At 45.4% G+C, this 256,637-nt stretch overlaps 14 protein-coding genes and 3 long non-coding RNA genes across 29 annotated transcripts; 4 read left to right on the forward strand and 13 right to left on the reverse strand.

Moving 5' to 3' along the window:
- Window positions 1-1,061: 1,061 nt before the first annotated feature.
- LOC148650107 (uncharacterized) lies at window positions 1,062-5,639 on the reverse strand. Its single transcript, XR_015926236.1, has 5 exons — window positions 5,461-5,639; window positions 4,483-4,530; window positions 3,569-3,656; window positions 2,547-2,763; window positions 1,062-1,185 (listed from the first exon to the last, which is right to left on the reverse strand). It is a non-coding gene; the product is annotated as an uncharacterized LOC148650107 (long non-coding RNA).
- Window positions 5,640-7,368: 1,729 nt separating this feature from the next.
- On the reverse strand, window positions 7,369-9,691 carry dand5 (DAN domain family, member 5). Its single transcript, XM_088603592.1, has 2 exons — window positions 8,989-9,691; window positions 7,369-8,328 (listed from the first exon to the last, which is right to left on the reverse strand). The coding sequence occupies exons 1-2, from the start codon at window positions 9,457-9,459 to the stop codon at window positions 8,035-8,037; spliced, it is 765 nt and encodes a 254-aa protein (XP_088459718.1). The 5' UTR covers window positions 9,460-9,691; the 3' UTR covers window positions 7,369-8,034.
- A 4,501-nt stretch (window positions 9,692-14,192) lies between these two features.
- On the forward strand, window positions 14,193-18,505 carry gadd45gip1 (growth arrest and DNA-damage-inducible, gamma interacting protein 1). The gene is made up of 2 exons (XM_088603593.1): window positions 14,193-14,620; window positions 17,968-18,505. The coding sequence occupies exons 1-2, from the start codon at window positions 14,220-14,222 to the stop codon at window positions 18,260-18,262; spliced, it is 696 nt and encodes a 231-aa protein (XP_088459719.1). The 5' UTR covers window positions 14,193-14,219; the 3' UTR covers window positions 18,263-18,505.
- Window positions 18,506-18,999: 494 nt separating this feature from the next.
- Window positions 19,000-41,842, reverse strand: LOC148650110 (tetratricopeptide repeat protein 39A). Its single transcript, XM_088603591.1, has 18 exons — window positions 41,509-41,842; window positions 37,697-37,801; window positions 31,304-31,435; window positions 29,903-29,979; window positions 29,641-29,708; window positions 28,948-29,012; window positions 27,695-27,794; window positions 26,960-27,025; window positions 26,189-26,297; window positions 25,522-25,589; window positions 25,234-25,293; window positions 24,835-24,996; window positions 24,276-24,367; window positions 23,523-23,643; window positions 22,799-22,910; window positions 22,046-22,160; window positions 21,048-21,164; window positions 19,000-20,812 (listed from the first exon to the last, which is right to left on the reverse strand). The coding sequence occupies exons 1-18, from the start codon at window positions 41,541-41,543 to the stop codon at window positions 20,707-20,709; spliced, it is 1,710 nt and encodes a 569-aa protein (XP_088459717.1). The 5' UTR covers window positions 41,544-41,842; the 3' UTR covers window positions 19,000-20,706.
- A 4,316-nt stretch (window positions 41,843-46,158) lies between these two features.
- On the reverse strand, window positions 46,159-54,204 carry LOC148650111 (tetraspanin-16-like). 3 transcript variants are annotated; one of them, XM_088603599.1, is made up of 8 exons: window positions 53,680-54,204; window positions 52,823-52,896; window positions 51,792-51,989; window positions 51,144-51,218; window positions 50,381-50,488; window positions 49,934-50,086; window positions 47,473-47,556; window positions 46,159-46,404 (listed from the first exon to the last, which is right to left on the reverse strand). In XM_088603599.1, exons 2-8 carry the CDS (start codon window positions 52,889-52,891, stop codon window positions 46,342-46,344), a joined length of 750 nt encoding a protein of 249 aa, XP_088459725.1. In that variant the 5' UTR covers window positions 52,892-52,896; window positions 53,680-54,204; the 3' UTR covers window positions 46,159-46,341. The 3 variants fall into 3 exon arrangements, with proteins under 3 accessions (XP_088459725.1, XP_088459723.1, XP_088459724.1); XM_088603597.1 differs by having other exon boundaries at window positions 53,635-54,204; XM_088603598.1 differs by having other exon boundaries at window positions 52,823-52,901; window positions 53,635-54,204.
- A 334-nt stretch (window positions 54,205-54,538) lies between these two features.
- LOC148650112 (tetraspanin-1-like) lies at window positions 54,539-70,892 on the reverse strand. Its single transcript, XM_088603601.1, has 8 exons — window positions 70,833-70,892; window positions 64,580-64,660; window positions 60,497-60,712; window positions 59,976-60,050; window positions 58,228-58,335; window positions 57,376-57,501; window positions 56,674-56,766; window positions 54,539-55,759 (listed from the first exon to the last, which is right to left on the reverse strand). The coding sequence occupies exons 2-8, from the start codon at window positions 64,634-64,636 to the stop codon at window positions 55,706-55,708; spliced, it is 729 nt and encodes a 242-aa protein (XP_088459727.1). The 5' UTR covers window positions 64,637-64,660; window positions 70,833-70,892; the 3' UTR covers window positions 54,539-55,705.
- On the reverse strand, window positions 64,580-86,856 carry znf653 (zinc finger protein 653). Of its 3 annotated transcripts, XR_015926029.1 has the most exons (13): window positions 86,719-86,856; window positions 85,373-85,696; window positions 84,404-84,444; window positions 83,348-83,629; window positions 82,675-83,231; window positions 81,938-82,118; window positions 81,043-81,136; window positions 80,357-80,468; window positions 78,530-78,644; window positions 76,923-77,022; window positions 75,377-75,636; window positions 71,979-72,126; window positions 71,103-71,240 (listed from the first exon to the last, which is right to left on the reverse strand). XR_015926029.1 is itself a non-coding variant. In XM_088603594.1 (11 exons), exons 1-11 carry the CDS (start codon window positions 86,739-86,741, stop codon window positions 75,459-75,461), a joined length of 2,007 nt encoding a protein of 668 aa, XP_088459720.1. In that variant the 5' UTR covers window positions 86,742-86,856; the 3' UTR covers window positions 72,981-75,458. The 3 variants fall into 3 exon arrangements, 1 of the variants encoding a protein (XP_088459720.1); XR_015926030.1 differs by lacking the exons at window positions 71,103-71,240; window positions 71,979-72,126 and adding an exon at window positions 64,580-64,660; XM_088603594.1 differs by lacking the exons at window positions 71,103-71,240; window positions 71,979-72,126 and having other exon boundaries at window positions 72,981-75,636.
- Window positions 86,754-90,104, forward strand: swsap1 (SWIM-type zinc finger 7 associated protein 1). Its single transcript, XM_088603596.1, has 2 exons — window positions 86,754-87,029; window positions 88,080-90,104. Exons 1-2 carry the CDS (start codon window positions 86,754-86,756, stop codon window positions 88,596-88,598), a joined length of 795 nt encoding a protein of 264 aa, XP_088459722.1. The 3' UTR covers window positions 88,599-90,104.
- Window positions 87,916-98,579, reverse strand: epor (erythropoietin receptor). 2 transcript variants are annotated; one of them, XR_015926031.1, is made up of 10 exons: window positions 98,321-98,579; window positions 97,250-97,382; window positions 96,550-96,713; window positions 95,488-95,639; window positions 94,890-95,046; window positions 94,518-94,605; window positions 93,304-93,391; window positions 91,570-92,692; window positions 89,107-89,196; window positions 87,916-88,447 (listed from the first exon to the last, which is right to left on the reverse strand). XR_015926031.1 is itself a non-coding variant. In XM_088603595.1 (8 exons), the coding sequence occupies exons 1-8, from the start codon at window positions 98,418-98,420 to the stop codon at window positions 91,916-91,918; spliced, it is 1,659 nt and encodes a 552-aa protein (XP_088459721.1). In that variant the 5' UTR covers window positions 98,421-98,579; the 3' UTR covers window positions 90,672-91,915. The 2 variants fall into 2 exon arrangements, 1 of the variants encoding a protein (XP_088459721.1); XM_088603595.1 differs by lacking the exons at window positions 87,916-88,447; window positions 89,107-89,196 and having other exon boundaries at window positions 90,672-92,692.
- A 4,874-nt stretch (window positions 98,580-103,453) lies between these two features.
- LOC148650116 (uncharacterized) lies at window positions 103,454-108,357 on the reverse strand. The gene is made up of 2 exons (XR_015926032.1): window positions 103,988-108,357; window positions 103,454-103,955 (listed from the first exon to the last, which is right to left on the reverse strand). It is a non-coding gene; the product is annotated as an uncharacterized LOC148650116 (long non-coding RNA).
- Window positions 108,358-108,668: 311 nt separating this feature from the next.
- Window positions 108,669-125,885, reverse strand: rab3db (RAB3D, member RAS oncogene family, b). 2 transcript variants are annotated; one of them, XM_088603610.1, is made up of 5 exons: window positions 125,799-125,885; window positions 116,492-116,719; window positions 112,353-112,471; window positions 110,961-111,085; window positions 108,669-109,827 (listed from the first exon to the last, which is right to left on the reverse strand). In XM_088603610.1, exons 2-5 carry the CDS (start codon window positions 116,717-116,719, stop codon window positions 109,640-109,642), a joined length of 660 nt encoding a protein of 219 aa, XP_088459736.1. In that variant the 5' UTR covers window positions 125,799-125,885; the 3' UTR covers window positions 108,669-109,639. The 2 variants fall into 2 exon arrangements, with proteins under 2 accessions (XP_088459736.1, XP_088459735.1); XM_088603609.1 differs by lacking the exon at window positions 125,799-125,885 and adding an exon at window positions 125,371-125,762.
- A 4,009-nt stretch (window positions 125,886-129,894) lies between these two features.
- Window positions 129,895-136,922, reverse strand: pld6 (phospholipase D family, member 6). Of its 4 annotated transcripts, XM_088603612.1 has the most exons (4): window positions 135,134-135,337; window positions 134,937-135,040; window positions 133,181-133,647; window positions 129,895-130,194 (listed from the first exon to the last, which is right to left on the reverse strand). In XM_088603612.1, the coding sequence occupies exons 3-4, from the start codon at window positions 133,599-133,601 to the stop codon at window positions 129,956-129,958; spliced, it is 660 nt and encodes a 219-aa protein (XP_088459738.1). In that variant the 5' UTR covers window positions 133,602-133,647; window positions 134,937-135,040; window positions 135,134-135,337; the 3' UTR covers window positions 129,895-129,955. The 4 variants fall into 4 exon arrangements, with proteins under 4 accessions (XP_088459738.1, XP_088459737.1, XP_088459740.1 ...); XM_088603611.1 differs by lacking the exons at window positions 134,937-135,040; window positions 135,134-135,337 and adding an exon at window positions 135,345-136,922; XM_088603614.1 differs by lacking the exon at window positions 134,937-135,040 and having other exon boundaries at window positions 133,181-133,453; window positions 135,134-135,338.
- A 121-nt stretch (window positions 136,923-137,043) lies between these two features.
- Window positions 137,044-148,202, reverse strand: tmem205 (transmembrane protein 205). 2 transcript variants are annotated; one of them, XM_088603603.1, is made up of 4 exons: window positions 148,051-148,202; window positions 144,405-144,515; window positions 142,036-142,199; window positions 137,044-139,124 (listed from the first exon to the last, which is right to left on the reverse strand). In XM_088603603.1, the coding sequence occupies exons 1-4, from the start codon at window positions 148,196-148,198 to the stop codon at window positions 138,822-138,824; spliced, it is 726 nt and encodes a 241-aa protein (XP_088459729.1). In that variant the 5' UTR covers window positions 148,199-148,202; the 3' UTR covers window positions 137,044-138,821. The 2 variants fall into 2 exon arrangements, with proteins under 2 accessions (XP_088459729.1, XP_088459730.1); XM_088603604.1 differs by having other exon boundaries at window positions 144,405-144,636; window positions 148,051-148,196.
- Window positions 148,203-149,387: 1,185 nt separating this feature from the next.
- On the forward strand, window positions 149,388-152,741 carry elof1 (elongation factor 1). The gene is made up of 4 exons (XM_088603615.1): window positions 149,388-149,516; window positions 150,637-150,759; window positions 151,230-151,300; window positions 152,077-152,741. The coding sequence occupies exons 2-4, from the start codon at window positions 150,644-150,646 to the stop codon at window positions 152,139-152,141; spliced, it is 252 nt and encodes an 83-aa protein (XP_088459741.1). The 5' UTR covers window positions 149,388-149,516; window positions 150,637-150,643; the 3' UTR covers window positions 152,142-152,741.
- Window positions 152,742-157,055: 4,314 nt separating this feature from the next.
- cnn1b (calponin 1, basic, smooth muscle, b) lies at window positions 157,056-171,508 on the reverse strand. The gene is made up of 7 exons (XM_088603602.1): window positions 171,244-171,508; window positions 163,170-163,291; window positions 161,224-161,290; window positions 160,352-160,489; window positions 159,262-159,378; window positions 158,652-158,798; window positions 157,056-158,140 (listed from the first exon to the last, which is right to left on the reverse strand). The coding sequence occupies exons 1-7, from the start codon at window positions 171,301-171,303 to the stop codon at window positions 157,895-157,897; spliced, it is 897 nt and encodes a 298-aa protein (XP_088459728.1). The 5' UTR covers window positions 171,304-171,508; the 3' UTR covers window positions 157,056-157,894.
- Window positions 171,509-188,393: 16,885 nt separating this feature from the next.
- On the reverse strand, window positions 188,394-208,084 carry tlcd4b (TLC domain containing 4b). Of its 3 annotated transcripts, XM_088603606.1 has the most exons (8): window positions 207,934-208,084; window positions 206,019-206,188; window positions 200,273-200,424; window positions 196,911-197,000; window positions 191,850-191,908; window positions 190,734-190,828; window positions 190,430-190,503; window positions 188,394-190,146 (listed from the first exon to the last, which is right to left on the reverse strand). In XM_088603606.1, exons 3-8 carry the CDS (start codon window positions 200,416-200,418, stop codon window positions 189,825-189,827), a joined length of 786 nt encoding a protein of 261 aa, XP_088459732.1. In that variant the 5' UTR covers window positions 200,419-200,424; window positions 206,019-206,188; window positions 207,934-208,084; the 3' UTR covers window positions 188,394-189,824. The 3 variants fall into 3 exon arrangements, with proteins under 3 accessions (XP_088459732.1, XP_088459731.1, XP_088459733.1); XM_088603605.1 differs by lacking the exons at window positions 206,019-206,188; window positions 207,934-208,084 and adding an exon at window positions 204,293-204,594; XM_088603607.1 differs by lacking the exons at window positions 190,430-190,503; window positions 206,019-206,188; window positions 207,934-208,084 and adding an exon at window positions 204,293-204,595.
- LOC148650123 (uncharacterized) lies at window positions 205,746-210,652 on the forward strand. The gene is made up of 2 exons (XR_015926033.1): window positions 205,746-205,846; window positions 210,078-210,652. It is a non-coding gene; the product is annotated as an uncharacterized LOC148650123 (long non-coding RNA).
- Window positions 210,653-256,637: the final 45,985 nt, after the last annotated feature.

A 256,637-nucleotide genomic window follows, 5' to 3' on the forward strand; every position in this document is an offset into this window, starting at 1 on the left:
TTACAGTACCTTACGGAGTGATGGCGACTCGCATGTCATTTATCGAAGAACGGGGGATCAGGGGAGGTGGGACTTTTGGGAGAATCGATTTACCTCACCTCTTTAGAGGGCTAGGGCTGCATTCCACATGCTTAATATATATGTAAGCCCCAGCAACACAACATAAAGCCCAAGATCAGGTCATCAAATAGCAACATGACAACCGCCATAAGCCACTTCTGTACCAATATGGGAGCAGATGTTAACAAGTACTAAAGGAGAATAGGAACTCCCTTCCTGAACAGAGGCCTTTTCAGAAACTCTCCAGCATCTTCTGCCTGAAAAAGATCTCATATTTAGACCTTTACCAAAAACCAGTAACAACTTATCGCACTGAAAAACAGGAACTCGCTCGGCACCTTCGATAACAGTCACACGCTGAGCACAGACAGAGCCACCTCGGGCAGTGTAGCAGGTGTCCTGTCCAGCCCATCATGTGCTCTACAGAGCCCTTAGCTTGACTCATGTCAGATCCCAACATAGTGACATGTGATTGACTATTAGTTCAGAGAGTGTAGAGCACATGAAAAGACCGCCGCCTGCAGTTTAACTCTTGCATAGGCATGCATCTTTTCACTCTAATTAGAAGTACAAAATAAGGGATTTCATTATACTTTTTTACTTAACTCAGCCTTTGCAAATATGGAAGTCTGCAGAAGGATACCACATTCCAACAAAGAAACTTCACTGCTAGGAAACCAACGAAAGCTTACAGCAGTCCTGCAGCGTCTCTTCCTTCACGACAAGGAGATTGTCAACAGCCCTTCTCAAGCACCACTTGTGATTCACCTCGACTCTTTAGAAGGTCAGGGCTGCATTCCACAGGCTTCAATATACCTGGATGCCCAAGCAGCAGAACATAAAAGCCAAGATCAAGTATTGCAAAAGCACCATTACAGCTGTTGTAAGCCAGTGCTATATACGGGAGCAGATGTTGACGAGTACTAAAGAAGAATAGGATCTCACTTCATTCACGGAAACTCACTTTGCCACAGTTCTGATTCCACTGCGTGAAAACTCACCCGATTTTAAACGCCTCTCTTTCTCCCCAGGTTTTGCAAAGCTCAGAATGGGATCCTATCCACCGGAAACAGGCACCATTTGTCCGCCAGAAACAGGCATTCCGCTTAAAGCCTTCAGGAAGACCTGGAACCAAAAAGCCCAAAACACCTCAGAACACACAGGTAAGAATAAATCATTCAGAACAACACAACTCCCCATGCACCCAAAATGAAACTTTTCTTAAACCAGCAAAATCCTCTGGAGGAACGTACATACTATTCACCTGTTACTGCAAAGACAAAAACCACCTCCGAAGTACAGAGTATTAGAATAAAACATTCCCAAGTAGGGTGCACTTGCACCCCTTATCACAGACAAAGTGCTCCTGTAGTAACAGGTTTCCCTTTCAAAAAGTCCCTGCAAAGACACTTCAGAACTTCCAAACGGGGGCATTAAGAGCGGTTTTGGCAACATGGTGAAGAAGAAGCGTCATGGGGCTGCCACTTCCCCACTCCGCACTCACTCACTCACTTAATAAAGTGCAAGGCAACAGCGCAACTGAAATGCAAAAGAACGCGTCTCGGTGTTAAATGTAAGCGGTTTAAATGTTTAATTGGTGGCCATATGGACACACTCAGGAGCTGCACTTCCATTGCTAAAACATTCTCAGTTTTCTTTCTAAATGCTCTCCAGAGCCTCTGTTCAACCCAGGAGAAGGGACAGCAGTTTTCTAGGCCAGGAGTAACTCCATTAGCTGTGACCTTGGGGACTGGCCATTACAGAACAGTTAAAACCCTCAGAGCTTGTGGGACACATCTACAGTGAGCTAACTGGTGCAAACCAAATCCCAGCCACTGAGCAATTGGATACACCAAGACAGATGTCACAGTGTTTCTGGCCTGAGCCACAACCACTTGTAAAATATAGGAAATTCTTAAGAAGTTCAGCTCTCTAACTGACCCTGAAAAGTCTTGTGAACGGAGCCCGAGAACTCATCTCTGAGTCCTGAGCTACTCTTGTTTTTGTTCTCCAATTGTCTGAATTGGTCCGCAGACTACAGTAACGCTGCAAACAAAGGAGAAAGTGCATCCTACTTTTTTTTTTATATGATAACGTTTACAACTGCCAGAAAAAGAGATGGAAAGAAATGGATTTCCTTTTCAAGAAAAATCTTGGTTCTTTGAAGCTACAGATCTTCAATACACTGTTTTTTAAAAAAGGACTGCGATATCAAGAAACAGATCATCGCAAGCAAGGAATGCTGGAGGGAAAGTGTCAGCCAAGCAGACAAGCGCCCAGGCATGCACAAAGGCTCAGCACTGGGCCTGCAGTGGGCAGGGAGGCATGCCAGGATGCTGCACAGACCTCTCCACTAGGAAGGCCAGAGCGGACTAGCCTGAGGACAGACAGAGAGGTTCTTCCCCAGGGGCTCCCCCTCGCCCACGGACGCCAGGCGGTTGTGCGTTTCTAGCGCAGGTGGTTATCCAGAGATTAGCGGCGTTGACCTCAGCGTGGCATTTCGGAGGCGTGGGGCTGTACTCCTGGGCTCCTCCGCAGAAGGTCAGAGTCGAGCTGCCCGTGACGTCAGTGCCGGGATAGGGGCACAGCGAGGCTCAGGTGCACCAGGTCCCTCTGGTCACGAAGTGGGGGCCCCCCATTCCGAACCTGCCAGCAGGACAACGAGGTCTGCTAGCATTCAGGCTGTGTCCGGAATGGTTTTATCTAGAGAAATTAAGGTTTACTTCAAATTAATTAGGAAAACAACTCGAACACATATCCATAGATTTCACAAACACTGCCTTTTCTCCTATGGATTCAAGTGCTTTGGGATGAATATAAAAAAGAAAGAGGCCAAAAGATGCCTTTTTTGTCTCCACAAATCCTATCACAATTCAAATTATTACTTATTAACTATAACTTATTTGAATTATTCTCTAATTGAAATACGTTACTTAGAACTTGAGCAATTCCGCAGATTCTGCTCTGTATGGTCCACTACATCCAGCTAATTATTTTTTTAAATTCTTTTTTTAGGACGTGAGACTGTATATTGCTCCGTTGTAAGTCTTTTGCACAGATATAGTCACAAACGCTCTCTAGCTTGTGTTAAATCTGTACTTAGCCACACGGAGCCTCTGCGCACTACCATCCCCACTGGGACGAGTGCACCTTTAATGATCCCGGAGTACTTCACCCAGGAGAGAGCACAAAGCCACAGCGTCTGTCCCAGTAAGGACTGCACTCAGGTCTTCCCATTTGTTGGGCATCTCGAACAGAAACAAAAGATTGAAAAACTAAGCAGAAGCACAAAAGCCCTTGAGCTGCCCCCCCTCCTCCTCAAAGTGGCCTTCCGAGCCCAACTGTGCTTATTCCCCAGCGCAGTGCAGCCTGCCCTGCCCTTTCGCTCCAGAGCCACCTGCTCACCCTCATGCTCCGCTAGGCCCTGCTGAACGGCCGCTCAGTACTGTGGTGAGCCCCAAGCCCGAGCTGGCTTTCCAGCTGACGAGCACAGCGAGGCGATTCCCACCTTCAGTGCCAGGGTCCTCCCTGTCAAGCGACGGCAACGGCTGTCTCCAGTGTCCACGGCCGTCAGAGGGGATGATCGCAGTCAATACCTGAGAGAATTATCAAACTGCATGCAATCAGCACATGAACAATTGAAATAACTACTGTCCACCATGATTAACCCATTATAAAGAAGACTGTTAAAAAATAGGTTTTCTTAACATTCTTTTACCAAACTTACAACTAAAATTATTTTAAACATTTAATATGCTTCAATCGTTTGAGAACAGAAGCCCCCTTTATCGATTAACATTACTTATTTAATCAATATGTTGCAAGGATTCCCAGCAGAAACAGGAGATGCTTAGTGGAAAGGCTCTCTAATGGAGAGCTGCCTAAAAGCGTGTTTTTTGCATGGAAAGATAAACAACGAAAATGTAGAGGCAGAAACAAAGCACCTGAACAACTAGATTTGCATAGGTTTTATTAGCAGTCAGCTTCAGAAACTAATCGTGAAACCTGTATTTTGAGGTATCTATACATTCACAGAGGCCTGTTAAAAAAACAACCTTGTAATGGAGCTTTTATGGGTAAGACAACACCTTACAAACCCAAATGTGCACAGAATTATCTGCTACCTTACCTTTCAACATCATACAGAGTCTAAGATACAGTAAACACCTGTTCTAGTGTCTGTGTACACAACAGGCTTTATGTGATGAAAAGAATACACTTCACAAACAGAAAGAGATCTAGGGGTCTAGATAGAGAAATCTCTGTCACACACACATTTGCCGTAACTTCCCTCCCCTCAGTCCTTCTGATGAATCGTTTCTGTTCAAGGATTTTCCAGACCTGGTCCTTGGAGGGCCAGTGTGTCTACAGCTCATCTCTTATCAAGCTACGCCAGCTGCTTCTAGGTTTAACTGAACTCACGTCTAACAGCGTCTCCCAGTTCCTCAGGTGCCGTTGGTTCATGAAGACCTAGAAAATTGAAATAATTAATAAATGATAATTCTCCATTGGGCTGCTGGGCTTCATCTCTGTGACAGGGTGTGTAGCTCGGCCCTCCAGGAGGATCTTGGAGTAGAGTCTCTGCTCCTCTAGATCGAGAGCACCCAGTGGAGGTGGTTCGGGCATCTGTTGACCCCCAAGCGTCTCCTGCTGGAGGTGTATGGGGTATGTCCCACTGGAAAGAGACCCCAGAGCAGACCCAGAACATGCTGCTGGGGATTATATCTACACTCACTCTGCAGGCCTGGACCAACCTGGTCTATACAGGTGAACCCCACACCTGAAATCGCTGTCCATCAGTTTTTAATTCACATTGTGCTCACCGTGCAGGTATTAATCCTTCTCCATCAAAATAGTTTACCTATCTGAAGGTTAATACATTTCTGAAGGCTCAATGAAAAAAACAAAGAAGCTCTAATTTTCACTCCCGTTTTCGAACTTAATAAATGTATTACATCAAAACGAAGGCTCGTTTTTAGAGGAAATACACTTCATAAAGGACCTAAAATCACTGCATTGATACTGGTATTTATTTTTAAGACAGGAAGATTTTGCCTTGTTTTATTAGAACGCAATATAATACCTTTGCATTTTAGAGGAAACACTACCCATAGTGAGACAAAAATGTCTAATGAATATTGTCCTAATAGTACGTCAGTTCGATAGAATGTAAAAATGAACGCAGAACATGAAATGTTAGATTATTTACAAGTGAAACGGTGAAATAATGCTGTCAATTTTAATTTACCCTGGGTATAACATGATAATGCAATGTTTGTCTTAACGTAAGCTTAGAAAAGGCTTGAACTTACCGAAATGACGTTACTGAGATGACAAGGTTGTTGTTAAAATCATTTGCCCATTATACAGTACGTAAGCTTAGAAAAGGCGGGAACTTACCGAAGTGACGTTACTGAGATGACAAGGTTGGTGCTTAAATCATTTGCCCATTGAAATTTTGATTCGTGGCGAGACAAATAATTTTCATAAATTCTGAAATTATAAAGGACTGGTATGATACTTTGCGGTCAGGAAACGGTCTGTTTTTGAAATATTCCAGTTGAACCCCTGATAATATGACGTCCTCACAAGGCATTGTGGACAATTTTCCTACTCGCAACACCACCAAAAGGAGAAGCTTTTGTTCTGTCGACTCAATGTTTAACTAAAATATCTATTTTTTAAAAAACTCCAGATACTGAGAGAATTACTATATTAGGTTTTGAGGGTACTTTTCGATTCCCGTCTGATTAAAACAGCGGATTTGATTTTTTGGTCACATAATGTAGTTCTAACGAAAGTTCGGGAGGGATGAAGGCAGCGGAACTAATTAAGCTCTACAACCACAACTCACCACTAATCCCGACATAATTACCTCAGTGCACCCTCTCCTCTTCCTCACTCGTTTTGTATCCTCTCTCCAGCTGAGGAGTTAGCCCTCAGCCAAGCGGGTTAAGACAAAGATTTCACTAAATCCAATAAACGCTTCTACTCTCCCACAATCTTAAACAATTGACCACAATTGTACAGGTCACCATTAGGATTTGGAAGATGATCTATTGAATAGATTATCCGTGGAATTAAATAATGATTAGGTATTTTACACCCACATCCGAGTACCCTTCGGCTTACATAAATGCCATTCACTCACAGGTGATTGCGGTCTTAAAACAAGTGAGCGATGAAGCCCTGTTACTGGTGATGGCCTTTTCCTGAAATTTGGCAATAATAATCAGTAATTGTAATAATAATAATAATAATAATTGCTTACACTTATATAGCACTTTTCTGGACACTCCACTCAAAGCGCTTCACAGGTAATGGGGACTCCCCTCCACCACCACCAATGTGCAGCATCCACCTGGATGATGCGACGGCAGCCATAGTGCGCCAGAACGCTCACCACACATCAGCTAGTGGGGAGGAGAGCAGAGTAATGTAGCCAATTCATAGAGGGGGATTATTAGGAGGCCATGATTAGTAAGGGCCAATTGGAAATTTGGCCAGGACACCGGGGTTACACCCCTACACTTTTCGAGAAGCGCCCTGGGATTTTTAATGACCACAGAGAGTCAGGACCTCGGTTTTACGTCTCATCCGAAGGACGGCGCCTGTTTACAGTATAGTGTCCCCGTCACTATACTGGGGCATTAGGACCCACATGGACTGCAGGGTGAGCGCCCCCTGCTGGCCCCACTAACACCTCTTCCAGCAGCAACCTTAGTTTTTCCCAGGAGGTCTCCCATCCAGGTACTGACCAGGCTCACACCTGCTTAGCTTCAGTGGGCTGCCAGTTGTGAGTTGCAGGGTGATATGGCTGCTGTAACAAGAATATCACAACAAGGTCAACAACGTTAATAACTTCATTTATTAAAATACCAATGGTACGCCAACAGTGCAGTGTTGAGCGCTGTTGGCGTCTTTTCTCTCACCGAACTGGATCAGTCTTCACGGGCGCCGAGCGCGGGGTCTGGTGCGGTGGAAGCAATGCGCACAGCGTGCTAATGACTTGTTCCGAAAATTAATAACGCCGTTATCACTCACGGAGAATTCCTCGTGATACCTCATGTGACCCGAAAGTCAAGCATCCTTCGTTGTTTTGAATAAATGGTGAGAACGTGATGCAATTGATTATTATGATGAACCCAGTTCAGCTCTGAGGCTGGTTGATCGCATTATGAATTACTTTACTCGTACAGCTTTGCTTTAAACCATTCTACAAATTTTTTGTAACTCTGGATAAAGAAACCATATAGGCAATTGCTTTTATATTTTACTCTGATTCTCTCTATTGGAACACCACACCAATTCGTTTTTAAATGAATGTGCTTTATTTAACAAGACCTTATATTCATATAAGACCTATATTTCGTAGTCCTTTGACACACGTCTTAAGAATAAAGTCATCTTGAAGAACATTAAAATGTGCTTTGCGTTGGCATCGACCCAACATGACAAACAATGCATTGCATTTTCTTAACATTTCAAGTACATTACCAAAATATACAGACGGAACTCAAATTCTGTACAATTTAAATGCGACGCTAAGAGCCTACACAAGGGGGCTCTACAGTTACGCTTTCATAGAGCCACACACATAGGAAAAACGCACAGTATTACACCTTAAGCTATTAAGGCACTCCATTAAAGTTCACAGCTTATCTCTATCAAGCTGCAAGTCATGAGCTCATTAAAACATACTGGATAAAATATCCATTGTCAGTACAACTTTAGACAGCACCTAACAAAACACATTAAAGACAACAATTCCGAGAACCTACTCGAGCAGGATCAAACGCACGGACGGTTAAAGCGTTAAGGTACAGAATACAACACACTCAAAAACGGACACTTGTTAGCCGTGTCGCTGGACTTCAGTTTGAAATGAATTTGCTTGGAGCAGTTCGGGGCTGTTGACTGTTGATAACAGGAGCCTTTCCTCCCTGCGGCACAAGCGCGCGTCGCCGAAGCCGTCTAGTGCAGGAGATGAGGGGTCCCGCGTGACGTCACGCCGTCGTCCGCGCTGCGGGTCTCGCACCTGCACTCCTCCACCTGGAGCACGCGCCGCTCCCGCTGGGCGACCGCCCCCAGGCACCGCAGCGGCACGAGCACTAGCCGGCTCTTCGCGGGGCCGCAGCGTGAGCAGGCCGCCGAGAGGGGGCCCGTCCCCGCCCCCTCTCCCCCCGGCGGGACGTACAGCGAGGTGCACTGGCCGAAGCACAGCTGGTTGCGCACGGTGACGGTCTCGCATCCGGCAGCTGTCACCCGCTGGCAAAAGTAACGGTTCAGACATACAGTACCATCACTAACAATCCTAAACACAGATCGTTTTTACCCGTTTGCTTTCATCTTTAAGGTATGGATTGTGAAATTTCAAGCCCCACTGCTTCATATCCATCCTTAACTGTATTTCTGTGGTATGACCATTGCTGTAACCCATTAGCCAAAATAAATTGTCTAAGGTTTTGCAGCACAAAACGTTTTTAATCTAATTTTGTGGGGGGCTTTTTGAATTTAATTTTAAAATGAACACCGAACCGAATTTAGCGCACTCGTCCATTTCTATAGGAACTATATTTCACTTTTTACAGCACAGCGTGACATGGCTTGACCTATAACATGCGTCTCAAGAATAAATATTGAGAAATAAAAATTACATTTCAGCCTTTCACCTCTTCAGCCATTTAGTATTCTAACGACTAGGACCCCCCTCAGTTCATGAATTACTGTTTGCAGAAGCACGATGACAAAATAATTTAGTCACTGTTTTCCTTTTAATCAGTCGATCTATTCTTAATAGGGGACTATCAACAAGCAGTGTGCCTTATGAAATTCAATTCGAAAACAAAGACGTTCCCATGACAGGTCCGTGTAAACACCGCTATTTCCACATTGGGAGCAGGCTTGGTGTTCTAGACCAGCGGTTACCTGAGTGAAGGGCACGGCGGCGCAGCTCTGCTTGGAGGGCTCCTTCAGGTTCACAGGCAGCGCCAAAGTCTCCTTCGCGCTGTCGCCCTTCTCGATGGCCGCTCTCCACATGAGGAGACCCTGCTTCTTCCTGTCGTCCGCTTCCGCGCTGACGTCGGCGCGGGGCCGGGGACCCGGCAGAGCGCCCGGTCCGGGGGGGACAGCGGGCCCCGGCCGGCCCAGCGCCAGGAACGGAGGCAGGGCGCCCCTGGCGTGGGACCCCCTGCGGAAGAACTCCGACTGCCGGAGGAACTGGGGACTAACCTTCACCACTCTAACTGTCCCGCGAACGGCCCCGTCTAAGCCCGGGCCGTTTCCCGACGACTCCGGTTCCCTCTCCCGGGCCAGGAGGCTTTCCAGCGCGTTCAGGGGGAACCCGCCGGCCGCAGCGATCAGGGAGGCGCAGAGCAGAAAGTCAGCGAAACCAACCATGTCTGTCTTATTATATTTCCCGCGTATTCTCGGGTTCACCCTGTCTTTACACAAATAGATTCTCTTTTTAAAGCGTAGGAAACGCTAAACCGTTTTTTTTTTAAATATTAAATAAAAAGCTTTTGGTAATATATGCTCTAAGATGTACGGGTTCAAGGTTACGTCAGGAGGTAACCCTGCTGTCAGCTCTGGCAGAGACGCGGCCCAAGGCGTTTATATACAGTCCCGGTCAGGAACTTCACCTGACTTGTCATCCGGGGTGTCGATTTTCCCATCCTTACAGCTCAGGCGGTAGCAGGGACTTCACAGGCGACACCTGCTTAACAGGTAGACATGAAGCCGATCAAAAGATTTTATATTTTAAAGCCCCTTCTTTATGATTGTTGTTTTTTTATGGGAGACAGGTTTGTTAAGCGCCTGGTCTCTGACAGCTAGATCACAGTGGATATTGTACCGAAAACGTTGACCAAACGATACGGGTATTTTGCGTGGCAGCTGTACATTTTTGACATTTCTTGCCCTGTATTAGGCTTGGCAGTTGTCTCCGATTTCACTGTGCTTACTAACGGTTGAAACCCGGTTTCAGCGCGTCAGAACACGACTTTAATATCGATGCGATAGATCACAACTGAAATAATCTGTGCTGAGTCGTAAATTAGACTTCCCCCTGTGCCATTTCAGGCCTTCGCTATGATGAGTGATTCTTGCTGAACAAGAATTGTAAATGAACGTCGAAATCCCAAGGAAGCGACATCTTATTTTGAGTAATATAAGAAACACACTGAAATACCTGAAAAAATTGTAATCATGATCAGTTTAGTTTACAGAGAAGCGAAACGGACGATAACGGAACGCGTTGTTGTCATTAGTCACAAAAAGAATGATTTTTTATGCTAAAAGTTAAAACAAATAAGCCAGGAAATTGTAAAAAAAAAAAGAGACCAGGCGCGAAATTTAAAATAACCTGGAGAGAGTGTAAATGAAGTCAGTCCTAACAACATGGTGACGCTTGTTCCAGTACGACATGACAGATCAACGGCAATTATTTGATCGCTAAACTGCCTGAGAAATACGAATGTCACAGTTTTCTTTCATGAGGCGATTTTCAATCTGCTTTTCCTGTTTTCTGAGGCCGCAGGACAAGTTTAAAGACCCCAATTGAAGGCGAGGGAGATGGGAGAGAGAGAGAAAAATGACATTTTTTCCTCCGACTGAAATAGACCGAGTTCATTCGGAGACAGAATAACGTACAGCGCAAAGGAGGAAAGGAGAGGCCTGAGAGAGTGAAGAGGACAATGACAATTTTAAATCTTAATTTGAACATTTCCTGTTTTCTTAAATGACTCAAACAAGACTTAGGTCTCCTTGTTTCGAAACTGAAAGCTACAGAAAAGAGAGAGAATGTGTGAAACATGAGAGAATTCAGGATCCCCACATACACAAGTAGCTACAGCAGGTATCTCAAACTCCCTTCCTGGAGATCCCAGTTATCTTCTAGGTTTTCAGCTTGAAGGCTCAATAAAACAGTCCTCCAAATTCCTTAGTCAGGACTTTCCTTAAGTTTTAGAGTTGATGACTTAAAACGACATTCACCTGTCTTCATTACGATTAAAACACCTCGGAGCCAGGTTAGAAGAATTGGAGTTCTGTAGTTAGTTAATTAGATTGGCTGGGTAACAGCTCTCAGTCGGAATAAACCTCAGAAGACGGTGGGCATGAGAGAAAATGAGTTTGATATCTCTGCCCTAGAGTTGTTTTTGTTTATTTTCTAATCGCAGAGCTTGGATTTCCTTTGTTTAAAAACATGATAGTAATGTTAGGGTGATGTTTTTTTTATCCGAAATGTGCATTAGATACAAGAACTGACAGTGGGTGGGAAGCTCATCACTTCTCAAACTTGCTCTCAACTAGCTGTGTGCAGTGCAGTGATTTAACACAGAAATAACATTTTTCACTTCAGCCCAATTTGGCGGGGGGGGGGGGGGTTAAAATGGCTTATTTTGAGTAAGAAACACAGGACAACTTTTGTCCCAGAGCAACACGGCTTTGAAACGGGTTCTGCTAGCCCTGCACTTTCTGTTTGATTCTGTGCCTCGTCAGGGGTACACAGCCCTTCAGCATCAGAAACAACCCAGTGGCGAGAAAGTGGAAGCACTGCCCTCCCTGCTGGAGTTTCCCAAGCTCAGGTCTGGACACCTGTCAGTCCCACGAGGGTGTTCGATTTAGAGATTCTCTCTACTGTAGGTCTGTTCCCAGGCTCTTCCGAACTCCGGGTCCGCGTGGTGCCGACGGGACTCCCGGACCCCTGTATTCCCCACTCCGAGGCGACTCCCTGTAGGAGTGCCAATCTCCCGAGGGCACCCCCGCCCCAGAACCAGAGCACCCTGGGACAGTTTCACCAGCCGGGCAGTGACTGGCACAGCTCGGACCTCGGACAGGTGTGGGCATTGAGCAAAGAGCAGCGCGAACCAGGAATAAACTGGTGGCAGTTTAAATAAAGTGAGCACAAGCCCCCCTGCTTGTAGCGTGTTTCTCTTTAACCCCCCATCCTCACAAACTGAGGGAAGGGGGTCATCTGCAACCCTCTGACTGTACCAAATGCAGCGCTTAATTTTGGGGTGCCGTTTCAGATGTGAACCTTCGTGATTTTGCGCTCGCAGGACCCAGCTGCCAGAGCAAGAGTGCCAAGGTGACCCAGGCTGTGCCCAGAAAAGGCCCACAATGCAACAGCGATGATGCATCTCGTGGCCGTATTGGTGAGACAGAAGGGAGGAGCGACCCCTCACCCAGCAAACCAACTCTCACAATCAGAGTTGTGCAGAGGCCTGGTCTTGGAAATGAAAGCTGTGATCCAGCCGGAATGGATAGTACTGGGGAACACAATGGTCAATTTGTCTGATACAGCTAATTATGAAAAGGAACAAGAAGGGGCCTAACATAGTGGGGCAGAGCGGTGGCTCTGTGGCTAAGGATCTGCGCCTGTGGCTGGAAGGTTGCCTTTTCAAATCCCACAGCCGGCAGAGGAATCCTGTTTTGTTGGGCCATTGAGCAAGGCCCTTAACCCCAACAGCTCCAGGGGCGCCATAAAAATGGCTGACCCTGCACTCTCACAACAAGCTTCTCTCTCCCCACCTGTGTGTCACATGGAGAGCGAGTTGGGGTATGAGAAAAGACAAATTCCTAATGCAATAAATTGTATATGGCCAATAAAGTGATCTTATCTATTGCCCTCTCCCTGGTGTGCACAGATCCCTGAGGGGCTCACTCACTCACAGCTGAGGTCAGGCTCATGTCATGTCTGATCAGAACTGCGAGCTGATATTGGAATAAACATTAAAGCTCGACCTGGAATGTGTGGTATTTGAACTGGTCACAGATGCTCATTTTATTATTCCTTTGTCTTACCAGAAAAAGGCATGGGAATTTGAAATTATAATGAGGACCTGTAGACCCATTTGTACAACAATGTGTTCACAAGAGTGAACTGAGAAAAGCACCTGCCTCAAGGATACCACGGCAGTGACCCATCTTGGATTCGAACCCGAGACCGTCCTAACCAGACCCTAACTGCTGCTCCACACTGCTGCTACCCTGATCAGTTACCCATGTATGGTGTAGGAATAATACATTTCACATGTCTGTCTGAGCAGTTTGTTTTATCTTATTCCTGTGAGAAAAAAGGTACAATTTGCACTTCACAAACTGTCACTGCACATTGTAAAACTTATGCTTATATAAGTAAAAATATTGTTTCCTACTACTTATGACACACTTTTTGTACCCTTTTTGTGTCATCTCACAGAGGTTAGACAAAAATCATATAGGAAATCATAATATACTATCAAATACCCTGAAGTAACAATATTATTTCAGGTGAAACAGTTGACTATTAGTCTGCAACAAATATTGCACTTTATCACTCTCAGCAAAGCATGGGACTTTTTTATAACTATCCCTGACAGGATTAGGTTTTGTATGGCTTTCAGGACAAGCGGGGGTGTGTGACAAAGACACTTCAGAGGAAAACAGTTTTATGGTGCAAACCATTACGACCCCTGATGAGTCTTTAGAACTCACACACCCAGAGAGTGAGAGCGTCCTTAGAAAAGAGCGAGACACCTGGTGCACAGGAGCGTAGGTGTTTTACAATCTGATTGAAATGGTAATGATTCAGAATTGTCTTAAACTACACATTGTTTCCACAGGATTTACCACACTTCCTATTTTACACTCCAGCCCATGAAATCAAGGCATTCCACTTGCTTAAGGTGGATTACCATGTACATGGGAATACTACTGCAGTTCAGGGGCAGCATAGCGTATCTAGTGGGTTGCGGGTTTGAGTGCTCACTGCAGGCACTGCTGAGGTATCTCTGTACTTCCACCCCAGTTGCTCCAGTTCTACCAGCTGTATCAGTGGCAATCTGTATGGCCAGGGGGTTTCTTCCTTGTGACAGACAGGCGTCCTGTGCAGAGGGTGAGAGGGGGGGATAGTCACCTGCTCTCTTGAGAATCAGGATGAGCTCTGGCCCAGTGAGCCAGTGAGGCTCAGATATGGATCACATCACCTCCACCTTGCCCCCCATTCCCCATGGGCCTTGACTTTGTATTTCAAGACTTCAAACAATGTAATAATAATAAATGCGAAATAAAAATTCCTTTCAATTCTGTATTTCAATTATGAAACTCAGGCATCTGACTAGTAACCTATCGTTGATATCGTAGGACCTAGGCCTGTCGTGTCACATGACCTTGTAAAGATGGCGGCCTCCGTGCTGTGCAGGAGGACAGCTTCGTTATGGGGTGTGTTTCGAAGCATTTCGTCCCAAAATACCCTAACACCCGAGTTCTCTAGATGTGGGTCCTTCTTGCAAGTCGCCGCCTATAACCCCAAGCCCTTAAAACTCAACTTGAAGGACCCATACATTCCGGATCGAGACAGCGAGAAGACTCCGGAGTGGCAGAAATCCGAGAAGTATGACCGCAAGCTGTTCGCCCGCTACGGGTCGGCTTCGGGGGTCGACGCGGCGAAACTGTGGCCGAGCCCCGAAAAGCTGAAGGAGATAATAGCCGAGGAGCAGGAGTGGAACCCGTCGCTGCAGGAGATGCTGAACAACATCGCCAGCAGAGAGAAGGAGAGAGCTAGGATACTCCAGGCGAGGTGAGCGGGGAATCGAGTCGCTAGTAACTGGGAGGTCTGCTGCTCTGCCTGTCGTCGCGTACGAAAAAGACCAATACACTACAACAAAGTTGCACACAAGAGCATACATAAAGTAGCTTCTTTAATCGATCACTTCATGTTAAAACGAGAATAAATTGTCTTCTTTTTGTTTAGAGTAACTCTTGCGTAGATCGTTTTTACAACAGGTTTCCGGACAGAACTGTAGGTATGAGAGATCATATTCTTTTTTTTTTATTAAACGTATAAATAATTTACAAATACAGCTACAACCAGAGGATTAGAAACAGGTACAAGAGGGAAAAAAAACAAACAGACAAAAAACATTTAACCGCCAGATGTAATGAAGTAAATTATGTGATCAAATTGTATTTTGTACATTCATCATATATCATATTATTTCTCAATTTTTTATTGGATTTAAATAGTGTTTCAGCTCCGCCTCAAAAGTGCTAAAAAGGGGAGTATTATTAGACCATTTTGATTTATGAATGTTAAATTTACCCAGAATGACTAATACATGTACTATAAATAAATGCTCTTTTTCCAAATTTTCTATTAAACAGTACAATAAAATATCAAAATCCTTCAATCTAAAAAACACCTTTAACTGCCTGCAAACAAAACTCTGCAAGTCCTTCCAAAACAACTTCACAAACCAACACCTAACAGATAAATGCACCAAAGATTCCCTTTCAGCCCAACAAAAAACACACAGATCATCCTGCTCCTGCTTAAATTTAGAGAGCACTAATTTAACTGGATAAAACTTATGAACAATTTTAAACAATATCTCTTTAACTTTATTTGTAATACAATATCTATCAGGAGTTGTCCAAACTAACTTCCAGTTTATATTTTCAAACAGTGCATTCCAAAAAGATAAACAAGAAGGGATAAGATGGTATTTACAAAGTTTCCTTATATGAGTATTGTTACATTTCTTATCCTTTATTTCCATGCCATCCAAGAATAAATCCGTTGTAAGACCAGAAAGGACGTCAGTCCTAATAGCGCTTTGATTTGCTTTTAACAAGTTCACTACACCTTCCGGAATGGCATAAAAAACTATTGCATATTCCTTAGAGGTGAAAGGGAGCTGAAATCTCTAGGAATTCAGGATAAGTAAACAATCTACCGTCTTGATTCAACAGTTGAGCCACTCACTAAATACATTTTGTTGTTATACCAAGTCTGTAAAAAAAAACTTAAATGTTTTATTATTCCAAATATAATATGTATGTGGTGAAAAATTGTGTTTGTATAATAAAGTCCAGTATCATAATACTTGCTTATGAAAATTAGATAACTTAATTGGGATTTTTTTATATCAAAGTTACATTTTAACAAAAAGTCAAGATCCCCAACATTCAGAAAAATTGTTTGGAATAAAATTCAAAATACTCTATTTATTATGAATATATTTCCTAATCCAGTTAATTTTAAATGTTATATTTGACATATAAAAGTCTATAACATTCATGTCACCTTGATTTTTTTGGTTTACTCAGAAGGTGTTTTCTAATATAATGAGGTTTATTCTTCCAAATAAAGTTATATAATAGTTTGTCAAACTCATCAATGAGATACGAAGGAACATTCAGTGAAAGTGAAGCGTACACAAAGCGAGAGATACCCTCTGCTTTCGACAGTAGAACCCCACCTGCCTACGATAGGTCCCTCATTAACCAAGACTGGAATCTTTTTTTTTGCATCTAAATTAGAATCCTTAAGAGAAAACAGTTCACACTTGTCAGTATTCAAAGACAATCCTGAGACTGATGAGAACACATTTAAAACCTCAATTGCTTTAGAGACTTCTTTATTATTCTCAAGAAAAACAGTAGTATTGTCTGCTAGTTGACAAATCTTAATTTCTCTTCCCAAGATACTAATGCCTTCCATAATCCTATTATTAATATGAAGAGCCAAACACTGAGTTACTAATCAAAAAGAAAAGGAGATATTGGACATCCCTGCCTAGTACCTCTGCCAATTTCAAATCTCGGAGATGTCCCGTTATGCAATCTGACTGAGCTATTACACCCATTATAAAGAGTCTTAACAACATTCTGAAAATATTCGCCAAAACCAAAAAATTCTAAACACTTAAAACTAACTCTACTGTATCAAAAGCTTTATTAAAGTCCACAAATAAAATATAACTATCATCTTCTTTAAGATCACTATAATCTATCACTTTACCTCCCACCTCATATTCGATGGCTCATTCCAAGTGACGCCTGGAGGTGCTGTGCAAGAGGTCAATTCGACTGCGCTTCTTGTTTATTGGGTACGAGGAACCGCAATGCAAAACGGAACGGTATTTCAGACCTTAATAGTAAAAACACCTTCATTTAAGGTTCATTTTTAACCGTCATGAAGTATTTCGTTTTTACTAGCCATTAAGTAGTTGGTGAACTTGTTGCTAAATACGGTTTTGAAAACGTGATTTCCCCCCTTAATTTCATGGCCACTTATTTTACATTCAAAAGCATTACTTTTCTTGGAATACTTGAGCCAAATTAAAATAAGGATCCTTTAACTGTTTCGTTGTGTTTTGTGATTGGAAAACGTAAGAGGTTTGACAATCGTAAAATTAGCACATTCGGCAGCCTTTAGTAAGATAATTAAATACAAACTCCGTAAAAAAAGAAGTTGTTACTGGGTTGGTATAGAAAATTGAAGGTTGGTTTAGCACTACTTTGACCGTCTTTTAATTTAACATCATTTAATAATTATAATAATAATTGCTAACACTTATATAGCGCTTTTCTGGACACTCCACTCAAAGCGCTTTACAGGTAATGGGGACTCCCCTCCACCACCACCAATGTGCAGCCCCACCTGGATGATGTGACAGCAGCCACAGTGCGCCAGTACTCTCACCACACACCAGCTATCAGTGGGGAGGAGAGCAGAGAGATGGGAATTATTAGGAGGCCATGATTGGTAAAGGCAAGGGGCAATTTTGGCCAGAACGCCGGGTGTTACACCCCTACTCTTTTCGAGAAACACCCTGGGATTTTGAATGACCACAGAGTCAGGACCTCGGTTTTACGTCTCATCTGAAGGCGCTTGTTTACAGTATAGTGTCCCCGTCACTATACTGGGGCATTAGAACCCACATGGACCGCAGGGTGAGCGCCCCCTGCTGGCCCCACGAACACCTCTTCCTGCAGCAACCTTAGTTCTTCCCAGGAGGTCTCCCATCCAGGTACTGACCAGGCTCACACCTGCTGAGCTCCAGTGGGCTGCCAGCTGTGAGTTGCAGTGATATGGCTGCTGGCTTATTTACAGAGTTGTACCTTTTTACTTTGCTTTGTTAGAGAGAAGCTCATCGCCGCCAACATGGCCAAGATGCCGCAGATGGTGGCGGACTGGCGGCGGGACGTGCGGACGCTGAAACAGAAGCAGCGGGAAGACAAGGCCCGGCGGGACCGGCTGCTGGCGGAGGCAAGGGAGCGGTTCGGCTACGCGCTCGACCCCCGCAGCCCCAAGTTTCAGGAGATGGTGAAAGAGATTGAGAAGGAGGAGAAGAAGAAGAAGAAACTGCTGAAAAGGAGGAGAAAAGAGGAAGATGCCCGAGCAACGGAGGTTTCAGGAACGTCCGAGCCCGCCTGAATTTTGGCCTGACGCTCAAAGCGGACTTGAGGGTTTTTTTTTAATGAGCTAGAGCTTTGAGAACACAACTGAATCAAGTGAGGCGCAAACAAGGACATTTTCTGAGAAGTTCAGTTTCACTTACAGGTTTTCACCCCATCACTTGTATAAAACATTTTGCTGCGACACATTAAGGCTGCTGTATACAAACAGCACTAACGTAAGGTAGAAAAAAAAACAAATAAAATAATATTGATTACTTTCTTTAGACTCTGGATTTTATTTTATTTATCCAGTTGCGTCTTTGCTAGCTTATGCGTTTTTATAAAACCCATATGTACCCCCCACCAGTGAAAAACCTGACCTCTTGAAAATTTGGATAATGTCCAAAGACTAAACAAGGATTTATGTACAAACAAGTAGTTAAAAACTGTCTCTTGTGTGGCTGAGTCTTTAACAAATGATGGTGAGATTCTGTGGTATAAATAACTCCTCTGTATGTGTTGGAAAAAACTTTAGGAAAGTAATGTATGAGAAGGAAGTATACTTTCAGAGAAATGTTAGCAATATTAATAATGTCAATGCAGTAGGATCTCTGTCACATAAACCAGCTGAAGATAAGGCTTTACCCTTTATTTAAGTGCCATAAAAAAAGCCAAATGCCACAAATTTAAATTTAATTGACTTTAAGAGTAATAGCAATGTTTTTTGGTGTAAAAAAAGAAAGATCTTTTAAAACACAAAATATATACAGGATATTTTACGGTTTAAATATTAGCATTTTAATTAAAGCAATTTATCTTCACTTTGTTGTAAATCACTTCTATTGATACAGAGTTCTTTAAAAAAAACAGTGTAAACGCTGGAGTCTGATCACAGCCCCGGGTCTGGCTACACGAAGCACTGATTTGGAGGGGTCTTGCTGCCGCTCCAAGTCCCAGGCTCTCACTGCTGCACAGCACTGGGAGCCAAGCGGTACGTGCAGGATCTTGTTCCGGTGGGAACGTCCGACTTGCACAGTGAAAGATCTCAGCCGAGCGCTCGGGCTCGTCAGTTGTGTCAGCTGCGACACCACAGTTAATGGCATTGAACACGTTTACCTTTCCTGCCCCAGGATCCCACACCCACTCTTTCACTCACGGTAATTTAGCACTGAGGTGGTGTTTTTGCTTAACACTTCAAACTCTCTCTCGTATTTCCTTGGCTTCTTGGCTTTGATAACACCCCCATCCGCCAACACAAGGATGGGCACAAGGGCTTTGGTTTTTATTCCATCTGTCCTTGGACATGCATTCCAAACTGTAATCCAGAGCTGGCACAACAAAACGTTTAATCTAAACTGAATACAAGCCAGAATGATCATGATGCTCTTTGAGTTACTAAACAGCACCTGACATGCAGACTACCTGACATGCAGAAAAACTGTTTATGCGAGCCAGACTTGTAATACGTTGGGTTTACAAGCAAACGCTGTTCACTTCATCACTAAAACAGAAATCCTATCACATGCCCCAGATACAGGTGCTACCCACAGAATATAATATAGTGTGACATGAGCTGCAGAAGACCCAGAGCTCTGAGCCACCCCAAAAACATGAAACATGAAACATGTAAACACTGCAAAAACTTTAAAAAAGTCAGGCTCTTGGCACGTTCTGCAGGGAGAGCAAACATTTTTTCCTCCACTAGCCTGTAGGAAAAGGAGGCTCTGCAGTTGGGAATTCAGGTGAATCAATCTCCTGTTACAGCTGCTGGGAACAGAATCCATATCGGCATATCTCAAGTCTGGAGCTGAGACTGGAAGGACTACTCCCAACTCGGCCAAGCAAACAAGAGCTCAGTGCACATGAGTCCAAGCTCTGTTCTTAAAACCAGAACCTGTGCAACCTGAAGAAATGGTGCCATCATCAAGCGATGTAGAAATGAGACAGGAGACCTGCAAGAAGGTGCTCAATGAATGAAGACTATCCACACTAAAGGAACAAGTAATAGGTTTATTCCATGCCGAATCATTGTGTTTTCTTTGATGCTCTTTTCAGCATGGAATAAATCTATTGTTCCTTTCAGGCCTACGCATCCTGACGCAGCTACCCACCTGAACTACCTATCCACCCTAAATTCTACCATCCTTGCCACCTCTGTGCTCCATTCTAAGGATATCATACAGGTTTTCCACACTGTACAATGCCAGTGATACAAACTGTAAACATGAGAAGCATAAATGTGCAACAGACAATAAGGAAGATCTGTCAGAGTAAATCACTAAGGAAGAGGAAAGAGAGCCTGTGAAACACAGGGCTGAGGTGTGAGGTGAGGTGTGGAGAGCTGTCACTCGCAGGCAGGCCTTTCATTTGCTGACCAATCAAAAGACCAGAAGGCAGCTCCCACCCCCTAAAAGAGGTTAACCAGGCTCTCCTTGGGTATCTGGTCTGCTGTATCTCTGGTCAGGGAGCCACTTCTGTCCATCAGAGCTCAGTGACCTCATCCACATCGTTGGCTTTTAATTTGGAGAGAGCAGCGTGAATCCTGAACTGCGTCCGGGATTCCATGGAATACTCCTTGTAGTTGTTTCTGCACAAGAGCCACAGAACAAAATGATCAAAAAATAAGGATGGGCATTGGAGATTTGCAAAGTGGCCTCACAAAATTAGAAAAACAAATAGCTCATCTGGGATGGTACTATTAGTTTCAAAAGAAAAACAGGATAAAAAAATCCACTTAAATGTTATTATTAATGAATAACTGAACAGGAGCATTGCAGGTGGCAAGTTGTAAATCCAAATGTGTCCAGCAGGGGGAGACTCACTTGGCACGGTGCAGCAGTTTGATAGCTCCCTCCTTGCGGCCTACGTCAATATACAGCAAGCTGAGCTCCAGCATGGCATTGGGAACCAAGTAGTGGTCATATCTGATCTTCTTCTCACTGCAGGAACATGGAAGACAGATGTTATATGAGACAAAATTATCTTTGTCTCTGTATTCCTTCTCGTTTTGGAGATGCAGTTCTTTAATGTTGTATAAACACACATACTAGCATGCATATTATAAAAGATTAAAAATGGTACTGCAAAATCAAATTTAAATGTAAAGAAATGGAGACCAAAGTTATGATACTGTTTTTAGAAAAATACTAGCAGGTAATAAACAATTTTTCAGATTAGGTATTAGATCTAGTAAAAGATCTTAGTCAAGGGGGTAGATCAACAGTTTAGATTAAGAACAAATCTGCAACTTGATTTCACCTGGACAGTTTTACTTATCTAATTCCCCCTGTTGCTTCATAGTAATAAGATTGCTACAGCGATTGAGCAGCGTGGAGACATGGCATTTAGTGCTGATGCATCACAGCTCTTGGAGACATTCGATTCTGGACTGGAGAGCCTAACTCAGTACTTGTGTGGGCTCCACTGTCTTTCCATGTTCCAGAGACATGCCAGCGAGGTTGATTAATGGGCTGTGTGCGATACATGTGTGTGCGCTACGAGTGGTATGTACTGCGTGCTGTGTGCTGTGAGTGGTGTGCACATGTGTGTGCTGTGATGGACAACCAGGTCTTCTAGGATGCAGACCCAGTTGCACATCATGCTTACACGAGAGGTGTTGGTTTGTCGTGACCCATGCCAGTCATTGTCCTTCCCAGGATGGATAGATGGCTGGAGGCAGCAGTTAAGGTACCAGTTGTGTTAAAAGTACCGCAGGGCAGCAGATTACAAGGCTGGTCAGGTTGCACAGCCCTGGTCTGCAGTGATACGGTGGGTGCCGGAAGGGTGGCAGTCACCCAGAGCCCAGGAGGAGCAGGATTACCTCTTGCAGACCTGAGAGAAGCATTCCTCCGCTGCCTCCGTATGGCCCTGGTTCTTCAGGCACAGTCCCTTCAACAACAGGATCACAGACCTGTCGTCCACCGTGTACTCGTTCACTGGACACAGAGAGAGGCAGAGGGCCTTGGTCATGAACTATTTCCTGCTTGGCACAGTATGTTAATGAAGGCTTGTGTTGACATTTTTTGCTTCCCCCCAAAAAAAATATTTGGACCTGTCAGAGCCTTTTATATCAGCATTCAGTCAAATCTCAGTCATGCTTTTGAACTACACTGGAAGTGTACAGAGTTGCTGTCCTCCCAGAATAATTATAAAATGTAGCCAAGCATGGTCATAAAATAGTTTAATGAATAACACCTGGACGGAGAAAGAGAGACAGGGTAATATCACAAGGATTCTTTTAGATTCAAGTACAAAATGCAACATGTAACATATGAACATTATGCTGATGACCCCACAGCAAGGAAAGTCAAATGTTCTCTAATAAAACAATGTGCCATTTTATTTCAATTTTATTTTCTAATACTGGCCTGCTGGCATTCAGTACACTCACTGAGATTTGTGGATACTGAGGCCTAAGCAAGCTGACATTTTTGCATGCCGAGTCCTGAGCATGCTGGCATTGGTGTATCCTGGGGCCTGGTGTATGCTAAGGCCTGAACATGCTGGGATTGGTGTATGCTGAAGATGAGCATGCTGGGATTGGTGTATGATGAGGCCTGGGAAGTGCCTGTACCTGGTGCCTCCTGAAGAGTGCGCTCTGCTTCCAGGAGAGTCTCCATCATCCCTGCTGTCAGCTCCGGACGTTTCCTGATCATGGTGAAGCCGTTCCACATGTACATCATCTCCTGTAGGACAAAAAGCACAGTATAGTACCTGTACTGACACCGTACACCCTACATACTTTCAGTTATATAATGATCACTAAACTTTGTCTTACAGCCAAAATCCAGCAGGTTTTGAAGGGAAGGTGTCTTTAACTTTTTACAATACTTCACAGAGATTGCAATTTCTGCCATCTCTGTGAAGTATTAAGCCCTATTTGACATCCTCTCTCAAGCCTTAAGATATTGATAAATTAAAAGAGATCTAGAAATCCCGCTGGATTTTGGCCTTAAATTTGAATGTTCCCAATTCAAAGAGCTGCTGGTGACATCTACAAATACTTCCCCTGAAATGTTTGCATATATTTAAATGTTTTCTGAACATGGGCATTGATGCATCTGTTGGCTATACTGTATTCATATCTCAGCTACCGTTGAACAATGGGCTTAATGATGCAGCAATATTACACAAACATGAACACTAGAAGACACCACCCAAAGCTGTCAAAAGTAATGGACTTGACTCTGTTTCAGTGACGATCATTTCTAAGGATCACATAACTAATTATCTGCAATATGAGGGCTGTTGTGTTCATTGTTTTGGCTCTTTTCACCCTAAGGGTATCTCAGTCTTACCAACACAGGCACGGGCAGCCGTACGGGGTTGCTGGCCTTGTAGCGTCTTGCCTTGCGGATGGCGAACTTCTCTGTGGGGGGGGACTTGCCTGCAATCTTCTGCTTGAATGAGGGCACCTGTCTGAGATATAGTCAGGGACAGACAGAGACCAAGACGTGTCAAGTTCTGGTTCCTTGGAACCACTGGACAGACACACATATTTCTAGGTTACTTAAAGCGTGTTGAAAATACTGAAGGAGAAGCATCATGGATTCCCCAGAAAACTAGACACAAAAAACACCAAAACAAAACCAATTTAATTTGCTATACTAAAATAGTCCAATATATCTCAATGTGACAGTGTGTTGGTGTAGAGTTCAGTATATCTCAAGAGTGGCACAGTGTGCAGGAGTCGTGTTCAGTATATCTCAATGTGGCAGCGTGTAGGTGTAGTGTTCAGTATATCTTAATGTGGCACAGTGTGAAGTGGTAGTGTTCAGTATATCTCAATGTGGCACAGTGTGCAGCGGTAGTGTTCAGTATATCTTAATGTGGCACAGTGTGAAGTGGTAGTGTTCAGTATATCTCAATGTGGCACAGTGTGCAGCGGTAGTGTTCACTATATCTCAATGTGGCACAGTGTGAAGTGGTAGTGTTCAGTATATCTCAATGTGGCACAGTGTGCAGCGGTAGTGTTCACTATATCTCAATGTGGCAGTCTATACAGTTAATTCAGTGCTGTAAGTGGATGGGAAAGTCTGCAGTCTTCCTACCTGAAGAGCTCCACTTCATTGTCCCCAAAGGGCCTAGCTTCATCCCGGGGCAGCATGCTGAGGTAGGCAGCTTTCATGTACACATACATGGCCTGCAAAGACACAGTGGAGTCAGTTCCAACCTGCCAACACACACTGGGGGGCTGAGCCCTCCTCAGAGAGATGCTGGGTCCCTTTTAGTAAAGCAGATTGCATTTTCTTTGAAGTGTGCTGAACCTGCACATGAATGAATGAATTCGAAGCATCAGGAAACATCAGAAAGGCTACAACCCAGAGGTGGCAATTTGGCCCATCTAGTCTTTTTTTAGTAGATAATGTATCCAAAAATCTCATCCAGCTGTTTCTTGAAAGAAACGTCCTTCAAACGCATCATCCGGTCAGATTCTGAACAGCATCCTCTTTTTTCACTTTATGGGCGGAATAAGTAATCGGGAACAAATTGCAAAGTAAGTTCAGCACACCCTTGTATTTCAGTCCTATGCCTTTACTCCTCAGGTTACCCAGGTGCATTGTGGTTCTTGTGCTGACTAACTCTACAAGCCACAGTAAGTAATCTCACCTTTGACCAGCGGCTCTCCTTGCTCAGCAGGTCGGCAAAGAAGTAGGCCATCTTCCACACCCTCTTGTAGGTGTGGCACCACATCAGCTCCCAGTAGCACATGTGGTGGAACTGCTTCCAAGCCTGCTGGGCCTTGCAGCCCTCCTCAAACAGCTCAACTGCCTGGCGACACAGACACAGACCCCTCGGGTCAGGATGAATGAGAAAACACTTCACTGCCAGACACAGTTCTGAATCAGAAATCAGTAATCGGCATTCAAAATTAAAGCAAGTGTTACTTTTTTTTAATTTTGACTTAGATATCCCCATCTCCCATACATAAAAAAGACCCGCCCACACCTGAACGGCAGAATAGAGTGTGCGTTCAGAAAACCCGTCCCTCAGGGCCCCAAGACTCACCTCATCTATGTTCCCCTTGATCTCCTCAGTCCGGCCTGCGAAGAACAGGAAGATGGCTCCCTGAGACACGTAGAAAGAGACACAAGATGGGAGTTAGTGCTTTATAAAGAACCTTAATGATCACAGCTCCCTAAGAAAAAATCAGTAGTGGTGTGAACAGAACATCATGAGAAAAAGGGCTAATGTAGTCCTTATCGGAGCCATAAGAATACTAGAAAAATTAGCCTTTTCTGTACTTTTCTGAACTCATGTGAACTTGTGTATAACAGACTTGTTCTTCTGACTTACCCGTGGGTACCGAAGCAAGAAAGGTTTCAGCAGCTTCTCAGCATCAGCTACCTCACCCTCCCCTGTACCTACATTAAGGACAGAAAGAAAACACAGATTTCACACATAATGTCGAAACAGCCCTATCACGTTCACACCATCCTCCCGCGTTCACCTAAAGTTGCACAAAGACTAATGTGCTGTTGCAGCGTCTTCCCTCCAGGAAAAGAAGCACAAACCAAACTACACTCTCACCCGCTCCCTAAGCAAACAAAATACCCCCACCCCACCCCAAAAGGGTTTATTTAAGTAGGAATCACCGGTAGCCTGTTTTGTTTGCTAATTTTCACGCCCAGCCACTTCAATCAGGAATCAGCAACTGTTTAGGACTTGACTTTAGGAATGACGCCTGCAGACACGCCCACTCGTCAAACCCATTTGCCGTGTGCATGCCTCTCAAGCCTGCAGTCTCCTAGGGTTCGCCACTGCACTGCCAGAGGCCCGTGGCAGACTAACGCCACGCTGACCCGCGGCACCCAACCAGCTGTGCCCGTTCACCTGGGGTATCCAGGTCACGCTCAGGTACGACACGGCCTGGGCTGTAACCAGGCATGCCTGGACTGCGGGTCCCAACCGGCCTTCGATGGCTGAGCAGCAGAGGAAGCACTTCCGAGAGGCGACAGGTTACCGAGTATGAAGGTAAGGAAGGTGTAGTAGCAGAGCAGCAGCAAGGCGCACAGCATGGAGCGCAGGTTCAGAGAGGTGGCTCCCTCCTGCAGCTGGGTGAGGCCGTATTCCTGCAGAGAGACACCGCGAGTCAGACCCACACTCCGTTTCTGTCCCCGGGCCGTCTTGCTCAAGGACTGCGTTCCTGCCCCAGCCCGTCCCCTGCAGGACCTCTCTCCCTTTCCCAGTCAGTGGCTTTGAGGCTTGGATAGGGCAACATTTGATCTTCTTTTACAGATTGAAGTATTTTCTTTTTAAATCTGCAACATTTCTCTACAACAGACTCTGGGGAGCACTGTGCATGACTCTTCTGTGGTTAGCTCACATTCTGACAGCTTGGGGCCCTGCTTCACCAGACAAACATCCTGTTCACTGGCGGTAACTTCACTTACTAGCAGAGTTAAAACAATCCACAGGGTCCCTGCCAATAAAAAGTCCATATCCAACACCAAACATTTATTTAAGTAAATATACTTATTTCTATCAGCCATCAGGGCAAGACATTCCTTAAGGCCCATAAGCACACTTGAGCTGATTGTAAGGAACATCTTGCTGCTGCGATGATTAAAATTATATTTTACTTGGTTTTGAGATGTGACTCAGGTTTCGAAGCTGACAATCCTCTGTTTGAATACACCTCCAAATTTTAAAAACGTCAAGTGACATGTGGCATCTGGATTGTGCTTCAGCAGTAAAGACAATCCAGTTGTGCCAGCCAGCCCAAAGTCACTACCTTGTCCCCAGAGAACCCAGCGAATTCCAGGAGTTTCAGAATCCGAGCAGGAAAGAGAGAGAGCGTCTGTGGGAGGCAGAAATAACATGGTAAAGGACAAGGATAACAAAACAGTCATTTATGAACAAACACAGTATTTTCCACAGCATGTGATGCAGTGTTCAAACCATCATCCCTGGAGCCTGGATCATTTTTTGCCAGCCTGCAAACTGCCTGCAAACAGCCAGAAGAACTCTAGAGGCAGCCCTGTGGCTATGGGTTCAACTGTTGTACAGTTGTTGTTATTAAGTGGTGCTCCATTCAAAATTACTTCAGCAGTTACCTCCTGTCTAAATAGGTAAATCAAGGTTGTTGTTGTAAATGAGTATTTGTCATCCACTGATGTATCTGGTTAATCACAAGCTGATTATTTTTACCGAACAGGCTAGATAGGTAACAGATGGGAGAAGGCCACTTGGCCTTTCTTAGGTTATTTCCTTTTCTGTCACTGCACTAGAATGTCACCCTAACTCTTCTGGATTCCGGACCACAAAGACTGCAGCATTTTCAGGTACTTCCAGACTTCAGCAGCCCTGACCAATACAGGACCTCCCCTGAACAGAGGTGAATTCCACACCGCAGAACAATTTGACTCTGTCCAACTTCCGAAGGGATTACTTAATCTTGTAATAGGAACACATCTGCATCTTGAAAACCAAGTCACATGATTAGAATCAGGTGACCTGACAGACATACCAAGTTGAAGGCACCGATCCCCAGTGACACTCCTCCTTCCAAATGGATGTGGTTGGTTCCTTTGGGGAAATTGTTTGCCTGGATGAAGCTATGGAGCTCCCTGGGGGAGAAGGAATACGATTATTATACAATAAGAAGACCGTATGATCACTTTTGTCCAGTTTAAACTGGATATGAACAATTTTGCGTGATTTCATCACCTTTGTTTCTTGCAAATGTAATAGCTGGTCCTGCTGCTGGGTCAGAGCAGCCTTTTTGTCAGTTTAGTAAAAATCATTATCTTAAGAAAATACATTTTCTTTAAAAATTAATCTTTGCTTATCAAAGGAAGAAAGTCGGAATAAATTTAGTATCTGATTGATTCTGACTGCCGCTTCCTTCAAAAGTAGTGAGCAATGTCATTATGCAAATATTTTGTATATCAAAGGCTGCTATGATGTATTAATTTGCTGTAGTGGTTCAAAGCCACTGGGCACTCATTGGACAACTTAAAACAATTTAACTCTCGAGTTAAAGGAGCTGGGAGGTAACAGACAACTCCGTCAACTCATTTTCCTAGTTTCCTAGTTTTAAAACCTGCTTCGAACAGAAATATGGTAAGAACAATAAGGGTTTCAGGGCCACTACTGAAAACTATATGTATTGGTCACAGTCTGTCTAATATCACACTGGATCAAATAACTACTCTTATGAGCCACCCTGCAGCTCAAGATCACAACAGCAGTTCAAACACAGTAGACAATCAAGCAAGAAACATTTGGAGAGATGTAATCTTCAGACTTACTGCACTTACAGTAAAGTGAAGATGCACAGTCACTTGTATGGATTTACAGGTTGTTCTATCAATAAGGCGGCACAGTGATGCAGTGGTTAGTACTGCTGCCTCGCAGGACTGAGGGCCTGGGTTCAATTCCAGACCTGGGGTGTCATCTGCATGGAGTTTGTATGTTCTCTCCATGTTCATGTGAGTTTGCTCTGGGTGCTCCAGTTTCCTCTCATAATCTGAAGATATACTGGTAGGTAAACTGGCTTCTAGATAGACTGGCCCAGGGGTGAGTGTGTGTGTACTGTGTGTGTCTGTCTGCCCTCTAGTGGACAAGTGGCTCATCCAGGGTCTATCCTGCCTTGCACTTTTTGCTTGCTGGGACAGGCTCTGGCTTCCCTCAACCCTGTACTGGAAAAAGCCATTAGAAAATAGATGAAGGTTAATGACTAATGGGTACAACAAGAAGCCAATGTCACTGCACACTTACCTGTATATCATGTAGCTGTTGCGCACCTTCATTCCTCCTTTGATAAAACCCACCATGTTCTCATCCTTTGAAGAAACAAAATACAAACTGATTTCTTCTTTCCTGTGTTGGCCTGCTTCAGTACAGCACCCATTTTAATGATGCTTCACTTCAAAGGTTTATGTTGTAGTCAGCACAAAGCAAGTGCAAACCCCTCTCTGAAGTGAGGTAAAGATACATTGCCATTACAGATACCAACAGATCCTCTCTGTTAATTAACCTTTTTAAACAATACTAATGTTACTAGTGCTAATTGTTATTCCTTTTATTCCCACATCTAATCAGGAGTCACCAATTTATAATAAACCTAATTTCTCCACTGTGACCCTTGCTTGCAGCAACATGGGAATAAGGTTGGAGAGCAGCTGAGGACTATGCACACAATCCCCCAGAACGTATACTTGTCTGAGCCATCCGCAGTTCTGCTCACTGGGAGCCCCATACTTTGTATAGCTTTCATATTTTCCAGGTTTTCCCAAACAGTAGTGTCTAATAACAACTTATGAAGAAGCACAGCAAGTTAGAATTGTGTTTCATGTGTATATGCAAAGCTACTCAAAACCTCCGTTATAGGCATTAAAACCAGTCTGATGTTCATAAAACCTGAAGTGGAGTCAAATCCCAGTATTGCATAATTGAAGTGATTGGCCTTACCTGTAAGAAGGTTAGCGCAGCTCTCTGAAGCAAACACTCTGCGTAACAAGCCTCAGCATGGATCTCCTCTGGAAACACATACACAGAAGGCACAGCTTTTAAAAGCTTCATGTCCATGCTGTTCTTTTACAGACTCAAATACATTACAACTGGGACAGAACACCAGGCACAAAAGGGACCAGGCACATACACACTTGTGGTGGTGGCTTAGACGTCTGCATCTCACTGATGCTTCCTGTTCTGCTACCCCAAACACACTCACCTTCCGTAAAGGCATCACCAGACGACTTGTTGACCAGACCTGTAATGGAGCCAACTACAGTGGACTTCTTCCGAAACCTGGGGAGGGGATGCAAAAGATTACTCTGCATTTCTGTTGTCTTTTGCATTGTTGAGTCTGCAATGCCTGTAGCATTGATTTCCACATGCAAAGGCCTTTTCCCATTTCTGAAACTTACGGCTCCAGCACTTCCTATCGCCCACTCGCTAAGCCTACGATTAGCATGAAGTGTTGCAAACTGTATCTGCATTAGGAGCTTTGTCAACGCTGCACTCCTCAAAGGGCCCACTGTAACAGGTGCGCTGCTGGAATCAGACGCTGCTGAGCTGGGATGCAAATACATTCAAATCCCTCCATTTGAACTGAGAGAACGAGTTTGCATGTAAATGTACTTATCTACCTGAGAAAATAGGGGTCAGAGAATTTAGAAGGGCTCAGCTGGAAATTCAATAAAACCCCAAGAAAAAAACCTTTTAACCATTCATTAAAATCCTGAAGGTTGTACCACTGTTATTTTAAAATTCACGGCATCTTAATTTGCTTTCTGAGGCTTTTCCATCATAATTTTATAATCAAACTAACTCTCTGCCACTCATTACTACTGTAGTCTGATGACATTGCAAAAGATAAGAAAGTGATTCTCAGCAATGTATTGGCTAACTGCCTGATTGGCCGTGTGGGCCTCAGACACAGGCCCCAGTTGGCCGTGTGGCCCCCAGACACAGGCCCCAGTTGGCCGTGTGGGTCCCAGACACAGGCCCTGATTGGCTGGTGGGCCCCAGACACAGGTCCCGATTGGCTGGTGGGCCCCAGACACAGGTCCCGATTGGCTGGTGGGCCCCAGACACAGGTCCCGATTGGCTGGTGGGCCCCAGACACAGGTCCCGATTGGCTGGTGGGCCCCAGACACAGGTCCCGATTGGCTGACTGACTGCACTGCTTGCTGCCATGCACTCTGGGGCAATGTTTGTTGTTTTATTTTCGACCAAACTAAACAACTTTATCCTGAAAAAAAAGAAAACACCAAATCTTACACAGAAAAAATAGGATATTAAAATGAGACTTTTTTAATTATTTTGCAGGTGTGAGGCTACCAAGTAAATAAATAAGACTCCCCCTGTATGAAATAGTTGAGAGTCACTTCGGGGTTCACAAGTAGTAGGTTCTATCCAGCACTCAGGCCCTTCATGCTTGTTGCCTTATTTTGGGTACATTTGCATGTGTGCATGCAAAGGTGTTGCTGCACTAGTTCATCACTGCATTTTGAATGAGAGCCGGCAGCTCTCAAAAACCTGAAATGTATCAGACTGTGCAATGGGAAGCCGTATCCGTTCCCTCATGGTTAGCGTAGTAAGACTGCGGCCATTTGTTGATTACCCATACCTCTGGCACACCTCCTGCGCGCTCTTCATGGTGCTGCCAGCGTTGACGATGTCCTCGTGCTCGAAGGTCATCATGGCCTGCATTTCCAGAATGGTGGCGTAGATGAGGGCGTGGTACATGCTCTCTTTAAACCTGCAGACGACAGGCCACATGGGTCACACTGCAGGGGTGGAAACAGTGTGGGCAAGTTCTATATATAGACATGCAGTAATTTTTTGGTTCTCTGGACTCATAACGGGACCGTTGTGGCTTCCCCAGTTGGGAAGCCACTGTGATAGCCTTGTGCAAGGTTCTTCATTCAGATTGCTCCAGGAAAATTCCCAAATGCCATGTGCCCTGAAATTGGTAGGTTGTGTCAGATAAAAACATCAGTCAAGCAAATAAGAAAGGTTACAAATGAGAAGTCACTCAGGCCATCAAGCCTGTTAGGTTGCTGGTAGTCAATTAACGAAAAGATCCCATCTAGCTGTTTCTTGAAAGGAACCACAGTATGGGTTTCATCACCAAGCCTGGGTAGCTTGTTCCACACTCCCACATTCCTTTGGGTAAAGAAATGCCTCCTGTTTGTGCCTTTAAATGCACTGGCACATGGTTTTCATTTGTGTCCTTTGGTTTGTGTGGTTTGTGTTAATGTATAATAGCTATTATTAATAACAGCCAATGGGTGTGGAAAAAATGGCCCAAATGGCTTCTTCTCATTATTTACTTTTCTTAGGTTGTGGCATGCTGCTCTGTGAGTTGTGTTTGTTGGAAAGAGCTGCAACGACTAAACTGCTGGCTTCCTTGCACTGCCCAACTGTCTGGCACGCAGGCAACCTGTCCGTTATGCCATGGGCAACTTCCAGGCCCAACACAACCAAAAAGGTTGTTGGGTCAGCCTGTCAGTTCAGTTCAACAACAGGAAATGGTTTCGTGCGTGTGTGTTGGAACTGTATTGCAAAAGGTTTCGAATTTCTGGAACTTTTCCCCATTTGGTCGTGTCTTTTCATTTTTATTTAACCAACGCGTCACAGGTCAAGATGTCCAGCCATCTGTCACCTTCTTACACAGATAGCCAGGTCCAGGTCTGTCACATAGCTTCAGAGACGACTGTGCTTGCTTGCTAATGTAATGTTAGAAGTAGCACACACCCATCTTAGAAAACAAAAAGGCGAAACTGCCCTATTCTACCCCCTCCCCAGCTCCACATTCACAACCCACAGTATAAATACCACCTGTTTGCGTGCACATCTGTGTCAGGCCCTGCGTGATTAACAAAGACAAACAACCGGATCTGCCGCGTCCATACAGCCTATATTCTGCGCTTAGCCTGTTTTTGCGAAGGCTATCCTACATTTCTGTACCAAGACATAAATACCAGTTTCCTCCAGGAGCATCTGCATCTGGCCCTGCTGATGAACAAGGACACGTTAGCAGGTATGGACAGGAAAACAGGAAACACTATATATCCTTCTCTTTTTATCACGGAATAATACCATGTTTCAAAGGTATGATTAGCACACATACGAAATGAGCCACAGTACTTCTTGACATGCTGCCAACAAAAACCTGCTGGGCTGTGATGTCACTAAGAGCACACCTAAACCTGAACTGACTTACTCCTGTGAAAACAGGGTGGTGTTCGGTGTCTCTAATGTGGATACAACGCTTGTCATAGTGTCCATGTGTCCAAAAGCGCCTACACGTTTTCTAATCACTTTCTGGGGTGTTGGACCGCCTCAGGTGACGTCCATGTTCTTGCCATCCAGTGTGATATGAATAAAACTATTTACAAATTATATCCATACATCGCATAGCAAAAAATATATGGATTTTTTAGCCTGCTTAATCAAATGGAACACCCTAAAAAAGTTTGAATTATTTGAATTCTTTCTGAAATGCAGAAGTTGCAGAGGCAGGTGTAAGCAGCGTTATTGGAAAATATATGGACACATAATCGTTTATCAGTCAGTGATACCTTAAAGTCTACTGGGCTCTTATTCATCCTGGTACACGTGTGGACCAGTACAGGAGCTAGTACAGGTGTGGACGATCCTGGTTGTGGAGGGCTGGTGTGTCTGCAGGTTTTCTAGGTCTCTTCCCGACACCAGTGCCTTAAGAACTAGGTCTCATTAAGCCAGTGATAAGCTTTTCCCAGCATGGCCAAGGTTGAACTTGTTAAGTGCTGAGTTGGAAAACCTGCAGACATACCAGCCTTCCACAACCTGGATTGCTCACCTCTGCCCTAACTATATAGTTTAGATCGGGGGGGGGGGAACACCTCCAGTTCTAACTGAACTAATGATTTGCTTAAACTGACAAATTCAAGCCTTGTTCTTTAGAACCCACTCGTTCCTGGCAAGAGTTACAGCAGCCTGAAGCCTATCCCGAATGCATAGGACAGAAGGTAGGACCATATCCGAATCGGGACATAAGGCACAGCAGATCCAGGACTAATTGAGAGCCACTAATTAATTTAGGAAGCATGTTTTTGGACGTTGGAGAAGGCAAAAGCATCTGCAGAAAACCCACTGAGACAGGGGAGAACATGCAAACTCCATATAGAAAGAGGACCAGTGCAGAATCAAACCCAGGACCCATCAGCTGTGAAGGAGTGACACAAACGGCCTCTCCCATTGTTTGCCTCCAACTATGCACTTCAGACTGAATCTATTAGGTTTACATCACAAACTTTCAGACACATAATCTACTATACAGTCATATTGAATTCTGTGGACACAAACTGGTTAATGATCTGTCCTTTAACTAGTGAGAACTGTGACAAAAGCTTTCCCTACTCAAAACTGAAAAAACAATAACTGGAAGGATCGTGTAACTAGACAAAAATAAAAAGGAAGAAAACTAGAACAGGCTAATCTTGTGACATTATTAATAGTGATCTGTTTATTTGTGAAAAAACTTCAGAGTTTCATTAAATATCAAATCAGATATATTCACACTGTAGTGTCCCATGCTTTGCTATTTTATCATTAACCTAATTCACAGAGAACTTGAAATATTGGATGAAATTTACTATAAAATATCCATTACACACGGATTTGGGGAGTGAGAGGTACAGTAGTTTTTAGTAGGTTTTTAATTGCTAACAAACCAGATCTGCTCCTCAGATCTGCTCGCATTCGAACCTTTGGCTTACGGTTTAACCAGGTACAGTAGTCACTTGTCAGGCAGAACAGCAGCTCAGTCGTTAGCACTGCTGACCTGTAGAGCTTTGGGTCGCTATCTGCATGGAGTGCGCATGTTATCTCACTGGTTACATGGGTTCCCCCCCACAGTCCAAACACATACTGGTTTATTGGCTTCTGGGAAAACTGTGCACGCCCCTGTCCGCGTGGGCCCTGTGATGGACTGGCAGCCCATACAGGGGGGTACCCGCCTTACACCCGTTGCTTGCTGGGATAGGCTCCGGCTCCCCCAGGACCCTGAATTGGATTACATGGCTAGGAAATCATTGAATAGAATAATTTTCCCGGGCCGGGAATGAGCGCCACCCGTGCGAGGTAGGGGAGCTGCCTGGTTCAGAGAGGCGATGATGTAAACAGGACACGCATGGGGCTTCCAGCCTGCCTGGGCAAAGGGCTGCTGAGCTCACGAAGAAGGGCACTGTCGCTAATCCACCCATGTTTGCCTCCTGCTCCGCGCAGAGTAAGCAGAGAGCTAATCTGTGCCGCTGGCCGGCACCCTGAGCAAACACTCTGCATCCTGGTGCTGGAGACACCGTCCCTCGAGACCTGCCACCCCACCTCACTCCCTGACACCAACAATTAACCAGGCAAACACCTGGGTGACTGTGCAGCAGGACAGCGGAAAGGCAGGCTGCGCCTGGGATGTGGATTCAACCTTTCATCAGCTCTGCTCCAAACAAATGCTTCCAGCGTTGCAATCGGGCAAAAGATCCTGTGAGATCAAATTAACCACACAGGTGCCTTGCAAAGAGATATTCCTTTTCCAAGGAAAAAGAAATTGTAATGCTAATGCATTTTGTAAGTTTTTCCCATTTTCCATGCACTATACTAGACTGTAAAGATATTTTGCACAAAATGGTTTGTCTCATAAGTGATTGGGAGTCTGCCTATGTTTTGACTTTCTGCTGTTGTTCAGTAGCCATACAAAACAAGTGAATGTGAATGTTTAAAATATTAAGAGGTTTGAAAACTACTTAGACCAAGAAATGAAACCTGAAAAATCAGAAAACCAGCGTGAGCCTCCATCCACTCTAAAACCAGGTCAAACACCTCCTCTCTCCTTCTCCTTATGAAGTCCCGATTTATTGGTGCAGATCCCTGCTGCGTCACTCCGGCTCCTCTCCAGCTAATTGATCCTGAATAATTATATAATCATTTCATGTGGCTCTGCTTATCTGGTAAGCTATTGGAACACCCTAAGGGCTCAGATCCAACTTGTCAAAGCAGCAAAACCAGTCCTAATCCTACAACCTAATCTGCGCAAGCCGGCCTGTAAATCTACACTGGACGACACAGTCATGGCTGTAGTTTGTTTCATTTAGGACATCAATACAATATTTAAACACGCATAACAAACCAGTTCATACTTAGTTTGTGACATGTAATTGTTTCACAAGTAAAAATAAAAGTGCTACTGAAGTTTTCTAGAGCAGCCCAACATCACGTGCATAATGACCCCTGAAGGTGTGTATTACAAATGTGGGACAAAGGTCATCTCTAGTAAATACTTTATTACAACAAAAATAACCAATATCCTCATTCTAGCATTTATCCACCGTTATAATAATATGCAAAAGTAAAAAAAAATCCCACTTATTTTTATTCATTTGTTTATCTGATGCTTTCATGCAAAGTGACACTTACAGTTGCACCCATTTAAATAGATGAGCTTCACAATGGAGAGCTCTGAATGAAACACTGCTCCAGGATACAACAGTGAAGCTCCACCTGGGATCTGAACTCACAACCTAGCAGGAATAATTAGTTCAGAATTACTCTTCAAAAGTACTCCAAGACAGAAGAAGCAAGGCAATATTCATCCCTCGTGGCCATCAGTATTGTTGGCGAGCTTGACGATGAGTCATAAAGAGAGTTTCAGCCGTCAACACAGGCAACTACGCAGAGTAATATTTCAACTTTGCGACCTTATTTTCAACATGGCCAGACACAAGAACCTTAAGACAGTTACATGTAACACCTTTCTATTTTGCACAGAAGAGCCCAAACCTTTTAAAACCTGAAGTGTATCACAGTACCAAGCAGCTGGATTTGTTTGTGTCCCTGAAAGCTGAAGATGATTGGGAAAGGAAATCATTTATCATCACCAGCTTATAGGGTGATTATAATCACTGAGCAGAATACTAAACTGACAGCTAGTCAATTCCAGCAACAGCAAATATAATGACCCCATGCTTTCTCAGATACAGAGAAACATAAGGGTACAGTACACAATGTAGATAGCTACATGTAACATGTAGTTACCAAGTTACCAAGGATGCACTTGCTAGCAGAGCATCAACTATGTCAGCACTAGGCCTAAGTTGTCACTATGGTTGTGGTCCAACCTGGAAAACAGAGACTAAACTGCAACTCTCAGATGGACGTGCATGGACAGGCCTGGGAAAGACTGAACTGAACTGGCCGGGATACCTTTGACCTGCCAAGAGCACCTCCCGTGACCTTTGAGTTCATGACCTCAGATCAAGCACCATTTCAGATCATAAATCAGTGGTCAGCAACCAACTTGCACTGTCCTGGGTCAAGTGAGGCAGTGAAAGATTCAGGATCACACATAATAAAGTTCATATTTCATGTGTGATAGATCTACAAATGTTTTATGTTTTCTTTCTTACACAGCACGGTAGTTTTTACAAAGTTATTTGTGGTGAGGGGGGGGCAGTTTTGGGTGTAAGTAATAATGCATCTATACTTGAAAAGGTCTTCAGTTAAATATTCAAAACTGTTAAGCTTAAACTGTAAGTGTGTACTATGACAGTGACACAGAAAAAGCATTTTGTATACTCATAGTATGATGTTACAGTATTTCTATGTCCACAGTGCAGCTAGGAAAGGCTAATTATTAGAATAATTTATTATTAATCATTAGAATCATTTATATGAAAATTCCCAGAACAAAGCAAACCATCAGACTCAAAATTGTTCTCTTTCTCTGGTTAAACTGCAACTGCAGTGCAAACACCTGAGCTCTGCCTACCCGTGTCGTGACCTCCAGGAATCGAACCCGCTCCCATGAGTGGGGAGAGAAGTGGACCCCACGTGTAGACTCAAGGAAGAGCAGGGCCAGATTGCCAGTCGGGGGGACAGGAGGGCAGGGGAGGAGAGAGGGGGTGTGGCTAGAGTAGGAAAGGTTGACTCCGCCTCTTGGTGGGAGGCGGGGCTATTCGTCAGGCTTTGCTCTGGTGCTCACCGTGGCCGCAACTTGTCCAGGCTCTCCGTGAACTTGTTGTTCAGGAACAGATCCAGGGCCTCCATGCACTCCTCCAGAGCGGTCTGCAGGCTGATCGGAGGAGAGCTGTGGGGAGAGAAGAGCACAAGCCGGGCGTCAGCAGGATACACACACTGCGAACAGCTGCAACAGGGCCACAGCAGCCGAGGAGCCATTTTAAGCAAGCTGTTTTTGGAGGGAGAAACTGTGGAGCACAAGGAGCTCAGATCTTCAACAGCTGATCCCTGAGCGTTTGATGGCAGGGAACCTGTGTATCACCTGAAAACATCAGGATTTTGAAACCCCTAAAGGAAAGCACGGAAGGCAAGAGGAGAGGCCAGAGCAAGGCTGTTAGTGGCCTGCTGAGACACCAGAGCTTACAAGTCAGCTCCTGCAAGGCCCCGCAGAGTACCAGGAAAAAGAAAGTTCTGTGCACTTTGCTCACTTTCACTAACGCTGAGCAGGAAAAGCTCACTGAAAAAGTCCTCTGGGGCAAACTCAGTTCTGCACACTCTTTTACAGTATAGCTGAGCCACAGCGAAACTTCCCCATCTCTCCTCCATCCCAAGCGCCCCTAACCACCCTCCGATTCACACGGTACAGCTGTTCAAACTGTCGAGATTTCTCTTCATTCCGACAATCTCCAACACAGTCAACAGCCTTCTCTCCTTTCGTGTTTCTGTTTCATGGTTTATTGAGTTACCTGTCGCCCCCTCCAAAGGCATGAACAGCTCCTTCCTGGGGAGGTCTGCATTGAGCTGGAGGCTCTAGAATGTGGACAGCCTACCAGCAGGTCTACCCTTTTGCCTTCATCATGATCAGGTCAAACATTTGTCTGTGCATATGCAACCACCTACGGTATATTCCCTACTCAAGAACCGGGCTTGTTCATTCTGAATTCCTAACTGATTCCTGCGAGTGTCTCACGAGGGGGAGTTTACACATGAGAATTATAATGATACTGTGGCTTGCACCCTTAGAAAGAGCTCTCTGTTCAGCCAGCTGTTATCTGCAGTGCTGCTCCGGTAAGAGAACTACCAGTGCTGAGCCTGTTGCAGAGAAGAGCAGAAGCCCATTTGACTATGAACACAAAGAGAACGGCACTTCAGGAGGAGCTCGGCAGGAAGGGGTCAGCAGATCGCAACCGAGCTCTTTACTGCCCACACCAAGAAAAAGTAGAGAGATCAGGCACAACACCAACGGCTCCAGGAGACGAAATCCCTCAAGGTGTAGCAGGCAGCTAGTGGGGCTGTTCCCTGCTGAGAAACTGCAGACAGAAGCTGGAATTCCCCAGCGCCGAGACACACGCTGCATAGTGAGTGATCAGCTGTTAAAGTCACAGTGTCCAGACCCAGCACAAGCGGCCGCACAACGGGAGACCTGATCCTAAAACAGTACAGGGACATCAATGCATGTGGCCACTCACTTCCTCTCCCTCTCGCTCTTCCCATGATAAAATCAGCATTTCAAACAAGACACGTTTATTTTCTTTGGAGAGAGAAAAAGCTGCAAGCACAGAGCCACAGTTCGGTTATAGCTAGCAGCAGGGCTGCTTCCTCAACCCATCAAGCCTGCCACCAAGCCCAAAGGTATTTTACATTTAAAGGAATGACACAAAGTTATTCTTGTTTTTCATGGTGAGGGGGGTGAGAGATGGAGCGTAGGAACTTTTCTTTCGCCTGTGAATTCAACCTCCTTTTGTTCACATGTCTGAAAATGGAGGAAGGGCCTGTTACACTGGCTCCTGATCTGGGTCCTGGTGACCAGCCCACCTGTGGGCTTTTATTCCAGCTGATCTCTCCCTAACACAATCAAACCCTTCATTGACTTCATAATACGATTAATGCGAACTCCCTGTTCCCGGCTCTTAAATGCGTTGGAGCTTTAACTGCTCTATTTTGTAAGTGAAATAAAATCCTAAACTTGTGACAAGTAACCAAATGCAAATTTTCCAATGAAGCAACTTCTTACACCAAGCGGGGCTTCAGTTATCTAAGATGGGATGGAATGAAAACCTAGAGGCGTATGGGTCACCAGGCCCAGGACTGGTCAATTCTTAATTCTTTAAGTATTTTCATGCCTTTAACATGCTGGAAGGGTGCCTTCTTTTAACTAACGGATTTCACCAAGCCCCTAAAAATCTCCAACTTTTAAAGAGGCAAAAACAAAACACTCAGTTAAGTAGAGAGGTCAGCAGATGAGCGGGGCTCTGGGACCACAGCTGGCTGAAACTCTTCAGGAAACATCAGGAAGCTGCTGAAATGGTTCTGGCTTATGATATCATTAATCCCTCCTAGTAACTTTTCTTCATCGTAGTATGCGGCTACAGGAGAACACGCAGGCTAGTCTTCATCTTGTTTTGATTCCAGTTCCAATTAGGTTAAATTCCAGAGAATCCTCTCACAGCACCTGTGAAGGGTTGCATGAGAAACAGCGCATTGAGAAAAGGTCTTACCAACCGACTCGTCAGAGCTGGAGATCAGAACAGTGTCGTACTGTTGCTGAAAGAGAAGAGTTGCCCGGTTTCTAGAACGCCACCTGGACTACCAGGTTTCTGCAGAAAAGATGCTCACACACATACATCCTGGGGTGTGAGTCCCTGCACTGATCTGCTCTCTCCACTCTTTGGTTTGCCTTTTTAATGCAGAAACAGTTTCTGGGGCGAGCTATCACTGACAATCACACATCGAGGACCAAAGTGAAGTATTAAATCACGATTTCAGTCAAGTGTTTACCAAGGAAGGGAACAGACACAATGCCTCTTGCAGATTGAAAGATAAAGCTCCCTATTAAATATAAATATTTTAATATTAATATAAATATGAGCATAGAACAGACAGAAGTGTTACACAGTCTAGAACTAGGATACACAAATCTCTGGGGCTTTAAGGTATTTTACCAATTATCAGCTGGACAAGCAGGTAGCAAAAAGACAAACATATAAAAATATAAATATATAAAATGTGAAACCATTAAAGTGAGAGGCAACTTGTGAAAACGACTTGGGTGTCTATGTCAACACATCATGTGCATCTTGTAGACACTGTGGGTTAGCATTTTTAAAAGGCAAACAAAATGTAAGAATACAGGCTGCTCTGGAATCAGTCTGCAGGAGAGCAATCAGGTGCATTCTGGGGCTCGAAGGAATGTCCTACGCTGAAGGGATAAAACTATTCAAGCTTGTCTTGAACAGACAAAGACAACAATGGGTTCCGTTTCAAATATTCAAAATCCAGAAAGGCATTGACAAAGGTAACCCAGAGGACTTCTTCAGAGTGCAACTTGGACTAGAGGACATGAGTGGAAAGGACATGGAAGTGCATTTAAAACAAGAGGCACCTCTGTACACAAAGGGTTGTGGGGGTGTGCAACAAGCTGCTCAAGCCTGGCTTCTTTCACAAAATGACATGAGATCCTGGGATCCAACAATTAACTGAAAAAAACGAGAGTGGACTAAATGGGCGAATAGCCTTCTCTCGATTAGAACACATCTTATGTTGTTGACAAGACAGAATATTTCACACCGATACCAAGACCAATGTCTTACTATTCGTCGGCCTATTCAAAACTATTTCCAGCTTCTACATGACAGACTCGCAATCACAAATGTCTGTTTCGACATTTAGGGATTTACCAACAATTATATTTGGAAAAGGCGCTTTTGACATTAGACGCAGACAAACATACATTTATTTCAGCCCAAAACTGAACTGTTAACTGTTGTCTCAGCCGCTCTGACTATAGAAAACACAGGGCTGTTTATAACTCCCGACCGTGACAGATGTTGTACTTACTCGTTGACAGGTGGTTCTTTCCCGTCGAGGGACATTTTCACTGAGCTGGTCACAGTCGTCCCGGGATGACGAATTTTGTTTCTGGAAACGAAAACGCGTCAACAAAAGTCGGACGACAGGAATGGGGCAGCTGGCAACACCGAGGAAACTGTTAAAACCTCCGTCAGGCTATTAACCCTTCACGACCGTCCATCAAACATCTCAGAAGAGAAAACAGAAAACTAAACTTGTGGAATCCGAACAAACCGCAGCACAGCCAGCAAATCCAACTTCCTGCAGCGCGTAGGGACACAGAGCAGCGGAGCGTAATGGCTCCACCTTAGCAACCGCTAACGAGCGGGTACACACACACCCCCGTGAGCTTCCTCACCTGTATGGAAAAAGTCCATCGCGCTTCCCATGTCGTTATAGCCAGTTGTACAACCCGTTAAGGACGAGAACTCGTCAAACCCAGCTAATTTCGAACTCAAAAATAAAAATAAATTCCGTTTGTCATCACAACTCCAGACGACAGAATTGATGTAATGCATAACTTTCCGGTGTCCTTCTACGGCCTAAACCAGACCAAGATGTAAACTCTGCTCCCCTCCCGCTAACTAATTGATAAAGCATTCCCCCATACTTTTGGTCATTAGTTATAGCCTTTCTGGGCAGTGTGAACGTCATGCCGAAATCACACATGTATTGGGGAGACTGAATGTTATTCTCACTCATCCTTTAAGATTGGAGGCTTTCTAAAGTATTTATCTTTTCAACAAAACACATATAGCCCACAGACCTTTACAAAAACAGGATAATAAAATTCAATATTTTCTACCCTTTAATAAGAAGGAGGTAAAGACTTAAATAGATTAATGAAGTTGGATCTTAATCTGAAGGTACACTGCAGATCAATAAAGCATGAATATTGGGACAGTGAAGTGAAATTTGTAATTTTGTTGTGTACTAATGAAATTTGTATTTCATATCAAAAGATGAACATGAGACGAAAGTATAGAATTTCAGCTTTTGTTCTGGGTATTATTCTGCATACATTTTTAGTCATTGGCGATTAGGAATAAACATAAAAATTGATTTTTTTTCTGTGCATTTTACTTAAAGACGTTGAGTGTGCTCAAATCCCTGTTGCAAATACCAGTGTGATTGGGCTCACCTTGCACCTACTGTACATCATCGGCTGATCAGTTGTGCTTGGGTTAGCCTGCTAATCGCACAGGGCACTTACACACTCTTAACCAGAACATGAACATAGCTTTCTGGAGATACAGCCCAGGAATTCCACTCTGGTTACAATGCACCGGACACACTGTTTACTTCACTTGTGTTTACATCTCTCATAAAAGAAGAAGATCACCCCATAAAAGAAGACATGCCAGAGGACTCCAGCATAAAGGTAGTTTTGCACACATGAATAGACACCTCATTTACAGGAGGAAAAGCCCACAAGTCAAACAGCAGTAAATTGTTGTTAGCTAGTGTCACAATTGCTTTGCTCCCTGCCCTGCACCCTTATGAAAAGCCTCTCCTTTCGCATGGGCAATCACATGCATCGTTTTTCTTAGGAGCACGTTCCATTGCTGGGTGGCTGCCCGCAGTCCATCTAGCAGAACAATCAGAAAGACTCGACTGTTTTTCCTTTTATTTTGGTTGTATGCACAGAGCAGCTCTGCAAAGGTTTGGTTGGGACTCTGGACTCCAGGTAGTATTTGGTTCAATTCTCAGATGGGACACTGTACCCTTGAGCAAAGTGTTCATGCCTTTGGGAGAAATTGCTCTTTGTAAATAAAAGAGATTACTGTTGGAATGATTATATGATTCATTGTGTGTTCACACTCCTACTCTGAATGAACTACCTCCTCTCGTTGGTCTTTGAGTTTGTGGTGATGTCCCCCTCCTCTTCTCCAGTAAGGACCTCACTTATGCACCAGCACTACAGCTTGTGTTTGACTGCCACAGCCCTGACCTTCACATCCACAAACCGGCCAAAAGAAAGCAAGCCTGCTCCTGGCATTGTTTTCTTTCAGGGCTGGGATAGTGAAAGCATCACAGTTAATATATAACCCAGAGACAGGATACACCCAGAACAGCTGGAGAAAACCCACATGAATAAGGGGAGAACATACAGATTCCACGCAGATAGCACCCCAGAAACTGAACCCAGGACCACAGTGGTGTGAGGCAGCAACGCTAACTGTGCTGCCCACCTACTGTATAAAACCATCACTGAGTTACTGAGGTGGGCATTATAACTAAAGCAATATCGAAAACAAAACGCTTTAGAAGAGAATATTTGCTATTCGAAGTGGCTCAACAAAGAAAAACATTTATTGTACAAGCAAAGTCTGTAGTCCAGACGGTCCAGTGCGTTCTAGGCTATGCCATTAACCAGCTGAGACTGGGATTCCCAAGGCTGACATCCTCACCCTGCTGGACAACTGTAATACAGATGTACAAAGCAAAAAACTGGCAATTTAAACATTTTTTTAAAATTAACCATTTTTGTCAATACAATAATGTGCACTCTTTTTCCATCATTAATCCAACTAAGCAGTGTGACTTATCAGTACTTTATATTTACATTCTCACTGCTTGCTCCTTCATATACCAGAGCACCAGAAGGCTATTTTATGTTTTTAGCAATCTCTGATCAATACTTAGTTATAAACCCCCCCTTAAATATTTTTAATCCATTCTTATAACAGGCAGGAAGTTTACTGAGTGAAACGTTACTGTGCTTTCAGGTGCCAGGTGTGTGATTACTGCTCTAACAATTAAATGTGAGAAGTGAGCAATTCTTGAGACTGGATCGACTGTGTGAAATACCACAGCACAAAGACCTGGTCTCAAGGACCTGTGACACACCCACTCCCTTTGCATTTGCTGTTACAGTTTAAAAATGTAAATGATTAAACCTAACTACAGAATCTTAGTGCCATTTTATTGTTAAACATACTTGTGACTTCACAAATGTGTAATCATTTGTGCTGTTTCAGTGAGTCTCCTTTAGTGTTAGGGGCAGCTAGCAAAAGCTAATTGTGATACCGGGCATTTCAAAACCAGTCACTGTTCCTTGCTTCAATAATGCACTAATTATGCTCCTTTTAACCAAGAAACTGTTTTACTTTAATTTATCGGTCCAGACATTCATTGTGTGTTGCTTTGAACAGTTTGAATAGTTCACATTCTCAGTTTGATTGAATTGCTATCCCAAAAGGAGTTGATCAAGTATTACACTATAATGTCTACAACCAGTTTGCAGTCTCTGTGAAATAATTCCCCGTGTTGTAAATAAAAATGAAGTAACTACAAATATTATTTTGGAAATGCATTTTTTTCCATCATCTAAATACTTGTAATTTTAATTTAATGTTAATAAGGTCATCAATGTTTCTCCTAGCTAGGGAACACTGAAACCACATAAGAACACAGTCTGAAATCTAGCTCATTTTTACAGTTACACCTGAAAAATCATTAAAAGCTAACTTTACTGTTTAGAGTCCAGCTCTTTTAAAGTTGTAAAAATTGTGGATGCCAGATTTAACATAATATAGAAACAGGTATATTTTGTAATATACATATAGTATCTATCCACCTACATTTTAACAGTAATACTAAAATCGTCACAAGTGAGGTGGTTCAATAGTGTATACCTAATAAGAGACCGCAAAAATATTGAAGTGCTCAAGCGAATTTTTAGTTACGAAAACTAAAAACTGCACATTCGAGAAGAAATGGGTGACGAACGCAATTACAGAAAAGTAACACTAGAGGGCAGTAGTGTCATATGTTTTGAGTAAGTTGTCATCCATTATTTTTGTAATGATTTCACACTGTAACACTTAAAAAGCAAATGAAAATTATGGAGGGCGTTGTAGAAATACAAGACCTCTAAAGTTAACTGCTATTATTTTGAATTATTATTGCAATGAATTTGAAAAAAATAATTGCAGAAGACTGACATTATTTAGGACATGACTCATATTACCTGAGCTCAAGACTATTATTCTTCTGATTGTATCAGAATTTCTAGAATTTTGAATGGATTACTGAAAACCAAATACTGCTTTTTAAGATAATTGGTTATTAACAAAATAAATATAAGATTATCTAAACCAGACTAATAAAGATATGAAAAGATATTATCCACTAAACCTAAAAGGATGAGGATGTGCTGTATATAATTTAGACAGATTATTTTTAATATTGTTTCAGAATTTCATTTAAATATAACAGTAGAAGTTAAAGAAAACCAGCAAATATATACTTTATACATATGATTTTCATATTAAAAAGAAAACCTAGATCTCAACCTTTAATAGTCGTGAGGTAAATTGTATTCAACATTTCTGAATAATGAAAGAATTGTATTCACAAATACTAATTATTGTGAACAGATTTCAGGGCTCAGAAATCTGTAGACCCGAAAAATATGTTATTAATGATGTAAGTAACCTCCATCTCCAGATTACAATATATTAAGGCTGTTTCTAAATGCACTGAATGTACATCCAACTTGGCAGAGACATTTATAGATATATAAATCTAGGTGTTAATCAAATATAAAATGATAAAGTGAAATATTAGAGACATAAATCATTGTAGAACATCACCCATCAATTTTTCAAAGTTGTTTGGCAAAAGAATGTACTATTTATTGGAGGGGATACTTTTTATTTACATTTCAAATGTATTTAGAGATGCCTTCAGTGTTACAAGCATAACAGTGTTTTTTATGAATCACAAAAATGTAAAAAAGAAATGTTTTGTAGTGATACACTGAATATTGATACCTTCAATTTTGCTTTGCATTCAAGAAATCGCAGTGTTGGTCTTCTAACCATTATTTTGAATTCCAAGCTTAACAAACAACACAACAGAGACAATCATGGCCACAAGCTGAAAGGAAAATGAAGAAAAGAATAACAATAACATTTCATTGAACAGACATGACACAAAAGCTATTGTTATACTAGCAGCATGAGGATGTAAGTTATCGTGCTGGAATGGTCTCTTGGATCAGGGCATATCATTGACAGACAGACTGTAACGTCTTGCCAGATTAGAAATTCTTGGATTACCCCAGCACTGTGCTGACTTAGTCCAGCCTTGAATATTCCTGTGACATGAAGGTATTATTCTTGATAAGTGGGATATGTTGGTTTTCTTCTGTGTTATTCTTGATTTCTTGATTTTCACCAGTCTTGACATTTCATTTAAAGTCACTGTAAAGTGATGATATAGCGCTTATGCAACAACTGAGGTATATCATGATCAGCCATTGACTCAATATCCAAAATCTCTATACATTTTCTAATAATATACATGCAAAGAGCAGTAAGTTTCTTTTGATACTCAGTATTTAGAATTTTATACCTAAAAGAAAATAAGCATTTCAAAAATGTTATTATAACTTGTTTTGTAGTCCCGATTGACAACTTGCTGTGTTTAATTTTGTTGTGCAATAATAAACTAAAGAATATATGAAAACAATCTTGACAAAAAGTAGAATGTGGGTATGTAAATGTTAATAGAGATCTTTATGCACTTCAGAACAATGTACAGTATTTAGTGCCAGTTTGTACCAGTTTATTCATGAAGTGTTAAGCTGAGAAATCATTTGTCTTTGCATGTCACAGGTCCTGGTTTGTTCCCAAGCAAAACAGACCAAAACCCAGAATTAACCATGTTAATACAGAACAACACAATAAGGTCCCTGCCTGAATCATCATTCTGCTAGATCTTTCACAACCTCTTATCTGTGAGTAAACCTCTATGTTTGTGTCCATATATGTTTTAGAGAGGTTCTCTTTTGTAAATGTCTTCAGTACTATGGAAACCTCTCACACAGTTGTGGAAACAAGCTATTGCAAATCATCTAGGATGTGAACACCGTCTGGTGAATGAGAGTGCAACCCATTGCAGGCCGGTTCTGTTTGAGTTAAACACTCCTATTCTAGGACCCACCTCTAATACACAAATGCCAGCAGCTGTTGATCCAATAATGACACTCTTTTCCTGAACCAGTGAGATCAACACTCGGAAACACCCCTAAAAAAGAGGACAGTGTAAACAGGGAAACCTGGCAAGAACAAGAACAGCCTGCTGAAGGAGATCCCTAGTTGATCCGAGTTCTGCCAGAGGTGGGCGAGTCGGACTCTGTTAGGGATTAATAGCCCTTAGCCCTTGCCTGGCCCTTGTGATGTAGTGCTGTCAGTGAGAGATGCATCCCATATCTAATCCAGTGTTTTTCAACCTGTGTGCCTTGGAATTTTGGAAAAGCCATGTATAACAAATTTAAAACTAAATATGTTAAGCAGCTCATATATACTGATGGAAAAAAGAAACGCAACATCTCCTCCTCCACACTCTGGCCCTCCCGTCTGAGTGGAACAGGCTGAAGAGCGACTCATCCGTGAAAAGGACCTGATGGCACTGCTGACGAGTCCATCGCAGCCTCTGTCTGGCCCAAGCCAGTCGGGTATGAGCAGAGGGCCTCTGACAGGTCACCTTGCTCTAAGACCAGCAGTATAGACTCTCACTGTCCTGTCACTGATGAGGGTATTATGTCTGCCAGCAGTTTCAGCAGCAGTATGGGTGGCAGATCTGAAATAATCTCTCAGATCAACCAACCTAATGCCTCAGTACTGCTCTGGTGTGGTCACTCGAGGACGACTGGATCTTGGGCGGTCATCTGTCCTGCCAATCTGCAGAAACCTTCTCTGCAGTCGGGACACAGTGGAGCAGCAGCAACTGCAACGCTGGCACATGACATGCCTGCCTGCAGCATGCCAATGGCCCTCTCCCTTGCTTCTGGTGCCATTTGAGGAATTATGGAATGTACACAAAACTAAGTGAGGCCTTTTTCTTGCAGTGCCCTAAGCTTTGAATTAAGGCCTTTTTAAAGGTGACCTGATCAGGTATTGTCCCACCTGGACCTTGTTGGGTAAAAGTGCACCTAACAAGCTTTTGTGTGATTGGCAAGTTGCGATGCCTCACTGTACAAGCTGTATTGCTGGTCAGAGGGCTTAAAACAAACACTTATTTGTGAAAGTACATAAGCTATAAATATAGTATTCTCTTTCCAGGAAATGTTGCGTTTCTTTTTTCTATCTGTATATAAATATTTGTTTTGCTGAGAAAGAAAAATGTTGTGTTGTGCATTCAGTGTATACATGTGAAAAATGACTTAATATTTTTCTCGATTAACACTATAGATTATGAAAGGAAATAATTATTCAACTGACCTAGAAATTCAGCCAGTCAACAATATTCACTAAGTTGTTTTTTGAAATAGTAACACTGTAAATTAGACACATTTCTTCTATAAAACAATATCTAAAAAAATTACAAGTTTGCTAAATGTCCAAATGCCTAGCCAGGGAGAGAGAAAGAATATTCCAGCAGGAGAGATAAATCACATCATGAATTGGACCGTGTCAGGGATACTCTAATCAACAGAAGGAAAGCTCTACAGTAAAGCAGGCTTTGGCAAGATCTTTTAACGGCATGATCAGTCTACGTTTATGAATCTACATTCAACTTCTTAATTTGAAACGGACACTTCTACAAATTCAATTGCTGAAATAAGGCTGTATGGCCTTTGACAAAGACATTGGTATGAGGTGTCAGAACTCATCAACTTCTATTCCAGACAGTGTCTATTTACTTAATTTATTCTTTGTAAATAAGTGATTATGGAGCATTACGTTCAATTGTATCATTAGCTTTCAAGGCCCATCCTTCCTATCACCTCCACCCCTCCAGGTAACAATCTGACCCCTGCAAGGCTAACTTAGCGTTAGTGTGGACTGGTGTTTAGGACTTTGGATTCTAGGGGGTTATGACTTCAAATCCTAAATAGAGACAATGCTGCCATAGCCTTGAGAAACGTGCCCAGATTGTACTAACTGTATATTTTTCATCTGCTTTTATCATATTTCATGAGCAGGTTTTAATTGTGATGGTTCTCCAATTGTCCATTTGTATGTCAGAAAGTGTAACCTCTGTATTAGATAAATATGTCCAGACAAGAGGGCTTTTTTGGATAGGGCCAACAAATGTTGAGTTTTATTGATAGTTTGAAGTAGCTATAAATATCTCTTCCTAGCCAAGTCATTGGTTGTTAGTTAACAGACTAGAGTGCTAGTTACACATCTGGTGGAATGATGACATACACAGTATGTTAAGGGGTGTGAAGTTTCATGGGCTGTGTTTTGTAATTTGAGTCTCAAGTAAATAAAAAAATAAGGTCCCTGCCTGAACTATCATTCTGCTAGATCTTTCACAACCCCTTATCTGTGAGTAAACCTCTATGTGTCCATGCATGTTTTAGAGAAGTTCTCTTTTGTTAATGTCTTCAGTACTATGAAAACTTTTCACACATCTGTAAAAACAAACTCTTGCAAATCATCTAGTAGGTGAGCACCTTCTGGTGAATGAGAGTCTTGTTCATGTCCAACCCATTGCAGGCCGGTTCTGTCAGGACAGCACAGCAGCTCTTTGGATAAGACAGCCCTGTGTTCACACTGAACACGGAGCCAGAGAAGTCTGTGTAGTTGTCGAACCCACAACACTTAAACTGCAAAGCACAAGGAAAAAAAATAAACAAAAAAGTACACATCAGCTGACGTTTCAGCAATAACTTTAATTAACATTTTACAAACTACTAATGCTTTGAGACCAGATACTTTTCTCAGATAAATCTTTGTCATCCTAGGTTATTTTCATTATCAAACTTCTCCTAATACCCTTTATTTGGTATTGTATGTAATTTTTTCAATCATGTACAAGCTATGTGGCTGGATGTTTATTTCCTAGAGTGAGAGGTTGAACATGTCCTCTTCAATGGCATGACTTTTGGCTGATAACTTACCCCAATCATAATGGTGTTCCAAGCCTGGGACACTGTATCTGAGGCTGCAGGACCCATATAGCCCTGCATCAGAGATTTCTTGCTAGTGTCACGTACAAGAGCCTCTACCTAAAACAACAAAATTATTTTTAATTGCTGTACTATGCATAACCAACCCAAACCTCCTTGTGAGTAAATTGCCCATCTGATTCTCTTGCAGAACTCTAAAAGGGCTGTTTTGCACAGGAATTAAGGATTCATTTATTATTTCTGTATTATTTTCTTTATTATGTATTGTAACAAAAGAACTACCCATTTTTTGCACAGTATTTCTCTTAAAATAAAAAAAAGTCCTTTTTCAGGAAAAAATGGAATGGTGGTTAAAATGCTTAGTACTAGACCAGTTTTAAACAAAACATGTTACAAAGAAAATAAAGCTGATATAGAATAAACAAGATACTAAAGAAACAGTAAATCGGTTTAGACTTCCTTAATGGTCTAACTGATGCCAAATGAAGATTATTTTTAAATTTTATTATAATTTATTTTTAGTTTTATTTTATTAAAATGTTAGTATATACTCGGATTAATCTATAATCTAAACCCTATCATCAGAAGAGGAGATCTATTCCAGAATAATAGGAAAATGAACAGCCACAAAAATACGCATAATGATGTGTATACACACATGGTAAAAAGATCAGGCTTTAAAGAACCTAATAGAATTTTTTTTTTAAACTGGGTGGGGAGAAGTTTAGAGGCATGAAGAGAGCAGTCTCCTTACCACTGCCCTGTAAACAAGAACAAGAATGGCTCCAACAACCTCGGCCACGAAGATCAGTGTCACTATTGCAAAGAACTGTCAAGGAAAAACAATTCAGAGATTTAAATAAGAGATCTGTACACCAATCCACACACATCTTAAGCATGAAAATAATGTGATCCACAGTATTCACTCGACATCAACAAATTTTGAAGAGTAATGGAGGTTATAAGGATTTATAAATTTACTTAAAATATGTCACAGATCTAACAGCATATTCCTAATTTTCAGAAGCACATCTAAGCCATTGCAATGACATGTCCAGGGAAGACTCAGGTACAGCAACCGATTTCTCACATTAGCAAAGTTATTGAATTAAAAGCAATTGTTGGACATAATGCCTTGCAAAAACAGGCTCAAATCTCTATATTCAGATATGGTTTGATGTAAAATACATTCTCAGAGCATCAAACTAACTGATAAATTATTAAAAGATGGGAACATAAGAATGCAAAACCCTTCTGTAAGTATGATGAGTTTGTTCTGTCAATGCCGTAATCTAAAAGCACTCAAAGTGTTCAATTAGACAGCTGTATTTGCTTCATGCATTTCTGGGTGTGAAACAGAGCTGGACAAAACTAGCACCAAACAGCTCCACAATCCTCTTACCAACAAGAGAAGACATCTGTTCTCTTTCCAAGCTCCACAACATCCAAGGAAGCCAATCAGGGCCAGCACGGCTCCAACGCCAATACAGATATAGCCAATATTGATGAGCTGGGCTGAGAACGGGCCCATAACCTGAACAAAGGACGCTGCCCCAAACTTGATCCACAGTCCCAATCCTAGAAGCACAAAGCCCCCAGTCTGAAAAAAAGATGGCCATGTGAAGTCATCCAGATCTTTTTGCACTAATTTCGTGCTACATCAAGTAATTCAGTAACCTCCACCAAAAGGCTATTCATTCAGTATGTAGCATGGAGAAAGAAAATCAGGCTTGCATATTTCATTGTGTTTGGAACAAGTCACCCAACCATATTGTTGAAGCTGGAACCTTGGCTTGCTTCAAGAAACAGCAGGATGTGGTTCTCAGGTCACTTCATTACTACAAACCATTGAGCTACATATTGATTAGAAGTTCATTCACTGTAACTTTTGTAAAAAAATTGTAAAAATAAACAGTTTAGATTAGAAATTAATTTAGAACACAACAATTTTAGAAATACCTCAAGAAACACAGCTAGAGATCATTGAAATGTGGGGAATCTAGCCCCTCTGAACACAAAAATAGAAATACAGATAAGAATTTGAAGTACTGGAATTCCTGATTTAAAATTTGCTATTATAACAACCTAATGCTGGAAGACTGTTCAGTGAATTTAAAAGAGGCAGCAAAAAGGTAGGCATTTTTTAATTCAATCTAAAATGAATGAATACCCAACATTCATATATTTTTGAAGGCTGAAGCTGAATATATGATGTAGCCTTACAATAAAATAACTGTTCCTTATGTTGTGCGATTTTTGTAGTTTAATTATAGCGTTTTATATTTTTTCACTGCATAAATTTCCAGGCAGAGATGCATCCTGATCTATGGCGGTAATGTAGCTTAATCACCACCCTGCATTCACTGGATTTTACAGCACCACCTATTTCAGCATGAGGTTTTAAGGTTTATTGTCCTGTGAAACTATACTTACGCAGATGATCCCATTAACGAAGAGCATCAGATACCGCAAGCAAGCATAAATCTTTTGAAGTCTGGCCATTCTGACTGTCCTCGATAAATCAAAAAACATTAACCTGTAACTAGGACTGGACTGGTAGATATACAAGTTCGCTTATAAAAGTAATGTTAACATTCAGATCTACCAAACAACCGATACAAAAGAGCACTAGAAAAATGTAATCTGTTTATGCACAATAGGCTATAGGCCTCCAGTTGTAGGACTTGTTTTCCATCAAAGCGGCATTACGTTTTAGTAGCAATCGGCTACTTTCCAAATTCAAGGTTGTAAACGGCATATCTGTTAAGGTTTCTTTGTGTTTTTTCTCGGTTCTGTAAGGGCGGAAACATTTCAACAACATCTTTATATAGCGCCTTTAAAATAATCTTCTCAAAGCGATTTATGGGAAAAGTAAAGAAACGAAAACAGCACCATAGGAGATAAATTCAGCACAAAGAAACAGAAGGGATTAGAAATATCGTGGAAGATGCAAGACACTGACATCAATTACATAAAACTAGCCTTTCTGAAGAAGAAGGTTCACAGCTACGTTGACAAAGACCATTTTATCTCCCGGTATATTTTTTAAGTAAAAGGCACCCATTATAACAAAAGTATAATTTTAATAAAACTGTTCCTCTGTAATAAAAAAAATCACAATGCTAATTACAGTTTCCTGATTTAATCAATTATCGTACGAGTAACTAGACCCATAGCTCCAACTTATTCATATTTAAACAATAAACCAAGCAGATTTAACTGACGTTATCAGTAAAGGGCTCAACCTTTATCCCCAACTAAAGCAACAGTTTTTCTTCTGTACCGCTCACCTTCATGTACCGAACAGTAACTTAAGTTAAATGTTTATTTTAAGACCCATGTCCGTATTTTCAAACGGGTCCGGCTCGAGCTCAAACGGCCGCTAACCGACTAGCACCCCGCACACCCGCGGCCTCGAGCCTGGCCCGTTTCCCGGGGCAACACAGCCTGTAGTCAAGGCCGACGAGTGGTAGTAATTAAAGATATCATAATTAACAGAACAGTCTCGTTAAATATCAGAATATTACTACTATTATAATAATATTCAGAGGTTTGAACCCACCCCCCAGAAATTTTAACACATTTCCATTATAAACTGGATGGCTTAAAAACCATTAGCAAACGTGGACTATAATAGGCTTTGATACAATTTCTCAATTTGGTTAATTTCCAACCTATATGGTATCCTGAGGCACTTCTAAAGGTAAAAGAGAGAGAATGGCAAATCACATTGACGGCATCTTGTTACAATGATACAACTTTCAGTAGAACGGCTTTAAATACAAATAGTAGAAGCGGGTGGTGAGCTACACTTAGAGAAAGTGTAACGCACCATTCTTTTTTGCATATCCGAGGGTTGGAAAAACCTGCAATGTCGCCTCGCACCCAAACATACAGTAATTACCCTCACAGGCACAGTCAAGTCACACAATGGTTCCCACCAAGAAAGGTCAACAACCCTTTAACCACGTTTCTTTATTTTGGTAAAATTAATAGTCATTCAAAAATTTTATAACAACTTTATAATCCCCCGAAAACGAGAAGAATGATGAAAATGGTATTGAACCCGATTTAAAAAAAATCTTAAAGGATCTTAAAACGCATTCGTTTTATAGAAGCTTGATGTCAAGTACATTCTGGAAGCGTTACTAAATGTTTTCAAGTGTCTTTAATTGTACAGCAAAGCCTTGGTGTATGACTTCAACACCACAATTTCCTTCATTTTCTACATAAACGCCGTAATAACAAATTATAAACAACAATTCTAATAACTAGTAGGAAAATTGAAACATCGCGTTGTAATTAGAACATCACTCATAAGGTCGATCATTTAAAAGCAATAAACGTGGAAAACACAATTATATAAAATTCTCCATTGCTTACTCTGTAATGTTATCTTTTTTCGTTGAGTCACAACAAATACTTTTTTTAAGAAAAATACACATCCCTGTGAGCCCGTTATGTATTCCTTGTGAATTCACTCAAATGGAATTGAACAGAATCTTCACAAAACCAAAAAAGTTTAAAACAAATTATAAAACTTCAGAATCGTAGTGCAATTTTTTAAAAAGTGAGAACAGTGCGATAACAAGGATTCTCACTGTTCCGAATTTACCTTCAGAATCCAGACGGACGTTTGGTTAAAAAAAAAGTTAAAACATGTAGAGGCGTTGTCTAAAGAAACGTTGACCTTTTTACAAAAGAAAAACAACTGGCATCGGACTTCCGGCTCGGAGTTAGCAGGGTCAGATGAAATAAAAGCAAATGTAACACATCTGAAAATTATCTAAAGCAGGAAAAATCATCTTTTAAAGTGCCAAAGTACGATCAAACCTAAAGAGATGGGCCTGTCTTTCCAAGAGAGTACAGAGCTGCCAGCCAAAATAAAGCAACAAGAACAAATTTCTCGGGAGATGCATTTAATTGTAGGTACTTCTCATAAACGGTTAAATTGGTGTGCCGGTCAAACTTAATTCGCTTTTCCGATTCCTGTGATGACTATTACCCACCCCCTCTCCATTTTTTGTGCTGTCGGGGATTTAGTTATTAGAGAGTAGTCTTTGACTCGTTTTTTCCCCTGGTAATTGGTAAAAGAATTGAAATGAAGTACGAAGCGGTCATTCAGCAGTGCACAGTGGGACAGGAGAGGCGTAGCTTCATCCGAGCCTTTTTTCCTGAAAAGGGTCCGTTCAGCCTAGCCCGCGCTGAGGAGGTGAAGAGTCAATTCTGTGCTTCATTCTTCGGTGTGACAAGGGAATTTGGAGGCCGAATCATGCCCGTGGACCCTCACTCCTTCTCGACGTCCCTACCGCCTTGTTACTTCGAGGATATTTTGCAGTACATGGTCATTGACGCCACCATAGCCGCAATCTGCAACAACAAAAGCCACGGGTTTGACTGGCTGTCTGTTTCTCGGTGTATCGCTGTTAAATCAAACCATCTCCTTAGAAGTGCAATATAACAGGAAACACCAAACACCAGTGCTGCTGCAAGTACTGGTAATCCCAAACAGAGTGATAAAATCATCACAGATGATCAAACAGCCAGGAAACATCATTCACCCTTCCCACCTCGCTTTGAGTTTGTGAATAGTATAACATCAATAATGATCACTGAGCATTTCCTAAAACGAAACACCTAACACGTATTGGCCCAGAGGACCAGCTTTTAAAACTGAGAGTTAGAGGGAGCAATTGAAGGCTGTTTTGTTTACACAAAGGGTTGTAGGGTTCGGGAACAAAACGCCCAGACATATTCTTGAAACCAGTTCTTTAAGATCCTTCCAGAAATGTCTGGACAAGATCTCTGGATTAATAACATACTAGCAAGATGAGCAAGATGGGTCTGAATGAACTAACCCACTTCTTACGTTTTTATAACAGAGGCTAAAAGATAAAATGTGGTTGATGCTGGATAATATTTTAAATATATGCACAAATATCATGCGTTTTCTAGCCAAAAAAAGAAATTAGGTTTTATTTGCCCCCCCACTGCATTTTACCTGCAGAATAAAATGCCAAGATGGCGCAACAGTTTCTACAAGATTTCAATTTGGTGTTCGCTTATACTCAGCGGGGACAACGCTGCTATGTTTTCTGCCATTTCTTTGCTTTGCCAGATTCTGAAACTTTCCTCTCTTCCTCTCTTGAATAAGCCCTGGCTTATCAGCGGGCAGAAAACAAGCCAGCTCCCCGATTTCACCCGATTTCCTACAAAGCGAGAGTCTGAGCCAAAATGGAAGTGGGGAAGCCCGGCGCGTGTCGCCGTGGCAACGAGGCTCCTACCTCCAGAGCAGCGATGCCCAGGGCGACAGCCCCCAGGACGACAGCGTTCTTCTTCACAAACTCCACCAAAGCAGGGAAACACCCCTTCACGTCCTGGGGGCGCAGGGAGAGGTGGTCAGAGAGGTGGCCAAGTGGAGTGTGGGAGCGAGAGAGAGACGGAAAGAGACCAAGAGAGAGTGAGAGAGGGAGTGGTCTAAGTGTTGACAATGTCCCATGTGCGTGACATTCCCCTGCAGTGTAAATATCCGTAGGTGTTGTGTCGATTGTATGCTCTTTGGCAACACTGTAATTCATCAGTCATGTCAATAAAGCTGGTTGAAATGAACAGAATTGAGTAACAGACCGAGTGAGGAGTGGGAAATCTGTACTCTGAACTCCGCTAGTCTCATTTATCTCCTCAACTTAAAATTAAATACAGTTAAAACCAACCAAGAGGCTTCGAAGCTTTGCAAAAAAAAAAGAGCTTGCACTGCTCTTCAGCTCAATTTCTGCTTTTTTTTTCAGGTTTGCTCAACTAGATAACAGATTCCTTTAGGTAGACAAATACTTAGGTTCATTAAAAATGCGTCTGTCGTGAAACTGCTTTCCGTTTCAGACTAGACTTTACTTGAGTGAATCTAGTCAAAGACAAAGAGTGCGGTGGCAGAGAGGGCCGTGGGGGGGGGGCGTGTGTGAAGGAAGGAAAACTTGAGAATGAATTACCGAGCTGGACACGTTACTGCTGTTGCACGGCTGACTTTTGCAGCACTGCTCCGGATACGTGTTGTAGGTATTCACAAAGGAAGAGTTCGTGAAATCGGTGTAGTTATTGAATCCGCAGCACTTGAACTGAAGGAAGACAAAAAGACCACAGAGGACTTTTTACTGCCTCTTCTCTAAAAAAAAAAAAACTTTGAAAAAAAATAGTTTTGTCTAAGACTGCAGCCAAGCATCTAATCAATAGATCTATTCCAGAAAAAAAAAATGTAGTCGGTAGTACTAATGTGTCTATATAAATACATGTTTAGTTTCTGGACAAATTAGAGCCATACATTAAAAAAAGGTGTTTTTACAATCTTTAACATGTCACTAAATTTTATTCATCTATCCATCTTCTAACCGACTTATCCAATACAGGCTCAAAAGGGAACCAGAACCCGTCCCAGCAAGCAATGGGGTGCACCCTTGATGGGATGCCAGTACATTGCAGGGCACACACAGGCACACACACACCAGAGCCATTTTCAAGGAAGCCAATTAACATACCAGCATGTCTTTGGACTGTGGGAGGAAACTGGAACAACTGGAGCAAACCCATGTAAACATGGGGAGAACATGCAAACTCCACACGGATCCCAGATCTGGAATTGACCCCAAGGTCCCAGCATTGAGGCAGCATCGCTAACCACTGTGCCACCCTGCCCCCTTTTATAGGCCCTGCATTTATAGGCACTAAATTCCTTTTTATACTTGACTTAGCCGGAGAAGGTACTTAAATAAGCAACACTAATGAAGTTGCCATGGTCATTTATGAAGATGTTAAAAACTTAAATAGTTCCCTGGCCCTATCAGTACCTCTTTCATGGTGTTGTTCCAGATGGTGGTGATGTCCGACTGTGATCCATAGGACGTCTTGAGATCCTTCACCACCTTTTCACCTCCCATCCTTATCAGCTCCTCTGCCTGCCATCACAAAACACCACAAAAAAGCCATTTCACTGTCATGGTAATGATCTCAATTTAAATTAAGAATGAATAACGAACCATTTCAATTAGTTCGAACTAGCGCTTTTCTTGAAAGGCTACAGTCACCCTTTGTGAAATCACTATGTTGTTTAAGTTTTAAGTTACTAAAGAATAAAGAGATTGACCGAACAATGGGACGGTCCAAAATGACTTCTTATTGAGACAATAAGGCTCCTACCTTCTTCCAGATATTTATTCTTCACCATTTTTCTCAGATATTCCTCTCCCCCACAGCGGACAGTTCACTATAAACCCCAAACTGAAGTCAGTTACTTCTCGTAAGTTGACTCACAGGCCAGCAGATTGGCCCACAGGGCTGCCAGAGCTCTTTATTGGTGGGATGCAATTACAAATCATGGGGGCACACACGTATTTGGGGCCCCCTCTGAGATCAGCAGTTCTCAGCTATGTCCCAGGGCAGGAGTCCAGTGTCCTGTGATTGAAATTCCAAATGACCTCTTACATAACTGGGCAGATTAAGATTTTCTTAACTAAACCTCTATTTTGAACTGAAGTGTTGTTTTTTTTTCCTGTTACATTACATTGTGATCCTGATTACATTTTAAGTTCTGGTTGTATTTGTCTTGTTAGTAATAAGGCACATCTCTCCTTTAGTCTGCATTTATGTGATAATTGAACCTTTTAACATCCCTTGGAAAACAATTGTTTTTGATAGCCATGAGATACACACTACCTGCAATATTAGGCTGCCAAAAATGGAAAAATCTCAGTATGTTAGCATTAAAACCCTTATTAATTCTTTGTAGATAGTGAAATAAATCTTAGAGGAGTTGTAATACAAGTGGAAGGCTAATCCTGTCCCTAAACCTGGGCATATTAAATGTTTCCAGGCTATGAGTCTAAGTTTAAATATACCTATATAAGTGAGTTCTAGCTGTGATCATTTTTTGATTAAAATCCTTTCTCCTCTAGTTTCAGTTTATATTAAAATTGAGACTTTTTTAGTATGTTGAAATATTTCTATTAATGGGCATGACATATGCAGTGTCTGCAATATTAGGCTGCAAAAAGATTAGACCAAAACAGAATTGAAACCCATCATTTAATGCCTTGCAAACAATACATCTTGTTTGGGTTTAATCTAACCTTTTTACATCACTTGGTGAAAGCGCTAATGATGGGCATGATATACACTGTATCTGCAATACTGAGCACGAAACAAAATGGAAAATACAGAGCCTGTTGGAGTTGTGCTTTTTGCAGGAATCTGAAAAATCTGTTTCAGATTTAGGGCTGTTTCCTAGTGTGTCTGGACTTAGTTATTGTTACCCTGCCAATTTACAGCCCTTTTGAGGTGACAAAATAAAGTTAACCAGCTGATGAGTGAGTGATCTGGGGTTTCTTTTCTTAAATTTCCGATTTAATAAAAAAACAACTTAAAGCCGATTGCCAGAGGCCACGTGAAGAATGTATGACATCCTTTCGATCTTTCACCGGCTACGTTCATCTGTCCACAGTCTAAGACTCCCTGTAGGCCTCCGATCTGGTATACAAGCCTGTGACAGGACCCATGAAGGACAGAGCAGGACCAGACGAACAATCAGAAGACCACTCACCAGGGGGGAGAAGACGAGGACCACCACAGCGCCAGCCACCTCAGCAATGAAGATGATGAGGACAATGATGAAGAACTGGGGAGAGACGGGAGGGAACAGAGTGAGAACCGTTCCTGATGTGCACTTAGTTTTGTTACATTAAGTGTGCATAAATAAATGAGTGCAATTTAGGATGTTACACAGTTTCTTACAGTATAAAGCACAACTTTAAAACCTGTGGAAAAACTGCATAGCCACATCTCAAGGCATATTTTTAAATGCTTATATATGGCCTGGTCACCACTTGAGCAATGCTCAGTACCCCTTAGTAAGGGGCGGTGCCAGAAGATGAGGGGCGGAGCCATGTGTTAAGGGGTGGTGTCAGGGGGTAGGGGGCTGTGCCAGGAGACAGTAATAGGAGGGATGATGAAAGGGGCGGGGCTTTGAGTGAACCAGCAGCATTAGGGAGTTAAGGGGTGAATTCAGTGGCGGGGTCAGGTTTAAGGGGTGGGACCAGTAGGTAAGGGCTTCCCCATACTCACCAGGAGTAGCATACACTTGCTCTCGCGCACAGCTCCGCAGCACCCCAGGAAGCCCATGATTAGCAAGATGGCCCCCACCACGATCAGCAGGTAGCCCACATTGAGCAACTGGCTCAGGGGGGAGGAGTCGTTCTCAATGTGCTTCAGGATGCCACCCAGGGAGCTGCTGTCCACCTTCACCCATATCCCCAGGCCCAGGATCACCGCGCCCGCCAGCTGAGGGACGACACCAGACAGAACACCACCATTTAACCCATCTCATGGCAGCAGAGACACCTGCACCGGACCTGGCCCAGAGAGCCACTGTGGGTCTACAGATCATTCGGTGACTGGTTCAGCGGGCTCCGGGGGGGGGGGTCTCTGCTATTAATTAGGAATTCACTAATTAGGGATCAGGATCTGCCATTAAAACAAAGGAAAGGTAGGAAGAGTTTGGGTGAGTCAAAGCCACGGAGTGGAAAGACTGAAAGCAGAAAGAGGAGACTCTGAACATCTACAGCTGAAAAATGTCACCGAGGTCGGCATCGGGTCAGGAGGTAATCATAGTGGTTTTTTAAACCCAGGACAAGGAAGAAGGAAGGAGGAAATGTGGAAAAAAGAACAGTGACCTTGAAAGCACAGCAGCTGTGGGTTTTTCTGTTTTCTCCCCTTCTCACGATTGACTGACCGGTTCACTGACTCAGCTAGTCAGCGCGTCGCTGTGGACAACACAGGCACACATGCACTCGCCCAGAACCGAGCCACGTTTCTGTTTGTGCTTTTCAGTTCTCAGAGAAGACCCCCCCCCGCCCCCCGGTCCAATGTTCCCTCTAATTTCTAATGGCCTGTGTGCGCAAAAATTTTCAGGTTGTGCAAATTTTTTCCCCAGTGACAAAAACTTAACTAAATTGAGTGGATGTAAAATTGTAAACCTGAAATTCTTTTTTGTTAATATAGTCATCCTCATCTAAGCAAAGGGATCCAAAAGACCGGGACAGCGATTCAACGAGCCCGGTCATTGAGACTGAGTGTCGAGCGAGCATGAGGAGTACGAGAAGAGGAGAGCATAGATACCAATGATCGAGTAGCAGTAATAATGCACACAGCCAAGTTGGGCCTCTCGCAGCCAGTCTCATGTGGTCAACTGAGCATTTAATTGACAACCGTGTTTGTTTTATTATCATATTTTTTGTAATTTCATTTTTTGTGCGCAGTACAATTTCCTATGTGTGCTGATTTCATAACCTATGTGCGCGCATTGGCTCTGTCCCCCACCTCAAGGGGAGAATGGGGATGTCCAGACAAGCTGGGGCTTGCCAGCACAGGAGAGCTGGTGCCAATGTGAGTGCAATAGAGGGGCTACAAATGAAAGGAAGCGATCTGCCTCATCCAGCCTGTCTGGAAGTTCAATAGCTAATTGACCTGAGGATCTCGTTCATCCTTTCTTGAAAAGAAAAGGAAACCGGGTATCATCTTTAACAATATGAATGGGTGTTCTGTTCCATACTCCTGCAACTCTTTGTGTAAAGAAAAGCCTCCTGTTCTCAGTTTTAAATGCGCTTCCACTTAGTTTCCACTTGCGTCCTCTGGTGTTCAGGTGTGTGGATTCTGAAAAGTCTATTTGGTTGACTCCGTCAATGCCTTTAGGATCAGGTGCCCTCGTAGTCTCCTCTCTTCAAGACTAAAGAGACACAGCTCTCCTTAGTGCTGGACATTCCCATAGGTTCCAGAATGCAACTGGCTGCTCTTTATCTGGACTCCCTCCAGAGTAGCTGTGTCTTTTCTAGAATAGCCCAAAACAGTAGAAGTATTCGAAACGAAGGAGCAGCCTGGCTCTCACTGACATCACTGTTGATCGAAAATGATAAAATGATCCTAGCGACTTCCTGTTATTTTCCCCACACCAGCTAAGCCCCAAATCCGCTATCAGGATTGCTCATTTGGCTGATTTGCACACATTTACAAAAGAGAACACCTGACCGGCCTTATCTCTCCCTCTTTCCAGGAACAGGAGAGAAAAGCCAAGTTGCTTCCTGGAGACAGCCCTTCGTGGAGCAGTTAAACAGCTCAGGAGCACATTGACCTTGGCTGGTGGTGATAGCGGCAGGCACAAACACATGTTCCACAGCTTCTCCAGCCCAGCCCTTTCCTTCAAGTCCATGTTGATGTCATCTGCACGATTCCTGCTGTTAGAAAGTTTATTTTCTTGTCCCTTATCTTTTATGAGAGTGGTTAAAAATAGACAGGTAAATCCGGAGAAGGAGGTCACAAGCACTGTCTGCATTCATAGCCCATTTTAAGCGACCTCAAACAATAGCCAGACTTCAAAATATTACTGCACTCCATATAATCTAGTTCAAGTCACATTTATCTATATTTACAGAATATCACAAAATGTCTTTGGTAGTTTGTAGAATTGTAATTTGTTAGTAATCTCAGCAATTTGGCAACGTACCATCACTGAGTCTTGGGTTTTTAAGGAGCCCTGGATCAGATCAATATATTTTAAGAACACATTTTGATCTCTAGCTTCTAAGCAATAGATAATAGATATTATCTGGGCAAGGAGAGAGGTTTTGCTCTGAAAGATGCAATTAGCGCTAGAACCTTGTACTACAGAAATGGGCTCAAAAGTACGACAGCTCCTCGAAAAAACATTTCAAGAACACTGACCTGACCAACTTCAATCTTTAAGTCCTTTTGGACATGGAAAACAAATGGCTCTTAAGTCCATTTTGTTTTCTTGCTTTAAAAAAACTAAGCATCTTTACTTAAAGGGGGAGCTGTGATTCATCTGACTCCTTGGAAGAATTGTTACTCTACAGAATCAATACTACAGTATGTCTCTTCTAGGAGCTTCTGTATTGAGAAGCTTTGCAGTTTCAGAGAGAGGGTCTTATAAAGACCCGGGTCCAAGCTGTTCCACCAGAAAAAAAACACAGTGGGGCAGCTGACCACATCACTACAAAAACAAGAACCACAAAAAAAAGTGTGAGTGCATTTGCATTGTATTTGCATGAGAGAAATAAACAAGAGTACCTTTGTTATACTCGTCAAACACGTTTACCCATCTACTTCTGCTCTGGAAAGAAGTCAGAGACAATGAAGAAGAGTAATTCTCCTCCACCTAATAGAAACGTCTGTTTGCCAATCGTATCTGGTTGGCCCCAAGCTCAGCAATGGACAGTGCCAGCAGGATCACAGGCAGTATTAAAGAGAAGGGGAATTTAGGACTGAAAAGTGGAGGCACTTCATTACACAACAAGTGGCAGATGTCTGGATCGAGCCGTCTAGATAAACCGTAGATGCCACTGAGTCTGTTATTCAAGAAGGTAAATGGATGAGACTGGAGGATTGATTGGGATCATCAAACTACTAGCAACCAAACTAGTGAAAGCTAAGAATTCCTTTCTCTGGGTCACTACTCTTCAAGTGTTGCGAGTTCTGAATGAATTAACTTAAAAGTAATCGGTTGATGTTTTTCCCATCTGAGGCTTAACAGAAATCCTCCATCTGTTTGCAGTGGCCTGTTTTACTATCAGAAGTGTTACAAATAATTGGAACTTAAAGTCGAAAACATGGAGGTAGGCTTAAACAAGTGCATGCACCCAGAATTAGAGAAGGAAGATCTGATCAGTGTAATAAAGGGACTGCCATATTGCTTACACTATAATGCAAAACAGAGAACACTGCCCAGAAAAACCTTAACATTTTCACCACTTTCCTGTTCATTTAACCAACCTGGAACCTTACCTGAAATGTGGCCTCAGAACTCACACTCCAGACGTGGAAGATTCATGAGAGATTTAACTCCAGCACCTTATAGAAGTGGCAATTTAACACAGCCAATCAATCTATAACCGTGGCTTTTGTGAGACAACCCAAATACCCAAAGGACACCCACATAAATATGTGAGAAACATGTAAACTCTACACAGAAGCAGCCTAAAATTACACCCAGGGCACAAATAATAACACACATGAACTCAGAGAATATTTCACATTAGCCCCCCTCACAAAAAAAACCAGACGTTTTGGGTTTCAAGGACTGGAAGATCTGATTGTCTGGCAAGGCTTAAAAATGTTAAACAATTCCAGGCTTACAAAAATGATGCCATTGAAGATGAACATCATGAACTTCAGGAACCCAAAGCAGCCCATCTTTCAGTCTCTTTCTCGTCCTTCCTAAAAAGGGAATACAAAAAAAAACAGGAGCTTAGTTTACGTCTTCCTAAAGACAGCTGACCAATTCTCCAGGAAATAAAACAGAGGCTCTATACATCCTTCAACCTTAGGAGTGGAACAGGGGGGAAGCATTTGAGCACTGGACAGGCCTCTGTGCACAACATGATGCAGACAAGTGTGCAACAGCAATTTGAGCCCCCCTCCACCTCACCTGCTGACCAACAGCTTCTCAAAAATGACTTTGAACGATCAGCATTTCGTTGCACTGTGAAACAGAACTGACGCCCATTTAAGAACTTTATACTGCGAGGTGGGGTTAATAAAGACGCTAGTATATACGAGAAGCACGTGACCGAGCTTTCAGGCATGTGCTCAGGTGGTATCTTCATTGCACAGCTTCTGCTGTTGCTCCAAATGTCAGACCTGAATTTACATTGCGTTCAACTCCATCAGCTTGTAAAAGAAGCAGACAGCAGCTGCCCTGTGGACACCCCTCTGACATACAAACTTAAAGCTTTTGGTCAAGGTCCATGAAGGTGGCATAGTGAGAGAAAGAATATGTGAATCATTAGCTCTGCCTTCCTAAGAGATGCACTGATGCTCTTCCTACTTGGCACACAACATCATCTCCCTGTGATCTATATACTGAAGCCTTGAAGTCACCCAGACACGACGCAGACCAGGGGTTCGCTATTAACCCAACACTGAGCAGCACAGCTGCTGTCAGCATTAATGTCTAACTGCCTTTCCAGCCGATAGAGTTCTGAAGCTTATTTTCAGAGCGTGCAGGAGGAAACTGTCACTTTCACATTCTCTCATGAGTGTGTACACTTATTTTTTGCCTCGCTCGTTTTTTTTAACTGTAGAGTATAAATGAAGGTCAAGCATTGATCTAATTGGCTGATCAGCGGGCAGCTCTTCCAAACTGCTCCACGGCAGACTTTGATACACCCAAACTTTGATCGCTGTACTGCTCCTGTTAAATATAAGTAATCAAAGATCTGGCTGCAGCAAACGTCTGCAGCAGACTGGATTGCTGAATCATAAGTCTCTCTGCTTTATTAGAGATGTTTTGGGACTTGATGGTTGCCTTGCAATTCTAAACACAACCATAAAGAAAATATTAGAAGCTGGGGCTACACAAAGCATAGGCAGTCAGTGAGTCGCAAAGACCCCCCACAGATTTTATCACAATCACACACAGTGATTGGCAGGACCTTAAAAGACAATGTTTCATCTCAAGCACGCAAGGTACTTTCTCATTAATTAGTGATCGGTTAATGAGTGTTCTCCAACACTGCTTCCTGGCTGCATGCTACAGACTGTTGCCTGGCAACACCAAGCACAATGTTGCCAGGGGCGAATATGTCTGAAAACAACTGATGTTTAAGGCTTAGAGAAACGCACAGTACAACAACAGGGACTGAAGACCAGGGGAATGTAGGGCTGTCATTAATAGTATCAAGGTTGATGAACTGGGCTTTGTGTCCAATAAACTGAGTGTTAATAAAGCTTATACCTTCAGGTATTACATACAAGTAGTAAAGGAACAAACTGTAATTTGCTTCACTATTAAAACTAAAGATGAGAATGAAATATACATGTTTTCAGCAGCTTGATGAGTAGTTCATACTTGATTATGTATGAGAGAGAGGGAGGAAATGTTACAATAGTGAGCTGACAACACCAGGCACAAAAGGGAGGAGGCAGAAACACACAAGCACCTTGGCTTTAGGCCTTGAAGGATCGTGCAGGGTCCACAAAAAGAGAGAGGTGGAGGGCTATTGTTCGTGCAACTGGTGTAAAAGCGCTGCCTGTAAACCACCGAAACCAAGAACACTATGTACCGATAGCATCCAAAAAACAAAAGTGTAGCAACACAAAAACGAGCACTGAGCAGGATGACCACTTGTAAAGAACTGGGGATCATAAAACGCAAAGCATGCAAATAAAAATGTGAAGCAATTCCAAAGTATAATAAGAAAATCACATTGACCCCTGTATCACACAAACACCAACTACACATGCAACCTATACGGGCCCTGTAAAATTTCAGAGTGATAGCCCAGTCAAGGACACTCAGTCCTGACAACTTCATAGAGGGTTGGGGCGCATTTATAGTCTTGCTACCTGCCACTGCGCATTTTGTGTGTCAGTGCGCAGCTTGCAGTCTTGACTAGAGAACCAGACACTAGAAACTGGATCAGATGTCCAATTCCCCATCTCTCAGGACAGTGCGCTGTATCTGACCTGTCAGAACGTGAAATGGTGAATCTACAGGCTGTAGTTCCAGGGTTCAGGGCTCCAGCCCTGATCCAAGAGAGCCCCAGTCCAGTAAGCCTTAGGTCACCTGTTTAAGCAAGTTTGAGCAATAACGGTAGAAGTCTGTCTATGAAAGTGAGTGCTAATAAACACGTTTAAGTATTGTACTTTGGCATGCAAGTAGTAAACTGACTTGAAAACTAAAGATAAGCAGGAAAGACTAAGCTGCTAAGCCTTGCCCCAGTGTATATCGTCATTCTCCGAGCCGAACTAACGTCTCCTTGTTCCCATGGTTCAGTCACATTTTTATTCCAAATGGATTCTACACCTAGGTAGCAGAAACCCATCTTACAAATGCAAGGTGGGGGGTGATGAACTTGAAGGAGTGGAAGTACCCAGAACAAGATACTAACCATGCTGTCCCCACCTCCCTGAGCAAAAAAACTGTGTAAGACGGGCCACATGGACTCCTGACCTTTTTCATGTGCCAGGAAACTGCCTGGAGACACTTGACTTGAAATGAGAGCTGGGATCTCGTTTTAAAATCTTGTTCAATTTTTAGTGAAGTGGGGGGGTTACTCCTGTAATGCTCTAATGTTCTGTCCTGTCCAAGAGGCCTGTGTGTGGTTGGGGGGGGGTTGACATACTCTGTCCACTTCACTTCAGCCGCAACCCAATTAGCTGCTGGTTCATCCGATGGGCTTACCCTCCTCTCCCTTATAAAGTCATTCTTTTTGGAGGCAGTGTGAGAGCACAGGGTGTGTTGTGCTGAAAGTTAAACAAACCAACCGAATTAGCTAACTGTTCAGACAAACCTGTGATTAATTGCCTTCTCCCCCAGGCTCTTACATTCAGAGAGAGGGAGGTGGGGGTGGGGGGAGTGCAGCAGCTAAATAAGATAAGGAAAGGGCTTGTTTACATAAAGTCCCAGATAAAAAGCATTAGATCTTTTCATGATTGAACTGTGCCTTGACACCTTCTAGCATGGCTTGCCTCTAACACTGCCCAGTACAGATAAACCTCAATAGCCCGTATTCAGACTTACAGTATTTACTGGCAACTGAGCTATTGTCTAATTTTGATCTTGATCTTAATCCTGTCAGCTGGGTTACTGATCTCCTTACAAGCTGTATTCTTCCACTGGTTCTCCCCAGGGATATTCACTGTCTCCCTTAAACTTTGTTCTGCACACGAATGATTGTAGGAGTTATCACCACTCTAGACAATTAAACTTGCAGACAACTCCGTTATTGTTAGTTTTGTGCAAGCAGATGAGTGGAGCCACAGGCCAGTTGTAGAGGAGTTTGTCACCTGGCCTGAACAGAGTTATTTGAAGATGAAACCAGAGACTCTCAAACCAACATTCAACCCTGCATCAGTGGTGAATAAGTGGAAATGGTAGATAAATGTAAGTATTTGGATTCTATTTTCAAAAAAGTGGTACAGTGTCCATTTTTCCTCAAGAAAGATTAAACATTTTAAGGTTAATAATTTGATGCCGATCATCATCAGTCTTTTATTGTACGAGCTTGAACTTTTACCCTGATTTTCTGGTTTGGGAGTCTGAATCTGAGCAGTAAGAACAAACTGGGGACAGCTGTCAAACTGTCAGAGTCACTGGTGCCGATCTTTCGGCCTTGTCGTACATCTATCAGTTATGAATCTTGTATAAAACACTTTTCACTCAAGAGGACCCTTCTCACCCCTTGTTTACTGAACTCCAGTTACTCTTCTCAGAACAGGGACACAGATTCCCTCAGTTAACAGACAGGTTTAAGTGACCATCTACACCTGCGGCTATGACCTTGCTTTACAAATGTCTCCTGTGTATGCAAAGATCAGTGTATGGTGTGTTTTACAGCAGCAGACAATGTGTCTTCTGGGGATAATAAAGACTCTCTCTCTCAAGTGAAGTCAGTGAAAAAGTGGAATTTTTTGAAACGTTGGCCAATGTGCCCCAGAACCTGAGAGGGATCCATATTCCTCCCGTGTGTTAAACATGGGTGGTGCAACACTGATCAGCTGCCCTCCTCCTCACAAGTCATGTCTCCAGGGCATCCTTTTCACAAAGTGTCCCGAGCAATGGGGATTCATTTCATCTTCGTAACTGTTTTAAGTGGAATGAGTGGAATGGGCAGAAAAGCGCTATGTAACATTAAGGAATAATAATATCTTTCTCCCAACCAGCTGTCCTGTTGAATCCTGCACAGCGGCCGGTCACAAAACCTCTCCAGCAACAGCTTTCTTAATCATTAACCAGCTTTCACACGGCCCTGCTCTCCAATCCCAGAGGTCCAGCACACAAGGAACACAGTACTAAGTCCCTCCTGTAATTAAAAAAATACAGCTCCTTTCCCCTGACCATGACATTCATCTCCGTTTTAAATGTAGTTGCCTTTTGATGTAACAAAGGTAGAGCTTAAAAACTGTCCTGTACTTTTCCCTGGACTTCAGTAAGAAACGCTGATACCTTATCTTTATAAAAGCGGATGACATAAATTTTAAATACAATTGGCGTTTTAATTCCTTAACTGGTAGGGACTCCCTTTCCCTTAACTTCACGCCAGTGTGTTAAGCTGCCGTCACACCGGCTCACAATGGAAGATCGACCCACGATGCAATGCAAGCGATACACAGATCTGAGCTTTGTGAAGGCTCAGTTGTGTTATAGTGGGATTGGAGGGGGGGGTGAGGGGGAGCACGCAAAAAATGCCTAGGTGTCTGGAGCCCAAAACAGTTTATTCTGCCCCTTTTCAGGTTTACCGTACTTTCCAAGAAACGGACAAGCTTTTAGTGCTCACTGCTAAATGGTCTTTACGATTTACGTGCGAATTAAGCAGTTGAACATTTGAATAAGAATAAAAAAAGCAATGACTTTCACCTGCTGATGTAAACAGAAGCAACCTGTCTGAAATGCTCCTGTCTGAGCTCTTTCCAGCCCGTGGGCTAACTCAGGCAACCCCCAAGAATGTGGGCACAGCTGGTGAAGGGCTGTCCCAGAGCAGATGTTGCCAGAAAAGCTCACCCTCCAACGGTGCCAAAGCGACAGTACAGCCCCACTACAAATAGCTCCCCCCAGACCCGACAAAATAAAGGGAGATCAATAATCACTTCATAATCGGTTATTCAGCAAATTATCAACAGGGGTATAAACACCTGCTGGTGCTGCAGGAGCACTGACAACAGGACCACAGGTCAAATCTCGGCCCAAAGGGAAGGAATCAGTCGAGTTACACAGGCCAATTGGGAACCCCCTTATAACAGGGCCCGGAGGATGCTCAGATGCTAAAAACACAGGGTCGAACCCATCAAATCAGAGACCTGGACTAAGCGCACATGGATACAGCTAGCCGATGTGCTGAATGTCATTTGATGTAACGGCACAAATTAAAAAACTGAACAAATTGTTCAAAGAGTTCCCAAACACTGTGCTGCCAGAAACAATTTGGCTGATCACGGCTGCCAAACAAACACTTAAAAAAAACGGGCAAGATTTGACAGATGACAAACTGGTTCACAAGTTAATCAATACGTCACTAAAGGGCTAATTCTGAAAGTGCACAGAGGAGGTACAAGCAATGGGCATCTGTCCCTCAACACTGAAGTAGAAGAAATCATCACCTCTTAAAGCCAGTTAGAAACCTTTTAACACACACACACACTCTGGATGCTGGGGGGAAAAAGTAGCAAAGCAACATAACATTAGGAGCCATAAATCCATGAGATTAAGTAACCCAGCAACTCCATCTCAAATAAAAAAAAAGTAAAATTAGTTTCCTAATCACTAGATTTCTACAAGATAAATGATTTCTCCCCTCCACCAAAACCCAGACCCCACTCAACCTATTCCACCAAATCTGGTTCTCAAATACCAAAATCTCAAAGCTACCCTAAACTTCAACTTTCTTACCTCAGTTCAGACCAGGTGCTGGTGTAGCGCAGCTCTGTTTGTGCGCTTTCGGACAGGATCTCCTGATCTTGTATGCTCAGCCACCCACCCCCCTTCTCCCTCTCCCAGGAAAGGAGTGTCTGACTCTGTGTTTCCCTCCCTGGCAGAGGCGGAGGCAAGAGAGCAGGTAGCAGTGAGGTCATCTCGAGACTCCATCACTGTGGAAATCACTCCCCCCCTCTCCCAGCACCCCCCCCCCCAGAGAACTGTGCAAACACACTCATTACCTGCGCTAGAGGAGCACTTAACCCATTCAGGCCCTTAAAAACTCAAGATGAAGTGAATTTGTTGAACCTCAATTAATCCTAGCTTGCTTTTCCAATCAGCCTTAGCTAATGGGGACACAACCAGAGTGTGTTGTACAGGATGCTGCAAATAAAAAAAAACAGTTTATTTAACATGAATAGCAAACTCTAACCAATACACAATACCTCCAAAAATAAGAAGTGTTAATGACTATAATTCTTCACACTTCTATAGCGCTTTTCTGGACACTCCACTGAAAGTGCTTTACAGGTAGTGGGGACTCCCCTCCACCACCAATGTGCAGCCCCACCTGGATGATGTGACAGCAGCCATAGTGCACCAGAACGCTCACCACACACCAGATCGATGAAGTCAATTCATAGATGGGGATTATTAGGAGGCAATGACTGGTAAAGGACAGGGGGACATTTGACCAGGACGCCAGGATGACACCCCTACTCTTTGTGAGAGACACCCTGGGATTTTTAATGACCACAGAGAGTCAGGACCTCAGTTTTACATCTCATCCGAAGGACGGCGCCTTTTTACAGTACAGTGCCCCCGGCATTAGGACCCACACAGAACACAAAGTGAGCGCCCCCTACTGGCCCCACTAACACCACTTCCAGCAACAACCTTAGTTTTTCCCCAGGAGTCTCCCATCTAGGTACTGATCAGCCTCACACCTGCTGAGCTCCAGTGGCTTGTCAGTTGTGAGTTGCAGGGTGATATGGCTGCTGGCTGACTACATAAATTTCATTGCAATTGTACACAGAAGCTTTTTTCATCTAGGAGGATCCCAAAACACATTCCATCAAGGAGGGGACCCACTGTGTCTCCCACTAAAGTGTAGCCACCCACCTGGGTGACACACAGCAGCACCAGTGCACAGCAGACCAGGGGGAGGAGTGGAAAACCGCTGCAGTGATTGCACTGAAGAACTTAGAAAGGTCAGACTGTAGAATACCAGGGTGGAATTAAGCCAGGACTCCAGGGAAACACCCCTCATCTTAGGAAAAACAACGGCATCCCCAAAACGAAAGGAAAAACGCAAGCGTCAGCATGACAATGAACAGATTCCATTGCTTCATCTCCATGTGCACAGACCCCTGGAGAGAGATCTTCAGAGATTTGAAAGTCGGTGTGTCACTCTAATTATGTGCAGTGTGGCCTGCGAGCTCTCCGGGAGTCAGGGAAGGCCAAGAGCCTGGGACCACATGGGCAAAGTCCTAACTAGAACAAGGGACTTTTCTGGCCAGACGAGCACAGCAAGAAACAAGGGGATGAGCCCCCCAGCTCATAATTTAAAACTTTACACAAAACCAGAAACCTACATACCAAGCAGTTACAGCACACAAAACTGTGCACAAAGACTTCTCTCCCACTACATTGAAAATGTAAAAAAGTGCCTGAGAACCTCAATCCAAATAATCAGTTAGACCAGTGGAAACAGGAGTGAAACTTTAAGACTCACCTTAAACTCCAAGAGAACAAATTAAAGGTTTGAAAGAGAAGGAAACAACATTTTGGCTGTGGAGCCTTCTGCGAGTGTTTAACGCCAAGATACATCTTCCAATCCCTGGTGACCCCAGTTCCTGCCAAACTGATTCAACCAAGCTCTAAACAGAATTATTTATTTGATTGATTAGGACTACTTTATACCCTTAAACAACGAGCACAGATTAACTCGGAACTGCAACTCTTCAGCTAAAATTAAAAGTACAATTACACAAAAAGAGTTTCGTTCTCCTGCAGATACTGGAGCTAGACTGTCCCACTCCGAGGACGAAACCGCAAGTTTCAACACATCTGTGGCTGGAAACACTGCCACCTGGTGGCCATTGACAACAACAAGAAACAGCACAGCAAAAACTGGCTTTATTCCACCGTGGGTGTATTCTGTACAGTTTATTTTTTCTTTTCAAATGTAATATTAATATATTTTACATATTTAGTATTAATATGATACAGTAAACAAAAACTGTAACTTTACAGTGCTTAGTTAGTGCATATGCCCCTTACGGACAAGCTTCCAAAGAGAAGATTGAACGGAATAAAACAAAGATGGTTTGGTCAAGCAGCAGCTCAAATCCACGTTTCCTGAGACAAGCACCCCAGTTCAATTCGCTCTCGTCTGAAGTTTAAACCACTATTTAACTCCTCTCTCGTCACCCGCAGCGCCGCCTCAAACACTCGCTGTGCGAGAAGCGGCCGTTCAGAAACGGATCGCTCGCGTCCGTGGTGCTCCGAAAAGACCATTTTTTTTTTCACCTTTCTAAAAAGGACGGGAAAAAGTTCAGTCAGTTCAGCTCTGGTTTGCTCAGAAAAGTCCAGACATGGCAAAAAAGGCCAAGTCTTCAAAACGTCCCTCATAAAGTGCACATTTTCTACCAGCATAAAAAAAAAGTATCCGACTGAGCCAGAATGTTAGGCCCTTTAGATCCCTTTCTCACTTCTTATCATGCGTTTGTGACCTTGAACCCCCGAACCCCAGTTAACTCGGGATGTCCGCGCTGGCCCTGCAGTAAAGCAGAAGACTCTGCAACTGGGGAGGATGTTCAAGATGTTGGAAGAAACAAACTTGTCATTTCGGTGCTTTACGGCGATGCGATCACGCTGAGCGATGTTCCTGCTGAGCCCGAGCGAGCCGCTCATGGGTGCTGATCTGCGGGATGTCTGCACGTGGGGGTGACCACTTACTTCATCGCAACCAGAAACCAGGCAGTACAGGTGCACCTTCAGACTGGAGGTTGGGCTCCACGGCACCAAAATGTCACGGGTTCGAGCCAGGGTCCTGTCACCTGCCTGCTACAACCAGGACTCTCCTGGTGGTGGCGGCAGCACAGCACAGCAGAACTGGGAACCCGAGTCAGCCAGGGTCCCCAAAGCTGGACAGAGACATCCCCCAGTACCTGCAGGCTTTCCCGGAGACATGTAACCCTCCCCTGTGGACCGCATGGAGAAATAACAGAGGCTCTGACAGGCCGCCTCTACAGATCCTCACCCCCCCTCCACTCTGTGCAGGAACCACTGCCAGAAAGTTGAGCCCTTAAACAAATAGTCAGTATGCGTGTGGGGAACGGGGGTATAAAGAGGGTAGGCAAAACTTAAAAACTCCAGTTAAGCTCAGATCTTAAAATATTAGATACATTTTTGCAGCTCCTTGAAAGAGGCCTTCTACTGATAAACTAACTTGGCCAAACTGTAACGTTCGCCTCCCAGACCAGTTCATATTTCCATGATTAAAATCCAGATCACTCTCGAGTGTCCAAGGCGGGGATCCCAAAGTACAGGCTTAAGGAGCAGCACAGCAGTCAGTTTGGAAGGTGTTCTTTACATCAGGGGTCTCCCATCCTGTTCAACCCAGCTCTTAATCACCTAAAATCAGCTCATTATTGGCTTCACTGGTCCTATAGAATAACTTCAGCCAGTTCTTCAGGTACCGGTGCTTTATAAGAAGCAGGACACCTTGGAGGTACACAAGGCCTGGACTGAAGCTGTTGATTTAGTGAGGATTTGTACGAAACCTGCCAGATCCACTATGCCTTTGAGAAGCAGACATGGGACGTCCTGGTCCAAGACATGTTGAGGAGATCAATGCAGGTAAATGGGAAGTCTTCTCATCTCTGGCCCAATCCAATAAGGATTTGGGACTCTGGCAGGAAACCAGTTAGCAGAGTCCTGCTGTGTTAAAATGAGTCTTCTCGAATCAGTGAAATTGGTTGTCCTGGAGCACTTCTGCAAACATGATGTGCCTTCTGCAGCATCAATCTGCCTCGCTCCCTGATTGTCTGCTTTTACAAAAAGCAGAGTTACCACATGCCCCTCGGAAACCAACTAGAATTCCACGCAGGCCTGCAGCCAATTTAAGATGGGCCAGTAATATTACAGCCTAGTTAGGCATCTGTGCATTAGTGCATTGGAAATTTCCATACGTTCTGTCTCGGGGATGAGACCCCTACAAACAATCACTTCACCTCAAACCAAAAAAGGTCTCAAAACACATAAGAAGGTCTGGAGTGTCACTTCAAACCCAGAACGTGCTACCCTCTCCTTGGCGTAAAACCCAACATGTCACTGTGCCCTACACCACCATCCCCGGCCTCCTTTACTAGATGTTGTGTAAAAAAAGTGTCCACAGATTTAAGCACTATGGGCTCTGGAGAGGACTTTCCAAAAGCACAGCAAGGAGAGGAAACGCACTGCGCAGGAAGATCGCCAGTGCCAGAGAGCAATCAGGCCCAGTCACCACAGAGCACCTCATTTTCAGGGCGCTGGCCGAGAGCCTACAGGACACAGCTTCCTTGCTGGGGCGGGACAGGAAGTTCACCCCCTCCACGTTCACGCCACCTGCTTCTCCGGGTGGCTCTTGAGCTTGTGGAACTTGACGCTCTCCAGCTTCTCGAACCTCTTGCCGCAGTGCTCACAGGTGAAGTTGTACTGGACCTCGGGGGTGTGCTTCTTCATGTGCCAGTTGAGGGAGGCCCGCTGCCGGCACTGGTACCCACAGATTTCACACCTGGGAGAGGGGAGGGGGGGGGACAGAGCGAGCCGTCAGGGGTCATGGTCGCTACAAGGCGGAATGTGCTTTGTAATACAACTACAAGACCTTTGTAATAACAGCTATATACGCTCAGATTTGAAACCAAAAACAAAAGTAAATAGATCATAATTATGTATAACTAATATACGTACATCGATATGAAAAACTTTAAAAGTCACAACTGCGTAAGTATTCAAAACCTTTCCAGCTGACAGATCGGAAGGTTTTGAGACCTTTGGGGGTACAGAGTTACCTTAATGAGCTACACTATAGGTGAAGTGACAACAGTCTGTGTGCAATATGAGCAGCTCACATGGTTACAGACTAAATACAGCTCTCCCTGTAAGACAGATAGATAATACTTTATTAAAGGTCAGGTAATGAGTTTCTAGTTAAGATTCCACCATGAAAATCAAACCTCCTGGGACTCTCAGAACGGCTTCATCACTGTCAACAGAAGACTTGACTGGCATTCACAGTCTTTAATATTTTTAGTGTGCCACCTGAAGAACCATATCCAAAATTCAATCACCTTATCATTTTTAACTGGAAGCAAGTTGCCTCACTCACATTTGTTCAATGGATCAGAAATATGATGCATAATTTTAAAAAATCAGATTTTTAAAAGCTTGGCAAACATTACTGAAATATTTTGAGACTTTGAGCTTACATTCTACACCCTAGATCTTAATCGGTCACTAACTGGCCACAGAGATGATATCCGTTAGGACTGGCCTTCCACTTTTTTTTTTAATTCCTAGAGAGTTAGTGTAATTAACTTTATTATGATCTTTTTTGCTTTTTTTATTGTCTTCTATCCTTCAACTCCTTTTCGCAAGTGAAGATTTGGGAGAAATGTGGGAAAGGGATGGGAATTCTGTATTTTTCTTTCTCATTAATTCTTCCTGCATAATACACTGTACCAACAATCTACATGACCTCTGACATTAGTTTAATATGCAATATGCAGCATGTATTTTTGCTGGTGTGAAAAACAATAAAAATACATGGACAAATTACTGGGATGACGATTTTTCCTGCTTTAAGATTTTTTTCCATTGCAATTATTTTGCAGGCATAACATAGAACACTGCCTTTTACAGAGAAGGCTTATGTCTGTTTCAGCTCAACTGGATAAAGTGGCTAACTGCAACAACTTTTAAATTTAAAGACTGACAGGATATCAGCTGAAGCAGTCTTTCCGGGTTTTGATCTATGGAGTGTACATGCTGCTGGGTTTTCAGGAATTGAGGGATACTCACTGCAGCGGTGTCTCTCCAGTGTGTGTGCGGCGGTGAACCTCCAGGTGGTTTTTTCGCTTGAAGGACTTGCCACAGGTCTCACAGATGAAATCCCGCACACCTGGGGGGGGAGGAGGAGGAGGGGCATGCTGTCACTGTTACCAGATGCCACATGACCATAATCTGATTGTACTCTGGTCCTGGAGAGCCACAGTGTCTTCTGGTTCTTGTGCCAGCTCAGCTCTGACGTCAGCGACGTCATTGGATCGATCAGTTGCATTAATAAGGAGGAATTAACATGCTATACAGATCCCACACTTGAAGGGGAATTGCAGTTCCAATTCCTCAGACCAGTTATTAAATCTCAGTAACAAAATAAATTAATTGACGGTATAGAAAAAACTTACACATTTTTAATTAAGCACGAAAACCATGAACTTTGTGAAAGTACTGCAAGACTGCCATTGCTGTCACAAACCCCTGGTCTCACCACGGGCAAAAGTGAGGGTGTGCGACAACTGTGACTTAAACCAGCCCTTCCTGCTCAGTAGTAACTATAATGACTAATGTAATGGGATGTACAAGCGAATTAAGTACAGGTTGCGTACCAGTCATTTCACTGCAGAAAGTTTCCAGCGTGATCTGTATGCAGAGTTAACAAGTAGTATTTTGCTGGCAAAACCATCCCAAAATCAAGATTAATATCTGTATTGGATTCAAAGAGATGGATTAACAAGCCTGCTTGTTTACAATGTAATAGAGCTACATCATCTCACCGAATGTTTCGTTGTCTCATTTCTGAATTTGCAGACAATTACAGCAATATGATGCTGTGCATACCTGGAAATTTGGTCTATTTTGGTCATTTTGTGATGGTTTTACATGTGATGAGTACATTTCAAACTTCAATAAAAGTAAAATGTACACAGTAACTTCCGATTCTTTCTAACCCACAACAATTAAAATAGTGTTGCAGTTGCCCTTTCAGTTTACCCATAAAACCTGCAGGACTGCGTTTTTACAGGAACTCATATACCTGCACTACACAAGGAACTACAAGACCTGATTTTAACATGGAATAGACCTTTGCACTTTTATTCTTCTTTTCTTGTTTGTCCCCACTGATTGGCAACACCAGGAAGCTTGCCTAAGATCCGAACCACAAAAACAAAGTTCAGAATAGGCTTGCGAGATCTGACATCACTGAAAGATAGCAATTTAGCCATCCAAGAATCTCATTAAGACTTCTTCAAAGTTCCACAGAAGTTAAACATCAGATCAATGAAGAGAAAGGATGGCTGTTCCTGGTCTTAAGGAAATGGCTGGAACACACAGATTAAAGGAATTGAATCTCTCTAGTCTGCACTGCTTGACTGGGTACGTGACAGAAATATTTAAAACACTGAAAGGTTATTAACATTCAATACAGATTACTACTATAGGACCAGCAGCGAGACAAAAACATGAGTGCAAACACAAGGGTCAGGGTTTAGGTGACAAAAAACACAAAAGGAATCGATTTCCCACTAAGGGTTGGAGGGATCGGGAACAAACCCCAGAAACGTCAGGACACACCCACGTCGAGGGCACTGTAATGAATGCCTCTGTGCGGGTGCTCTTGGGGTTACCTGAGTGAATGATCATGTGGCGGTGCAGGTGATTGGAGAGGTAGAACTTCTTCCCACAGCCAGGGTGCGGGCAGACCTTCGTCCGGCCCTTCCTGTGGACCAGATTGACGTGGTTCTGAAAGGGAGGAGGGTACAGGAAGTGGGTCAGACGTCCAGTATGGACACAAGAAGCTGCTTCTGGAGGGTCTGTCACTTATAAATGGGTGCCTGGGTGAAAGTTCTAGTTTTATATACAGTTCCTGTTGTTGACAACGCAGTTCAGTGGAGTTTTTAAAACAGGTTTATTTCTCAAACGTCTCTATAGAAAAGAGCACGGAGGCACTAACATACCCTCAGCTCAATAGTGGATGTATTTGCCTTAATATGTTTGACACAGACTTTCAACATTCTTTTTTCTAAGGAAACTAAGCCATTTCAAGGTATATAGAACCACCTCAACACTTTTAAATAAAGTCTTTTATTGCAAGTGTTATTAACATACTGTCTCACATGCTGGTTTGGTAATATCAGTACCACTGATTGCAACAGGTTTGAAAAACTAGTCAAATTAAGTAACAAATTAATTGGGGGCAAATCGAATCGCCTTATAAACAGAGGGTGGCAAAGAAAGCAATGTGTATTATGGAACAAGTAATAGGTTTATTCTTTACTGAAAAGAGAAGAAAGAAAACAACATTTCGGCTGTGGATCCTTCTTCAGGTGCCTCACACAGCAGCCTACGCAAGCTGACGCAGCTCCCCACCTGAACTACTTCAATGTGTATTATGGATTGTTCCTCACCCCCTTCACTGTGGGTTCACACTACTCCCATTCGGGAGACACCTCTGTGTCCCCAGGTGAAATACTAATAGACACAGGAAATCTTTCATCCCCAGTGCAATATCTCTTTCAAACAATGGATCGTAACCATCTTCTGCCTGATCCCAGTCCTATCCCAGAAGTGCTCAAACTCTCAAGCTGCTGCTTGTGGCATCCCGGTCAGGAATCTACTTGTGACATGAAGCTGGAACTAACGACACTGAGATTACAGGGCTCACCCTGCTCTCCCCCCCCAATCAAGAGCCACCACAGACTTGTTTTTAGAGAAGATTCAGCCATAAAAAAACAGCAATTAAAACCACATAGTGATATAACCCAGCAGCCAGCAGCTATATCACCCTGCAACTCATAACTGGCAGCCCTTTGTAGCTCAGCAAGGTGTGAGCCTGGTCAGTACCTGGATGGGAGACCTCCTGGGACCAATTAAGGCTGCTGCTGGAAGAGGTATTAGTGGGGCCAGCAGGGGGTGTTCACCCTGCGGTCCGTGTGGGACCTAATGGCCCAGTATAGTGACGGGGACACAACAGTGTAAAAAATAAAAAGCACCATCCTTTGGATGAGACATCAAATTGAGGTCCTGACTCTCAGTGGTCATTAAAACTCCTACAGAAAAGATCAGGGGTGTTACCCTGGTGTCCTGGCCAAATTACCCCCTTGCCTTTACCAATCATGGACTCCTAATAATCCCCATCTATGAACTTTCTCCATCACTCTGCTCTCCTTCCCAGTAATAGCGGGTGTGTGGCGAAAAGACTGAAGTACTATGGCTGCCCTCGCATCATCCTGGTAGTGGTGGTGGAGTGGAGTACCTGTAAAGCACTTTTTTGTGGAGTGTCCAGAAAAGCACTATTAAGTGTAAGGAATTATTATTAATTATAACACCCATGAAACAACTAATTATAAACTATAATTTTGCATCACAGACTTGTGCGTAAAATAAGGTTCCCCCTTACCCAGGGGGAGTGACAGGCAGCCCGATGGAAGTGCATGCGCCTTCACTTTCCTCACCTGGAAGCTACTGATGGCCACGTACACCTGGCTGCAGCCCTCATACGGACAGTGGAACATCTTCAGCATCCCGTCCGCCTCGATCACGGGCCCCCGCCGGCTCCTCTTGGACCTGCAACAAACCGCACAGGGAACAAGGTCGGACCACTTCCACAGGCCAAGACACAAGCCACTCCCCGAGGCACACACGCCACCCGAATCCCCTGTCTCCTGCCGGGCAACCCCAGCACCCTTGAACGTTTCCATCAAGATGGCGGATCAAAAAAATACCCTGCCTTTGAAAAAGCTAAATAGGTCATATATTTATGTCGGACAAAAATCAAAGAGTAAGCAGAAGCCAGACTCCTTCTCTCTGGACCCAGATGGAGAAGAATAACAGCCTATTTAAAAAGCATGTCTGCTTCACTCTTGATCCCTGGCACGAGATTGCCCTGGCACTGTCTGAAAGCCATTTTCTTAATTGATTTCCTGCACAAAGTCGATATCCCAGAGAGACATGCAGCCCTGAGCTGGGGTCACCCAGAGTCCCCTGCCTTGTCACTCATCTCTAAACTAGAAATATGGTTTGTTGGGGTGCCATTGGCAAAGCGATCTGAGGGTCTTTAACAACCAGCCACTTCTTGAAAGAAACCGGGGCATCGATTTCATCCACATCAGAGAGACAGCCTGTTCCGGACGTTACCCACCTCTGAAGCCCACTCTGGATCTCCTTCTCCTCAGCCGGCACGCCCAGGCCCTCCAGCTCCAGGTTACTGTGCACCTCCTGCCTGCTGCCGACAGCTGCAAGCGCCAAGGCCACATTTTTACTCCCCCCTCCGTCATAACCACACAAGTCCAGCAGCGTCTCCAAAAAGATTTTGGAGTTTTAAGAAACAGGCACAGACAGACAACCGTTTTCAGAAATTCATTAGCTTGGGTTTGCTAAAAAATAAGATGTGAGGTTAAAAGGATGGGCACAGTTATGCAACCAAGGCATTGAAAGTTTTTTTGATTTTTATTATTTGTCGCTTGAATATTGTTGGTTACGAGAACTAATTAAAGGTGAAAAAAGGTCTGAAATGATTTGTCTTGATTTCAGCCTTTACATCAACAAAAGCTGAAATCTCAATAAGGGTGGGTAGACTGTTTTTATATCCTCTCTATTTTAACTGGATTTTCCTCCAGGTTTGTTAAAAGGCTCTGATAAAGAGAATCAACAAACCAGATCTGTGCAGCAGGGATTATATAGTCTACAGACTACTCTCAGACCAGTTGTTGATACAAAACTGCAGAATTTAGATCTGAACCCACCCATCACTAGGATAAATTAACAGCTCATATGATTTCTCCCAATACATTCATTGCTTGTTCACCTTTTCTGTATCCCATTATAGTTTTACTAATTCTGTTCTTTCTGCCTAGGCTACTCACATTAGCAGGTTGAACATCTTATTTAAAGATAGAATTGCTCTTTGCACACTGGCCTTCAATACACACCGTGAACTGAAACACCTGCAGCTAGGCACACAGGCAGCAAAGATAAAGATCTCATCTACATAAACACACAAAGGAGCTGCAAGGTGACGACCGCCAAAGACTGACCTCTAGCAGTGTCCAAGCTCTGGACGACGCCCCTGTGCCCAAGCCCAGAATCGCAGACCTGGTTATACGCCACCCCCTCGATGACCGTGCAGGTCATCTCTTCCCCCACGCTCTCGCCCACGTTCAGCTGCAGGCCCTCTGTGGTCAGGGCCTCATAGCTGGGGCCTGTGATGATGATCACCTGCCAGGAGAAACAAGGAAACTGACTGCAGAGTCACCACTCCCCCTCCCCGTAGAAACAGAATATTTAAACCCACTCTGAGGTGGGAGGGACGGATCAGCAGTCCAAGACTGGTACAAACAGTTACAAAACCCAGAAAAATACTGAGCTTAAACAGAAGGATATTTTAGGACCAACAGTGAATCAAGGAGATCACTGATTAAATCAAAGAACATAGGCTTATAGGCTTAAACAGGGATTATTATAGGAATCTGGGCAATATAAGATACCCAGTAGTGTTATTACAGCACATTGCCAGGGACCCTAGAAGAAAAGCATGCATGAGATCCTCATATCAATCAGCAAACCAGAAAAAAGTGGGCTAAAGTTCTCCTGTTTGTATCCTTCCTTACATTCCACAGCAGGCATGCAATCAGAAGAGGGAGCGAGCCACTAAAGAAGATGTGTCGACTACGAGCTCCGGAACAAGAGGAGGCCAAGACGTTTCGAGTTGCCTCGTTTCAGTGGATCCAGCTCTGATTGAGGGAAATGGGAAGGCCCTGGGTGGGGGTCCTACCTGGGATCCCTCAATGGCACCCTGGGCGTCGGGGATCTGACAGCTGGCCACCACGGTCTGCAGAGTCTGCTGGTCGTACAGCTCCCCGCCGCCGGTGATGTGCATGGTGGCGGGGGGAGGAGGGGGCGCAGGGTGGGACGGATCCCGCTCGGAGTCCTCAGCCACCCCAACTCGCCCGTCTTTGACTGCCCTGTCCGTGAGGGCGGCCGTGACCACCATGCACTCGTAGTCCGTCTCGGCGGCCAGCGCGCCCCCTCCCTTCTCCTCCTCTGGCCCCGCCGCATGCCGGCCCAGAGCTCCGGGACCCGATTCCGAGGATGCCACCGCATTTTCCGGCTGCCCAGGGGGCTCGCCGGCCTTGTTGCCCTCCAGCACGGCCTCCCCCTCCTCCAAGACCACCTCCATGTTCCACAGAGACCTGGCCACCGGGGAGTTGGCTTCGCCGGGATGGCCCGGCGGAGGCCCCTGACTGTCCTGCGCGATGGGCTCTGCTCTGGCCAGCTCGCCATCGCCGCCCTGCAGGCCCTCCGACATCTCCTCGGCCGTCTCCGTGGCGTCTGCGGCAGGAGAAAAGGGAAAGAAACCGTCACTGTCAACCCACGAAGGATGTTCACGCAGAAATGTTGATTATTGTTGGCTTTTAGCATCGGCTTTAACCGGTTCGGCCATTCACCCAGGTGGCACGCAGAGGCCGTTTTCCTCCTGGTGCAGGGTGCCACCCTGTCACATGGCGGCGTGTCGGGCTCAGGCTCATTCTCCGACTCGCTGGCATCCTTGCTGGGAGAGACCAGGTGCTGCATGTAGCCGTGGCCGGCCTGGCACTGCCACACCGCCGTGGTGGAGAAGCCCAGCACAGGCTCGAGGGCGTGCAGCTGGGGCTCGTGGGGGCAGGTCTTCTGGTGCTCCATGTACCAGCTGACCAGACTGCTCAGACAGTTCACATTGCTCTTCTTCCCTGAGGGGACACAGGCACAGACAGTAAAGCGCACAGCACCACTGTCAGTACTAGGTCTCTCTACTTCTTACCCACAAACACCTTTGATTAGCATGGCTCAATTCCTGGAGTGCTATCTGTGTGGAGCTGGTATGTTCTCCTTGCGTTTCCTCCCGGGACTCCGGTTTCCTCCCACAATCCAAAGACATGCTGATTGGTTAACTGGCTTCTGGCAAAGTTGGCCCTGGTGCGAGTGTGAGCTATTGTGTGCGCCCTGCAACGGACTGGTGTCTCGTCCAGGGTGTGCCCTGCCTTGCAACCAGAGCTTGCTGGGATTGGCTCCTGCTACTCATTGATCCTGTACTGTATAAAGTGGTTAGAAAATGGATGGATGGATTAATGCTTCAAGAGTCACAAGATTAGATGCAGGGTGTTTGGAGGGCTTAAATCTTAAACAGCTTAAATATAGGTCTTTGTAGCTTATTTTAGATATTATTTTAAATAGGAGTGTCTTGATAATACTAAGAACAATGTGCAAATCGTACAGGGCTTCTATTATTGTCTCACTTCAGCCACTCAAATTATCTAAAAAGCTTCAAGACCATGTTACAAAAAAAGATGAACTATTTTAGCACTGAAATGCGCTCATTGAAAGCAGTTTGCTTTTACTTGGAAAAACGAGAAAATATTTACTGAAAAGTACGGGATACGTGCAGACATCAAATTAAAACAGTAACGGGCTTTAGCACATTTCTACAGTTCAACTACCTCTTGTTACCAACTGTTTTTACTAACCCCTTTTTGGTTTGACACAAAACTCCGCACTCAGCTTCTTTCTGAAAGACAAGAAGAGGGTTATGATACAGGCTCTGGTTTAGACAGCAGTAAGTAATTGAAATAATTCAAAGAGGTCATTGCATTTTCCTATCCCCTTGCTGTAAGGTCAGTAGGACATTTTCTGACATCTGATGCATCAAAACAGCTTGTGGAACTAATCCGACTCCCACTACAGAGCACTTTAATCCAACCCATGTTTTATAAGATGCAAACACCTGTACTAGTACCAGCTGCTGAATTCAAGCCTGTTACCTCATTCTTTGGAAATCTGAACAGACTAATGTGTTAAAATACCACAAGAAAACCCACACTGATCAGCAAGGCAAAATGAATAAGATTAAACTCAGTAAAATTAGAAATGGTTCAACGTGCAATGCAGTTTGGACATTACTTGGCTCACTCTAGCAATGTTTTACAGAACATTTATAGCTGTACTGCAGAAGTTACATATGAAAATATCAGTGAGCAATTTTTCCTGGGTGAGTCAAAATTCGGCAATCGTGAATGAGGGATTTAGGCGAAATATTTCAGTGCATTTGTAGGGTAATCTGAAAATCACTAGATTACGCTTCAGATCAACTAAAAATCCATGTGTTTTGCAACATACCATCTGAGCCAAGACATCTACAGTAATAGCACAGATGGACAAAATACCACTGTCACAACAACTAAGGTTAGATTAGAATTGACTGATTGTGAAGACTTCTCTATGCAGAAAAAAAGACTATAATGAGACAATACTTATTGAAAAAATAAATTATCATATTGCTAGCAGCCAAAGTACCTGATCGAGAGAGCACCGGGTTATTAAACTGAATATTAGCTTTGCACTAGTACTGGTCGTGTACAATTTAGTAAGCTTATCCTTAAATGAAGCATGTTCTGCTCACAAGAATAAAAATATATTTTTTTTTGTAAAGGGCTTACCCGCCGTATTTCTGCTGGTACCTCTCGCCATAAATCGAGTCGAGCAGGATTAAATACTCGGCTAGTCCGGCGTCGCTTAAACTGGTCCGCTTCCGAAGTTCGCTCCACAGTTTGTGCGACTCCCCGAGGTACACTCGCCGCACGTCGTACTTTTTCCGGGACTCCAATCGCCTCTTAGCTCGGTCCGTGTCAGTGAGGCGAGGACGTCCCCGACAGCGCCGCAGAATCGCCGAAATTTGGTCTCCAGCCTCCTGGTCTAGAGACGTCTCTTCCTCGGCACTCATGTGCGCCATCTTGGTCAACAGCTGTGTGTATGTTTCTGACCTTACCGGAAATAGTCAAGGCATGCGACTTGACCTCACCGGAAACACTGCTTGCAGAAAAATGATTGGATAGCGGCAATACATTTATTCTTTTTACTTTATTTCAGTACACATATTCAGTGTAATCACAAAATTGAAAGAACAGCATGGGACAAAACCAATTCCCCTGGCACTGTTTTTAAAAGTGGCAAATGCCGAGAGCGCTACAATACTCTTGTAGGCCACACACTGTTTTTATCTTTTGATTAATCGAATCATTTCGCTCTAGAATTGCTGTACCCACGCTATTTCTCCTTGTGCCAGGTTAGGCTGTAACATTAGTTTCTTCTTCGACGTTTATCTTTAACGCAAGCACACGCTAAGAGTAACAAAAAGTTCGAAACCGACTTTTCTTAGTATTATATTTTTAAAGCAGTCTGTCTGGATAACTTTATAATAATAATAATAATAATTGCTTACACTTATATAGCGCTTTTTCTGGACACTCCACTCAAAGCGCTTTACAGGTAATGGGGACTCCCCTCCACCACCACCAATGTGCAGCATCCACCTGGATGATGCGACGGCAGCCATAGTGCGCCAGAACGCTCACCACACATCAGCTATCAGTGGGGAGGAGAGCAGAGTAATGTAGCCAATTCATAGAAGGGGATTATTAGGAGGCCATAATTGGTAATTGGCCATAAAGTTAAAAACTTTAAGTATTTAATGTCTTTCAATCCTAAGCAAGGAGCTACGTTTAATCAAACCAGAGAGATTCAACAGATCAACGAGATAACTGCATTTTTTTTAAATGTCAAAAATAGCTTGGACTTTAAAATCTCCGTTATCAAGGTGTCGTGGATTTGTCTTCAAGTAAAAGGTGCTGCGGTTTAATCCTACGTTTCTTTTATCCAATGGGAACTCAAGACACCTGACATACGCACATCTCGCCCTATAACAGCTCGGGGGCGGGGCCTGACACAGCGCGGGAAGAGTTCACGTGTGGGTTTGTTTTCGGACCGAGCGGAGACAGGAAGTTACCCCCTTGTCGGCTTTGTTTCCATGGTAATGGCAATATGGCAGAACTCTTGATTCGGGTCTTCGATCGCTACAGTCCTCGGGGACGCGAGTCGTCTCCTTCTCTTTCTCCTCCCGAGGGAGAAACCCGCTCACTGTCTTGTATCCTGCTGGGGGGCCGGGGTTGTGGCAAGACGTGCCTTCTGTTTCTAACAGCGGTGATGGCGGCTTCCGAACTGGGGCGGAAGGTCATCTTTCTGAGCCCCACTCCGATCCAGACCCTCCCTGCTCCGCTGATGGAAGCGCGGGCAGGCTTGGACCCCGCTAGCCTGAAAGTAGGTACCGTGAATATGTCTACGGGGGCATAAAACTTCACTTTGACGCTGTGTAGTCAAGGATATTGAAATGATTAACACCGGCTCTTACCCACGTCTGTAACAGAACTCTCAAATTTATTTTGATTTTTACAGAACGCAGAACGGGTACTAAATACTGATAGACTGTGTCTATTAAATCTTTTTTGTCTTCAGTCTGTTTTCAGTCTTCAGTGTATTAAGTATCTTTAAATCACTCAATATAGGTTTTTCTGTCTTCAGTCTATTAAATATTTTAATAAAAAAGCCGTTGGAGACAGAAAAGCAGATGGCATCAGTCTCCAGCCTCCTTGGAGCCACCCTGGAACTGAGCAGATGAGAGCAGTCTCTGTCCTCTGGGGCCATAGCTCAGTCTCACCAAACGTACACGTCTGTGTCACCCATCCAGCCATGTTCTCACTGCTTGCTCTAATTCAAGGTCGTGGGGGAGCTGGAGCCTATCCAGGCAAGCGATGGGCACAAGGCAGGATACACCCAGGACGGGGCGCCAGTCTGTCTCAGGGCACACACAGACATAAACAGATACACACTCACGCCACGGCCAGTTTCCCCAGAAGTCACTTAACCTATCAGTATGGCTTACGGTAGGGCTAGGAGGGACTCTTTCATTGTGCAAATCTGGACCCTTCATCCACTTGCAATGAATGATAATGGACACCTGACTGAGAAATTTGTTGGAATCTATACTTATTGTGAGATGTTTTCTTTGAAATAAAGTTTACTTTGATCAAAAAAAAAAATCAGTATGGTTTTGGACTGTGGGAGGAAACTGGAGCACCTGGAGGAAATCCACATGAACACAGGGAGAACATGCAAGCTCCACACAGACAGCACCCCAGGTCCAGAATTGAAGCCAGGGCTTTATTGGCAGCAGTGTTCACCACTCTTCTACCGTGCTGACCTACATTTCCTAACCACAACAATAATAATTATTCTTTTTATTATTACCATTATTATTTCTTACACTTATTTAGCGCTTTCATCTCATGATGTCCCCTCATGCATTTGCAGAAAATCAAGTTCGTGTACCCCCGGACGGCGGAGGAGCTTCTGCGGGACGTCGCGTGCCTGCACGAGGCAGCCGGCGCGCCGCCCTCCCTCCTCATCGTCGACGGCTTGGAGCGCTACCTGTGCTGGGGAGGGGAGGGCGAACAGGCGCACCAGATGGCCGCGCGCCTCTCCGCCCTGCTGTGCGACACCGCCACCTTCCTGAGCCGGGCCCGCGCCGGGGCCCCCGGAGACCCCCCCCCTGAGTGCCAGCTCATTGTGTCCTTGGATACCCACCCGGAACGCGGAGCCGAGGCGTCGGGCAGCGATTCGGTCCTCTCCGTCTTCGAGCGCTACTTCCCCGTCAGGTGCACGCTGGGAAGAGACGCCAGCTGTGCGGGGACAAGAGCGTGCCGGATTTATTTCTCCGGTTTCCAGCAGACGGAAGGACGGGACTCTGGACTGGGACGCCAGTGGGAGCTGGTCTATACCCCAAGCGGAGCCATGGAGTTTACCCCAATCCCAGAAAAGAGCCAGGAATGAGATTCCCTTGTGGCTGGAAATGCACAAAACATTTATTCACTTACTTGGCCTAAATGTCTTTTGGATTTTGGAGGAGGTTATGGGTTTTGTGTCCTGTTGTGTGTGGGCAGGCTATTCAAACAGGGCAGTCGAGCACAAAAACAACAGACAAGACTCAGAAGTCGGTTTATATGAAAAATCACATTCCTCTCATCCTGTTCGCAGCCAGCTCCTGATCGATAATTCCAAACTTTCCTGGCTGTTCTCTTCCATCACCTGAAAATAGAAGCCTAAAATGGTTCACCTGCGCAGATTCCCAGGCTAGGAATTCTGGACCATAATCCTGGAAAAGCCACAGTATGAAATAACCAAGTCGTACATTCAGGCTGGGAAAGTTTCAGATCCATGTGGGTCCAAAAGAACTCTTACAGTGTACTTGAGTCGTCTGTTATTCACACAGAGGGGGTCGGGCTTCATTTCTTTATTTCTAACAGAACGATCGGTATGCGCTCTGTGGGCGATGCCTCACCTGATAGTTCTCTCTGTATTTCCTCAGCAATGTCCTCCCGAGCTTGTTGAAGTTGAATATGTTCGTCTGAAGAGCTACTAGATCCTTGAACTGAAAGATGAAGGAAAATACAGGGTTAGTCAAAATGCGGTCGACAAATTTGATATTTACGCTTTTGTTTGAAACCTTTTTTGTCACAGTAACCCATGTAATTAATTTGTAATAAACAGTCAGAGTTTCTAACAGTTACCTTACAATCCTTCACCATCTGTGGAGGAGAAAACAAAACCTTAGTAAGACAATTGACATTTATACTTGTTGACGACATTTTGATTAACCCTGTATATATTATAGAACTTAACATACATCAGCATGGTCTGACATCAGTCAGTCTCTGGAATCGTGGCTTAACTCCTTGACACCTGCATAAGCTCTGGCCCAGAGATTCACTGTGGTTCAAATAGAGAAATTAACTAACAGCTCAACATCCAGCGCATTCTTAAAACTACCCTTCTATCGATTACTCTGCTCATTACAAGCCATAACCATTGAGTACTCTTCTATACAGACCCCTCTGCCACCACCAATGTGTCTCTCTCTTTGATGATTAAGATACTGGATTATCCTGCCAGGGGTATTTAACAGATAATGTCATCATTTCTGAGACAGAGTTGTATATATTTAGGATTTACTCTCTACCAAGTCTTAAATATAGTGCCACTAGAGCAAGGCAATGTAACTGCTGCTTGCTAGATTAAGAGAGTGTCTTTGAAGAGAAGAAACGTAAGTTACAAAGTGTTGTTTAATGCATTTTTTTGGAGACAACACATCCGTGAATACCCTGACAGCAGGCACAGGATTTCAGCCTTTCCGTCTACAACATTACTGTGCATTCAATATTGAATTGGACCTGGGTCTTCACTGTGAGACGTCATTCTGCTTTTGTACTGAAATAACCAAGTGACGTGCATAAATTGCACAGAAATAAAAACAATGCATATTGAAAAGGGTTAAAAGAATGTCAAGATCATTGCGTGGTGAAACCAGAAAGGAATCATTCATGCAGATGTGTCTGTGAGGCCTTATAAAGGCTTTGTCCACATAGATGGGAAAGCATTGAATAAAGACTGCTCGATTCGTCTTAGGTCGCGGCAGTGGTGGTTTCTGTCCCCATAAGCTCCACTTCTGTGACTGTTGTGCCACAGCACGCCGGCAGAGGGCGCCACAGTCAAGAAATTCAGCTTTCTGAAGCTGACCTTGTTTTTCATTAAGGCACACTCCCTGGACTTACAATATGCTCCCTCCCTCTCTCGCAGATAAGCCGGACATGGTCTCCTGCTTGCGCAACAGATACAGTTTTATCTTTCTAGAGAACACAACCGCACGCTCTTGTGCCAAGAGACTCTGTTAACTGAAACACATCCTTATAACCTCCAGTTTAACAAGCATTAGAGCTCAGGTCTACAGTGTAGACATCTGGCACCAGTAACACAAAAGGAGAGTATGAGCTTTTGAAAAGCTAATTATTTCCATTCCATATTGAAGTTTCTATCTGTACAGTTTTAACAAATAGTCCCTCTAGGCAATTATTTCACAGAAACTTTATTTCAAGTACAACCATTTTTTTATTTTTAGATATAAAAAAATAAAACAGCTGAGTAGCCTGAGCCATGCAGTTTTGAACAGACATGCAGGTACACTCCTGCTTTTGTTTGCAGAACGATTCATGTATTTACCCAAGTAACACCTGTTTGTGTTCAATTCACCTTACGAGTTTGAGGTCAGCGGTTTGTGAAAATTGAAAGGCTTGGCAGTGATCGTTTGGGGACAAACCCAGCGGAGCAGGAGATGAGAGCGTATTGCTTTGGGAAGCTTAGAGATCTGGGAGATTTATGTAGGTTTTGGGTTGCGTTTTCATTGATCAGATTTGCTGTTTTTCCACAAGTAAAATTATAACACGTAGCCACAAGTTAAATTGTCCATTTTGAGGCTAAGTATTAGCGGAGGCTATAAGGAACCTCTGACAGTTTTACTAAGAATCTTTTTTATTAACTTTTTTGACCTTTTAATCTGGCAAGTCCCTCTTTTTTTCTGAACCCTTGGTGAGACCTACCAGATTAAAACGAACACAACCCTCAGAGAAATCAGAAAGAGAGGCCTTTTCTCCCACATGACCTCCTTGTCATAAACAACCGCCATCTGCACCATATGCTGCATGTCTGGCACCACCAAGCTACAGATGCAGATGAGGTTTGTGCCAGCTCAGTTTTGTGCTTGGTGTTCTGTCCCCTTTGAATAATGTGCGAGTGCGATCATATCATGAGGAAGGGCACTGCGTTGCGAGGCGCCAAACAACATTGAAGGACTACACGTGATGATACAAAACAACCCTGCTGTGAATGTAAAAATAAAATGACAAAAAAAATAACATGATTTGTTATAAAAAAAATAAAAACTCTCTATAACAGAAGGGATGAAGCTCACCTTCATCGATTTCCTTACAGTTCGTGTTTATCTTGTCAAAGTGGGTTTTGTAGCAGACAAACTGCCACTTGTAAATTCCTCAATCCCTAAATGAACTGCCCTCTTTTTGACAGAGACTCGTGTCTTTGCTCCCACTGGAGCGAAGGTGTGGGTGCCCGTCTCTCACATCTGTACATCTTCCATCTTGGTCTGTCCATCTGAGCTCAAAGCTCGAGACCGGCGGAGCAGTCTGGCTCCCTGTCCTATCCTTGTGCCCAAGCTGTCACGGGCAGATTCTGGGCAGGGGAGCACTCTCGTGGATCACCCTGCATCGTCTTTGCACTGATCCGAGTGTCCTGCCCGCCGGTCAGCACCCGGCGTGGACGGCGCTGTAGAGGCGGGGCAGCTGGTCTGCGGGCTGGCAGATGTCATTGCGGTACAAGTTCGTGTACAGCCCCTCGGTGCTAGCCGAGCCCATGGGGACGTAATCTATAAAGATGCCCGAGTCGGCCACTGTCAGGTAAGCATAGCTGGGGTTCTTGGGGGTCCAGGATTGGGGGAACAACAGGGCACTGCTGGGGTCGTACAGAGCGTAGTCGAAACTGGAGCCGGAGGACAGCCGGTCTCCCGATCGGGATTGGGAGCCGGAGCCGGAGCTGTGCCCAAGGGAACCCCGGTCGGAGGAGGAAGTGGGGGCGCTGGTCTCGGAGGTGGCGAACAGGACCTGGAAGGGGGACTCCTCCTCTGAAACATCCCGCTGGGCGCTGTCCTGCGGGGGATCCCCCTGAAGGAAGCTCGGGTTCAGGATCACGTAGGCGTCCTTCGATTCGGCGGGCCACAGCTGATCCGTACGGGGCGCCGGGGACTCTGGGGAGCCCAAAAGGCAGAGGTCACACAGAGGAGCCCTCAAATGCTCTCCCGGCCCCGGCCGAGCCTCCCCTCGCCCCTGCCCCTCAGCGCCCCCCTCCCACTTGTCCTCCTCCTGCGGGAGCGGGTGCCCAGCTCTGGGGGGCGCCGTGATGCCGCCGCCGGGGTGAGCGATGGGCTTGACCTCGGAGAGGACCTCCAGGGGGGCAGCCAGGTCCTCGATGTAGAAGAAGGCGGGGCTCCACCACAGGTTGGCGTTGCTCTGGCCGAGCCACTCCTGGAGAGACACACAGGCGATGCTTTAGCAGGGGGCCACGAGGGGACCGCCACCGCAACAACAGAGCAGATCTGCTCCAGCGGTGGGGCCTCTGTGCCATCATTAAATCAACACACTACACTGCAAGCACAAGAAAAGCTTGAGTTTTTAAATGAAAGTCATTTACCCAAGTGGAGAGCAAAATCTGAGCTGTGCCTAAAAACGACCCTCCCCCCCAGGCATCAGAAACTATAGCAGGGTGTCTGATCACGGGGGGCCAGGTGCGTCCGCAGTGTGTCAAGGCCTGTGTAAAAGCAGCAGCACCTGCAGAGCTGGGACACCCAGGTATTTTGCCCTAGTTAAATCAGTCTAAACTCAGAGCTAAACTCTAAAATCAGAGCTAAACTGGAATAAAAACCTGCAGATACACTGGACTTCCAGGACCAGCATTGGACACTCCCGATTTAGAGTGAGCAAACCAAAAAAGGGTCAAATAAACAGAGCCTGATGTAACAAATAGCACAGGATACAATAGTAAAACCGTATTATAACCATGTTAAACCATGTTTTTTATTTTCGACAGTAAAAACCTGCAATCTGGTGATCTGTACACGTCGTCTGGTGATCTGTACCTGGAAATTTCCTTTGTAGACTGTGAACAGGCCTGGGAATCTGGTTTCTGGACTGGGAATGAGAGGCCACATTTTCTTCAGCAAGAACCTGGAGAAGAGAAGGATACAATCAGTGAGGAGGCAAACTGGTTCTTCATTCTAGCCGTCACGTTGAAGATGGATGATGACCTTCCCTAATCGCGTCCCTGGATCTTGAAGTTAAATTGCACTGGGCTAACTGCACATTCCAAATGTGTTCAGCCTTTTTACTCTATTTGGGGTGGCAGGGAAGATGGTCGGACTTGAAATGTAGAATTTCATCTTACACAAAAGAGCAAGCCATCTATTTCACTCTTAAAGGTGCACTCTAGCAAGCTTCCACATTTACAGTTACAGCAGGAGCCTGCCTTCACAGAGCAGTACTGACTGAGACCTGGTCACGCTCAGTGAAGGGCTTTTGAAATAAAGTCCTGGCTCAGAAATTAAAGTCTGAGTGACCTGCCAATGAGACAAACACAAAGATTGCAAATCTTCATCTTAAGAAAAAAAGCTTTTCAGTACAATATGTTTAATTTGCATTATTGGTATATGCGTCCTTCTGAATTTAAAGAATTGGGCTCCCTCTAAGAACCAAAAACTGGTCAGGATTGATCTAGTTCTTAATCATTATCAATTACCTCCGGGACCCTGAGATACAAGTGCTAACTGAGACCAGGGGCCACTCCTTGGATGAGATCTTGAGATTCAGCTTCTACTAGGTGCCAACTGATCTAGAAATGGCTGAAAGAGAGAGGAGCTCATTCAGCTCATCTAGAATAAGTTAGATGTAGTTCATTGAACCGAGGATCTCATCCAGAAACCAGGGTATCGGCTTCAGCAAAACAGCTGCATGGCTCGTTCCATGCTCCCACCACCCTTTGCGAAAAGAAGCAACGCCTGTTCTTGGTTTAAAATGCATTTCCATGCTGTTTACACACAGATGGTACTCACAGCCTCTTCTCATTGAAAGCTCCTCTCTTCATGTGCTTAACTTTCCAGCTTCTCAGTCTTATCACCCTCGTTTCCCCATGACTAGATCTGTAAGAACTGCAGCCTGGCTAACTCCGTGTTAAACCGTCACCCCTAGGAGAGTGCTGGGAGCTGTAACCACACGATTCAGGCCCGGGGTGGGAGATAAGATCACTTGATTAGCCTATACAATTTCTTGCATGAGGAATTTGGAGAGGGACACTGACCTGCGGCTGGAGAGGAGGATGGGGAGAGACAGCAGGACAAGGATCAGGAAGATGATCAAGCAGAGGGAAAGGATGAGGGGGTCCACCTCTGGAGAGACAAGAGCACATAGATTAAACAGTCACATCTGCCCCTCCCTTGGGTTTCGCCTGACCACAAATGCCATACTTCATGCTGAGGCAGCAACCCCCAAACTGTTTAACTGTGGCCCTAATCCATGTCCTACATCCAGCTGGACCTTAGGTACTCAGAAAGTGACACGACCCAGAAGAAAAAATGGCGTTCCTTAGCGTGTTGGAATTGAGCTCGCGTTGCAGGAAGACAAAAGGCCCGTGCGGGTTTGGACCGGCTCGCACCCGCCAGGCCTAACCTACCGGCGGGGGATGTTTCCGTGGCGATGGCATCAGACCAGGCGCTCCAGTAACCACTGTAGGTCTCGCCATCGGGCTTCACGCGGACGCGGACTTCGTACACCGTCCGCGGCCTCAGGCCCTTCAGCAGGTAGCTGGTCTGGACCTTCACGAGCTCCGTCTGCAAGGGAACACACAAGGGGTGAGCCTGGCACCGCGGCCTGGACATGGGGACTCTTGCACACAGAGCCGTTGGACAACGGCAGGGTGGACTCTCAAAATCCAGGCCTGCAGCCCTTCAGCTGAAGGATTCGCTGCTCCATGCTAACCGACGGGACTTAAAATGCTTTTCTGTGCTTCTAAAACACAGCGTCTTTTCTTCTTCGACATTTCTCAACAGGGAATTTGGCCATCTTTTTAGGCCTTTTGTTTGGACACAGCATGTTGGGGCATCAAGGTGAAAGGCGTTAGATCTAATTAAACACAGAACCAGCCATGCAGCCGAGCGAATGTCTGATGGTCCTTTCATGCCTATAGACAATGGCACGTTTCTGCAGAGAGAAACCGGGCCCATCTGGGGGCGTTAGTCAAGGCAGGCCGTCACGAAGGAGAAGCTGCTGACCTTGCGCAGCCCGGAGCCGGCTGCCGAGAAGCTGACCTCGTACATCAGGCTGTTCTCCATGTACTTCAGCTCCGGAGGGACCCAGCGCACCAACAGCTGGCGGGGATTCTCCAGCCGGGAGAGGCTCAGGTTGGCTGGGGGATCCAGGAGAACTGGGGCAGAGGGAAAACGGGAAAAAAATGGTCACTTCCGACACTGAAGAGAGACCTTTAACTTAGAGCGCCCACTACTGGCAGCTACAGGTTTCATCCCAGTCTTCAAATCATTCTGAATAGGGCAAATTGTGCGGCAGAGAAAATCCACATCACCTGCTTCTGTTTCTGAGGCCATAACTACCAGCTGCTGGTGGGAAAAGACAAGTAAGAACGCTGCCAGCCAGCTTGGACTGGATCTGCCACTTGTTGAAATGAAAGGAAAGAGTGAAACAGGGTCTCATTTACCCTCAGGAAGCAGGCGGGCCCCTGGGGGGGCCTTGCATTCCAGCTCAGCTCTCGTCGAGCTCAATCAGCTCATTAGTGGCTTAATGGGACCAGTTTACTAGCCTCTCCTGGCTTGTCAGATACCAACACTTGAGTCACGCTGCCCCCCCCCCCAAGGACCAGGACTGCCCACCCTGAGGACCACAGTGGGGGGACCCCAGGAACCCTAAAACAAAATCACATGACCCTCCAAAACAACTGCACTGAGGTCACATTTACATAGCTTACAAAATACACCTGAACACCACCTAATCTAACACTGCTGGGTACAGTACCTTCCTCAATCACACCCATCTCTGCTACTGGGGTCTCCAATCTTGGTCCTGGAGAGCTGCAGTCCAGCAGGTTTCACAGGACCCTCTTAAATCATGAATATCTAAAAGCCTGGGGCAATACAGCTATGATCAATTAAGCAAGCAGTGTTCAATGAAGTAATTTAGAGATTATTTTAGGGAGAAAAAAAAACAGAATACCCTTCAGGCCTCCGAGACCACTATGCTTCATTGACACCTTACTTGCTAAGCCGATCGATTGCTCCAACAGGCGCCCTGATCTTGAGAGAAGTGCAGGCCCAGGCACTCACAGACTTGGTCGATGAACAGGCTCCTGTTGTACAGCAGCAGGCCGCCGACGTGGACCCAGATGTCCAGGGTGGCGAAGTGATAGATGTCTGGAAGCTCACACATGTAGCGGGTCCTGTTGCCCTCTCTGTGTGAGGTCAGGCTGCAGCTCCTGCTCTTCCCGCTCCTGGGGGTGTTCGGTTAATGAAGCTTAGACACAGCACACACACACACAGGCGCTGATTGTCAGGACACTAATTCAATATGGCTTTCTGAATCGAGGGGAACCTCTCGTGGGTTCCGCTGCTGAGATTCTGGGGCTCCTGGAGCTCTCCCAGATCTTTTTACCTGGCTCTGACAAAGAATACAATTTTCCAGTATGGCCATTCCTCTATCGCCATTTTTAAAGTCACAAATCCATATAAAAAACTCCATGGTCTACACAGCAAACGTGGCTCTTCCTCCGAGGAGCATTTGTTTGCATCTGTTCTCACTATTTCATGAAATCCCCTTGCCAAGACCTGGTGATACAGTCTTGACTTTTTGGGGGCAGACCCTCTTTCTGGGTGATACGCAGGTGTCGCTTTGTACGTGCTGTTCGCATAGAGACAAACGAGGAACGTCGAGGTTAGCTCACGCTGCAAGGAAGTCTCTAGAGCCAAGCCGTCGAGAGAAACACAGAGGAACCCCAGAACACTCCCCAGACGCCCCGGAGCCACTCACTCGTATTGGTAGGTGAAGCCGTAAAGACCGGCTCCTCCACCGCCACTGTCTACATCCCAAAAGCAGGTGAGATCCTGCTTCGTCTCGGCGAAACACTTCGGATTCTCCGGTTCCGCCGCCAGCAACAGCGCCGCTGCAGGCCAGGGATTCAAAAGACAAAAGTTGAAGGTGCTGGTAGCTGTTTACGGCACTAACCACACAGATAAGAGGACTTTTTTGGGAGGGGGGAGGTCAAGTTGTATGAATCGGGTTTGTCCACCAACCCAGACATATGAAAACACTTTTCGTCATTTTAAAGGGCTGACACCTTGTCTCGGTTAGGAGCCCAGAAAACGAATCGACCACTCCCCAGAAGCCTTGATGTATTTTTTTTTCTATAAATAGGCATCTGATCGTCCAGTACATTTAAACTTTTTTTTCCGATTCGAGACCTAAAAGATACATCACATTACATCCATACGTCAGTGAAGTTTTCTTTCAAATGGTAATGTTGCATTGCAATAAACACTAAGATTGTGGGGTTTATAACTCTGTTGAACTGACACGGATTCTCCATCCTAAATCGGCTACTCTCGACAATACGTATTCAGCAGTATAGCGCAGTGGTAAGGCTAGACTCCTAACTGTCGGGTTGAGGTACTGTATTCTAGTTGCTCCATTATGACGGACCGGAGTTACGCGTCTCTAGTCGGTTTAACGCTAAAGGAATCCAGGATGTACCGCTATGGCTCTGGTATATATTATTTAAAAACACAAAATAATCCAGACCTGAAGCCTTACACACAACGGGCCAGACCATCATTACAGGTGTCTTTTTTCCCTCTGTGCATAGAAAACACATTGGAGGGGGAAAAAGCAAAAAAAAAAACGTCTTTTAAAACAAACAAAAAAAAAACGTCTCAAATAATTATTTGGTTTAAAAAACTCCAATCCCAGATCTAGATTCCCCTCGTGTTAGTGTGATGGACTGTGTTAGAGCGGTGGCCGTGAGCAGAGAAAGCAGAAGGCGCGACTCCAAAAACCCGGGAGGACAGAGAAGGGAGAGAGACAGAGAGACTAGTGCTGTCCTACCTTTGGTATCGATATTCCGAGCGCTCACATCATGGGAAGCCGTTTTACCAAGAAGGAATAAAAGAAATACCACGTTTCTGAAGGTTTTAACTTGTTTCATTGCGCCAGTGAAGTGGGGGCACTTGTCCGTTCGCCTACCATAATCCGCGTCCAACCTGCTAGCCGGCCAGCTTCACTGCGAGATAGGCACGGGGGCGTGAGCCGCAGCAGATAAGACCGCCGACCTCGCACGTTGTGCAAAATAACGTTTTTTTCTTCCCACTCTTACTACGAAGGAGTGGCTTTAAAGCATCCCGCTCCTACTGGGAGGGGTTAGTTTACTACTTACGTGTTTTTTGTTTTGTTTCACAAAATAGAAGCCGGGGTTTTTATGGAAAAGTCTGAGCAACAACAGTGACAGAAGCGTCTACAATCTTGTTTCACTCGCGGGGTCCAGCACGGTAGAAATACACGAGGCATCCTGTTTAACCACCTTTTATGGTGGATAGGTGCGCTGGATAAGGAAAGTTAGGATACTGGTGTACTTTGACCAATGTTCGTTCTGAAATGTTACATGAAACCATACAGTGTATTCGTGTTTCCATCTTATTTTGCACTTGCTTTAGTTCAGAGAAAGATAGAGGGGCACTTCGGGCAGAATACTAGCTGTAGAGAAATTCAGTCTTGCTCATCTGCAGAATATACTGTAAAGAAACTCTTCTGCAGCTTCAGGTTAATAGAGCCGCCCGTGTTTGTGCCCCAAGAGAATTTGACATTCAAATTGAAACGGAGAGAGCAAGATTGCAAGCTGGCAGAGATAACATGAATAGCTGTAGGAGCCACAGATACACCAAGAGAGTCTAGGGGAAGAATTAAGATATTGATTCAGTTTATTATCCTTCCCCAGACCACCTCCAGACCACCATCAGAGGACTCTTCTTGTTGAGATCAGCAGGAGCCCTGCACACACACTCAAAGGTACAGGCTGTTCCAATACATGCCCATCTGTGTGTGTGTGGTGCGTTTGCCTGTGGCTGGGAAGTGATGTGACCCAAGGGGCTGGCCTTATCAGTGCTGCAAGGCCTGTTTTCAGCAACCCAGGCCCTTATCAGCCCTTGGTCCCCCCTGTGTTGCATGTTCTCAGATAAGCCAGGCTGAGAAAATGTTTTCTTTTTTTTTCCCGCCTCGTGAGCGCTAAATCCTGCTCATGCGTCTTTTTAAATTTAAAACCTTGTATGTGTGTGTGGGGTAGTTTTAATGGGACCCCAGAGAAGATCAGGGAATGGCAAATACAGTCTAGAAGACCACCAAACGCACAACTAACTTTGTGGGTCATGGGTCACCCAGAAATGACTAGTTTCTAAACCATAAGGTCAGATCACTTTATTGGCCATATACAATTTCTCGTCTTTTCACATACCCCAGCTTGCTCTCCATGAGACACACAGACAGGGAGAGAAGCTTGGGGTCAGAGCACAGGGTCAGCCATTTATATGGCACCCCTGGAGCAGTTGGGGTTAGGGGCCTTGCTCAGGGGCCCAATGGAGTAGGATTCCTCTGCCGGTCAGGGGATACAAACCGGCAACCTTCCAGGCACAGATCCTTAGCCACAGAGCCACCGCACCACATTGTGATGTTTACTAAAACAAATGAGTTAATCACTTAGGTAGATGAGAGTGAATTTCAGATGAGAACACCCACAGCCTATAGCTCTGAAGGACCACAGCTGGCCTTCCCATCTTCACATGGATCGACACTCGCATGACTTAACTTGCCTTATGTGATAGCAGCCCTCCATGATTAGGTGTGGCCAACCCAATACTGCATCTAACACTTCAAAAGCAACCCCCCAAAAAAAACAAAAGCCAAGAAGCTGCACTACAGTAAAACACAACCCTCAGGGCGCAGTGTCCCATCAAACACCAGGCAACCAGGCTGATGATGTTGCTAGGTTACAAAACAGAACACCAGGAACTGCAGGGCCCTTGGTTATTGTTTACCAAGAAAAAAATGGCTCCTGTGGTTATCTGGTTATCTGAAACTACCCCCCTCAAACCCATACAAAAAAGCAGGGGACCGGAGGTGTGAAACTATAAATCTTTCAATGGTATGACTAGGTGGAGCAAATCTCTTAAATACACAGATCAGGGTTTTACAAAAGAGAGAAGCTACTTCCTGACCTGCTCTAATCACCCTCCAGCAGGACCCTAGGTCTGAGGAAGAAGGGATCTTTATTGTAGTTGTGGCTGAAGCAGGTGGCACACTGGTGAAGTGGATAGCACTGCCGCCTTGCAAAGCTGGGGACTCTGGGATCAATTCCTATCTGTGTGGAGTTTGTTGTTTGGAGAGGTTTCTTCTGGGTGCTCCAGTTTCCTCCCACAGTCACAAAAATATGCTGATAGGTTATGTGAATTCTGATGAAACTTCACCCCTGGTGTGTGTCTGTGTGTGTGTGCCCTGTGAAGGACTGGCATCCCATCCAGAGTGTACCCTGCCTTGCACCCGTTGCTTGCTGGGATAGGCTCTGGCTCCTGTGCAACCCTGAATAGGAAGAAGCTGTAAGAAAGTGGGCAGATCCTAGTTCAAGTTTATTGTCATTATACTCATATACATGTACTGTATATGGTATAACGAAATGCCATTTAGCTAGCTCTCAGACAATACATAGTACAAAAAAAACAACAATACAATTGTATAATAAAAGAAAGACAGAGACAATAGGCAGTGTGCAAAAAACAACAACAGGCAGTGTGCAAAAACAACAACAGGCAATGTGCAAAACAACTAAAAGGTAACAGGTAATGTGCAATAACATGCATCAACTGAATGAAATAAAGGATAGAAATTATGGGGAGTGAGCTTTTTGACATGTATGGTAGAGGTAGATTTCAATGTGTGAGTTTTTGGTAAGAAAGAAAGAAGGCACTGTGAGGTTCAAATCATCGTTGAGAGGTGAGAGTGAGAGAGGCTGGGAGTTTAGTAGTTTGATAGTGCAGGGGTAAAAACTGTCTCTGAGTCTGGTAGTCCGGCCCCGAATGCTCCGGGTACCGTTTTCCAGATGGTAGAGAGTCACAGTCTGTAGCAGGGGTGTGTGGGGTCTTTGATGATGCTTAGAGCTTTCCTCAAGCACCGTCTGTCATAAATGTCCTGTATAGATGGGAGGGCAACCCCAGTGACGGACTGGGCAGTTTTCACCACCCACTGTAGGGCTTTGCGGTCAGCAATACTGCAGTTGCCATACCTGCACTGTGATGCAACCTGTCAGTGTGCTTTCTGTAGTGCATCTGTAAAAGGTAGTGAGGATCTAGGGACATCTCTTAGCCTTTTTCAACCGTCTTAGGAACTACAGGCGCTGTTGCGTTTTCTTGATCAGACAGGTGGCGTTGAGAAACCATGTGAGGTCCTCGGTGATATGGACGCCAAGGAATTTAAAGTTACTGACCCTTTCCACTTCAGTCCCGTTGATGTGGATAGGGGCGTGTCCGTTTTGCAGTTTCCTGAAATCAACGATCAGTTCCTTGGTTTTGCTGACGTTGAGGGTGAGGTTGTTGTCTTCACACCACATTGTAAGGAGATTGACCTCCTCCCTCTAGGCCCTCTCATCATTGTCTGTGATCAGACCTACAACTGTGGTGTCATCGGCAAACTTGACAATGGGGTTGGTGTTGTGTTTGGCTTTACAGTCGTGGGAGTAGAGTAATGGACTAAGCACACACCCCTGGGGGACCCCAGTGTTCAGAGTTAGTGTGCCGGAGGTGTGGTTTCCAAGCCTGACAGCCTGAGGTCTGCCTGTCAGAAAGTCCCGAATCCAGTTGCAGAGGGTGGTGTTGAGACCCAGTGCACTGAGTTTCTTAACTAGTTTCCTGTAATGATAGTGTTAAAAGCTGAGCTGAAGTCAATGAATAGTAGTCTTGCATATGTATTCTTTTTATCCAGATGAGATAGGGCAGTGTGTGTGGCAATGGAGATTGCGTCATCTGTGGATCTGTTGGGCCGGTAGGCAAATTGGCACGGGTCCAGTGTGTTTGGAATGGTGTGCTTCATGACCAGCCTCTCGAAGCACTTCATGACGACAGGTGTTAGTGCCACCGGTCGGTAGTCATTAAGACATGTCACTGTGGTTTTCTTCTGTATTGGGATGATGGTGGTTGTCTTGAAGCAGGTGGGGACTATGGCTTGGGCCAGAGACATGTTGAAAATGTCTGTGAATACACCTGCCAGTTGATTGGCACAGGCTCTGAGGACACGACTGGTTATGCCGTCGGGTCCTGCACCCTTGCGTGTGTTCACTTTTTGCAGGGATCTCCTCACCTCATCTGCAGACAGTGAGAGCAGCTGGTCAGCTGCGGAGGGTGCAGCTCTGATGGCTGGTTCTGTGTTGCTGGCTTCAAACGGAGCATAGAAGGTGTTGAGCTCGTTAGGCAGGGAGGCATCATGGGCAGGTGCACAGATGTTCTTCCTCTTGAAGTCTGTGAGGGCCTGTATACCTTGCCACATGCGTCTTGGGCCATTAGTGGTGAAGTGTTCCTCTAATTCCTTTTTGAGCGTGTTTTGTGCATGTTTAATACCATTGTTTAGATTGATCCTGGCTGCCCTTAGCTCTGATTTATTGCCCGATTTGAATGCTGCATCCCTTGCTTTGATTAGGATGCTAATGGATGTAATTGAAGCACAACTTACTGGTCGATTTAAAAACATTTCATCAGCTCTTACCACAGGAGATTTGATGCCCATGTTTACTGAACTGCAACATTGTATCATGCACAGTAAGCAGCCGTGCAAAATTCTACGGAATAAAAGTCTATGTAATAACAAGAAAAGATTAAGAATATGAAGGAGACTCACCCATGTCCTCTCCTGCAGAAGGCCAGACTGTGACTGCTGAAACCAGGGGAGGTGAAGTCATACTCGCCCCAATGGGGGATGATCAGGCCTAGGGGTCCCCCACATAATTTGAGGTGTCCTGTCACCACGCTTTAACCAGGAAGACTTGAAGGAAGTCAAAATCTAATCCCATTCAGCTGCACTGCATTTGAAGCAGAATTGCACCTCTTTAATCTATACTGAACATGTAGCACCTTAAAAAGCAAGGCTCCATGCATTTTTTCCCCCCAACCAAATGTTAATAATAGAATAGACATAAACACACAGGCCTTTTCATGAATGCAATCTTTTATTTTTTAAACAAATCTTTCAATATATATTTATGTATATGAATAGACACTTTTTTTTCCCATCTCTTAAATGAACAGACATTCGTGACCTAAAACTAAAACAGACAAATGACAAGACACAAGGAACCCAGTGTTGTAGTGTTCTTTTTTTGGCATTCTCAAAAACAACAAAAACAAAATACAAAGGACTGGAGCACATCAGACTGAACCTGACTTGTAAACTGTTCTGAACCTGAAGCCTCCAGGATCACAAGCTCTCCTCCTCCCCTCTTTCACGGTGAGGAGCTAAAGAGACCAGTTAACTCCCCCTATGGTGGCGATGGAGGAGGTGGGGGGATTCAAAAATAAGTCAATCTCATTTTGTATGATTTTCAGATGGCGCAAACAAACCCTGAAACCTAAGTCTCTCTGATCTGTAAAACCACTGGACGTTTTTTTTCCTTTTTAAGAGTCTGGTGACTACATTTTACACTGCTAGCTTTCTTTCACTCCGTCGCTCCTTTGATTGCGTTACGCGTTACAACATCTGATTGCGATCGTGCTGCACTTCACCGCAAGAAATCATGTGGTCTTACTAAATCCTTGATAAACATGATGCATATCAGGCAATAGTCTGGTGTAGGAAGGTATGGAGGGGAATAAAAAAACAGCTGAAGGGCCTAATCTGTGATTGTTACTTTAGCCTTCAGTACGGTACAAGATATACAGTGTACATCAGGGCCAAACAGCCTGCCCCCCCCCCCAGAGAAAGTGGGCAAAGGCGCTGACAAGTGTTATTTATAGTGGAGCCAGTGTTAAAGAATACATTAGTCCCACCCAGTCATCATAATATGGCCACTTCACAAACAGACACCACTTAACAAGCATGGCCTTTCTCCCTTTACATGTATACCGACACTACCATGCCACTGATGGATTACCAAGGCTGGAGACGCAATACACACCCCATTGCATTGGGTTGACTCACATCGGCTTCAAACAACTTATAAACAGAACCCTGGAACCTTGAACCCCGGAGTCTCCTGTATAACAGATTTTTCTCAGAGGACAGAGCGTACAGTTCTGGCCGGCCAGGACAAGGACAGGGCCTATGTCTTATGCCGAGGCTGCCTCTATCAGAAATCCTCTTGTCGTAATAAACCATCCACTGGGCACCCGCAGCGCACAGCTCACGAGAGCTCAGAAGGCATGATCTAAAACCCAGGCTAGAGGAGGTGAGCTCTGACTAAACACCGTGGCCTCCTACGGCCGAGCACACCCACGATGAGACCGCTGTGAAGCTAGAGGCTCTTGCAGGCAGGAAGGGCTGCGGCTGCAGTCCACACCCCGGCCAGCAGGGGGAGCCTCTAGCAGCCAGAGCACCGCCGGATTCCGCCAGCTGCCTGCCAGTGCAACAGCAGGAGGTCAGGAGCCTAAGAAAACACGAGGCTGAAAGGCACCAAGAAGACGCAGCCTTTAAGCACCAGCCCGCCGATCTTCCATCATACTCCACCGAGGCAGCCAGAAGAGGACAGTTCTCCTGCTTACCGCCCCTAAACCTGCATCCACAACGTTCATCACTGCTTAAAGCTACTTCGCTCTCTTACAAGTCCACAGCCATCATGGCAGAAGGTACCACAAAACACTGAAATATACCCACTGTTAGGGACATAAATACTAGCACCCTGTTACCTTCAAACAAACGTATACACTAGATCATCTTATCTCCCTTTTGCTGGAGTGAAAACATGCCGAGTATTTCTGATGAATACTTGGGTTAATAACCAATATCTTACATACCTCACAAATTAGTGAACTCACCCTGCTTACAATACAGGATATCAACAGTAATGACTATTGATACTAACATCTGGATAACAGGATGGCCAAAGCCTCCGTTTCTTCATTGAATATTTCTGTTTGTTAAAGAGAATCTGGGGGAATACACCTCGGGATAGTGACGTTTAAAAAACTCGTGGAAACCAAGTACTTGCACAAAAAAATATTTAAATATTAAATCCTTAGTAGTACCAACTACTACTACAAACTGTTACAAAGAACCTCCAGGCACCCTGGACTAGGAAAGTGCTGACCGACTCCAGTACTGTAGTACTGCTTAACGGCCGCTGGGTGGCAATATCGCGCTGAGACAACTTCCGGATTAACAAACGCGGCCTCCCGGCTTTTTGCAAAATTCAGGTTTACTCTACGCACGGACTTAAAATATCGATGCACTTCTACAGACATTCGGACATGATCCGTGACATCTACAGTATCAATTAGGGCTATATAGAAATTTACCCCCGTGCCGTTTATTTAACACTTTCACAGCTTGTTGGTCAAGTTCATTAAAAATCTGGGCTTCTGGCCTGGTAGGCCTGTGGTCAAGTAACGAGACTGACTGCGGAATCGAGGTGCACACTGGACAGAGATGGTCTCTCAAAGACAATTGTGTGCCACTGAAAATAAAACCATCATGGTCTCATTCAAGGTGTACTGTTTTTTTTTTCCTTTTGAGTCACTGGAGCTAGATCATTATTCTATCTCTCCTTATCTTTGGAATACATATCTAACTTAATTTTATGTATCTAATAAATCAATGCATGCACAGTTTGTATAACACAATCATTTGACGTCCTAATCACACTTGAATATTCTCCATGAGTACAGAGAGACCTGTCTAGACTCACAAGTCTGCTTGTAAATGCTGTACAGCAAGAAAAACAATGGCATTTCTCTCTCCAAGGAAACCTTCCTAAACAAAATAATGTGTATTCGTTTACACAACAACACAGATTTAGGCCTTCAAGGGAGAAATGACTGGGGGGAGGGTTCAATGCTAAAGAATGAGATGCATAGGAACCTGAAACAAGAAAGTTGAGAGGTGACCTCAACCCCTCCTGCGATCCCAGCTGTGACCCTGTGCTGGAAATGTCGAACCCCATCAGACGCAGGCCAGACCCACACTTGCAGGCATGACAGCACAGCCCTGCCCAGACCCGGCAGCACAGATCTACAGTGCTCACACTCCGGTGTAAATTAAAACACGCCGCCCCCAGCTCCGACTGCCCCGCAGGCTCGGGAAAGAACAGGCGACAGGAGCGGCTGTGCACCAGAGGGATCGGCCAGCCCTGGGGCACGGACCCCAGTCAGGCCCCCGGCATCTCTGCTGGCACAGCTCCCGTCGGCAGGACAGTGAAGAGCCGTCCTGGGCCGCTGGACCTTCGGAGTCGATCCCTGCCTTCTTTCAATAACCGGGATTTAAAAAAAACCTGGGACAGACAAGTCCTTCCAGAGATTCTTTTTCAAAGGTCTTCATTCGCTGCCCTGATCCCAAATCACACGTCTCTGTTCTGAACTCAAACAAATGCAGCATTTTTACTAATACTGAGGTTCACAACTGCGCACCTAATCAGGTCCAATTGTGTATAACAAGGTCCCTGCCAGCCATGTGGCACCGGAGTGAAAAGGCTTTGAGTGGGCAAAGAGGAGAGGGGTGTTACCGCTGCTCTCAGGGGCAATCTTTTACACATAACTGACCTTCAACCCCCCCCAATCCCATGTGAGAACTTCCACATGAAGCACAGAACACAGACATCAGCTGTGGCACTGCCTGAGCACAGGAGTCCTGGCCATCACCCCAAGACACACCACCTCTGTGCTCCTCCTGATCACTTCTCTGGCTGCATGGCTATGAAGAGAAGCACCCCCACTCCCAGGCCCACAAACACTACGGTTTCTAAGCTGCAAAGTGCGAAGCAGCCTAAAACCAGGCACTAAGATGTTACAGTTAAGTGAAATTAAACAGCTACCGCCCCTCCCACCTCTAAAAATGATAACATTTTCTAGTCAGAACTTCAGCTCCCTACAGACCTAAAAGCAGGTGTGGTTTGTACCTGCTCCGTTTTGTGCTTGGTGCTGTGTCACACTGTCTGCCTTGAGGCTCCTTATGAAAATACAGCAGGGGGTTGAGCAAGTACACTGCAAACATGCAGCAGTAATCCCTCTGACTAACACAGCCAAGCGGGGCGTTACTCAGTGAAAACAGAATAATACCTCTTAGAAATAGCACAAGGCACAACAGGCTATGATTTTCTTTTAGAATGGGTTTTCCTGCTTTGCAGACAGAGCTCTCGTTTAATGAGCCAATCAGCAGCCTGAAATAGTGAGATGATGGTCAGCCACAGGCGAGTTTTAGTCACTGGCAACAGTTTAAGGCTAAAGCAAGCTTCGGAGTTCTCTCTTAGGTACAATAATTGCCAGCAACTGGGCAGTTTAACATGGAAGTGTGTGCATTGGTGTAAAGACTGTAAAGAGTAAAGACTCCCAGCACGTAGCAGCTTCAGGAAATACGTTCATGAACAAGCCGGAAAACAAGTTATTTCAGCACTGAGGCCAGGTGTTTGCATATGCAGGTTCAACCACTATAAGGTCACACTCATTACGCGTCTTGCACCTGGTGCGGGCATTTCCATAAAGCCTGAAGCTTCTGGGAAACCTGACGTGCTACACAACAGGGGGAGTCTTTAATTTCAGTACTGATGTAGATGCAGAATGGATTGAAAATATTTTTACTTTTTTTTTTTAAAGAAGGCAATTTGCCAGCAGGTTCTGGGGGTCAGTGATGGGGCAGTTCAGAGTTATGGAACAAGGTGCACCTAAAATGCCAAAAATACATCTATTCTAATATTTTCAGCCATCAAAACACTTTAAACCAAGTAAACCACTCCTCATGCCAATTGCTTTAAGGTGTCCAGTGGCCCCAGGACACATCAGGGACTAAAGGCATCCCTTGGCTATGCTTAAACCTGGATTGAGCGAAACAGTTCTAATTAACACATATGTAAATGAGGGTATCCTGAACAGTAAAAGAGGATTAGGAAGGGATGTAGAGGGGGGGTTATAGACGGCTAGGGCTAATGGGGAAATGCGTGTTGGGGGGTGAGACAAGGTGACCAAAGGAAAGGTGTGCATAGAGCACAGTAATACAAAGCAGGGAAGGGAGATGGAGAAGTCATAGCAACGTTTCCTTAAAACAGTAATACAGATGTGCACTCAGCAGAATACAGTGTTTTGGACTGGGGCAGAGGCACAGCAGAAGCTGCAGGAGGTGAAGGGGACTGCAGCACTTCGGCAGTACAAATGGCTCCACAGTTGTGCTGCAGTAACTGGTGCTGTTCAGTTTTCTTCTGCAGGAGCCAAAATAAAGCGCATAATTATTATTTTTTTTGCTGGAGCAGTATACTACAGGGGAGGAGGGCTGGCAAGGAGGGGCTAATTAAGGCTCTTCTAATAGCGTGATCATCTAAGGAGTGCTGTTTGAATAACTTATCATCTATGCACTCTGTTCTTAAAGGCCTTGCGCCAAAACTGTCCTGTGTGGTTCTGTTCCCCTGCTCTCTTTTCATACCCACCTCCCTCGAGAAGCCCTGCACTATCAAGTGTGATTTGCACACGGCTTCTATGAAAATGCACAAGGCACCAGTGGAGGGGCTCCATTCCGGAGCAGCGTGAGCGCTTACAGACGCCAGCCCGACTTGTCACGCGACGTCTCGGGTGCCGTTTCTACTCTGGGTGCCCCACAGTCAGGCCAACCAGGCAGGAGGAGAGACAGGGGCGCACCGAGGGGGGTGTTCCCTGCTGGCACTCTGGGTGAAGTGAAGTCATGGACTGCGATCTAGAAAGCTGTCTGCTGCTCAGCTCTGCCTTGACATCGGCCACAACCCCACTGGGGAACGTCAGGCTGGGGAACACTTTGGGGAAGGGGTCACATCACACTTGAAGAGCAGAGCAGGGGCGGGAGGCGTGTCCACATTTACAGAGGGAGAAGGTCAAGATTCCTGTAAGGGCAGGCATTAGCTCCAGACTGTCTCGTAAGCAAGCACTGGCTGATCAACCCAATAAAGCCAATCTGGTACTGTTCTTAATGCAGCATGATAAATGCCTCTCGGGGCAGATGTGGGCAAGGAAAGCTTCTCCAGATCACACCGAGGGGGACTGGGGAAAGGGGGTATGTGGTCTCGGAGCTTGGGGGACTTTTCAGTGGCTGAACCTGTTAACCTGATTGAGGACCAGCCAGTTGTCGCTCAGGAACAAGTTTGGGGGTGGGGGGGTTTCTGGTGAAGAGGGAGAAGGCGTGGGAGCGTGGATGTGATCAGGCGGTGAGGGGTCAAAGGGCACACGGGGCCTAGCAGGCGCAGCCCCCCTGGCTGGACGGCGGGCTCTCCTGCAGCGTGGTGGCCTTGTGGTTGCCCAGCATGTTGGGGTCGCTGTCCATGCTCTCGTTCATCTTCTCGCAGATGATGTCCACCAGCCGCTCGAAGACCTGCTTGACGTTGATGTTGTCCTTGGCACTGGCCTCGAAGAACTGGAAGCCTGTGGCGAGATGATCAAACCTTTTATTGTGCTCCAGAGCGAGCTCATCTACCACCCCACCTGATCTTAAGAGATCCCCTCCCTCTCTCATTAATAGGACTCATTCATCAGTTGTTGCTTAAAATGGAGATGTTCCCCAGCCTCTGCTCAGACTGAGAAAGGAATTACCAGGTGATAAAATCAGCTGAAACTGAGCAATTATCCTTACTGCACAAAAACCCTACTTTGTACAAATTAGAATCATGCAGAAGAAAACCAAGCACCTACAATGCACTGAAAAATTCACTTAACTCTAAAACTCTTATTCCAACCAAATGGGCTAGATGGCCTCAGGATAAGAATGTTTGTTTGTTGTTTTCTTTACTTTCACTTCTTTGAAACTCAAAGTGCGTTTTTTACTCTGATGCCACAGAGTTAATTTGTGCTGACTGCAGTTCCTGTTTGATTGTGAGGGGTGGGGTGGGGGTGGGGGGGGTCTCCAGGCTTTCATTGCACCTCTTAATGAGTAAATGGAATGCATGGACTTAATTGGAAGAAATGCTACTGCTCCCAGGTCTGTAAAATCTCATGATGAACCGATTCATAGAAACTTAACGCTAAAAAGGGCGAAACATGCCTAAACCTTCAGAAAAAAAATAACATAACCAAGTTGAATTTTCACCATATTTTTGAAAGGCATTATAAGTTTTAGTGTGGTATTATTATGCTTACGCAGCATATTTACCATTATTACCTTAATGCGTTTTGTAGTAAACTTTGGTAAATAGAGGGGTATGATCCAGCCAACAATTTACTGTGCTTTCGTTATGGTTTAACAGCTTTCGATACTAATATATTGTAGCGTAAAATGACTAAAGACTAGGAAGATGGCCTTAACCTGCCACCTTGTAAACAAATTGGTCTGTTCCTGTATGTCAGGATTCAGGATGGGGAGTATCTTGCTCTTTACATAAAGGGGCTGGTGGGTGTCTGAGAAAAACTGATTCTAGAGGATCCTTTTGGAAGCTGTAGGGCAAGATCTTTGGGTCAGTGAGCTGGCAGTGACCCATTGAGAAACAGAGGCGCAATGGTTCCGACCGAGAGGAGACGTTTCTGAAGTCCTCGGGCCTGGCGCCCTGCTGCCACCCGCTCACCTAGTTCGTCCGCCAGCCTGCGCCCCTCCTCCGTCGGGATGATCCGGTCGTCCTCCAGGTCGCACTTGTTGCCCACCAGGATGACCTGCGCGTTATCCCAGGAGTACGTCTTGATCTGCGTTGCCCTGTGGAGAGATTGGGGAGAGGGTGGGGGATATCAGTGGAATGTGTCCCCAGGAGCAAGCGCCTCCCCCACTGGGGGGCAGATCTGCACACTGCCCCCTCTGGGCCCACGGCTGCTGACACACCACCTCTTTTCTGCTCTTGCGAAAGGTTTGCTGCTCCCACTTACTAATTACAGAACACGCCCCTGCTGCTGTTTATTTGCTTCTCCCTGGTGGCCTTTCCTACTCCATCTAGGGCTCCCTAAAAACATACACTAGGAAGTATCTCTATCCAAGCCTGTTTTTGTAGAAAAGACGTGCAGCCAATGGATTTAGATTCCATGCTTTAATGATATTTTGACCACTCCACTTCACTCGAGTGAAGCACTAAATCGCTTCACCGGGCGAGAGAGCTGACTGAACACGGGCGATGAGTTGATTTTATCTGTTGAATGTCAAGCCGGGTGGAAATCAAGATAAGGAAAATGCTGGCGGTCTTCACGACACGAGTGCTTCAAAGGCTAAACGGAGTCGGCACACTGTCCTCCTCTAGGGAGTGCACTGCCATTGATCTCCAAGCTGTCAGTGATGAACCACAAGTCCAGGATCAATAGGGAGGTTTTAGAGTGACGGTCTGGCCAGGAGTGTCTAGCTGCTACGAAACTCCACTTACAGTGATTTGTGACAACCTGCCTGGAGAGTTCTACACTGATCAAGTTCTGGGTCCTCATCTGATGGCCCTTCTATAGGCTCAATACTGGGCGACAAAACTCCAGCAGGACACAGCCTCTTCACAATGGCCACAAAATAACAGTTTTCTTCCTAGATGAGAATGTGACAGTTTGTCAAGGTTCCCTTACAAGCCTCATTGAACATTTATGGACTCAACTAGGAGGATGAGTCATCTAGGGCTCAGAGACCAGTGAACAGGCAGACACATGTTTGCCCAGGCTGTACAAGAGGAAGGGAACAGGTTCCCAAGAGACAGCACCTGCAGCCTGTTGGAATGCCAGATGTGCAGCTTGTGATCTTCCAGCAAATGTGTCAAAGAGATCAATGTTAATCAGCCTAATAAATTTACATCACCTGTTCAACAAAATGCCACGTGGTTTCAAGAGAGATTTTTCCCCAAATTGCACAAATTTCTAGTCATGGGATCCATTTTTGACGCTCAGTGTTTACATGTTCCAACTTCCCTCTGTTACTAATCACTCTTCTCCTCTTCTGCTGACCTCTCCGCTGCTCTGTGGCTGTTCTGATAGTCTTCCTCCCTCCCTCAGTCACTCACCAGTCCTGCACGGCATTGAAGGAGTCCTGGTTGGTGATGTCGTACATGAGCAGGAAGCCCATGGCTCCCCGGTAGTAGGCTGTGGTGATGGTCCGGTACCTCTCTTGGCCAGCCGTGTCCTGGAAACGCACAGACACACCCACATGAACACGCCCACACGGACACGCTCCCCCAGAACTTATCGGGTCCAGCTCTTCAATCTGGGAAAAAAATTGTTTATGAAGGATAGCAAAACCTACGACTTAAATTAAGCGCCGAATTGGAATATGTCCAGCCAGCCCCCGTGTGATCTTAAATGATGTCCAGTTGTGCAGGACCTTAAGAAAAACACTTTATGTGCTTTTAAATGAGGTTAATTGCTTAATTGCCAACTGAGACTGGAACAAAAGCAGACTCCTGTGCTCGGGAAGGGTGTTTATTCTGATGCAAGAGGATCAGCAGTAGCCTGTGGAAACAGAGCGTTATCTGGGATACAAGGCACGGCTCTAGAGCTAGAGGAGTTAAATTGAATTTGTTTTTGTCGCTTGTGTTTGGTTTTCATTAGTCATCCCTAGACTGCCACGACACAAAAGGACAGAGAGGGAACGCATACGTGCGCATCTGTCTCCCTCCGCTCGCATCCATTATTTTAATTAAGGGCAATGACGTCCGAGTGCTTTCTTTATCAATGCGCCCTGGCGCTCATAAAAAAAACGCATTAAAAAGATCAAACAGCCAAAAGTGGCGATGGAAGCCCGTCGGCATGGTGATCCGCCCTGTCTCCTGGTAACCGGGTCCGAGGCCCTGCGTTTAAAAATATAGGGGCATGACATCATAAAAGGTTGCCCGGGCAACAGAAGTGTGTGTGCGGGGTCACTAAAGTTTTCCAGGGGAGGATGCGCGCGTGTGACGCTAGACCTGTCAATACCCGTTAGTTTTTAATAACATACAAAAAAAAGTCACGGACCAAAATATATTAATGGCAATGGAACACTGAAGCTTTCATCTTTCTTCTGTGTTGGAGGCAGCACAAGTTTCAAACAACACAATTGCAAGAATTCTGGGTAGGTTTGGAGTAGATCAGGCCATCGAGTGCACAAGACCCCCCCCCCCTCCCAGTAATGGCAACTGGATCCATACAGGAGTTCAGTCAGGAGGTAAGAGCACCGTCAGCGAGGGGAATGCAAACCTGCGAACACACTCATCAGACACCAGGGAGAAGACTTCTTTTCAAAGAGGAGGTCCTTCCAAGTACGTAGCTTTGAACAGAAAACTACTAGCTACCTCGCAGTTCCGCTTTTAAAGCCTTCGGCAGCGGTCGTCACCGTGTTTCAGTGGCTCAGGCCCTGGTACTCCCAGGGCCCCTCAGAGCAATGCCCACCGGGTAGAGACATGGCATTCTGAGGCCACCTGACACGCACGCTCCAACTCTCGGGCAGAGAGGCAGCCTTATTTCCCGTGCAACAGCCCCGCATCAACAACCCATCCCAGCAGCGGACGTCAGAGTGCGCGGAGCTGAAGAGCAGTACTGTAACTGCATCTGCTTCTCGCACAAACCTGAGCCAAAATTTAAAAAATCACTATCACTAATCAACACTATACATCATTCACACTATCACACAAACTTCCACACAGCTCCCACTTGCGTCCTCTGGATCATCATTCGCCGCTGCTTCTGGGGACACGCTCCAAGTCAAGGCCTTTGAGGACTTGGAATAAATCAAAATAGTTAATCAAAGCTGAACTGGGCCAGCGGTTAGTACAGTGCTGTTCAAAGGCTTGGAGAGAGAAGAGAAAAGTCAGAAGGGAGAGCGCTGATGTGCTCTTCTGTGCTCCAGTCACTTCAGTCACCCATCTACTGGTAACCAGCCCCTGCTGCAGATGTGGACGAGGACACGTGTTGCAAGAGAAAAAGACAGCCTGTCTACTCGTACAAATTTGCTCCCCAGCTCGTCACACCGCTGGGAAATTGTGCAGGTTAATAATAATAATAATAATTGCTGACACTTATATAGCGCTTTTCTGGACACTCCACTCAAAGCGCTTTACAGGTAATGGGGACTCCCCTCCACCACCACCAATGTGCAGCATCCACCTGGATGATGCGACGGCAGCCATAGTGCACCAGAACACTCACCAAACACCAGCTATCAGTGGGGAGGAGAGCAGAGTGATGAAGCCAATTCAGAGATGGGGATTATTAGGACAATGGGAAATTTGGCCAGGACACCGGGGTTACACCCCTACTCTTTTCGAGAAACGCCCTGGGATTTTTAATGACCACAGAGAGTCAGGACCTCGGATTTACGTCTCATCCAAAGGACGATGCCTGTTTTACAGTATAGTGTCCCTGTCACTATACTGGGGCATTAGTGAGCGCCCCCTGCTGGCCCCACTAACACCTCTTCCAGCAGCAGCCTTAGTTTTTCCCAGGAGTCTCCCATCCAGGTACTGACCAGGCTCACACCTGCTGAGCTTCAGTGGGCTGTCAGCTGTGAGCTGTGAGTGATATGGCTGCTGGCTAAAGGTTAAAGCGTCTCTAGCCTCCACTCGGGGTCCTTCTTTCTGTACGGACAGCGCAATTCCTGGGGGAAAAAGCAGCGCTGGCAAACAGGAGGAAGTAGGGGAGGGAGAAATGGGCGGGGCTCTCTCGTGGGAATCCGCCCCGCCCCGCCCCCCTTGCTCACGACTCCACCGAGCGACCGAGGCCTGCCCGCGCACTCGCCGCCGGAGATTCAACATCAGAGGGCGGGGAGCAACCAGCTGGACAGCCCTGCCCTGTGCGGTTGATCATTAACTCCTGTGTCAACTGGGTGACTTTGCTAAGGGAGTCCCCCCAGCTAGAGGGCAGGATCTTTTCCCACACCAGCTTATTACACCTGGCGCAGAGCTCCAAAGGCAAGCACAATCAATCACATTCCTACTGGGACAAAACCAAATCACTTAGATCCTGTGCAGCGAGTTCAGTTCAGCCACCTAGAATTGAATAATATTAACCAGTATTCGTTCAATAATCACACCCATATAATAACATTTCATCTTTAGAGCTTCTGTGTGCGTGATAATACCGAGGTGTTATGCTGTACCCTCTGATGAAGCCATGGATGATTTTCACCAGGAAATACAGAAATTCTACTGAAAAACTAAACTGATCTTTCAGTAGTTGAAACATGGCGAGGTTAAACATCAGGGGTTTCAAATCCCAGCTGTAGTCAAGTTAGTATCTGAAGGCTCTCAAACCTACTATTATTTCACTGAGTCTTTAATGAACTGTTATTATTGTTATTAAATAACTGTTATACTGTTATTTAAAGCTACAACTAGTGGTTTCAGATCCTAAAGTACTACGGTTCGGGTTAAATGTTTTATTTAGTCCAAAATCTGCAACTTTATATTAACGGAAATGACAAATATCTAAAACAGTTTTGAATGGGTATAACTAAGTAGAGAAGAGCTTAGAAGGACAAAAACAAGGAATCCTGATGAAGCACTTGTACAAGCTTTCTCTAGAAGCCCAATGAACAGACATTTCCTGCACACCACAACACCCTCCCTGATGTGACATGCAGGTTGTCCCAAAGCACTGTAAAAGCCTAGATGCTCATTTTCTGTGGTTGTGCCACACACTGCTACATTTCCAAATGGCAAATGACTAACAAGTCTCTCTTTTCCAAAACTAAAATTGGCAATGCTTTTAAGAATCTGTTCTCACCAATCATGTCCTGCACACATACTCTGCTGAAACACCCACATGCAGAGTTGCTTCAGCATCAGATAAGCTCCATGGTGCCCAACAAGTGAGGTAGTGACAACTGGAGGAATGGCGAGTCCCTCACTGACATCACCGCACACCTGCAGGGCCTGGCTCGGCACAGGAGACACTGTGTGCTAGCACGCCAAGCGAATGCCCTGTTGTTCTACAAACTCCCCCCACCATCCTTTTTAAAGCTCCTCCAGCAGGACTGAAGCAGCTTTAATTTAAGAATCCGCCATTTCCACCTTAAACAAAGAAGTGCCCTCTCAACCTCTGGTCAGGCCGTAAGCTCAACTACCAGGAATCCAAGTTACTGTATTTTTTATGTCAGGAGTACAAACAGTATACTGAACACGAGAACGGTCCCAACTGCCAGCCCCCTCCCACCCAGGGACCCCACACTCACCCAGATCTGCAGCTTAACCCTCTTGTCGTTGCGGTAGACAGTCTTGACCTTGAAGTCGATACCCACGGTGCTGACGAAGGCAGAGGTGAAGGAGTCGTCGGCGTAGCGGAAAAGGAAGGAGGTCTTGCCCACGCTGCTGTTCCCGATGATGAGCAGCTTGAACATGTAGTCGAAGTTCTGGTCGGCCGCGTCCTTCTGTGACTGCCGGGAGTCGTTCGCTGACGCCATCTGGTGGTGGGAGGACAGATCAAAGAGAGAGAAAGGCGAGAGGGGCAGAGGACAGAAGGAGGAGAAGAAAACAGAAGGATACAAGAGTCAGGGGAGAGAAAGCCATCCAACCGGTCATAGCACAGTCAGCCAAGAAACCCATCAAAGCCATTAAATGTTTCCCCACACAAACATGCGGTTTGCTGTGGGCACCTGCCACTCTTTGTGTAAACGGGATCCTCCAGCTCTGCCCTAACCCCAGCTCCAGCCTTGGCCTCAAGTGTCGAATTTATTAAAAAGGTCTGGTTCATGTCCAGCCAGCCCTTGCAGAATGGTTACACCTCTGGTTCCTAAAGCCTTTATGCAACTCTGCGAGACGAGGTAGGAGCTGGCTCAGACGTCTCTTGAAGTTGGACCTCAATGGAGCTTTTAACCCAAAGAACAGACAACATGGATCCATCTTTAAAAAGGAGAGATTTTGAGTGGAAGTTATTGGAAGGTTCTAGTTAGAAAGGGACGCGGCAGGTTTTTGATGGCCATTATTGGCATTTTAAAACAGTATCCTGATCCGGGGAGGGTGGGGGTGGCTACCTTTAACTCCTCTTTTGTTGTATCAACACTCCCCACCAGCCCCCACTAACACCACCCATGGCTACTTTTCTGTGCTTTGGGAGACGGTGCATCAACCAAAAAGAAGGGAAAAAAAGGGCTGTTTAATGGTCCCCCCCCCCCTCCAGGCTCTGGGGCCTTGCAGACGCATCAAAACGGCTCCTCGCTCTCTCAGACGAGCTGCCGAAGCCCGTCGTCGTGGAAACCAGCCCAGCAGCTTCTCCCTGTCCATTAGCGAGACAGCCGACTGAAACTGCTGAGTGTGTGTTCTGCTGGGCTGACTTTTTTCTTTTTTTTAAAAAAAAAAGACTGCTGCAGTCATCTTCCCAAATTGATTTCCCACCATCCCTTAACACCACGGCCAAAGTACAGAGCTATTTTTCCTGCAGGGGAGCTGGGGGGGGGGATTGCTTTGAAAGGTTCTCTGCCCTTATATAGATGGGAACATCAGTGCCTGCAGTAGTTACTGCTGTCCATGTTGAGAGCACTCAGTCACAGCATCCTAGACTCCTTCATTCTTTATTCCAGCTTTGTGTTTTAGAGACAGATGCAACAGATCGCCAACAATGGGCTGTCATTAACAACATAAAAAACTTTGCAGACTCATTTTCATAGGCCCTCCTGAGGATCCCAAAAAGCACAGCACTAACCTACCACCCCGCCATTTTTCGTGTAAAGTCCATTCGAACTCAGTGGCTCACAGCTGAAACACGCCAAGATGGAAAGAATGAAGGTTAGGCGCTGATCCGATTAAATAAACTGACTCACTGGTGCATCGCTGAGTCAGAAGAACACAAAGGCAACTCTGTGATGAAACGTGGGCCATTCTGCCTATCTGAGTTTGCCCTTCTCCCAGGTAAACAGCAGAGCTGGGGCGGCAGCTCCAATCTCGGAGAAACGGACGAAAAGGAACACGCAGCCTGCTCAGATCTTATTCACTTCTGTGCGGTGATCAGGAAGGGAAGAGGTGATCAGACCCATGGGGCCAGGCTGATGTGTCCATCTGTGGGTCTCGGGATCACGTCAGCGGTCAGGCAGAGGCAAGAGGCCCTAAGAAATGCCACATGGGAGGTGACCCCAACCCCATGCTGGACAAGGGTGCTTGTCCACCCCCCTTTTAATAATAATAATAATAATAATAATAATAATAATAATAATAATAATAATTCCTTACACTTTCTGGACACTCCACTCAAAGCACTTAATAGGTAATGGGGACTCCCCTCCACCACCACCAATGTGCAGCCCTGCTGGATGATGCAATACCAGCGATAGTGCGCCAGTACACTCACCACACACTAGCTATCGGTGGGGAGGAGAGCAGAGTAATGAAGCCAATTCATAGATGGGGATTATTAGGAGGCTTTTAGCCAGGGACGCGCTCCCCAGCCCATGCCGAAACTGGGGGAGGGAGGCATAAATACATCAGAAACAATGAAACTGGAAAAAAATACAAGCTACCGACTTCACTTGATTACAATTGATTTTAGGCAAAGGGCAAGCGGCCCACTCCTGCAGAAAGAGGAGTAATGAAACTGCAGCTGTGGATGACTCCAGTCTGATCTGCTCTCTCTCACTGTGCTAAGGGTCCATCCATCACTTCCGTTGTTGTGTTTTTCAGCTTCTCTGGCCCAGCGCCTCGTAAATTGGAACGAGACAGTCGTGAGGATGGATTGTACGGCGGGTGACAGCGCACGACTGTCTGTTTGGGTTTCCTCGGACCCAGCTCCGGCAGAAACGAGTCGTGGCGGAACCGGGGCGGCCCAGAGCTGACCATTTTAAATGGGCATCCCTGCATGCTAGTCGACGGCCCGGGACTTGGGCTGGCCCTGTGTTGCTTTAATTTCTCCCAACACGTCTTTCATTGATGAGCTCAACTCTTGCATTGCGCCAAAGAGGGGCGTCCCAAGAAACGGACTTGGAAAAAGACAAGTAGAGGTTTTAGACTCCCGGTGCGTGGCAGCCAGATCTGTTTCATGTTTTATAAGCTGCAGAGATCTCGCAAAAAAGCCCAATCATGTTGCACTGCCTTGTTTTGACGTGGAAACCATTTCAGCTCCACATGTATTTGTCTGCACACTTACTCAAAGTAGGAAGCAGCTAGTGAGGGCTTGTGACCCAGAACCTGCTCTGAGCAAAACCAGGCGTGGCTTAGGACTCAGGGCTCAGGTCTGCATTCCTTCCTCCCCAGCAGTTACTCAGCAGAACATTGCAGAAGCACAGGGAACCACAACCAGCACGACTGTTAACGAGCACCATTTCACAATTAACAAGGAGACACTTCACTCCCATCTGCAAGGAACCTAACAAATAACAGTGTGTGTGTGTGTGTGTGTGTGTGTGTGTGTGTGTGTGTGTGTGTGTGTGTGAGACAAAACATCTGTATCTGCTAAGTCAGTACAGGTGTGCAGCCTAATGATGCTTTTATTTAATCAGAAACAGCCCTGTGTACAGTATGTGTCAGACCAAATCTAATAAGACTGTGTGAAGAAGCTTTCCTCTCTCTCCAGGTCAGTCTTTTCGACTGGGGAACAATCAACTGTTCCAGCAGGGGGGGCAGATCCCCTCCCTCACCCCCCAAGCGTTCTCACATAGCTATCAAATGCAAAAGGACAAAAAATATTGGGCTTTATCCCAAATAAAAGTGTAGGACTCAAATCCAAATCAAAGAGCAATTTCAGTCGGTGTTGCTGAGATTTGCTGCTGTGGAATCAATTAAAAATGGTTAATTTTGTTAAGAATAAAAACCACCTGATGCATTTAAGAGAGGGCGGTGGTGCAGGAGTTAGTTACCACCTGACAGCACTGGGGCCCTGGTTCAGTTCTTGACCTTGCTTGCTGTCTGCGTGGAGTTTGCATGTTCTCCCCATGCTTGTGTGGGTTTCCTCTGTGTGCACCAGTTTCCTCCCACAGTCCAAAGACATGCTGGCAAGTTCAGTGGTTTTTGGGAAAACTGGCCCTGGTGTGAGTGAGTCTGTGTGTCTGGTCGCCCTACAATGGACTGGCATCCTATCATGGGCATATCCTGCCTTGTGCCCATGATGCTTGCCAGGATAGGCTCCAGCCCTCCCACAGCCCTGGACTGGATAAAGAGCTTAGAAAATGGGTGGATGGATGATGCATTTGAGCTGGAAGAGTTTCAAGTACACCCCTCCCCCTTCTTCTCCAGTTCTCCTCCTGCTAAACAGAGGCTGTCATCGGTATTTAATTGTTCATAAAACATGGGGAGAGATCGTTCCATGCTGAGCCACAAATGCATTTTTAAAACCATAGATCTGATGTTGCTGCAAGACAATGCATTTCACTCTGCAAAGCTTCTTCTGCACTGACAAGTTTAAAAGGCTGCCGGACAGCAGCGTTTTGCTTTTTAGAACCAGCATGCATCAGGATCTCCCTCTTGGAGTATCTTATTACAAGCATAATCGGTGATGGAGCTGTCCGATTATGTACATTACTGCCTCAAGACCTCCTGGGAAAAACTAAGGCTGCTGCTGGAAGAGGTGTTAGTGGGGCCAGCAGGGGGCGCTCACCCTGCGGTCTATGTGGGTCCTAATGCCCCAGTATAGTGATGGGGACAACCGTCCTTCGTTTGAGACACAAAATTGAGGTCCTTCTTGAAAAGAATAGGGGTGTAACCCCGGCGTTCTGGCCAAATTTACCCCTGGCCTTTACCAATCATGGCCTCCTAATATCCATCTATGAACAGGCTGCATCACTCTGTTCTCCTCCCCACTGATAGCTGGTGTGTGGGGAGCGTTCTGGTGCACTGTGGCTGCCGACGCATCATCCAGGTGGGGCTGCACACTGGTGGTGGTGGAGGGGAGTCCCCATTACCTGTAAAGTGCTTTGAGTGGAGTGTCCAGAAAAGCGATATAGAAGTGTAAGGAGTATTATTATTATCAAGACAACTTCAGCATTACACCCTGATAACCCCCCCACCACCACTAAAAATGAAAGTAGTTCACCCTGACTGCAACACCATGAGTTAATATCAATATACACGTTTTAACTCACAAGGGGACCCACTTCATTTTCCACCAAGCTGGGGCCCCTGCCTGGGTGACACACAGCAGTTCGGGCAGGAGAAGTGAGAAACCGCTCTGCAGACTGAAGCAAGGGGGATATTTTGGGAGGCTCAGCTGTGCAAGCCCGAAGTGGAAATTTAACCAGGACACTTGGGAGAACTGTTGAGTTCCAAGGGCTCGCAGACAGTTTGTGACGATAGAAGCTGTAACTGTCCATTCTCTAATCTTGTTCAACCTACCAGGCCCACAAAAACAGCGCCGGCCTAAGAAGCACCAGCATGACTGGCCTAAAGGAAAGATTTGTCCTGCTACGCCACAATCTGAACCTGACTGTCGATCAACCTCTGTAGGACGTCATTACTCATAGGGGTGACAAGACGCTATATGCTGTTAATTGATCCAGGTTGATGAGACAACACGCAATACCAAGACTCCTCGCTGTTACCTTAGACAGTGCAGAAGGCTAACAGACCTGTTTCATTTCATGGTGTACAGAAACCTCAGCTGACCATGTACCATGCTGAGTTTCAATGTTTGATTTAAAGGTGGTGCTCTTGTACTGGGAGGAGAATCTGTTTACCCAACGAGTGAGAAAGGCATTTTTTCTGATGTTCCAAGACAGGCTTGGGAACCGTATTACAAATGGCCACGAGAAAACCACAAAACCATCCAGCTTTCCAACAGGACTGCTGCGCTGTAGCATAAATGGCACGTTTCTCCACCAGGGAGCTCACAGAGTTCACCCAGGACATGCTCTCACATGGGATGTGTTAGGGTGTGCCACATTTTGTGCCAGGTGTTGGACCACAGTTGTAGATTCTCCGAAACCTACAAAGGATCCAGGCCTTAAGAGGATACGGAAGTGCAGGATTACAGACTGGCAGATCGCGAGCTCCTTTTGCTGGAGATCGAGCCAAAAAGGTAAAAAACGAAACAAGCTACCAGACTCATTTGCCAATTGTCAGCATACAATCACTTGCTCACTTTATCAAGATTAAACAGAAAACAGATGCCATCCTACTGACAGGCCATGTGACAGCTGGCAATAAAACAATGTCAACAGGAGCTACACTTTGGCTTTACCTAGAAGCTGCCCCCATTATCTGCTTTTCATTAAACTTGTTAGCATTTTGAGGGACCATTTCCACAGTATTTCATCACCATAGAAGCCACTGTGGCAAAAACCCAGAATTCCTCACAAACATCAGATAAACAGCCTAAGCATATAACAGAAACAACCAAGTGCTGCTGCATGGTTTAACCATGAAAAGTTTCTTAAAAGAGCCAAAGAATCTCTGTGTACCACACGGAGATCTCTCATCCGTGTACAATTATTATATATGGGTATTTTTAATAAAAGCACAGATCTATTTTCGCACATCATAAGATCTTTCTTCTGACAGCAAAAACCAACAGTTTTAAAACCATATCATAGGCTTGAGAGTCTGCAGAGTTAAAGGTAAGGTTTGCTATGCAGGTTAATTTTACAAGTTGCTTCCCAAGGGATACTTAACAGGCTGTAAAGGGCAGTACAAACTGATTTCCAAAGGGTTTAATGCCAACTTGACTATAGTCAGAATATTATTGGGAGACGCACCAAAATGCAAATCAGCCGCATTTAGATTAAAGCATAATGAGCAACTAGCATCGGCCGAGGCAATTTAAAACAAAAATAACAGTGTCATCTACTCCTGAACGTCAAATGTGTGGAAGAACTTCAGCTCTGTTAGGTGCCGCTGGGAATTCGTGGACGTCAAAGATAAATTGCTGGGCTTCAAAAAAATATCCAAAAGCTGCTTAACATTTTGGGTTTTAACACGACATCACCAAAATATATCGCTGAAAACCGGTTTCAGGTCTCTTGAGTTTAAATATTCTTATTGGACAATATTATATCTGGTTCTTCCGAACGGGGTTAAAAAAAGAGTAGAGTTGGTGTTAGGAGGGAAAAAAACTACCAAGAGTATCAGTATAATTAATCTCTCCCACACGGTAACGGATTTCTGTAAGAGTTTGTGGCGCTTATCACCTCAAAACAAAAGAGTTTCAGGGTGGGAAAAAACAGCAGAGATTTGCGAAAAATGACTGCTCTGGCGAAGAAGGCCGGATCTAGACCGCAGTTTCATCATACTACGGGAAATTTGGGCAACACAAAAGGACGGTGCAATCATTCATCCTGTATGTAGAGTACTGACGGTGCAGGCGTCGTGTCTTTTCCCCTCGCCCACAGCTAAAATTAAATTACACACCTGTTATTTTTTTTAAATAACCGCCCACAGGCACAACAGGCTGGGTGTGTTTGTCTCCTTGTAGAGAGCGGACTGAATTTGTTTTAATGCAGGGCGATGGATCATCAGAGCAGACTTACCGCCAGCTCTCCAAAGAAGACAGCTGTACCTACGCCCAACCAGGCCAGAAATTACCCGGTCTACCATCCGTTTCACCTTAACTTTGCACTGACAGAACCAACTCTTTTCTTATTATATATTCTAACTACACTCATACGTCGCTATATTCACAACTACGCCCTTATCATCTTATATTTCTTTTTCAACAAAACAATCTTAAACGATAGTAATGTAATTTGGGCGTCGTCATCTAAATGGCTATACAGCTATAATCCTATGACCCAAGGGCACAGGTACGATACGAGGATGAAGAGGAATATATTCGTTCTGTTTCCTCGAACTGAATTTCGGCCAAGCTGTAGTTTAAGGAAAGAAGGGGGGGGGGAGACTGTACTTAGTCAACACTCCAACAACATTTTATAGGACCGACACCCGATTGCATCCAGGTAGGACGCGTTCTCATCAGATCTAGCGAGGCACGTCTGCCTTGCTACACAGCAGCCCAGCACGTCAAAAAACACATTCATTTTCTCCTGCGCCAGCTTCTGGGCTGCACAATTCCTCCTGTGTCCCATCCTGTAACATCTCGCATATCTCAGAGCGTTCAGAATACTGGTAAGAAATTAACAAATGTCATCATCACACGCACACTGCAGTGCTTGGCGTCTCCAAGGTTACCATATGAGCTCCACCACTGACTCCCTGGAAATACAAACAATTGACGACACCGCTTTGAAAAAAAAGTTGTCCCCCCCCTACTAATCCGTTTTCCATTCTTTGTCGATATTCAAGTTACTGGACAAATGTATACAACATACATCATCCGGCATAAACGCTATTGTATGTATATATATTTGAAAGCTGTCAAATAATTACTTTTAGGGTTTTTCGAACACGTTTCCCTGTATCCACTGGGTAGAAAATGTGATATGAAAAACATTGCTAGTTTCCTGTACCACCTAATTTCAAGACGCATAGCGATTAGATTTAACCCTCGACAGTCTATTTCAACCTCTTATTGTAAAACTTTTTTTTTATTGCGAGAACTCCGTAATTTATTCATGTCTATGTGCACGGTGGCGACATCAACTGTGTTTACATTGAAATAACTACAACGAACTAATCCAAAACGCAAAGGCGAGACATATAACTGAAAGAAGTTTGCACATATATGCCTATTATGAACGTCTCGAGCCAATATAACATACTTGCTAAGAACCGCAAGAAGTTGTTTTTACAGAGCATTTCCTAACACGTCACTTTTAGATTAGCAATCAGGAAAACAATGGCAATTTTTCAGATTCCCGGGTTGTAATGACCTTTTAATCCGTTTGCGCGGATAAAACTGTTAATGCCTGGTGCGATTTTAATAGGAGATCGACGACCTGGGCGCAAAGTTGTGATTTTTCCACCTTAACCCACTCACAATACGTGGAACTTGCCCATCAGCCTAGAGCGTCCAGATGTTACAGAGTAGCACTCCGGACAGGATGGGAATAAAGCAGGAAATATAAACGGAGTGCAAATCGCAGGAAAGGGTTTTTTTACACGACAGGAAAGCCCCCAAACTTCACAGTGAATCCCAGTCGCACCCTTTCCATATACAATCATCACTATAATCCAGAGGAAACCCAAACGCAGTACGACTTCTACGCCCAGCTGGAACGAAGATAACATCGTAAGCTCCTACCTTGTTTTCGCCTGTTAACGCTCTCAAGACCTCCTGCTTCGCTGCACTGTGTGTTGTCTTTTTCTTACGGATTTTTAACCGACTTGAGTTACTTTCGGGGAGAGAGCTGTTTCTCTCCCTCCCAACCGGCCAGCACGGTGTTTTCGGTCTCCTGTTCCGCCGCCCTCTCGCCACCCGGATCCGGGAGCTCCCTTAGCAGCCGCGACGGTTCAAGGAAACCAGCGGAAAAGCCGTGCAGCGCCTGGAGGTCCGGATTGTGAAAGACACACCTTCTGCGGCTGCTTTTCTTTTTTGACTTGGCCTGCTTCCCTTTCACAGACCTCAACAATCAACAGCACGCCTCATTCGCCGAGGATGGCTGGTGCGCACCCCTGCCAAACACACACGGTTACCGAAAGCGGGTGTGTGCGCGGCGGGGAGCAACTCACCTCAGGACGTTATTTTACTCGCCGGTTTTAAAGGGCGTTAACTGTGAACAATATTTCATGTCCTTTTAATTTTTTTTTCACTGCCCAACCACTTTCTGAGCTTTCCCCGTGAGGTCACTTATAACAGGACGAGCCGGGAAACGCAGCTGTTTTGCAAGTCAATGGTTAACCCCGCAGGCAACGGGAACAGAAGAGAATGTTTTTTATATAAAAAATTAAATTGTGAGGTAAATGGCATCAAAATCAACAGACACACACAATATGACATACACGAACCCAGACTGTGCCTAAGCGGGTTTCAGCACTAACAGGGCCGTGGTGAAGTGAGCTTTTCTCAGATCAAGGGAAAAAATTATATTTTATACCTTGTCAGAGCAACTCGCCTTTAAAACAAACCTGCAATGCAGGCCTTCTGCCTAAATTTGCACAGAACAACACCCCAGTATCTGATGAAACAACAAGTGGTGGTTACTATAATAGTACAAATATTAAATAATACCCAGTTGTGCCCCCCTCCATATGTATTGACTCCATTAAATATCCATAATTCTACTTTTTGCCTGAAAAACCTGTAGTAGGCTAGGGTTACCTAATCAGTTATGCTTAGCCTTTGAGCTGGACCATTGTATGGGAATATCTGTAAACCAGCTTTAACTATCTACTAGACTTACTGCACCTGTTTGCCCCCCCAGCTGGCCCAGTGATCCTGCAGGCTACAGTAAGCAAACTGCTTCTAATGGGCTCCTCTATGTTCTATGTCAGAATTTCACCGACCAAACCCATCAGTACCACAGTGCAGGGGGCTCCATCTTGTGTCAGCAGGCTCGGCAGCGCCTATGTATATTTTAGAATCTCTTGTCTTGAAGGAAACAAAGATGTGTTTGCACAGAAGAAAGAGCCTTGTCACATTAAAATCATTATTAATCATCTTTGCTCACACAGACTCCCCCCTACAAAGCATAAAGAGACAGCTGGACTGTATCTGGTAGCACAGTCTGCTGCTGCACATCCAGGCCCTAATCCAGAACAATACAGTATTTATACATAGCTGTGGAATATGATAGTTAACGGATTCCCAGTCTGTAATGCATTCACACCCTGTTCAAATAGCTTTCAGACAGAACATAATCAAGACTGATTCATTCAGCTCAAGCACCCCAGAGCCTGATCTTCTCAGCCTTCAAAGACGACAGCCCTGAAGCGTCTGGTAATATCCAGGTGAAACTGTGCTGTGCGAATAGCAGCTGGCTCAGATGTGACCGGAGGGTTTCACTTCTGTGAATGGCTGAATATTGCCATCATTAGACACTTTGAACAGTGTTGGCACATGCATTGGAATAATATAGAGAATATAGAATAATGTAGAAACAGAACTAAGAAAAAATATTGCACACATTTTTCCTCTGTTCTTCCTCAGCCTGAGGAGTCCCAAATACAATATCCAATCTGCTCATGGGTTGACTGCTTTTTTAACTGCTGTACCTCACGATAGGTGCATCGTGATGTCTTAGCTTGCCTGTCTCTCTGAAAGGAAAAGGACCGAACCTGTTACTGCACATTCTCATACCTGCCTTCCTGTCTCATTCTCTCCCCCGCAAAGACCTGTGGTGATCAAGTTGATGCGTCACCGTTAATGCAAAAGGCTGGCTATGCCACCTGTTCTTATTTTATGAGACTTTTCCTCTTGTTTAATATCCTGTTCTACACACCTGTGGCTCCCACAAGTTGCAACAGACTCTTTCCTCTTCCACTAGGGGCCGGAGTGTTTGCTCTTTCTTAATGGTTCCTTTGCCAACATTAAGTCTCCCGATTAAGTCTCCCGCTGCAAGAAAGCGGTCTTAAGCAAATAATGTAATCCAAGTGGAAAGGATGACCCATAATGCACAAAAGAGGCAGCACAGCATAGAAAAAAGACATGATGCAGTTATAGGCAGTTTCTGGGAGGGAGTTTACTTTTCTGCTGTGACACCACACAGTCATAGGCTGAAGACACATTGATCCAGAACAAGAGGTCCCCACTGGGCTGTAAATTTCTTCACTGGCCAATCTGAGCAAGAGTAATGGAGTAGTAGAACAGTGATTTAAAGGGGAACAGCAGTCCCTCTTTCTCAAACCGCTTATTATATCTTGGCAACAAAATAAATTGACAGGATTGTGAAATGTTACAAATTCTGAATTTGAAGCACGAAATCCCAATCTTTGTGAAAGTCTAGTTGCCATGTGGTCACGGACTGCTGGTCCCGTCATGGGGGAGAGCTTGTGTCCAAGAGAACTGGAACGTAAACTGGCCCCGTTCTGCTCACAAGTCACTGGAAAGACCAAATTACAGCCATGTACGAGAGAGTATGTACAGATTGTGCAGCAGACATTTCACCTCAAAAATATTCCAATGTGATCTGCATGCAGTTAGCAAGTAATATGACACTGCTCACACCTGGAAATTTAGTCTATTTTGTGATATAAATTGGAGGTTTTACAAGTTGCTGTCTACATCTTTCTCTCACTGTGGTCTGAAATGCACTCATAAATGATGATTCTTTCTATCCCCGGAATATAAAAATAGTGCAGGAGTTCCCCTTTAACACCCCTATTCAGCCCAAAGGAGCGAGACTCTGCAGCACCACAGCAAAGAGATCTGTGGCTGGATCACGTCTTTTCTTCAGTGTGGGATAAAGTGGGTCCTCTTCACCTATATAAAGTGCTTTGAGATGTAAAACGTTATACAAACGCAGTATAATGATATTAACTCATAAACATTGGATTAGTTAAACTTCAGTGTGTAAAGACCATTCCTCATTTTTCCCCCCCAAGTTGGAAATGGGAAGTTTCAGAATTGGGATACCCTGCCTGTCACTTTGTTTTGTCCACCCCCACCACAGACCATGCACACCGAGCGGTTTAGATTCTTCCCCCAGGTCAGCTGAAAGAAAATACTTCCAGTGCTGCCATCTGCTAAGTACAAAGGCTGGAAATCTGACATCTGGGGAATAGTGCTTATTGTTCATTTCCTCCACAAAACCTGTTTTTACCTGAAAAATCACTGCCCAGGGCGAGAACACATGGGGTTATCTGCCAAGATGAGGGAGATGCAAGATCACAGATATTTTGTCAGGACTCCCTGGCTGGAGGAAAGTACTTTTCAAACTGCACTGGAACCACTTTTACTGCAATGGGAAAATACAAACTCATACAGAAGAGCCAGGCGAGGTGAAGTCTGTGCTGAAAAAACAGATGTGGAGCCTTCTTCAGCTCCAGAGAGGCCACCCAACCCATATAGATTGTTGGGGAGTTCATTGTTTACCAACCCACGGATCTCACCCTGCTGTTCCTCGAAAGGGTATCAACCTCATCAGCATGGCTGGGTGGCTTGTTCCACACTCCCACACCCCTTTGTGTAAAGGAGTGCCAACTGTTCTTAGTTATAAAAGTAGTGGCATAGTTTCCATTTGCGTTTTCATTTGTTTGTGTTTCACTGCTCATTTTCAAGACATCCTCTAGGTTTACTTACGTTAGTAAACTAAGGTTTACTTTGAAAACTCGAATGCTTGTTCTTTTTTGCTCCCTATTCAATCGTCTAGGATGTTATATACATCCTGTACAGATGCTGACAAGATACTTCTCTTTTGGATTTAATCTGAATTTATTCCTAGATTGATACAAAACAAACAAATCAAAATATATCTGCACTGCTGTTCTCCATCATATTGAGGTGCTGACTGATGAAGAAAGGATCTAAATGCCTGAAACACCCTATGAATGAGGAGGCCAGTGGGCTAGAAGAGCAGTAAAAGGTTGAATCAGCTGTGAATGGTCACTGCAGCACCTTGACATAACATGAATGGGATGGGGGACATTCGAGAGCAGGGAGGAAAAAATAGAGAGATGTGATGAATGAGGCTCATGGAAAGTTTTGAAGTCATGGGGCACAAAATTCCTGCAGAACCATGAACACCAACACAGAAACACCAAGGGGCAGGACGGAAATCCATTTTAACTTTGAAACAAACTACTTAAGCTCTGCTACTGGCAGTGAAAACAAGCGTTTTACACCAAGAAAGAACACCGCGAAAGGTTACAAACGAGAGGAGGCAATTCGGCCGGTCTGACTCATGTGGTTGCTCCATTTAATAACCGTTAAGAAATGAGAAAATGTAATCTCAGCTCAGTGCAGGGCCGAAGGAGAGCCTGGCGGGATCGTTGGTGTCCCACAGCTCCTCGAACTCCCGCAGGAAGGGCTGGACGAAGGCGGCGTCCTCGGTGACCAGGACGTTCTCCTTGTTGCCCTGCACCGCCGTGGCTGTCCAGTTCAGGGAGCCGGTGATCAGCAGCCGCCGGTCCGCCACGGCGAACTTGTGGTGCATGTGGAAGTCCCCCGTCTCGTGCCTCACGGCGATCCCTGAGACATGAAGACATGCCAGAGGGTCAGAGCAGTAAGCCATATCACCCCACAACGCACAGCTGGCAGCCCACTGGAGCTCAGCAGGTGTGAGCCTGGTCAGTACCTCGATGGGAGACCCCCTGGGAAAAACTAAGGCTGCTGCTGGAAGAGGTGTTAGTGGGACCAGTAGAGAGCACTCATCCTGCGGTGTGTGTGCATCCTAATGCCTCACTGGAGTGACAGGGACACTGTACTGTAAAAAGGTGCTGTTTGGATCAGATGTAAAACCGAGGTCCTGACTCTTCATGGTCATTAAAAATCCCAAGGCGTTTCTTGAAAAGATTAGGAGAGTTACCCCGGCGTCCTGGCCAGATTTCCCCCTGGCCTTTACTCATCATGGCCTCCTAATAATCCCCATCTCTGAATTGGCGTCATCACTCTGTTCTCCTCCCCACTGACAGTGGTGAGTGTAGTGGTGCACTATGGCTGCTGTTGCATCATCCAGGTGGGGCTACACATTGGTGATGTTGGAGTGTTCAGAAAAGCACTATATAAGCGTAAGGATTATTATAAAGAGCTTTACTCCCCGAGATCAGAGCGCTCTGGCGCGGCGCAACTGCAGCCAATCCCGTTACAGAAGCCACGTCGCCCTCGCTGAAACACTGTAGGACTCTCTTGTGCAGCGAAAGACACCCACCCCAGTCATGGGGTGTTGGGTGTTGCTCCGAGCCTGACCGAATCCTGGCTGGGCACGGCAGAGCAGAGCTACAGCCTGTTACAATGGCACTCGACAAAAAAAGACACACACCCTGATGCTGATGGTTTACACATCCACCACACCGCGGGGATTAAGGGTCTACAGTTTGTCTTAGTTCAAATAGGGAGTTGTGTCAGTATGTGTAGGCTGCAAACGAACAAGAAAGGCTGATTCCATGCTGAAAAGAGAAGAAACACAAATTCTTCGTGTGTCTTACACACCTAAAGAAGGCTCCACAGATGAAACGTTGTTTCTTTTCTTCTCTTTTCAGCACAGAATAAACCCTTGCTTGTTCCTTTACTGTTTGGCATTACTGGTAGTGGGCATGCAAAGAGATCCAAGACCTTCACTTATCCAAAACGGCTTGGCTGAGGGGGCCAAAGTCTGCCCACGTGGATAAAGTGGAGGGACATACACATGCACAGACTGAAGAGGCCTAAGGGTAGAAGCTTTTGCTTACAGCTGGGATATCCCAAGTCTGGTTTGAGGGCTGCTTGTCTTTTCCAAACTACAGTTTCTAAATTCCATGTACTAAAGCAGAGACGTGCAATTCCACTCCAGGAGGGCCAGAAGGTTGCTCGCTTTCTATCCATCCGAGCCCTTGATCACCTAATCAAACTCATGATTTGCTTCACTGGACAAGCTGAAGCCTTTCCTTGTTCTCTAAAAGCCAGACATTTACAATGACCAAGAAAACCTGCTTTAATGATGGCCCTCCTGGACCAGGACTGGACATCCCTTGCGCATGGGGCCAGAGCTGGCTCATCTCTTCTGTTTGCACTCAGCTGGGAGTGGAATTTTCCAGCCCTAGGAAAGGGAGGTAGGCTGTTCTCTATGGGCCTGGTCATCCCCTCGATTGATGACTCTGGCGTCAAAAGGCCGGTGGGTATCCAATCACTGAAGTTTCAATAACGTCACAAGGCAGGACTCTCAAGGTTGCAGAACTCACAAGCATCAGCCAAAGCTCTGTCTCTCTCCCCCCAAGATTGAATTACTGCCTTGTGTTCTGTCCAGCTGTCCATTAGTGCTGATTTTATATCCTTAATTAAAGAGAGAGCAGGACAGAACAGCATCCAGCATCTTCATTTCCTATTCACAGAGCTTGTCAGCATGTATTTAGCATCAAGACATTTTTGTAATACACTCATGCAGCTAGTCCATTAACCCTAAGACTTCCTAGAACTTGTGTCTGATTAAGCCCACTGGAAAATAAATGGCTTTACTGCAGTGACATCTATCACTTGTGTTTGAATCAATTTCACTATAGCTAATGCCCTTAGCCTTGGAAGAAGGACAATATGCTGAAGAACAGGACCCCACAGTCTATCTATCTCAGGATTCACTATACTAAAATGGACCAATTGCCTTCCCCTTTTATAACAATACCCTGGTCCTATTGTACCCCCTCCCTGCCGTCTCTCCTGGTTTTTACTTAAACTGAGCTCTTAACCACTAAAGCTGACTGGCTGCTTTAATTATCTCCTTTTTAATGTATCTGCACTCCATTCTTGGGTTCATGATCACCCTGCTGCAGGTGTACTGTTGTACACAGAACACTTTTCAGTCTCATCTCAGCTTGCTTTCCTAATGACTTCTGCCTTATCACTGTCTGAACAGCTCTCAACAACGTGCAGACACAGGCCAGAGTAACAGCGACACTCCGACATTAAGCATTCATTGATGGGCATGCTTCCAGTTCGCATTCCAGACACCTGAACGAAAGAAGTTCTGAAACCCACAAACCGGTACAGGCTTGACACATAATTATGTTTTCTTTTTTTTAGAGCTGAAAACATTTTTTGGGAAAAAAAACATCTTGGCAAGTTCAGTAGAGATCACATCATGCAAAACAGAAGAGACTTATGAAGAGCACAGTGATGGCCAACTGTGACCTTGGGTACCACGGCCAATGGAATCCAATTTGCTGAGTATATTCAGTGGGTGCAGGTCAACTAGAGCATCCCAAGTTTACAGTGCAGCAGTGACCCCTGAGGCCTGCCTGACACTAGTGAGGCTGCACCTGTCCTCCAGCTGATGCTTGACCTCTGCCAGTGATATTCTGGGACGTCCAGAGGAAAAACCTAAGGAGCTGCCCTGCCTGCACACATTGTACAAGCTGCCTTGATCCGTTTTGTGCCAGGGGGTGGGGCAAGCCGAGAAAACGAAGGATTGCCTGCTACAATTTACACACCTCAGAGCCCGCGCCAGCGCCAGCTATTACGCCAAACAGCCAGACCGAGGGGTTACCTGCTTTGCGGAGGGAGCCGATCTGGGAGCCATCGATAGCCATGTAGTCCTTGTCTGTCAGCACGCGGACCACTACCCCTTGCCGGTGCAGCAGCAGCACGGCGCGGCACAGCTCCTGGCTGGAGAAGGCGAAGATGCAGAGGTCCAAGGTGAAACGGGCAGACAGCAGGTGGCGCAGCAGGCGGGTGAAGGGTGTCTCCAGGCCATGGGGCAGTCGGCAGAGGCAAGGGGAGACCCTGGGATGGGGCTGAAAGAGGTGCTCAATGCAGGTGACTGTGGTGGGGAAAAACAGGACCTCTTTCAGGGGACGCCCAGAGCAACGTTGGCGCAGGCGGAAGTAGAGCCAGTTCAAGCCTTCCAGGCTCAGGATGGCAACCAATATCCCAATTCCCAACAGCTTCACAGAGTGAATCACAGACATCCTTACACTCCTTCTTACAGCAGTGCCTGGCAAGACTGTGGGGAACCTGGGGAACACAGTAGGACACCAGTGAGGTTAACTGTAAGGAACTTGGGGAACAGTGCAGTAGGACACCAGTGAGGTTTACCATGAGGGACCTGGGAACGGTGCAGTAGGACACCAGTGAGGCTGACTATGAGGAACCTGGGAACGGTGCAGTAGGACACCAGTGAAGTTAACCATGAGGAACCTGGGAACAGCGCAGTAGGACACCAGTGAGGTTAACCATGAGGAACCTGGGAACGGTCCAGTAGGACACCAGTGAGGCTGACCATGAGGGACCTGGGAACGGTGCAGTAGGACACCAGTGAAGTTAACCATGAGGAACCTGGGAACGGTGCAGTAGGACACCAGTGAGGCTGACCATGAGGAACCTGGGAACAGCGCAGTAGGACACCAGTGAAGTTAACCATGAGGAACATGGGAACGGTGCAGTAGGACACCAGTGAGGCTGACCATGAGGAACGTGGGGAACAGTGCTGTAGTAAGGATGATTGTGAGATCTCACACATACTGGAAAGTAACAAGAGACAGGCAAGAGCTATAAAGGAAAAGAAAAGAAAAAGTTTTAATCCAAACTCATAAAATCTTTTGTATACAGAAAACACCCCCCCCCCCATTATTTAAACTTGTCACACATGTTTGGATGCAACTCTTTGATCCTGCTTTCATGTCCAGCCTGGGAACCTTTCTGTGTGGAGTGTGCATATTCCCTGCAACTGCAGTTTCTCTCACAATGTCCCATTTTCAGTTGGTAAAGTAGCACAGTGGTCAGCATCGCTGCCTCACAGGACTGGGGCCCTGGGCTCAATTCTGTACCTGGGGTGCTGTCTGTGTGGAGTTTGTATGTTCTCCCTGTGTTCACTTGGTTTCCAAGTGTCTGGCTTCCTCCAACAGTCCAAAGACATACTGGTAGGTGAACGTGGTCCTGGTGTGAGTGTGTGCATGCTTGTGTCTGTGACGGACTGGTGTCCCGTCTGGTATATGTGGGTGCTTGTTGCTTGCCAGAACAGGCTCCCCTGCAACCGTGTATTGGATAAAGGTTAGAAATTGGAGGGATGGATTCACTGTTTGAAGGAAGGTTCCACAAGCTGTCAAGGTTGACTGGCATTTTAGGACTGATCCTGTAGGCCAGTGCGCCTGCTGTGTATCCTGTGATGGACAGGCAGCTCGTCCAGGGTGTGCTCATACCTTGCGTCCCGAGCTGACCCTGACCAGGAATGAGCAGTCTCTCTGATGATGATAATACTGTTAGTTTAGTGGAGCATGAAGAAGTCACAGTAAAAGTAAAAATACCTGTAACAGAACAGGCTGTCTTTCAGCAGGACCACCTAACCAACGTTCAAAGCTCGTACAGAAGTACGATAAATTATCATCTTCAATTTGGAGTTATTAAAAAACTGAAAAGCGAAACGAAGGCAAGATTAACAGTTGGAATTAATTTGCACAATACAGTATCCCCCCCCCAAAAAAAAAATATTTTATGGCGTAACTTTTTTTATGGGGCAGCATCCGAGATATCCTGAAATCGCCTCCTCCAAACTGCGCGCGAATCAGATTTTCACGTCAACAGGGGTACCCAAAACGAACGAACAGGACGGAAACTATCAAAAAATGTTGCAAAGGCAGATTACGGGTGAATATTGTCCTTTTCCTGGTCAAAATAATTTAGACTACAACGCGAAATAAGAAGCTTTGACAAACCTCGATCGTATCCAAACCGTCCAGAACGCGTTTCACGCAACACTGAGTGAACGGTTCATCCTCTCGCGAGAGAACGAGGAACACCTCGTCTAGCGAAGACACCTTTTGTTCTCAAATAATAGAGGGTTTATGAAAAACGTAAAAATGCTTGAGAACACGTGCTGTAGATGCCAAAATCAAACCCCATTCGTGCAAAATAATAAGACATAACGCCATTAATTTCGTTTGAAGTCAAATTGTTCACAGCAGTACGTGTATTGTTTATGAGGTTTCTTTATATTGTCTGCAGGTAAAACGGTAACACATTTTCTAAATTGAAACAGATTTTCCAAGCCCAAAAACGAACACTTTATTCAACAAAATGTGAGTGGCGAGATTACAATTTAAATACCTTTAATAACACCTACATGCCTACATACTAAACGTAATTAAATAATAACATTCTTCATATCCATTTATATTGGCATTTTCCCTCAAAACTATTCTGAATACTCACCAAAGCTTTCTTTGACGAAGTTACAGAAATACACAATGTGGATAAGAATCGTCGTTTTTAAATGTTAATGTATACTTTTAAATTACGTGATACCCCTTTAAATGCACCATACACCGATTCTGTTTCCCAAATAAAAACTACAGAAAATGCAAAATACGAGCTGTGTTTCACTTCGCTAATATTACGACCGCCGGAGCATTTTTGCCTCACTAGTTCGTCATTCGGAGCCCACAGGTGATGCAGATTGCTAAAAACCCAGCGCCCGTTTTTAACTCGCATTTCAGGCCCTCTGCCGCCTACTTCAGCCCGGATTGTCATTTTATCTAGATTGCTGGTTTATTTGCCCCCGCAGTTAAGATGAGACGTCAGGTCCAGGAGGTATTTCAACATAATGGAGAAGTAATGTAGCATACAGCAATTACCAGTGTACTGCTCCAAATCCGTACAGTTCACAACGATAAAAGATCATTCTGAACTCAGAAGGCAATGAATCCTTTTAACTTAAGGTCCGGCTACTACTTGACAAGTGTCAGTGGAACTTTTCTTGACTGCTACTTGGTAACCATCATCAGAAAGCCCTAGTCCTGGTCATGTAAGGGTGTTCAAACCTGGTTCAGAGTGAATCCAGTTCCATTACAACTCTTAACGAGCCAAACCAGCTGGTCACTAGTTTAACCAGACCAATTTAACAGCTTCTCCCAGCACCGCAGGAGCTAAAAGAGACCTTGAATGGCTGCAGACGCACCGGCCCTCCAGGAACAAGGCTGTAGATCACATAACTTAACTATCACCAGAAGCTGGGTAGCCCCACTGCCTGATGGCTTTCTCTCCAGTTGAATTCTTACTTAATTTTACCGTATTTGAACTAGAAAGAATTTCAGTTACTAAAAAAAACGAGAATTTAAGATGCTTATAAAACATTGAATTGAACTTGATATCCTTGATGGTTGAAAAGCTGAAACCCATGTATGTTTGATTAAGCAAGTCAGTTTGATTTAGTAACAGAGCTGCGCTAGAATGAAGACAGACACTGGGGTGAGCATTCCTGGTCCTGGAGAGCCTGAACTAGCTTGATGGGACCAAGTTCACAGCTTCTCCCACTGCTGAGGCGTTGGAGAGACCTAGGAATCCTGCTGATACCTGTAGCACAACTGGGGACTCCTGCTTTAGATAAGCCACCTTAATAAAACACCACAGGAGAAGTAGAAACAGCTTAGCGTGTTTATTGGAGAAAACAAAAATCTCCTCTTTCAAAAACACAATGGCTCCTGTGTGGCAAACACAACAAAACACTTTAACACTTTGCCACAGAAATTAAAACCCTGCTTTTAACGAGGGGGCTAGGATTAAAAGCAATTCAAATGTAAAACCCAGACTGTGCCTATAAGAAACTAATCGGTGCATCCCATAAAATGCTCATTCCAAACTTTTAAGGTCAGAAACATGTAAAATGTTAAATCCATTGTAGAACAGACCATTTCATACTACATAAAAGAAAAAAAAACACATACTGAATATGTACCTCCATGCAACATCTAAGTCACTGGACCAATGCAGCAACATTGTAACTCTGTATTTCTCTTTTAAAGTAGACATCTAGCTGTTTTCTAATCCACTTATTCAGTAGAGGGTCATGGGGGTTAGCCAGAGCCTATTACACTAAACAACGAGGTGTAAGGCAGGACACACCCTGGATGGGACATCAGTTCATTGCAAGGCACACAATTTCGCACAAGCCGATTCACTGTCAGAAGTGGGACTCGAACCCACGCTTCCAGGGGAGACTGCGACCTTAACGCAGCACCTTAGGCTGCTCTGCCATTCTGATTCGGTTTTGACAAGGCAGAGCAAGAAACAAGGGACTTAACTGGGGAAGTGGGGGGTGTTTTAGCTAGAGAGCAAGGGAGCTGAAACCACTTCCTGCTGGGGCAGGCACTGACTGGATTGGACCTGCTGTCCCTTAAAAACCAAGGACTGTGGAGCGTGAGGAACACTCTCATCCAGCACAACACAGAGCGGGAGCAAGGGATCCTTGCAAACCTCAGAGGCAGAAGGAAGTGAGGCATAGCCAGGTGGGGTTCCTCCATGGCAAAGGATTGTGGGCCATGGACACCCGTCACTTTGCGCTCCTGCCGAAAACCGGACTAACAGTTTCAGAGCCAGGACAGGTATTTGGAGACATGGAAGGGGCTGCAACAAGTGGGACCACTCAGGAGGTTTGGAGGGACTTTGTTCAGCAAATCCAGCCTTAATGGCCACTTGCCCAACAAAATGTTTAATGAAGGACACCCCTTTTTAAATGTTATTAGAATTGTGTTCTTTGTAAGACTTGTATACTTTGCTGTAATAAATTATATTTTCATAAAATACACAGTATGTCTTTGGACTGTGGGCTGAAACCACAGCAACACTAGGAGAACATACATACTCTACACAGATATCACTCCAGGAATTGAACACGGGGCCCCATCCTAGGTAACAATACCACCCCTCTGTTAAACTACAATCAGAGACGTGCCTAAAAGCACAACAGCAGGACAGAGAGTATCTTTAATTTTGATGGACATCAAAATTAAAGCCCCAATCCAGCTCCCCTCGTCCCGGGTTCGACTGCTCATAACAACATGAAATGGACCATGCCGATATGCAAACAAGGTTCTATTCATTTTCTTTAAAAGGCACTTCTGCAGGACTGTGGTCCTTCATAATCAAGGTGACATTTGCTTTTCTAGCTCAAGTCCTTACAAAATGTTGCAGTGTCTTAATAATGCAATAGATCATTGATTGCATAATTGAACCTTCAAATGGAAGATCCTACCCTCAGGGTCTATAAAAGGGCCACATGTTTTTGCTGGTTTTCTTTCCATCTGGAATGTTAACGACATTATTGCACCCAATCAGATAGTGTTTTACAGGTCTTAACGAGCTGCTTCATGGGAAGGTGCCTCTAAACTCAGCGCTGGAGGAGCATCTCTGGGGTCTCAGACGGTGCGGAGGTTGAGGGCCGTGTAGCAGAGGTTGATCCCGGTGCACAGCAGGCCCAGCAGGTTGCAGAGGGAGGAGAGCCCGTGGTAGCGGAAGAAGGAGGTCCTGAGGTTCTTGTACTTGGGGTCCTGCTCGCGCAGCTTGGTGTAGGCCTCCCTGTTGGAGCGCACGCCTACCTCGGCCCCCAGCCCGTGCTCCCGCTCCACCTCCTGCATCTGCAGCATCAGCTCGGCCACAGCCGGGCTGAACCACTGAGCGTTGAGGCCCGCCAGCACCACGGCACTGAAGAACAGGCCCATCTGGAGAGACAGCCAACAGTACACAGTGCGCGTTTGCAAGTCGCCCAGCTCAGGGGTAGCATAGAACAAGCTAACCAGCCATGTTGTCGAAGTCGATACACTGGCTTCTTACAAGACATAATAATAATAATAATAAAAAACTTTATTTTATATAGCGCCTTTAAAGGTGGCTTCTCAAAGCGCTTTACAGGATGACAATAACAATAAATAAGAAGACTACAACAATAAATAAGAAGATTCACAAGATAGGACACAATTACAATTACAACAATAACAATAAAGGAGACCGTGGAAGGTGGTATTAAGAAGAGCAGAGGGGTGAAGAATAGAACCAGTTAAGTAAAGGCTTTTCTGAAGAAGAAGGTTTTGAGTCTGGATTTGAAGGAGTTTAGAGAAGGTGACTCTCTGATATTCTTGGGCAAAGAGTTCCAGAGCTTGGGGGCATAGCAGGAGAAGGCCCTGTCGCCCATACAATGTAGACGGGCTTGGGGGACAGTAAGGAGGGCAGAATTTGAAGAGCGGAGGTTGCGAGGTGGGGAGTAGGGCGATAAAAGTTCAGACAGGTATTGAGGTGCCAAGCCATGTAAAGCCTTATAGTTGAGCATGAGGATTTTAAAGTCTACGCGGAATTTGACCGGAAGCCAGTGCAAGGACTCCAGGATAGGAGTAATGTGAACACTTGCACTAGACCTGGTCAGGATTCTGGCTGCTGAATTTTGGACATACGCTGATTGTTCAGAGTAGATTTAGATTCCCCAGCGAGTAGAGCATTGCAGTAGTCAATTCGAGAGAATACAAATATGTTGATCAGCTTTTCAGCCACAATTAATGACAGCATAGGGTGTAGTCTTGTGATATTTCAAAGGTGAAAAAAAGATGTTTTGACAGTATGCTGTACACGTGGGTCGAATGTTAAGCCAGAATCGAATATAACCAAGGTTTTTCAATTTTGATTGAAACTCAAGTACAGAGCCATCAACAGATAGGGTTACTGGACTGGCTTTACGAAGTTGATGGGGGTACCAATAAGCATGACTTCAGTCTTGTCACAGTTAAGACGAAGGAAGTTTTGAGTCATCCAAATTTTTATGTCAGAGATGCAATTAGATAGAATAGAGACAGCCATATCAGTGTCAGGTTTGGTATGGATGTATATTTGAGTATCGTCAGCGTAAAAATGAAAGCTGAGCCCATGTGATCTTAAAAGCTGACCAAGTGGGAACATGTAAATGCTGAAGAGCAAGGGGCCCAGTATTGAGCCCTGGGGGACACCAGACTTAACAAGACCAATTTCAGACCTGTACCCATTGAGAGAGACAAAGTGACAGCGATCAGTGAGGTAAGATTTAAACCATTTGAGGGCAGTGGACTGTATCCAGTGGACATGGCTGGACTGTATCCTCCAGTGAGGACAGAAGTCACTTCCTTACACCAAGGGTTGTGGGAGTATGGAACACACTACCCAGCTACGAAGCCAACGGAATCAACATCAATTACAAAACAGGCTCCTCTTGTTTCCAATTGTTCTTATGTGGCCCAGCCTGCATCTAAAAATCCATGCAGGGCTTAATTGGTCAGAATCATTCTTTGTATCAGATAAATGTATCAGATGCATTGATCACAGGATCTAGTAACAGCAACATAGCCTCTAGTTATGATTATTAATTATTATTCACTTAAGCAAATTACTGGGAATTGCATTGAAAGTCAGCAATTTGTTTACAGATATTTGCCTGAAAACATAATGTGGCTCATTCAGTTGATAGTTGCTATTTGATCAAATTCCAGTCACCCCATGTTGCGGTGACAGGATTTGATAAAAGTTAAAAAGCTGGATGGAGAAATTGATGTAGAGAGAGATGACCTGTACAAACTGCTGTTTAGATTTTCAAAGCAGCTCAACGGGTAGGTTTAGATCACTCTGATCAGAGACTTTCTGAACTGCAGTTCATATCTAATGCAGCAAGATCCAACTCCCACTACTTGAGATGAGGTTTTATCTATACCATATCACGTGACTATTAGAAGAGTAGCAGTCAAGAGTTGTTAAGGACATCCGGACATCCAGCTCTGCACGGTCAGAAATACAGGAGCTCTACATCCAGAATGCATCCAGATGCAGTACCAAAAAAATAATCTTGGAAGTCTCAACCTATGTAGCCTCAAGGCTGGGAAAAAAAAAAGGACCTGCAGGTAAATTATTAACTTAAATGGCCACCATGCCATATCTTTTGGGAACAGCATGACTGACCTTGGACAGTCACAGCTTGTTTTGTGGATTTAAAACACTTCAGATGTTTTTTTTAAAGAGTGTGTACACCTGTACAAAAGCAGGCCAGTAAAATCACATACATTTTTACTGCACGCCAATACTTGAAAAAAAACAGGCGTGTTCAGATGAGATCAACTACATGGTTCTACAATGTGTTTAAAAAGACACACTCCGTGAAACTGATCAATAACCTGTTCCTGGTTGCTTTTGTCAAAGCCCAGCAGCCCAACCCCAGTGGGAGAAGGGCTGTTAGAAAGTTTTTAAGGACTGGTAACCGAGATGGAAGACAGAATTTTCCCAGCTGATAAAAAAAAATCAGATGAGATCTTAAAAACAAAAGAATGTAAAAGCCCAGCCCTTTTCAGATGTTTCAGTAATGTTGTGGTTGATCTTTTGGCACATCAGGGCTATACAGTTTCCTTTTAAAAGGCTTTAAAAGGGAACACACAGCTGCTCTGCCTTTAATTAGCTAAGTAGCTGAAGAACCGTCTCTCCAGGGAGGTCTGCCTGACTGTGGCCAGGAGGAACTTTCTCACTGCACAGGGCAATCCGTCAGTTACACAAAGCCAATGAGACACGGCACTCTGGGTAATTACAGTAGCTAAGGGCAAGAAAGCTATCCCATGCCCCCTTTCTCACCTGCACAGCCTCGTGGGTATCCAGCAGTTCCCGGGGGTGGTAGACGGCATACACAGCAAGGTTGAGGAAGGAAGATCCAAGCAGGCCGTAGAAGTAGAAGGGGAAGAGTTTGCTCTGAACTAGGCCGAAGGTGTGCCGGGATACTCCTGCTGCCAGGACAAACCCTGCACAGAGACCAATCGAGATCAAGCATTTCAGCCGCCACCTTGGTTTCTCGCTTTCAGTTTTTTTCTGCAGGGGGGCTACTCTGGTTTCACCCAAAAGCTCAGGCAGGGAACCAGGGAGACGCAGGAACGGAATCGTTGGTAAGAAACCAGTGACGCTGGGTGCCAGCCTGCAGAGGACACCTTGAAGGCATCATGTATAAGATCAGAGGAAAACGAGGCCACGTTTGATGAAAGAAGTGAAAAGGCAACCAAAGAAAATAAAGCACAGCTTCTATGTAACCAGTGACCTGAGACGGGTCTGTTTAATGGTCAGTCGAACCACACATGCTGTACCCCCAGCCCTGGTCCCGAAGAGCCCCAGTTCAGCTGGAACAAAGTTAGTTGAAAGTTAATTCACCGACTGAGGGCACTGGAATGCCCCACAGAATGCTGCCCCACTTTTTTACTTTGAAACTGCGGATTTTCATAATGCAGTCGGATTTTTTGTCGGCACCACAAAATGTCACCAAATATTCAAAGCAGCGGGACTTTTAAAAACTCTCCTCAGATCACCCTGGCCAAGGGTGTAATTCTGTTTGCACATTACAACACTTGATAATGATGCTATTATTCCAAACACGTGCTTGATAACATTTACTTTAAGATAATGACTGGATATTTGCTTGTGTGTCAAATGTATGATTTTGTGCGAGACTGATAAATTAAAACATTTATCAAAATACAATGATTGGCTACCCACTGAAGTTAAGCAGGGTTGAGCCTGGTAAGTATGAGACCTCCTGGGAAGCTATGGTTGCTGCTGGAAGTGGTGTTAGTGGGACCAGCAGGGGGCACCCACCCTGTGGTCTGTGTGAGTCCTAATGCCCCAGTATAGTGGTGGGGACACTATACTGTATTGGATGCCATCTTTCAAATGGGATGTAAACCGAGGTCCTAACTCTCAGTGGTCATTAAAGATCCCTGGGAATTTCTCAATAAGGGTAGGGAGTTATCCCAGCGTCCTAGCCAAATTTTCCCCCTTGGCCTTTACAGTGTCTCCAAATTGTCCCCATGTATGATTGGCTTGCACTTGCCCTGTGATGGACTGGCGTCCCATCCAGGGTGTACCCTGCCTTGCGCTCGTTACTTGCTGGGTAGACTCCGCATTATACCATACGGTGTTGCGGGAAGCCGGTTTGGCAAATGATAGGTCAATGATTATAATACAGTATTTATTGTATCTTAACCCTGTTATTATACCTCAGCAGATTGATTCATACATTCCATGATAAGGCAAAACAAGTGTAAATACGTTTTATTATTGCATTAATAAAATTGTGTCTTTTATTCTTGTAATCTGCAATCAGCTTGTCCTCATATTGCCATTTGTTCCAACTGGCAGATTCTGATCTCTCAATTACTTATTTGAACACTTTTTGGGAGTCCTGTGTCAGTAACATCCCAAAGACACTTATTTTGTGGCATTAGGGAATAATCAGCTGAAAACAAGGACTTAGATCCCGGAGGGCTCTCCCCATCCCAAGGAGAGAGTGTGTGTAGTGCGGAAGCCTTTTAATTTATAAACATGAAAAGACTGAGGTAAAGTTCAGAGAGTTCACATTTTCTATGACAAACCTTGCAGATACTGCGCCTCTCATCAAAGTACAACACAGTGTCAAAAAAGAGGAACAATATATTCAATTTGCAGACAATAACAGCACACTGAACTGCACTCTGAATGGGAATGTTAAATAGCTTGAGCTTTTTCAGTGTTAGAATGTGGCTGCTTGCCTTAACTTAGCACACACTTAGCTGAAATAGTCCTTTTATCTGGTTCTGCTTTCTAGAACTGTGAAACAGACAGATATATATATTATAGTTCAGGTGGGTAGCTGCGTCAGCATGCGTAGGCTGCAAAGGAACAAGTAATAGGTTTATTCCATGCTGAAAAAAAGAAGAAAGAAAACACAACGTTTCGGCCATGGAGCCTACCTCAGGTGTCACATGAGATATATATAATATTCATGTAGCCCAGAACATAGCAGCTTCTACTTACCCCTAAACTACTATTTACAGAGTAGTTCTCACATTTGGGATAACTATTCCAATATGGGCTCATTCCAGCACATCACTATCTGTCCCCAGCTCTGTGCTGCAACACAAAAGTAAAAGATGCAGCAGCAGGGAGTCCAGCGCAGCTCTCCCACACCCTGCCGGACTCACCTGCGACGAAGGTGACCCAGATCTGCATGCCCCAGGACACAGACAAGACCAGCAGGTGGAAGACTTTCACCAGCTCCGTGGGCTCCCCCTCCGTCGCCATGGCCGTCGTCCCTGCGGACCGGGACGAGAGCACACCTGGTCCGTCACAGCGGCGGGTGTCCCGCGGAGCGCCATCCCCAGTCCTGCTGCCAGAGGCCCCCCCGCCTGCAGCCCCTCACGGCCTAACTGAAGCCTCAATGGAACCAACGAGTGGCTTCATCAGAAGATTTGACTTTTTGTCTACTCCAAGACTTGACTTAAGACACGCAAGCAAGGCAACCTCCAATATGTTCAAGAGAAAATATTAATCCTGTCATTAAGACCATCAAAGGGGAACTGCAGTCCCAATTTCTCAGTCCGGTTATTAAATCTTGGTAACAAAATCAATTCATTAATGTTACAGAAAAATGACACAAATTTCAGATTAAGCACAAAATTGTGAGTTTTGTGAAAGGTCTACAAGTTGTCATGTTGTCGCAAACTCGCTTTGAGTTCCTATGGATTGCGACGTGATGCAGCCCTTCCTGCTCACCAGTCACTGTACGATGTAATGTGATGTATGAGCAGATAAAAATAGGGTGTGCAGCAGACATTTCATGGGAGAAATGTTCCCATGTGATCTGCATCCAGAGGTAACAAGTAGTATTTGTTGGCAAAACCGTCTCGAAGTCAAGAGCTATATTTCTACTGGATTAAAAGATACATTCACAAGGCTGCTTGTTTACAGTGTGATAGGACTGCTTCAGTTCACCAGAGGTTTTGTTGCCTCATTCGAAATCACAGAACATGGTGCTGTGCATACCTAGAAATGTCATCTATTTCGTGATGTAAATTGGAGGTTTAACATGTTACATGTGTACATTTTACTTTTATTGTCATGCACTCATCAATGCCGATTCTTTCCAAACCCAAAATATAAAAATAGCCTCGCAGTTCCCCTTTAAGTATCCAGTTGTGGAACTGAGAGCTGGGCTGGAGCAAAGACCAGCAAGTGTGGGCATCCAACATTAGAATTAAACATTAGAATATAAAGCAGGAGATTGTTAATGGCCACATCCGAAGGTATGAGCCCCAGCTAGCTTGCATGGCAGACGATGCCCAAGGGCCAACCTTTCCCAGGAGAATCTCAGGCAATCTGCTCCAACAAATGGCACTTCAGAGGAATGTTACAAACAGGGAGAGCCCCGTCTGGTAGTTAGCAGGTAATTGTTCAGAGGAGCTCATCCAGCTGTTTCTTGTAAGAAGCCAGAGCTTTGTCTTTAACAACAGCCTGTTCCATAATCCCACAGCACTCTGTGTAAAGAAGCTGCTCCTGTTCTCAGATTGAATGCACTGCTACCCGACTCTCTCTTATGACTGTCTAGTGTGTCCTCCCTGCCAATACTGAACAAGTCTGCTGGGCTGATGTTGTCAGCACCTTTGAGGGTCTTTCATACTTGGATCAGGTCCACCCACTTGTTCCTTTTTCTGTTCCCAGACTAAAACCGTTCAGGTCTTTCCCCAACCTGAGTAAGAGCTTTCCTTGAGGCTGGGAAAGTGGCTGGGCAGTGTGTTCCAAACCTCACCTCCCACCTGTTCCCATAACCTTGCCATGCATCGCCATAAAAATAAAAGGGCGGTGTGGTGGGACTGTGGCTGGGAGGTTGCCAGTTCAAATCCCACGGTTGGCAGAGGAATCCTACTCCGTTGGGCTCCTGAGCAATTTAGCCCTGAACCTTAGCTGCTCCAGGGGCGCCGTATAAATGGATGACCCTGTGCTTTGACCCCCAGCTTCTCTCCCCGTCTGTGTGTCTAATGGAGAGCAAGCTGGGGTATGTGAAAAGACATCTTCCTAACGCAAGAAATTGTATATGGCCAATAAAGTGATCTTATCACTCTCACTTTCTGGTTCAAGTCACAGAATGTGAGGCACCTTCGGACACACAGAGTGACCGTGCCAAAGCAGAAGCGCTCCAAAAGAACATAGGAGGACTTTTTCCCCCCACCCTTCTGAGCTGCTGAGCCAAGCCGTTTGCAAAGGAGGTGGATCTCGGCGGGGTTGGGAGGATTATACACTTTGAGCGACTCGAGAAGCCTGCTGGGGTCCCTGCTGGTGCGTTTGTGTGCCTCTCGTGCTGACACATGCCACACACACACGCCAGCCCTATCTGAAGGGGACACACGGGGCAGCAGTGCTGCAAGGCTCAAGCACACCTGACAGCTCCTGATTACAGCCATTTCTGCAGGGAGAGAGCCTGACCTCCCGGAGATAAGAAACTCAGTTTCTCCCGTGATCACGACCAGCACAGCGCCTGGGGATGCGGACAACGAAAACAGCTGTGTGCGTGTTGTGAACAGGTACCGTTCTCTTAAGGCGCAGCCTCGACTAAGGTGGCAGCGTGTTGCCTGAATAACATGGGACAAAACCAGCTGTCTTCTGTATTCAGCACAGGCTTGATGGAGGAACTGAGTATCTTCAGTCTTGAGCAGAGAAGACTACATGGACAAGTACAAGAAATCAGAGGACTTCTTCTGAATGAACAGCCAAACACAGGCCAGAGGGCATGAGTGAAAGCTACAGGGAAGAGCATTAAAAGCTGAGAGCAGGCAGCAACAATTTACACAAAGGGTGGTGGGAGAGTGGAACAAGCTGCCCAGCCATTTTGCTGGAGCCGATGCGCTCATTTCCTCATTTATTTCAAGAAACAGCTGGATGAGATCCTGCATAGATTAGCTATGAACCACCACACGGGCTAGATGCACTGACTGGCCTCCTCTCGCTTGTAATCGATCCGAATAACTGCTCTTTGTTGAAAGGTGCACGTGTATTTTCGCTGTCGAACCTTTACGATCTTCTAAAGGAATACGACAGTTTTAATGGGTGTCTATTCGCCTTTCAAAAGGAAAGCTCCGTCAGCCCATACCCAAACAGAGCGCAATGTTTATTAGCAAAGGCAATGAATGCAACGTATACGTGAAACCGAGCGTCGCAAAGCTGAGTCAGCACGACACCGTTGTAGTCACTGCAAACATTTTTGTTAATGTGGTTTCTCTTCAGTAACAGAAACTGATTAAGTTATGCTCAGTGATTTAACAACAACACCACCACCACCACCACCACCGAGAGGTCGCATTCCGTTCAACAGGCTCAGTTATACAGTTTTTGTGTTGGGGCCAATGTTACTGGTTGGACGGTTGCCTTTGGTTTGGAAGAATTCAGGGTCAGTATGGACTTTTGAGTTCCCTGAACTAGATCACAAATTGTTTGGTGTCATTCGAATCTTACGTTTACAGTTGTCAACTGGTCATTTCTTAATTACGGGCTACAAAGTTTCGCGTACACTCTACGTCAAATTATTAGAAAGGCATACGTGATCTGTCGTTTTTTTTTAACTCGCAGGATAATACGGCGCCTATCCCGACAGCTAATGACAACCGAGTCCCTCGGATAGGAATAAAATTAAAATCAGAAAACGAAACTTTGCAAAACATCTGCGTCTAATTCCTCTTGGACACACTGTTATCAGACTGTATACCATTTTTATTTAAAAAAAACACGTTTAAAAACGTGAGACAATTTAATCCAACCGTAAAATAAAGGAGCAACTGAGTTTAACAGAATACTTACCAGTCCTTTGTAAACTTATAAAAATGTATTTCTTTCGTCGGCAGAAGTCTTTTAAAGATATAAATTGGACATTAAACTGCAGGAGTCGTGCCCGCGCACCCTCACCTACTTCACCAATGGGACCTTTACCCCCGCCGCCTTCTAACATTAACCAATCAAATCTCTTTATATTGAATATTAAACAGAACCGTTCTTCACAGGAGCCAATCATACACGTAAACAAATTTCTTAATATACATAAACACGTCCCCCTCAGGTATGCCATACGGTGGCTCGTAGGACTCAGACTTCCTCTTTTCCTAAACGTTTTTTCTTTGGCTTTGTTTCCAGAAGTATTACAATTCACTATTCTTGCTTCTCCACCTTCTTTAATTTAGGTCAATGTCGTCTAGCTCCGGTCCTGGATAATCTGTCCGTGTACGTACATACAGCAACCCCTGGAAAGCGGGAAGAAGTTGATAAACTGGTTAAATTAAACTAGTAACGAGGTGGGATGACCAGTACGGTGACTGAACCGCACTGATTCGAGACTATGAAAAAATTTCAGTCAGCTGGACCCTTAATCGCGGAGTATTAACAAATGTACTACCTGCACTACAAAATGCTTTTGGATCAAACTGCCCCATCCACGATGGTGAAGCAGATTCAAAGGGATCGTCTCTGTGGGCGAGAGCATTGGATTAATAAATTAGCGCAACCCAATGAACGAGATGGATCTGAATGGTCTCCTCTCTCTGCAACGTTTGCCTATCAACTTCTGTTCTTACCATCGTTTAATAGCGATGGATTTTTTAGTGCGCTCCTTAAAACCCTGCTGATAAATTTAGTTTGTTTGTTGACTCTGTGCTCCAATATACAGGACATACTAACGCTTGATAAAATATTTTTTAAAATGCTACAGCTGAATATGCTGTGCTACAAAACAAATAAGAAACCCTTTACTGGAATGATTACTAATACTGTTCCGCGGCACAAGTGACAAACTCTATTGTACAGCAAAGCGACATTTTTTAGCAGGAGCAATGCCCTGGAGGTAATAGTTTTACTTTCAACGAGTCTAAAAAAGCGTATTCTTGTTGTGCACGCCGTGTTTCCCAGGCATAATATGCATCGTGGATGAAACAAACATCTGGATAATGTGCAGCCCATAAGCAAGACCACGACCTGAGTGCTTCTTTTATACATCCCAGACACACAGTGAGCAAGCTCACCGTTAACAATCACCCACATGAACACTTGAGGTCGCAATCGGCTCTCAAAACCAGCCGCACGAAGGTTTTCACTGGAAAACAAAAAGGGAAGAGGAATCCAAAATAATCGACAGGTCGGAGCGCCAATCAGAACACAGATGGTTTTACCAAGGTGACCAATCAGATTAAAGGTTTGGCGAAGACTTCCGGAATCAGATGTAGTTTCCTGTTTGTGGAGGCTGCGTGTGTTTGGGAAGATTAGGTAGACGTGATAAGGTAATCACTTTTTTAATTACATTAATTGTTTTTAAAAAATGGTCGACCACGGCGTTTAATTAAAGAGCGAAAAAGTGTAAATAGCTAAACTAGGGAACGAGGGTGAGTAATATGTGATCCCCAAAGAATCGCAGCTGGGGACTTCACGACGAGATAAAAAACACCATGTGAGCGGTTTTAGATGATGAGCTTTAGCAATTAATTGTTGAGTGAAATTATCAATTCAGTTGTTTCCTTATTTAGTGGTAAGTAATGCGATGGCTCAAATTATTCTACATGGTCGTTAGGTCGCACAACTCCTGTGGAAAGTGCTGAAATGTTTAAATAATGAGTTACTGCAGTTTAATCTTTGAAATGAGCGCAATTTACAAGGCTTTTCTTCCGTTGAGGTTACCTAGCAGACACTTAAAGACGAAGGTCCGGCGATTACGTAAAGCGTAGAAACATGAAGATACAATAAATCCGTCTTTAAATTCTTTGTCATATCCGGACAGCTGTTTTTTTTTTGTTGGGTTCAGTCGGATTTCGTTTTTCGCTTTTGGGGTTCGTGGAGTATCGGTTGCAACAGCACGAACCGTATCTTACTGTGTTGAGGCAGAACGAGTTTCGCCCTGTTTTGTAGGTAGTAGAGGACACGCTTTTCAAGTTGTGCTTCCACAGTTCTGGATACAGGGTGTACCCACGCGTCACAAATCTCCCAGATGATCCCCTTCTCTTTCGAAACATCGTGGGGGAAAAAACTAGGATGTAATGGATAAAGAGGTATTGAAGAGTGCAATAGTTTAATGATGGGGCCCAGAGAAAACTGGGGTTCATCTATGCCTTGACGTATAGGCGAATCATTTAATAAATTCCTCTGTTCTAAAAAACCGTGGGAGACCACTTATCTCGCCTACCATTAATGTATTGTGTTGTGTTAATGGGGTTGACAAAATAAGTAAGTCTAAGTAAAATAAGCTTAGACTAAATTGTAGACAAAGTCAAAGTAAGAATGGACTTGGGACAAAAGCCCAAAGATGCTGAGATTCTGTGGACTGGCCTTGTCTCGCTTCCTGCTGTCCCCGAGTGGGACTTCCTGTGCTCAGCCTCGCATGCTGATTGTCTTTTCCGCCCCCCCCAGGTAGAAAATGGGCCGCCGCAAGTCGAAGAGAAAGCCCCCCCCCAAGAAGAAGATGACTGGAAACCTGGACACTCAGTTCACCTGCCCCTTCTGCAACCACGAGAAGTCCTGTGACGTGAAAATGTAAGGATCCGCATTACTGCTGGGGGGCCCAGTCCTAGAGTGTCTTAGACAGGGTCCCTGAGTGAATGACTTGTCAGGAATCATTTTTAGAGCAAGTATTTATTATGCTTCAGTCACAGACCATCCCTTTTTTTTGGGTGCAGCTTGGAGGTAAGGTAGGAAATTTGTACTTGCGTGCAGCTTTGGAAAAGTTATGTGGACACATAACAGGGGAGCAACTTAGCAAGATGTTTTGAAAGTCTTCTCGCTCACAAGTCAGGACACTACAATCCAAGGGGTTGCCCTTGATTGAGAGACAATCAGTAATTAATGTTGATGGATCTCATATACCGAAGAGTGTAATAGTGTACTAGTGTGTCCTCGTGGAGAAGAACAGTGTCTTAACTGGAGATGTACAGACATGTCTTCTCGGGGGCTCTGTCTGTGTGCATGCTTCTGGATATCTGTATTTTTTTTTCTCTCTGTCGCAGGGAGCGAAGTAGAAACACCGGGATCATATCCTGTACTGTTTGTTTAGAAGAGTTCCAGACCCCTATAACCTGTATCCTTTACAAACACCTGCATCTGTCTGTTCTGTGCTCTACAGGAGCTGGATAGTCTCTTTTGCCAGTCTGCACGGGATACACCAGTGCAGAGAAACTCCGCCACCTTTTAAATCCAGCTGGAGTTAGAGTAGATAGCGGTTCTCCTATCCTGATCAGCAGGTTGACAGAGGTTGTAGCATCATGACTGAATCAGAGATCGAAGCTAGGAGACTAGGTGGCACTTTGAGTAAGGAGAAGTACAGGCTGCAGCTCTAACACAAACCTTGCTGTGTGTCACACTGCCAAGCCTCCTTGTACTCTTCCTTCACATGAGAAACAGATCAGTTTAGAAGGGACTTTAAAAGAGTAGGTGCTGATGTTCAGTTCGTCCCTTAATTTCATTCATGCTCCGTCTGCAGTCTATATTCTCTTGAGGTTTGGGCCTGCGTCATATCACTAGCTGTGACTGGGTTTCCCCAGTTGTACTCTCGACGCTAAAGGTAGGATCAGTAGGACAGGGACTCCTGCCTCCTTTTGTTTGAAAAAATACAAAAACCACAACTGTACCATGATGGTGTCCAACAAGAAATAGTAGGCTACCTGACTGGCATCCATCCAGTATCAGATATCCCTTAAGAGGATTGCATTAGACCTTAATTAACTCAACAAGCTTATCTTCTGGTGGCGAGAGAAGGCTGTGAGCCATCAGTCAGTTCCTATTTTCTTACCAGATTTCTACATCTGGAATGGGAGGGGGAATAAAATCAGTCCATTTCTTTAACGATGTCATCAGATCTCTCGGAACCTGTGGATGTGTACAGCGATTGGATAGACGCCTGCGAAGCAGCCAATCAGTAGCAGGCCCTGGACGAGGGGGTGTGTCCTGAAAAAAGGAACTGTTGCAGAGCTCTGAATTTCAGTCTGGGAGAGAGATTCACAGATGATTATAAAACTGAACTTGTCAACTGGGGTTAATAACTTGCCCCTGACCTCCTGTTGTTACTGTAAATTCCGCTCTTGCCTGTGGCTCTGCAGGACTGGATTCAGCCAGTAGCGAACTAAAAAGAGTTTTGAGGAAACCATGGCTTAACAGCCATTTACTGTAGGCAAGCCTTGCAATTTAGAATGTTTTTACAAAGTTCAAATTCTATATTTTCTGTAAATGAGGTGTTTTTGATTTTTGGTAATTCCATAAAATCAGCCAAATTGTGTAATCATTAGTTTCTCTTAAGTCTTAAACAAAATGCATTACTTGTAATTTTCTTTTGTATCTCTGAATTACCTGTGAGTGAATGGTCCATTTTCATTTTTTTAAAGATGCCTTTTGTCTAGAGAGGCTCATGCAGACTCATTGGTGGCATTTGCCATTACCATCAACTTAAGTGCAGAAAGTGAAATGTGATTTTTCTTTGTGTGATAAACAGATGTTGAATAAATTATCTTCGCAATATGAAACAACTGATTGTCAGATTGTGATGTAGAATAGTCTTGTACCCAGTGCTTTTGCATACACGAATGATCAGCGCTGCTGGACTGTAATGTTAAAGTGTGGAAGCAAATCTAGGACTATTCTAAATTTAAAAATCCACACCTGATTTTGTACAGAAATTACATGATTAAAGGGGATTGGAGTTTTTAGTTTATGACTCTGTTGTGACAGATATGAAATTTGACCAGCCTCTGCCTATGACGACAATTAGCAGATCTAAAAGCTGCTTTAGCTCATACCATGAACAGGTAGTGTGTATGCCACCTGCTTCTCAATTATAAAACCCCAGAGTTTGTAATCAGTGAATTAACAAGCTCAGGAACACAGGACACACCTTGGTTGAACAGGTCTAGGACTGTCCAGTACACAGTACCAGCATGGACTAATAATTCTGCTGTTAACAATTTTAATCAAGTCAGGTGTCAGAATCCACTCGAGTTTAATCTGTAACACTGAACACCATCCCGTTTTAATAAGGTATGGTGAGTTCGTGCTCGGCCCACTACAATTCCCAGAGCACAGCCTGGCCAGTTAATAATGTAACAGATGTGCAAAGTTTCAGACCACAAAATATACACTCAAATAATCTGGATTGTTACATTTTTTATTTAATTCCACATTAATGCAAATGATCAGTCTTATGGATATATTTAATCCTGTAATTTAATGTAATTTAATTTAATGTGAATTGAGAAATTCCTTCAACAGGCTTTCCCATCAAATTAATCTGATGAATTTTTTAACCTTTCCCCAGAGTACGGAGATCAGTTTCTCCCCCAATCCCCTTTTAACAGCCCATCATCAAAGTAGGACTTGGATACAGATACTTAACATTTTACTAATAAACAGGCCTGTTTCCAGCAAATATTTCCCCAACACTTTTTTCCCCCGCATAGTTCATCAGGGCCGCTGCTCCACACCGGTGCTTTACGTTGGGAACTGTGTAGGGAAATGAAGTTGACCTGCACCTGCGGGCCTGAGTGCCACTCACCAGGATCGCCACAGCAACAGTGCCACTGGTGACCGATAGACCAGTCCAAGTTGTGGACCTGGGGACGTGTTTGTCTGTATCGAGAGGCTCTCCAGCGTGGATCAACCGGTAGTGCCAGTAGGGCTCCCTTTCTTAGCTTTTAGTAGGTCATCACATTCCCTCATGCCCCGTGTTTATAATTTGCCACTGTCCTTGAGCTCCTTTTCACTGGATGACTAAGTGTCAGGTCAGTGCCAAATATTTATCGCTAAGCACCATTAGCTCACGAGGAGGCCTCGGTCCTCTGTCCTGTTTGGCGATGAGTGACAACCGTGAGAACTCAGCACTCCAGTTGTTGAGCACCCACCTTTATAGACTAGGACACAGGTAAAATTGCTTAGTGAGGTAGATTAAAATCCATGAATAATTAAATCCTTTCTAGAGCCTTCTAGCTACAGGCTGTTTCTCCTGAGCTTTGTACCACAAATGCCAAATTTTCCTGACTTTACTTTCTAAAAATCACTTGACAGACCACAAAGTTGGATCAAAGAGCTTACACACAAAAGATGACCAGTTAACACTTTAAAGAACAATGGTCACCCCTTGTCCGAGATGAGAGCACTGGGCGCGTGACGAATGGACAAGAACAAAATGTTGGGCTCTGAAGACAGGAGGAAGAATTATTCAAACAAAGAGAAAATCGAGGAAAAAAACCAAAACAAATGCAGGAATTTAAAAAGTGTTTATTAACATTTAACATTCTCATTCCTGGTGAAATACAAGGACCACCTATTCTGAAAACTGACCAAATGTCATCGCAGCAACAGCTGTCAACTTCTATATTAAGACTTTCAAGGTTGGTTTAATCATCATTGTGGAATTTCGGTTTTAAACTGCTACACATATTAGTGCTCTGCTTATGTGGTGCTACTGGGTTTCGTCAGCTCAAGAAATCTTGTGCTGTGATCAGTCACAAAGCTGTATGGATAAAAATAATTTTGACTAGAGGTGTTGAAAGGAAATGGTCACCATTACAAAGCTGCTGATAAAGATGGCAAACAGAGCTGGAAATCCTATCCTTCTATACTGCCCGTTTCCCAGGCAACCAATTCAGATAACATGTGTGCTCCCCCACTCGCCAGTACAATGGCTTTGATTTAGAAATGTCTGTAATGTTAACAAGATGCACATGAAATAACCAATGCAATAGGATACTGTGATAACAACTTGTCTAGGGAAGTTCACACCCACAGATGGCAGCCTGTGACCCCTGGCTCCACAGCCAAGCACAGGCAGCCGCTGTCTGACCCTGCCGTTCCCGCCGTACTGGGCAGGATCACTACAGCAACAGCACATCCAGCAGGGCGAGTCTAAACCAGACTCATCAAGGGTCTAGCCCAGGTCACAGACAGATCCCACTTCACAGTGCTTGCTGAGGGCGCAGGGGGGAGGGGGGTGTAGCTTAGAGTTTGGGGGTCATCCTCAGAGTTAACCACAGACTCGCAATGCAGTCTTGGGGTGGGGATTCGGCAATGATAAAAATCAAATGACTTTGGATAGCACAGCTGATCAGGAGCCACCATATTTCCAATTCACAACACCTCCCTTCAGCCCAGTGCATTGGCACTGTAGGGAACGGAGCGCCCTCTAAAGACAAAACAAGGTATCTCCTGCTGGGCAAAATCACACTGTCCGCTCTGACAGAACTGTAACTGAGTGTGAGCCTATGAGCAACTTTTTGAAGGGGCAGACTTTTGGGGGGCAGAAAGTATTAGTACTTGTTTTTTTTTTTGTCGTCTGCTCTTTACCAGTGCAGCCAAATCAAATAGTTTTGCAGAATGTTGCAAGGGGCGGGATTACAGAATGATTTTGAGTCGGCATGCAACAGAACAGAATTTAGAGATCAAGGCTTCTATTGCATTGGTCTCCAAATAGTACAGTGTCACAGCACACTACTGCAGCAGCCTCTTGGATAGGAACATGCAAAGCCATAACACGAGTTTCAATGACACTGCAAAACAGTGATTCATTAACGCATGAAATGAATACATGAATCTCATTCTTGTGGATGTCTTGATGGGTTACAACAGCTGAAAAATGCAATAGTAGGATCAACACAGAAAGCCTAGCCTTTTGCTGTAAAAGCTGTCCAGCCCATAAAATAAATAACCACACCGTATGAATTAGAAGTTCTACAAGGGACACAGACTTTTCAGCCAGTCTAGTCTGACCAGATGTGCCTGGCCATATTGAAGCAGGAGTTCAGATAGTACATTTTCACAACTTTCCCACCCAATCCAGGTGATAGCTTTGTGTACTTTGCAAATTTGGATGGATAGACTTCTATAGACATTCAGAACTACGCAATGCACGTTAGGAATTCCCCCTTTTCCAGCACCAAACCAGCAAAACGGTTTCAGACACTAGGTGGCAGCCTTGGGCTGCTTTAGGGAAATGAACAGTTGTTTTAACACAGCAGATATGTACACAGATTTCCCCCCGTGTAAAAAAAATAATAAATTAGAATGCAGATTTCACAGGATCTCAAGGAGCTCTGTGAAAGAAAGGAACTGTGACTTCACCATCACTGTTTACACCAATACACCACGTTTACATAGGAACCATCTACATTTTAACCTGACCTGAGCTACAGAGTTGATTTCAACAAACTAATGGCACACTGGTCTGTTGTATTGAGTTTAAAAGAACACGTGGCTAAATTCTACAATTATTATTAAAGCAGATTACTGTAACTGGCATCAATTAAAGCACATTCTGTCACCCTCTTTAAAGTCACCAGAACCTTCGTGAACCTTCGTGAAACGTGACTTCATGTTTCAAATTCAGACCTTCGCACTTGACAGTCTGCAAGTGATGTCAGATTGTCATCACTGCGACAGGATAACTGCTGCATACAGGGACCTCTCTCTAAATCTGTCACTGTACGAACACCTGAAGACAGCAGATCTGCCCTGTCAGTGTCAGTGACGTGCAAGTTAAAGCTAATCAATAGCTGTAATTGTGTCCTGTTCCTGCCTACAATTCTAGGTATAGGGTGTTATTGCCTAAAAATGGGCACTGTTTTGCACAGGACGCAGTACCATCTCCAGATACTGGGTCAGTTCAGGCCAAAAAATGCAGTTGGATTCTCCGTGCTCCTTCCAGGCAGATTTATAGAATTCCACCCACTCAGTACAAACATCATGTGCATCACTAAGACCCCTGGGAGCTGAGGTCAAAGGTCAATGTATTTGTGGGAGAAAACATGGTTAAGGGGGAATGTCTGGAACACAGAAGTCCAACTCACTTCCAGGAAGGTCTTTGGTTTTTGATTTGTGTTCCAACCCAATGTAAATTAAAATAATTCGTATAATTATTTTCTTACTGAGAGGCACATTCACTTCAGCGAAAGTTACCCAATAGAAAATTTTGGAAATACTACATTTTGCAATTAAACGATCAGAGGCACCGTGTGTGTCCGAGATCTTGGGTGGGGAAAAAAAAAAGCAAGTAGTGTGTCTGAACAAGTAGTGCCATTTTGGTATGTGACCTCAGCTTGAGTGAAATTGACTTCTTTTGGAGGTAAAGGATGGGGCAGATCTTATATTATCCTGCCCCTGTTTTGGATTAAAGAGATCAAGATCCCTATTGCTGAAGTTCTTATGGGCGGATTGCATGTTCTGCAAGAGATAAGGTCCGCTAACAGCACAGCAATGCCTTAAATTGCAAGATCTCCACACCTAAGGAAAGCCAGGTTGGTATTTTAGAAATCCGAGGACAAAGCATTTATTGGGGGAACACAGAAGCAATTCCATTAGGATGTTCCCACACCACTGAGCCCTCCACCAACACAATCAACAAGGCTGGGGATTAATCTACTGTACTCCAGACAGGGCTTCAATAATCACAGTAAAATCTGGGTTTTAAAAACTAAAATACTTGGCAAGTATGGATTATTTTTTGGTCACTTTTAAAAATCTTTCAATACTTTAAAACAAAGTTAAAATCACCTACTGACAAGAGCCAGAACTAGAAATGCAGGGAGGAGTTGGGAAGGAGAGAGGAAGGGATACTCGCCCTAGTGCCCACGCCAGTATGAAAGGCGGGGCAGGGCGGGTCGGATCGGGCTGGGTCCGACTCCCACGCACGGCTCTAGTCGGAGTAGTTCTGGTAGCTGGAGTCGTGGTCGTAGGCGTTCTCGCCGTCGTCAAGGTAATCCGGGGAGACGCAGTACTTTCTGTCGAAGACCTGACGCGGGAGCCCATAGACGGTCATACCCTGCTGCGATGCCATCTTGTTGGTGCCCATCTGCAGCGAGACGGTGCTGGTGTCGCACTTCTCCATGCCCAGCTTCTGGTCGAAGATCTGCCGCTTCGTGCCCGGGGCGGTCATGCCAGACTGCAGGGGGCAGAGACAGGAAAGCGTCACTTTCGACCCGAGGAGCCACTTCCTGTCTGCACTCTTTCCCTCCTCCACCTTTGCCCCTAGCCCTGCCTCTCACACTCGTAGTCTGCTCTCCTTCTGTTGCTGCCCGAGCTTGTGGGAACTCAAATCTTCCTGTTCAGAATTTCCCATGTTTCGCCCTGAAGCACCCACCGAATAGGTTTTTAAATGGAGGGCAGCATCCAAGCTTGTGAAGCACGGCGCTCTCCCGCCTGCCCCTCATAGCCCTTCATCTGACAACATCACAAGCTCATTGGAGCATCTCATTGACATCACCTCCAGCCTGTGGAACCCTGGGAGTTTCAGGAATTGCTGGTGTCCAACCGGCTGGTGTAGACTCGCTAAATCAAACCCATTCCCTACAGCAGCATGAGGCCAAGCCGATAACAGCCGATAACAAGGCTCACGGTGGGCACAGATGGGTAAAGACTCGAGGCAAGTGGGTTACTGTTGTGTTTGTGCTCACCTGGTTTGCTCCCTTGTTGGTGCCCATCTGCAGGCTGATGGTGCACTGGTCCATGGGCTTCTCCACACCAGTCTTGGGGTCATAAAGGTGACGCCGAGTTCCGTATGAGGTCATGCCTTTTTGGCTGGCAAACTTATTGGTGCCCATCTAGAAAGAAGGTTGGGGTGGGGGGGGGGTGGTGGGCAAAGGAAAACTGTCATTCTCCATGCATAAGCAGAATGCTGGAAGCTGGGTGAATGTCCCGTGAAATTCAGGTAGAGAGTCACACTTAACAGGAGGTTCCTTGCTCAAGTCCCGGCTCTGTCACCAACTCACCCCGTGCTACCCTGAATGATCTGCCAGACCTCCTCATGCCCCTGTGCTTTGGGCAGGTTGAAACCAAAAGTGTTACCGCTAAGGCAACACTCTGGCTATGGGCATTGATGGAGGGTTGATCCACAAGTCTTTACAAGTCCTCTCTGGACAACAGAACAGGCTGCAAGATTAGAACCACCTTCTCTAGAGGTTTGATTCCCACCCTTCCCTATCATTCCCTTACACAACTTCACAAATGCATCACACACATCTATCAGATAGTCCTTCTTTTCCCCAGTCCAGACAGGGCTCTGACCTGCAGGCCGATGACATTGCGCCCCTCCTTCAGCTTCTCAGAGTTGAAGCGGCGCTGCTGTTTCTCCACGTATTTCACCCCCATGTCGTGCTTCGTGTGGAAGCCCTTGGTCCTGGCCTGATGGAGTGGAAGAGCACAAGTCACGCCAGCGGCTTCAGTCTGCCCTCTGGTGCCCACAAAGGTTATTGCATGCAAGTCTGGAGACAGGCTGTGCCTACAAAACTTCCATGACAAATGGTCAGGAGCTGACTAGCTAGAGGTTAAATCTCATGAATCGTGTTGGTACAGGGGTGAAATCAAGATGATCCATGGCACCTTTGCAGTAATTATTACCCAGTGATTGGATAAATTCTTTGTATCTCCCTGAACACAGCTGTTGAGCTGTCCAAGGAAAAAGAACATGAAGATTGCAGTTTATTACAGAGAGATCCACCTATCTCTCCTTTTCCAGGAAGTGGTTATCCACAAAGGGGCATGCTGTGTCAAAGTAAAGGGTCACAAGGCAGGGCACACTTGCATTCAAGGGACAATTTTGAAATGGAACAAGTAACCCAGATAGCATGAAACCTGAGCACCCAGCAAAAAACAAAATCCATGTCAAGGCAGGGAAACCGTGCAAACTCCACACAGAAAGCACCCAAGGCCAGAACTGAACCCAGGACCCCTGAGCTGTGGGGCTACTACACTCACTACTAACTCACTGCACCACCCCTCATCGAGACATTTAAAAAATCTGTACTATTTTGACAATATGCCTAATCCCTCAGTTTGTGGTCTTCCGATATCGAAATCTGTTTGCTGTCCTATGTGTGCAGATTAAAAGAACCAAGTTCTTGAACAGAGGAGATTGAAGCAGGATCGGATACAGTATTCAAAATGTTAGAAAGAAGGGGCAGACAAAGAAAGAAGTCAATTTTGTTACCCCAACTGAGAAACTGTGGACAAAAAAGGAAAAAAAATTGATGCTATTACATCCCTCAACTACACCTTGGAAGTCTTTGAGGCCATTTCTTTCAGTCAAAGGTTAATAGCGCATGAAATCAAAGCCGCCAAACAGCCAGCCAGAGAAACAGTATTTTGTCCGTCTTACCACTCCAGCCAGGGCGATGAGCGTGCTCTGAACCTGCGTGTAGTTGAAGTTCTCAAACAGGTCGTTGGCTTCGAAGATGTCGTGCTGCTTCACACCGTAGTCCGTGATGGCTTTGATGAAGTTCCCGATGTTCTCGAGCTGCGCAGGGAAAGAGAAACACACTCATCATACATCATCTTTGGACAAATAAATTAAAAAGCCAACAAAAGGAGGCTCTCCAGCCCTGGTCCTTTTAAAGCCACAGGGTATTTAGCTCACATTACAGTAAATACAAAACACCTTAATTGGAGCTGAGCATTTGCTCAACGAATCCAAGTTACACATTGTTTTGGAATAAAAAAACCACAACCAAAGTAAAAGCATGATCGTCACACAAAATGCCCTAATACACGCACACACAGATTAAAAGGCACAACAAAGAAATGCCCAGGTTTGTAATTTGCTCAGTTTAAGACTTCAAAATCCTTACAGATAGCAATAAAGAAATTGCTTCAGCATCAGTAATGTCAAACAGGGAACAGAGGACATACAGTACAGTTAGTGGTGACTGAGGAAGACGTTCATTTCATAAATGAGGCACATCTCTACACAAAGGGTGGAAAGGGTATGGAACAAGCTATCCAGCCATGTTGCCACATGGGAGTTCTTCAAGAAATGGCTCATCCAATAATTCCATCCAATTAGCTGCTGGCACTCTAATGAGCTTGGATCTGATAGCCCTCCACCAAATACAATACTCTTCTACATCACCTCCTCCTGTTTGTATCCATTCTCATGTTTGAAAGATAAGATCTCTGACCAGGACGCTACAGATCCAGGACTGCAGGGCTCTGCTGTAGAAGAAGCAGGAAGGAGCTCATGGATAAACACACCTGATGCCAGTTCTGGGGAGAGTTGCTGATCTTTTTAACCGATCCTGGCTGAAGCTTGTTGATCAACCTGTGAAAAACAGAGTCTTGATCAAGTATTGGTCAATCAATACAGGAGCCATTACAACCAATTCCAGCCAAGGAGCTGGGGACAGCAAGCCAATCATTTACTTGATGGATTATTAATGTATTTAGCTGTGCAATGGAACAGCAGACTGTACCAAAGGTCTGCTCTGGACTGGGTAAGACCATCCTGCAAGTAGATTCCTCTGGATTTAATATTATTGAAGTAGTGTCTGGGTCCCCGACACGCTGTATTGTCCTAACAAATGTGCAAAGCAGGGTGACGAATGACATAAGAAGCAAATCAGTCATTTTTTGTTTTTACAAGAGCATGGCCTTTATCTGCTCGGCTAGTATTCTAAATACCCAACAAAACAAACCTAAGTCTGATTAAGTTTCCAGTCTAACCATTTATCGATCATTAACTGAATATGAATAAAAAACATAAACCAATGTCAGGCACCTTAAGTTTCTGAAGTCCTCCAGCATTTTAAAGTTTTTCTCACTACATAATAGGTTGTCAGTTATGTAGTGGTGCCTCTCCCGTGACTCTGGTGTTTTATAGGTCACTGTACCTTTAGAGCAGTGAGTATTTTGAGTATTCAGGATTTTTCCATGAGGTTTTTTTACATCAGACTACAAAAACAATTCGATTTAATGGACTGCTTGGGGTACAGAACACCCTAGGTTCAACAGGAACCGAGTTTGAGATCGCTGTGCTACACAAGGTATACTAGCATCATACTAAAGTCAGTCTGAATTTCCAGCATTCTTAGATTCATGAGTGATTAACCTGCTTCAGGAATTAGACCACTTTTTAAAGTTACTTTTTCCTAATCAAGAACTGTTGGAGATTTTACAATCATTCATAAATAGTTGTAATTGTTTTTGAAGCGGACACCAAATAAAGGTTTTGTCGGTCAAGCTATTTGTTCAGCCCCTGAGAATCCAGCTGACACAGGAGCAGGGCTGGGAAGAGCTGCAGTGAGATGCTGTCCTGTTGTGCTTTTGCCAATTCACAACTCTGCTCTCGAACCTTTGGCCGGCTTTGTGCAGGCAAGGTTTTCACTGGGAGCAATGGCAAACACTGACTTTAAGCTCATGGCATTTTTTACTTTTGTTTTGGCAAGACATAATGCAGAGAGGAGGGGAAAAAACAGGTTCAGCTGCAGCGGTATAGGAGAATCACAATGCGTGGCCAGCTAGCTTGCTACAAATACCTGCCAATAAAAGGACTTCTCCATTTGAACAAAAAAAACATCTCAACTGGAACTATAGAACTCGCTCTGTTTGGTGATCAGGAAATCCAATTGGCTTCTTGCAGGTGAAAACCCCCTGCTTTCACTTTTTTTTGCATTAAGTACAGCTGTTGCAACCCAAATAACACTCACAATACTGATTCCCCAGGTGGGTGTATGATTGTGCAATCGGAAAAAAATATCTAGGCCGCTCCAAAGCCTATTGCTTAACTTCCAGGATTTCAATGTCACCTTGCAACAATTAGGAACCTCTGTTTGGAATTTTTCTAAGGTCTGACACCATTGCTAACCAGCAGCAGAGAGTTCCCCTCAGCTACACCTGAACTTAGACACTCCCTGCCATTCTCGGGACAGATTTCACTTCTCCTACTCATCCCATGAACTTACATGCAATCCCCTCCTTTTCTCCATTTAATTAACGCAACCTCCCATTCTGTTGGAATGTTCTCTATTTATTGCATTTTGTTTTCAGAATGAAGGATTTTACTCTTTAGGAGCAAATTTTGCACCCCCCCCCACCCTCTTGGAAAGTAACACTCGGCTCCAGGGGTATTTGGTATGAAATGGCCCTTAACTTGGAACGATTTGTTTGTGCGGTTTTGAGGTACACCAGTCTCCCCTACTCACTCGCACAAGATGACTCCCTCCTTCAGGCTTTCCATGAAGTTGTCCCCGATCCTCCGACCCGTCACCTCCTCGATCCACAGGCGCAGCTCCTCCTCCTTCTGGTGGTCATACTTCTGGGCCAGCTGGGGTGACAAAGGTCAAGGGTCAAAGGGAATTCAGGAAGAAAATCCGTGGAGTGCCCTGTGCAGTTTTTGTCAAAACAAAATTAAACCTGGTGCCAGAACCTTTTTCTTCTGCAAGATGCTGGTGACCAAACAAGATGTCACAATTCATAACTATAATCCTCTTTTCCCAGTTAGGCTTAAATCTAAAACACATCATTCTTACTCCTCCTTCTGAGTTAACAGCCTTGCCTTGGAGGCTGAGCTATTGTGAATAACCAGGGATGTGATCCTGTATCATCACTGGGCTTAAGATCAATGCTTCCCAGCTCTGCTACTGGAGGAACAGTCTGCTAGGTTTCATTCCAGCCAGGAACAACATCTGCAAAATTATTTAAATAGTTATTTCAGACTAAGCAGCTCTTACTGGTTGATCAATTGATTGAGACATGGGTTGGAATGACACCCATAATGAGAAGTTTTTATGTCTGCTCCGGTGCAATTGGTTACATTTCAGGTAACACCCCTGATTGAGGGCAGTGCTGAAACTCAGAAATCGGTACAAGGTTTATACCAAGTACAAGCCCCATCTGACCTCTGGAGAGCTGAAAACCAACATGCAAATCTGCCCCAAACACACAGATGAAATAAATTAGCCTGTGATAAACTCAGCTAAAGCAAAAACTAGAATAGTGTTCCTCCAGGATCCAGGCTTTGGATTACAGAACCTAGATTCGGCTCTGGCCCTGAGAGACCCTAGACCTTGAGGACTTCTTCTTCATATCCTAGTGCTTCACAGATCGCCTAACAAACTCTTGAAAGCGAGTGCCCAGCGAGTGGAGCAAAGGCTCGGAGCACTGTTGTCCAGACTGCCCAGATCCAGGCTGGGCGATGTCGTTAACCAGCTGATACCAGGAACCCCCCGGCTGCCTAGTGCTGCTGGGATAGGCTAGGCTGCTTGATGAGGGGGAACCTCAGTTCGCCCTGCCACAGTGACCCTGAAGCCCTCCACAGTGGACAGTGGGGTAACGCCCTGCTGGTGCCACCTCACCCGAAAGGCACTGAGGAGCTGACCTCCCATCTGATTGCAGGTGGGCAAACAGTGGGCACAGGTTGGCAAACAGTCTTCATCCTGCTGGTGCCGATTCAGAGCTTGTGACAGCGAGTGCACCTATTCCAAACTGGTAAGTTCGGGATATCCCCCCAAAAATGGCAGTTCTTATTGATAAAAATAAAAAATCTGAAAATGCAACAAAGAGAACCAAACACCCTGTGACATTCGCTCAGCGCTAAGCGTGGTCTGGTCTTCCTCGTTGGCGCACGAGACCCCCATTAATATTTTGAAGTTGGCAGTCACCCCCAGCCCCTCCTCCCTCCGGTGATGCTTTTAAAATTCCTCCCTTTTTTTTCTTCTGACGGGGGAAGAGCACAGCCAACACAAACAGGTAGTCCAAAATCCCAACAACACAATCCAACACACCAAACTTGGGAGAAACAGCTCCCGGCTGCAGCCCGGCTCGTCAAAAACCTGGCCTTTTACAGCTAAACAAAACCCCCAGCTCTCCACTGCTGCCAAGCCGACAGAGTTTTTCCAGTTACAACCAAGGGCGGGGGGGGGCTTTCACGGTCAGAGAAATTCAATCAGATTCCTTTGATCCAGCTTCTTTGAAGCAGATGGGCTCGGAAAACACCCCTCCCCTTCCTATTCCAGCCATCTTTTAAAAGAGCAGATGTATTTTTTTTTTTACTTGATAAAAAAACCCCAAACACAATCCTGTAATGACTGCCATTGGTTAAACGGCTCAGAGCACCACCCCGACCTTCATACATTTGGCTGTGAGTGGGCCCAAGACTTAATTGCCATTCACTCATTTCTTGTGCTGTTGAACCACGAAAAAAACAAGTATTTGACCTCAAGTGGTTTGCTACCTTACAACAGAGCTGCAGGACTGTTTCATACAACACAGTCCGGGACGTCCTAACTCGTGCTGGTCTGCGCTCCAGTCCAGCTCTCAGCTGCACAATTAAACCCTTAATTGACTTAATAATAGGTTTCATGATCGTTTCCAGCTCTTACAACATGTTGGTGTTGTATTTATTTTTTCTGCATTTCCAAAGCAAATAAAAATGTAAAACCTGCAAATGCAATCAATTAACTCATTGCTTCAATTAAGTGAGTAGGTTCGGCTGGAATGGAAATCAGCAAAGCAGGTGTTCGTCCGGGACCAGAACTGGGAGTCTCCAATGTTGTGTGTGCACTCTGGGAAGGAAATGAAAAGGTCTGATGGCGACAATGTATGGCCAAGCAAAAGATACAAGAGCTACATTTGAACATTAGGCTGAAGAATACCCAGTTCACGTTAGATCTGCAGATAGGAAGTGATGGGGTGGGGGCACATTTCCAGCTGCCTCATTTCTGCAGAGGCAGGTAAAGGGGTCCGATCTATGATCGACGCCCGCAATCCACAGTCCTTCTGCAACGCCGAGTGTTCAATCTCAATCAAGGGGGAATTCCAGGCTCCAGCATGTTCCAAACTGTTTACACCAGGTCACAGCTTAAAAGCCTCAGCCGAGCACGCCGATTCCTTATAAGGCGCCCGATGGGGCCGAGCACCTGCTGGCCTGGGACCCATCAGAGAGACAGCGGGACGCAGCCAGCTGGCTTCCTAGGGGAGAGAGACTCGGCACGGATGCGGGGGTGTGCACAGAGCCCCTGGCTGTACAGAACCTGGGTTCTGTGGTCGCTGATGTTGCTTTACCAGCAAGGACAAAGATGACGAAAAAGGCGCAGTGCTAAAGACTACAGACTCTTCATTTTGATGTGTCCCTTACTCCTTCCTACCAAAGGTAATGGGTGGGAGGGATCATTAAAGGACAAATGCTGCTGGAAAAGGCAGAGGTCAGAGGCTGAGAACTGGAATTCCTAGTATGAATAGAATAGAAAACTATGAATGATAACTCGGATACTGCTAAGGCACAAGGATCTGGGTCTAGCAGGGCTGGATCCTGCAGGTATTAATATAGGGGGGCTCAGACGGTCAGGTCCTGGATAGTCGGGAACCCTCGGATATCTCATAGCCGATTTACTTCATCACCACATGCATCACCATAGCTGTGATGTGTCTATCCTGGCTTGGAGGGTTTTTAATTAAATGAAAAACTGATTATGCCCTGTAAATAATAAATGTATATAGCGCCATTAAAAAATGGCTTCGCAAAGTGCTTTACAGAAAAAAAAGATACATAATGAGAGGAGACAGTAGAATTACAATTACAATTAGTGTTTGGAATACAGTGGGAAAGTAATGGGGCAGACAGAACCAGTTACATAAAAGCCCTTCTAAAGATGGTTTTGAGTTTTGATAAACTTCCAGAGCTTTAGGGCATAGCAGGAGAAGGCCCTGGCACCCGCAGAGTGTAGACAGACTTGGGGGACTTATAGGAGTCCAGAATTAGAAGAATGAAGGTTGCAAAGTGAGGAATAGGATGATACTAACAAACAGGTACTAGACAAGAGCCTTATAGGTAGACATGAGGATTTTGAAGTTAATCTGAAATCTGACGGGAAGCCAGTGCAAACACTCTAGGATAAGACTAACATGATCACTTGCACCAGACCTGGTCAGGATTCTGGCTGCTGAATTCCGGATATACATTACTATAGCTTGTTCACTGTGGATTTAAAAACCCCAGCGAGTAGGGAGCTACAGTAATCATTTCCAGAGAAGATGAAAGCGTTGATCAGCCTTTCAGCAACAGTTAGCAACAATAAAGGATGTTAGTCTGGCGATATCCCACCTCAGAATAGCTATAAATGACCTTAAGAAAAATCCTATGCATATCAAATTAAGAAAACAATGAAAAAGAAATGCACTAGGACCTCTAAGAATTAAATTTGAGATATCCGTTTTATAGATTTTTAACCCATCATTTACGTGTGATAAGTGTTTGAAATAAATACAAATTCAGGGTGCAAAGCTGGCCATGGGCCCTTGAGGAGGAGATGCTTGGAGGTCTTGACCCGATGGTATGGATGATGGTATACATCTTTTACGTATTGAATTAGTCCTGGACAGCATGCTGCAGTGCAGCCTCACAGCTTTCGGGTCCTGGCTGTGATTCCAGGGGCCTTCTGTTTGAGGTCTGCATAATCTACCCTCACTTTCCAAGGGTTTTCAACAAAGGGTTCTTAATTGTCACCTTCATTGTGGTCTTCTGATGGACTGATGCCCCCCTGATATCAGTGTACAAGAGGTCATGCTCTCAGTTCTGCCTTGTCCCCTGTGCTTCAGGGATCAGTGTATCTGCCTTTATCCAGCATCACCTGTAGACACCAGTCAGTATAGAACAGCTCACAAAAATTGATTTTAAATCTTCTCTGAAGGATGCAGCTCAAGAAAGCTTGAGAACTTGCCAAGGGTCAATGGACAGAACCCAAGTCTGGGCTCTTTCAGCTCTCAGTGACCCCCGCCTCCTCCCAGGTGCCTGCAGGAATGCAGTGCTTTCAGTGATGGACTCTCTTCCAATGAGCAGTGGTCCTCCGTCACTGGGCGGGGCTGCCTGTGACATGCTCATTGGTGAGTGGTTCAAAGGTGGGCGGATACAAAAGTCTGCCTACACTTCCTACCCTGTGAGTTATGAGTCAAGACGTGAAAAACACACCATTTGGCTCTTCCAGGTGTGCATAAAGAATTTTTAAAAGATACATCCCATGATCAGAAATGGTTATCTAGAAAGCATCTGCCCAAGAGGCACCTTCCAGTTAAAAGCAACAGCACATCACATTTGCAAGGGCCCTGTGCAACTCCAGTAGAATAACTCAACTTTCATATAGCAAGGGCTATTTTAAAAGCTCTAGCTAAGCAGACCAGATTCTTAAAGTAAAGAGTTACTTAACAGGTGGCTACATACCACAACACACCAACCAGGAGACACAGGTCAGAGTCAACAGGTGATAATGTAAGAGATGAAGGGCTTCAAAAAGTCAGCTTCTGTGACAGAGTGCACAGAATCTGTAGCTATGCAGACAGTACAAGATGGCCAGTGTGTTTGAGGACTGTAGCCTACTCTCTCAATGGATTCTTACTTGTTAATGTTTGTTATAAACAACCTTATGCAATTAAGATGCTGCTATGTTGTAATACCCCCTATCCCATCCATGTTTTGAATTTGTTTAAGAAGCTCCTTGGAATTAAATTGATAATTTCTGCAGGAAGACACAAGCATCACCCATATCTCTGAGGTAGTGGTGCATGTATAGACGGGACCCCAACATCCTCAATCTTCTGGAGGATCTGTGTTAGGGAACACCCTGAAATGCATTAACTTTCGTCTTTATTCCAACCTTCCTGATTCTTAATTAACTTGTCTGAAATTTGCAAAAACAAACCCAACATCATTGTTCCAAAAAAACTGAACATTTCTAAATGCTACTCCAATAATACTGTGGGTAAAGATGATAAAATTAGTTTGAAAGAGAAATTGTTTATTTTTCATTCACCTGTAATGAAAGTGCAATATGCCCCCGCCCCCCAAGGCGTCAAAAAACGAAAAAAAAAAAATCAAGAAAAGGTCAGGCCACCCGATGAACATCCCATCCCAGACATTGCCGACTGTTTCCAGTATCAATCCGAGCACGTTCTTGCCATTCATTTTCTCCACCACTGCACGCCTGGTCCTGGACCAGTGGCACTGGTAGATACTGCCTGGAGACTGGACCCTACACTCCAGAGGTACAGTCACTCGACCCTAGACCACAGGCCTCAAGACTCGTGTTCCAACAGCGCCTGTGCTCTCTCATCCCTCAGCTACTCTTACACTGTACTGCACAGACTGTTTCAAATCTCAACCTGGCGATGCAACATGTTAATTGTGCTTCTTCACCATGGGCATAAAGTACGTACTTGACAATGTGGATACCATGTAGTACTGGGAACACCCTGCTTCATGTTGTTTTTATTTTACTTTTTGTACCACTATACCCTTGTACTTACACATAATAGAAATTTTCTGCACTGCATGTTCACCAGAGTAAAAGCATGTAGTAGGTAATTAAATGATTAAATAGGATTGTGCTGGCCAATATTGCATTTCTGATTTAAAATTGGACTATTGAGTTGAGCTTCTATTGAGACAAGTCCAATAATGTCGTGTTTTACCATCAGTGTAAATGGGCCTTGATAAAGGCAATTTCTAAGCACACAAAAAATCTCTCTGGACTGTTCTTTGTCCTAGGGAACCCATTCCCCCCTCCAAAACTTATTTTCGGTTACACAACCTCACAACTAATTGGTAGAAGAACATGACCTTTATGTAGAAAGCACATCAAAGGTAATAGATTTATAATATGTACAGAATATAGAAAGGTCAAGTTCCTACCGCTGGATCAAACATGCAGGTCAGGGGTGCCCAACCACTAACCCAGAGGCCCAGAGCAGATGCTGGATTCTTATCTTAATGACCCGAATCAGCTCGTTAGCATCTTAATTGGGCCAATTGAACAGCTTCTCCCAGCTCTTCAGGCACTGCCGATTTAACCAGACCTAGAAGACCAGCTGACACTGGACACCATTTCCCCAGAGGGCCTTCATACTAACTGTGGAATTGGGAGACCTGCTAAAAATAAGCTGAGATTTTCCAGACACCTTTATAAAGAAGATGGGGAAATTCAGAACCATCTGACCGTCCAGCACGTGTCACACTTGTATTTCTAGCTCTAGGAGTATTTCCAGCCAATTTAATCATATCATTTATTCCCAACAGCTGCTGGGCCCGAGACAGGGCTGCGTGGACAATGTCTGATTATACCGACTCTTCCAGCTTCTGAGGAAATTAAATTCCTCCTGTTGATGTCAACAGACCCACAGCAATTAAAGTGGGGGCACTTCTCGATTTAAAGGAAGTAATTTACCCTGTATCCTTTTGTTACCATCTTCGCTGGGACATTCTCAGGTCTGTGCACCGATACTTGACCGTACAGAAGCAGTTAGCGTTAGTCCTGTGCATGAGTCTCAGTGAGAGATCGGTCTGGATTCTACTTTGGTCTCTTCTACCAACCCAGTGGATACCTCCCACCTGGGGCTCACTTTACACAGAAAAGGAAAGAGCTGTGAGGCGTTAAGCTGTGAAAACTTCAAGATGAAGTGAACGTCCAACGCCTTCCTCATCGGTTAATTAAGACCCGAGACCCAGTGTACTGCGGAGAAAGCAAAGCTTGTCCAAGTATCAAAGAGCGGGTTTCTATCAGACGTCTCCAAAAAAAAAAAAATCGGCTCCCCTCGTTATCTCAAACAGAGGACGAAGCTATTTTTCTATCCCACTTGGAAATGTAATCTCAGCTGTCGGTCTTGACTCATGAAATAACTGTTAAATACTTTATACAGTACGTCCCCAGTACCGAATTATCGCACTGAGAGCGTGTGGCGAAAGAGCGATCACCGACTGGACATCAAAGAACCGTCACTCGACATCAGCATCACCTGAGTCGCTTACTAATCGAGCTAGAAACAAAAAACATCGCTTGAAAACAACAGGGTTTTTTTTTTTTTAAACAAGCAGTTCGAATCCCTGTTTCCCTGTAGTCTTTGTAGGTGCATTAAGTTAATGATGGGGAGCTCTACAATCGCCAGTATGCGCGCTTCTTTAAACGGTGGTATACACCAGCACATGTTAACAGGTGTCTTTAGATCACGTTGGGGTTATTTTAACCCGTCAAAATTCAAGGTTTTTTGGTGGGGTCTGTCCCCCTCCCAGCTAAGTTGTGCATGAGCAATAAAAATAGATTTAGAACCGATGTTACCGGTTTATTTATTTATGCGCTCTGTGCCGTGTGCATGACAAGCTACTGGTAATCTAAATTTTGATAGAATCGCAGTGGACTGGAGTTGTCTCCCTTATTCTATTAAACGTTTCTAGAGAACAAGCTGTTTGTGATGTGAAATATCCACTCAGAGCAACATGTATATAAATCCTACCTTGTTTTTCACTTCGGCCGAAAGTCCATACGCAGGTCCTCTGACGAAATGTCCTGACATGTTTCGTTCACAGTCGATTTAAAAACAAAAAGGAGAAATAGAACAGATTTTGAACAGCAAAATTACAAAACCGTCCGCTCTGCCGCAGTGAAGCTTCACGGGGGTGCGTGGAAGACTTCCTCGTCTCGGTCGCTGTCGTTTTCCCCACTTTAGTTCCCTTTGGAAAAGTTTTGGACCACTTTCCAAAACCTTTCTTTCTGTTTTAAACTCTTCCCATCTGTGTGTCTGCGGGCCTCGCTGCGATTGGCCCAGGACCTGTCCAATCGCAGCGGCCTACTGCTTCTCAGTGATGTCAGCGGGATGGCATTAGGACGGAATCGTGTCACGTTTTCCACCTATGGTGGACTTTGAAGATGCTATCGTTCTGTAGTACATTCATTGTAATACCCCTCTACGTTTTATCAAAACTATTTTTGGAACGATCGTCAACACAAATAAGGCAATCGGTGGCAAATCAAAAAACAATACAATCATTTGTGACCTTTTAGATACGATCATCAGACCGCATTCACTAAACATTCAGCATCAGGCTAAGTTAATCTTCCTCTCGAATGAGAAATAAGCAGTTGACATTCACCTTTTAAAGAAGAGGACCTTTTAATTCATTAGCCCCCAACTGGGAAGTAACAGATTGCGATAAATGGAAAACAGGTTGGGGAAGAGTTTCCCCCTTCTCCCCAGAATCATTATTTTCAGAATGTGTGGTCAAATCAAGAGAATAAGGTGCCTTTTCAATATGCCCAAGGCACTAGTGCACAAATAGGTCCTCAAATTCTTTTCAATATTGTTATTCCTTACTATAGAGCGCTAACAAGGGCTCTCTATCATGAAAGAATGCAAAACCACTTTATCTGTAAGAGGGGACCACTGTATTCATCACTGAAGTGCAGCTTCCTCCTGGGTGATGTGTCCTACTGTCCAGAACAGTGTTGTGGGATCTTTAAAAGCCCAAGGGCCTCAACTGCACGGCACGTCCTATAACACGTCTATATATTGTCCTGCTGCCATACTGGATCATTGTATGGGATTTCTGATCCAGGGGGAAGACTGCCACCTGCTGGCCCACCAACACTTACAGTGGAACCCGAGTTTCCATTACAGGGCTCTGGCCCTTGTAGTTGCTGAGCTTCCAAGGTCTGACAGCCTCCTGGTTAGAAGGCGTTGACGCTACCGTCACGAGATTCTCACTACAGTAATACCTCATTCAAGGACAAACCACACAGGTTTTTAGGTGCGTCAGCACTGGGGACATTTGAAACAGATCACAGAGCATTTCTTATATGCTAGGGCTCAGATTAACAAGGGTACCAGGAGTAAAAGATAACCATTGGGTTAAACCAACACCACTGTTTCATTGCAATGGCTCATCCAATTAAAATCAATCCATTGACCTTGCCAGGCCATTTCCCCAGTAAACTATTCCTTTCCTTTTCTTTCAGCATTCCCTTCTGCTATGGAATGAAGAGCATTCATAAAGATTTTTAAGTTAATTTCACCTCATATAGGCAATGATCTGAATTATCAATGTACGTTTTGTTCAAATATTTTAACTCCTGTACTTAAAACTCAACTCTCCAATAATAGGGCACTAGGAGGACTTGTGCAGCCAGAGAGCAAGAGATCACATCATGTCCTGCTCACCGGTCTAGTTGAACAAGTTTCAGATCTGAAGTCTGACCTTGAGAAGGACTGTTTGAACTTGTACAGGTGGGTCCCAGGAGTCAGATACTGGAGTCCTGCACTGGGACCCGACAGCCCTGCAGTCTGGCATGATAAGTCTCTTTTCACATCACACAATCTGAACTGCTCACACAACTACAAATGTATAAATCTTTGGCTCAACATGAAAACTGAATGTGCTCAAGAGACCAAAATTAAATGCCTATACATTGCTACTGTATTACTAAACATAATGCCGTACTTTAGTATAGTTCAATCATATCCAACAGTGACCCTTGGAACTCAGTGCTGTCTCTCCTTTCATAACCACTAAGTATTTTTCCATCAGTCCGATTTTTTTGATAAATCTAGACTTTATGACATTGCACCAATCAGAACATCACTACAAAGATATTCACAGATGTCTTAAAACCCACTAGAAAAGAAACACTGGTGTGATGAGACTGTTACGAAGGAGCTGTATAACTATTGCCAAGTAAAAACTGAAACTGAGGATGGCTTTACACAAAGAGTTGCAGCTGGTTGGAACCAATAACAGTCCTGTTGTCAAAGCCGGCTTTCTTTTTGACAGGATGCTGGGAACAATTAGCTAATTGCATCCAAGACTGAGAAACAGGGGGAGGGAGTGGAGATTCTTCTTAAAAGGAACCTTGAAGTAAAACAAAGCGATTTCTACTTGTCAGGCACAGCACCTCCAAAACACCAGGCTGGTCCACCTTCTAGATGGGGGGTTCAGTGCTGTGGCTCCAGCGCAGAACTAGCACTGGTGTGTAAACCGCTCACTGGGGACAAAGCACAGCTTCCAGACCAGGCTTAGCTGCCAGATCCAGCAATTCCACATGTCGTCACAGGGTTGGGAACAATGAACTCGTTTTCCTATTTTACACACGTGTGTCGTTCTGGAAGCCCGGAAAATGGAATGTTAAGTGATGGGCCCTGCGAGAAGCTCACAGAGGCATGAATCACTGGCAGTTTTTTTATGTGGGAATCATCTGGATACAATGTACTCTGCAGACAGGCCATGTTTTCTGGAATCAGGAACAAGCACTTTTATTTTTAAATGGACTGTTAATTGGAAGATTGAATGAATTTCAAGTTTTAGAACAGCCATACTCATTAATGAAAACACAGAGGTATAATTAAGGGCAACTCACCATAAGAAATAGTTTGCGAGCACAGAGAATGTGGGTAGATGAAGAGGGGCGAGAAAGAAGTAAAGTGCCTTCCATTTTTACAAAGATGCACAATCAGGATCAGAAGAACCAGGAACCTGACAATAGGATCCATTTCAGGGGGCAGCCTTCATGGGTCTCAATTCACCATCATCACTGATGTATGAAGACCTAGAGCTACTGTTAGATTTTGACGTATCCAGTATTGGGTTAAGAAATCCATCAGGGCATATCCAGTCTCAGGATGCTACAAGGCATCAGTTATAAAGGCTTGCTTGCCAAATGCCCCCTTAATATCTTTGCTTAACCCATTACCTGCCCAGGAATTCAATGGCTCCACATCCCTATGGAGCTGACAGATTTGGTGGTTGTCCTGCGACAGCTGCTGGAATGGGGATCCAGGGGTCCACATACAACTCTGCTCAGTCACCAGGAGGAAAGTTTAAAAAAAGCCCAACATCACCAGGAAAGATCCCCGCAGCTCCTGAACCTACAGTGGAATGCCGCACTGGAAGAGTGAAATGAATGGAACAATAGTGTAATATGTGTACAGTATTATGATGTATTAAGAGCTCCATGTTTTTAGAACTCACAAGAAGGAAAGAGGGGCACAGTGGTGACATCACAGCACTGGGATGAATTCTGGACCTACGGTGCCATCTGTGTGGAGTTTGTATGTTCTGTGTTCACACGGGTTTCCTCCAGGTGCTTCAGTTTCCTCCCACACTCTAAAACCATACTAGTAGGTTAATTGGATTCTGGGAAAAGTGGCCCTGGTGTGAGTTTGTTTGTGTCGGTGTGCGCCCTGCATGGGACTAGTGTCTTGTCCAGGGTCCTGCCTTTCGCCTGTTGCTTGCTGGGATAGGCTCTAGCTCCCCCACACAGTGTAGTGGATAAATCACCACAAGGAGATTGAAGGATTCCTTCAGTGTGAGCACGAGTTAGGGGCAGATCTGTGGCTACATGACAAAGGACTGTCTGAACTTCAGTGGCAGACACCAGCTCAGTGCACAAAGCCAGCCCATCCCAGGCAAACACGACTGCTAATTGCAATGCAGTTGAGGGCTTCTGAAGTCAATTGCTGAGAGCTGTGTTTACTGTACTTGGCTTCTGAGTTTGCAGAGATGGGAAGTGGGTGGGTTTTTTTTAAGAGGCTTCTCTGTTTTAAATTAAAACTAACAATGGTGGGATTTTTTTTATTAGCTTCTGCGGGAACAGGCTGGGTTTATTGGTTACACAGATCACTACCCTGCCAATATTGTCTGGCTGTGTAAAAGAGCAATTCTAATCCCAGTCCTGAAAGCATCAGGTCAGAATTTCCACTTGCCTGCGTTTCCCTGTTGAGCTTGGATGCAGCTCCTCGCGTGGGTTTTTTTTTTCTTTTTTAACCTTTTCAAAATCTGGAACTGAACCTCATAGGCAGGTTCTTCTTTTCAAGACTAAAGAGGTTTTGCCGCTTTATTCTGTGTGTATGTGTGGGGGCATTCAGAGCCCCCCCGCGTGTGCAAGATCTCCATTTGGACTGGACGGAGTCAGTCCAGCTGATCTAAAATCAAAGGTGTGCGAACTCCGACACAATGTGCCAAACTGCTGGAAGTGCTTTAGTCATCACCCGTTTTCCAGACCGAAAAAATGTCATGCAAGTAGTGCGTCAATTAAGCAATTAAGTGCTCAGCTGGCATCAGGGGACCCCGCCGCCCTCAGATAAAGAGAGGAGGGCATCCTGGTTCTCAAGCGGTGACACCACATGATCGGTAAAGACTTTGCGGAATTCTCGGAAGTTCGAGGGCACAAATAAAAGGTTTTGGGTTTTCTAGTTTGTGTCATTTAAAGTTTACCAGTTGTCCTCCTTTCCCAAAATAGCACATGAGCAAAAAACAAAAAAAAAGTTACCAAGTCGGGTTTTATAAATCAGAGGAGAACTATAGCTACATCACACTTGGCCCTGCTGAAAGTAACTGTCTATTTATAGGAAGAGCCGGACGAAGCTGCTATATGAAGTGTGTCATCTCATAGCGGGTGAAGGTGCAACTCGGAATGTGATATTTGCTTGTTGAAATGGACCCTGTCGTGCGCTCTTCGTGCTGTAGCTTTAATAAAAACACGGTTTAAGCTCTCAGTGAGTGGCGTTACTGGGTCGGCTTTACTTTCGCATTCTTTTGGGGCAGAAAAAGCGGCACAGACGCGGTCGTAGCTTTGCCTTATAAGTCCGCCTGGGATAACTTCAGTGCGCACTGACAACAAAGTGATTCCCTACTTTATATAATAAAACCCGGCCAAAGGGGAGCGATTTCATCTCCGGGGTGGATATTGTGCCGTTTTACTCAAGAGAGAAGCAGGGGGAGGGAGGGAGCGCGAGAAAGAGCAAGCGGAGGTCTTGTAAACATTTTGGAAAATGCCACACAAGAGGAATGCGGAGGCTTTATTTGGGCATGTGGGGTACTTGCAGCCAAATAACGCTGCCTGCAAAAGCGCTTGGATCGCAATGTCGTCTCGGCTGCCAGAAAGAAATATTCCAGACAGAGGGAAGATTCGCGCACCTTCTATAAGCAGAAAGGTGCGACATCTCGGTGCTTTAACGCTCTCGGGCACTTCTACTACTGACCGACTTTTCTTTCATGCAATTTTAACTGTTCATTCACAGACTTCCAAATTAGGTCTATACTACACGTAGTATAAATACACACTCTAGAACATACAATAGATACTGTATGACGTGTTGTTACACTTTATGTACCGTTCAGAAACCGCTTTGATGTGTCATTTACAGGCATCAGCTAATTCAAACTAGATATACAGCAATATTATTGTTAATCTGCAAGAACTGTACAGGTCTGAGAAGATACTGTGAAAATTCGTATTTTGTACTGCGACAATTCAGTTAAAGTTTCTTCCCTGCCCGCAAACCAGCCACGAGAAGGATTTCAATATGACGTTATACACTATACAGTAGATACTCTGTATTCAGGAGGTACGTTTCGGTATTTTGGAAACAGTAGAAAAACAGTATTTTTTAAGTCACATCAGACTACGAGCCAAACGAAGAGAAAGTTGAAGCGCATGACCAGCTGCAGTTGGATAGGTAAAGGCTGTGCTCATATGCCTTGCACCACTACCGGTTTTGTAGAGCGCTGAACAGGTCGAAAGGTTTCGTACGGTCAGCGCACTAGTCACGCGGACCGCCGAATCCGCAGCAGTGCTAATTAATGACAGAACTAATTAGGCAGTGATGCGAAGACCTGCTTTGACGAGTCAGCGATAATTTATCCAAGACTGACTACAACAATTCCCCAGGGCCGCTGTCAGATCGGAGTACCCCAAATCAGAGTTTTAAAACCGTTTCAGGCTGACGAACTGTTTATTAAAGCGCCCGAGTCATTGTTTCATTCAGCAGGATAAAAGTGGTTATTGTTATCAGGGCGGTAGGCGGGGCAGCCCGATTTTTAACCGCCGTGTTTACACCCACATGAGTCCTAGAAATTCTGCACAGAGCAGTGTTTAAAGTTATTAAATAACTATCACACCGTCCGTAATTAACACGCAGAGTGGACGACTGGACGCAGATTGGTATGGGCTTGAAGATGCATATCGTGTCTTTCTCTTGACACCCACACCCTTTTGTGCAAAGACGTGCCACACCATCTGTACCGAGAAGGGTCGTAGTTCCTCTCCCACCTTCATACTTCCCGTCATGCCTCACCGTTGACCCGGAAGAAGCCCACTGGACTTGTCTGCAAGGATGTTGAAAACCAGTTTCATGCACCCTTATACTGAACTTAGATACATAAAAGTTAAGTACTTAAGGATACAATACCAAGGTTAATTAATATTAATAAAACTTTATATAGTGCCTTTAAATAGCACTATCAATAGTTCTAATAGCACTATCAATAGTTCGTTTGACATTTGAGCTGGTCCTTCCTTTAAGCCACTGGTTCCGAGTCCTGGTGACCGCCGTCCATGCTGCTTTGTGCTCCAGTTGAGCCCTCAGTTACACAATCAACCCCTTCATTGACTATTAAGGTTAATGTGAATGGTTTTAAAGCTCCACCATATTTGTTCCCAGCTCTCACCCACTGTATTTTCAAAGTGCAATAAAATTCAAAGGAACAAAAGGCAAATTTTAATTAAAGCAACTTCTTCGCTCAATCAAGGCTTCAGGTATCTAACGAAGGTGGGATGGAATGAACACCAACAGGTGTGGGGGTCACCAGGAACAGGACAGGGCACAACTGCTTTAAGCACAAGAATGTACTCTTGCTCTCCAGTGCAACTGTCTCTCTTCTTCAATGCAGTTACCAGTGACTCCAAATGAGGCCTTACTAGGGCACTGTAACATTTTAACAGAACCTCCCTTGATTGATCAGCAGCCATATCACCCTGCAACTCACAACTGGCAGCCCACTGGAGCTCAGCAGGTGTGAGCCTGGTCAGTACCTGGATAGAGGACCTCCTGGGAAAAACTAAGGTTGCTGCTGGAAGCATTGTTAGTGGGGCCAGCAGGGGGCACTCACCCTGCAGTCTATGTGGTCCTAATGCCCCAGTATAGTGACGGGGACACTATACTGTAAACCAGCGCCGTCCTTCGGATGAGACGTAAAACCAAGGTCCTGACTTGGTGTGGTCATTAAAAATCCAAGGGTGTTTCTCAAAAGAGTAGGGGTGTAACCCCGGCATCCTGACCAAATTTCCCATTGGCCCTTATCAATCATGGCCTCCTAATAATCCCCCTCTATGAATTGGCTTCATTACTCTGCTTTCCTCCCCACTGTGAGCATTCTGGCGCACTATGGCTGCCAGCGCATCATCCAGGTGGGGCTGCACATTGGTAACAAAAAAAAACACATTTTTGTATATAGCTCAGTGCCTAATATTGGTCATAGTTTACTCTATCGACCCTATTCTTCTTGTCTTCATCTACATTAAATATCTGCCCTTTTTGTTGTCCAATCCTGAATATTTCGGATAAACTTCGACAAAATCACATTTAAGCAACATTTGCAAATCTGGCAAGTTTATTAGAAATGTCATCTTCTCTATTCTAAAAACACAGCTTGATCATCTTTACTGAAAATTTCCCTCGTCCCTGGACAAAAAAAGAAAAACTGCCTTTTGTTACCATTGTGTGCTACACAGCTAAGGCTGGTATCGGGTGTCCTCTTTGCAACTTGCTCTCAGTAAAACCCAGTAAATGTTTCACTACCAGCCAAGGTTAAAGCACTCAGATGTGGTGTAAACAGCTCCTTTAATCACATTGTGTAAAACAATGGTTTTGTAGGGGCATCATAATGGCGCAGTGCTGGGGCCCTGGTTGCAATTCCAGACCCTGGTTGCTAGTTGTGGGGAGTTTGCATGTTCTCCCCCCGGATCACATGGGTTTCCTCGCACAGTCCAAAGACATACTGCTAGGTCAACTATCTTCTGAGGAAATTGGCCTGGGAGTGTGTGCGCCCAGCGATGGACTGGCATCCCACCTGCCTTGTGCCTTGCTCAAACTCCCCTGTGACCCTGAATTGGAAGAAGTGGTTAGAAAATAGATGCACAGATATACTTGCAGTAGGTCTTCACCTTTGAGTTCCTTCAACTGGAAAACACAGACAGTGAAGTGTGGCAACTAAGGGAGAAATAAATACATAAATACGTTGGAACAAGTGTGCTCATGCCCGAAGAAGGCTCCACGGCCAAAAAGTTGTGTTTTCTTTCTTCTCTTTTCAGCATGGAATAAACCTATTACTTGTTCCTTTGCAGCCTAAGCATGCTGACGCAGCTACCCACCTGAACTACATAAATACATTGGTCTGATAATGTCCAATTTCTCTGTTGAAAGATTAATTTTACCATCATTTGGTTTCATCCTGTACAACAGGGAGAAAAAAAATAATATTGGAGGTGGTCTTGATTGTCCACTGTGAAAACCAGCTTCAGCAGCCCAAGTCCTAGGACTCAAAATCAGACTGCAACCAACCAGTGAAACACTGACAAGAACCAGGCGGTGCAGAATCATCCTCACACACACTGGCAAGATATTAGCCTAATTCTACAATAAACAAATACCATGCTCGTAAGATCACACAGGAGTGACCGAATCACTTAAGATTCAACATTCAACTGCTCAGAGAAAGTTGCGAGGGGGAGGGAGGCAGCATTATGAAGTGTCATAACTCCCCGATTGCCATTTTTAGAAGTTCCTCTGTGTGGTCTCCCCCCTTTTTGCGATCTGATCTGAGACAGTGACTAAAGCGCTGAAGGATTCGCCTTTCTAAACAATTCTCGTCTGCCAGCAGCTCGCTCTGCCTTGGCGCTGTAGTGGTCCCCCCAGTGTTACCGCGGCCACAGAATTCCGAATAATCCAACCCCGCAGGTCTGAGGAAGAGAGGTGTAAGACGCACAGATCTGAAATCAAGCATCCTAGACCAGGCCAAGCTGGCTAGGTCATTAATGCTCTGCTCGAGCATGTCAGAGTGGTAGCAACTACCTATGGCACAAACTATATGGAAAGTTAAGTTGTAGGCATTGTACAAGCACAGGGAACAGGAGCAAGTAGGAGTTTCTTTTCCAGGGAATACAAAGAAGCTGATATTTTCTCCCAATTTTGAAGGAACTGGCCATTTGGCTATCGGCTTGTCACGAAAGTGATACTTTCCCCACCACTCCATTAAAAACGAAAGCACCCAAATATTCCAGGCTGAGATCGCCCGGGTTGAGCTCCCGTCATTTCAGCTGCAGAGCTCTGAATGATTAAAGAGAAGAGACCTGAAAGTCACAGGCTAGACTGGCCATGCATTCTCGAGATGAAAAATAAAAGTGGGTTGCGACTAGCAAACAGGGAGAAAAGAAAGAGAAAAAAACTCACAAATAAATGCACATTTAAAAAGTAGTTAAGATTTCCAAATCACACGAGGAAAGGAGAAGTGTCTGGACACACAGATCACACAGTCTCCTTTATGATTCTTTGAAAACTGTGGGGAGAACATGTGGAAATTGCTTATGGATTTTACAGAAAAATACCCCTTAGAACTTTAAAAAGTGGCAAAAATGCACAAAAATATTTGAGGACCAAAAAGGAAAAAATAGGCAGCCTTACTGTTTATCTTCTAAAAACGGTTTAAATTGTACTTATGCTAAGGGAACCCACTACACACACGTACATAAGTCCAGCCAGTGCTGGGTCTGACATTCACTTCTAGACAGCAGTGCTGTCCTTCGGCTCTTGAATCTCTGACATTGCTCCAGTTGGTTTTAGATTACAAAGAGGTCGGGTCTGAGCACGCCGTGTTGGTCATCGAGCGCAAAATAAATAAATAAAAAAAAAAATCAACAAATTGGAAAAACAAAATGAGATCAAACAAATTCATGGACATGGCCCGAGTGCAACTCTCCCGCCCCCGTTCTGTTCTGGAGAGCGAGAGCGCGTTTCTATGTGGGCACTGGGCGATTCAGCCCCTGCCCGCACAATACCGGCCTGCTTGGCTATTTATGGAAGAAGGTCTCCTATCCGCAGAGGCAGGGAAGAATGTGGGAGCTTTTGGCTGGAAAGCCCTAGCGATGTGCGTGGAAATAAAGGGAGGGGGAGGAGGAAGGAGTTGACTGGTAGCAATTTTTAAGCATCTTCTTAGAAAATAGTTCGGTAGCCGTTTCGAAGTGCTCGATTTCTAAAAGTAAACCGTTCCACAATTGCACGTTATTAAAAATGAATAGCTTCTGATCAATGCCTTTCTGATCCCTTTGTTAACATTGCATTATCCACGGAGTACATGGGCACAGAGATTCTGTAATAATTCAATAGACTACAGAATCCTTTCCTTTTGTGTGCTGCAGGAGTTTATTGGGATACTTTGAAAAAACGTGAACGAGTTTAATAAACTGTTAAGAAGAGAAGATCATTAGAACATAAAAGAAAATCCCTTTCAGAGGAAAGGGATAATTGCAAGCGATTTAACGAGCTCAGAGTCCCATTAAACTTTTTCCTAAAAAAGCCTTCGTTACAGACACCATCAACTCTCTGTGTTAGAATGCCTCATGTCTCTTTGCTCTGATTGCTCGGAGAACTCCTTTCCACGCGTGTTCCCTACAGTACCTGCGTGTGTTTGTCGATTTCAAAGATGTCCCGAAAAACCTAGTTGACAATCGTCTCTGTGCCTGGCTCCTTCAACCCGACCGAGACACTCCCGACGTTTCAAGTTCTCGCATGCAAAACGCACCCCAGCAGTATAGAACTACAATTAACAAACTGGGCTTTAGATCACCGAAACCCAGGAACTGCAGCCTGTAAGAGCTAAGACGTTTAAGGACCTTCAAACGCGTTTTCATTCACTGTTTAATCATATTAAATTGTTTCGGGCTTTTCCGCGACACGGGTAAAGAGTTGTAAGATGCAATATCTTTAAAAAAATAATTAACTTTGTAAATTTAAAAAATAGCCCGACTGAAACCGATTGACAGTTTGCGTTATGCAGAGGAAAGAGATTCCACCTACAAAGATAAATAGAAGCATCGCAAGAATGATGGGTGCAGAGGACGTGTTTTAGGAAGCAGGCAGACAGCGATTCACATAGATGGAACAGTTCTTCATCACAGAGAGGCAGCAGTCGCTGTAACACGCAGAGTACGCGGCTTTTACAAAGGCGAGCCGGAGCCATTCTTCACAGGCTACATTACTCTGTCAGGCGATGAAAATATCACGGGCTTCTTCCGCTGGACGCGTTCCCGAACAGTAAAGTTGTGAGCAGTCTTTTTTTTAAATCAGTGTCCTTGTGTTTGTGAGGGAGGGATGAATGCCTGCACCTCGGCGAGCCTGCTTGACCATTTTTGGTAAAAAGCGAGGAAAGCGCTCACTCACCCGAGCTCCCGGCGGCGGCGGCGGACTGGAATCAATCAAGGAAAGTGGCCCCCGCAGGTTCCGTGCCTTTCCAGAGCTGGCAGCCCGCCGATAGCTCAAACCCGCCACCGGGCTGTGCCTCTAACGAGGCACGCAGGCCAGTCACCCGCGGACAGGGAGAAGCCACCATTGTCGACTAGCCAAAAGGCAGCTTGATCGGAAACCGCGAGTTAAAGCGACACTACAGGAGCCACAAGATGAGAGGCGCGGTGCATAGGTGCGCTGCTCTTCCACGCCATAACAGGCAGTGGCGAGATGAATTAGCAATTTGACGTCTCCGATGAAGTCGTGGCGTTTCTTAGTTTTGAAAGAGGGAACAACCGATTAAAAACCGACAACTGGCAACACTTATCCGTCTGTACGCAAGAGAACACATCTAAATGTCATTCGTTGCCAAACGATAAAAATTACAAAACATAGTAAAAGAACAGCTGGTCCAATTAAGCCTTAATTGAGCTAATTGAACCTTTATTCTGAGGCCTGTTTGCCTTAATGCGGCGGTGTCCAGTTCTGCTCCTGGTGGCCCACACACTTGCCGATTTTCATCTCCTTACTCCTTCATTAGATAACTGAAGCCGCGCTTGAGCGGGGAAATTGCTTCATTTAGATATTTGCATTTTGTTTCTTGTCACAAGTTCGGGTTTTTATCCCACTTGCAGAATACAAACAGTTAGAGTTGGGAACAAACCGTTAACGATAATCGCCTTATGATTTAGTCAATGAAGGGTTTCATTGTGTAACTGAGGGCTCGGCTGGGGGTCACCAGGGCTGGGAATCGCTGCTTTAAGGCCTACAAACGTCTGCTGGTCCACTGTCCCCCCCAAAAAAAAAACAGACATGGGACTCAGGTGGAAGAAACCTCATCTTGTCAGTTTAGGGAAGAGACAGTTAATGAGATAATCGGTTGGGGGGTCTCAAACGTTTGAAGGGAAACCGACAGAGCTAGTCCTATTTGTACATATCAATAATCTAAAAGACGGGGAGAGTGGGCCCCCATAGCGGAGCCAGAGATGAGGCTTGGTGCTGTGACACAATCACTAAGTGTCGGTGGAGGGGAAAAGGCCGGCTCTGACAGGCGAAATGGCTAAGTGTCCAGATCCCCCACTGACTTTTCCTGGTCCTGATTTTGGAGGGGTTTTTTGATACCTCAGAACAAACGGAGGGCAACACTACTTTCGCTTTTAAAGGGTTTTATCTTAAGCGCCACTCGGGTCTACCCATTGCGCAGCCAGGCGCGCTTGTCGAACCATGAAACGCGAGCGATACCCTGCAGAAACAGCGCCCCCTCCTGGGACTGATCTGTCCACCACGTCGCAGCTAAATCCAGGGCCCTTAACCTCTCTTCCTCAGCTAGGGTTCTCGCTCGGTGTTCAAATTCCTCATAGGAACACGGGTACGAAACCGATTCAGAAAGAAAAATGGCGGAGCCCATACCCTGGATTTTTTTCCAGGAGCAGCTGGAGGAGATCCTCAGATCAATTAGCTACTAGAAACCACATGAGCTGCTTCTCCTTGGCAGACTGCCTTATGACACAATAGCTTGGCGTCCTTCCCAGTTTTCAGATTTATTTAATTCCAATCAAGGAACCTCCTCTCTCACACCTCTTAAATTGGACTAATAGGATATAAGTGGTCGAAAGGTAGTTCTGGACCCCAGCACCGTGATAAAATTAAAAAAAAAATCTGTGATATTTGTACAATGAAATAAAAGAGGACCGTCGCTGACGAGAATAAACAGCACCGCGTTCAAGAACAGAGAGAAACAAAAACGAACACAACGTCACCAGGGGAATCCAATCGATCTTATTGATAACGATATATCTTACACTGGAGGGGGAAACAAAGAGAGCGATTGCTTTTCTGTAAAGCGGTCGTGAAGTCGCCACAGCTAACGCCCCGCATCAGTCGGGCCAGGCCTCGCACCTGCGAATTCGCATCCCGGGAATTCCACGCCGTGAGCGGAAAATTAATTTCAAGGTCCGAATCGGTGGCGCATGTCCGCCCCTCCTCTCCGTTCGTCTCGCTTTGTGGAAATCCCGATGAAAGTTCGCCACAGGTACTCATGGGGTGTGTATTCCAATCGTTTCCCCACGTCTCTCTACTTTACTGTCATTTTACCATGTCGTCTCCGCGCTAGTTTGCTTCTAGGAGGGTCCGCTACAGTCAGTGCTGTAACACAATCACATGTGTCGGCGGAGGGGAAAATAAAAAGTTAAGGACAAATATTAAAATCCCCTCAGTGAGAAATCTTGGGCCTCGGAGACAGCAGGAACACGGGGGTACAGGATGTGGACCCACATTCTGCCAAGGTTGTGGAAATCAACACTTAAAACTGATTCCATGCCAGAGAGGCATGGTACCACCGTGGTAAGCATGGCCACCCATGGGTTCCCTGCTGGACCTGGGGTGCTGTTTTTGTGGAATCCGTATGTTCCCCCCATGTTCACGTGGGATCCTCCGGGTGCTCCGGTTTCCTCCCTGGGTCCAAAGACATACTGGTAACTTTCTTGGAATCTGGAAAAGACTGGCCCTGGTGTGAGAGTGTGCATGTCTGTGTACATACCTATGCCCATTTTGCACATATTCTTTTGTTTTCCAGTGACCATTAGCAGAATTTGCACACACCTAACTCATATTTTATTTTGTGTGGCAGTACTTATTTAAATTTTTTGTCTATTGTGATGTCCGTTTTTGCTTGTCTCGGGATGGGCTGCTGTAACACCTCGATTTCCCTTCGCGATCAATAAAGTCTGATCTACAGTGCCTTGCGAAAGTATTCGGCCCCCTTGAACTTTTCAACCTTTTGCCACATTTCAGGCTTCAAACATAAAGATATAAATTTCTTATTTTATGTGAAGAATCACCAACAAGTGGGACACAATTGTGAAGTGGAACGAAATCTATTGGATTTTTGAAACTTTTTTAACTAATAAAAAAATGAAAAGTGGGGCGTGCAAAATTATTCGGCCCCCTTGCGTTAATACTTTGTAGAGCCACCTTTTGCTGCGATTACAGCTGCAAGTCGCTTGGGGTATGTCTCTATCAGTTTTGCACATCGAGAGACTGAAGTTCTTGCCCATTCTTCCTTGCAAAACAGCTCGAGCTCAGTGAGGTTGGATGGAGAGCGTTTGTGAACAGCAGTTTTCAGCTCTTTCCACAGATTCTCGATTGGATTCAGGTCTGGTCTTTGACTTGGCCATTCAAACACCTGGATACGTTTATTTGTGAACCATTCCTTTGTAGATTTTGCTGTATGTTTGGGATCATTGTCTTGTTGGAAGATAAATCTCCGTCCCAGTTTCAGGTCTTTTGCAGACTCCAACAGGTTTTCATCCAGAATGGTCCTGTATTTGGCTGCATCCATCTTCCCCTCAATTTTAACCATCTTCCCTGTCCCTGCTGAAGAAAAGCAGGCCCAAACCATGATGCTGCCACCACCATGTTTGACAGTGGGGATGGTGTGTTGAGGGTGATGAGCTGTGTTGCTTTTACGCCAAACATATCGTTTTGCATTGTGGCCAAAAAGTTCGATTTTGGTTTCATCTGACCAGAGCACCTTCTTCCACATGTTTGGGGTGTCTCCCAGGTGGCTTGTGGCAAACTTTAGACGAGACTTTTTATGGATATCTTTGAGAAATGGCTTTCTTCTTGCCACTCTTCCATAAAGGCCAGATTTGTGCAGTGTAAGACTGATTGTTGTCCTATGGACAGACTCTCCCACCTCAGCTGTAGTTCTCTGCAGTTCATCCAGAGTGATCATGGGCCTCTTGGCTGCATCTCTGATCAGTCTTCTCCTTGTCTGAGCTGAAAGTTTAGAGGGACGGCCAGGTCTTGGTAGATTTGCAGTGGTCTGATACTCCTTCCATTTCAAGATGATCGCTTGCACAGTGCTCCTTGGGATGTTTGAAGCTTGGGAAATCTTTTTGTATCCAAATCCGGCTTTAAACTTCTCCACAACAGTATTACGGACCTGCCTGGTGTGTTCCTTGGTCTTCATGATGCTCTCTGCGCTTTCAACAGAACCTTGAGACTATCACAGAGCATACAGAGACAGATTACACACAGGTGGATTCTATTTATCACCATCAGTCATTTAGGACAACATTGGATCATTCAGAGATCCTCGCTGAACTTCTGGAGTGAGTTTGCTGCACTGAAAGTAAAGGGGCCGAATAATTTTGCACGCCCCACTTTTCATTTTTTTATTAGTTAAAAAAGTTTCAAAAATCCAATAGATTTCGTTCCACTTCACAATTGTGTCCCACTTGTTGGTGATTCTTCACATAAAATAAAAAAATTATATCTTTATGTTTGAAGCCTGAAATGTGGCAAAAGGTTGAAAAGTTCAAGGGGGCCGAATACTTTCGCAAGGCACTGTATGTCTGTGTCAGTGTGTGCCCTGTGAGAGACTGCTGGCCCTGCCTTGTGCCCGCTGCTTGCTGGGATAGGCTCCGGCTCCCCCATGACCCTGCACCGGGTACAGCAGTTAGAAGACGGATGGCTGGATGGATGACTCCATCTGCCCCGTGTCTTTCGTGGCGGACAGCCTCGTGTGGAAGGTGTGATGAGGGGAATCGAATTGCACCTGCTTTCCACGAGGTTGTGAGACCTGGGTGGGCCTAGCCAGGGCAGGCGAGGGAAACCTGCCTCCCATGAAACTCGGGCATCAGCCCGGCCCTGAGAGGGCCTACCCACTGGCCTGCTGGCTCATGGGAAGACTCTTCTCTTTTGACCAGTGAGTGGGCAAGAGGACGTTTTCTGCACCGATTCATACATTCCCAGTATTATCAAATCAGGACAAAGATGCACAACTGAGAAGAGAGGCTGTTTGGTTTTTTTTTCGCTATTTCGATCTGATTTTAATAAGCAACAGTTCATTTTCACCCGCTGCACCCCGCTTTTCAACCGCCAGCTGTTAGTTTTAAGCTTTCCTGTGCCTGTCCCCACAGGAGTGAGTCCGACATTACCCTTTTGCGTGAGCCTGCATTCGTTTGCGATGCGTCACCTTGTATCTCTGATCTCAGCCCGTGACGACTTCGTCAGCCTGTTTCGCCTGCTGTAGCCTGAGGCACCAGTGAGCGCACCCACAGCAAGGAGGCAGCTTTAAAGCCAGTCACCGGCCTCACTGATCCCTGGGCCAAGACGGACCAGGCTCTGGCCCTTCACCGCTTGATACCAACAACACGGTTCCCTTGTTCAAGCAGGAGCCGTCCACATCTTCGGCTGCTTTTGGTCGAAAACGCAAAACTCCTGCTCCAAAACTGAAAGGCATCCAGCTGCCTGGTTTCATCTGGCATAAAATGGGAATAAGTAAAATTGGGAAAAAGTAAAAGCAAAATTGACTGGAAAATAGGAGCCTGTTCATTCCAAGCATCCTTTATTTCCGCATCAAAACTCCCACCTGGCTCGCGGTACACACGGATACCTCCGGAGACGGGAAATTCGGAAATTGCTTCATCCACGGGGGAAATGTAATAAATGCCATCGGATAAAACTCCCATTCTCTCAACATGCCAACAACCACCAAAATCACACTCAACCTGATGTACTTTTCACTCACAACCACAGGTTGCATTGATGTGCTGGGGTTTGTAATTTAGGACTGGCAGGTATGCTGGGAGTTTGATGTGATCGGGATTCTAAGTCACATCAAGCCAACTGCATGGGGTCTGGAGAATCCAGTCAAGTCAAAGTCAAGCCCTGGTAGATAACACCAGCTGCTTCATACCCATAATATCGGAAATGACGACAGGCTGACATCAGTGTTTTGCATTTATAAAGATACTAAGTCACCTTTCTCGGGGTGCCTGTGCCCTTTCCCCAGGATCAGCTGACAAAGCACCGAGGTGCTTTCACCTGAAAAAAATCAACAAGCTCCCTGCTCTGTGGTGCCACCAGAGGGTGCTGTCTAAAGGCTCAAAACAAAAAAAAATCTTGTACCAATGTTTTCCAACACTGACACACAACTGGAAGCCACTGACCACTCCACACTTGGGAAAGAAAGGAGTGGCGGAAGAGGGCTTATCATTGAGACATCCTGCTAACCATCATGAACAAAACAACACAAGGGTGGGAGGAGAGGGATGATTTCTGTACAAGGGCGCTGAGTCCAAGGAATTCACATTCCCTCTGGAACCTACAAGGAACAGGCAACTAGATTTGGCAGTGTTTGAGCCTGCTCTGTTTCGTGCCCGGTGTCGTTTCAGCATTTCCATCTCTGCGTTCAGTGACGAGAGTGAGGTATTCCTGATCTTCCTGAAAACACGAGGGGAGAACGGGGAGGGGCACCTGCCTGTCCAGGACAGTGGCAGTGAGGTGACAGGAACCCTGGGACAGGTAGGCAGGCAGCTCAGTGTCTAAACACGGGGTTGGACGCCTGTGTGCGAGATCCACTTAGCAGCTGTTGTGCCCAGCTCTCGAGGCAGGTTTGAGGAGTGCTGAAACGAGGCGTGGGGGGGGGGGGTGGACCAGTGGGATGAGGGGTGCCCCAAAATAAAAAGACTCTCGCTGCATGGTGTGTTTGACCCATGTCAGCTTTTCAACAGCAGCAGTTTTCTGGCACGACACCAGGCACAGATGTCAACAGGTAAAAAGGGGTATATTTCACATTTTAACCCCCCCCCACTCTAACCTTCCTATTCAGACTTCCTCTTGGTGTGGTACAAAATCCTGAGAAATGTTCAGAAAGATGCTGCAGGCTCACGGGCGAGACTCCTGATGCGGATCAAACGGCCAGGGCGGCAGGGATCTGAGGTGTCCTGAGGTGGAGGGGGAAGAGGGGCGGGCCGCCCTTAGTCTCTGTGGTTGTTAGAGACATTGGCTGGCAGTTTGGCTTTCCTGCGGCTGCCCGTCAGTACGCGGTAGCACCCCCGCAAGATCCGGTACATCCAGATGGCGTTGAGGATGTCCAGGCTGACGCTGGACAGGATCCAGGCCACCTGCGCCCCTAGGCCCAGGCGCTCGAAGGCCGCCGTGCCCACGGTGGAGAGGACCCGGCTGTAGTACGAGGGGATGACTGCGATCCTCACCAGGAAGAACACAACGGACATGGCCACCCCATTCAGCACCACACGCCGGTCGGAGCGCGGGTACGAGAGGGCCTCGAAAAACCACCTGGGGGGGGAGACAGAGAGCAGAAACATCAACTTTAAGACCCGAGGTGTCCCTTCTGGTCTGGCATTTTCCCCCCAGTTTTCGCCGGGAACTGTGACAGATAAGATAGGAAACTGCCCAGCAGCGGTACCGAGACTGGCGGTGTTCTGTGATTGCATAAACACAATACGACATGACACTGGCACAAACACAATCACAGACAACAACGCAAGGTAGAACACAGCTCGTCAAAACAAAACAGACACAAACAATACCCCACAACAAGAGGAAAAGCTCTACTCACCTCTGGTTGACAAAGGGGGTGGACAGCTCAGAGAGGAGACGGAAATTGGCAAAATATGGCAGAAGTCCTCGGCTCTGGAACAGGAGAGCTGGCATCAGAGCAGAGGGGTGGGCACAGTCGCTGTCCCAGCCTCGCCAGCCCAAACCCAGTACATAATCGTTGTGTTTATAACAAAGAATACTTAGTGCTTCTCCCACACTAGAGATTCCAGGACAGTGCTGCATATCCTCCAGTATTAAAATGCGAGGTATACGATTAATCAATCGAGGTGATCTGATCAGTAGGTGCTTTTCTCTTTCCTTACCAGCACATATCCATAGGCATAGAGCGCCGCCAAGTGGTGGCACACGAAAAAGCTGTCTCCTATGGTGTTCCAGTTGCACGCCAACAGCACCAGATCTGCAACAGGAAAAAAGCAACGTTAGTGATGGCCAAAACATCCACAGCCCAACAGGGTCTGACTAAAATACATTCCGCAGCACAAGAGTGCAGAGAAAGGCTCCTGAGAAACTGATTGGCAGTTTCTCAAGAGCCACAGGGTGTTTCTGATTTCTATCTGTGCCTGCAGCTTCTTAACTGAAGGAACACTTAGATCAATTGGCTGTCTTGCAGTCTTTTAACAACTGAGGGGTGTAAAGGTTACTGGAAAACCTGCAGACCTGTGAATTTCCAGGACTGGACTTTGCCACTCTGGAGCTAGTTTTCACTAAGGCATCTGTCTCCCTCTGGTGGACAATGCACAAAACTGCATGGCAACAAATCAATTTTTTTTATTTTGGGGAGAGCTTGTATTTTCTGCCTTGATCCACTTCACACCGGATCGCACGTCTGCAGGGTACAGTATACAGATATATGCATTTGCAAGCTTTGGTACAACACAGCCAGGCACCTGGGATCAGAAGCCAGGCAGTACTCTAACTCATGGGGTGTAACTATTCTTTGCTCAGCCTTATGCAACCGTCAGTGGATGTGAATGCATTAAAAATCTCTTCTCCAGATGAGAGTTAGCTGACTGGTTTGACTTTCTCTTTCCTCTTTCTTGGCAATAATCGGCCTGAAAAAGGCTAAAAGCAAATTGTTTCTCAACACCCTTTAACCACAGAATGCTCAAACTGGTTTTTCGGCTGTGGGATTGGAGGTGAGATAAGGCAGAACTTGCAATCGGATCTGGCTTTTCGAAGCAGCTTTATTTCAAACAAAGGATGATGGCAATGCTCAACGGGCTTGCGTCAGGGCAAAGGGTCATGGGAAGGGATACATAGCAGGGTGAGGAGAAAGCCAGGGAGTGGAAACACGGCTTTAATCCTGTTAGGACCACGGGGGGTTTGTGAGGACACAGTCCCAGATCCGTAACGGGAAACGCTTCCTTCCCATTCCTGGGGGGTTGCGTGGATGGACCGGGGAACAGAGCACAGCTCACCGTACAAGAGGTAGCCACAGGTTATCCCCACGTTGAGCTTCACAAGTCTGGGATCCCCCCTGGAGGAGACAAGGCAACACAAACAGTCGAGGGTGAGGAAGTGCGCAGTCATACGGTACACTCTACGGTACAAGGGGCAGCCCCTACACATTGCACAAGTTTGCAGTGTGTAATCAGAAGGCTGGCTATCTGATCGACCCAAGGCTGCACCTTCCCCGTGATAAAGCACATCTCCCAGCTCCACTGCCTCCTGCTCTTTCTACTCCAACGCTGAAAGTTAGATAAACCAGCCCCTCAGCTCCCCACCTCCGTTCTCACCCTCAGTACTTTGATAGCGATCGTCCACTGACTCATCTCCTTCCCCTATAATACAACACTTCGCATTCTCTGTATTTCTTTGCACGTTTTCTGCATGTCTCTGCATGGTATACACAGCTACAGTATTTCTACTGACTAAAGCTATGACACCCTGCAGCCTGGCCTGGGCTGAAATTAGCTTTAAGCCTTTCGGGTATTTGGGTGGAAGACCGTGTGTGTAGTGGGGCTGGGGTCCCAGGAAGAGGCACAAGAGTGGTGGGAGATTGTAACAGGCTACCCCCCGCCGCCTTGCTGTTATTGTTGATGTCCCGAGATCCCTGAATAACTGGATGTGCAAGATCCTCGGTTCAATGATCTGATCAGCAACCAAACGAACAAGATGAGTTGAACAATCTCCTGTTGTTTGCAACCTCTTATTTTTTTCAAGTTTCCCCAATGGGGGAAAAGCACCTGCATAATCTTCTAAGGTAGCTGATGCTATAGCCATAGTACTTGACGTTTCTCAAGCCTCTATGACAGGTGTGTCCAGTCCTTGTCCTGGAGGGCTGGTTTCCTAGGCCTTTTAAAGAGCCAGCGCTGGGAAACTTCCTGGAGGAAGTTAAGCAGGTCCCAATAACCCAAGCATCAAGAGCTGAGCTGGAATTTAAAAAAAACAGCCTTCGGACACTGGAGCCCCCCAGGATCACGACAGGAAACCCGTCAAGCACTGCCAACGACCACAGATGCTGAACTCCAGACCCTCGAAGAACAAGAATCCAGATTTTCTAGATCCCTTTCAAGCATCAACAACCAAAGCCCCTAGGATAAGTGCTACTGTAAATCTGTCTAAGTCATCTAAGCAGCAGCTCAGTCGGCTCATTAAGAGCAGAGCATGCGGCCCTACAGGACTGGCCATTCAACCTGCCGAGTGTGAAACATGAGTTTTGCAATCACGCGATCATCAAAAGCAGAAGGGGTTGGGGGTTTGGACCAATTAGCACTGGATTTAAGGGGGGGAAAAAGCCGCTTACGTGATTGTGGATTCCATCCCCTATTTGTAACCATGTTGTTCCCTTATTTTTTTCCGCGCAAGTCCCCACAAGACGCGGAGTGCCCGTTTCTTAATGGCACCATCGCGCTGAAGCAGTTTATCCGCCAGGTTTAAGACTAAGCCCTTGGAGGTGACGCCCGGGGACCCTGGCACGACCCTCGCTGGCAGAAGAGGAGTACCCGGGCGGGCTATAAGCGGCGACAGAACAGGAGGAAAGGGAAAAAAAAACAGGAAAACAGGCAGAAGCCTTGGAGGACAGAACAGATAAGTGGAGTGGCCATGGAGGCAATGGGGCAGAGAGAGAGATGGAGAAGGAGAGAGGAGAGAAAGTGATTATCAACTCCCTCCCCCCCAAGGGAAGAAGGAACAATAGCAGATCTGCACTAATCCGAGCTTGAAGGGGCAGGGTCGGGGGGGGGGGGGGGGTCACATGGGGGTGGGCGTCTGAGCTCTTAAAGGGCTGTTTGTTTCCCCATGAAAGAGGCCTTGTTCTTCAGGGAGGGTGGGGGGATGACAGAGAGAGAGAGAGAAAGGAGCCCCAGAATTGCAATGTGTTCCTAAGAGGCCTGGAGCCACACAGTGAAGGAAACAATCTGTCTTTCTGCAAGAGCTCCATACTAACACAAAGTTACATGTGCTAACTGGCTCTGCTACAGAGATTCTGTGCACACCATGAATTGCAGGTGCCATGTGCACAAAGTGGAAAATCCACCTGCTGTGCAAGAATCTGACAGGCATCATATCCAAGTTTAGGGTTCGTGTTAGCAACTAGTTTCAGGTTTGGCCATTGACTGAAAACATGGTTTGTTGGTGCATCATATGCTGCAGTTCTTATCTGTGCTGTCTCCTAAATGGAGCTGGCCATAAGAGAGAGAGAGACAAACTCCGGCCACTTGTGCTCACAGACCGCTAACGTGGTGGTCAGACCTGTGAATTTTCTCAAAGGAATCAGGGGTCACACTATAGAAGAGAGTCCAGAGAAGCCGATCAAACCTTACAAAAGACACAGCTCAGAGCAGCCAATCGAACCTAGTGGCCAGTCCAGAGCAGCCAATCAAACCTTACAATAGACAAAGCTCAGAGCAGTCAATCAAACCTAGTGGTCAGTCCAGAGCAGCCAATCAAACCAAGGGGGGAAGAGACCAGACCTTGTTTAAACTTGATCCTTGTAAAATACACAAGAGACCAACTCCTGTTAGCATTCTGATCGAACTGTGTCACAGATGCCCTTTTACAGGACATGGACAAGTGGGTACGGCAAGGTGAAGAAAACACCAACAAGCACACACACACACAGAGGAACACACTGACAAAAGAAAAGTTAGAGAGCGCAGGGCAGTAAAAACCCTACAGGCCTGAGCACCTTCTTTATCGCAAGTAGGTCGAACCAGAGAGTCAGAAAACGTAGTGGAAAGCAATGCAAGAGTTAACAGGAAGTAGTGGAAAGCTGGGAGGTCACAGGCAGTGGTGCAGCCGGCTTCACTGCCGCCCACTTCACTCTCACACTGCAAGCAGACTCCACACACAATCAATCAATCGATTTGCTGTAGCAGCCTGCACAACAGTTTGCCTCAGAGCTCTTTTACAGGAGTATACAGCAACATTATTGCTGTAGATTAAATAGTGAAGTAATGCAATTGCAATGTTGTACAGCAATAACTCACCATGTGGACACAGGGGAGAGGAAAAGAACCCCCCAGCTGGAGGAGAGCAACCTATAGTCCGATAGTTGCCCCCCCTCCAGGCAATGAGTCCATGGTGCATTAATTATAATAACCCCTGGACAATCTCTGCGACCCACTTCACGGGCTGTCCCGAGGTGTTCCTGAGGTGTACATGCAGCCCATCAGCGCAACAGTGTTTTTATACTCCCGGTCCAATTGAAGACCCTGATCCGAGTTTCCCAACCGCAGTCCCTCTTCTTACCCTGGTCCAGTCTTCCCAATCCCAGTCCCTCTTCTTACCCTGGTCCAGTCTTCCCAATCCCAGTCCCTCTGCTGACCCTGGTCCAGGTTTCCCAATCCCTGTCCCTCTGCTGACCCTGGTCCAGGCTTCCCAATCCCTGTCCCTCTGCTGACCCTGGTCCAGGTTTCCCAATCCCAGTACATCTTTTGACCCTGATCCAGGCTTCCCAATCCCACTCCCTCTGCCGACCCTGATCCAGCTTTTCCAATCCCAGTCTCTCTGCGGACCCTGGTCCAGGTTTCCCAATCCCATTCCTTCTGAAGACCCTGATCCAGGCTTCCCAATCCCAGTCCCTCTTCTGACCCTGGTCCAGTCTTCCCAAGCCCAGTCTCTCTGTGGACCCTGATCCAGGTTTCCCAATCCCAGTCCCTCAGCTGACCCTGATCCAGGTTTCCCAATTCCAGTCCCTCTGAAGACCCTGATTTGATCCAGGATCAGGGTCTTCCCGATCCTTCCCATCCCTTTGAGGACCCTGATCCAGGATTCTCAAACCAGGTCCCTCTGAAGACCCTGATCTGGAAATTGTTACCCCAGATCCCCACAGCCCATTCCAGATCCCACATACTGTATGTGACCCCACAAACGACGCCAGATCCATGCTTCTTAATCTGGTTCCCAATAACCCCAGACCTGGGAAATGTATTATGTGCTGAACAGCTATTTTATTGTTTCAAGTAGAAAGCATGCAGGGAAGGGTGTTAAATGAAAGAAATGAAAAAAATAATATTAATGAAAAGAATGCTGTAATAAAGAAGACATTTTCAGATGGGAAGGTATCTTCTAATTCCTGTACCCAGAATCCAGTGATTCTGTATTTCACACTCACAAAGATAATGCTACAAGCAGTTGTGCCCTGCTCCTTTCATCACATGAGGTGCCAAAATCTAAAATCCCAGCTGGATCAAGGCATAAAATTCCCTGAGTCTGATCCCAGATACCCTCACAGATAGCTATTTTCACATTTCTAAATGAGGACTTAGTTCTCACATTCTGCAACAACAACAAGTGGTCGCTGACAGGGAACCATGTTCCAGCTCTGGCTGTGCTGGCCCTCACGTTGTGAGAATCTGCTCCCAAGGCAAATACCAACAAGAAGTGATTCATTACAGTGCGGTGAAACTTTCTGATTTGCTCTAAAAATCTAGAGATTTTTCCTGGAGGTGAATAAATACACATGAACTGTAGAAAATAGTTTGCGTTTTGATTATTCCAATTTTCCAAGAGGTACGTATGCCCTGCTCCCCTCCCTCAAATTCAGCCCTAATGATGCATCTGACGTCAAGCTAAAAGCCTCCCCAAAAAAAACAGGAGGAAGTGCTAACGACCCCTGGCTTGACCGATTTCCCCATCCGGCTGAATCCAAACACCAGACGCTGTTTAAGGAAAGTTTACAAGATCGTTCAGAGACCTCTGGCTGCCTGTGCAGAGAAGAGACTAAAGAGGACGTGCCGTTTTCCCATCTCCTGAACAGACACCTCGTTCAGCAGCTCCGCCAACCGGCTGACTCCTTCAGGCGTGGAAATGCTGTTTCCAATAAAAAGTATTATTCCATCAGGTGAGATGGTCCTGTCTATGCATTTTCCACCCAAACCGTTCCTTACACACACACCCGGATTCCCACAGCTTGTAAACATCTCAATGTTTTCTTACAAGGAGGGTGAGAGGTAAGATCTCAACTCACTGTCTCCTTGCCAATTGATGGGAAGGCTTAAACACAGGGTGAAGCAGGAGAGGGGGGTCTCTCTTACCAGACAGGGTCTTCATTGACAGCATCATCAAACCACAGGATGTACAGGCAGAAGAAGCCCACAATCAGCGCGTGGACTGTGGACACCAGCCTAAAAACACATACATACACATGAACAGCTCAATGCACTGAAATTGGCTTTAATTTAAAATAGGACAAGAAGAGATTTATTTCATGCTTAAAAGAGAAAAAAAGAAACACACTGTTTCAGCTGTGGAGAAATTTGTGCTACTTTTCTTCTCTTTTCAGCATGGAATTAACCTTTGCTTGTTCCTTTGCAGCCTACACACACTGACACAGCTCCCTCCTTGAAATATTTTAAAAGATCCCACTCTCTAGAAATTTGTATATCTTTCTTCAAGACTAAAGAGATTTATCTGCTTTAACCCGTGTGTAGCATAGCATTTGAATAACATCTCCCAGGGTAATTCCAGGATGACTGAGGTCACATTCTCCAAAACCCTAAGCCAAAAGGCGATTGCTCCTGGCAAGGGACACAGAAACTTGTAGTCTGTCCAGGGTGAACAGGGCAGGTGGGACAGGGGTCCCAAGACCCTGGAGGGAAGCCAGTCCATTGTCAGGCACATGTCTATGCATGATTTAGAGACACTGGTTCACCTGGCCTGCCTGTCTTTGGGAGGAAACCAGAACACCTGGGGAAAATTCACAGAGACCCTGAGAGAACATGCAAACTCCACACAGAAGGCACCCCTGTTGGGAATTGAACCCAGGAAACCAAAAACTGTGAGGCTGCTGCTGCATCCCACATGCCCCCCCAACCCATGCTGCTCCTTTCAAGATGCCAAGAACATTTAATCTGTGTGGCTGACAGAGCGATCTCTGAACTCCCTGCATCACGTCTTCCCGCCCATGATATCTGGCCCTACGAGACCTCTGGACTCTCTATCTGTTTTAAGAGAAGAGCCCAGCCCGAGAGCTCTGGCTCTTATCAGAACACAACCGGATAGAAGCCTCAGCAAACACCATTAGTAATGTTTGCCTGAGAAGCCCTTGTGTATGAGAGAGAAGAACTACGAGGATCCTGTCAGGATCCGCCACATCAGGGTAAAGGTGGAAAGGGAATTGTTTTAGCAATGAGAAAACAGAAATGAGAAGGGGCTTGTGGATTTTCTGGTGGCCTCATTAAAGGTGCCCTTTCAGAGCCATGGAACCAGCACTGGTTATAGCCCTGGGCCAGTATCAGTGGTTTGTTAAGAGCCACTGGGCAGGGGGTAAAGCTGGTAAGAGCTGGCCTTACAATGTCAGCGCCCCAAGGCCGGCCAGGCGCCTGTGTGCCCGCAGCTTTATTGGGGAAGGCGCCACCGCCAGTCCTGCGAAGCCGTGGGCTTCTGAGCGCGAAGGAGCAGCAGGGCGGCCCGAGAAGAGCACGCCGCACAGGCTGGGCTGGGCCGAGCCAAGATGGAACCAGGACAACCAGAAGAAAAGCTAACCATTAGTTACCGAACCGCTTCTTTTGGATTTTTCATTTTATACCCACTTCAAGCGCCTTCCTGGGTGTTGATGCTGGTGAGGGACATGCCAGTTGCCAGTCAATTTAACCTTCCTGTTAGGCGCCAGGGGGTCTAGCAGTGTTTTAGAAAAGGCAGACACGCTTCTCCGTCCTGCTCGCCAGCTGAACCACATCCGCCTCCCCAAACACACTGCCGTCTCCTAGTGCGCCTTACAGGAGGCGGACACTGGCTGGCACCTGGCCCCTTCCTCACTGGCATCAATGCCTAGGAAGTCGCAGCGGTAGCTGATAAGAACCGAGAGAGCCCTGACCAGCAAACCCCAACTCTACCCCTGGCAGTGCCAGGTCAATGATGTGCCCGGAAAACCCAGAATCTAGTCGCCAGCGGGCTCAGACGCGACATCTGAGACACAGAGATCCGCCTGTGCTTGAAGTGATCTCGGGCTGACTGGAAACGCAGCAGACTAAGAGACGCTGCTAGATGCTTGGCTTCAAAACGACGAAATGCTGCTGGAGAGCTGAGCTGATCATCTTCACAGCAAAAAAATTACCTTTTGTGTCCTCTATGGCGAAGGAGAGGAAGCATACAGAATTCCTGTGGTTTACACACACAGGAGGGATTTGCCTGTGGTTACACAACACCTTCTCTCTCCTACATCAAATAACTTCAGGAGGAAACTCTTTTGATCAGTGGCTGGTCTTGCTGACAATGTCAGTAACGGACAGCAACAGAGGTTTGTGCAGGATAACACAGGATTTCCAGGCAGTAATGAATGAACATGACAGTAAAGCACTTAAATAGAGCCAACTCCTCCGTAAAATTATTGATTAGAAAAAGTGGTACGTTAAAAACTGTTCAAGCTTGAAGCACTGTAGGAGGTGTGCAATGTTTTTGTCAGCACTCATACCACAGGCCGGTATAACATTGTCCTTGCCGCAAGGCGATCATGCTGGGACACTAAATGCACCTGGTCATCAGTATGCAAATTCCATTTGTGCGTGACTTGAGCTCGAACACTAAAACAAAATCATGGAAAAAATGTGTCTTGTAGCACAGGGAATTCCAGCCCTTTCCAGTTAGACTGGCGTTCCCAAGCCAGGACAAGCTGGAAAACCAGTCGCGTTTGCACAGGTGCAGATCCACGCAATGGGAAGGATCCCGAAATGTAGGGCACAAAAGAGCAGACAACTGCAAAGTGGGCTTTGAGCTTTTTGTGTCAGTGGACCAGTAGGAGGCGCTCTCTCTCCTCTCGATCAGAATTTCTAAATTAAGGCTGTAGTGTGGCGAGTGAAGGAGCTGGAGGTGGAGCCAGACTTCCAGACGAGATCTTAAACTGAGGACCTGCCTGCGTGGTCATTAAAGATCCCACGGCACTATTCCTAAGAGAAATAATAATAATAAAAATAATAATAATTGCTTACACTTATATAGCGTTTTTTTCTGGACACTCCACTCAAAGCGCTTTACAGGTAATGGGGACTCCCCTCCACCACCATCAATGTGCAGCATCCACCTGGATTATGTTCCTGTTCCTAAGAGTGGGGGGTTTAAACCTTTGTGTCCTGACTAAATCCCACTCTCGTCTTGAAGGAGGAATTTCACATTTCTCTGCCTGATAAGCTGTGCAGTGACAGAACCAGAGTCATGTTTTATTATTACATAGGGGTCATAAATATGTTTTGGTACCTACAAATACAGTACAGAGCCTCAGAGTCTGGCTTCACTAGAGTAATTAAGATAGAGCACCTTGCTCCTGGTATATCAACAGCATGCCTCCCCCAGGATCCTTCAGCCAGGAGTTCTGACCCCTGACCCCTGACCCCTGCCACCTGGTTACATACAAAGCAGAGGCTCGATAACCACATGGGGCTCCACCTCCCTCCTTCTGTACCTGGAGTTCCACTCGGTGTGTCTATGAGCTGGCACATGTCGATACCCCGGGCACAGCGCCCCCGACAGGCGGGGGCTGGCCACCTTGAACAGGAGCTGGAAGGCTGTGAAGCTGCTGGCCACCACGGTCAACTCTGCCATCTCCATCGCTCCCTGGGGGGACAGAGAGGGGGAAGAGGAGTGAGTGAGACTAAAGAGGCGACAGAAAGAGTGAGAGGATGACGGGCAGGGGGAGAGAAAGAGAATGTGACACGAACAAAGAGAAAGACGGGTACATAATATAAACCAGATATTGCACTGTGCAGAACAATTTCTGAATGCACATCAGAATACTTATTTAAATGTGATCCTTTTCATGTAACTGCTATCATGTAACATTAGAACAGGCAATCCTCAATAACATGGCTGGGGAGCTTGTTCCAGGCTCCCACCACTCTTTGAGTAAACAGGTTGCTCTTGTTCTTGGTTTCTTGGTCCTTTGATACACGTTTCATTGTCAATGCCCTTGAGGACTGTGAAACTTATCAGGTCCCCCACATTATCTTTGCTGCTCAAGACTAAAAAGGTTCCTTTGAACTGCCATTCCCTTAAGCTTCAGAATGTATCTGCTTGCTCTTCTCTGGATTGATGGCAGAGCAGCAATATCTTTTCTACAACACGTAGACCAAAACCGCTCACAATATTGTAAATGAGGCCTTACTAGTGCCTTGCACAATATTGACATAGCAACCCGTGATGCGGATTCTGGATTCAAACACAGTGATCAAGATAAGAGAGAGGAAGGAATGTGGAGGTTCCATATAAAGTGGCAGCATTTTTAATCAGACCAAACCAGTTTCTGGCATAGTGAATGGCTAAAATCCAAATGATATGTTAGCAACGGGGCTATTGGTCTAACGGCTTGTACAAACTATCGCTTTTTGCCATTTTGCACTCAAAATGAAACATAAGTAAAAGACTGATTCTGAGCTGGATCACATCAACCGGCGCAGACTGTATTTGACAAATTCTGCCTGCCCCCCCCCCCTCCTCACGGATCCAATCCGATTTTTAGTCTTTAGCCTGGCTCTCTCAGGTTAAGTTAGTTGAGGGGCATTTGTGTCATGTGAAAATGCAAAAAAAAAACCCACCCAAATCATTCTTAAAGAGTTCAGCCAAGGGACTGGAAAGGGTTTGGGATAAAGGGAAGAGAGCCCTGCTCCAGTCCCAGGCACCCGCAGCCCCTGGGACAGTGATCCCTGGATCACTGAACTCCCGGGACGGTCAATGACCCAGCGCGACCTGCAGGCTACTCCAGCTAGGGTTTCTGCTCAGCAGATACCACAGCTGCCCATCTGAGACCTGAGACACTGGGAACTTCCACAGACCCAGGAAGGGGCAGACGGCAAACTGGATTAGCTTTCATGCCGTCTTTTATCGCAAAGATCCATTTCCTGCCTAGCGTCGCTAACCCCGCCAGAGATCAGGTCCAGAACAAACCTCCCACCCTCAGGAGGTTCAGTTACGTGACTCATGACTGTCATTCAGTCATTTCTCGCAGGATCCCACTCAATGAAATAACTGAACCCTGCACAGACATAATAATAGGCTACATCTGAGCTCTAATTTTTTTGGAACATGTAGGGGGTGGCCTTTTTTGACCATTCTGGTTTTGTAAGTATCTTCTAATCTCTAACCTTTGAGTGCAAAAGGAAGGGCTCACGAAGGCTCTAACCAAGCAAAGCTGCAGGTTCGATGAAGGATTCTTCCAACACTGGCTCATTTAAGCACTGGACAGTCCTCAAGACCAGCCTGGAATCGCCTGAGTTCAGAGGATATTGCTCTGCTTTAAAGAGACAGACATAGGACAAGGACGGGACAGCCCTGCCTTGTCTGCCTGCCGAACATTCCTTCAATGCCAGGGGGAGAGACATACCCCTTTACAAGACAAGTCATTCAGGAGAAGTTTCCCACTCTTCACCTGGGCTGTCTATACTCCGACCTCACCCATTCGGATTCATGTAAACACTGCTGACTTTTGCTGATGGGTTCTGCGATTCCTATAGTTTGCTAGGACCATCTGGGACACGTCCCTTGCTCAAGCAGGGTCTCACAGTTGATTTGAACCCGCACCCTGCCAGTGACGGGCTCGGAACCCTGACCTCTGACCCACGCTGCTACCCACCACATCCCATCTGAAGATAAAAGCCCGCCACTCTTCCTCACAGCGGGGGCAACTCCTCCATCCACTTAGCCTACCTGCCAGCGTGTCTACCTGACGTCAGGACACTGCGGGCAGCTCGGGCTTTCCCAGCGAGCGCGCCGAAGGCACCAGACTATTTAAAACTGCTACACGACCCTCGCTTGAAGACACTTCATACACTGATATCTCCCTTTTTTAAGTTATCTAGAAAAAAGCATGGTGGAAAATCAATCGCAGGTTGCAGAGGTGCAAGCTGATATTCTGAGAAGCAGATCTTCGCTGCTTGTTCAGAGTACCTGCCCTCCGATCCCGCGGTGCACTGAACGCACGGTTTCTTTAACGCGTGGCATTACACATCTCACTAGGCATAACACCACCCAAGAACTCAGCGGACTGAAAAGATGATGTCGTGTTTTAGTCCACATTTGGTTTAACCCGCTTGGCTGAGGGCTGACCTCCTGGCCAGAGGACGAGGTGGCTGGGACTCCCAGGCAGAGTGAGGAGTGACCCCGGGGGTCGCTGTACGCGAGGAAGAGAAGCGGATCACGTATAGAATGTGTAATGTTCACAAATTCTAACCTGTCTATAACTGTCTCATGTGTTTATTTAACCGTCGTCTGTAACGTCTGCACTACATCGCACCTGATTTCTAAGGCAAAGACACCACCCCCTTGTGTTAAATCATCTGCTAACGGCTTTTCTGCGCTTTGCAGTCTAGTGAGTTAGGTGACAGCACCTGGGTGCGAACGGGCATTAATTTCGCCGTTCTGACAAAAAATATACAGAAAAATGGAAACGATCGTGTTAAGAAGTATTCACTGAGACTAAACTGACGAATTTGAGAATCAGGGCCGTTGAAGTAATCCATCATTTTTTTACAGTAAGGCTGCTTTCGGGTGGTCTGGGTCGCTCCTACAGTACAGGGACATTCAGGTAACCAGTGTAACGGATTTCGTCCTTTCGGAGAAGACACGAAGCGTTGAGTCGCAATGCGTTTTAAAAACACGTCGCCACGGTCATTAACTGTATTTTTTTCATCCAAATACAACGCATTTTCTTATTAGCTATATAGTAAAAAAAACTTTTTTTTCCCGCAGCTCGCTCTGAATAACAAGTGCAAACCTTCTGTCAGGAGCATCCCCTATAAACAAAGCGCATTCTTTTCCCTTTGCAGATTCCCACAAAGCAGCTTGCCCGCTTCTAATTAATATTCCTCCCCGCAGCCCCTGGGTATCGTACAGTGAATACTTAAAAGTTAGCTTTGCCCGGAATTACAGCAGAGTACAAAGCCACAGTTACAGATCTGGAATGAGTCCTTCTGGGATTCTTCTTAAAGGAAAAGATTTCGCCGATCTTTCTGTTTTTTTCGTGTCAAAAGTCGCACGCAAGGATTTTAATATGTTTAATCGACACGACATGGCATCGCCTCCGCGGTTTCGGGCAGAGATTCCTGAGGAGGGCGGAAGCATCGGGCCGGGACAGCACAGCCGAGCGAAAGGGGAATGGGGGGTACAGGAAAAGAGAAGTGGGGTTACAGAAGGGGTGAAGCGCGAGGCTTCTCCTGCCCCCCCCCGGCTCCGCTGGCGCGCGCTTCCCCGCAGCTCCAGTGCGTGCCCGGGCTGCTCGCGCCACTACTGCACGCCGTCCCGGGACACAGGAGCCAGTGAGTGAGGAAAGGTACGCGTGCACACACTTTGCAAGGGACAAGTTGCACAAGAAGACAACATCAAAACACCGCCACGTCAGATTTGCAAAGCGGCGCTCAAACGGACAAGCCAAGGAAAGCTCTGAAATAAGTACTTGAAAAAAAAATAGCTTCGTTTTAAAAACCACAGATACCTGATAGACGTCGCATAAGTCTGAGTGCACGGACGGCTGACTCCCGCGCTCCCTTTCTCCGTTTCTGTGAACTAGCTTTACTTTATGTTCCCGGGGTCCGAGGACATATATCGGCTCCTGGCGACGGATATTGTATCCCGCATCCGGATCTAAAAGGCAGGAGGCTTTGCAGTTTTGCCTCTCCGTTTTCCCTCCGTCGCGGTCTTGAGATGAAAACTGGGTTCCAAAAGTTTTCCTCACTCAGCTTCAACTTTTTCTTGTTCTACACGTCTCGTTTTGGAATTGACAGCTCACAATACATGACGTCAGAACGAGGCCCCTCCCCCTCGGCGGATACGCCTCTATTCCACGCCCCTTCACGTACACGCTCCCCAGAGCTGAAAGCCAGTGCGCGGCCGTCGCCATAGCAACCGAGTTGAAAAATTAAACCTATCACATAATTAACTTTGCATTCTTTTCCATTATTATTATGAAACTTTATTAAGGAGTATACTTTAAAAATTAATCATTACATTGCCTAACCTAAAAACGAACTGTTTTTGCACAGTAACCAGTCTTCTTGAGGGCAGGAGAAGTTTTTTTATTCACGGAAACCTGAAGCAGCAATGGGTTTTCTTACTAGCTGGGTGTGTTGAGGCAATGTTTATGAGCCCTTGATGGCGTGCCAGCTGGGGCACGACGAGATTCTATTTCTGGAGCATGAAGACATCAAAACAGAGGGCCATAGCGCTGAAAGAAGAACATGATTTTTAAAATAATATATTATTTGTAATATATAAATTACTTTCTTTTTAACATTAAAAAGAAATCAACAATTATCCTGGATAAGGACGATATAGTTGTACAGATCTACAATTTATTTGTTTAAAGCCTAACCCTAAATAAACTTATTATACAAAGAGCAACTTAAACAGGTGTACATTGACATCATGTCACATACTTTATATCATCATATTGTAGCGTTTTCGGGGTCACGTGGGTATGCGCCCTCGCCGCTGCCGCCTCAGGTCGGCCCCCCACCGCTGGGGACTCGAACCCGGGCCTCCGGCGTCACTCAACAGGGACCCAGACTGTTGACCTAAAGGGAGATCTCCCCTCACAGGGAAGGGCGGTGACGTCACCGCGCTGGTAAGCCGGCTCGTACACCCTCTAATGTCGGCCGTATGCATTACAATATATTCTGTAAATATATGTTGCAGAATTGCACTTTATCCAGTCGGGTTCAAGCAAAATGTGTACAGTTCTGGGAGTAACGAAGATATAAATTAATGTCCTCTAAATCAAGGGGTTTCTCAATCCTGGCCATGCGGACACACATTCATTTGAAGTTGTCGTTTTCAGTTCCTAAACACGCAGGATGTGGCCTTTCAGCTGTTGTGTTTCATAGTGAGCTTAAAATGCCCAACCTTTGAACAGAGCAATCAGCTTGCTGAGGTCCTAACTGAGCATCCTGTGGGTACAGTTAAGGAGTTAGTGACGTTAAGAGCTCAGCTGCAATGACAGCCAACTCGGGCGGGTTTTCCCAGGACCAGGATCAAGGGAGTAAGCTGTAAGGTAGGAAATCTAATGGGATCGGAGATGCTACTCTTTTGGCTTCTATTTGAGACAGATCACACGTGGCTCAGGTGGTGGGGAAAACGCTCCGTCTCTTTTAGGCGAGACCAGTACTGAGGATTTTGCTCTCTGCAACTAACAGGACAATGATCTGATCGGCCCCCTCCTTTACCTAATGGCTCTGCTGCGTGTCCAAACCAGGAACTTCGGAAGATCTTGAAATTCCAGTTTCTCACATGGGATGGTACAGCCGTAGCGCTTCCCGGGGGAGCCGTGTGTTCCGTCTCACTGCGCCCCCAAATCTCATTCTTTCTCTTTCCTCACGTAGGCCCAGAGCGCCACCTGTCGGAAGACTCAAAAATCATTTTTCACCAGATACGAGTCCGCCCGGGGACCTCCCCACGCCATACCGCTCTTCTACAGCGTTGTCGCCAATGTGCGCTGCTTAGCATGAACCTGACTTGGCTCAAGAAAATAGGAGACGCGTAGAAAAAAAAAGTCCAAATGCGACACGTAGGCGATGAATCAGCACCCAGTCAACACCGTATAGCCTGACAGAAGGAAATAATTATAACAAGCGTATTAAAGAGCCGACATAATCACCACAGTAGTAACTAGAAACATTTTAACTGTATTTATTTTACATTTTAGCTTTGAACATTGCTATGCAGAGAGACTATAAGCACCACGACCCACCCACCTACTCTAGCTTGTAATCTTTCTTACGTTTTTGCACCTTATTGAACACAGAGTTTCATGATATCGGCACTCTTCATGTTTACGGATTGGATAGATATTAATAGACAGACCACTATAAATGCGACAAATTATGAACACAAGAAATATTAACAGCAGGTATCCTTAAAAGAGCGAGCAATGAGTAATCTACCGTCTTTAAAAAAAGATTGGCCCGTTACCTGTAGCGTATATTTTCACTCCGTCACGCACCCACTCACACGGGACAGATCTCCCGCATTGGCGCGAGGCACCACTGGAGAGATTGTGATTTTTCATCTTTTGGGAAAATCAAATAAACTAGTACTATATAGAAAAACAACCCAGCATTTGCACGGTGTATTTTTAACGATAATTATTTACGATGAATGTAACATTTCATTGTTTCTAAATATGCTTAGAGTTCCCCCTCCAATGACCTGTAGGTAGCGTTCTAAAAAGCTAAATTTCTTAATTGATTACACATTGAACAAAACATGTTGCAAATGTGTTACGAAACGCGAGCTTAACTGAATGTTAATTTGAATGTTATTTGTGATCCTTTAAATAAAGTACCATTTTACTTTGTACCTACAATCACAGACCGTAGGAGGAAGCCTACAGAAATTGCAATGTTTTAAGTGTGGGAGTTGAAACGGCACCTGTCACGAATCAGCGAGAGAAAACCACGCCGAACCAGAGCCGGAGTTTGTCAGCGCCTGTAATTGGCCGAGAACGAGTCTCTGTCCCCCTCTCTCACATACAAACACAACGTGCGACAGCTCCATTGTCGAGCGGCGATAATGAACTAAAGTCTCGGATTCTACAACGTTAATGCTAACGAAACGCGCCAGTGCTGCATTTCAAACACCCAAATAGAAGGGGCCGTACTAACTGAACTGTAAAAGCACGAAACTCCTTTCAAGTCACGTTTTAACAATCGCTGTGAGAATATCAGAGGACACAAAAACAGCCTAACAGAAGCCAGTCTGAGCCACTGTAGTCACAGTGTCTAGGGCCTACGAAGGAGGGAGACACTAGCGACTAACGAAAAACGAGCTGAAACAACATGCTTGCTATCGACTCTAGGTGCTCCAAATCAATAATCACACGCTATCAAGCGGCTGTTCTAGAAACTAGAAGTATCGAAGCGATGTTCGCTCGACTCGCTCCATCAATCGCGCGGTTTAGCGTGATTCAACTGGCGTTTACCCCTCTTTTTGCGCATTTCGGAGTGAAAGTGCGCAGGGCCTACGAACACCAAAATCCGGCCCTGGTTTGAGCAACATCATTTTCTGGTAAAAAACCCCAACATATATAGCACGTCAAACACGCACAAAAAATCTTAAAACGCACATATAAACAGCAGTTACCTTGTTTCATTGTAAGAAACCGCACCACATATCAGAAAATGAATACTGGAAAAGCTCCCAAGAATTACACTTTTTAACAAAAATGTTAAAACCCGTGAACAAACGATAAACGAGGACAACCATCTATAATCTAGATGGGAAGGAAATTGCACTTATTAGCTATTTCCGGTCACAGGTAAATAATTAAAACCGAGGACAAAAACACAGTACATGAATTCATGGAGTTGACGTGCCATACTCACTACTAACACAAGAGGGCGATGTTTTCATTCTTTCCTGGATCAGCAGCATGTGTGGGATCTGGCTTTGAGTACCATACTGTTGGAAGGGAGAGCAAATCTTAAAACAGAAGGACATAGGGGACACCACATAAGATGATAGTTCTCTCCAAGTTACTTACTCTAGTAAGCCAAACACTTTTAATTAGTCTGATTATTACATAATGCCCAACCACATATATGCATGTTCCATAGGAACTAACCATTTCATGCATTGCAGAGGGAACGGTCATCAACAGCCCATCACGTGCCAATCCTAATAATTTTTTAGTACTGCAAAGTAGTAGCAGACCAGACCAGTTCCTCGGTGTTCTGTGCCGTAGGGAAAATAAAGTCAGATGCAAGTGACCTTACAAGAGACACCGCTGGTGAAATGCTGCAAGCAACAGCAGACCTGGCTAATGTGTCGCTCTGGATAGACTCAGGGGTTACCAGGCAGTGGTTGATGGCTAACACAGACACACAGGCACACAAGTAGCATGCTCAGTTAAGGCCCTCAACAAGGAGCTACAGATTCTCCTTTCACAGGTTATATACCCGTGTTTGAGGTTCGAGGTCCGAGTGGGGAGCTGTGTCAATGTGCGTTGGCTGCAAAGGAGCAAGAAGAGGTTAATTCCACGCTGAAAAGTCGACAGAATAAATATGAGAGGTTGAGCTCTCTTCAGGAAAGAGGGTTAGAGCTATAAAGGAGTGGAAATATGAAGCACGGGAGCTTGATATATATAAATACAGTAAATACATACAGTATAATACATAAACACACCCGAAGAAGGCTCCACAGCCGAAACTTTGTGTTTCTTTTCTTCTCTTTTCAGCATGGAATAAACCTTTACTTGTTCACTATATATAAATATATTTGCTTGACATCACCACAAATGTTCTATATGCAGTAAAGTGCTTATATTTAGGTGCTTTTTCCAGGGAATAAATGGTTTTGACTACAGATTCATAAATGTCAATGGTGTTTGGAGGAAGCACTAGTGACAACTCCCTTTGCACTTCACTCTGGGTGAAAGACTGAAGTGAGTTTTTTCTGGCCAGGCTGTCCTTGTGTAAGCAAGGTGTGGAGCTGTTTAGTCTGACTCTGCGGGGGAGCCAGCTGCAGGTGTTTCTTATACAGTCACATTGGGCACCTGTTATCATAGTTTTCATGCCTGCAAGCCCAGAAAGCTGGGTTCGCTCTGCATCCTCACTTGACATACAGGACTGAAGGAGCGCAGGCGTCTGCTAGTCTCCTTTCATACAGCTACAGGAAGCTCTTCTCATCCGCGACAGGAGGCTCAGCTGGAGCAGCCTGGGAACAGAGGGTGAAAACTCGGCTCAGGCGGTCTCTGCCTAGCCCAGATCCAGAACAGTGTGAGCAACAAGAGCAGACAAATTCATTACAGATTGTCATATATTTTTAAAAACTCCAACAACAGTCCTATGTCCTTTAAGACACAGTTATCAGTCTTGATGTGCACATGTGCATCACATGTAGCCTCCAATAACTGCAGCAGCCAGGGATTTTTTTCCCATCCTTTCAAACTGCTCTTACGGACATTTGTCATAATCAGCACGACCAAGCTGGCGGCGCAGTAGTGCAGGCCGATTTGTAACTTCGTTAGAGGCCGCGGCGTGCTCCTTGTGGGTTTCGCGTTGGAGCCGCCTCTGTGCGCCTGTTGCGGCGCACGTGGGTGAGAGAGCGCGTGGGAGGGAGAGGAGGCGAGCGAACATCAGCAGGGGGGCTGGGAGCCTTCGCGCGCTCTCCTGTCTGCAGCACAAAACTGAGAAAGAGACAGACCAGGCTCCTTTCTCACGGCTGGCACGGACGGCGTTTTCTTGACCCCAGCCTCGTTACGTTGCGCTTGTCTTGTGTTTTTTCAGGGTCAGGGGTTCGAGGTCCTGATCTGCCAGGCCTCCTACTGCACCTGCAGGATCTGTCTGCCCACCTCGTCTCCCTGCCGCCACCCACGTCCCAGTCAGTGGCACTGAGGATCAGTGGGCATCCTCCTCTTCGTTACCGCACTGCTGACGACTAACTCTCTCTGCCTCCCCCTCTGTTCTGGGCTAAGAAACTGAGAAGAGAAACCTAAAAAAAGGAGCATCTCGCCCCCCTCATTTGTACCCCACTGTATTTTCTAACAGAACATCTTTTTACTGATGCGTTCCTTCTGGGTCGTTTCATTAGCATCTTTTTACAGCGTGACTCTCTTGGCAGGAAAATTAAATAACATTGTTTTTATAGAAAACGAGAGAGGCACTTGAAGATATGTATTTACTGTGTGTATGTGTTAGCTCAATATGAAGGCTAGGGAGATCTTTCTACTGAATCAAATGCCCCCAAAAGACTAGGAACTGGTCCACAAAGACCGGCCTACCATGGTGTTTCTTGCAAGAGTAGCTACACAAGTTGTGCTAGAAGCTCCAATTTGCAGTAAACCAGCCCGATTTGGAATTGACGATCGGTTCTTTAATTGTTGTCTCACAGCAGCATCCCCTGTACTGAATTGGGAGAACAGGGCACAGGCAGATGAGCTCTTCTGAGCTGCCCAGCCAGCATCCCCATTCACGCGTTTGACTTGGTGCCCGCAGCTCCACGGTGCCGTACAGGAGAGCTCAGGCCGATTTGAGGAGCAACGCCCTCTCCCCACTGACATCACAGCACACCCGCAGGATTCTGGGTAGTTGTCATGATCGTAATCTCTCCTCTTAAGGGCGCTTCTGCCCTTTTGTATTTTAGTTGAGTACATGCACCTGCCCCCTGTTTTGTCTCCTTATTGCTCTTGCTATTCCCGGCTCTGCATTGGAAGACAGACACCCGGAAACCCACCTACCAGCGGGTCCAGGAGAGAGGGGAGGGGAGGGCCCTCTCGGGGGTGGGGGGCAGGCCTGTCAGATTGCTCTGGGCGCTGTCGTCTTCAGACTTCCCAGACTCCAGCCTCGTGTCTCATGCCACGCAGGGAGCCCCAGCGATGGGGACTTTGCGTTTCGTCCACAAGGCTCGCTCGAGCATCCGGAATCCGCAATGCTTCCTTGTGGAGCAGAGGTCTGATTCCTGCAGCTGGACGTCCTTTCTCGGGGAGTGGGTAGTGGACTCGCGACCGGAAAAGCCCAATCCCAGACTCCAGAGAAGCGCACTTGAAAACCCTGAATTCCTCTGGCTGAAGCAGAAGTTGTAAGCTTGGTGTCGTCCAGCCATCCTCTTCCAGGAGAGGGCTTTGATCCCATGAGGACTGTTACAAGAGCTGGTCCTTAGATCCTGTGATGGGTTTGCAGGGCGTCCTGTCCAGGGTGTACCTCTCCTAGCTGGGTTGGACTCCAGCCCCCCCGACCCTGAATTGGATGATGCTGTTTGAAAATGGATGGGTGGATGGATGATTCAGGATTTCTTAAAAATTGAACATGAATTGCTTAATTGGCCAGCGTGGGGGTGCGGCACTTAATGCAGCTGCCTAACAGCTCTTGGGTCCTGGGTTCAACTTTGGGCTGGAGGTCCATCTGTGTGAAGTCTCTCTAGGTGTTCTCTAGGTGCTCTGCCTCCCCATCCCACCTCTGAGACACTCTGATACTGGCTATACAGAAAGATTCCTTTCCACGAGGAGCAGGAGATTCACACATCTTGTCTGGAGTGTCTGGAGTAGCACTGCTGCGGTGCCGGTGCCAAAGTAGCTGGAATGAAGGTGCTGATGAAGCAGAAGAAAAATGTCTTAATCAATCCGTAATGTTTGGTACAGCATTAATGGTTTAATAGAACCTGCTGCAGCGGATCACTTTAAAATTGAAGGGATTGCTGCAACTCAGACTTGTAAAAGCGGACAGAGTGCAGACCACAAGGCTTAAAAACCGAGGGCTGGAGGGCACTTTTTACGCAAAGAGTGGTGGTAGCGTGGAGCAACCTACCCAGCCGATGTTCTTCAAGCCGAAACCCTGGTTTATTTCAAGATACGGCTGAATGAGCCGAGCTAATTAACTGCTAGCGACGGCCAGACGTACGGAGGTTTTACTTAGAGGAACTGTCTGCGCCTGGAGGCTTTGAGCGCTGGGTTTTGAAAAAGATACAGAAGGAGTTGCCAACGCCAGAAAGAGAAGAGAGTGGGCAGATGAACCTACTGAGACAGACCGGGGCAACGTGACCGCTGGACGTAGCAGACAGACGCGCTCCCTCGCTCTCTGTCTCCATTAAGCCAGTCGGCATGTAGTCCTGAAGTCGCCACCCAACCGCCGCTGTCATCCTCTGATGAATAGCCAGGCTAATTACGCAGATTACAGGGCAATTAGCGGCCGATTAATCAGCACGGCGCCGCGGTTATTAATTTATAGGGAGGAAAAGAAACAGAAGACCATTCTCTTTCTCCTTAGCGCACCGACGAACGCTGGTAGACACCTTCTAAAAGCCAACCGGTTATAAAACGTGAACATAAAACTGGTGTCTAAGACTGTCCTGATCTCGGCTGAAGTGTGGATCGATTCATTCCGTTTTTTTCCATGCCGTTTTTAAAAAATATATTAGACAGCGATGTTTTAGGGTAATCTCTACGCATTTCACATAATCCCAGTAAAACAAGTTGACGAGTAAAATGCAGGAATCAAGTATCGGCAAAAAATGAGAGCAAACGAAATGTACTGTATCTGTCACCAGTAAAAGATGGAACTAAAGAATACTAGCAAAAATAGCCGGGACCGTGAATTTGGGAATTTGAACAGCGATGAGACGAATGTAGCATCGGAATTTAGCTGTTATAGGAAAAAGTCTAAGGAGTCGAGTCGAGATAAGATACAGAGACCCTCTATATGCGAAACCCTGGTGAACCCCTTTGAATTTGTCTTAATAGATACCTCTACTATATTACTTACTGTCCTTAACTACGGACAATTTATTGATTAAGTGAAAGTTTATCAATAATCAATACAAATATTGTATTATTAATAAACTTTCTAACAGCAAGAGAATGGCTTTTAAACTAATTATCAAGGTTTCTGTTTGAACCGGGCAAGAAATCTGTGTTTTAATTAAAGCCACTCAATTAGTCCAATCTAAGTAGCCGACGTTTGGACTCCCAGATCTTAAATTGTATACATTAGCGATGTCACGCGTCCTTGCTGCGCAAAGACTCCACCACTAATTTTGGAGGAAAAAAAAAACTACATACAACTGCACTGCAAAGAAATCCGGGGCTTAATTCTTTCAATTTCATTTGACTCACGTAGCGCGCCGAAGACGAAGAAGAAAAAGAAGGTAAAAAAAGTCAGGGTGCTTTCATTTTCTCTTGAAGACAGATCGCGGCTAATTTAGGCTGATATCCCCCTACGCAAAGGTCACTTTATTAAACTGCCTAACGACAGCTCCCTCGCGGCAGACGAGCTCGTTAGCTTTGCGCCGTAACCACCAGCAACCGGGCTTGGACTCCCAGAGCTGGTATTTAACCGCTATGCGAGATCTTGCACGCCGAGATGTAACTTACTGCGCGGAGCCGGGATCAGAGGTGATAACTATTTGATCACAACATGCAAATATATTGGTTTAACGAGCGTACGAGACTTTTTTTTTAAATGCGTGGTATTTAAATTAGCCTGCAGGTAAATGATTTTTTTAAAAAAGCACCATCCTCGCATTTGGCCTTTAATTTCTTCTTCTCGCTTGTACCGGGTGGTCTCCTGGGCTTGTGTGCGCGATTCTCTGAAGGGTTTTTGTTTTTTCTACGTGGTCAGGCTAATCCAGCAAAATTCCGCAGAGAATTTAGCGAAGGTGCTCCAAATGAGAAAAAAGTGAGTGCTGCCAAAGTAACTTTTATCTTAACTGGTCTCTAAAATGACCCGTACATCTTTGCTTTAGGCACTAAGTTGTTCGCTCCCATTAAAATTGGGGCACCTCTGTATTTTTGAGTGGACTGGAGACCTGTAATACCGCACTTGTCCACTAGGGCGCACAACTCTTTTGACATGAAGCAGAGAGGGAACACTGGGCCCGGTTTGCTATGATACTCTTCCCTCCTATTCCTGTTCCTGTTTGGATACCCGTATTATTAAACGAGGACGTGGAAACCACTCCAGAGCAACCAACAAAACACAGAGCAGAACTGGTGTGACTAGGACTCGAAGTTCTAACTCCTTCCTCAAACCACATTTTGCTGCTGTGTGGGCATGTCTGTTGGATAATGGAGACGAGACTATTGAGTTTCCTCGGCACAGGATTTCATCAAGAAATTGGAGTTTGACCATCATGCTTGTGATGTGTAAGCATGTGTAAGCACAGCAAATAAAAACTGGAGGATAAATTCTTCAACTGGGGGTCGAAGAACAACTTTTGAGTAACACAAGTCCACAAAAGAGGAATCGGTTTCATCTGTCAGCTGTGTTAAAGAAAGTGGAAGAGAGTTTGTGGCCCAAACAAGACACCAAGTGAACAGCCCTTGTCCACAAATTGTAGTTTTATAAAGACGCTAAAGCCCCAAACTCCAAAGGGACATGATTAAAATTTAAAATAAACACAAGCCTGGAATAACGTTGACATTGCAGGTCCAAAATCAGAATTAGCTTCTCGCAAAGAACCAATACAATCTCAGACACACTGTAATAACTGGAATCCCATTGAAAATAATATGAACATATCCTTGGTCATTGACGAAATTATTATACCTGCACGTTATTATGTACATTAAATTAAATGGTCTGGGGAGAGATCCATGTTTAAACGGTTTAAAACAGACGTAATGGCGGTAACGTTTTTGTAGCATGCAATTGTACTACAGTATGTAACCCCTGAGGAGGTTATATGTACTCTTGTTAGTATTGTATACATTTTCGTTGTTGCAATCAAAAAACAGGTACAACCGGGAAAACTGTGAGCGGAAGTGACAAGTGACCTTCAGCGGCGAATTGCAATGCGTTGCCTCGGGAGATAGGGCGGGGCCTTTGAGCACATGGCACCACCCAGGGGAGGAGCAGAATCAGCGAGAAACAGTACAAGGTGTCGCGATTGTGCTTCAGTGCTAAATGAGTTGTTGTGCTGAGGGCGTTTGACCGCCGGCAGTGCGTTGTGACGTGACATTTAACGTCTGCCAAACGCAAAGGGTGAGCCACAGCAACCCGACCGGCTTGGCTCATGGGCCGAAGCGTCAAGTCATCAATCAAGCTGCTCCTGCACCACCAACGCGAAGATTAATTACGTAATGAACAGATCATTCCCTTGCTAATTATTAAAGGTTGCCTAATAATGACGGAAAACTAGGGCTGGCCTAGGAGCCTATGCCAGTAGTTATGGGCTTTTGCCGGCTCTGCACCCTAATAAATACTGAACCCACAGAAGAGCCCTATATATGAGCCTGCTGTGCAATCACTTCAGGCTATGAGGCGCAGGTAACCCAGCACCACTGGCGATACAAAACAGCTTTATACATTTTGACAATAGAGAATGGTAACAAAACGGGTGAATACCTTCACTTAACTGGCATGGTCCTTGGTAAAACTACTTGTCTAAAAGAGAAATATCTCGAAGTGCTCTTGCTACTAAAGTGTAAGCAAGTCTCTTATTTTGGGGGTGGCCGTGGTGAGTGGGGGGGCAGATCGTCCCCTTTGACCAGGTTTTCTTGATTAACCCCTGCTGCCGACATGGTGACGTGGCGAAGGTTGTGTGTATATTGGAGATCTGGGTACTGGCTCTCGTTGGTGGCCTGTATCTTTTGTTTTGCACCGCGGAACGTGAGCTGGGAGCGGGGGGTGTTGCTCTGAGAGAGAGATCGGGAAGCGGTCAGGTGTTTTTGCACTTTTGTTTGCCCGCTGGGGTTAAGCGGGTCTTAAAGTGAGCTGGTTGTGGAGATAAGAAGCCCCTGTTGTCTCCTGAAGCTTCCCCCTCCCAGCTCAGGTCCTGTAAATGGTGAGCTTGTGCGATTGTCCCTCTTTATTCTGCTTCACGGGTTTTCATATGGTTTTAAGGAGAAAACACACAATCTTGCACTTCAAATATCAGTCCTCGAAGTTTATGTATGATATTTAAAGTAGGTTTTAGGTTTTATTTGGCATGCGGTGGCTAGATGTGAGTGAGATTTACCGGGCTGATTTTTTACTGCAGAAAAATCGACTGCTTTCACCTTGTAAGACCTGAGTGGTATTTTATTACGCGTGGCTTGCTTGGTAAACCGTAGTGAAGCAACCGGCATGACGCGACTTGAACTATTTTGCTTCGGTTTAATGTGAATAAAATAAGCCATTTTGGGGCCCTGTCTAAATTATCGTAGGCCCTACACATTAAAAGAATGTGGTCTGTACTGTAAGAAGTCCCTCATCGATTTCCTTTCGGGATCAATAAAGTTTTATCTATCAATCTCACCTAGATGAAGGGTGGTGCTGTCGGATTACATCGGGTATACAGTGCCTATAGAAAGTCTATACCCCAACCCTTGGACTTTTTCACATTTTATTGTGTTATAGCATGGAACTATAATTGAGAATGTCTGCCACTCATCAACACAAAGTACTCTGTAACCCCACCCACAGCTGTGAGTCTCTATCGGCGTTGCACATCTTGACACTAGACTTTTTGCCCATTCTCCTTGGTAAAATTGCTCAAGCTCCATCAAGCAATTTTTGAGTCATTCTACAGATGCTCAATTGGGTTGAGGTCTGGGCTTTGGCTGGGCCACTCCAGGACATTAACCTTTTTGGTTTTAAGCCACTCCAGTGTGGCATTTGCTGTATGTTTCAGGTCAATGTCCTGTTGGAAGATGAATCATCTTCCCAGTCCCAGTGCTCTTGCGGATTGCAGCACGTTTTCCTTCAGGATTCTTCTGTACCTAGCTCCATCCATTTATCCTTCTGTCTTAATGAGTTTTCCAGTCCCTGCCGCAGAGAAGCGTCCCCAAAGCGTGATGCTGCCACCACCATGCTTCACTGTAGGGATGGTGTTCCCAGTGTGATGTACTGTGTTAGGTTTGCGCCCAACATAAAGTTTAATTTTGGTCTCATCAGACCATATACTCTTCCTCTAAATTGTTGAGTCTCTCACATACCTTTGGGATAAATCCAGTCGAGACGTGATAAGAGTTTTTTTTTCCTCAACAAAGGCTTTTTTCTTGCCACCCTTCCGTACAAGCCAGGTTTATGAAGTGTGCGTGCTATTGTTGCCAGTTCTGGGCAGATTCACAGTTGTTCCATATTTTCTCACCTTTTTAATGACAGACTTCACTGTGCTTTGAGGTATATTCAATGCCTTGGAAATGTTCTTATATCTTTGCCCTGGCTGGTATTTGTGAAGAGCTGTCTCGTAACTGCTTGGAACGTTCCTTGGTCTTCATGGTGTGGTGTTTCCAGGTGTATTTATTCTGAAATCATGTGAAACACCTCAACTGCACACAGGTGGACTCCAGTCAAGTAATTATGGGACATGGTGAAGAGAGTTGATTACTTCAGGGGTAATTGAGGTGTGTCAAAGCAAGGGGGTGAATACTTATGCATTCAATTATTTTCTGTTTTTTATTTGTGATAAATTAAGTAAAATATCTGGATTTATTTTTTTCACTTTAACACAATAGAGTACTTTGTGTTGATGAGTGGCAAACATTCTCAGTTAAACGCATCATGGTTCCATGCTGTAACACAATCAAATGTGAAAAAGACCAAGGGGGGTGTAGACTTTCTAAAAGGCACTGTATGTCCAGCAATTATGAGGGGGTTCCCTGCGCTGGATAGCAACAGCAACCAGTGAATTTAGGGGTCAATAACCGATGCAACTGGTGTAGGATGAAGTACCCTCCTTACACAGGCATTGCATGATTGTTTCTGTTTCCCACCTATGAAACCACACAGCGCAGCTCGCAGTACTATTGTCACCCAGCACGCAGCACGTCTGTGTGTGATCTGGGCCCCCAACCCGCGTCGATTCGCTCGAGTCGCGTTGGCTACATCTCGTCTGCAACAAGGCGTTTCTGAGAACCCAGCGCTGGGGGACAGAAAGAGGTTGAAAGGTCCAATGAAGCAAGCAGGTCCGTTAGAAGGTTCGATGAACTTAATTAACAGAACATCGGGTGGGAACCTAATCGGGAAGCCGCGGGAGAAGGCTGGGAGCAGGGCTGGGAACAAGTGTGCCGAAGGGTCCTGTGTCACCTCGGCCCAGGGAACCGGCCCAGCAGAGGCAGGGGACAGGAAGAGTGCGCCTTCTGCCTCGCCCCCCACCAGGAAAAAGAACAGGTCAATAAAACCAACATGGCCAGAGTGACAAAGACCCGAACGAAAGAGTTCACATGTAAACATTGCAGGTGCCGCTCTAACAATGGAGGAGATAATGGGAAGGCTGGGAGGAATAAGGACAAAGTGGATCATTTTGCTGGGGTTGGCAGTGGCAGTAAACCAGCCAGGGCTGTGTGTCTCCTACTGTGGGTGTGCAGTTTGACTACTGTGTGATGAGCATATTCAACCTCCCCGTTGCCTTCCCACACTCCTGCCGGCCGCGAGTGCTACAGGCTGACGACTGGAGGAGCTCTGTGGACTTGGGGAGCCGGTGGTGGTGGTGGGGGGGAATGGTGTGGTTGTGGAAGACAAAAATGGAAAATTATTACTGTTGTTTTCATCTCGGCCTCCCCCCCCCCACCCCCCCGGCCCTTGTACTAGGAGGGGTCAAGTGTGATTTCTCAACCCGGAGAGAAGCATCGCTGTCACAGCTGCCAATCAATGCGCACATTCCGCAGCAACCCCGTTGCCAGGCAACCGAGGGATTCTGTTGCTAGGCACCCAGAGCTACGAGGAGTGCAATTTATTTATATACTTACTCGTATACCTATATATTATAATTGTTTTATTTATGCACTTGGATCGGGATTTTATTCCAAGGTGGCTTCCAGAATATACATGCACAGAATAGATGGACGCAAACAAATTCAGCTTCTATAGATGTGCAACCACAGACTGATCTTTTGACGTTTTTCTTAACTGAACAGCCGTGTCTGGAAACTGAAAGGCGGCTCAGTGGATGAAGTGGATGAAGCGGATTTACCTGTCGAGGGCACCCAGGTTGGGGTCTAATTAAGCCCCCCCAGGATTTCTGATGAGGCCTCATCTTTCAGAGCAAGAAAAGGTGGGGGCAGTGATATTTTTCTGTCGGTCTGAAGGCTTATTTATCCTTCCCCGTAAGATCTGCTGCCTGGTTCTTCTGCTCTTGACAGGTGTTGAACAGGCATCCTCTGATAATTTCAGTGCTACAGGGCCCAGGATGAGGGTGCCAGTCGAACAGGAACATGCTGCCGTTCACACTTGTCTGATCTGTGACCTGTTCAAAGCATTGCTCTGTTGTGTAAAGCCTGCCGGACACTACAACAGGGGGTCTCGCAGTCTGGGCCTTCCTGCAGCTCACAGAACCCTGGTTCCTCGGGCCTGAGCGCCTGTTAGGATCAAGAGCAGCTGGGTCCACTGTCTCCATTCTGCAGCACAGCTGAATTTGAATGCAATGCATTGCACTGCTAGACCGCCAAGCATTCCTTCAACAATGCCGTCTGGCTCCGAGAGTCTTGCGACAACCGATTGCAAAGCAGGCGCTGTTTTGCTGTTTGCAGATCTGTTGCGCTGCATTGGATGAAACACCGCTGGTCTTGCTACTACTATTGCACCAGCAGGGCAGGCCGCAAGCGACAGGGCTCAGGGGGCGAGTGCTGCTGTTTCTGTGTTGTTGTGGCAAGTGGCTGCCCCTCTACCGGGAAACGTGAGCGAATTGCGTTTGAAGATTTGTAAGGGGGGAGGGCAGCGGCCTCCACGTGTCACCCCTCAGCAATGGGCCTCCGAACGCTGCGCAACGCAAAATTCGCTCCCCCCTGCTCAGCGCCTGTTTGGCAGTGGGTTGTTGCGAGACTCTCGGAGCCAGAAAGCATCGTTGAAGGAACTGTCGGCGGTCTAGATAGGAAAGGGAGAGGACTGCGCCAAGCAGGAGGGAAAAGGAAAGGAACCACAAGAGCCATTTCTCCTGTGAGAGCTGGCCAGTGTCCCTGACTGGGGGGCTCACCTCCCCATGCTCGGCTGCACATCAGCTCCACCTCCACTGGTCACAAAGCCATGATTCTCCAACGCAAAACTCCGTCCCTCCAACAAACGGCATGGGAATCTCCACTGCAACCTTCTTTGACTTCCCCGACCCCCCAAACAATTTTCCCACCTCAGCATTCCAAGCCACGGAAATCACTAATCAGAAAGATCTGGAAGAGCCCAGAGATGGTGATAATGCAATACTGCCGAATAGGAAGCTTTTATTAATCACGGCGTAATGGGCTTTCAAGATTTTTTCTAACTATTGAAAAACGGAGACTGGAGATCCTTATACTTGCACTCTCAAATACAGTCACACCCACACACAGAGCCTATCTGCGCCCTGTTTAAGTGGAAAAAAACCTCTGGCAGGCAGAGAGCTGGTATTACAATGTACTAACAGGGATGTGTGGCGAATTGATTTTCCTGGGTTTTCAAGGTTAGTGAGGAAATGCTATCAAAGGCTACATAAATGAATTATATATCCTCCCACTGTGAAAGGTGGATTTACATAAGCCTGTTAAGCTCCATTAAAAAAAGTCTGTCAAAAAATAAATGCTTTGAACCCCCCTCCCCTCTGTTTGTAAATCTGTGTAAGAACTTTTCTGAGTTGTCACTTGAGAAGAAATCAAATCTGGATGGCTACTGTTTTTTTCACAGCATTGCTATAGCCACTTTAACACTTTCTTCACCAATGCTCTTGCACAGTCAGTGTGAGCGTCAGCAGCATTGTCCCGACTTCCCAGGTGTCCATGGGGCAAGAGCGGTACAGCACAAGTTACACACTGATCTGGAACCAGTGCAGTTTTGCACAACAGGGTGCCCTTTATGGTGAAAACATGGCGGCGTTCAGTAGGTCACTGTGAAGTCATGGTAACAGCACTGTATACTTCAAGGGTGTACTACTGAGTCCGATTCCAGCTGCAGCACACCCCAGGAAGGTAACGTCCTTGACAGTGAGCAATAAAATGACTGTGAAACCTGCCGTGTTAATGCACCAAACCTTTATCCACTCCTGCACTCTGCGTTTACTTGTAATGGATTGTCGAAGTTTGCACCACAATTCACCACACGTGTCTGTTGCATGAGTGTTTCTAAGGCTGTCCGAAATATGCTTGCTTGTTAAAGGTACTGGATCAGACCCTTTGCATGCTTCAGCTTGATTTCATGATATTGTATTGCACTGTACCCTGCCTTTACCATAATACGCAGTGGTAAGTGTTACTAAGTCTGTTCGGAATAAGCTTGCTCGTTAAACGTATTGGATCGGACTCTTTGCCTTTTTTCCCCTGACGCTGCCTTATTTCCTGACATGTCCATCCAGAGATACTCGCTTCGTGTTCACCATTCAGCCCCACAGCAATCCAGCGATTACCCAGTTTCTGCGGAGATGATGGGCGGGAGGGAAAAAAGTTTTACTGTATGCTAACGGTTATTGCTTTTTGCACTGTCATTTGTCTGTCTTACCAATAAACCTCCTTGAGTTTGAAGTGAAAGAGAGCAGATGTCATTTATTTCTCCAGCTCTTCTGTACATGGTGAGCTTTCTCTTTTTTTTAGAAAAGCCAGACCTCCTGAAGTAGCTGTGTGGCTTAAAACTTAAAATGGACTATTTTATGTAACATCAATGCATGGATGTAAGGGGAAACGTGTGCATTTTTTAAATTTCACTTGACACTGGAGACCCTTTCAAAGCTCAAAATCCCTCGGAGCCTACACCTACTTTCTCACTTTTACGAGAGCCTGCTATAGCAAAAGTGCTGTGAAGTACAGTAAACCGCCATGAAAACACAAGGTGAAGCATTCCATTCTGCCTGCAAATGACAGCTCACTCAACTGCCCAAGGTGTAAGGATGGTACAAACCTAGATCCAGGCAGATTAACCACAGCGTGGGATGCAATGGGTTTGGCTGCATCAAAGAAAACACCCTGCCTTTGGATCTCAAGGTATACAACCTTAATGCAGAAAGCCAAACACACAGAATAAATAATTACAAAACACTCAATATCTCTGCACAAAAGAGCGATGCATTTTTAATATTTCCCAGATGTCCAAACGTACAGAAATGTAGTCGAGCCTGGTATCAGGGTTTTTATGGATGATATGGTACACGTCGACAAATCTGAAAGAGAAGCCAGTCCCCTCCTTCCTGTCTTAAAACCAATGAGGTCAAAACACCCCAGACAGACAGCTGGCTGCTCTATGCCAATATACACCCAGCAGATGATTACAGAGTCATATGTCATGTAATACATAGGCTGAAGGACGTTGATGCTGGGCACTTTTACTAGTGTCTTAAGGGGGCAGTTTGCTGACCAATTTAACCCTCCAAAGCATGTTCATTCAGGAAGCTCTTGAGATAAGGAACACAATGCTGAAGGGCTAAATGCACCGACATTTGTAGCCCATGTCCCTGTTTTTTGTTGTAAAGGAAAGCACTTATGTTTTAGCACACCATTTCTATGCACACACAGGGACGGGACATGCAGATCATTAAAAGCTTTCGAAGTAACAGTTAGCAGTTCTTAAAGGTTTTGGTTAAAGTCATTCACTTGACTAAGGTGTGGGTCACAGGTGATTTTATCCAGATAATCCAGAATGGAGAATAGAGAACTCTCATTGCTCTGGTCAACAGGGCATCCTTATCCTCTGTCCATCACAGCTTGACCACACCCCTTTACTCCCATAGAATGATGTAATCTACTTATCATCTCCTTAGCTGGGCTGACTGGAGCAATCGCAGTACAGTACCCTGCCCTGCGTAAAGATCTACATTTGTTCTCACAGCTCTCTGATAATGGTTACAGGGCCCAGAAGCACAAAACGCCTTATGTATCAAGTATGGATTTCATTCCACTTCACCAAGACATTGATTTCGAAGTGCCGAGTTACTTAATACAATACCTTTAAGATCCAAAATCACTGAAAAGGAACACAGAGCAGGGGAATTGAACCAAAGCAGTTTTATGCAACTAGCCTCTGAGCTCTGGGGAACGTCTGGGGTGCCACATTGTCCTGCACCCAGCTGTACAACGAGAAGCCATCATCAATATTTGCACCACGCCTGGAAAGCAGGGACTGTTACTTATTCTGGGAAACCAACATATTATGTTAAAAGGGGAGGGGGGGTGTGGGGGGCACTGATGGAGAAAAACTACTAATCCAGGAGCCCCTAGAGAGAAATAAGAACTACAGCAAAGTGCCTGGCACAACAAGAGCAGGCACCAACCCAGCAGGGTGTATGTGCCGGTGTAAGTGCTCAGGCGTAAAGCAGGTGCCTCTTAAAAAACACATGTGTTGTGTGGCAGTGGTGACACAGTTCTGCTATTGTTTTGAGGAGAGGGCTCAATTCAATCTAGCATGGTTCTTCTAATGTATGCACTGAGCTAAACAAGCTCGGATCCCGCCCCTCCCCTCCTGCTTCCTGTGACCTCTGGACTCATTTCTCACTCACTGGGCTGTCTCGCCAGGAACAGACGCAGACAGACGCAGATCCCAGCCTCCGTCCAACAGTAAAGGCTACTGACATTTCGGCGCGGGCCTGCTCTGCTGTCCTGTTACCCCTACCCTGGCAAAGACCCATCTGACGACACTGAACGGACGAAACCAGCCCCTCCCCACCCCTCTCCCAACATTCCCCAAGGATTCGGCCGAGGGGACACCTGGTTGACGCTGAACACAAGAGGTGTGGGATATATAAGGTTGAAAGAAACAAGCACCCACCGGCACTGGCGGGCCGACCGCAGGTCCCCTGCCTGGCCGTCCTCTGGCGGTGTTCGGCTTGGGCTGAAGAGGAGGTGGGGCTCGTCGCAGGGACTCCGCCCAGCTACGCGTATTCTCAAGCAATAACAACGACATCCGTATTATCTACCCAAGAATACCCGTGGCTGAGACGGAGCAGGTGGCGTAGCCTCCCACTCCCCCGCCGGCTCCTTTCTGCCAGGACCCCCCTGCTCCTGTGCTGGGACTGGTCCGACAGCGAGGGGGGTGGGGCCGGGGGGGGGGGGAGGGAGGGCGTGGCTGGGCTGAGGTTGAGGTTTCCAAACAGGGGGCTCCACCGGGGTTGAAGCCGCAACGAGCTGGAAAGGAGAAGAAGGCAAAATGTCATTTTCTGGGGACATATAAATGTTCCCCCAGCAGTGCAGGTCTAGGGAAGTCCTGAAGGGTCAATGGATCTGGCACTGAGTCAGATTCACGGGTTGAACAGAGCGAAGTGTGGATTCTGTATGGCTTTTCTGGGAAACAGAGGTAATGGAAGATCAGAAAGCTATGGGCTGCACAGCAATAGTTAGGACAAACAGACACAGAAGGAGAGGAAGAGAGAGTCTCATTTGGAAATGACAATTACTTGTTTCCCCAACCTAGTTGGGAATTGCTTTTGGCACTGGCTATCTAGCAAAGATTGCCAGTCCTGCCTGGGAGAGACTGAGACACGCCCACCTGCGGGACTCCCTCATCATGTGACATGCTGCAGTCTCCACAGCCCCTGACAGGCAAGTGAGTGCAGATTGGAGGAGCGGCACAGTGTGCAGTGACATCACTGCCAATCCGAATGGGCTAGCCAGGTCTTAGAAGTCGCTGTTTGTCCTGGAAAGCAATGTCATTTCCATAGACATGTTTGGAGTGCTCACGGAAAAAGTGAAAGGAGATTAAGGATCAACTCCCAGAAGGGCCCAATAGAGTTGTGATGGTCTACCAAAAATGCGTTTAATCTCTAAACAGATATTACAGCAGATCCAGTGGCTCCATATCACCAGTGCTGAAATGCATGGACGATCTTAGGTCTGAATGATGGGATATTTTATTATTTTTCCAATTTTTCCAAAGAAGAGGATGAAATGTGCATTGCTAAAGCATGCTGAGTCATCCCAGAAGCGCCGACTGAGTGACCACATCACAGTCAGCCAGTGACATGACTGATGGTCTAATCCTGTCCTCACGTTGCTACTGGGGGGGTGGTGTTGGTTATCTAGCTGATACATCATCCATCCATTTTCTAACCTCATCATCCACTACAGGGTCAGCTATACCAGCAAGCAACAGGTCACAGGTGGGGTACACCCTGGACTGGATTCAGGTCCATCGCAGGACATACACACAGACACAGACACATTCAGGCACACACTCACACCAGGGCCAGCTTTCCGAGAATCCAATTAACCAGTATGTCTTATATCAGAACATACAAACTCCACACAGATAGCCTCCTAGAAATCAAACCCAGAACCCCAGCACTGAGGGGCAAGAAGGCAAACCACTGCGCAACTGCACTGTCCCCAGCTGGCATAAAACGGCAACAGAAGAGAAACAGCTTTTTCAGCATGGTCTCCCCTCACCAAATTTATGATTTTGAAAAACCCTGTATATATATATATCACCCTGCAACTCACAACTGGAAGCCTCCTGAAGCTCAGCAGGTATGAGCCTGGTTAGTACCTGGTTGGGAGACTCCTGTGAAAAAAACTAAGGTTCCTGCTTAAAGAGGTGCTAGTGGAACCAGTAGGGGGCGCTCACCCTGAGGTCTGTGTGGGACACTGTTCCAGTATAAGGATGGGGACACTATAGTGTAAACAGGCGCCTACCTTTGGATGAGATGTAAAACTGAGGTCCTGACTCTCTGTGGTCATTAAAAATCCCAGGGCGTCTCTTACAAAGAGTAGGGCTGTTACCCTGGCCAAATTTCCCCCTGGCCTTTATCAGTCATGGCCTCCAAATAATCCCCATCTATGAACTGGCTTCATCACTCTGTTCTCCTCCCCACTGAGAGCTGGTGTGTGGTGAGCATACTGGCGCACTATGGCTGCTGTCAGATCATCCAGGTGTGGCAGCAAATTGGTGGTGGTGGAGGGGATCCCCATTACCTGCTTTGGGATAGGATTTTCAACTCTCCCTTTCCCCACCCCCACTTGGAAAATGAAGGTCACAATCTGCTAGTGCCGTCACCCAGGTTCAAACCAGTGACATCAGGACCAGAGAACTACATCTGTACTGTAAGTGAGCCCCCCAGGAGTACCCATTACAGCACATCCACTGCAGTTCAGTGTAGGTTCAGTATCTCAGTATGTACATTTGGACTCAGAGACTAATGGAAGTACTTATTGACCTTGAATACTAAAATAAATTCTGCTGTTTGAACACATGCAAGAAACATCAGGATTTATTTCTACGCAGTACACGTACAGTCAACTAGTAGCCACAGATGTGTTGGTGCCTGCTCCATTTTAGACTTGGTGTTGTGTCTCACCGGGGTTCTCTCTGCCTGGGCTGCGGGGTTTAATACGGCAGGGTCCTGTGTGATGGGAATGACTGCTACAGCTGCTGATTCTGCCATCTGTACTTATCCCAGAAGACTGCAGCGAAGTCATGCCAAGCTTTGGAAGCATGACAAAAGACATCCCACAGACAGGAGGTGAAGGTGTCCAGCCCCGCAGACAGGGCTTGTTAAACAGCAGGAGAAATCCTTTGGTACTCGCGTTTGGTGCACATGTTCTGCCTCCAGCTGCTTGTGTTCTGCGTGTTTTTCGTTTTTTTTACCTGTCTCAGGGAGCCAGGCTTGTGTGCTCTGTGCAAGCACCTTCAAGTACACAGTCTTCAGCACCTCCCTCCTCTAAAAACAAGCGGGTTTGGTCAATTTTAAATGTGTGAAAGGAGGTTGGGGGGTGTGCATGCTTTTTTTCAACGGGACCTCTTGGACCCAAGATCTGCCAATAACCCTGCTTTGCTTTAGGTTTGTCTTTTTTTCAAAATCTGTGGCAAACAGCAATAAAGAACCACTTGCAGAACCAGGGAAAAACACACACACACACAAGAGCGCAATTATTCAGTCCTAAGTGCATCCCAGGGTGCAAAATACACAAACAGCGTGGTTTGCTCAAGTGGTTATGCTATGCTACACAGAAACCTTTCTAACAAAACATATTGCATTTACATATGTATACAGGCAATAGTTGAATATCATTTTTCCTCTGTTATTCTGTTTCTATTTCCTAACCCATTGTGTATTGACTACTGTTTGAATAATTGTCCAGCTTTAAATGCCGTTTGCCATGCCAACTAACTATTCCACCAAAAATGGCTTCTGTAAAGAGAGCTGATCTTGGGTACAAGCTGAAATACTTAGTGGTCACTAAAATGTTTGAAAAAATGAAAGTGCAATTATAAATGAAAGTGCAATTATAAGAAATAAAGCTTCAATTCCATGTAAAGCATCAAAGCATATTTTGCTTTGAGGGCAGATCCAGGAGAGAGGAAAATTGATTCTACCCTTCTAGACGCAGGGTGTCAAGTCTGCTCTGTTCCTAAGACCTCTCAGCACCTTGGTAAAGAACTCCAGATTTACCAACCACAGCAATCAGAAAGCACATGGCAGGCAGAAAGGAGCCCTTCAGCTCCAGGTATCTACTGTTCTATTTTCTGGGTGGGGCAAGGGGGGGTCTCTCCACAACTGTTTTGCTTTCAGGGAAGGGGAGGACTGTCTGGGCTCAACACATGCTGTCCACATGTGTCTCTAAGACCTGAGATGTGGGACCCTGGGCAGCCTGGTTAGTGCGCTGTGACAGGGCAGGTCATATACAGACCCATGGCACGGGCTCCTAGCTGGAGATCTGCTCCAATACATCAGATGTACTGCATAGGAACCAAATCTGGGGCGTCCCACCTGTAATGTCAGCACACAGCGTTCGTTTGTGTTTACGACGTCGTCGTGCGTTTGGGGATATTGCGCTACAGCACTTAGGTGCCTTGGCGGCTTTTTGCCATTCTCTGTCAGCTCTAAGACATGCACAATAAAGAACAGAAAGGTTTGGGAAACGCTGACAAAACACCACCCTGGTCCTGGTCCTGGTGGGCCGGTGCGTCAGTGGGTGTCCATTCCAGCTCATGTCTGACCAAGCTGGTTTGCTGGTTTGACTGGGCCAGTTTAACAGCTGCCGCTTGAGAGACTTAGACAGCCTGCAGACAGACCAGGCCTCCGGGAGCCGGAGCGGACAGCCCTGATGTAAACGTATAATAATAATAATAATAATTGCTTACACTTATATAGCGCTTTTCTGGACACTCCACTCAAAGCGCTTTACAGGTAATGGGGACTCCCCTCCACCACCACCAATGTGCAGCATCCACCTGGATGATGCGACGGCAGCCATAGTGCGCCAGAACGCTCACCACACATCAGCTATCAGTGGGGAGGAGAGCAGAGTAATGTAGCCAATTCATAGAGGGGGATTATTAGGAGGCCATGATTAGTAAGGGCCAATGGGAAATTTGGCCAGGACACCGGGGTTACACCCCTACTCTTTTCGAGAAGCGCCCTGGGATTTTTAATGACCACAGAGAGTCAGGACCTCGGTTTTACATCTCATCCGAAGGACGGCGCCTGTTTACAGTATAGTGTCCCCGTCACTATACTGGGGCATTAGGACCCACATGGACCACAGGGTGAGCGCCCCCTGCTGGCCCCACTAACACCTCTTCCAGCAGCAACCTTAGTTTTTCCCAGGAGGTCTCCCATCCAGGTACTGACCAGGCTCACACCTGCTTAGCTTCAGTGGGTTGCCAGTTGTGAGTTGCAGGGTGATATGGCTGCTGGCCATGATGTAATTGCCATTAATAAGAGGCCACCAGCCTCACCTGTCCTGGAACTCTTCTGCCTTCACCTTCCCCCTTATTACATACTACGCCCCGTTTAACAGTCTGCTGTCGTTTGAGACTCACTTTCCTTCCAACCTCCTAAGAGCTTACAAGCGGGACGCCATCCAACGTGACATGCCTGTTTCTTCTGTAGCAGCTCCTTGATCCCTGAACCTTATCCTGCTGCTTCTTGGAGGATCTGAGAGAAATCAAATTGAACAAAATCCTGCATTTCTGGGACACCCACATTTAATACACTGCATCCTATGCTCAGCTCTGAAAAGACCTCCCTGTGTTCTGATTTCCTTATTTCACTGCTCAGGAACTAGTTGGCTTTGACAGTAACTTTAAAGATTTTGGGTGCTTGCTTTTCATTATCTCCTACATGATTTTCATTATCTCCTCCATGGCAGAGATTCAGCTCCTTTAACATATCGGTGTATGACATTTTTTTTAGACCTGGAATTATTTTAGTTGCTCTAAACCCCAAAACCTTTATAATCCTCTGCAGCTAAAGCCATTTTAAAGTCAATTTAACTCTTAAATTAAGTATAGATTAATGTACTTATATACAATTTTTGTATCAAAGCTGGAATAATATCTTGGAGTTTTTGTCTCTCTCTCTCATTTTTGTAATTAAGACACCAGAGATAGTCAAATGAGTGTCCAATATTCTATCTGAATATATCAATCAACCTGAATTTGTGCACCTCGTTACTAATTTGAGTGATGCAGTCAATCTCTGTGTTCCATGGCCTGCAAAAGCACATCTTACAAAATGGTGAGGAAAATGGCACAACATTTACAGGAAGTGTATTTGAAACTGAGAACAGCTGGAACACTACCTTACACAAAGGGTGGTGGGAGGCTGGAACAAGCTATGCCTAGCCATGTTGTTGAAGGGGATACCTGGGCTTTTTTCAAGAAACAGCCGGATGTGATCCTCAGATCAATTGGCTACGAGATACCAGATGATCTGAATGGTCCTCTTGTTTTGTAACTGTTCTCATACTCTCACAGCAGCACTATTCTACGAACTTCCAAACAAGCTATGTGGGCGGAACGGGCGCTTGTCGTTTGTATCTTTTCTGGTATTCTTACTGTATTGGATTGTACTGTGCTGTTGAGCCTTAAAGATTTCATCCCCACAGCAATGGATTACCAAAGGCAGTAAAAATGGTAACACTTCACATTACGAATCTAGAATTACAGAGTACTTACAAATTAGTTTTTAATAATATACTGGCAAAAGGCACAGCCCACAAACTGCTTTGGAATTATGCCTCCTAACTTTGTAATTGTGTATACATTCATGTGTAATTACTATAGAATTGTACATTGTATGGCAAGCGTGAGATTATTCTTGATGAGGGTGTTCTTGAAAAGACTGCATTTTAGTGGACAATGTTACTGGGATTGTATGACAGGGGGATGCTCTGGAGTATCTCAATCACTGGAGTATAAAAGCAGGAGGCGAAACAGGATGTAGCCCAGATCACAAGATAATGTTGCAGAAAACACTGCAAGCCTAGGACAGAAAGCATGTGGTGATGCAGATTTGAAGACTCCAAGGAGTGTTGTCAAAATATTGCAGTGCTGTTTAACAAAGCATAGCTTCTGTGTTTAACTGTCAGTCTGGAATTTTAGTAACATCTTAAAAACTTGATAAGGCATCATCATGTAACACATGCACTCTGTATGTCACTACAATGTGGCTACAACTTTATGACTGGGTGTCTGCCATAAGTACTCTACCCTTCTTTCAGTGATCTGGAATAACATAACCAAACCAAAATGTTCTAGCTACATTTGGACACAGCATAACAGTGCTAGCTCTCTGTGTGGATCACCAGAAGCGAAAGAATAATCCTATTTCATGTCTCTGGAACATTTTCTTTCATGCTGAGAGCTAATTTGCAAAGTTCTCACAGGAAGGAAAAATACAAATCTGATTGCCACTTCAGTTTCTCTTTGTGAGTTTGAGAGTGAATTAAAAAAAAGAAATTAAAAGGTATCTTTTTTGTGGCATTGCTCACCACGGATTAACAATCTCCTGGATGCTAAGAAATGTGTGAAATCAGACATCATGACTTCTGTGGAAGCAAAGGTCTGAGAACGCCATTGAATCACAGACTGCACAGGGAACGAATTCATTTACGGATTTACAGCAAACCCTTCAGAAGGATACAATGCATTAAAATGCATTAAAGAGACTTTTTTTTTCTCTCCCAGGAAGCTCAACCTTACCTTCCTCTTGTTAGACGAGGCTGGCTTTTACAGCTCAGTCATCTAAAACACAATACTAGAGAATGTGCATTACTCTATTACATAATTGTGCATTAGTCATTAAGATTTAATAGGTTTGCCACACATTAAGAGACAAGCAATAAAAGAAACCTTTCAAAGTATGTTGACAAAGCTTTGCTTTGTAACACATTTTTAAAAGCTTGTAGAACTGAGCTGATTGAGATAAGGGTGGGGCCAGTTGGGCAGGTTGAATAAATGAAGCAAAGATCCCTTCAAATCCCTATAAATACCATCAACAATTGCATCCAATTGACATTGAGCCCTAGTGCTTACTGCATCCATCTCTGGCTCAATTGAAATAACCACTGTTTGTGCAACATAGTGGCCTCAACAATCCTATCTTTGTACTGTGAAAAGATACTGTAGTTACCATGTAACAGAAGCACCAATTTCATAGCACAAAAATGGGCGTTCACATCTTGAATCCAAGCTGACATTACCTTGCCTAGAAAACAGACCATGCTCCCAAGCTTCAGAACATGAATTTTCTAGATCTATCAGCTTATTTAACTTTCAAAACAACTGTACCTAACTCAATATTTCTTTTTCTGGAATAAAAAGACACCGTAGTCACTTAAAGAAATAATTAAGAAAAAACAGACGTCTGATTAAAAAAAATATTTGCAGTATAAATTTAGGTTGAATGATTGGTTTAATTTTTTGCAGATGTTTTGACAAAACAGAAACTACAATCTGAAAAACATTACATATTCAAGCTTTAGGGCCCATGGTATTAGTCTTTTTTAAAATAACATAATGAATATGAATACATAAACAATCATGATTCAATTTATATTGATGTGTACCACACCACAGCGGTCGAGAGCTGTGATTGGTCAGTCTTTTCTTGCTGCAGAGGCAGAGGGCTGGAACATAACAGAACAGGCTCTGCAGAGGCCGGTCAGGTCTATACTGTACCTCCTGAGTTACCATCTTTACACAAAGAGTTACGGGGGTATGGAACAAGCTACCCAGCCGTGATGTTGAAGCTGTTACTGTGGCTGCTTTCAAGAAGGAGCTGGATCAGCTAACCACTAACTACCCAACAGGTTGGATGGCTGAATGTCTTGTCTGGAGTTTCTTATGTTTCTTGATACAGTAGGTGCCAGGAGTGTGACAAGGCTCGGAGAAGCCATGTCTGATACTAACTTTGGCGTCTTTTCATTTTGACAGTACACAACATTTCATAGTGAAACATTGTGATACATCTATGGTTCTGTTCACAATTTCTGTGAATCTGTTTAATTTATCAAACAGATTTCCAGGTTATGATATATGATTTTTAATTTAATGTCATTCATGTAATTTACATTTCATAGTTTTTATTAAATCCGTTAGATCTGTCTGTTGAATTCCTTTTGAGCAACAATATATGTATCTAATGAACCATTTTTGTTAGTTCTAGAGCTACAGTGTGGCCATTTTAAGTGAGGTATTTTTTTACAATTTAAAAAACGCGTTTAAAGGAAGCCTTTTTCAATATTTAGAATTCCTATGAAAACAAGACGTTTATTGCAATATCCCTTTTACTTTATACATATGGTATAATTCAATCAATGCATCTCATGATAATATTGTTCTTCTGTCATTACATATTTCAGTTAACAGTGCAAACAAGGCAGGTCACAAGATATTAGTATTTCAATAATAAACTCAGGTATTTTCGTTTGGAAAAAATAAGAGAAGCCGAGCGTCTCGGACTCACAAAAAACAAGACCAGGCAAGTTGGAGTCAGACACAGGGTGCGTCTCCATTCTCCCTCCTCATTAAACTCCCAGGTTTCACGACGAGCTGGTATTTAGCAACAATGCAGACAGGAAGCGAGGCTCCAATTATCGAACAGATGTCAATCTATCGGTTACAATACCGTGGGGAACGCAGAGAGCCCAATTATGAAACAGATGTTTTTCCCCCCTCTCTCCGTCCCGTCGAGAGTATTATTGAGAAAGGGGTTGGGACTGCTCTTTCAAATTATCTGGCCCGAGACGTCAATCTGGGATAAAGCAGTAAGAGGGGAGGAGGGGGGGCGGGGGCGCGTGTCAGCACCGCGGACAGCTCTCTCCCGAGTGCCGCGCGTGCTCTTGCTCTTGGTCTCGTTTAATTATAAGACGCGCTGCTAAAATCAAAGATAGTATTTCCCTGGCATGCTGTAGTGCCCGCTCGTGTGACACTGTGACAAGACTTTCAAAATCACCTCCCTCCCCCCATGCAACCATGGCAGTCCTTTAGAATCGAATAATTAAAATACTTTTTTTTTAACGGCAGGACAAGCGCTGAATGAAAACCCAACGATAAGAATATAAAGATTTTCTGCCTGACATTCAACATGGCAGAAAATACGGGGTTTAAAAATAACCAGGTACAAAAAACAAGGGGAAGAAAGATTTATATAGGTTTAAGAATGTAAAAAAAAGACTCATGTCTATTTTTTATTTAAACGTCTGTAGACTAATTCTCAAAACAATTCGCTTTTTAAATCTATTTAAACTTTGAAATACTTTACATCAGTCCTTACTGAACCACAGACCACCTGCTCGTTGCCATTTTACACTTTCACTACAGTTTCGATTCCTCCATTGTGTTCTGAACCTCCTACACCGGGATCCTGCAGACAGATGGTATCCCAATGACCAACCAAACGTGTAGAGTCCGCGCACGACTGTCTTGTCTTAATTGGAGATCCTGTGCGCTTCAAAACCCGGCTCCAAAAAGCGTTGAACGCAAACCCAATTAGTTGAAAATCTCATATGAGAGCCGGTGAAGAGGTCTTGCTTACTTAGGAAAAGAATCATGAGTTATCAAGGCGAAAATAATTTGATAGAGATGGCATTCGGTTGTCATAAAATCAAATTCACACACTAACTCGCAGGAACACATTCCTGCGGAAAACGAGCGACATTTCAGGTCTGATGGGCTGGTCCGTAGTTCAGCAAAAAACAGAAATTCAGATTCAATGAATTTTCTTCTCACAGTTTGGAAACACACAGTCCACCCTAACAAAGTTGAAACCCCACCAAGCGTATGGCGTACGTGGAAATGAAAAATCCAAAGATCTCGAAAGAAATCTGAGCATGAATCCAAGATTAATTCGGAAACTGGAAGTAAGAATCAGGTTTCGATAGCTACTGTTCCTGAATAATAATCTTTAAAATGAGTGAAGTGTGAAGAAGGGGCAGGCATAATGAACGACAACCCTCACCCAAAACCTCTCTTGAACCAGAAACAAATTTTGGTTGTGTCTCGTCAGGGACAAAAAAAATCGTGATTTTTATTTTGAAAACCTTCGATATAATTTTTGGTTTCAACTAAAATGGACGGTCGTGTTAAAGGTGGGCGTCTGTACAAACGACCCCCTCTCTCCCAGGCACATAGAGAATAAGTACGCGCTCTACGATGCTCATCAAAGTACGTGTTTGAACATTCCTGGATTCAGTTCCGGTACACATGACACATCAGTTTTGGGTACAGACCACAGCGCGGAATTCGACGTCGATTGGTCTCGGGGCGTAATCACTCTCATTACTGCCCTCAGATTCAACATTTACCATTATTGTATTGGGGATTACTGGGAGGGCCTGACGCTCTGCAAACTAAAAATGAGTCCCCTGGAGTGAAGAAAAAAATTAAAATGACATCAAGGTCACAAGGTAATAATAATAATAATAATAATAATAATAATAATAATAATAATAATAATAATAATAATAATAATATCTATTAAACATAGATAACATATATATTATTAACTACATATTTTGAAACAGACATACAACATATTGTTTTCAGTATTATTAAAGGACCTCAGTTCTTAAAAGGTAGACCAATAAATCAATTCTCAATAACAAATATTACTCTTCAGCTTGCTGTATGTGCAATGACAAACTAACAGGTAAATAATCGCATATGTGAATATTCGCCTCTTTCACGGAAAGGCCTCTAGTAACTGAACAGTACCTGAATAACGATGCAATCTCGGAGCATACAGCATATAGTATATAGTATATACAGTAGTATATAGTCTTCACCGCCTTAAAGCTCTCGAAATCAATGGAAAAAGTATTTTGTACTATCCGAATAATGAGGTGAATCGTGTGTTCGCTCTTAACACAGAATCCCCCTTTATACCCACCCAGCGAGACAAGAGAACAGGTCTTTTAGTGAGACGTAGTCACTGAAGTTTATTACTGCTTCTGCCGTCTCCGATAGAGCACGGACGCCCCACACCCGATCACCGCGTTTGATCAGTCGACATTTACCGACAACTGCCCCCCCAAAAAAACAACAACAACTTATATATCTTAAAAAGCCGATGATATCGGAAGGCAATCGGGGCGTTAATTAAACACCCCCTCTTATTAATTTCACCAACAGAGGCTACGTTGCCGCTGCCTGAACTTAAAGATACAACTCGATATTATAAAAGACGTGGGTGTCGGGGTGCCTAAGATCTGCTGTCAGAGGGGAAACGGGGAAACTTCAAAAGGGACGAGACAGCCAACATCACGCCTATGCTATCTGTTGAAATGCAGATGCGTTAAAGCGGAGGCAGTAGAAGCTTTCTGTTCGTATAATGGGAAAGCGCTGATGTACATCAGCGACGACTGGAAGAGCTGAAGACTATCTTTTGTTACATTAAACCATAAGACTCCTCTCCACTTGCATAAACCACCCACTCCTAGCAAGGCCACAGCACACACCAGTCTGTAAATTACACATATATCGGTATCTATTCCGCATTGATGAAGGATTTGTAAAAAAAAAGAACTATTTCTTCCGCACATCAATTTAACTATTTATTCACACACAGTCTGCCTTCAGTATTGACAACCAGTTACGCAACAAAACAGAATGAAAAACATATGGACATTATAGATGCCGAATATTTATATAGAAACTCACCCGAGTCCGCTCATTGCTGCCATTGTCTGGGATCATAGAGTCAAGTCAGGCAGCACAATTCTGTATCATATTTGGGGGGGGGGGGGGGGGAATATTACGGGGAAACGCCCCCACCCTCCCTCGTACTCACTCCTCCTTCTTCGGAAAAAAAAATCGAAAGCGCATCCCGGTTTATTCCCGAGGAGAGAAAAAAAATCCAGCTGCCATCCTCAGATTTTCCAAGCTACCACACACCCTTCTCTATCTGTGCCTTTATTCCACCCTCCATCCCACACACACACACTCCCTCCCTCTCTCTTCCACACACACACATTTACATCACGCCCCCCCCCGTCTTACAGCCCCTGTCGTTTCAGCGTGAAGAGCAGGGAGGGCCAAGGGGGCGCGAGAGAGTTGGTTTTCCCGGCGTTTCAATCTGCGCGGGGAGGGACAGGATTTCATGCGCCCAGCGCGATCAATCCTGAACCGAGCACGAATGCGCGTACTGAGAACGGTGCGGTGCTGAAGTCGTGCCGAGCTGCGATGCAGTGGGTGTTCCGGAGAAGGCACGCTGTAGGGAGCAGTCCGCAGTACCCCTCATCGGACGCGAATTTGCCAATTGTCCAGTTTGTGTCATTTTTGTTTCCCGTGAAAAAAAAAGCATAATTAAAAATCTCAAATTCTGACACTGGCGTGTAAGGTTCGGGGCATATTTGCAACTGTTTTTTTTCTTAAGATATCTAAATATTACAAATCCCACGAAGGGAAAAAAGCAAAAATATTAGTGGGAAAATAACTTGTTTTGAAGGACGGACAGTGCAGTTCTTGCTGTCAATTTTAAACACCCCCCCCACCCTAGTCGTGTGACACAGCTCTGTGTTAATTATGTTTGTATATAAAACACGTTTTATTAGAGAAATCTACGGCAGACTTGTCTGCAGAGCCGAATACAAACGCCGAACTCCCCATTTCCGCACAATTTGTAATAAATTACATGTTGCAGTTTCAAGACCGTCTCCTCTCTTCACTTAACAGCTGTTGGCAACGGTCTCTGATCTTGTTTGGCTTCTCCTGAAAGTAGCACCGAGTTACAATTATTTCTGCGGGCCAGCGAGGCCCAGTTAATTGGAACAGAGAATTTTGGGACTGAAAGCTCTGGGGGTGGTTTTTAAAAGCTCACTAATCTTGGTTTTTATATTTAAGATGTATCAGGATATGCACACCAAGCACTTAGCTAAATTATTCCTGAGAAAAAAAGAGGGAGGAGGGGTAGGTGTTAAGATTGCAATAGGAAAAACATTCACAAAAGTATTAGCGCTGTTGGCAGGACTGCATTCCAGAGGTCCTCTTGAATAATTGTACAAAACATAAAAATAACAACGTGCAGTTTTCCTTCATCATGACAAAAGTCTCACAAAACACCTGCTGTAAAGAACTGTGTGCTTGACACCTCACCTCATTGTTGAGACTCAAAACCCCCTTCTTTAAAAGAGCCTTTACTTAACTGGTTCCATTCTTTACCCCCCTGCTCCTGTATATTGTAATTGTGTTTTATCTTGTGTATTCTTTTTATTTATTGTTGTTGTCATTCTATAAAGCGCTTTGAGAAGCCACCTTTAAAGGCACTATATAAAATGAAGTGTATTATTATTATTGCAGACCAAGGCTGTCACCTCCCCAGGTGTAAAGGCAGCGAGATGGTGATTCTTGCTGGTTCGATCTGATAGGCCTGCTCAGGGCTGCAGAAGGCACCCAGACCTTGCAGTGGGTGTCACAAGAAAATAAGACATTTCTTGACATAGACTTGAATAGCTAATGAATCCAAGGATCTCCTCCAGCCTGGGTATCACCTCAGACAACATTAATGGATAACTTGCTCCATACCCCCAGCACCCTTTGTGTAAAGAACCCCCTATTCTACGTTTAAAAAAAAAAACTTTTGTGGGCAGCGACTGGTATGAAGCTGGCAAAGGACTTACTATCCATCACGTAACTCCAAGATTAAGAAGTCTGTTAGTTGGAACTGGGTCACTGAGAGTCAATGACAGTCAGCAGGAAGCCCTGGACATTGATTTTCTGGCTCACGAGCTCTCAGCTACTTCCAAGTATGCAAACAAACGACAAAGTACATTTTTAAATTGAAATGCTGAAGATTTGGGGTTGAACGACCATCTTTGTCACCTAAGCAGCTTCTCCTTTTGTCTCTTTCAAATAACAGTTGTGTGCAGGTCAGCTGTCTGGGGTGGTGCGTTTCCAAGCCTCTGCCTGGATCGCAGCAGCTCAGGTAAGGAACACAAGATGCCTGGAAGGAGAGACTGTGCTCAGGTAAGCAGTGCTCCCTCACTCGAGTAACACAGTCAAGCAAGGTCAAGTCCAGCTCTGAAAGCTTACCGGAGCTTGCAATTTTTTGCTCCATGCAATCTTGTGCCCGTCCGACTGATTATCTAGGACAACAGAATTCCGTTACAACCTTTCCCAAAGCTAAGGCTAAAGAAATGATTTTAAATGAGGATGGGGGGAGTTCCAATCCTCTAGGGTCACAGGTTCTTCTGCTTCCTCATTCCATATCTGTTTTCAATGACCTAATTGAATTAATCATTTGGATCTGATTTTAAATCACTTGCTGGTATTTATCTTAACTGGAGCTATATCAAAAGCACTGCCCATCAGTGGCTAGTAGAACGTGCTGGACTATGGCGCTGAGTGATAATAATTCCTTACATTTATATGCATCCCAGAAGCACACGGTGGACAGAGAGAGAGAACCTGACTGCTCTCCGCAGAGAAGGGACACCAGTCTCTTTTTAGGGTCAGGAAGAAGGGACACAGCCAATCATCCCTGACCTGCATGTCTTGAGGTCGAAGGGCAGGGCACTTGACAAAATCACACAGTAGAACAATGGGGGGAACACACAAGCTCCACACAGAAGGTCCCTCTCTCCCCAATCAAACCCAGGACCAGAAGCTGTGAGGCAGCAGAGCTACTCACAATGTCACTGTGCTGCCTGAGTTGGAATGTGATACACAAAAAAGCACAGGATATGAATGCTGCTAAGAAAATGGAGTGGACAGCGTTTATGATAGTGCTCAGCGGCTCTGTATAAAACCTGCGCTGTCTAAAAGTGTTCTGGAGACATGGCTCTAGGTGGCATTCCTTACCAAGGTCCATGTAACAGTTTCTAGCCCACTTTAAACCAATGGAAAGGGGTCTGATTAAGAATTAACTGAGCCATTTAATGCCATGCTACAAGTCACAAGATGCTGATGGTTTAGAGTGGGAATGCAGGCAGGCTCTCAAAATCCAGTACAGGGACCCTCCACAATACAGTACTCACCCTTCCAGAGCACGTGTCCCAAACACTGCTGGGAAACTCGAGAAGCCCATGCATTTACAACACAGCCCTGGAAAGAGATAAAGAAATAGACAATATTAGACAGGCACATCCCTAATTACCATCAGTGCAGACATAAAGAACAGCCTATAGATTAGAGGAGGACATCAGATCCATTGAACCCGTTTTGTTGCTAGAAGGTAATTGATCCCAGGATCTCATCAGTCACTTCATTATAACTGGGCATAGAGGAAAAGGAAGAAGAAAATTAAATCTAATCAGGAAAACAGGTCAGGATTCTGTGTGTTTCAGTGACACTGAGGTTGAATACCCCGCACTGACATGGAACAGACTTGGATAACCTGGGGAGAAGGATAAGGGAAGAATGTAAACCATTGCTCTGGTGCAGAGGGGAGTGGCTGGCCCCAGGGGAGCCAGTTTAAAACAAAAGAATCACCCAGCACAAGCGAATGTAGATATACACGTCTGCTCTAAAACAATCACCGAGTGTAAACTGCTACCCAGTTGTGAGACCCTAACATACCTAATTGTGAGTCCATTTACCGCAATGATAGACTGTTAAACAATTAGGGGAGGAAAATAAAATGCTAGAAGGACAATGCATTCTGGTCCATGTAGGAACAAGGTGAAGGAATGGTTCAACCCACGTGACCTTTTCCTATAAAAGCTAAAGGAATGGTTCAGCCCACATGGCATCCTCCAATTAAAGCTGAAGGAACGGTTCAGCCCACATGGCATCCTCCAATTAAACCTGCTGCCTCTCGTTCAGTGACAACCAACACCAGGTACTGGATCGCTCACGCTAGTCTCTTTCCTGCATGAACATTTGTCTGGAGATGTGAAGTACTATAAACGTATGAATAACATAACAGTGTGTTGCATTCATGGTTCCTCAGTGCATCTATTGCTGTTCCTAAAACCCCCCAAATCAATCAATATTTGTTTCTCTGCCTGATTATTTCACAGTACTACATCTTCCAAGGATGCAATCACAAAGGCCTGTTCGTTCTAATCTGGCATGTTATTGCTCCCGTGCTGACACTTTCACTCATGAATCACCTCTTGCTCTGCAGTTACTATCCCTAAGCTGGGAGAACGGGAGTCCTCAGAGAGAAGCACTGGCAGCCCAGTCACTCGCTCTGGACCCATGACTCAGCAAGGATCGGCCATGCAGACACTTGACGCAAGTATTACCTCCACCCCATGACTCAGCATGTCTGTGCCTGGACAGGGCTGCGGTCTTGCCAGGCAGGGCTGCTGATCTCAGTCACACCATGTGTCGGGATGGTGCTGCATGGCATCAGGTGGCAAGGGGGGCACCACCAAGATTTAATAGCACTCATATTTTGCCGGCACTCTTACTTGAGACAAGGCCCCATATGAATGCATGGGAGGGAAGACAACGGCTAATTTGCAAAGTACTGAGAAACAAATATTCCTTCCAGTTGCTTTCATTGGCATTAAACCACAACTCAATTTACTTGCATATAGTACAATGTTAAATGATAAGTGGACGACATACTAATGCCTTGTAATCCAAGCTTTATTTTCCTTTCGTAATTTTAATGGGCCATGCACAAAGAAATAAAGGCCTTTGGGACCGTTTACGTTTTCAAATGACTTTTTTTTTATGAGGGCAGAGCTCAGAGCTGGTAGTGCAGTTCGAATAGCATGCCCAGTCATAAAAAGGGAAAGAAGCATCTTGATGAGGAAATTAGGAGCTGGTCAGAGATTTGTCACTCGCCTTCTGCATGCTCTAACCTCTAAAAGGCCCTGGGCTTAACCTTCCCACAGCGTATCAGGAGAAATATTTAAAGAGCCCTAGTGCTCCTAGCTCTTCTATTAGTTTGGAACACAGAATCAGGACTTGGGGGCATCTTAGTAGGCAAATTGCAGATAAGAGAGCAGAGACTAATGGGATCAGAGACTTAATTATCCCCTTATCCTTTAAAAACCGATAACAACAACATGGGTGAGGCAGTCTAGTGAACATTGCAAGGCTCCATGCTCATGGCATAAACTCTCGAAACAGACACAGACACAGGCAGAATTATTGTACTGCCGGATATTATTATAAAGGCCTGAAAGCCATAGCTGGCCATCGCAGATTGTTTTGTAGACGGCCAACAGGTCAGTCTCTGAAATTAGAGAGCACATATGACCCAAAACAGGGCCAGACTGGTCTTCCTTCACCTGGACTGAGTGTCTTACAGCACCTGGAGAAAATCAACATCCTTTGTTTAGACCTGTATCCACATGCTGGTTTCCATTTTTAAATTCTGAGAATCACACCAATTATTTTCCTATCTTCAATTCAGATCTGACAATATGTTTTTAGGATCCTTTCATTTTTCAGGGTGGGGGCATCAAAAGATCATAACGATACAATAACGGAATAAACAGAAGACATTTTCAGCTGGGGGTGACGTGCCCCAAACTCTCTGTCTCTCCATTGCACAACCCTCTCCAGTAGTGCCCACCCCTCCCCTTCCCCATGACAGAGGACCTTGGAAATCCCCAGACTGCAGGATTTAGAGGCAGAGGTCAACAAGGCCTAGACAGCGTCCACAGTCTACCCCCCCAGCCCCCATGGTCCAGCAATAATGGTGTGCTCCATATGGCTGGCATCAAGTAGAGGTCTCTCTCATGCCATGCCAGGGATGGCAATGCAGAGGTTGCCAGTGCTACACAACTGTCTTCTTAGCAGTAGTACTTGGACATAATATAATATCTATTATTATGTAACCTTAGTTTGTAATTTTGTGATTTTTATCCCCCCCCCAGTAGAAAAGACTTTTCATTGCCAGGAACTACAGCTGCATGCTGTACTGTTGTGCATTTGATCAATAAACTTTGATTGACTGATTAATAGTAAAGCCAGCCAGAAAGAATGACCGATTACTAATCAAGAAGGTCGACTGTCACCACTGTGTTTCAATCCAAGAATACAGTAGTGAGGCGTTTCTACGTGACGGGTGGTGGAGGTATGGAACAACCCAGCCACGCAGTTGAAGCCAATACCCTGTCTGCTTTCAAGAGCGGCAGGATGTGATCCTGGGATTGATGAGGTGATGATTACCAGGTGGTCTAAATGGGCTCCTCTCACTAGTCACTGCTCTTATGCTTGTACCGCACTGGGGACGCACAGGCAAGAGGAGCAGCCTGGCTCGCACTTGACAGAATCCCAAAGCTCACTGGCGTACCGCAAACTGCGGGGAGTGTTCCTGGACCATGAGCCCGGTCAAACTGCCTGGGGAATTCAGGTCACAACACAGCGCAGACCCAAGCAGGAGGCACGTGAGCAGTTATCTTACTGATTGAGCATCCTTGCCCTACTAAATCTAGAGGAGAAACAACTGTTAGCACTCCCACCAGACACAAGACACCGGCTCACCAGTGTGGCCAACACTAGGAGATATAAATCTAATACTTATAATGCTAGGACATCAGCAGTTAGGAACGGGTGAAAAAAGAGCTAAGAGGAGATTACGAAGCAAGCTGCATTTTTTCAGATCATGGGAGACTGCAGGTTTGACTGCTGAGAGCTTATTGTTTCAGAGAGTGTCATCTTTAAAGCTCCCCGAGAATAAGGCTCTTAGCTTGTTCTTAGCTGACTCCTATAACCCTTTGTGTGAAGTCATGACTCCTGTCCTCTGTCATCAATGGACATCCTCTTAATTTCCCACAGAACGTATCCTTGTACAAAGGGCAGTCAGCCTATAAGCTTTGTTTTCATTGATCACTGCAGTACACATAAATACATTTATTAGCAAGAATAAATGAATAAACATTTCCATCATTCAGATGCTCGAAGCAAAAAAAGTACAAATGACCCCACACCCTCCCACGCCAATGTCTCCAAACCCACTGCTTCACCAGGGGGGAGGTGGTCTCCAAAAAGGAGCACCGATCTTGTTCTATAACTCACAATACCCCTTGCTGAAAAAAAAAGACAAAAAACTTTTGCTCTTGTAAAAAACCAAACTGATTTACAGAGCCACACCGAGCGAAACAAGGCTCATAAATCTGGGGACCGCAGTGCTTCATCCTGTCATCCACTCCTGAGAGGCATCCAGCTCGAGTCAGTACAGATTACTTATAGAAATTAAGCACATTGGTAATCAATTTACACTGATTAGCTAATCTGGTTAGGTGTCCTGCTGCAATAAGGATAATCTGGTTATGCTAATGGCCTGGATATGTAAATAGCCTTAAAATATATGGAGATCTCCTTCTCTCTTTCTCTGTGGATTTGTCAGTGGCAGACTTGTGTCAGAAGCAGGGAGGGAGGGAGGGTGTTTGCCTGGCGGTGGAAGAGAACAGCAGGCCTGAGCCACACCAGGGAGGACTGAAAAGGATCTTTGCCTATGAAGGACGCAAACGCCCGAGATCACGGCTGTGCAGCCTACTGTACATGCAAGCAAGCATGTCGAGTGTCACGCGGAACAGCTGAGCCTGAGATGTTCTTCATCTGCGTGCATCCTTGTTTAAGCCTGGTCTTGTAGCAGGGGCACAGGGTCTGATTCAAAGAGCCAAACTCTTGTATTTCCTTAGATATTTGACTGTCTCTGACGGAGAGAGACATGCAGAGCCCAGAGGACCAAGGTGGAGGGACCCCCACAGTAATGGAATCAGCAATTTCTTTTTTCCCAGAAAGATCAAACACTGGTCTATCATTAACACCAATTCTTCCTAATCGTGCACTCATCGGACATACTTATTTCCAATACATACACCATTTCAACGAAGGTACCTGAAATGTCGCAAGTATTTCTAGTCATAGAAAAATGTTTGTGTCTCTTGGTGAAATGAATTGAAATATGATATTGAAATCTTTGAATCCCAATATTTATCCCAGGTCTGACAATTCCTCGATAACACATGGCTTAGAGTTCTCCTGCATCACAAACATCTGACCAGAGCAAATTGACGCCCAATGTGGTTTTACATTCTCAGCATCCACAGCGCCCCTGCTTGCAAAAGCCGAAGCATAAACAAGGATCGCCGGGGCCCGAAGCTGCATCTGGACTTATCAGTGATGGCTTTGTCTGCTGGGCTCAGAACTTCTCAAACAGCCCAATATAAATGTCAGAGCCAGACCCTACAGGACGGAAGATTTCATAGTGCAGCAGAGAACGTGATAAAAGAGGGAGAGAGAGGAGGCTGATGGCTCTGTAACTGGTCGCAAGTGCGGGGAGGAATATGATACCTTCAAGTCGGCTGCATTCTGAGAGTGGATTTCAGCCTTGTTCTTAGACATGGCTTTGAAAATAGGAGTGAAATCTGTAGAAAAATCCTTATTTCACAGCAGAGAAGCCTTATGAGGAGACACACAAGACGCACTCTTAACGAAAGAAAAGAGATTGGAAAATGAAACCAGGAAAGGGGGTGGGGCAAATGAGTGTGTGTTGGGGGGGGGGGGGAGACATCATCCAGAATTTAATATCGCTTCAGGATCTTATTGATCAGAGCCGGGTCTGACAGGGACTGATGAGCAGACTGAGGGGAGGTGTGTGCGTGTGGAGGTGCCAGAGAGGGAGTAAGCTGTGAGCTGAGAGAAGTGTGGTGGAGAGGGGCAGGTGACTGACCCTCCTCAATCTGTCTCAGGGAGGGGGGGGCGTTCCCTGCCTCTGCTTTGCTCTCAGAGCTGGTAATGGCTCGATAATTGCGAGAGATGGGCTGTTTATGGCAATCAGGGGACAGTGCAAAGCGCCGCCGAGAAATATTTATAATTTATAACACCGAGCACTTTGGCTTTATTACTGGTGGTGGGGGTGGGGGGGGGTGATGAGAGGATGGGGCTTTGGCACTTAACACACAGATATAAAGGCATCCATTGCTATTTGTTGATACTTTTCTACCAGACATGCCCCAAACAAGCAAGAATTCCATCTTCTCTCTATAACCACATCCTCCCTCTGAAATCCTGCAAGAAGAGTGAGGGGGGCCCGGCTCTTCAGGGGCTCAATATTGGAGAGGAGAGGGGTGGTCTGCCTGATGTGGATTGCAGGTTTGAATCCCAGTCTGGCTTTTTCCAACGGATGCTGGTTTACAAAACAAATCGACTTTGTTTTGTTTTACGGGAGGTGGTGTCGTGCTGGCAGAGCACTGCCAGGGTCCTCTCGCCCTGGGGCGGTAACGGCGACTCCTGTGACTCCTGCCAGAATCCCTGCAGGCCTGCGGTGAGCTCAGCGAGAGACGCAGCTCTCCGGCTGTCAGGCAGGAGCTGGCAAACCTGTGGCCCACCGAAAGAGGAATTGCTCGGGGTGGGCGTGTCGGGCGTGTTTTCTCCTGAGTGGGAACGGGACTCTTAAAGCAGATGTCTTGTCGGGTGGGGTGGGCGCACAAGAAAAAGAAATAATTGGCGATTCCAATTTTTTGTTAGTTTCCTTATCCGGCGGCTATTCTGCTTCCCATGAGCCCCTGCCCGCTCGGAACCGCCAGCTGTGGCTTGGCCCGGTGGAGCGGCCCCCGTGGGTCGTGGGAGACCGATGTGCGCTGCTCAGTCTGTTCCCCTCTGGGAAAGATCTGAGGAACCACACCGAGCACACATGTGGCCGCCCCTCCCAACAACGGATCTCAGGATTGGCGCGGTGCAGGCCCAAGACAGCCCGGCTCAGCGAGAGGAGAAGCGGGCTCGCGATCAGGCCTGGTGCCGAATCAGCCGAGTCTCCCAGCTGTAGCTCCCCCCCCCGAGCTCTGGGCCGATGCCTCTACTAGCTGGGCTCCCCCACAGTGGGAAAGCAGCAAAGCAGAAACACACAGACAACACGCGTGTCAGACTCCCAGTTCGCTCTCTGGTCTGCATCATCTGTGGATTGTACTGTATATTGCCGCTAGAATTTATTCTTAAACCCTAATCCTGATGTCATTTCCTGCAGGGGAATACAAATTCAGCCAAGGAAATGGCTGTAGAGCACTTGGTCATTGATAGCTAGGATAGCCCCCTCCTCTCCTAGACAAAAATCCAAGGCACTTTCTGTGCTCCAGTCCTTAAACTATATGGATGTCCTATATTTCAAGATTAGCGCCCATCAATAAAACTTTGTCTTTGAGAGAGAAGTACACCCGTGGGTTTCTGAATAAATTAGCATGGACTTTCACTTTTCAGTCCAAGAACATGGACTTTGCCATCTGTTGAGTCGCGACGCCTCTGGTACAGAGCTCGACAGAGCGCCCCCTTCCCATAAGCCTTTGCGTCCACACCGCATTTAAAGACGCGCCCGGGACCTGCTGGCTCGGAGCTTCGCGAGTCAGCCGCGATGGACTGGAGAGGATAAGATCTATAAGGCAGAAGACAAACAGCATCGGGTTTTCAACCGCCGTCTGCTTTCATCTTCTCCAAAACGAACAGCTTCGAGCGGAATGATTTCTTTCAGGCGCCTACTCTGTCCACACACGGGCAGAGAAAGGACATAAAATAACTATTGGCTGCCTCACTTAAGCCATTGGCTGGACAATCGAAGTTTTTTTTTTGCTTTGTACGTTTCGGATTTAGGTTGAGAGACCTTTCCTCTTGTAGTCTAATAATAAATAATTTACATTTTAATTGTGGCGCCGCAAATGTGAGACGGTATATCTGAAGACAGTCGAAATGTCACTGTGAGAGGGCCAGAAAAATCTATTTTAAACGGTGTAAATAAATAAGAAGGACGCACGTTTCAGTACGGAGAAAGAGAATCTCGTAGCTGAATGAACTGTGTTGCCTGAATTATTTTAAAAGGTCTTCTCCACACGTACCCAAGACGCACGAAAATTGACATCCGCCGGGAGATTGAAGATGCAATTGCGGGGCCTTTTTTTCCATCTCATTTTCTGAAGTGGCAGCTCTGTGATTCCGGCAGGAAACGTGCATGGGGGTGTAACTCCATCTCCTCCGGCAGAGCCCCGGCCACAGTCTGGGGGCGCAGTCAGTGACGTCGCTGGCCTCTCGTGACGTTACAGCGCCTCTCACCCGGCCGCCCGTCGTTGGCAGGTCCACGTCCCCTGGTCAAGACCCTCATCGGTATTCGGTGTTTTAAACCGATCCCAGACCCAGACAGTATTTCAGATCAACGGGGGCGGCTGATATTTTAGTATCGATCTTTGAGGTTTTGCAGAAAAGGGAGGTTGCACGAGCTTTAATGTATTATTTGAACCCCTTCCAAACCAAGCCCCGTTTCCTGAATTGATCTGGTCCCTTATTCGAAAGCAGTCTTGCCCTAGATCTCCAGTTACACACCCATGTAAAAATGTTGACCCTTTCATGCACTGCAGACTTGTACAGATGTAGAATTATGATACAAAATAAATTAAAATGAATTCAAATTATTTCCCTTTTGCAGATCTACAGTACACAGGAACCCCACTGAAATCAGCCCTGGAATGTCATGAATATTCATGCCCCAGAACTGCATTCTGTAATGACTTTGTGTGAGATGATGCCATTCTTGGCCTTTTATAAAGCAGTTAGGCTTCGGTTCGATCTGTTGCTTGTCACAGATTATTACTTCTGTGCTTCATGCGTTCGTGTTATTTCTTCTGCTCGAACGATTTGCCGTGTTAATGAACTATTCCAAACAGAACAAGAAACCAGTAGCGTGCCTGCTAAGAAAGTAACAGGTGGGTGCCACAGATGCCCCCAGTTGGTACCTAAAGAAAAGAAATCACACTCCCTTCAGTATCCCTTCAGTATTGTATTGTAATCAAATCACCAGCAGTTAGGAAACAATATGCCTGAGTAACTGCTCTGATGCATCTTCAAATGAAATACCGATACCTGATGCAGTTACAAAGGATTATCTTGACTTAAATTAATTCAGCGTTAGCAACCTGACCTCCTCAGTAGAAGCCACATCCATGATACACCTGGCAGAGCACATCTGAGACTGTGGCTGACCATCCCTGCCTGATGAGCTACTCCAGCAAAGCAAGCGAACAGAAGAGCTCATGGAAAGAACGTTTCCTGAAGGGGGCTACGCCTTATTCCTTCCCCCACGCACTTCCTGGTGGCAAAAAAACCCCAATTAATTCCTGAAAGAAGCAGTTTTTGCCGGAAGGGGCTGATTAAAAGGGCGGAGCATAATTGGAGCAGGACAAATCCGGGGGGGATCAGAGCAGTCCCATGCCGAGACACTTTCGCTCCCGGCCAGAACTTGAGATGAGAGCTGAAGGCCTGTGGAACTGTACCGGCCTGTAAGCGCCTAATCGACACCTTCCAGTCGCTTGTGCTGAAGCACCCTCCTGGGCAGACCTGTCCTGTGCTGTTGGCAGCAGGTGTCACCCCCCCAGCTCGTCTCTAGCCCCTCTAGTTCGGGCTCCCTGGAAGTGACCAGGCAGGTGGAAATATGCCCTCTGGATGGCAGGGAACATGGGGGTGTTCAAAGACATCGAGGTTCCAGTCAAGGGAGCAGGTAGCCAGGCCCTGTCCATTATTAAAGACTTCTGTGACCTCAGAGATCTGTGGAGACTAGGGAAGGAGGAAGCAGAAAATCTGTGGAAAATTAGAGGGCATGGGACTGTGTCTCAAAACCCTTGCGATGTTAAAAATCATGTAAGGAAAAATGGCCTTTTTCATGCAAATCGGCGTCAACCAAGGTTGTGTTTGGAAATGATTCAGAGTGGCATGTGAGGTAATGAACCCGAGCAAATGCATTTCGGTTGGCTTTGTCATCTGCTTGAGATGTAGGTATACTGTATATAATACTTTATCGGTATATAATAATTTATCGGTGAAAAGAAAATTAAGCTCTTAAAAAATCGAATGGCCAAGTTGCGGACTGGTAATGTTGCTTGGCAACAGTGCCGAGAAAACTAAGACGGAGCTGAGGGTAGCCCCCCCCCCACCCCGGCCATCTCACAGGCATGTCTCCCGGCTCTGTCCTGCCCCTGCTGTGCCAGCACCCCCTCTCGCAAGGATGGTGTTATGACGCACCAGCCAAAAACGTTTAAGGATCCTATGCGGAGTTGAGAGACAGTCAGACAGGTTGAGGGAGAAAGAAAGGAAGCCAGGTTCACCAAAGAGGTCGCAGAAGGAGAGAATGCTAGGTTTAGAAGACGGGGTAGGAGCTCTCAAGAGGAGAAACTAATACCGGGCCCAGAGCGGGGTGAAGTGAGGGTTTAAGTACGCAGTGAACTGGTGATGAGATCATGAAGAAAAGCAGGAGCTGATTGGTTAACTCTTGCAGCAGTGTTGGGTGTAATTAGGCAACCCCTGAAGCTGGTTAACTTGTTGTACGGGTAGGGCTCCGAAGAGTGGTGCCTGCAGGACCGCAGACCCCCAGTTTGTCCAATGAAAAATGCCCCCCAGGAGTCCCCGAATTCGGCCAGATCCCAGGCACCTGGTTTCTGAACACGCCATTAGCGTGAGGGCCATGGTAAGGAATGAGGTCAGGGCTCTGTGTACAGAAGGTACGACTAGAGTCTGAATAAAGCTTCCATCCTATTTCAGGTGCTCTTTCAGTCATCTTTTTTTACTGCGACTGTTTTGTTGCATCTTCTACTGAGTGTCCGTAGGGCGTGTCCTGGGAGACTGGCAGTCTAAGCTGCTGAATAGAAGAAATGCATTGTGGGTGGGGAAGGGTTTCAGTGTTGCGCAGGCCTGATTCCACGGTCTCTCTTCCTTAGGCTTCGCCGCAGTGCACGACAGTGATTTGTGTTTTTCTCAGGACACCACCTTCCCCACGTACTTGCGAGAATAACTACCTGGCAGGACGTGGAGTTATTAAATCATAGCGACAGCAGCACAGACGTCATCAGCCCATTTTGGCAGCAGAAGCAACAGCTGATGCCGAGTTTGCTCGCTTGCTTGATATTTACCAATAACCCAACACACATGGCTGAGGTTGAAATAAACTGTTGACTTACCTTTTTTTTCCCCCCTGCAGCAGGGCAGAACAGCCTCTGTAGTCCTTCCCTGTCCTTCCAGCATCGGCCTCTGGTGACAACTGGTTTCCCCAGTTCACTGGCCAGCGACAAACAAAAGGGTCCCCCTTTCTCAACTTCCCTCTGCTTCGGTCCCTCAGAGCCGCTGCTCACAGACAAGGGGGCGTCGCTCTTCCCTGTCGCTGAGGGACGTCTCTGTCTGGGTTCGGCCCCTCGACAGTAAGACTGGCGACAGGGCTGGGGCAGCAGGTGCGTCTCCTTTCTTTCACCTCCGGCAGGTGAAAGCCTGCAGGGAGCTCATTAGCGCCCAGGGGCGCCCAGGTCGCTACTGGCGACAGACTGGCGACCCGCGGAGAGATCAAAGGCACCGCGTGGGCGCTGGCAGAACCCCACCCCACCCCCTGTCCCACTCGTGAGCCCCCGATCCACGCGTGGGCTTGTTTGTCCCAGAGAGGCCTCTGAGGTCAGCTCTGATCTGGCTGCCCCGCCAGCGGCAGACGGCGAGAGCCTGACACACGATATTCCCTGGGCACCCTGCGGAGCATCGTGAGCCCCAGTGGAATTCTGTTCGAGAATAAACACCGCGGCGTGGCATTTTGTACCTGCTGCTTCCTGCGGATGAGGACACCTGCTGCTGAAAAACCACCCCAGTTGCCTAAAGCCCAAACCAGATATTTATTATTTGCGTGATCCTGGGTACTTTTTGGACACACCTGGATAGATGCACTTTGCACAGCTCGGGCTTCCAGTCTGCAGGAAGGGGTGATGCAATCGTATTGATTGCACCATCTGAAGCCACCGTGGCCGGGGTATGATCTCACCACTGGGAGAGAGGGAGAGAGGCGTTTTGGGGGAGAAGCAGTCATCGCCGCCGTCATGCTTTGCCATCAGCTTTTGAAAGCAATTGGGGGGGGCAAATGCACAAGTGTCATCAGACATCCAGTGCCGAACAGGAGGGCTGCTGGGAGGCTGATTGAGAGCACTGATTACGAAGCAGGAACTCTGCAAGCACCCCTGATCACCCCCTTGTCTATTCCTGTAAAAGCTTCGGGGCGTGCAGTGCTGACCGGGGAACGAGACCTGCCATCCGGGCACCAGGGCTCTGCTCGTCTTGTCCTGGCAAGGCAAGGGGACAGCGTCTGCGGGAAACCGGTCAGCTCCAAACTGGGCTTTTACGAGGCAAGAAGAATCGCTCCCTTTTACTCCCCAAACAAAAAGCTTGCCGTACACACGAAGCCAAGTGCTTGAAGGCAGGCTGCGAAAGGGGTCAAGACCAGCAGAGAGCTGCTGGCAGAAGCGACCGGTGTGCATGGGGCGGCACGGCTCTCTGTGCCGAGGCAGAACAGAGAGGCGCTGACGATTAGCCCCCGCTGCTCCTTATTAGTCTCGTTAGCTCAGCTCATTTCCTGGAACAGGCTGTCCGAATTGGATTTGCAGCCTGTCTCTGTTCGTGGCCCCCCCCTCCCTTAAAAAATCCCCGTCTCACTCCGCCTTTTTTCTTTCTCCCTCTCTCCTCAAGTCTTCCCGTCTGTCTAATTCTTCCCCGTCTCTCCCTCCCCCCCCCGTTACCTTGACGAGGCACCGTTACAGAAAGCACAATAACCACAATAATAAAGCACAATGGCACTGATGAGTCTGTCAGTCGGCAGGGTCTGTGCGCTCTGCCTGTAATTACGATTGCCATCATCACAACAGCCTGATGGGATCTATGCAGTACGTCTCTCTGGAGTGTCAGGTTAAGTCAGGCACTTTTGACTTAAAGCCTTTTACAGCTCATTCACCGTAATAATAATAATAATAATAATAATAATAATAATAATAATAATAATAATAATAATAATAATAATAATAATAATAATAATAGAGAAATGTCACATTTGCTTTATCTTCTTCCCTATAATTATGGCTTCCATCATCATTCCAAGAGCCTACCTGTCCATCTGTCTGTCTGTCTCTCTCACAGAGGCAGGGTGAGACAGGTCTGTCTGTCTTTCTCTCACAGAGGCAGGGTGAGACAGGTCTGCCTGTCCCTCTCACACAGAGGCAGGGTGTGACATGTCTGTTTGTCTCTCTCTCACAGAGGCAGGGTGAGACAGGGTCTGTCTGTCCCTCTCTCACAGGCAGGGTGAGACAGGGTCTGTCTCTCTCACAGGGGCAGGGTGAGACAGGTCAGTCTGTCCCTCTCACAGAGGCAGGGTGAGACAGGGTCTGTCTGTCTCTCTCACAGTGGAAGAGTGAGACAGTGTCTGTTTGTCTCTCACAGAGGCAGGGTGAGACAGGCTACTGTGCTGCAAGACCCGGAGGGGGCTCAGGGTGTGACAGTGCTGTCTGTGAAGATGGATGTGTGGAGAGGAGTGTAATTGGTGTAAAATGCAAATAACATGATCTGCTTTTTCAGAGGGTAAGGAGGTGGGGTCAGTGTGTGTGCGTGGCTGTGTGGGGGGGAGGGGGGCTGTACAGCAGAGGAAGGGGGGGGAGGTGCAAAGCTAATGGTTTTTTAAAAAGGTTACAGCATGTCGCTGTTTTTAATGGGACTGACAGCAATGTAATGCAATTTCCAGGAACATAATGGTGAATTGGGCTGTGTTTATAGGGCTGGCTAATCACATTTGGGCTTCTTTGGGGATCGATGGAGGGATCTTGAAGGATTAGTCTTGATGGATTCCCCAGGGTCTGTGTGCCGGACCCAGAGGACATTAATAAAAGAAAGGAGAAAAGTCAGAATATTCTCAAGTGATTACTGCATCACCACCTCTCTCTCCAGCTCTCTGGACAGCTCCGAATTGTCTGCTGCAGTCTTTTCATTTTAAGCAGATTATAATTTTTTTTTATCATTTCTGTAATTACAATATTTTTTTGTGTTCTGCAGTGTAATGAGGTGGCCCTTGTTAATTTCCCTTTGAGCAGCAGCAATACTTAATGTTAATTGGAATGAACAAGAATGAATTTAGCAAAAGGGGAGCAGAATTAATCCAAATTCATTCTTTATCTAAAACTCGAGCATAGCATATTCCATATGTACAGAGAACAGAGATCGGAGTGCATGGTAGGCAGACAAGCCCCAAGCTCAGAAATCCGCTGGCAGGGTTTCCTCACTGTCTACTGCTATTTCTTACATATGAATTCTTCATTATCTATTTGAATACCAGATCTTTTTTTAAAAAAAATAATTAATGGCTAAAATAGATTTGATTTAAATTGTCTTCAGCTCTGGAGTTGCACAGATGCGCGAATACTCCTGAAAATAACCAAAAGAAATGTGATGCATGCGGCCTCTGAGTAGCAGAAACTGATTGAAAAGGTCCAATCAATTGCTTTGTCAGTTCAATTATAAGAGATCAATTAAGCAGCCAAAAGTCCAGCTAGAATGGAAATTGGTGAACTTTAAGGGCACAAGGTCGAGGACTAGTAAGCCCTGGATTATTTGATTAGCCTTTTTCTGTCATTTAACTTTTGCTGCAACACCATAATGCTCACTGCAAATGAATTGATTAAGCATTGCATAGTCAATTGTGCTTCCGTGTTTCTGAGACTAGAGGGCACTCCCAGCATGTGGTCATGAGTTCCCTTAGGCTTACTGTTCTCCAGCATCTGGAGTGTTTGGCAACAGAGCTATCTGATGTCGCTCAAGTCCTGCTTTAGTCATCCTGCAGAAGACGGAGCACAAAAAATGAACAGGGCTTTGCAGAGCGCGGGGTCTTGGCTGTTGGAGTGCACTTACTGTAACACAAACAGCTGCCTTTCCCAAAAGAAATACACAACACCTCTAACAGCAGGGCAGCACCAAGACCACATACATGACAACAGCTGATGCAGTTCCTCAACATCCCACATGTGCCCCAGTCTCATGGATTGCAAATCCCTGAGGCTGTCTGAATTGACATGTGAGCCATGTCTGCTGTTGCCTTCAGTAATACACCAGAGGCACGTCTTGTGCACAAGCGTCCTTTCTCCACAGTGTAAGACAGTGAGGAATATGCCTGGTTTACTACTTTGATACTCAACAGGAGTGACCTTCCTTCCTCAAAACCACTGTCATATGCACACACTCCAAAATGAACTCTTACAGCAGGGCGGTCTAACTGTGACAGCAACAGGTGGCCTGTCTGAGGAGCTACTACAGCACACACACACAACCACTGCTGATGCAGTGCTAGAACGTGTGTGTAGAACCTGGTCGGACCTGGGTTTATTCTTGACCTGCACTATGTGACAGGTCAGGAATAACTGACAGGCAGGGATGTTCTTAAAATAACCATTGTGCCCTGTGTGGATTTTAGAAGAGTGAGAAAGATCTAGCATTCGAACACCACTTCCTTGAGCTTTCAGGACCGCTGCTCTGCTCCCTCGCAGTAGGTGTGCACATCCCTCCCCAGACGCTGGAGCTGGGATCCAGAGTGGCTCTGCCAGTGAAGGCATCGGAAGGAATGGGAGCCCATGTTGAGCTCTCTAGTCCTGATGTCACAAGGCTGAGTCTGGCCGATGACATCATCTGGCAGGGCCTGTGACTGCCAACCCCACTGCAAGCTGACACCCACCCAAATTGGGGCACTGAGATAGACGCTGCAACGTGACAAAATAGGTTGATTTTTGGAGAGCATGGGTGCTCAGAAACTGCCCAATACGCTATAGAAACAGGGAGTTCTTGCCCTCAAGAGGGGCTTTAAAGACAAGGGAAAGGGGTAACTTCTGTTGGGCTCAGACCACTGTGGTCAAACATCAGGTGTCCTTTTTGTGATCTCTTCTCTATCCACATCATATATTCTCAGAGTCCAATTTGCTGTTTCACACTTATGGACACACTTTCAGAAATTTGCCTACCATCCACATTCTTAGAAACCAAACACTGTCTACTCATTATGTGACAGTAAATAACTGTTTAAAATGCTTACGTGCAGTTTATTAAAAATATTTTAAAAAAACCCAAACCTTGAAGGATGCTTTGGGTGGGCCTCCTCTCCTGTTAATTGCTCAGATACCAATGATCAAGTCAGGTGTCTCTAATGTCTCTACCTGTACGTATCAGCACAGCAGTGCTACCTGCTCTTGGGAAGAGAAGTAATGAGATTCCTGGTGCTCTAACGTGGTTTTATGAAACAGAACATTCATTATCCAGTGAATGGTCACACATGAAGTGTATTTCCTCATACTTCAAGAATGCTCCTAATTGCATATCTCTTTTTCATGAATATTTTAGCATACTTCGTGTGTGAACAGTGGCCCATCGCATTTGTTTTCTTTTTCTGTATTTTCTCTCGCCATCCTCATTTCAATGAGACACAGGCTGCAACCAGAAACAAGACGTGTCTGTTCTGTCACACTCAAATTCATTCGAAAAAGAAAGGAAAATTATCTTAGCAAGCAAGGGAATTAATGGCAAAAGCTGCAAAAGCATTGAACTATTACATAAAGAGTGCAAGGTCAGAAAGCGTTGCTTCTATATAATTTGAACAGCCCACGAAAACAAGCGAAAACCAAAAGAAATTAGAAAACTATGCACACACTGCCATCTACTGGAAAGAAATGACTATTCCGCCTGTTTGTTTTTGTAGTATTTAAGTGGGGGAACGGTACTATTCGACAATGGTCACATTGAAAACAAAACAGCAATCTTAATTTACACTTGTCTCCAGACTCGAGGCACTTTCCCCGTTCTTGTCGGAATCAGCTGTATTCCTTTAAAGGAAGCAATCTCATTAAAGCGGATCGCTATCTCAATGATCCTTTTTTTTCTAGAAAGATGGACCTCTATGCATTTCAAAGCCCTTTGCTTTGTCGTCTTTAACTAACTGTTGAAAAATGCCCGTTTTTCTGTCCTAGTCGCGACTACTTAAGCTGCTACATGCTGCCAGCAACAATCAGACGACAGAAAACGCAGACGTTGAAAAATCAGAAATCATTAGAAAACGGAAAAGAATCAATTCTGTAAAAAATTGTACCGCCGTGCCTAAAATTAATCGCAATGCCCATTTCATAAGATTCGCGTGCTCAGTTGAGCCCGTGTTATGATCCTCAGGCCGCTAGAGGGCAGTACGAGTCCTCTACACCTTCACCGTGCGCTTCTTGTCACTATACCTTAAACGGTTAATCAAATGTAAAAAATACGGCGATATGAATTTCACGCCCAAAATCCTATGGATGCCTCTTAACGGCTGATAATATTCGCCACGCTTTCGCTTCAGACTGCGATTTTCCAAAATACGTTCTTGAGTACCCGCATAAAATTGTAACGATAGTGATAAGTGAAGCGTCGAAAAAACCGAATTTAATAGAAATGAGTCTGGATTGAACTCACTGTGTTAAAGCCAGCGTGATGTCAATTTTACTGTCTGTAATGCATATGGCCGACCTAATGCGGCAAGGGCGCCCGCCGGAGCCCCCGTTGCGTTACATTGGTGTCAGCAGTGGGATG

This window comes from Lepisosteus platostomus, chromosome 13 (genome assembly GCF_059453375.1).
Source record: "Lepisosteus platostomus isolate fLepPlt1 chromosome 13, fLepPlt1.hap1, whole genome shotgun sequence".
Lineage (NCBI taxonomy): Eukaryota > Metazoa > Chordata > Actinopteri > Semionotiformes > Lepisosteidae > Lepisosteus > Lepisosteus platostomus.

Coding starts and splice junctions, on each gene's coding strand:
- dand5 (XM_088603592.1), bottom strand. CDS start 9,459: ATGGTTGGTTTCGCTGACTTTCTGCTCTGCGCCTCCCTGATCGCTGCG. Junction 8,329..8,988: donor CCGCCGTGCCCTTCACTCAG/GTAACCGCTGGT, acceptor TACTTTTGCCAG/CGGGTGACAGCTGCCGGATG.
- gadd45gip1 (XM_088603593.1), top strand. CDS start 14,220: ATGGCGGCCTCCGTGCTGTGCAGGAGGACAGCTTCGTTATGGGGTGTG. Junction 14,621..17,967: donor GCTAGGATACTCCAGGCGAG/GTGAGCGGGGAA, acceptor TTGCTTTGTTAG/AGAGAAGCTCATCGCCGCCA.
- LOC148650110 (XM_088603591.1), bottom strand. CDS start 41,543: ATGTCCCTCGACGGGAAAGAACCACCTGTCAACGA. Junction 37,802..41,508: donor AAAGAACCACCTGTCAACGA/GTAAGTACAACA, acceptor CTCTCCCCACAG/CTCTCCTCCGATCAGCCTGC. Junction 25,294..25,521: donor TCTTGCTTCGGTACCCACGG/GTAAGTCAGAAG, acceptor TACGTGTCTCAG/GGAGCCATCTTCCTGTTCTT.
- LOC148650111 (XM_088603599.1), bottom strand. CDS start 52,891: ATGGCCAGACTTCAAAAGATTTATGCTTGCTTGCGGTATCTGATGCTC. Junction 51,219..51,791: donor ACAGATGTCTTCTCTTGTTG/GTAAGAGGATTG, acceptor TTTCCTTGACAG/TTCTTTGCAATAGTGACACT. Junction 47,557..49,933: donor AGACTCTCATTCACCAGAAG/GTGCTCACCTAC, acceptor CCTCTTTTTTAG/GGGTGTTTCCGAGTGTTGAT.
- LOC148650112 (XM_088603601.1), bottom strand. CDS start 64,636: ATGGGCTGCTTTGGGTTCCTGAAGTTCATGATGTTCATCTTCAATGGC. Junction 60,051..60,496: donor GCAAGTGTATGCTACTCCTG/GTGAGTATGGGG, acceptor GTCTCTCCCCAG/TTCTTCATCATTGTCCTCAT. Junction 57,502..58,227: donor GGAACAACACCATGAAAGAG/GTACTGATAGGG, acceptor GTCTTCCTTCAG/TTCAAGTGCTGCGGATTCAA.
- znf653 (XM_088603594.1), bottom strand. CDS start 86,741: ATGGAAACAAAGCCGACAAGGGG. Junction 80,469..81,042: donor ATCCAGAGTGGGCTTCAGAG/GTGGGTAACGTC, acceptor GGTTTGTTGCAG/GTCCAAGAGGAGCCGGCGGG. Junction 77,023..78,529: donor CCACATGATCATTCACTCAG/GTAACCCCAAGA, acceptor CTCCCCCCCCAG/GTGTGCGGGATTTCATCTGT.
- swsap1 (XM_088603596.1), top strand. CDS start 86,754: ATGGCAGAACTCTTGATTCGGGTCTTCGATCGCTACAGTCCTCGGGGA. Junction 87,030..88,079: donor TGGACCCCGCTAGCCTGAAA/GTAGGTACCGTG, acceptor ATGCATTTGCAG/AAAATCAAGTTCGTGTACCC.
- epor (XM_088603595.1), bottom strand. CDS start 98,420: ATGAAACAAGTTAAAACCTTCAGAAACGTGGTATTTCTTTTATTCCTT. Junction 93,392..94,517: donor ATCCTCCTCTCCAGCCGCAG/GTCAGTGTCCCT, acceptor TCTCTTCTCCAG/GTTCTTGCTGAAGAAAATGT. Junction 92,693..93,303: donor TCTACAAAGGAAATTTCCAG/GTACAGATCACC, acceptor GTGTCTCTCCAG/GAGTGGCTCGGCCAGAGCAA.
- rab3db (XM_088603610.1), bottom strand. CDS start 116,719: ATGGCGTCAGCGAACGACTCCCGGCAGTCACAGAAGGACGCGGCCGAC. Junction 111,086..112,352: donor TTCAATGCCGTGCAGGACTG/GTGAGTGACTGA, acceptor ATCTCTCCACAG/GGCAACGCAGATCAAGACGT. Junction 109,828..110,960: donor CAGGCTGGCGGACGAACTAG/GTGAGCGGGTGG, acceptor ATCTCGCCACAG/GCTTCCAGTTCTTCGAGGCC.
- pld6 (XM_088603611.1), bottom strand. CDS start 133,601: ATGTCTGTGATTCACTCTGTGAAGCTGTTGGGAATTGGGATATTGGTT. Junction 130,195..133,180: donor CGGCTCCCTCCGCAAAGCAG/GTAACCCCTCGG, acceptor TTCATGTCTCAG/GGATCGCCGTGAGGCACGAG.
- tmem205 (XM_088603603.1), bottom strand. CDS start 148,198: ATGTTAGAAGGCGGCGGGGGTAAAGGTCCCATTGGTGAAGTAGGTGAG. Junction 144,516..148,050: donor TATAAGTTTACAAAGGACTG/GTAAGTATTCTG, acceptor CCCGGTCCGCAG/GGACGACGGCCATGGCGACG. Junction 142,200..144,404: donor CTGGGTCACCTTCGTCGCAG/GTGAGTCCGGCA, acceptor GTCTCTGTGCAG/GGTTTGTCCTGGCAGCAGGA.
- elof1 (XM_088603615.1), top strand. CDS start 150,644: ATGGGCCGCCGCAAGTCGAAGAGAAAGCCCCCCCCCAAGAAGAAGATG. Junction 150,760..151,229: donor AAGTCCTGTGACGTGAAAAT/GTAAGGATCCGC, acceptor TCTCTGTCGCAG/GGAGCGAAGTAGAAACACCG. Junction 151,301..152,076: donor GTTCCAGACCCCTATAACCT/GTATCCTTTACA, acceptor CGATGTCATCAG/ATCTCTCGGAACCTGTGGAT.
- cnn1b (XM_088603602.1), bottom strand. CDS start 171,303: ATGTCAGGACATTTCGTCAGAGGACCTGCGTATGGACTTTCGGCCGAA. Junction 160,490..161,223: donor CTCCCCAGAACTGGCATCAG/GTGTGTTTATCC, acceptor TTCCCTGCGCAG/CTCGAGAACATCGGGAACTT. Junction 159,379..160,351: donor TCATCGCCCTGGCTGGAGTG/GTAAGACGGACA, acceptor CCACTCCATCAG/GCCAGGACCAAGGGCTTCCA.
- tlcd4b (XM_088603606.1), bottom strand. CDS start 200,418: ATGGAGATGGCAGAGTTGACCGTGGTGGCCAGCAGCTTCACAGCCTTC. Junction 197,001..200,272: donor CACACCGAGTGGAACTCCAG/GTACAGAAGGAG, acceptor ATGTGTTTTTAG/GCTGGTGTCCACAGTCCACG. Junction 190,829..191,849: donor CTGTGGCTACCTCTTGTACG/GTGAGCTGTGCT, acceptor TTCCTGTTGCAG/ATCTGGTGCTGTTGGCGTGC.